The 288,358-nt window shown below is 36.1% G+C and overlaps 3 protein-coding genes, 1 long non-coding RNA gene and 3 pseudogenes across 11 annotated transcripts; 3 read left to right on the top strand and 4 right to left on the bottom strand.

The window, feature by feature from the left end:
* The first annotated feature begins 66,272 nt into the window (after positions 1 to 66,272).
* LOC120071354 (vacuolar protein sorting-associated protein, putative (DUF1162)) lies at positions 66,273 to 185,046 on the top strand. 4 transcript variants are annotated; one of them, XM_039023582.2, is made up of 47 exons: positions 66,273 to 66,683; positions 70,356 to 70,433; positions 74,933 to 75,045; positions 75,513 to 75,596; positions 77,248 to 77,291; positions 81,613 to 81,681; positions 87,052 to 87,113; positions 87,687 to 87,879; positions 98,260 to 98,328; positions 98,418 to 98,497; positions 103,928 to 104,077; positions 105,282 to 105,345; positions 110,468 to 110,569; positions 114,035 to 114,229; positions 114,293 to 114,420; positions 132,163 to 132,313; positions 139,723 to 139,815; positions 139,923 to 140,024; positions 141,622 to 141,680; positions 141,796 to 141,895; positions 152,394 to 152,579; positions 152,666 to 152,782; positions 158,186 to 158,466; positions 158,793 to 160,366; positions 160,467 to 161,638; positions 162,076 to 162,204; positions 165,275 to 165,430; positions 166,009 to 166,620; positions 166,691 to 166,762; positions 166,875 to 167,324; positions 167,811 to 167,982; positions 168,063 to 168,822; positions 168,929 to 169,045; positions 169,699 to 169,969; positions 176,788 to 176,901; positions 176,991 to 177,074; positions 177,580 to 177,630; positions 178,565 to 178,726; positions 178,813 to 179,129; positions 179,207 to 179,548; positions 179,630 to 179,693; positions 180,416 to 180,562; positions 181,482 to 181,586; positions 181,695 to 181,805; positions 181,882 to 181,989; positions 183,974 to 184,043; positions 184,111 to 185,046. In XM_039023582.2, exons 6-47 carry the CDS (start codon positions 81,655 to 81,657, stop codon positions 184,818 to 184,820), a joined length of 10,029 nt encoding a protein of 3,342 aa, XP_038879510.1. In that variant the 5' UTR covers positions 66,273 to 66,683; positions 70,356 to 70,433; positions 74,933 to 75,045; positions 75,513 to 75,596; positions 77,248 to 77,291; positions 81,613 to 81,654; the 3' UTR covers positions 184,821 to 185,046. The 4 variants fall into 4 exon arrangements, with proteins under 4 accessions (XP_038879510.1, XP_038879509.1, XP_038879511.1 ...); XM_039023581.2 differs by having other exon boundaries at positions 66,282 to 66,683; positions 75,503 to 75,596; XM_039023583.2 differs by lacking the exons at positions 181,482 to 181,586; positions 181,695 to 181,805; positions 181,882 to 181,989; positions 183,974 to 184,043; positions 184,111 to 185,046 and adding an exon at positions 181,290 to 181,444 and having other exon boundaries at positions 66,282 to 66,683; positions 75,503 to 75,596.
* LOC120071355 (delta(8)-fatty-acid desaturase 2 pseudogene) lies at positions 95,696 to 96,946 on the bottom strand (annotated as a pseudogene).
* Positions 127,693 to 130,287, bottom strand: LOC150037883 (uncharacterized; annotated as a pseudogene).
* Positions 185,047 to 225,784: 40,738 nt separating the features above from the next.
* Positions 225,785 to 246,663, top strand: LOC120071491 (type II inositol polyphosphate 5-phosphatase 15-like). Its single transcript, XM_039023808.2, is given in 14 exon segments — positions 225,785 to 226,734; positions 226,835 to 227,084; positions 227,591 to 228,383; positions 238,131 to 238,255; positions 240,628 to 240,712; positions 242,694 to 242,859; positions 242,955 to 242,995; positions 243,137 to 243,174; positions 243,176 to 243,282; positions 243,285 to 243,330; positions 243,332 to 243,378; positions 244,286 to 244,409; positions 245,316 to 245,679; positions 245,819 to 246,663. Coding segments are annotated over 14 exon segments (3,363 nt in total). The 5' UTR covers positions 225,785 to 225,914; the 3' UTR covers positions 246,176 to 246,663.
* On the top strand, positions 232,556 to 233,120 carry LOC120071492 (large ribosomal subunit protein eL42 pseudogene; annotated as a pseudogene).
* Positions 246,664 to 248,915: 2,252 nt separating the features above from the next.
* On the bottom strand, positions 248,916 to 250,782 carry NPQ7 (antigen receptor-like protein (DUF565)). Of its 5 annotated transcripts, none has more exons than XM_039022674.2 (3): positions 250,506 to 250,782; positions 250,010 to 250,254; positions 248,916 to 249,574 (listed from the first exon to the last, which is right to left on the bottom strand). In XM_039022674.2, the coding sequence occupies exons 2-3, from the start codon at positions 250,198 to 250,200 to the stop codon at positions 249,127 to 249,129; spliced, it is 639 nt and encodes a 212-aa protein (XP_038878602.1). In that variant the 5' UTR covers positions 250,201 to 250,254; positions 250,506 to 250,782; the 3' UTR covers positions 248,916 to 249,126. The 5 variants fall into 5 exon arrangements, with proteins under 5 accessions (XP_038878602.1, XP_038878605.1, XP_038878603.1 ...); XM_039022677.2 differs by having other exon boundaries at positions 250,509 to 250,748; XM_039022675.2 differs by having other exon boundaries at positions 250,010 to 250,249; positions 250,506 to 250,714.
* A 16,951-nt stretch (positions 250,783 to 267,733) lies between these two features.
* On the bottom strand, positions 267,734 to 270,587 carry LOC120071361 (uncharacterized). Its single transcript, XR_016527919.1, has 5 exons — positions 270,557 to 270,587; positions 270,351 to 270,471; positions 269,810 to 269,879; positions 269,089 to 269,272; positions 267,734 to 268,071 (listed from the first exon to the last, which is right to left on the bottom strand). It is a non-coding gene; the product is annotated as an uncharacterized LOC120071361 (long non-coding RNA).
* Between the last annotated feature and the right edge of the window lie 17,771 nt (positions 270,588 to 288,358).

The raw sequence follows: 288,358 nt of genomic DNA, 5'->3' as shown, positions 1-288,358 counted from the left end.
TGGACATACCAGGAACTCAGTGGGGTTTACTCTTAGATTCCATTGAGAAAACTTTAGTGCTCAATGCAATTTCATCATCGCATATCATCCACAATTCCATATCATAAAATAACACATCACTAGGCTTCAAAAGAGTAAAAATTACGAAACTACCACTATCACAAGGTTGCAACCCTAGCCTGACGCGCTACTCTGACGTTCTAAGGCAGAATGTGCAGCATTGAAATGCTATTTACAACGTTGTAATGCTTTGTACAGTATTGCAATACCCCAAAGTTGCACAATGCCAGCGTTGCAACGCTGTGATGATTTCTATAAATACTCCTCCTCGGCCCTAGGTCAAAACATGCTGAACTTGGGAGGCCAAATCGATAGAGGTCGGAGTTAAACTTCATCCTTTTTCCTTTTTCTTCAATTTTCGGTATCTTTAGTAATTTAATCAAGTAATACCGGACTATAGCTTCTCACCCTCCATGGGAAGGTAAGATTTTGGTTTCGTAGTTTACAGATTCGGAGGAACTCAATGTAATTTTGTGAGATTTCAATTTAATGATGTATACAAACTTGTTTATGGGTTTTGATTCGAATTTATATTTATGAATTGCATGCTTTTAATTGTTGATTGACGCCCAATAATTTTGTTGTGTGATTCTAATGCTTTGTGATTACCCTATAATATCTGACACATATTTATAAGTTAATCCCATTGGAAGCAATAGGTTAGTTAGGAAAAAAGGATTGCTTCTAGAAACCTAGAGAAAAATCGTATTGATTGTTTAATTAGACAATGGAAGTTAAACACTCATATTAGCATAATCCCTAGAACTTAATGATTTGTATGGAGCGGATTCATTTTCTGTGCATTTTGATTAATTAGATAATTAGGACCATTGGTTGGGATTCCAATCAATTGGGCTAAGCATATACAAGAAGTTTAAGTCATAAATTGGTTCAATGATCTAAATTATATTGGGTGAATCCATTCCTCTAAGCTAAGACATCTCGATTAACTGTTCTTCTATCTTTTATTTTCTTGCACTTTATTTTATGCAATTTCAATTATCCATCCACACCAATCCCCCCTCTCCCCCTCCCCCCTCCATTTATCACTTTAACTGAAAACAAGCTTTGATGAACTAATCTTCCGCGCTTCCCTGAGGTTCGACCCTAAACTTGCCGCCTGTACTACCAGTTAGTATAAGTAGATCGTTCAGTGATTTATAAATGTTATTTGCGTAGGCGCGGGTTTATGGGTGACGGTAAATTTGACGTTGACCAATGCTTGGTTTCCTAGAATTACTCAATAAACCACATCCAACTAAACAAAATTAGCAATATCAGTTCTAAATTTGAAGGTAATAAAAACACGTTTTAGATGCTTTTCATAGAACTTAAGGGTTTACACAACATGTTTAAAAGAGAGAAGAAAAGGGAAGAATAACATATTCTTACCTTTGTAGATCCATCTATCTTCACAAAAATCCAAAAATTTTCCTTCGTAACGTATCTCCAAACCAACAATGAACACCATTGTAAGAGAGACCACGATATGCTCTTGGAATCCAAGGTAGAAGAGTGGTTTCTAACCTTTGGAGGAGGAATGGTGGAGAGGAGAAATTGTAGAGAGAATTTTAGGAGGATTTTTGGAGGCTAGGTTTTCACAAATGAATATCTTACCAAATTTGGGCAAAAGAAACTATTTATATGGAGAAGGATTTTTCCCTTCTCCAAGTATTTTCATATTTGTTCTTAGGGCTCAATTAATCAAATAACATTTATTTGATTAATTAGCAAACCTAATAAATAACTATTAGGTTTATTTTATTTAATGTATATAATAAACATATTTAAGATGTCTTAGTAAACATATTAATTAGCAAACCTAATCAATTAATCAAATTATATTTAATGTATATAGTTAATTAAATAAACATCATATGTTTATTTTCCTCCACCTCCCAAAATTAACTAATTCTTTATGAATCTATTCATAAGAATTCATTATTTGAATCCCATTCAAATATTTCTTTCTATAGATCAAAATTATAATTAACCATATCATATTAATCTCATCAATACGCTATTCTATCATTTGATTTGAACAATTCAAATCATTTCTCTTTCCTTTAGTGAGTTGTCGAGGGGACCTTATAGACCTACAGATTAGAAGTTTCAATGATATGAGATTAATTTATTAAACTCCTTTAATCCAAATTATCAATATTCATTAACTACCGATCACTCCAATAAAGATCAATAGTTGCACTCTTCGCTCTATAAATATATTTTTGTGTCCATGGATATAACCAATCAACAGGTCGATGACCCTTCACAAATGCTCATAATTACAACTCGGTCAAAATATCGTTTTACCCTTGCAGTTACATCTAACTCCTTAAATACCACTGATTCCTCTAATGAACAAACAATTTATAGTCCAACTATAAACTAATGCCTCTTGGGCTAGTGAGGGGTTGAGGTCCCATTGTTCAAGACCGAAACCAACTATTAAGGGAGAAATTTATCTACTCTCCCAATGAATGGGAAGGAGCAAATTCTATCTTGTGTAGTTGTATTCTTTTAGTTTATTACTTGAACATGAACCACCTATATGTCTATCTTGGTTTAGATTGAATTAATATTGTTTAAATGTCAAATAAAATACCTCTAATCTTATTAGATAAATCATTTGTGTAAACAAAACTACAAACCACAAGATACACTGGATTTAAGACATCAATCCCAACAGTAGCAACAGTATCAAGATCGTCGATACGTAGGGAGCCTATGGATACTCTCTTTAAGGTAAAATTTTCTTTTAAAACTAGTAAAAGAGAGGGGGTTGGTTTTAGAGGAAAGCTAAATTCAAAAAATTAAAGTGTGGAAAGTATGATAGTTTGGTGAGAGAGGGAGAGATAGTACGCGATTACCGTCACCGATTAATAGACCTTTGGGCTATTTATGTAGTTGAAAGACTAAAAAGTAGGGTGTTGATAACTTTATTTAGAACAATTAGGAATATGCATAGGAAAATGCATTGGCTTGATAATAAAATCATAAAATTAATCATGCCCTACGATCACAAGCCCAAACTGATAATCCTTGGAAACTATAAAATTTGTCACTTTTGAACACAGGATTCCATCGAAAATAGAGAAAACTTGCAAAAGAAGCAAGTCGTAGCTGTGAACAAATAGAACCAAGCCTGATGCCAAACTTGGCATCGCATAGTTCTGTTGGGTTTTATGTCCTAAAACTCGCAATTTGTAAAATTAAACATATTCTATTTACAATAAAGATGTTACTGAGATTTATTCAATGAAGTTGTTATTTAATATGTAAATTGCACTTGTAAAACTTAAATCTAATAAACTAACGAACCCTTGGCTATAGTATGAATACTTGAACCATATATAGAGACATAAAAGAGGATCAGGTTTGAGTATATAGCCAAAACGGTCTATAAATATAAGGATAGGATTGGGAATCTTATCCTGGGGACACTATGGATGTGGCCTGCTTTGTATTAGATACACACAATTTGATCCCAAAATCGTTCATATGGGGATAGCGAGTGAGGGCATCCTATGTAAAAGATGTTTACACAAGATTAGACCACGAAATAGTCACTTTTCTTTATAACAATCAGTTACTGTTAAAACTGACTATTTTAATTTGATGACCTAAGGTAACTCGATCTCAATCCTGAGCTAACTATAAACTTCTGTTTATTCAGGATTATCCTTTAATCTACATAGGTGAGAGTGCCTCAACATTGTCACTCAATAAGCCTCCTATTTTAGGGGTAAGACAGGGTAAATAGCTGGAGACATAGTCCTACAAAATGGAATTTACTCCTAACTATTTTAGGGATAGCAAATAGGTTGTTCCCTTAAATACTGACTCCTAGTCTTAAATAAAGGAGCCCCATCCTCTCTATGACTGAGAGAGACTTGGTTTATTGGTTGGACTATAAATCAATTGTTTATTAGTGGATCAGTGAAGACTTAAGAAGCAAGATGTGTTGCAGAGGTAAAATGATAATATTGACCTAGATGTTAATACGAATAACCTTTGAATGATCAACATACTAATCATGGTTAAATCAAGTGGATAGAAATATATCTATCGTGAGGAGAGTGCAGCTACTGGGCTTTAGTGGAGTGACCTGGTAGTTAGCGAATGTTGATTAATTCGGTTAAAAGTAATCTTGGATCGTTGGAGCTCATGATCTGTAGGTCCTTTAGGTCCCCCTATGTAAGACCCTAACATTAAATCTAAAGTGGGAAGTTAAATAAAGAAGAAAAATCCTAAGTAAGGATATTAGAACAAAAGGGGGAAAACATCAAAATTACCCAAAAAAGTGGCCAAAATCCAAACGCCTATGAAGGGCTTAAAACATATTGGACGCAAGAAGGCATAGAGGATGGAAGCAAGAAGACTTGAAAAATGGCTAAGGGTTGCATACAACCAACGCAAGGGCATACATGAGCCATGGGGACACGGGTAGGAGGTATGCGTCGAGTGAGCATGCTAGGCGTGCAGGCCATAGGTTGAAGCCAAGCACGCAGGCCATGCGCCAAGCACACAGCCATGTGTTGAGGACAAGCACACAGGCCGTGCGTTAAGTGCACAGCCCATGCGTCGATGGTGTATGCCGAGCGCGCAGCCCATGCGTCAATGGTGTATGCCGAGCACCCTACCTATGCGTTGAACGGGCAAGCTGACAAGTCATCCTATGCGTCGAAGTGCTGTCGAGTCTACCGAGCAGCCATATGTCGATGCGCTATGCCAAGCGCACGCCCATGCGACCGAGCGTGCCTATGCGGCCGAGAGTGCCTACGCAGCCAAGCACGCAAGCGCCTAGGCAGCATGCCCATGCGTCGATGGTAAGCACCATGCGTCCATGCTTAGTAGGCCAAGCAAGCACACCTAGCAAGCCATGCGTCGAGGGTGAGCGGCCACTTTATGCATTGGTGATGGCCAACTCATGCGTTGGCTAAGTGGGACTTTGATGAAGGAAGGGTGAGTTGCTATGCGTTAAGGATAAAAGGTAAGGCTAATTAATGGAGAACTTCAAGGGAGGATGCCCATGGTATATGAGCATAAGTCTTAAACAATTTAAGCATAGAAATATGTGAAGTATTTAAGTGATTTAGGTGGCAAAAGGAGGATCACACAAAATTCTAGTAGGAGGTGGACAAAGGAGATTTCATGCAAAAAAGAAAATTTTGGCTGGCAAGCTGAAATGAGAACAACTCAAGGCTAGGCTGGGTAGGCTGAGTGTTGGCAACTCCAAAGTGAGACAAAGGGGGGTTAAGTTGTCACCATGGGGTGAGTTTGGAATGGCTATAAATAGAGGGGTTGGGCAAGGGGAATTTATTCATACCATCACCTAAATCATGTGTTGAGAGCATATTTAGAGAGTTACATTTGAGTTATTAGGCTGCCGAGTTGATTGGAGATCAAAAGAAACAAAGGTTGCGTTGGTGAAGCATTGAGTCAGCCGGATGCACAGCCAACCCACACCCTGCGCGCACGTAGTGTTGTGTCCGTCCATCTGTCCGCGCATGCCTCGCTCGATGCATCCCACGCACCAGCCCAACGCAGCTGCCTCTCCCATGCGACACATCATGCCCAGCGCAACGCACACCCAGCGCACACCCAGCTACCTATCACGGTCCAAATAACCTCTAAAAAGGCTAATTTTGGGATTTTGGCTAAATTGGAGTAGGGTAAGCTGATATTCTCATTATATAATGGTATTTTGGCTAGTTTGACATTATTTATTGATATAACAAGCATTAATTGAGGAACTTCCATTGATATGGAGGAATTCTCAGGAAGGTATTCTCAAGGTGATTTTAGTGGGAAAACTTGCTTACGGTGAGTGTTTACTTAGTTTATGCGTTGATATGTGGATAAATGCATATGTAAATGGCAAATGTATGCTTATGATGTTATGTTGTTGCCATGATATTGCTTGTGAAATTGCTATGGAAACTGATATTATACCCATATTACATAAGTTAGCATGCTTAATAAAAGGTGCTTGGCGGGAAATAACAGTCGGTGACGACCGGCGGGAAATATAGTCAAGTTACCTAAGCATGACTAGCGGGAAAGGAATTATCGATGTGCACATTGGCGGGAAAAGTGGGTTATAGGAAAGTTTCTATAAAAAGTTGTTATGATTGATAATATATCCATGATATGAACATGCCAAGTATAGCATGGAACTGGAGGATGATAATTGAATGAATGTACACATGATCATGCATAGATTATGCGATTGATTTCCCAAAAATATGTTTTGCAAAGTGATTATTATTCTAAAAGAACCACTCACTGGGCTTAGTAGCTCACACTCTTCCAAATGTTTTCTTATATCCCCCCCCCCTCCCCCCCAGGTAGCAAAGCGGAGTGTTCAGGAAGGAGTCTACTAACCACCAACACACCAAGACTTGGTAAATTCTCAGGGCACGACTCGGATCATGTAATAAAGAATATAGGAAATTGAACTATGTGTATGAAAGTTAGAAAGATTATTGTAAACATGTTAAAATCTTTAATAGATAAGAGGGGAAATGTTAAATTTAAATGTTGTCTTGGAATATTACTAGTGTACCCTCATGCTCCCTTCCAGGTCTTGGGGGCTAAGGCTAGGGAGGGGGTGTGACACTCTACTAGCTCACAAACGGACTAAACCTTAGAATAGTGTGATGAGGGAATTTGAAACATTCAAATTCGAATTATGGGAATTATTAATTATGTACGATATAATTAAAATGTTTAATTATCAAATTAAACGATCTGAAGAATTTAAATATGATTTAGATATTAAATCATGAATACAGATTCATGTTTAAGGAATTTGTGTTTAATTAATTTGATATTTGTTATTAAATTAATTTGATTAATTAAAAAATTTTAATTAATTAGTTAGAATTAATTTTATTTAAAAATAATTATTAATTTTGTTCAAAATTAATTAAATATTAATTATTGAACTAATATTTGTAAAAATATTGTTCCTTTTAATTTGAAATTAGATTTCAAATTGGGAATAGAATTTTTTTTTAATGAAAATTCTTTTCGAAAAAAATGGAAAAATATTAAGTGGGTTTTCCCCACATTCAACACTCATAATTCCACTAAAATTATTCAAGTTGAGGTGTCAATTTCTCTTCTAAATTGAATTGCATGTTATTAATGAATAAAAATTATCAATTTTGCTAAGAAAAAGAAGGAAGGCAATTGAGAAATTAAGTGAAAGAAGTTCTCACTTCAATTTTTCACCAAAATTGAGAATTTCTCCAATTTCTCCCTAAACTTCATTCTCATTTTGGGTTCCACTACCCAATCTAAGATCTTAAAAAATAGTAGAGAAGATCAAGTGGTAGTCTAGAAGCCAAAGAGGAGGAGATTCAATCTAGATTGTAGTTGGAATTTGAAGATTCTTCGAAGGTAACTTCAAAACCTTAAATGTTTTTTTTTATCAAGCATGCTTTGACTCTAAAATTAACGAAATTGGAGTGCTTAAGATCCTAATTGCTTTCATTTGTTGAAAAAGACCAACAACTGGTATATGCAATGAGATGAAACATGATTAAAAATACAACAAACGCGTGGGCGATGAAAGTCTAATAAAAAAGATCAAGTTCATAGCTTATGTGAAAAGTTCGCAGCAAAGCCAAGGAACAGGAGTTGAGCCACTCTCACTATGCATATTAAATGATAATCTCAAAGAAACAAGAGTTCGTAGTTAGCTCAGGATTGAGATCGAGTTACCTTAGGCCATCGAATTGGAATAGTCCGTTTTAACAATAAACGATGGTTATAAAGAAAAGTGATTATTTCGTGGTCCAGTCTTATACAAACATCTTTTGCATAGGATGCCCCCATTCTCATGTCTCCACATGAACGACTTTGGGATCACATCGTTTGTATCAATATACAAAGCAGGCCGCATCCATAGTGTAACAGGATAAGGTACCCAACCCTATCCATATATTTATAGACAATTTAAGCTATATACTAAAACTCGACCTACTTTTATGTCTCTACATAAAGTTTAAGTATTCATGTTATAGCTAAGGATTAGTTTATTGAATTAGGAATTTATAAATGCAATTTACAAATTCAATAACACCTTTATTGAAAGAAATCTCAATAACATCTTTATTGTAAAATAGAATTTGTTAAAAGATTATAAAATGCGAGTTTTAGGACATTTCCCAATACAGTTCTAGTCAGTTTGCTTAGATGATCGGCAACGACATTTCAGACCCTTTTCTGTCCTCGAGCTTCAGGTCGAACTCTTAGACGAGTATAACCCACCTCAGCAAATAGAACTTGGACTCTTTTTTCGACATCAAATAGCGGAGAGCTGCATGGTCAGAGAATACAATAATTTTAGAACCAATAACATAAAGACAAATTTTTTCTAGAGTAAAAACAACAGTGAGAAACTCTTTCTCTATCGTAGTGTAGTTGCATTGAACCGGGTTTAGAATCTTAGAAGTGTAGTAAATCACGTGGGGCTTTTTATCCACCTTCTGGCCCATAACCGCTCCTACTACAAAGTCACTCGCATCACACATAATCTCGAAGGGGAGGTCCAACAGGGAGCTTATTGGGGTTGATACCCTAAACTCTCGTATCCTATAGTTTGTAAATAGTTTGTACGAACGTTTGTGATGTATAATATATGATATTTACTTCACTTCTTGATTTTGCTCATCTAAAAAACTAAAATCTCTGGTTATCTTTATGTAACTTAAGCATGTATGTGGTGACAGACAAGTGGATCGAGTCTTAAGTGATAACCAAAATGGTATGTAGTCGTAATGGATAAAAATTCGTTGATCGTGTATGGTCAAACAACTTGTGATGTTGTTGTCGTATGCGCTTTGCGATAAAAATAATATGCGATACGACGTTCCAAATGATGTATGCGGTGATGCTCAGATGCTTTCGTAGTATGTGTTCGTGTAGTGTTCGCGTGTTTTCTTACGCTGGAACCAAGTATAATTCCAATGCAAGTTTTCCAGAGTTATCTGAGGTCGAACATGAGGAATGCGGTGATTAATGCGATACTGATGTGATATATGCGATCAGGAAATAAAATACTAATGCATTGATTTGAGAAAACTAAAATGCGGTGAAAGTAAACTGCGATAATAAAAGTAAATGCGATGATAAATAAAGTGCGATAATAAATTGCGATGACAAAATAAGATGCGGTAATAAAGTAGAATGCGGTAACAAAATGCAGTGATAAATAAAGTGCAGTAATAAACTGCAGTGATAAAATAAAGTGCGGTAATAAACAAATGAATAAACAATTAAATATACAAATTGAGGACTAGTTGTGAAGATGTGCAAATATCTGATGAATGCGGTGGCAAGTCTTGTGAAATGTGTCAGAAAGAGAATGGGTTGAGGGAAAGGACATCGCAAGTTCGTCAATCTTGTTGAGGATGCAACTAAGGTTCCGCTTTCCCTTGGCTTACACCTTTCAGTGATCGGTCGTGTTCCCATATGTCTATGGTGAAATAGGGATGAACGTGGTGAATGCAAGGTTGTTTCCATCTCTGGAAATACTTCTCGCTTTAGTTAACGCATTCTTCCAACCTTCTTTCGAGAGGCGGAATAACATCTTCACTTCTGCTCTTACAGGTGAAGATGTCGTTGAGCACGCATTAGCTAAACTTAGCCGATTTCTTCAACAAAGATTAACTTACTCGCTTAATCCTTCCCCCTTACCCTAAGAGATTAGTTACACATGATGAAGGAAATGGATGATGAATGTATGGTGAAGAACAGAGAGATGATGATGAATACGATAATGATATTAAAATCTAAGGATAAGCATTTGTTATAGATGATGAATGATAGATTAGAGATGAACACATTGTAGATGAATAAGAAATGAGAACAATAAGGAAAACGTGCCAATGTCTTGACACGGATCTCGATCGGAGACGATGTGCTTGTCGGTGTGTGGGAGGAATGGAGTGGAGAACTTCCTTCTCAGGCTTGTTTTCCAGATAGAAGTGATCTTTGCACAGAGCTTCTTCTTCGAGAATGGGAATGAATTGCTTGCTCCAGAGACTTACCTTTTGGTCTTGTCTCGTCTTTCTCCCTGGATTTTCTCTAAGTTGTCTCTTTAGACAAGCCTCATTTCTTTGAATTTGATGTAGCTATTTATAGACCTTGGCACCTTCTGCATTAGTGGTTCCGCTCTAAAAAGCTGATTTCTTTCCTGCCATGGCTTGGTGGAAACTTCCACTCTGCTCCACATTTAATTTGTCAAAATCGTACAACAGAAAAGCTGTATAATTTCATAAGTCCTTGCGAATGCATCACTCTTTACATCTACGATCGATCGTCGCATGCACTGCAATTGCGTTGTTCTTTCTTTGTTCTTGAATGATTGCCATATGCCATGATAATGCATTGTTCTTTTTGTCCTCGAGCAATTGTCTCATGCGGTGACCTGTTTTCTGCAAAACAAAGACTCGGACATTCCATTTTTCCATCGCAATGGGGTAAGCGGGTGTGTTTACGATACTTTACAACTTTTCGCGTTTCTAGGCCAATTTTATACGGTCGACGCAACTTTTTCTTCTTTTTGCCGCATAATCTAAATAAAACGGTATAAATAACTTGTATTTCTACAAGTTATCACACCCCCAAATTTAGATATATGCTTGTCCGCAAGCATATCCTCGACTAAGGCAATTCAGCTCAAATCCTATCCTAACTTTGCGTCGATCGGCTACTCTGAATACTCCACCTCTACATAATTTCTCAAACCTACAAGTTCCTTCTATCCTCTGATCATTTCTTCAACATGCTATACTTTATTCTTACCTAAGGCAAACCTCTGCTCAAAGTTCTCTTCTTGTTTGAAAAGAATATTTTACCTATTCTTGTGAAAACAACGAAGTGTGCCTTTTATGCGGTGGCCTGGTTTGCATCAACCTATAGAGAACGTTGATCATGGTTACACCCTTCGTTGTGGCTTGCTCCCATGGGTGTCATGCAAGCATCCAACTTTGGTTGTGTACCAAGTTCAACTTCAACTCTTGATCCTTAGCCAAGTTTTACTTTTGCTGGTCAGTGGAGTTGTCTCTTTTATTCTTATTTTCTCTCTCTTTTTTTTTTTGTATTGCGTCGATCCTGGTAACCTACCTTTGTTTTGGCTTGCTCCCACGGGTGTCATGCGAACATCCAACTACGTGCAAGTTCCTTTCACGACTTAATTCTTATCAGGTTGGTATTTTCCCTTGCGCTGACAGCGGAGGTTTTTTTTTTTTTTTTGGATGAACGCATTTGCCTGATATGATCGCATCTGCTTAGACCTTCCCCACCCCCAAATTTAGAGAGTTGCAAGGTCCTCATTGCATTTTTTTGGACAGAAAAGACAAAACACTTAGTCAAAATTTTGAAAAGAAGGTTTGAGCAGAGTTTTGTAATAGAGAAGGTAAAGTAGAGCTATTGCGATGAATTGTCTAAGTGTTAGGCAGAAATTGCAATGTATAAAGAAATTTCGCTAAGGTTATGCATGATACTCATCATGGCAGCGCAAATAACATCGCAAAAGAAAAGAAAAGAATCAATAAATTGACAAAGGATGATAAAAATAAAGAGGCCAACGCATATGGAAAGAATAATTACTCAGTTATATAAAAATTGTCAAAGTACACAAAGAATTATATTGATCGTAAACACAAAATTGTAAGCATGTACAGATGAATACGAGGTATAGCTATCTATAAAAAAATGAATGGCCGCAAAAAGAATTCAAAATTGCGAAGGAGAAGGTGGTACACCCCCAAATTTAGATTTGTGGCGGGGGCTCTTGGTGAGGAGGGTGTTACGGAGGAGCTCTTTGCAGCGCTTCTTGAAAGTGCAGAGGCTGCTGCAGATGCTGAGGCACCATGGGACCATGTAAATATGCAATCAAGAAATTGAAGTACTCATGGTTGCGTTCAGCCATCTGTCTTTGATTCAGGCGAATGGTATGTTACGTTGAATATTGACCATCGCCTGTCACAGCTCTGTGTTTCTCTCTCGCAACTCCGTTAATGACTAGTGGAAGAAGGATAGCTCTTGAGATAGAAAGCCCCACATATCTTCTAAGGACGCAGCAAGGGATGCGGTGGAGGGTTGCGCTGTTGATGTTTCACCAGCATCGGTTCGGGGTTGAGCAGAAAGGCCTGCTCCCAAACCGTGTGGGTCATCAACATGCGGCGATGTTGGCGGTGAAAAGTGGGGTGGAGATGGATGGTGAATCGAAGCTGCTGGAGATGCGGGGTTGGAGACGGGGGCAACAAGAAGATTGGTGAACTGTTTGGGAAGAGGGGAAACGGGTTCATTTATTGGGCTTGGTGGGTGAATGACTAAGGGCAAAAGGTCCAAGGGTAAACTGATTTGCTTCTGTGGTGAACTTCCTTGGATAATTTCCTTCCCTTTGTCATTGTGGCACCGCTTCTTTCGTCTTGGTGGTTGCGGCGCATTTAAATCAATGAGGGGTCGTTTCGATGGAAGCTCGGGGAAATGTAGTGAATCCTTGAGAAGCATTCTCAGGATCTTCGTACTGATGATGCCGTGCACTTCTGGCATGGGCTTTTCGTCAATGCCCGCGCCCACAGATAGGCATAGGCTCGAAATTGTCCATGGGAAGAAGTACTGACCTCTCACACGGCCAACAACACCTCGGATCTGCTTCGCAAGAAGCTAGCCCACATCAATCGGAATGTCGCGCGCTATGCAATATGCGGCCATAACTCGATCCCTTGAGAAATGAGAGTTCTTTTGTCGGTTAGGGACACCGTCCACTTGGTGCCCGATTGCGTTAATACTCTCAGTGCATCCTCAATATGATCTTTTTCAGGATCATCAATCAGTTTGTTACCCGGTGCTTCTGGGAAATTCTTCAACTGGTAGAGTTGATTGATGTCCTCTGCGTAAATGACACTACCATCCCTTCGATGATCACCGCATCTTCGGTGTCGTGGAGCTGGCCATGGTAGAAGGCCCTCACTACCGATGGAATTACGATGGATGGACACTGGTAGAAAGCTTCCCACCCATGTTCCACCACATTGTTGACGTAGGAAAGAAGCCCATTTCCATCCATAAGTCGTCATTTTTCTTTTTGGCCGTTGGGTGCCTCCTGACCGGTGCAAGCTCATTGCTCTTCACTTTTGCTTTGCCTTTTTCCTGAGCGAACGCAAGGCGGGATTTTTGTCTTTGGATGCGTTTCTGTGCCTTGCATTGCTCTTCTTTTTCCTTTTCCCACTCTTCCACTTCTTTTCTTTTCCGCTCTCTGACGCGCTGAATATTTGCTTTGTGACGTCTCTTCTTTTCCTTCTTCTCCGCTTCTTTTTCTTCTCTCATTTCCTTTTCAAACTGCTCCGAGGTGAGCGTAATGCACTGCTCATCCTCGAGCCTTCTTCTTTCCTCTTCTTCCATCCTTGCGTTGTCACGGCAAACCTCTTCATCGTGAATCTTTCTAGCCAAATCGCCTGATGTGATGATTTGGTGCACCCGTGACATTTTCTCTTCCTTCTCCTCTAATTATCTTTTTCTTTCTTCCCTCTCCTTCTCTATTCGTTGAAAAATTGTTGGGTCACTTGTGGACCCCTGCGGCGCATTCTCCTTGCGACGCCGCATTAGAGGGGAGATGTCAGGATTTTCTTTGTCGTCTGACGTAACTAATCTGGAATGCGGCCATGAAGCTAATAGTTGTACTAGTGATTTAGCCTGCGCTGACACCCCCTCTTCCACCCTTGTATACTTGGTGAATTTTCAATACAACTGAGTAGCAATTCTCTCCATATGCCTTTGCCTCTTCTTTATCATCCTTTGTCAATTTTTGCAATATTCTTGATCTTTTACTTTGCGTTATTCATTGTGCTGCCATGATGACTTATATGCATACACTTAGTCACATTTCCCACACTTTGTATTTTTTGACCAACACTTAGTTAAGTCGTAGCTTTAGCAATACTTTACCTTTTACCCTTCAAAATTCTACTCAAACCTTCTTTTCAAAATTTTGTCTAAGTGTTTGTCTATTCTGTCCAAACAATGCAATGAGGACCTTGCGCATCTCTAAATTTGGGGGTGGGGAAGGTCTGAGCAGATGAGATCAAGATGATGCGGTCATTAAGAAAATGCGTTCATTTCCATAAAAAAAAATTCATACAAAACTCCAATGTCAGCGCAAGAGAAATCCCAAAACATTCCCAACCTGATAACAGTTAGTTGTGAAAGGAACCTGCTCGTAGTTGGATGTTCGCATGACACCCGTGGGAGGAAGCCAAAACGAAGGTGGGTTTCCAAGAACGACGCAAAATGAAAAGAAAAAAAATGAATAAAAGAAAAATAAAAGAATGCAAGAGACAACTCCTTTGAAAATCATGAGTTAAAGTTGAGATTGGCACACAACCCGTAGTTGGATGTTTGCATGACACCCGTGGGAACAAGCCAAAACGAAGGGTGTAACCATGATCAACGGTCTCTAATAAATGATGCAAGATTTGACCACCGCATCCGAACGCATCAAGTTGTTTTGACAAGAAGAGGTAAACATTCTTTTTAAAACTAGAAAGGAATTTTTTAGCAGAAATTTGTTGTATAGAAGAATAAAGTAGGGCTTTGTTATGAATTAGCAAGGATAGAAGGAAATTGCGTTGCCAAGTAATGTTGCCTAAGTGGAGCATTCGAAGCAACCAATCGACGCAAAATTTAGGATAGGAATTGAGCATTATTGCCTTAGTAGAAGATATGCTTGAGGATAAGCATATATCTAAATTTGAGGGTGTGATAACTTGTAGAAAAACAAGTTATTTATACTGTTTTATTTAGATATTGCGGCTAAAAGGGAGAAAAGTTGCATCGAATGTATAGAAATTGGCTAAGAAATGCAAGAATTATACATTATCGTAAATACACCCACTGACACCAATGCAATGGTAGAAGAGGATGTTTCCATTCTGTTTTCCAGGAAATCTAGTCACCGCAAGCGTTCATGGCTCAAAAAGGAACTGAACAACGCATCTCTGTCGCATTGCGCCCGTCAATCAATAATGAATAGATGATCAACGCAATGACGGTGCATGCGACAGTCAATCCAAAGCTTAACTTTAACTGCATGCGGAAATAAAAAGCAACACCGCATGTGGGAAACGATCGAAGATGCAAATGAGCAACGCAATTGCGGAGGATTTAGACGCGTGTACAGCTGACCGTTGTGCATTTCTGACGGGATTGATTGTAACAGAAGGAATATTCATTCCACCATTTCAGGAACTGCCTTAACAATAAAGTGGGGTCCACACTGTAGAGAGTAAAAGTTGATCTTATAAATAGCTTTTGCAATTCCATTGCAAGATATAGTTGATACGGGCATATTTTGATATTTGTATATTGAGAGAGAGACTAGTCTGAGTGCTGATCAGAGTAGATCCGGGAAGAATTAAGAGACAAGGCCAAAAGGTGAGTCTCAGGACAAATCCTTTCAATCCCCACCGTTGAAGCTCTGTACCAAGGTCACTTCTACCGAACGAGCAAGCCTGGGAGGGAAGCTCTTCTTTCCATTCATTCTAATGCTGGCAAGCAAATCCATCGTCTAGATCTGTGTCAAGACGTTGGCACTCTTCTATATTTGTTTCTATCTCTTTATCATCAATTGTATTCATCTTCTTAATCTCTATCATTCACACCATGTATCAAACGCTAAATTTTAGTATTGAATGGTCATGATCATTTCCATCTCCATCTTTCTATCTATTTTTGTTCCTCCATGAATCGCTTTCTCCATGAAGTTTTCTTAATCCCTTGATAATTAGTATGAATTAAGCAAGTAAATTAATCTGTGTTAAGGAAATAAATATGTTTAGCTAAAGCATATTAGACAGCATCTTCACTTCTGAGAGTAGAAGTGAAGATGTCATTCCTCCTGTCGAGAGAAGGTTGGAAGAATGTGTTAACTAAAGCAAGAAGTACTTCCAGAGATGGAAGCAACCTTGTGTTCATTACGTGCATCCCTGTTTCACCACAGAGATGTGGGAACGCAGCTAATTACCAAGAGGTGTACGCCAAGGGAAAGCGGAACCGTAGTTATACCTTTAACGCAATTAAGGAACCTACGATGTTTATATTACTTACTCTTTCTATTTCTGACTCATACATAAAGACTTGCCACCGCATAACACGATCCTTTGGATAATCTTCACAGTCAGTCTCAAACTCAGTATCATGTATCATGTATTCTGTATCTTGTATCATAATAGCTTAGGTTTACTTTTATGCACCTTTACTTTATTATCGCAACTTTATTTTACCGCACTTTAATTTCATGTAAAAACAACAATCTTTTATTAATTGTAAAACCGGTCGCATATATCACGAACGTAACTCATTAACAACAACAATCCATGTGTTCAACCTTGGATCACTCCGAGAAACTTGCGTTGGAATTATACTTGGTTTCAGCACAAGGAAACTTGTGACAATGCATTGCATACTACAAGCATTTCATTAATAACGCATACATCTAGAAATAGTATCGCATAAAATGTGCATGAGCAATCACATAGCAGAACATACATTTCCCGTTACAAGTTTATGGCAACATGAGCTTGTAGCACATTATCATGCATGCACATTGCAGTAGCAATCAATTTCAAGTCATCACTAGACAGAGAAACTAAATCAACGCAATCAATAAAAAAGCAGTAAATAAAGCAGTAAAGATAGATGTTAGGGATGTGATAACTTGTAGAAATCCAAGTTATTTATGCTGCTTTATTTAGATATTGCAATTAAAAGAGAGAAAAGTTGCGTCAATTGTATGGAAATTAGCTAAGAAATACAAAAATTATAATTTATCGTCAATACACCCACTGACACAATTGCAATGGTAGAAGAGAATATTTCATGTCTGTTTTGCAGGAAATCAAGTCACCGTATGCGTTCATGACTCAAGATAAAAAGAACAACGCATCTACGACGCATTACGCCTATCATTCAGGAATGAATAGACGATCAACGCAATGATGGCGCATGCGACAATCCATCAAGAGCTAAGCGATTAACGTAACTTCAACCGCATGCGGTAATAAAAAAGAACACCACATGTGGGCAAACGATCGAAGATGCAAAAGAGCAACGCAATTGCGGAGGATCCAGACATGTGTACAGCTGACCATTGTGCATTTCTGACGGGATTGATCATGTAACAGAAGGAATATTCACTCCACCATTTTTGGAATTGCCATAACAATAAAGTTGGGTCCACGATGCAAAGAGTTAAAGCTGAGCCTATAAATAGCCTATGAAATTCCATTGTAAAATATACTTGATATGGGCATATTTTGATATTTGTGTATTGAGAGAGAGACTGGTCTGAAGAGCCTGATCGAAGTAGATCCGGGAAGATTTAAGAGACAAGGCCGAGAGGTGAGTCTCAAGACAAATCCTTTCAATCCCCGCCATTGAAGCTTTGTACCAAGGTCACTTCTACCGGACAAGCAAGCATGAGAGGGAAGCTCTTCTCTCCATCCACTCCATCCGCCGGCAAGCAAATCCACCGTCCAGATCTATGTCAAGACGTTGGCACTTTTATGTCTTTGTTTCTATCTCTTTATCATCAATTATATTCATCTTCTTAATCTCTATCATTCACACCATGTATCAGACGCTAAATATTAGTATTGAATGTCATGATCATTTTCATCTCCATCTTTCTGTCTATTTTCGTTCCTCCATTAATCGCTTTCTCCATGATGTTTTCTTAATCCCTTGGTAATTAGCATGAATTAAACAAGTAAATTAATCTGTGCTAAGGAAATAAATATGTTTAGCTAAAGCATGCTAGACGGCATCTTCACCTGTGAGAGCAGAAGTGAAGATGCCATTCCTCCTGTCGAGAGAAGGTTGGAAGAATGCGTTAACTAAAGCGAGAAGTACTTCGAAAGATGGAAGTAACCTTGCATTCATTACGTTCATCCATTTTTCACCATAGAGATGTGGGAATGCGGCCGATCACCGAGAGGTGTATGCCAAGGGAAAGCGGAACCGTAGTTATATCTTTAACGCAATTAATGAACTTGCGATGTTTATATTAATTACCCTTTCTATTTCTGTTTCATACATAAAGACTTGCCACCGCATAACACGACCCTTTGTATAATCTTCACAGTCAGTCTCAAACTCAGTATCATGTATCAGTATCCTGTATCTTGTATCATAATAGCTTAGGTTTACTTTTATCACATTTTATTTTATTATCGCAACTTTACTTTACCGCATAACTTTACTTTATCGCAATTTAAATACCTGTACACTCATAATTTTATTAATTGAAAAACCCCCGATCGCATATATCATGAATGTAACGCATTAACTACGCAATCCCTGTGTTCAATCTCGGATCACTCCGAGAAACTTGCGGTGGAATAGGAAACTTGTGACAACGCATAACATATTACGATCATTCCATTAATAACACATACATCTAGAAGTAGTATCACATAAAGTCTGAATAAGCATAACACAGCATCCACATTCCATTTCCATCCTTCAAGTCATTAAGTTTATGGGAGCATGAGCTTGTATGGTCCATCATTCATCACTGTCCATATGCTTATTTAGAATCATCGCATCATTCTACATGTGTTATTTAGAATCATCAAAATTATGCCTGTCAAGTTTATGGCGCTGTTGCTGAGGACATGGACTTGTATCATGCATCATATATCATAGTGTGTGTGCTTAAAATAGAAACAATAAATAATAAAGTCAACAGGATGCTGTTTTAAAAAGGGTCTTCAGGGTTACCGCAACCGCATCCCCGCAGGCGATCAGACTTGCCTGCCGAATGTCACTTCTTGACATTGTTCCTTCGCACTCGATCCAGCGGCTTCTGAGTTGCTGGGCAATGTACCAGATGTTCTGTTTCTAATCTCGGCCGCTAGCTGCCCGACCTGGACCTCCAAGTTCCTTATGGAAGATGCTTGTAATTGCATGATCGCATCATTCTTTTCTATATACTGCTTAAGCACAGCTTCCAAGGATGACGAATTCGTTGAGGTGTTAGATGAGGACGGTGGTTGTGCGATTGCCTATTCTGATAATTGCTCTGATTTTGACCCTGATGAAAAATCGGAGGGTTGCCTCGATTCTTGGAATGACTGTTCTGTAGATTCTTTTGGCCTCCTTGGTCGTTGTTTCCTCCCCAATTGAAGTTGGGATGGTTCCGCCAACCTGGGTTGTACGTGTTACTAAATGGGTTGTTCTGGATGGAGTACACTGTCTGCTGATTTTATGGGCACATTTCCACTGAATGACCCCCTACGCATTGTACACAATTTATCGCTGCCACTTGCGTTAGCGCATTGGCTTGCGCTACACCCTGGGAGAGAGTTCCTTGATTAATCGCCATCGTTTAGAGGAACGAGGTGACTACGGCCATTTGGGCGGCCAATGTGGTCAATGTATCAGCTGGTACAATGGCGCTTTCTGTTTTTCTTTGCTCTGGGCCTCTTCCTCCATACCCATCATCAACCCAGTCATCTATATTTTGCGAGATGCGATTTAAGATGACTTTTGCTTCGGTGTACATTTCATCCATAAATCCTCCTGTCGCAGAGGCATCAGTCCAGGCCATTATAAAAGGTTTCCATAATAACGCAATCGGGAATCCCGATATGCGGACAGTTCTTCATCAGTCTTTTAAAGTGCACCCATGCGGTGCTCAAAGTCTCATTGTCCATTTGCTCGAAATTTAACACGTCCCTTCATCTTCTTGCGTTGATTGTGGGAGGGAAAAATTTCTTCATGAACCGCTCAACCAACTAGTCCCAAGAATTTATTTCATTTGGCTCCAATGAATGAGCCCACCTCTTTGCCTCATCCCGAAGTGTATACGGGAAGAGATATAACCTTATTTCTTTAGGAATCATGCCAGGGATGGAGAATGTATTGCACATCTCTATAAAGCTGGTCAAATGTACATGCTTGTCCTCTCCTTGTGAATCTTGCATTCTGAATCATTTGGAGCATGACCGGCTTTATTTCAAATCTTGCATTCTCCTCCACCGTAGGTCTTGCAATTCCAAGCGAGAAGTCGTATAAGTTAGGTGCCGCATAGTTCCTCATGGGAATATTGCGGTAAACGGCTAGAAAAACTTGATCTTGCGTCGGCTGATTTATTCCTTAATTCCCCTCGAGCCTATTGTTGTTCTTTGCCATGTTTCTTCTTCGCCTTGTACGGTTCTGACATGCTCTTGCGCTAAAGGTTCACTCGATCTTTGAGTCAGCGTCGAATTCTGGCTCAGCCCTAGTACTCATAAATCGTCAGCCTGCTCTCCGCGTAAACAGACTGTACAACAGAGATCTATTCTACAAAATACCACAAAACTATTCAGCACTAAAAATTGCCAATCCTCGGGAACATCGCCAAAAACTTATAAGGGATAAATTCGTTGATCGTGTATGGTCAAACAACTTGTGATATTGCTGACGTATGCGCTTTGCGATAATAATAATATGCGATACTATGTTCCAAATGATGTATGAGGTGATGCTTAGATGCTTTCGTAGTATGCGTTCGTGTAGTGTTCACGTGTCACAAGTTTTCTTACGTTGGAACCAAGTATAATTCCAACGTAAGTTTCTCAGAGTGATCTGAGGTCAAACACGGGGATTGCGGTGATTAATGCGATACTGATGTGATAGATGCGACCGGGAAATGAAATAATAATGAATTGATTTGAGAAAAGTAAAATGCGATGAAAGCAAACTGCGATAATATAAGTAAATGTGATGATAAATAAAGTGTGATAATAAATTTCGATGATAAAATAAGATGCGGTAATAAAGTAGAATGCGGTAACAAAATGCGGTGATAAATAAAGTGCGGTAACAAACAATTAAATATACAAATTGAGGACTGACTGTGAAGATGTGCAAATATCTGATGAATGCGGTGGAAAGTCTTGTGAAATGTGTCAGAAAGAGAATGGGTTAAGGGAAATGACATCACAAGTTCGTCAATCTTGTTTAGGACGCAACTAAGGTTCCGCTTTCCCTTGACTTACACTTTTCAGTGATCGACTGCGTTCCCATATGTCTATAGTGAAAAAGGGATGAACGTGATGAATGTAAGGTTGATTCCATCTCTGGAAATACTTCTCACTTTAGTTAACGCATTCTTCCAACCTTCTTTCGAGAGGCGAAATAACACCTTCACTTCTGCTCTCACAGGTGAAGATGCCGTTCAGCATGCGTTAGCTAAACTCAGCCGATTTCTTCAACAAAGATTAACTTACTCGCTTAATCCTTCCCTTTTACCCTGGGGATTAGTTACACATGGTGAAGGAAATGGATGATGAATGTATGGTGGAGAATAGAGATATGATAATGAATATGATAATGATATTAAAATCTAAAGATAAGCATTTGTTAGGGATAATGAATGACAGATTAGAGATGAACACGGTTGATGAATAGGAAATGAGAACAATAAGGAAAGTGTGTCAATGTCTTGACATGGATCCCGATCGGAGATGATGTGCATGCCGGCGTGTGGGAGGAATGGAGTGGAGAACTTCCTTCTCAGGCTTGTTTTCCAAGTAGAAGTGATCTTTGCACAGAGCTTCTTCTTCAGGAATGGGAATGAATTGCTTGCTCCAGAGACTTACCTTTCGGTCTTGTTTCGTCTTTCTCCCCGGATTTTCTTTAAGTTGTCTCTTCAGACCAGTCTCCTTTCTTTGAATTTGATGTAGCTATTTATAGACCTTGGCACATTTTGCATTAGTGGTCCCGCTCTGAAAAGCTGATTTTTTTTCCTGCCATGGCTTGGTGGAAACGTCCGCTCTGCTCCACATTTAATTTGTCAGAATCGTACAACAGAAAGGCTATACAATTTCAGAAGTCCTTGCGAATGCGTCACTCTTTACATCTACGATCGATCGCCGCATGCAGTGTAATTGCTTTGATCTTTTTATCGATTGTTGCATGTGGTGCAAATGCGTTGATCATTTGCGTCCATGATCGATCATCGCATGCGTTGCAATTGCGTTGTTCTTTCTTTATTCTTGAATGATTGCCACATGCGGTGATATTGCATTGTTCTTTTTGTCCTCGAGCGATTGTCGCATGTAGTGACCTGTTTCCTGGAAAACAAAGACTTGGACATTCCATTTTGCCATCGCAATGCGGTGAACGAGTTGAGAAAGGGTTTGGCTAACACTCCCTAAGATGATGTGTTCATGCTTTGCGATCATGCAACAGGCATACGATAGTAAACCACCTCTCGGTGTGAAGGCTACGGCTTCTAAGGCTAGAACGCATGCAATAAATATGCGATAAGTCTACAGGGTTTACACATAAACCTCTATCTCTATTTATGCGATGACAACATGACATTCACACAAATATGCGACCACATAATATCATTCCTATTCCTAGGATGCACGCGATGCAAGTTGACAAACAGAGCGTATCTCTAAGTCCCTATCTCTTGTTCATGCAAGACTAATCTTACTCTTTCGAGTCTAAATTCTAACCTAGCTCTCTCAAGACATTAGGTTCTTTCTTTAGATTCTCTCTCGAGTAACTCTAAAGGGGTATTTTGCACAGCATAAAACAAGACAATCGCAAGCGATGAACTTCCTAGATCATGTTAGCTTAGTTTTTCTCAACTCATTCAACTAGTTTAGCTACTCATGCTTATTAAGAGAGGGAGTAGATGTAGAAATAGAACTTCCATTAAATAGATATAAGATGAAGTACAGAATGACAATGCAAGTATAGTAAAGAGCCTGGAGCAATTTCTTGCCACCAGGCGTTACACAGTTTCTACTCGTGCTCTAAAGATATTCTCGCTTTCGCGAGATTCAGCCCATTCTCTGCTCTTACGCCCCAAGGTTCTCTCTCGAGCTGCCCTGGATGATCTCCGGCGTCACCACTCTTCTCTTGCTCCGCCGTAAAATGGAAAAGAAAACTATGAACAAAGGTGTGAACTTGTAAAGTGTTGAAGTAATTGACTGCTTAACCCCTTAACTGAAGAATGCACTTGGTATTTATAGGGCATCAAAGATGAAAGGCGGCTTCTCTCCCCTAGTTTTACAGATGGGACAGCTTTAATTCCTGACTAATGCGCCGGATATTTGTCACCGATAAAGCTGGATGTACTTTGTGACTGTTATCGGCTGTCAACTTAATTTGGATCCAACGTCATCAGCTCTCTGTCCCATCGATCTTAATTATCCTATCGTTCAGATGCACCCACCATGTTGCGGTGATTCTTCTTGGGTGAATGTTTGTGAGCACGATCAACGCAAAGTCTTGTGGTGAAGTTGCGCTCGACCAATGTATTCCTATGATCGCATTCTTTGCATTGCGTTAACGCATTATTCTGCACAAAAATATAAAGATCAACTGCCCTAATGCGTTGGACGCATGCGACTGGAATATTATATAATTTATGCTTAATGGCCGCAATTTAACATATTCTATCAACGCAATCCAACATTGTTTAAGAACTTAGCGCTATGATAACGTGCATTTCTGCCCGTTATGACGAGTGTGCTTACAACACTTTACAACTTTTCGCGTTTCTAAGCCAATTTCTATACGGTCGACGTAAATTTTCCTTCTTTTCACCGCATAATCTAAATAAAATGGTATAAATAACTTGTATTTCTATAAGTTATCAGTAGTATATGGATATAGGACGGAAACCTTATCCTGATAACGCTACGGATGCGGCCCGCTTTGTGGAATAGTTACAAGTGTTGTAACTTGTCACGGATGGTCCGATCCTGATCATTCGTGTACGGGACATGCGAGCGGGGGCGTCCTATATAAAGAGTTCGTATAAGACCTAACCACAATGTGTTGATGTCTCATTATATAACACCGTTCATGACAGAGACTTCACTTCATTAGGTTGACCATTGGTAACATGACCCCAATCCTGAGTGAGTTTGGAACTTCTGTCATTAAGGGCGGTCCTTTGATTTGCATGGGTGTGAGTGGCCAGGCCGCCAATTCAAACCTACCACTTTAGGGATTCGTCTGATTTGGGAGCTGGGAACTCAGCTACACACGATGGAATTCACTCCTTCCCCGAAACAGGGGTAAGTAGATAGATAGATCCCTTAAGGGCTGATTCCAAGGCTTGAACAATGTGGCGCCACACATCTTCTCATGGTCCGAGAGGTGTTTACACATAGTTGGACTATGTTGTATTGTTCATTAGAGGGATAAACGGTACTTAAGAAGTGAGATGTAACTACAGGGGCAAAAGGTAAATTGGCCCAGGTGTACTTAGGAGCATCTGTGAAGGTTTATCGTACTCATGATTGGTTATATCCGGTGGACACAAAAATATATCTGTGGTAAGAAGACTTCAGTTGTCGGTCTTTAGTGGAATGCCTGGTAGTTAACAGATGGTGGATCTCGTAGCTAAAGAGTTTAGTCGGCTATTCACGTACCATTGGAGCTTCGAGCTATAGGTTCATAAGGTCCCCTTGGTAGCTTGGATACAAGTTGAGAATCAGTTTTTGGGTCAGTTTGAAATGTTCAAATTGACAAGAGGGAGCTCGATATATATGATATAATTGAACTGGTTAATTATGTATAATATGATTGACTAAATGTATGAGATACATTACTTTGGAGGAAATTAGATATAAATATGATTTATATCAAGTAGAGGATAAAACACTATAGTTGATATATGATATCAAACTATAGGTTAAGAATATAATATGATTATGTTCATTATTTTAATAATTAGGTAGTTATGAGATAATTGGCCGAAGTTTTCTCCGGATTCATGCGAAAGTGGGAAGTTGAATTCAGTTCTTGTATCTGAAGAATAAAATGAAAATTGTTTTCATTTTGCAAGAGACACGAAAGTTCGCTCACGCTGTGAAAACTTTTGATCACTTGGTGTTGAGAGCCTATACGATAGCGCCCGCCTTCCTAAACGACCGTACACCCGCGTAACTAAACGATCGCCCGTGATTTCTTAAACTAACGCTTACCTTTGCTAAACGATCGCTTAGTACACCGAGCTTAACTAAACGATCGCTTAGCTATACCTACACGATCCTGTACCCCGACCTAAATGATAAGCACCCGACTATACGATTGTCTTACTTTTCCCACTTGCTTATTTGTAGTACACGATCACTTTTCCTCCTCCCCTCTACCAATTCCATCAAAGTCCACCCTTTGGATTCTCACTTTGAGAATACTGACGACTTCAAGTAGTGGTTTCATCCCCGATTGCTTGTTGTTTGTGCGCTGCTAATCGTGTAGACAACTGTGGGGTGCTAGACGATTGCTTGTTGGACGAGAAAGAGTGAGAAAAGTTCGCTCACATTGAACCGAGTTCTTGTGAAGACTGTCTTCAACTAGTAAGTCTCTCGATCTTTTGTATTTATCTTTTAAAGCATGCCAGTAATTAATGTTTACAATGCATATCTGTATGTTAGAATGTGTGTGGAAATTCTGTCACAATGAAATCGAAAAGATCCGCTTCCGCTCATAGGCACTCTTGTATAAGAGTTCCTTCAATTGGTATCAGAGTCAGGTTTCTGATACTCCAATTTCATTGATGCAAAGAATTGCATATACATTCTCGTTGGGTGCAACATGTCTGTCTTCGTTTTAATTGTTAAATCGTTTATGGATGTGTGGATTAATGGAGTTTTCTGAGATAAAACCTCGGTTTGATTAATTCTTTTACATTTTCGGTTAATTGTAAAGGCCTCTGCATTTTTTGGCATAATTAATTGCTATCGAGTCTGTAATTTCAAAGTTAGTTTGAGTTTTGAGTCGTTCGTGATGAAGTTCGAAGCAATGGTTGCTGATCTTCGAGGAAGAAGACGATCAAGAGTTGGTCGGGTCGTGTAGGAGATCATTGAGTATCGGATGCTCGGGTGTCAGTTAACGCGCGCGTGCACAAGACGATCGTATAGCTCAGCAAGCCTCATTGCTTAGTTACTGACTATACGATCAAGAAGTAAAGGCAAGGTAAATCGTTTACCTTTTTGCGTGGTAAGCGATCGTCTAAACGATCAGGCTTCGCAACCTCGTTATTGTCTAAGCGATCGTTTAGCTTTTCGCGTTATCGTCTAGTGTATGCTAAGCGATTGTTTACCTAGAGGCGTTTACTAAACGATGGAGCTTCACCCGATAGTTCAAGCCCCGATTTGCCAGTGAATCGGTTTGCTCGATGGAAAAATGTAATAGATAGAATTTTTTCATTTCGGTTTTGTAAAGATTCACTCTGGTCCATTAATATTTGGTTTAATACATGAGATGATGTTTATTTATATGTCATATGGTATGCACATTTAGAAAATCCCACCTTAGGTTATGCATTGGTCATGCATCATCTCTTTATTATAAATGTTATAATTTAGAAAAGCATGATTTCAATTATGTAAGAGCATGCTCATGCATCATATAATATAAGAGTTATATTTATGCATGCATAGAAAGCATTGACATGCAACATCTTTATATTATAATTGTTATAGTATAACGGTGTATGGCAAGCATGTTTGCTTGATTATTACATGTATATAAAAGTTATGTATAGTAATGACTGGACATTGCAAGAAGCATGACACATTGGTTACTTTATAAGCGTTATAAATACCTTGTTATGTGCAATGTTTTTTAGTTGTTTTTTTTTTAAAGGTTAAAGAGAAATTAGAACTAAAAGCAATAAGAAAGACATGCATGCTCACTTAGGTTCAATTCATGGTCTTAAAATGTTTAAAACTTGGATGACATAGACCTAAGATCACGGTTCTAATATGATTAGCAACCTTTAGGCTTTAATCTTTTAATTAGTTTAATAGGATTAAATTGACTAATGAAAGGTTAAAGTATAGCAAATCCATCTATAAGAGACTTTTTGTCTAAGGCGGGTTCTGGCTAGGCTGGGGTATTTAAGTTAACGAAAACATAACACCCCTACCTAGAAACCTACCTGGAAAGGTGAATTAGATAGATTTGATGCATGCATGCAAGTTAAGGACGGTTCATTAAAGTGTTTAAATGTGACTACTTGAACTTGTTCATCTTTCATTGACAATAGTTGTTTATGAGCAGACTTAAAAAGATGACTTAGACTAAAATCAGTAGCCGGATTGTCTAGGTTAATGAACCCCTAGGTAGAACCTTCAGTGGGAGGTACTTAGGGCATATGATGCTTCATTTAAACCTTGCACGTTTCTCCCATATAGTCCACACCATGAGATCTACCCTCGACCTCGTGGCACCCAGGGAGTGTTCCCCTAAAGGATGGTGTTTGGGTAGGTCAATATCAAGGTGGATGGAGAGAATGTTCATAGTAAGTGGGAACGCGACGTGCAACAGCATATCCCATAGTCTCTCTTGTTAGATTGAATAAAGTTTCTGTGTATCGTCTTGAGGTATGTAAACAATAGAATTTATTCTGAAAATTTAATAAAGGTGTTATTGAATGGATGCTTTGTTTAATAAGAAATCCAATAAACCTGAAAGTGCCTTGATTATTGGATGAGTACTTGAACTTTATGTGGAGACATAAAGGTGGATCAGGTTCGAGTAAATAGTCAAAATGATCTATAGTATATGAATAAGGTTGGGTACCTTATTTTGGTAACACTATTGGATGTCGCCCACTCTGTAGTTGTTACAATGAGTTGTAAAGTGCTACAAACGAAGTGATCCTAATTCGTTCATGTTGGGACATAGGGAGTGGGGGTGTCCTTGTGAAAAGGGATTGTACAAGATCAGACCATGAAATGAGTCACTCTTACTTTATAACATTGTTTACTAAAAAGACTGACTATTTCAAAGCGATGACCTAGGTAACTTGACCTTAATCCTGAGTTAACTATGAACTCCTGTTTATTCAAGATTACCCTTAGATTTGTATAGGTGAGGGTTGGCTCAATAGCGTCGGCTTAATATGACTCCCATTTAAGGAGTAAGACTAGATAATAGCTGGGGATATAGAGTGCAAGATGGAATTCACTCCTATCTGCTTTAAGGATAGTAGAGAGGTTGTTCCCTTAAGTGCTGATTCTGGGACTTGAAATAGGGGCCCTGCCCTCTCATTGGCCCAAGAGGGACTCGGTTTTGTTGATTGGATCACAAAACAATTGTTCATTAGGGGATCAGTGGGGACTTAAGGAACAAGAGGTAATTTCGGGGGTAAAATAGAGATTTGACCCAGCCGTTATTACGAACAACCTGTAAAGGGCTGACTTACTAATCATGGTTAATCGAGTGGACATAATATATCTACAGTGAGGGGAGTTCAACTATGGGCTTTAGTGGAGTGACCCATTAGTTAACGAATGAGGGTTAGATCAGTCTAATGAATTTAACCAATTAATCTCGGATCGTTGGAGCCCATGATCTGTAGGTCCATGAGGTCCCCCTATTAACTCGAAAATGGATTAGCTCTAGAGTAGCGTGATAAGTTAATTTGAAACGTTCAAATTAGAATCAAACGGAATTGGAGAATATATATTTAAATATGATTTAAATATATGAAGATGAATTTGTGTAAATATTAATTTAATATTAGATATTTAATTAATTAGAATTATTTAAATTGTTTAAATAATTATTTATTAATTTTATTAGAAAATTAATTTATGAATTAATTCGTAAAATTAATAAATTTTGATTTTAGAAATAAAATATGATGTTTAAATCAAAATTAGATTTTTAAAATAGAATTATACAAAAAGGGAAAAAAAGATTTGTTCATCTTCATCTTCAAATTGCTCACAAAGAACCCACTTCTTCAACCTTCATTTACTCCAAGCATGAGTTGCATCCCATGTAGCAAATATCTTTGCATGATAGTCTGCAATATATTGAAGAGATTGGAGTGAAGCTGAATATGGCAACGGATTGAATTTTTCTGAAAAATTCGGATGAAGAAGATGTTCTTCATTTTTGGGTTGTTGTAGTGAGCTTTCTCAAAATTTCCTTTGATTCTAGCTTATTTTGAGTCCCACAACTCAGTCTAGAGCACCAAGAGAATAGAAGGGAAGATCTTGTGGTGGTTTTCATAAAGATTTGGAGAATTTAGCAGCTGAAAATCGAGATTTCAGCGGTTCTTCAAAGGTATGTTCTTCAAACCCATTAAACTTTGTTTAAGCATGTTTCATTTATGCCAAAATTAATCAATTAGAGTGCTTATGGATCCTAATTTCTTCCGTTGTGTGCTTGTACCAATCCAACAATTAGTATTAGAGCATTAAATAAGCATTCAATTCGGTTTAATTTTGGTTTGGTGGGTATTTTATATGAAAATATGAAACTGTTGTATTAATATGGCTTTTTGAGTTTTGGCCTTTAATTTCTCTTTAATTTCCCATTTAAAATTGTAATTGGCTCTTGCTTGATGAGCTTATATGTCTTCCCAAGAGTCTGTAATTTATTTGGAGTCATTAGAGTTGAAAATAAGCTGTAATTCGAAGAAACAAGCAAAGAGGCTGAGTAGCAGATTCCAGAAAACTAGTCTTTTTTCATATCGTCGTTGAGCTTTAATAGCTAAACGATCGTTTAGCTTCATGCATTAGACGATGTGAAGAAAAAGCTAAACGAACGTGCAACTTCCGGCATTGATCATTTAGGTGTTGTGTGCTAGACGATCGTGTACCTTGAGAGCTAAGCGATGCGTTGTATTGCTATGTGATGGCACTACGCGATCGTGTAACTTCGGGTGGGAGCAAAGCGATGCGGTGAAGAGCTATACGATAGCGCTGCACGATCGCTTACCACGATCGTTTACCTTTGATTGGGAGCTAAGCAATATGTTGAGTTGCTATGTGATAGAATTAAGCGATCGTTTACCTCTATGTGGCAGCTAAACGATGCGTTGAAATGCTAAGCGATAGCATTAAGCGATTGTTTACCTATGCGCGGCAGATGGGCAATGCATTGAGAGCTATGTGATAGCACTAAGCAATCAATTACCTCGGGCGCACGCTAAACAATCAAGACACAGCGCTAAACGATAGAGCTCGGCGATCGTGTAGTAAATGTCTGTGCTAAACGATGGAGCTGCATGATAGTGTTGGACATACGACCGTGTAGCGTCCTCCGGCACTAGACGATGACACTATGCGATAGAAGGCAAACATTACACGATCGTGTAGCTTTGTTAAGCGATATGCATTGGTTGCTAAATGATCAAGCAAACACTAAATAATTAGGTAAAACGCATGACGATTGTCGTCAATGCTAAACGATCAGACTTAGCAAGATTGTGAGCGAGAGCAAGTTCAGCTGGTTCGACCAATTCTCTTGAGGTCTGGTCCGGTTCAGCTTTAAATGGTTTGTGGCTGGTTTGGTTCAGATGGTTCGCGTTCGGTTCAAGCAGTTTTGGAGCGATTCGAGTGGTGTTGAAGCTATTTTTGTAATAGTTAGGTTTTCGTTTGCTTGTTTTTGCCAAAACTAAAACCATATCAGTCCGTGTTTAATTATTTATGCATTGGATGTATGTTATAATTAAATAAATCTTGTATGTGCATACAGTATGCCATTTAGATTTAAAATCCCACCATAGGAAGCATGCAACATGCATTGAAAGTATGTTATAATTTGTTATAATAAATAGTATGCATGTTAAGATTTCTTGTATTTAATATAAGTGTTATCTTAGATGTTGAATGCTTGTATGTTATGGATGTTTAGCATGTCTAAAGTTTTATAAGTTGTTATAAAATTGGGTTAGACATTTAAAATCCATAACAAAGAACAGTTGCATGCTCACGTAGGCCAACCACTTGTTTTAATAGTTAAAATAGGTCGTTAAACTTGTAAAAATTGGGTTACAAACTCAACCGATATATAATCTTGTCGAATGCTGGGGGTATTTAAGTTGACGGTCTACGAAACACCTCCTACCTGGGGATTATAGCCAAATTATTGAGTGTTGGTAACAAGTAAGGTGAACAGAGGAAGTAGTTGATAGTAAGTGGGTGAAAGAAATGTGTCAACATATTCTGCAGTTTCCTCTATTAGTTTGGACCGTAAGATTCCTATATTGCGCCTGCTGGTTAGCTTTAAGCAGCCCTTTGCTAGTCGTTTAACGACGGCAATCCCTACGAAGGGTTGCAATATAGGATTCAGAACAAATCAAGCTCCAGAAATGGAAGGATTTCTTAGGTCTTAGTGAACTCTAACGTCTAAAAACAATGGGTCTACACTTATAGAATTATTAAGTGTTAATAATTCCTGAAAAAAATCGGTACCTAAATAACTATCAGAATATGAGTTATTATGGAGATAGTATTTAGTCAAGAATGTTTTGATGTAGTATCGTTGCAAAAGAATAATCTTGGGTACATTATTAAAATTGCTAACACTTGATTGGAATTATAATTTCAGAATGACAAGTTCAATAATACAAGTGTTGGCCTCGGATAAACCCGTCTGGGATAATTATGTGAATTGGAAATCAAATTTGAACACGATACTTGTAATAGAAGATTTGCGGTTTGTCTTAACTGAGGATTGTCCTCCCATTCCTAGCTCTAATGCAACTGAAATGTTCGGGATGTATATGATAGATGGGTCAGGGCTAATGATAAAGCCTATGCTTATATCCTCGCCAGCTTATCTGATGTGTTGGCAAAGAAGCATGAGGATATGAGTACTACTAAAGAGATTATGGAATCTCTGCGAGGGATGTTTGGATAACTGTCCTTCATCCTGAGGCATGATGTCACTAAGTACGTCAATGGTCGCATGAAAGAGGGAACCAATGTTCGTGAACATGTCCTGGACATGATGGTCTACTTTAATGTGGTAGAAGTAAATGGTGTTGTCATGGACGAGAAAAATAAAGTTGGTTTTATTCTAGAATCTCTTCCGAAGAGTTTTCTACAATTCTGTACGAATGCATTAATGAATAAAATTGAATACAACTTGATTACTCTACTGAATGAGCTAAAGGCTTACCAGACAAAGTTGAGAATAACGGGTCTAGAGTCAGAAGTAAATGTTACTACTACCGAGAAGAGAGGAATGTCCTCCAAACTGATGTTGCCTCCTCTTCAAAGAGTAAGAGTATTCCAATGAAGAAGGGCAAAGAGAAAGGGAAGAAGAAACCTGCTAAAAAGAAAGGCAAGGATATCGCTGCAGATAAAGGGAAATGTTTCCACTGCAATGAAAAAGGGCACTGGAAGAGACACTGCCCTCAGTATCTTGTCGAGAAGAGAGCAAAGAAAGGTAAACAGGCTAACTAGTTTCTAGGGACCGTTCACTCAGCTCATCCAGTGGGAGAAGTTGCTGCTTGATTTTACTGCTTTTGTAAATCTTGTAAAGAACAAATTGTATATATTTTTGTGATAAATGAAATGTTCATTTTCAAAAATTGTGTTTGTTCTAACAACTTCTATTAAGAATTAAATTGTTAAAAGCCACTTGCAGAATATTTAAATGGCAAAACAAAGTATAGAAGGTTTAAAGATTTCTAGATTGACTATTAATAAAGAGTTGTTGAGACAGGTCAAATGCATCTTGCTCAAAGAATTGAGAGTACCTCTGTGTAGTGGGAGGAAAGTATGCCTCTTGGCCATTATTGAGAATAAGATGTAATCCCCATATAGATTTATTTAAAAGCCTATTGTATACTAACATATTTATAAGTATTCTCTTGGCTAAAGTGTTTGAGAATTACCTAGTAGGACTAGGAATACCAGATAACCTAGGGCAAGTGGGAGAAACATCGGGTATGAGATACCGAATGGTAAAAGATGGATATGGGATGCCCTAGTTTATTGTATTTCTCTATAAAACTCAGAAACTCGGTCTTATATATCGGATATATAAGTTACTGATGACATGCATAAATGCATGTCACCTTAGACTTTTTATTTAGAATTATGAAGGCTGTTCTGCAGAATATGCGGCAATTATATTAGAAATTCATGAGAAAATGAGCTTACAGCGTTCAGCATTGAGAATCTCGACTAACCCATTATTATGCGTTCATTTGTTTATCTTTGTAGCTAACACAGGAAGTGGACGCAAACAAGGAAGCCGGACTAACGCATAGACGATTGCATGCGGAGAAACTCTCCATTGCAAAGGCGAACGCATACGATCAACGCACAGGTGTTGCGGTGATTAGCTGCATGTGTCGAACGGATAGGAGTTGCGATTGCAGTCATCGTGTAGAAGTTGCAGCGAATGCGATCACTACACGATTGCAGCTACAAGATAACGCATACTAGAGGGATCAACACAAGGTTGGTGGAATGAACACATCAATGCATCTCTCGAGAAAATCAAAAGATGATGTTGACATTTCACCTACCACGCCGTTAGCAGCAGAGATTCAGAAAATGACTAATGCGCTGTGAATGTCAGAATCAGAGCAGTCCATAAATGTTGACGGTGATCTAAGCTCTATAAATAGAGGCCGTTGAGCAGAATTTCAAATCATCCAAGGTTTTTACCTGAGGTTCGCATTAGGGCGGATCTTTATGATCCAGACTAATGCGTGAGAAGAAAGGTTGAGAGTGCTTCATCTCCTTCCTCCATTCCGAGTGACGACCGGAGTTAGATTTCAAGAGAGTCAACTCCACCACCCATCCATGGCACCACCGGCCACCTTGACGCACATCCTCTGGAAGCAAATCATTGCTTCCAGCTAGTCATTTCATTTTCTCTCCTTTTCTTATATTGTATTGTATAACATTTTGTGATTAAGCAATTAATACGTTATGTGTTCAATACATTTCTATGTTTCCTTCGATTCCATCTCCATCTTCTTTACTTAGCATCCTTACTTTCATTGCATCACTCAGTGAGACTGTTAAAGTATCGCATACTTAGTCATGTGGATTAGAGATATAAATCATGTAACAAACCACCGAGAGGTGTGTGTTGCGTGAGTGTGTGAGAAAACCTTATTTGCTTAGTGTGAAGCTAACGCAGCGCTTGCCTATGAGTAAAGTCAGCAACAACTAACTGCCCAGGAGGGTAAGTGGTTGGTCACAATAAGCATTGTAAGCTATTGTTCACTAGAGATAGGAATAATCTTAGGTCAGCCTAGTTTATGCGGTTACCTTGACTTATGAGTGCATCAATCATCATTTAGGCATACTTGAGAGAGTAGTCTAAAACCCAAATCTAAGACTCGAGAGAGTGGATTGGAACACATAAGTAAGAATGGGGAACTTAGAGATAAGCTTCGTTTTCTTTTACACAGCATATGCACCCTACAGATAGGATATTGTATACGTCCAGGAAGTAGAATACGGTGGTATGCAGCTATCACGCTCATGCGGCCAGAGGACGTGAGCGGATTATGGAGGTTTAGGCAGGCATAGGCTTCTCGGCACTATCGCATATACATCGCATACATCCTAGAATTAGGCTCAAGTATGTGTAGCATGATCGCATAGCTTGCGTTGACTAAGGTTGCCCTTATGGTCACTCTTAAGGGTTGTAATGAAGACATCTCCACATTTTATCTATTTTTCCATCCATTTACTTCCCGTCAAGAGTTGTCGTGCCGCTACCTCTCATCCATATTCTCATTGCATTGTCTGTTAGTTAGGAGTAGGAGCAGTGTTAGCATAGAAACCCCTCCATCATTCTTTTATTCAACTGCCGCATGCACATTACCGCATATGTCTAGCTACAAGTCTCTGAGTTCGACCTCGGATCACCCAAGAAACTTGCGTTCGCGTTATACTTGGCGTGAGTGCAAAAAAACTTATGACAAGAACGCATGGTGATCGCATACATTCGTTAACGCATCATTCACTCCAAAGCATGACCACCACCGCATGATAATCAACGCATACATTAAGAACATGCATCGCATATTGTGTCCACGGAATTTTACTTGTCAAGTAATTGACATCTAATTTCCCGTCATCAGTTACCACTGGAGTTTTAGTCCAAGTGGAAGTTTGTTGGGTTTTATGTTCTAAAACTCGTGGTATGTAAACAATAGAACTTATTCTGAAAATTCAATAAAGGTGTTATTGAATGGATGTTTTGTTTAATAAGAAATCCAATAAACCTAAAAGTCCCTTGACTATTGGATGAGTACTTGAACTTTATGTGGAGACATAAAGGTGGATCAGGTTCGAGTAGATAGTTGATGCGTAAAATTATGATGCGATGGTGTGAGTGTTATGCGATGAACATGCAAGTTTTCCTAACAAGGCCCAAGTATAAGCCTTCTTAGGTTTCCTGGTAAGTCCAGGGTCAAACACAGGGACTACTAAGTAGATATGCGACAGACTGTTTGATTCTATTGTGGTGGTAAAAAAAAAAAGTGGATAGTGTTTTGATTTAAATTTTCCTATATGACAAAGTTGAACGCGGAGTTAATGAAAGCGTAGAGTTACAATAATTATGCAATGAAGGGATTAAGAAGGGGTTTAGCTAACATTCCCTAAGATTGTGTACAAGTTATGCGATCATGCTATACACAAATATTAGTACTACATTTCTCAATGCAGAATGCCACAATTCCTATTTCTAGGACGCATGCGATGCATATGCGACAATGTCAATAGAACTTATTTCTAAGTTTCTATTCTTGCTTATGCAATCTAATCTGACTCTCTCAAGCCTAGATTCTATCCTTAGACTACTCTCTCAAGTATGTCCAAATGATGAATGACGCACAGATTAGACAATGTGACTGCATACCACCAATCCTATTTCTAGGGTGCATACAATGTTAAATAGCAGATAGAACTTATGTCTAAGTTTCTACTCTTGCTTATGCGATCTAATATGACTCTTTCAAGCCTAGATTCTAATCCGACTGTCTCAAGTCTAGATTCTATCTTTAGACTACTTTCTCAAGTACGTCCAAAGGTGAATGATGCATACATAAGATAAGATGATCACACAAAATGTAAATCTTAAGTCATGCTAGCTAAATGCTTCTCAACCCATTCAGAAATTTAGCTACTCATGCATGGTATGGAGAGATTGAACATAGATTGAAATGAAGTTTCCATTGTCTGCAAATAAACTACTGAATACAAAATAACAAATGGATTTGAGAGATAACAAGCCCGGTAAGCAATGTCTTGCTTCTTGTGGCCTTTTACACTACTCTTTATCAATTCAACTTTGTTCTAAATGTGGATTCTTGCTCTCGCAAGGGTTGGCCCTCTCTACTTTGTGTTGCTTTTCGGCAGTCTCTCGATCTATCCTGGAGCGATTTCTCTTGGCTTTTCCTCGTCTCCTTTCTCTCTCATCGTCCTTTATGTATATGTATAAGTATGTGCGGGAATGGACTAACTCACTCCCCTTCTCTTTGGTGGCCTTCGGTATTTATAGATTTCGAGGTGAAGCAGCTTTTCTTACAAATGATTGCAATGATGGTCGACATTAATTTTCCTGCTCTGTTACGTTGTTTAAAAGTCACTGAAAGTTCAATGTACTTGCTACAGTTTGGTTTTTAACGGCTTCTCAACTAAATTCAAAATCGACCGTTATTAGCTTTACGTCCCATCATGATTTATTATGTTGTCGCCTTGATGCGAGGTCTTTATGCGATCACCTTTTCAAGAAAACTTCTCACGATCGCATGTCTTGCGATCGCAACTTCAAGCACGCTGACGCATTGTGCCTTTGAATCATAATTTCATATTCGCCATCGCATTATACCTGCACAAAATAGGTAAAATTAACTATTTTTATGTGATGAGCGCTCGCGGTCGCAATTCCTTTCAGTTTAGCGCTTTCGGACATGATATTGCCTATTTTACCATCGCATTCTCTCATTGTTTTACTTATTTGAGCTATAATAACTTGTATTTCTACAAGTTATCAATAGTCGAAATGATCTATAATATATGAATAAGGTTGGGTACCTTATTCTGGTAACACTATTGGATACGGTCCGCTCTGTAGTTGTTACAAGGAATTGTAAAGTGCTACAAACGAAGTGATCCTAATTCGTTCATGTTGGGACATGAGGAGTGGGGGTGTCCTTGTGCAAAAGTGTTTGTACAAGATCGGACCACGAAATAAGTCTTGCTTACTTTATAACGTTATTTTAATGTTCAAGACTGACTATTTCAAAGTGATGACCTAGGTAACTTGACCTTAATACTGAGCTAAATATGAACTCCTGTTTATTCGGGATTACTCTTAGATTTGTATAGGTGAGGGTTGGCCCAATATCTTCGGCTTAATAAGACTCCCATTTCAGGAGTAAGACTGGATAAATAGCTGAGGACATAGGGTACAAGAAGAAATTCACTCCTACCCGTTTTAGGGATAGTAGAGAGGTTGTTCCCTTAAGTGCTGATTTTGGGTCTTGAACAAGGGGCCCCGCCCTCTCACTAGCCCGAGAGGGACTCAATTTTGTTGATTGGATCACAAAACAATTGTTCATTAGAGGATCAGTGGGAACTTAAGGAACAAGAGGTAATTTCAGAGGTAAAATAGAGATTTGACCCAGTCGTTATTACGAACAACCTGTGAATGGCTGACTTACTAATCATGGTTATATCGAGTGGACATAATATATCTACAATGAGGGGAGTTCAACTATGGGTTTTAATGGAGTGACCCATTAGTTAATGAATGAGGTTAGATCAGTCTAATGAGTTTAGCCGATTAATCTTGGATCGTTGGAGCCCATGATCTATAGGTCCATGAGATCCTTCTATTATCTCGGAAATGGTTTAGCTCTAGAGTAGCATGATAAGTTAATTTGAAACGTTGAAATTAGAACCAAATGGAATTGGAGAATATATATTTAAATATGATTTAAATATATGAAGATGAATTTGTGTAAATATTAATTTAATATTGGATATTAAATTAATTAGAATTGTTTAAATTGTTTAAATAATTATTTATTAATTTTATTAGAAAATTAATTTATGAAATTAATTTGTAAAATTAATAAATTTTGATTTTAGAAATAAAATATGATTTTAAAATCAAAATTAGATTTTGAAAAGAATTACACAAAAAGGGAAAAAGAGATTTTTTCATCTCCATCTTCAAGTTGCTCACAAAGAACCCACTTCTTCAACCTTCATTTACTCCAAGCATGAGCTGCATCCCATGTAGCAAATATCTTTGCATGATAGTTTACAATATATTCAAGAGATTGGAGTGAAGTTGAATATGGCAACCGATGAATTTTTTTTGAAAAAATCGGATGAAGAAGATGTTCTTCATTTTTTGGTTGTTGCAATGAGCTTTCTCAAAATTTTCTTTGATTCCAGCTTATTTTGAGTCCCACAACTCAATCTAGAGCACCAAGAGAATAGTAGGGAAGATCTTGTGGTGGTCTGCACAAAGATTTAAAGGATTTAGTAGCTGAAATTCAAGATTTCAACGGTTCTTCAAAGGTATGTTCTTGAAACCCATTAAACTCTATTTAAGCATGTTTCATTTATGACAAAATTAATCAATTAGAGTGCTTATGCATCCTGATTTCTTCTGCTGTGTGTCGGTACCAGTCCAATATCTACGCATCGCCTCGAGGCACCCTGGGAGTGCCCCCCTTATAGGATTGCAGTTTTGTGTGTTTCTATATTTGATCTCTTATAAGAGGATAAGGTTACTTAGCTATACCTACACGATCATATACCCCGACCTAAACGACCAAGTACCCGACTATACGATAGTCTCCCTTTTCTCCCACTTGCTTGTTCGTAGTACACGATCACTTTTTCTCCTCCCCTCATCATATCCATCAAAGTCCACCCTTTGGATTCTCACTCCGAGAATACTGAGGGCTTTGAATGGTGGTGTCGTCCTCGGTTTCTTGTTGTTCATGCGTTATTTTATATGATGAAATAATGGAATGAAATGCGGTGATGGAAATGCGTTAAGAAACAAGTTTTCTCAGCGGATTCCAAGTATAAACCCCCACTAAGTTTTCTGGTAAGTCCAGGATCGAACTCAGGGGCTAGGGAAGACGGTATGCGGTGGTAATTTTCAAGAAGACTTTGCGGAAATCTATAAATTAAATAGTTGTTTTGGGTTGTTGTTTGCGGTAATAAAATAATGTATGCGGAGGATGTAAGAAAAGTTTGATTATGCGGTAGATACACTGAGTATGCGGAGGAACGGGTTGAGAAAGTCTTTAGCTAGCGTTTCCCGAGAATGCGTTAAACTATGCGATCATGCTACACTCATGCGACAGCAAATCATTTTCCAGTGCAAATGTGGTGCTCCTAGTTCTAGGACGCATGTGTTGAATGCAATAATTTCCATAGAGCTTATTCCTAAGTCTCTACTCTTTTCCTATGCGAAGAAGCAAGATGCACACAAAGACAAGGTGACCACACATAATCATATCATATCTCTAGGATGCATGTGATGCGTTAATAGCAAACAGTGTTTATTCCTAAGCTCCTATCTCTTGATTATGCGTTCTAATCTGACTCTCCCGAGTCTAGATTCTAACCTGACTTTTCCAAGCCTAGATCCTGTCCTTAGACTACCCTCCCGAGTATCTCTAATGAATGAATGATGCATACATAATACAAGATAATCGCATAGAGTGAAGATCCCCCGTTATGCTAGCTAAGTGCTTCTCAACCCATTCGACAGATTTAGCTACTCATGCGTAATAAACAAAGTGAACAGATATAAAGAAGTAAATTCCATTTCTATAGATGAGTTTAAGTACAAAATGACAATGAAAGATAAGGATAGAGAGTCTGGTAGCAATCCCCTACTTCCCAAGGCTTTTACATTGCCAGCTTTATTCTGTTCAAAAGATATTTCTGCTTCCACAGGAGCTGACCCTCTCTCTGATCTTGACTCTTTTGACACTCTTCCAAGTTCACCGGAACGCTCTCTCGCCACAATCTCGCTTCTCTCACTTCCGCCTTAAAATAAAAGAAAATATAAGAACAAGGTCATTCTAACTATGGAGAAAATTATCTAAGTGTTCAAACTATCCGAACTAACTCACTAACTTCTTCTGAAGGTTGCCTTTGGTATTTATAGAGCTTCGGGGTGAAAGGCATCTTCTCTCTTATGATTGCACTAATGGGATGGCTTTAATTCTCTGTCTGATGCACTGAATATTTGTCACCAAAAAGCTAAGTGTATTTGCTACAGTAAATCGTTAGCAGCTTGTCAACTTAATTCGGACTCGACCGTCATCAGCTTTCTGTCCCATCGTGATTAATTATGCTTTTCACCCAGATGCGCCCACCAAGTTGTGCCGACTCTATGCGGCAATCCTTCTTGAGCAGATGTTTGCGAGCACAAAACACCGCAAAGCCTTACGGTAATGCTACGCTCGATCGTTGCTTTCTTGTGATCGCATTTTACACTTTGCATCAACGTATATTCTACACAAAAGTACAAAAGTTAATTTTTTTTATGCGATAAATGCATGCGACTGCAATGTTATAAACTTAATGTTTTTTGAACGCAATCTTATATATTTTATCAACGCAAACCTGCATTGCTTAATAACTTAACACTGTAATAACGTGCATTTCTGCCTGTTATCACTGATCGTGTAGACGACCGTGGTAGTGCTAGGCGATTGGTTGCTGGACGAGAAAGAGTGAAAGGAGTTCGCTCACATTGGATCGAGTTCTAGTGAAGATTGTCTTCAACTGGTAAGTCTCTCGATCTTTTATATTTATCTTTTAAAGCATGCCAATAATTAGTGTTTACAATGCATATTTGTATGTTAGAATTTGTGTGTGGAAATTCTATCACAATGAAATCGGAAAGATCCGCTTCCGCTCATAGGCACTCTTGTATAAGAGTTCCTTCAGAGCTTGCATGATTAGAGCACAAGATAAAGCATTTTTCAGCACATCAAAATTGGTTTTTCACCCATCATCAAACAGGAATTCCACATCCTTCTAAAGCAAAGAGGTCATTCACTAAGCGATTTTGCTAAAGTCCTTGATGAACTGATGCGTTAACGCAAGCATACGTATTGAAGTAATAAATCCCAAAATAGGGTATCGTCCTCAGGGATCGACGTAAGTAATTATTCCTAATCTTAGCTATCACAAATCTTCGTCAATTTTATCTAGGCAACCGAAAAGATGATTTTTATCAATGATCACAAGGAACAAAAATTCGATCACACACAAATACAATTCAGAGCGAAACTAATCCATGGTGTTGTTTCATTTAGGAAGTACAATGAATTATGACATGCAATTGATTGAAATCGATAGACTGGTGCTAGAAATTTTAAAATCAGGAAATCCTCTCTCGAGCTTAAACCATCCTAAAAACTAACCATCGACCCGAATCTCTTCTATTACTTGATTAGCTACATCATTAAGACCCTTCAATATCACTCCTTGTTATTCTAAATTCATTCTCATGCAACTTCAAATAACAATCTAAATTATTAGGTCCATCGAATTAAATTCTCTCTCAAGACATTTAATAACTTAAGTTCATTCAATTAATGGCCAGTTAATCAAAAGCATTAAGCACAAACAATTTAGAAATATATGAAAGATCAATCAATTGTAAATTCAAATACTCAAAGTAACAACCCTATAATCCACAAACACCCTATAAATAAAGTTTAGCCACACATGATTTCAACAACAATAAACAACAAATAATTAGTCATCATAGCAAAACAATAATATAAACGTAGAAAAACGATCTCCCCTCAATAGGACCGATCTCAATCACAATCTCTTTAACTCTCGCCACGAATTCTGGATTGGTTTTCAACAAAATGCATGTTTTCGATCAATTCTTCTCGTCACAATCAGCCCAAAAACGCTCTTGGATCAACCCTCAATCAAAATCTTGAGTCTTCAGCCGAAATGATTCGAAATCGCTCTGATTTACCTTTGTATGGACTTGAAATTTTGTGTAGAACTCTCCAAATTTTTCTCCTTCTCAGACCTAGCAGCACAACAATGTTTTTATACTGCACTCATGATAACTGGTAGAAATACAAGTTATTACAGCTCAAATGAGTAAAACAATGAGAGAATGCGACAGTAAAATAAGCAATATCATGTTCAAAAGCGTTAAACTGAAAGGAATTGCGATCGCAAGCGTCCATCACATAAAAGTAGTTAATTTACTTGTTTTGTGTAGGAAATATGCGATGGCGCAAGTAAAATTACGATCCAAAGGAACAAGGCGTCAGCGCACTTGAAGATTGCGAACGCAAGTCATGTGATCGTATGGGATTGTGAGAAGTTTCTTAAAAAGTTGGCAGCATAAAGACTGCGCATCAAAGTGACAGCATAATAAATCACGATGGGACAGAAAGCTGATAACGGTCGAATCCGAATTTAGTTGACAAGCCGTTAAAGCCACACTTTAGCAAGTACACTCAACTTTTGGTGACCATTAATCGATGCATTAGAGCAAGAGAATTAATAACGCCCATCATTTCAATCATTAGAAAGAAAGGCTACTTCACCTTGAGCTCTATAAATACTAAAGGCCACCAGTGTACAAGGAGTTAACAAGTTAGAGAGGTAAGCAGTTAGTCTGGTCACGTACATACTCATACTTATACTTAGAGGACGGAGAAGAGCAAGGAGACGAGGAAGCTGAGAGATCATTCCTGGATAGATCGAGAGACTGCCGGAAAGCGTTACAAAGGAGAGAGGGCCAACACTTGCGAGAGCAAGAATACACATCGAGAACAGAGTTGGAGTGAAAAAGAACAATGTAAAAGGCCATGGGAAGCAAGACATTGCTTACCGGACTTCTTATCTCTCAATTCCATTTGTTATTTTGTATTTAGTACTTTATTTATAGAAAATGGAAATCTCATTTCAATCTATGTTCAATCTCTCCATACTTCGTATGAGTAGATAAATTTCTAAATGAGTTGAGAAGTATTGAGCTAGCATGACTTAAGATTTACATTTTATGCGATCATCTTGTCTTATGTATGCGTCATTCACCCTTTAGAGATACTTGAGAGAATAGTCTAAAGATAGAATCTAGATTTAAGAAAGTCAAATTAGAATCTAGGCTTGAGAGAGTCAGATTAGAATCGCATAAGCAAGAAATAGAAACTTAGACATAAGTTCCATTGCTATTAACACATCGCATACGCCCTAGAAATAGGAATGATTGTATGCAGTCACCTTGTTTTATGTGTGCATTATTCATCATTGCATAGACAGAAATAGAGGCTTAGACATAAGTCCTATCGACTTTTTCGTATACATATCGCATGCGTCCTAGGAATAAAAGTTATGGCATTCTGCATTGAGAGATGACGTGTTGTTATTTGTGTGTAGCATAATCGCATAACTTGTGCATAATCTTAGGAAATGATAGCTAAACCCCTTCTCAACCCCTTCATCGCATACTCATTGTAACTCTACGCGTTTATCAACTCTGCGTTGTACTCCGTCGCATAGGAAAAGAAAACCTTAATCAAAGCATCATCCACTTCATTTGTTTTTACTACCGCAAGAGAATCAAAGTGACTATCGCATATTTACTTAGTAGTCCTTGTGTTCGACCCTAGACTTACCAGGAAACCTAATAAGACTTATACTTGGGTCTTGTTAGGAAATCTTGCATAATCACCACATAACACACATCACCGCAAACTCACATCATACCGCATCACAATTAACACCCATAACTCGCAACATTGCAATGTTGTTAATTAGTGTCACAAAATTGGCATCATGCCAGCTGCATGTAGAGTTCATAGCATTGCAACGCTACCCTATTTCCAATTACTCTCGGGTCTGTAGTGTCAGGGAGCAGTAACGCTCATCCAACGTTGGCTTCCCCGAATTGTTTTCCAAAGTTGCCTCTTTTCTTACCCCTTGATCCTTAGTTTCTTCCTATTTCCATTGCCAACCCGTTATTGCTTAAATTGGGAGTTTTACCCAAGGTATTTTATCATTTTCGCACAAATTTCTCCTGATGCTTAGTTTCCTGAAATTACTCAATAAACCACATCAAACTAAACAAAACTAGCAATAGTAGTTCTAAATTTGAAGGTAATAAAAGCACTTTTTAAATGCTTTTCATGAACCTGCAATAGAATCATGCATGGCCAAGAAAAGAATGGACCTCCCTCATATTTGTGGGGTAAAGAAGCTTAGCAATGATATCAACTTTTGCATGATCAACTTCAATACTCTTTTCAGAAATGACATGCCCAAGTATAATTCCATAGGAGGCCATGAAATGAAATTTCTCAAAATTAAACACTAAGTTAGACTTGATGCATCTTTCCAAGACTTTAGATAAATCTGACAGACACTCAAAGAAAGAGCCTCCATGTCACCCCCCCCCCCCCCAGATTCCGTTCCTAACCTAGGAGAAGATGCGCAGACAGTAGGTGTCAACCCTCTATGACATCTAATGCCCATCTCAACTTTCATAATTTGTTCTCAATAACCTTAGCACCTGGTAAGCATTTGTAAGCATACATTTCCATAGACACTCTACATCCAGAAACAACTACAAACAGATGACCAAGCTTATATGTACATAATGGAATATCTCCACAAATACAAAATAGTAGGGGTGTTCAAAAAACTCGGTAACCCGACCAACCCGGACTACCCAACCCAAACCGCAAGGGTTATGTTGGGTTAGATTTTATTTTAGGTTGGGTTGAGTTAAAAATGTTAAAAAATACTAAATTCGGGTTGGGTCTGGGGTTACCCCATTTCAGGGTCGGATCAAACCGACCCGACCCAAATATATATATATATATAAAAAAGTTTAAAAAAATAGTCAAATTAAAAAAAAATTAAAAAAAAAAGAATTGGTGACCCAACCCGACCCAACTCGGAAATTTTGGGTTGGGTTGGGTTGACCCTCCAAAAAAGAACTAATAGAGTTCATTATTAGCCAACCCGAATTTTTGGGTTGGTCCAATAAAATCTTCCAACCCGACCCAACCTGGACTATGTACACCCCTAAAAAATAGAGTGTCCTACTCTCAGTTCCCCTCTTAGTCCCTATTACGTACATGATAATTTACTCTTAGGTAAAATATGTTTAACAACCTAAACTTTTATTCTGCTTCTTCTCTTCAAGACTTACTCTTGCAGTGGCAGACCGATAGACTAGCTAGGCTCTGGGGAATTGGCCATTAACTGGGAAAAAGAGAAAACATTGGAAAGGGTGAGCTAAACGCCCAATGAGTGACTTTTCAAAATGTGTTGTTTATAATCATGATATAATAACATAATCGTATAAAAAACATACACCCATTAAACTCAGGGTTCAACAACATGAAAAGCATTAGTAACATCACATCTTGAACGTACTTTTAGAAACCCTAAAAACCTCAAATAGCATTCACTACATTTGGAAAACTTCATCCCCTAGCCTTAATTGAGAGAAAGCCCTTTTGCTCACTCGCTCAACATCAAATTCCGTAGTTGATGTAGAGTAATCTCAATACAATCAGCATCGATAATCTAGAACCTGTGCACGTGGTCAAGCCCTATTGGTGTTACTCTAGTCTCGACAGTCAAATAGGATGTAATTTGCAATCAACAACGAAGCACATTTTTAAGCATAATTCTAAATCTATTCATGCAAGAGTGAGCCTAGAGTCTTGCTAGTTAAGTTTGCACGACTTGGAAAAGTTTTATAAGGTTCTCAATTCGTTTTTCCCCTAATCTTGCTCGATTATTGACCTTGGACATGCCTAACTTGCGAAAAGGCAACACTAAGACAAAGGTTCCTAAATACGTGCACACAAAATATAAAATGCATTTCTTTTACCTAGGGCTAGCTTTCAAACTCAACTACCAGGAACCTATCCACTCTTTTCTCGCGGGGACTTAACTAGACACGACGGATGTAGTTCTTTTCACCTCTATCCATGCACACACACCATTATCTTTTTGCAGGCATGTCGACTTATGCCTCTTTTTATTTTTTTCAAAATTGCAACTAATTTGCTTTTCTTTCTTTTTCTTATCTCTTTTTTTTATTCACATATTAGGCCCTATTTTTTCCACTTTGTCTAGTTTTACTCTAAGACAAGTAAGGTTACTCCTAAGTCAAATGTGGACCTTTCAGGGTGACAACAGAAATATAAACCAAATAACTCAATTCTAAGCATGCAAGACTTTAATTTTGCAAAACAATGACTTAAAGATGCATGATAGACAAGAGATTTTTTTTAAAAAAAAAGAGCTAAAAATCATGATCATGCTCTCCTAACGTTATTTCATGCCGGTTCAATCACGGAAATAGTGCATCATAAATGACTCATTATAACAATCTAAGCAGTAGAGCAAACATAGCAACAAAAGAATACGTCATCAAGAAATATAGTTTGAGCACAGCACTCAAAAACTCCAGATCATGCTCAAAATTAATACCTAACAGGTACCCCACCCCCAACTAAAAATCATACATTATCCCCAATTTATCCTAAGTAAAGCTTCAAAATAAAAAGGAAACAAGGGAACAGAAAACCTCCCTTGAAAACATTATCATGCATGGGATGTGGATAGAATACCCCCCCTCTTCAATTTGGTTTTCTTTTCTTTTTGGGTTTTGGAGAGACCTACAAAACAAAAGAAAAAAAAATACAACTAAGAAAAGGAAGAAAAAAAAGCAAATAAAATTAATCACATGGTTGTCTTCAGAAAGCGCAAATTTTTAACGTCGGTTGCTCGACGCCTGTCCCCTGTCAAGGCACAAAGAAATTCTTGTATTTCTCTAGTCCCTTTTTGGATGAGTCGATATATCCCGGTAAGGCTATACGGTTCTTCAACTTTTAAAGAGAACCAGACATGTCAAATTTGGTATTTTTTATTTTTTTCAAAAAAGGGTGAAAACAAAAAATCAAGACTTAAATGACTCAAAAGAGTCAAAATAAACAAAAGACTCAACTGACTCTGACTCAACTGACTCATGAGCAAAAGATGAGCAATAATCAAATATATATGAGATGCTAGAGGGAAGAGAAGAACGAGACTTGGTAGCCTCTGACTCTTTTACCTAAGACTCCTCGAAATAAATCTTACACTCATATTTAACCTCAATGACTTGTTATAAACATGGCGGAGGATCAACATCTTCATCATCATCGATCCAGGGGAATTCCTCGATAAGATCAGCCACGGTGCCACATATGATGGGAAGCTCTGAATGATTCTCCAATGTCAGCCCAGAATGTGCAAGATGAGAAATATGATGGACCTCAACTTGCACAAGGGCTTGAGTCTCCAAGTGAGACTCAATAGACTCCTGCTCACAGTAAGAAAAATCATTAGCAAGTTCATACATTACATAATCCAATGTCTTTCCTTGGTTGAAAGCTTGAGGAATAAGCTGCTCAACAGGATGATCAATGCCAGTCACTCCACTACTCAATTCAGTACTCTTATAAGATGGTTCCATTCAAGACTTTTCAAGTCTCCAGCTGATTCAATAATCTGAGCAACGAGGTCACTCAGATTTTTTAACTCAATTCTAGCTTCGTGTCCGAAATAGAAGCTATCCTGCAAGAAACTCGAGGGTTCTTGAAAACTATAGGTACATTCCTGCACAAATTCACCAGAGCTATTAGAAAGTTCCCTAACTAAATCTTCTAAAGAAATGCTTGAATTGACAGAAGAAGAATGCATCGGTAATGGAGTTTGGCTATGCATCTCCCAAGGAGGATAATATTTGCGCTCATGACCACGTGAAACCTAAACCTGTTCAATAGCCAAAACTTGAACAATAGAGGTTAGTTCAGATACTTGACTTTTAAGCTCATTAAATTCACTTACCTCTCGTCCTCTACGTTGGGCCACATACTTTGCATGAAGCGTATAATAGATATTCATATCATTTGCCATGAGAAAAAAGTAGACACAAGAAAAGAAAAATATTTTTTTGGGTTTTTAAAGTTAACAGTCAATTTCAACTAAAAGAGATTAATTGGCTTGCCATTCCCCGGCAACGGCGCCATTTTGTTTGATCCCCTTTTCGGTGTCGTTTAATTCCTAAAAAAGAGCCACGAATCAAAAGAAATTTATAAATCACCGAACTACTCCTATTACTAAAAAAATGTACCAACAATGGTAAGTACAGGGTTGAACCACATAGAGGTACAGAATTAATTTCCTAAGCTAAATTTAACTGTGGAAAAACAGTAAAAACGGGGTTTTGGGTTTTGATTAATTTGAAAACATGCAGGAAAATAAATTGCAAGGGATAAATGTAAACAAGAATTTGTTTGTCTAGTTCTCATATCAAGTTTGACATTCAATATAATTTCAATCATCGTTTTCAGCCAATTGACTACGCATTCGAATTATACATGCAAAACTACTCATTTGATTCGATTTAACTAGCTTCTACAAAGGCGGACAACTAGCATGAATCTAACCGAGAAAGCGTCCTAATTATTAATTAAGGTCGGAAAGGCCATACCCTAACTAATCAACATGCTTCTAAATTCTATTGGGTTCAATAGTGACCATATAGAACTAAAAATAACCCCCTTGTGTACATTTGGGGTACCCTACAAAGAGGCATGACCTTGACCGTGGTTCCAACTTCTTGGGATTAGCCTCAAGCACATGTGCAGGGCAACCTCAAATGCTGAAGTGACGTAAACTAGCTTTACACCCGTTCCACAATTCCAGAGGTGTTCTTGTAACACTCTTGGAGGGAACACAGCTGAGTATGTATACCGCAGTCTCCACTGTGAAAGCCCCAAAACGAGTCCGGTAAGGAAGCGTAACTCATCATCGAGCGAACCATGTCTAACAAGGTCCTATTTCTCCTCTCCCTACACCATTCTGCTGAGGTGTACCCGGCGTTGAGAGTTGGGAAACGATTCCATGTTCTATCAAATAGTCTTAGAATGCCGAGTCCAAAAACTCTCCATCTCGATTCGATCAAAGTGTTTTAATTCGTCTATCCAATGCGTTTTCAACTACAGCCTTAAACTCTTTGAACTTTTCAAAGGATTCATTCTTTCGTTGCATAAGATAAACATACCCGTACCTGGAGTAATCATCAGTGAAACTGATAAAATACTCATAACCACCTCGGGCTAGCACATTCATAGGACCACAAAGGTCAGAATGTACTAACTCAAGAAGCTCTTTAGCTCTATAACCTTTTCCAGTAAAAGGCTGTTTAGTCATCTTACCCTCAAGGCAAGATTCGCACACTGGTAAAGAATTTTCTTCTAACTCACTTAGAAGTCCATTCTTCATCAATCTCTCAATCCTATTGAGATTGATGTGCCCTAAACGAAGATGCCAAAGTTGGGCATTTTCTTTTGGAGAAATTCATCGACGTTTTGATTGAGTTACGACAGTTCTGAACAATTCAGTATTATAGAGGGAATTAATGGCTAACGGCCTTAGCACATATAAATTCGATTTCAGATTTGCTGTGAAAATAAAAACACCATCTTTATGAAAAAACACCTTATCCACATTAAACGAGATAGTATATTTACATTGCAATAAACAATTTACAGAAATAAGGTTCCTCTTTAGTTCGGGAACAATATATACATCATGTAAAATGAGAAACCTATTCTGTAAAGCTAACTGGAGTCCTCCCATTGCCACGGCTGAGACAACGTGCCCGGTGCCTACTCGCATCGTCATCTCACCAGCCTCCAGCTATCGCCAGGATCGAATCCCTTGAAAAGAACAAACATGGTTAGTGGCGCCTGAATCAATTATCCAGGCAGAATCATCATTCTTCACTAAACAAGTTTCAAGAAGAAGTAAATCACAAAACCCACAGGTCCTAGGATCGTAACCTGGCTCTGATACCAATTGAAGGATCTCTTATCGAAGAATTCCATGAGCGCGTTTGAATCACTCCGATGTCACCGTGACCGAAATACACATTATACATTCAAAACATACAGTTATGCAAACAAAAAGTAATTATTGGCATGCTAAGAACAAGATATAACAAGGGAGAGAGTCCCATACCAGTTGAAGACCGTCTTCAAAACTTCGAAACTCACCGCAACGGAAACCTCCACCCAATCGTCAACGTAGCATCACGCACAACCGCAAACTCACGACCGCAATGGAGACGACACCACCAGAAAAGAGCCTCAGGTATTCTCGGAGTGAGAACCCAAAGCGTGGTCTTTTGTGAATTTGGTAGAGGAAGGAGGAAACACCGATCGTGTAGGTGATAAGCAAGTAGGAGAGAAAAAGACGCTATCGCATAGCAAAATGCTTATCGTTTAGGAGAAGCTACACGATCATGTAGGTTTTACCGAGCGAACATTTAAGAAATGGTATATGACCATTTAACAAAATCGGCACAGTATATGATCGTTTAGAGAAGCTATGCGATCGTGTAGGAAATAATGTGCGATCGTTTAGGCGCGAGGTGGACGATCGTTTAGGTGGAGAGGAGCTATCGTATAGGCTCTCGAAATGCTTAAGCGATCTCTTAGGACTCTACCAACGCGCGTTCACTCTTTCTTTTGGATGACAATTGAACTCTCGATCCAAAATGAAACAATTTCATTTTTATTTCATCGATTACAATAACCGACTCATTCCCACTAACCCACGTCCAAACGTGATTTTTGGGTTAATTATCATATAATTAACCAACTAAAATTTTAATAAATATAATCAGATTATATTTTTAACCTATAGTTTGATATCACCTATCTAGTATAGTATTTTCTCCTCTACTTGATATAAATCATATTTATATCTAAATTCCTTCAAAATAATGTATATTATACATTTACCCAATTATATCATATATAATTAACTAGTCCAATTATATCATATATAATCGAACTTCCTCTTGTCAATTTGAACATTTCAAATTAACCCAAACACTGGTTCTCGACTTTATCCAAGCTACCCAGGAGACCTAATGAACCTGTGGCTCGAAGCTCCAACGGTCCATGAGTAGCTGACTAAACTCTTTAGCCACGAGATCCACCATCCGTCAACTGTCAGGCATTCCACTAAAGACCAACAGCTGAACTCTTCTTACCACAGATATATTTCTGTGTCCATCACATATAACCAATCATGAGTATGATGACACTTCACAGATGCTCGTAAGTACGGCTGGGCCAAACTACCGTTTTGCCCCTGTAGTTACATCTCACTCCTTAAGTACCACTGATTCCTCTAAAGAAAAATACAACATAGTTCAACTATGTGTGAACACCTCTCGGGCTAAGAGAAGGTGTGTGGTGCCACATCGTTCAAGCCCTGGAATCAACCCTTAAGGGAGCTATCTATCTACTTACCTCTGCCTCGGGGAAGGAGTGAATTCCATCTTGTGTAACTGGCCACTCGCACCCATACAAATCAAAGGACCACCTTCAATGGCAGGAGTTCTCAACTCACTCAAGATTGAGGTCATGTTACCTATGGTCATCCTAGTGAAGTGAAGTCTTTATCATGAACGGTGTCATATAACGAGACGTTAACACTTCATGGTCAGGTCTTATACAAACTCTTTGTATAGGATGTCCCCGCGCTCATATCCCCTACACGAATGATCAGGATCAGATCATCTGTGACAAGTCACAACACTTGTGACCATTCCACAAAGTGGGCCGCATCCGTAGCGTTACCAAGATAAGGTTTCCCTCCTATATCCATATACTACAGACCATTTTGGTTATCACTCAAGACATGATCCACTTGTATGTCACCACATACATACTTGAGTCACATATAGATAACCAGGGATTTTATGTTTATTGGTTTGTGGTAAAGCAAATAAAAGAAGCAACTAAGCAAAAATACAAGACGTAAAGTAAATATCATATATTAACAACACAAGCGTTCATACAAACTGTTTACAAACTATAGGACACAAGACTTTAGGACATCAACCCCAACATGATTAAGGTCAAAGGATTCGAAGCGTTGCAACGCTATTGGCAGCATTGCAACGCTGCCTACACACTAGCATTATGTCTTCTAGGGTCAGGCGAGCGTCGAACTTAGGCAAATGTTGAGCGTTTTGACACTGAAGCAAGGGTATTTTGGTCATTTTTGCTCCTTTGAAGCCCAGATGCTCAAATCAACTCCAATTTGCTTCAAATTAACCCTGCTCGGCTTCAAATGCTCGGTTCTACCTCATGATTGCTCAGTACCTACAAAATAAGATAATTAACATATAAAATCTACCAACAAGCTCGAGTTAAGCTAGGAATTATAGATTTTTTTTAGAGCTATCAATAGGCTTATCATATGCCACAGATACCGTCATTCTTTAGGTATTAGGGGACTCAGATACCTTCATATCTTCAATATCGGGTTTTCTCAATAAAACTTTATTTAGATTAACATTCAGCATAAAGCATTCTAATAAAAATATATCGCAGGCATAAAAATTACTGAAAATTTGCCCAACTCATGGAATGCTAGCTAACATATGATTTAAAGAATTTAAATTCGAGTATGCTTCACAAATTTCTTTTAGTATTCGTCGCACATAACCTTTAAGCTTGGTTTTGAAAGCTAGAAAAGAATACTTTAAAATTCATAGTATAGCTTATAAAGGCATGTTGTATTTCACATCAAACCTCAAGCTTTCGAAAGAAAAGGGACCATGCATCCACATCTCAACTTTAAACTAAAGCATGCGTTAAAGTAATACTCAAGGAAAACATGCTCTATTTAGGAAAATTCATCGCAATTAACATCTCATGCATTGAAAAATTTCAAGAAAGCATCATCAAAACTTATGAGTTCAATCATAATCATGCTCTGAAAACTCTTAAGTAAATCATTGATGAAATTTATGCGATGAAACCATTAAATGGAAAACATTTATAAACATGTCACTCACTGTCATAGGTTACTTCTTCAAAGGATGGTAAGCTTCCCCTATTGATCACATCAATAAGTACCTTTAGTTAATGCCATTAGCTCTTTTTTGAGCTTAACTCTAAAATTTAAGCTTAACATCAAACTTAACAATTCCTCATAATTCCTCAATGCATAGCCTAGCTCAACACATCCTCGATACTTAGGTAAATTTAACACTCTACCACAATTAACCAAATGTTACCTTGCAACTAGGTTGGTGGCTGGCAGCATGCGCATGGGTGCTCACTGGCGCCAGGATGCACCTACCTTGCCTATTCAATGAGAGCTCGTGGCCATTCTTGGGGTTGATGCCCTAAATCTCGTAAAGTCCTATAGTTTGTAATTGTTATGTACAAACATTTTATTTATGGAATGAAACATGTGATGTTTTATTTTAATTTTTGAGTTGCATTAACCACAAACCAATAAACTAACATCCAAGGTTATCTTGTAGCTTACACATGTATGTAGTAACATATGGGTGGATCATGTTTAAGTGATTGCCTAAATGGTCTGTAGTAGATGGATAAGATTGGATACCTTATCCTGGTGACACTACGAGTATGACCCGTTTTGTAGATGTTACATTTGTTGTAAAGTGCTACAAATGATCTGATCATGATCATTCATGTAGAGATATGTGAGCGGGGATATTCTATATAAAGGAGTTTGTATAAGACCGGACCAAAAAATGTTTAGTCTTATTATATAACATTGTTCATAATAGAGACTTACATTTTACCAGGATGACCATAGGTAACATGACCTGAATCCTGAGTGAGTTGTAAACTCCTACCTATGAAGGTTGTCCTTTGATTTGTATGGGTGAGAGTGACCAGATTGCCGACTAAACAAGTCGAGAATTTTGGGGATTCGTCTGATTGGGGAGCTGGAAACACAATTACACAATAAGGAATTCACTATTTCCCCAATGTTAGGGAAAATAGATAAATTGCTCCCTTAAGGGCTGATTCTAGGGCTTGAACAATGTGGCACCATGCCCTCTCCCAGCCCGAGAGGGGTTTGGTCATAGTTAGACTATGATTTATTGTTCATTAGAGGGATCGGTGGTACTTGAGGAGTTAGATATAACTATAGGGGCAAAATGGTAATTGTGGCCCAATTGTACTAATGAGCAATTTGTGAATGGTCATTGTACTGTTGATTGGTTATATCCAATGGACACAGAAATATAAGTGTATTGCGAAGAGTGTAGTTGTCAGTCTTTATTGGAGTGTCTGACAGTTAACGGATTGTGAACAATTTAATTAAAGAGTTTAATTAATTATTCACGTACCATTGGAGCTTCAAGCTCCAAGTGCATGAGGTCCCCTCGGTAGCTCAACGGGAATTAATGAGAATCGGTTTTTTGGATTAATTTGAATTATTCAAAATTATTGAGGGAATTAATTATATGTGATATAATTAAAATAATATAATTATATGTGATATAATCACTATAATATATTTGATAATTATAATATTAAGTATTTATGAGAGAAAATAAATATTTGAATATGATTTAAATATTAGTTATATGAATTGGATTTATATATTTAAATTTAATATAATGTGATTTATGTTTACAGCCATTGGTGAGAGAAATAAAACTATAGGTTATATTGTATTTGATACAGTATATAAACTATAGGTTATATGTTATATTTGATATAACATATAGTTTAATATATATATTATATGATAGGGTAGTTATTATATATATATATATATATGATGTTTTATTAAATAAATTATTTTTATTTGTTTTTTTTATTAAAAAAACTAATTATGGGAGGAAGTCCCTTCCTTTTGCTCTCTCACACGTGAGAGTTGGAGGTAGTTCCCCATTTTGTGCAATTTGTAAAAACCGGATATAGAGACTTTCTCTCAACACAAAAACGTTATGTGTAAAACCTAATTATCTTCCTCCTCCTTTCATCTCCCTCTTCCAAAATGGCCAGAGCCCCACATCCTCTTAGATTCTCACCCAGAGAATACCAAGGTTTCCTTCGCAGTGGTGCCCATTTGGAGTATGAGGGATTTTTCAATTGAAGAACTATTCTTCAAAGGTAAGGGTTCTTAACCCTAATTTATTTTTCCTGTATTTTATGTTAAAAGCATGTTGTATTACTGTAAAAATGTTGACTCAAATACATATTTCAGCTAGTTTAGTTTTACATAACAAATTTTACATCATGTAACTGACAAGATATATGTAATATAAATATCTACTGATTAGATCTACAATAGGCATTCATCAGTTTTTATCTTGTAAACACTAAACTACTGTAAAAAAATCTTGAAAAGAAGTAAAAGAAAAGAAATCTTCCCATGGATGTAGGCACCTTGGCCGAACCACATAACTGTGCCTTCTTCTTCTCCTCCTGATCTCCTTGTAAATCTTCACCTATTTCTCTGTAAAAAAATCAACACAAATATCATTCAAAATCGAACGATGACATATTAGTATCGAGTAAAAGAGAGAACATCGAGTAAGGAAGAGAGAAAGTGATTTTACCTGATCGAGTTTGTCTTCTTAAGTCCACTAATCAATTCAGCTGGTAGGTGAAATCTTGCCATAAACTGTTACTCGATACTCTAATACTCATGACTCAATTACAACCATATTTTTCACCAACTTCAGCTGATCTTATCTGGTAGATTTGTGCCTCATTGGTGAAACCTTTTGTTTTGGGCTGCTAACATCAAAATAACCCAACAAAATTAGTATCAGAGCGTTTGAAGATCATCAGTTCAGCTTTTCTTGAAGCGTCAAGATTCTCAAGAAAATAGTTCTTGGCATTCTTTTCAAGTTAGTAATGTCTGTTGCAAGATTTGAAATAGATAAATTTGATGGGAAGGGTGACTTTAGCTTATGGAAAGCGAAAATCAAGGCAATTTGACAACAGAAAGCCTATAGAGCCCTTTAGACCCATCTACTTTGCCACCTACGATAACAGCTCAAGAAAGGGAAGATATGGAACTTAATGCATATGGAACTCTAGTTCTTAATCTCAGTGACAGCATTTTGAGACAGGCGATTGATCAAGACACAGCTTATAAAATGTGGATCAAGTTAGAAGCTCTTTATGCAACTAAGGATCTGCCTAACAAGATGTTTTTAAGGGAAAATTTCTTCACATTTAAGATGGATTCTGCTAAAACACTATATGACAATTTGGATGAATTTAAAAAGATATTTTATGAGTTCAAAAGCATTGGTGAAAATATTGGTGGTGAGAATGAAGCTTTTGTTTTGTTGAACTTTCTACTCGAAGCCTATAAGGAGGTAAAGAATGCTTTGAAATATGGCAGGGAATCAGATACCACTGATGCCATTATTTCAGCATTGAGAACTAGGGAGTTAGAGCTTCATGTAGTAAAAAAGGAACAATCTAATGTAGAAGGACTATTTGTCAAAGGCAAGAACAAGCAGAACAACTCTAAAGGAACTAAAAATCAGTCTAGTGAAGAGCATAAACCAAAGACAAAACTAATATGTAACTAGTGTAAGAAAAAAGGATACCTAATGAGAGATTGTTACAGTTTAAAAAGGAAGAATCAAGAGAAAGAGAAGGATAAAAAAGGAAAAATGTCGAAAGCCTCAGTAGTTAAAGGATCCTATCTTTATTCTGATGCTTTAGCCTCCACTAGAAATAAAACATCCAAGTAAGTCCTCTAGGGATGTCACACCCCTTCCCAGATTACCCTCTTAATCAGGAAAGAGATTTGACGGTAGCAGTTACTAGCCCTACTGCCAGCATTTACCACCTTAGCCTTCTAACCTAAACACCAACCTGTTAAACATTATTAATGTATGCATACAACATGCCTCTATAAGGTTCTACATATGTTTATATAATCACATGCAAATAGTCATGACATAACATCTACAGGTAAAATATTTACAGTTAGGCCCACACATCACTAACAAAGCCTTAGTCCCTCTCAAAACATGTGTACATAGACATATCATCAACCTAAGTTCTTCTTAACAAGCCGAGCCTTTCAGTGGCAAGCAGCAGCAGGATCAACCTTGAGGAAACTGACCACTACCTGGAAAAGGCAAACATAGAAAATCTGTGAGCTAGTAGCCCAGTGAGTGACTATAGAATCATATTACACCATGCATTACATCACTATAAACATGTAAATATACCGATGAGCATCTCAAGCAACTTCCTCTAAACATAAACATTAATAACCATTCTTAAACATCATTAAACATCATTATTCCTTAATTGAGAACGAGCATACATCACTCTAGCTCCGCACGTCTGTTACCGACCAAGAGACCTATACTTCGGCCTCCCTTTGCTAGTATATGGCCTAGGAGACCCATACTTCGGCCTCTCATTCAGAACTACCTACGTGCACGTGGAGTTTTCTAACTACCGTCAACACCTTAGGTACTATTACCCAGATACCTTCTCCGTGTCCTTCGGTACTGGGTAATTTCCTAGCATCAAATTAAGTTTCATTGCATGCCATTTACATAAAGACTCATTCTATCATAGCCTTCCTCCAAAACACATGCTTCAACATAGGAACTTAACTTTTGTAATGAATTCACAACATACCTTGGCATGCGTTAAAAGATATACAAGCTGGAGAAGATACGTTATGCTATTCATTAAACATTTGTTGCTTAAGGAAGTATAAATTCATCATCAACATCACTGTAACTTACATGGTCTTTTATGCATAAGTATTGAAAGCATTAAGTTCATTTTAGTCACTCACAGCTCGTCAGGGCTCTTAACGGTTTATATGCCTCTCCTAACTCTTCTTGGCCGGAAAGGACATAATTCCCGGTTAGATTCCTTAGAATTCTCAGCAAAATGCCTCAGATAGTTCGCTTACTAATGAAATTTTCATCAACAAAATCAACATTATTAGCAAGATGATCATCATGAACGAGATCATCCTCTTGAGCGAGATTTACCACTTCTAGCGAGATTTATCACTTTCTAGTGAGATTTACGACTTCCTAGCGAGATTTGGCACTTTCCAGCGAGATTCAATGCAAATCCAGCAAGATTTTCATCCTTAGCGAGATCCACCTCTTCCTTATCTCGCTCTCACTCTCGCTCATTTTCTTATCTCGCTCTCGCTCTCACTCATTTTATTATCTAGCTCTCACTCTTGCTCACTATGGTGAGCTGCCTGCTTAATCTTCCTAAGCAGCTGCCTGTTTACGCATCAATTTCCTGTTTCAAATTCAAAAATTCATAACTCAAAATCCATGACTCTTTTTAAGAAACTTCCTTCTACAAACTTGTTTAGAATTGAGTTAGCTTTCTTACCTTAAAATATCAGCTATAAATTCCTTATAAATTAGCCTAAAGCTTTCAATTTTCACCCCGAGCCCTGATTAATCCGAGAATCCGCCTCTTCTGCAAATTCTTCACTTTTTGTTCTTCTCCTTCTGAGATATTTCTCCAGAAAAACAACCTCGAAAACTAGATTCTCTCAGCTTTCAAATGGCACTGATCTCACTTAATTTGCTCATGTCATTTGCTAAAACCGAGCTTCTGATTTCGCTTTCTTTTATTCTTCCTACCGCCTTCCATGTTCAATGGTCAAACCGCCACCTCATCCCGCACTTAGTGCTTCCGGTCAATCCAATTAGTGAGATCTTTCAATTAATTTGATTTTCCTTCCCTTTCTTCATAACCCCTGTAAGTAACCATGGATCTCCACTTATCAAATAATTAATATAACATTCCTTTGGCTAAACATGCTTATATAGGAAACTTAGAGTTTGGGGTTTACAAGGGAAGCTTGATTGGGTTCTTGATTCTGGTTGTACCTATCATATAACACCTTTTAGACCCTGGTTTAATACCTATAAGGATGTAGATGGAGAATCAGTGTACATGGGGAACGATGAAGCTTGTAAAATCAAAGGAATTAGTTCAATATCCTTAAAGTTAAAGGATGGATCAATCAAACTTCTTAGAAATGTGAGACATGTACCTTTACTCAAGAGAAACTTGATATCTCTGGGTATGCTAGACTCCATTAGGTGTGAATGTAGGGGAAAGAATGGAATCCTAGAAGTTATTAAGGATTCTAAGGTAGTTTTGGTTGGTGAAAAGGTTAATGACCTCTATATTGTTAGAGGAGTGGAAATGATGACCGATGCCTACACTATTTCCACAACAAACATGAAAGAGGCAGACTTGTGGCATAAAAACTATTCCATATCAGTGTCAAAGGGATGCAAGCACTGTCTAAACAGGGTATTCTACCCAAAAGGATTAGTGAACACCTCTCCTTCTGTGAACACTGCATTATAGGGAAACCTATCAGGCAGAGCTTCACAAAATCTCAGCATATCACCAAAGGGATACTGGACTATGTCCATTCTAACCTATGGGGATCATCTTCTACACCAAGCCTTAGTGGTTCGAGGTATTTTCTAACCTTAACATATGATTTTTCTATGAAAAGTTGGATATACTTCCTAAAAACTAAGGATCAAGTCTTTGAGAAGTTTAAAAAATGGAAAGATACGATGAAAGCTCAAACATCTAAAAGGTTAAAATACTTTAGAACTGACAATGGGCTTGAATTTTGTAATGAAGACTTTGAAAAATTCTGTAGTGGGAAGGGTATAACTAGACATAGGACTATGAGGTACACACCTCAACAAAATGGGGTTGTTGAGAGGTTAAACAGAACCATAATGGAAAGGGTAAGATGCTTGCTATCTGATGCTATCCTAGGTGAAAGTTTTTGGGCAGAAGCTACAGTCTACACTGTTTACACCTTAAATAGGTGCCCACAAACATCTCTAGAATTACTTACCCCAAAGGAAAAGTGGTCTAACCATCATCCAATCTAGACAACCTTAAAGTATTTGGATGTGTGGGGTTTGTATACCAGAATAAGGGAAAGTTGAAGGCCAGAGCTGCTAAGTGCATGTTTGTTGGTTTTACTGAGGGAGTCGAAGGATTTAAGATGTGGCATCCAGTAGAGAAAAAGTTCATAGTTAGTAGATACATCACTTTCAAAGAAGAGGAGATGTTTATGCAAAGGGAAAAGAGGCTTGAGGATGAAGCTAAGACCTCCACCACAGGAATTGAGGTGGAGATAAATACTGAGCAACCTATAGGACCTAATCAACATAGGGACTTAGAAGAAATAGAGGAAGAACAGGGGAGCAAGAGGAGACTGTTAATATATAGCCTGATTCGAGTCAGTATGCCTTAGCTAGGGATAGACAAAGAATGATCATTACCCCTCCAGCTTGATATACTAAAATGAACCATGTCAATCTAGTTCTCAATGTTGTAATGGCTCCTACTGACTAAGAACCAACAACCTTTGAAGAAGCAACAAGTTGTCCTAATGCAAGGAATTGAATAGAAGCTATGAATAAGGAAATGCATTCACTAAATGTGAACGATACTTGGTCTCTAGCCCCCCTGCCTAAGGGTTATAAAGCAGTAGCCTCCAAATGGGTTTTTTAAACTAAAAAAAGGTGCATCCTCTGATCAGAAACCTAGGTATAAGGTAAGGTTGGTTGCAAAGGGGTTTACACAGAGGTAAGGAATAGACTATTCATAGATTTTCTCTTCAGTTGTTAAACAAACTTCTATAAGACTTCTCTTATCCTTGGTTGCTCAAATTAATTTAGAATTGTATCAACTAGATGTGAAGACTGCCTTCCTACATGTACATCTAGAAGAGATAAACTACATGATACAACCTAAGGGGTTTGAAGTTAAAGGGAAAGAGAATCTCTATTGCTTGCTCAACAAGTCAATCTGTGGGCTGAAACAATCACCTAGGTGCTGGTATAGGAGGTTCAATGACTATATTTCTAGCATTGGATTTAAAAGAAGTTCCTATGACATATGTGTTTATGTAAATACAAGTTCCTATAAGGATAGTTCACTTACTCATATATGTGGATGACATGTGTCCGGGGCTAAGTAGGTGTCGTTAGTTCTACCTGACCCGAAACAAACAATATTTTTATAGCTCAAACAACAACCTAACTAACTCGTAGTTAAAGTGAAAGTAAGAGGTCGATCCATAGGGAAATTTTATTTAATCTTTTTTTTTAACCAAACTTAACAATGAAAGCTATAAAACGGGAGTTTTTTTTTATTAAGACAAGAAACATGCTAAAAATCAAAAGATAAAGGATAGTTGTAACCAAGTTTAGAACGAACTTGCTTCTAATCCAAGTTAAACGTTCATTGCAATTCTAATCATTGAATTCTACAAATTTAATTCACAGTCGAATTAAGCACGCAGCTACTTACTTAATCTAGATTAAACTAGTATCTACAAAGGCGGACAACTAGCATAACCTAGTCAAGAAAGTGCCCTAATCAACGATTAAAGTAGGATAGCCCTAACCCTAACCTATCTACATGCTGCTACCTCTATTGGGTTCCTTAGCGGCCATATAGAAGAGAAAACACGTGCATTAAGTTCTAGGATTCAACTGCGTCGATTAATTGTTAAGATAGCTTACTCAATTAACCGAATTTTCTCCAAATCTAGTAATTAGTACGTCCTAAGATAGTCAACCATTCAACACACAATTACTATTGCCTCTTGAAGATCTTGGCTAGACATTCTATTGAACACATTAAAAGCAACGCATTCAATCATGAGTGAATGTGACAAAACCAAACATCTAGGCTAAACATGCTCAAGATATAAATCATTCAACATACTTCAAGAATTAAAATTAGATTCAAGAATGCTCAAATTCATCTTGCTAATAATAAAGAAAGTAGAAAACTCAAAAGAATTTGCAAGAACTCTTGAAATAAAAATATGATTGAATTACTTCATAAATCCATAGACAAATTCATGAAGAATTACAAGTTATTGATTACAATTAAAAAAAAATCAAAATCTAACCTAGGTAGGAAACAAAATTACTATAGAGATTAATTGATACAGAGAGAAATTCCAGCTTCCACTGAAATTGTGCTTTCTCCTCCCTTAACTAAAAATGAAAGAAAACTATTTATAGTTGCAGGGATAGTGTCGCAACGCTGGGGTCAACGTTGCAACGCTAAATCGTAGAAAAGCCAAGAATCGTTAGGCTAATATTGCAACGCTCTGCTGAAGCTTGGTTACGCAAGGAGCAAGGGATGAATCGCGTCAAAATTCGGAGCGTTGCAATGCTATGAGGAGCATTGCAACGCATCGAGTTTTTGCAACAAAAAGTTGTGTTCTATCTTTAACTCGATACTCGATGCACAATGGCCTTTACTCGATAGCATTTACTCGATGACCTTTTTGGTAATTGCTCGATGGTATTTGATGCTCGATTATACTTGATAGTATTCTGGTAAATACTCGATGCTCGATTACTCAATGGTTGATTATACTCGATGGCATTCTGGGTATTTACTCGATTACTGGATGCTTGATTACTCGATAGCATTCACTGACATTTACTCGATGGCCTTTTACTCAATGATACTCGATGGCATTTTGGTAATTACTCGATTCTATTCAATTTGTCGATTTTCTTGGTCATTTTTAAGCATGTTTTAAGCATGGGACAAAAAAGATTATGTTTTAAGCATCAATCAGGTTAACTATTATGAGAAGATCCTAAAGAGATTCAATCTAAGTGATGCTAAACCTATAAGCTTACCTAATTGCTCAAATTTCAAGTTATCTTCAACCAACTTTCTTAAAGATTCTAACCAAGAACATCTAAAACAGATGTCTACTATACCCTATAGTCAGGTAGTTGGAAGCCTAATGTATTTAAGGATTTCTACTAGACCTGATCTCTCATACTCAACTAGCCTTGTTAGTAGATATATGTCTAACCCAGGTAAGAGACACTAGGAGGCCACTAAATGGATCCTAAGGTACCTAATTTGGTCCAAAAACTCAAGACTAGTCTATCAGAAATCAGCAAAACCAAACCTAGAGTTATATGGATATGTGGAGGTTGACTATGTTGGTGATTTGGACAAAATGAGGTCCTTAACAAGCTATCTATTCCTTTATGGTCCTAATCTAATCAGCTGGAAAGCTACATTACAACCTATAGTGGCCTTATCTACAATAGAGGCTGAATACATGACATTAATAGAAGTTATTAAAGAGGCATTGTGGCTTAAAGGATTGTTGAAAAACTTTGGATTAAATTAAACAGTAGTAAAACTCTAATGTGACAACCAAAGTGCTATACATTTATCCAGAAGTTCACAATACCACAAAAAAAAAAAAACATATTGATATAAAGTATCATTTCATTAGAGACAGAGTAGAGATAAAGGAAATAGAAATCTTAAAAGTTCATATATCAGAGAATGCAACAGATATGTTAATGAAACCAGTACCAAAACTCAAATTAATTAAATACCTAGAGCTAGTTGGTTTCGATCTTCCAGACACAGGGTAAACAAGTTGGTTAGAATCCGGAAGATTAGAAGATTGCATGCATTAGATTCCAGGTGGAGAATTTGTAAAAACATTGACTCAAATACATGTTTCAGCTAGTTTAGTTTTACATAACAAATTTTACATCATGTAACTGACAAGAGATATGTAATATAAATACCTACTGATCAGATCTACAACAGGCATTCATCAGTTTTTCTCTTGTAAACACTAAATTACTGTAAAGCAATCTTGAAAAGAAGTAAAAGAAAAGAAATCTTCCCGTGGATGTAGGCATCTTGGTTAAACCATGTAACTGTGCCTTTTTCTTCTTTTTCTTCTTCTTCTTCTCCTTATCTCCTTGTAAATCTTCATCTATTTCTCTGCAAAAATCAACACAATATCATTTAAAATCAAATGATAACATATTCTGAGTATTGAGTAAAAGAGAGAACATCGAGTAAGGAAGAGAGAAAGTGATTTTACCTGATCGAGTTTGTCTTCCCGAGTCCACTAATCAATTTCACCGGTAGGTGAAATCTTGCCATAGACGTGTTACTCGATCCTCTAATACTCGTGGCTCAACTACAACCATATTTTTCACCAACTTCAGCCGATCTTATCCGATAGCTTTGGGCCTATTGGTGAAACCTTTTGTTTTGGGTCTGCTGACATCAAAATAACCCAACAATTACTTTTAATGAGTGCATAAATTTTGTTTTGTTTACTATAAATTTCTCAATTTTAAAAATTTAGGAAAAGTTGAACGATCCGCTTTCGCTCAAGGACCCTTAATTGAACCCTATAGCCGCAACCCTCGGTATGTCTTAACCATCGCACACAACCTCACGCTCATTCCGTACACACACCTCGGTCATCACCCGTCTATCCCAGCATGTGCCCTTGTCAATTGCACGTGCTCGCCCACGCACAGCCTTAATCGGCCAGCTGCTTGCTTATGCTTGGGATGCAATTGCTTGCTTATTCATTCTATTAAAATTCCAGATTCAATTTCTAGCTTAAATAACTTAAATTCCAAGCTTCATCTCATGAAAATTCCTTCTAAGAACTTGTTTCTAAACATCTTAATCAAAATTTCAGTCTCTGATTCCTATTAACAGGCTCGGAATCTCTTAATCTTTTAGATTGCCTGAGTGATCCGAGAGCCTTGAACATTTATGAAAATTTTCAACTCCCAGCCCAAATCCATGGGAATTTCCTCTCGACAGCCTTGGATCAACTTCGACACTGATCAAACATCAATTTGGTAGCAATTCCCCTTTCTTTTCGCGAGTAGTTTGGGAAAACCGAGCTTCACACTCCAACCTTCCTTTTATACTAAAGGTTGCATGGTCAGATATTTCATTAGGGCGACACCTATCCCACTGACACTTGTCTAAGGCCTCTAATCGGCCACTTAGTCCACTAACCGGGTGATTAAGTTGGTTGCTTCAGCCTTTCATCAATGCATAGGCTTGCGACCATGCAAACCTCACGTCTCAACCAATGCATACCCCGATTGATGCTACAGTCCCTTGGTCATCGCATCTCTAATTAGTGCACACATCATGCCTAGTCTTAGGTGCCTGTGCCTATGCCTGCCGTTGAACAACACCTTAAATAACCTCTAAGCACGCTTTGGTGCCCCGAGCATTGTCGCATACCCTTTGGTTAGCTCGGCGCCCTAACCTCCAATCCTTTCGGCCAATGCACTCTTTGTGGCCGCCTAGTCCTTACCATAGTCCACACTCTCTTAACCATGGCTTCTAACCTCTTAAGCATCACTTGACACCCATCATTTGCTCACCTAGGCACGGTAGGCTGCTCACATTCCTCTTACTTTGGCTCTCACTAACCTCCTTGTAAGGTTAGCTCATCCTTTGGCAGCCTCAGCTAAGTTCTACCTCGCTGCTCACTAACCTCGATATTTATAGCCATCATCGCATACCTCATGCATTGTTTGTCCAACATCCTCCCTTTAATCTTTAGGTGCATAACATGACAAGGCCTTTCTAATCTCTTCAAAGTTTCTAGTTTCATACGTTCAACGTGAAGGACGGTCACTTGGATGGTGTCGTCAACTTAAACAACCGTCATGTACACTGACAACAGTTCGAGTACTTAGAGACTCTATGCTCACATGCCATAGTTGTTGCAAGGTCGAGGAACATTAACTCCTACAAACTTTGCAATTAATTTATAGCATGAAATCCCTAATCATAGCATACATAGACCCAATATTCTTAGTCGGGCATTCTTCTGAGTGGGAAACCACCGGACTACGTAAAATGCATTATCCTACCACCGAAAAATGCATCCAATGTTGGCAGGCCATGTGTCGATCAAATCCCATCCGTCAGAGAATATCATCCAACCCAAAGGTGCACTGGGTGTGGAAGTCCAGGACACAATTGGACAACATGCAACCAACTATTATCAAGTAATATAAGTAGTGACCAAAGGAGATAGAGGTAAATGTACCTACTCTATTTGATTTGGATTATGTTTTTTTTTTTTTCCATTCTGATTAATAAGTTTGAATTTCGGGCTTTTGTTTATTATCGAGTTAGAGCTTTTGGATAATTCGTTGGGTTGAGATGTTCACTATTGTCACGATGTCATGGGTAATGTCATCCAAATTTTGGATTTTATTCAATCAGGTTGCATATTTAAAATTAGAGTAGGGCTTCGAAAAAGCAATCGAGCTAGTAAATTCATCCCCAACCTGATATCATTATGCCATCGAGTCTCCCCTTAAATTCTTCACCTCGTTATTATGATAGCATCGGGTTCAGGTTTTGAAAAAGACGTCGGATTGGAGACCTCATCTCGAGCGCGAGTTCATTAGAAGGTTGAAAGTGTCATCTGATATAAGCAAAATGTTATCATTCATAAGATAATAGGGAGCATGTCATAATATATAAAGACACGTGGGAGAAGATCATCCGTAAAAAAAAAAAAATCGATCATAAAGGTCGGTTAAACAAAAAAAAAAAAAAAAAAAGAAAGAAAAAAGAAACCGACCCTTGAGGTTAGTTTTGGCAATTTCCATAAATTCCGTCCCTTGCACTGGAAATGAAAATTACCACCGGAGAAGCCAGAGAGACGGACATAAAAAAAAAAAATAGCGGCAAAATTGCACACAGAGAGAGAGATTGCTGAGACAGGGCCGGCGAGATTGAGCCAGAGGTCGAGAGAGATTCCCAAAGAAGAGTGATTGAACAAATCGGTGAGAGCGTGATTGATTGACGGTGAGATTCAGGGAGAGAAATAGAGTGTTCTTCTTCTTCTCAACCAAATAATCCCAGGCTAACCTGCCCAAAACCCCAACAATAATCAGATGAACTTAGGCGGGTTTACTTGTTCGTGGCAGCGATTTTAGGAAGAATAGTGTGAGAATGTTTGAAGGACTCGTTGGACAACTGCTTGTGGGTTATTTGGGCCGATATGTCAAGGATATTCAGAAGGAGAAGCTGAAGATTACATTTTGGAACGGTTTGTTCATCTGATTATACTCTCTAAACAATTTTAGCTGTGTTTGCATTATGTTTTAGAACTAGTTAAGTAGCTTCGGTGGTGGAACTGCCATCGTCTCAAACTGATGCTAATACTTCCTTGTGCTCTCATATAATGATCATCGGACTGTGCGATTTATGGCTATCTGGAATTTACTTATTGGACAAATGGGTCGACAGTTTTCTATACATCGAACTAAGCCAAAGCATAGCCTGCCATGCCTAAAGTTACTATCTCCCTTATCTCCGTTTTACTCATCTTATGATTGAAAAATGAAGTCCTGTTTTATTCATTAGGATTGGTCCTGCCTATCAAACAGCGGAAATTCTACAGTTACTACTTTATTTACATCACTCTTCCTCTGTAACCATAGGTTACCCTGGTTGCTTCCTCTACCCACTTTCTTATGAGTAAGTGACTCCGGCACTGTCTGGTCAGAACCCCCCTGTTTCATTAGAAAGTTTGAGTTTCTATTACCCAATACGCAGCGCTTCTCTCTGGAGTTGACTTCCTTTCCAAGTTTTACTCCTACATCTTTTTTGGGTAAGAAATCGAACTTTCATTTGGTGTACAAAAATTAAGCTCCAAAAAAGCAAGTGTCTAAGACTAATTACATAAAGGACTCCAATCCAAAAGAACAAGATCAATGTCATAAATACAAAATGGTCAAGTGACAATGCCCAACCAGAAGCTTTAAATCAACGCCCAGACCTCTCTAGATTTCTCCACATCTTTAAAAATCCTACTATTTTGCTCCAGACAAATACTCCATAAAATAACATGAAGCCACAACACCTTTTTCTTCTCCCTATAGGAAGGGTGCGAAATCGCCTCCTGGAATAAAGACCGACCATCTTTATTACGAGCTCCACTAACCCCAAAAGACGTTTGGTCCTTCATCAACGATCTTCGAGGCAGCTCACCAGTTGGCACTCCCAAAACAAACGATTCAAATTCCCGTGACACCTCCTACAAAGAATGCACCATTGTGGGAGAAAAGCCCTACATAACCAAAGAGGAATGTCTTTGAACACAATCCAAAGTTTGGACTCTCCCCACTAAAACTTGCTACGCAAAAACCTTAACCTTGTTTTGAACTTTTACCTTCCATATAGATAAGTCGACTAAAGTCTTAGGAGCAGTTGACTGGGCAGGGGAGCAAATAAAAGGTGAAATATGAATGACAAGAGAACTCTAGTAGGGTGAAGGAGCCACACCCTAACATCCCTCCTCTCAGAAAGTATATAACGGTCTTGAAGGATAAAATGACATCTGTCACCTCATTTCGCTCTTATTAGATAAAGGGTGGCCAAAGTCCAAAGAGATCGAAGAAGAATGATTAGGAGAAGAAAACATTGAGGCCACAAAGGTGCAATCCCTTATCTGAAAGGAAGTAAAGACAGGATAATAAGGCGCACAAAGGCTTGTCTCATTTCTCTGAGTCAAGAAGGCTTTCACAAGGCTTTGATGAAGTCTCAATAGTCAGTGTCAGCAGTGAAGAGTTGGATTTTGAGGAGCATGATCTCAAAATCAAGGATAATGAAGACCAAGACGAAGCTGTTTTGAACTTGAACCTTCTCTTCCAAAATGAAGAGTTACATGAGTCCGAGAATATAGCCCCCCCAACCTTTGCTGACTTGCCTCAGGAGCTCAATTCCTTTTTGGAAATTTGTGATATTGCCCTCTCCTAATCAAGATTGGATTACTGCCTCTTCTACTTAGTTTCTGAACCAAAAATCTTAAATGAAGACCATCTCTTGGAACATTAGGGGCCTTGGCGATAAAACAAAAAGATTGGTTTTAAAGAAACTCCTGAGAAAAATAAATCCGGATGTTGTTCTACTCCAAGAATCAAAAAAGGACAACTTCGACCTTCCTTTCATAAAATAAATCCGGATGTTGTTTTACTCCCCCAATTGGTGTGTCTTTTGTAAATTAGCTGAAGAAGACCTTCAACACCTATTCCTTGACTGCTGTTTTGCCTTAAATTGCTGGAAAGATTTCCTTAATTGCTTCAACACCTCTTGGGTCTTCGATATTTCATTTAGCAGCATTGTGCAACAATTACTTTCTGGTCCTATTCTAAAGAAATGCTCCAATTTACTATGGATTAATGGGGTGAAAGCAGTGCTGGTTGAAATCTGGTTTGAAAGAAACCAAAGAGTGTTCAATGGGAAGGAAACTTCTTGGTTTGCTCGTTTTGAGGCGGCAAAACTCAACGTCTCTCTTTGGTGTTCCCTTTCTAAATGCCTTGAAGCCTATTCTTTGCAAGACATAAGCTTAAATTGGTTTCTTTGTATTTGCCTTTTTTATCAAAGTACTTATCTCTTGTACTATTTTTATTGATTAATAAAGGCTGTTTCCTTTTCAAAAAAAAAAAAACAAAGGCTTTTCTCCCACCCATCAGTCCTCCCAAAGATAAATACCTAACCATCCCTAGCATAATAGTTAATGAATTGAGAAAAAGAGGGGATGCCCAATTGAGATTTGACGGAGTTCAAATTATTGTCCATTTTCTTTCCTAGTTCCATTTATACATCACTGAGGTAGAGCTATGATGTCATTGATGGAGCTAGGATGAGAAATTTCTGCTCAAATATATCAGCATGGAGTTTAGTACAGTGCACATACTTTCAAGAAGTTTTACTTCTCCAGAAGCTAAAGTTCCCACTTCTTCCCAACAGGATACCTCGTCTTTCTTTGTAGTATAACATCCCACTTGAGCCAATTCTCTCACTTGTACATGAATACTGACCTTCTATCATCAACAAAATTTAGATGTAAGGCACACCCTTCTTTTAACATCCCCACTCCATGATAAGTCCACTTTTCTCGTAAAAAAAACCCCACTCCATTACTCATTTTTCCTCCTCTTTTTGTTAGTGACATGCACCTCTCTATGTGCATAAGCGAATCTGAAAACCTCAGCCAAACTCTCTATTGTTTGAATATTTTATGTTATGGTATGAAACAAATAGTATATTGTCGAAATTTTCTCAACGCAAAGTCTCGAGTCATCGCACATTTATTCCTGAAAGAGTATGAGAGTAGTAAGCTCCATGAAACAACTGTAAAGCGAAGCGAAAGAGACAAAATGAGTAGAGAGCATAGAAAAGAAAGGTCTCCCCACTTCTTTGATATATTCCTGGTGTTATATTAAAGTGATATCTTGTTGATGGCCAAATTTATATTTTCTATTTTTGTATAGATAGTAGATGTAGAAGTTTTGATTATGACGGAGTTTGGAGGTGTGTTGGTACTACTTTGATAGATTTTATGATGTTAATTATGTGATAGGATGTTTCATTGTGACTTCTCTAATATCAATCAATTATAAAAAAGCTTTTGCTTCTTCCTTCCTTCCTTCTTTCATCTTTTTTAAATGAAGTTTCAATTAAGAAGTGTTAAAGTGCAACAATAGCTAATAGTAGAATTGGCATTTTGTTCCATTGAAGCATTGCAATTTATTTGGGTTCTAGTTAGACATACTTGATTCTTTGAGATTTTTTTCCCGCGATAACTTTTCCTCTTATAAATGAAATTTCCTTGATATGAAAAATAGCTCAAGATGGTGCACATTCTATGTTATTGCTATTATTTTAAATTTTTTGTATCAATTAGTTCTAAGAGCCACACTTACTACTTATGCAGAGGAAATATTATTGGAGAATGTTGAGCTCATTCTAGAGGCCTTTGATTATCTCCAATTGCCATTTGCCCTAAAGCAAGGTATTTTTAAGTTCATAGGCAAAATTGAAAAGTAGAATTGATACATAACATGTTTTGCTTTTCCCATACACATATTAGGAATGTAAAAGCACTGCTTAATGAACTGTTTTCTACATCTTACTTGTATTGGGTATGGGTTTTGCTTTTTGTACTTGGACATATGGTTCGAGTGTTGGCTTACTGGCTTGTTTCCTCATTTTAGTTTTAATTGTTCTTGTTGTATGGATATGATGCGGGTGCTAAGGGGGTGTTAGCCTAGTTGAGATGTCCGAGTGCGCTTCCTGATCCAAAGGTTATTTGGTTTCTATGTATATGTCTCTTGTATTTTGAACAGTAATCTTGTTTCATTATCTCAACAAAGAGACTCGTTTCCTTTAAAAAAATTGTTTTCTACATCTTGTTATTATCTTTTTTATTTTTTGATAAGAAATACATTTCATTGATAAAAGAAATTACAAAAGAGGGGGAAAGAAAGCTCCAGATCCAAAGGAGTTACAAAAGACTTCTCCAATTGGACAAAAGTGTATTGAAGCTATAATCGTAAAAAGCTTAGACAATTAACACCAAGATATAGTAGTATTAAGGACATGATCAAAAAAGATGTCGATGTGCTGGATTTTGTTGTTGAAGAAGCGGTTGTTCCGTTCAAGCCAAGTCGACCAGAGCAAAGCTCTAACAAAATTCATCCAAAGGAGGCCTTTTCTCCCCTTGAAAGGATGATAATCAAGAGCTAGGGAGAGGAAAAGGCTAATATCCGAAGGAAAGGCCATATGCCAGTCGAAAGCAGGAAGGATAATGTTCCAAAAGGCTCTAGAAAACGCGTACTACAAGAACAAATGGCTTTGGGACTTGTTCTCCTCTTTACAAAGATGGCACCAGCTTGGGGAAAGCAAAGTAGATGGGTTGTGACGTTGAAGCTTGTTGTGAGTGAGGATGGCCCTATGGGAGAGCTCCCAAAGGAAGAATTTAACCTTTTTTGGATAATGATCGGACCAAATACCTTTAATAGAGGCCTCGGTGGGGGGCCATTGTTGTTATAACGGGAATCAATCCATGACTTTGTGGAGAAAATGCCAGATGGCTCCAAATTCCAAAACCATTTATCTTGGGCATGCTGTGGCTGAAAAGTGTTGAGGAGTTGGGAGAGGGTGGCCCATTCCTCGGTTTCCACATCATTGAGATGACGACGGAGATGAAGGTCCCAACCACTAGTGTCAACAATCCAAAGGTCACTGACCAAGGCATCCTTTGCAAGAGACAGGGCATATAAGTTAGGAAATGAGGTGATCAACGGTCTGTTTTCAATCCAAGCATCGTGCCAGAACAAAATAGTGTTTCCCGAGCCCAATGTGGCAGAAACATGCGAGTCCACCAATGGTTAGAGATGATGCAAGGCCTTCCAAGGACCTTTTGATGAGGAAATCGATCTAATACCAGCTTTGTTGTCATAGGGGGAACTCCAAATTTGGCCATGATAACTCTGCGCCATAAGGTCGATCGCTCCATCCTAAAGCGCCAAATCCATTTTGCAAGGAGCCCCTCATTCCTCAGCTTGAGGTTAGTAATCCCAAGCCCCCCTAGATTGAGGGGTAGTGACTTTTTTCCACCCAACAAGGTGTGAGTTCGGGCCATCGATCTTCCCTTTCCATACGAAATCACGGAATAGTTTTTCGATAATATTAGCCACCTTGCTAGGGATGGTGAAGAGAGATAGGTAGTATGTGGGGAGGTTACTCAAAGATGCTTGAATAAGAGTTAGCCACCTTCCTCCCTTGGATATGTATTCATAGGACCAAGCATGAATTCTTTGTTCGATTTTCTCAATAACAGGGGCCCAGAAAGAGAGAGTTCTAGGTTTGCCAAGAAGGGGCAAACCAAGATAGGTGTTAGGCCACAAACCAACCATTCAGCCATATAACCCAACAATGTCCTAGAGCTGTGAGGGGGACAGATTGATGCCAAGAATCTTGGATTTTTGGTGGTTGATGGATAGGCCAGTGCAAGATTGGAAAGCATCAAAGACTTCAAATAAGTTCCTGATCTGATCAAAGTTGTAGATAGAAAATTAAATGGTGTCATCTGCAAACTGAAGATGGGAAATGGAGAGGTTGCTAGAACCAAGAGAAAAACCCTGAATCTTTTTATCCAAATCAGCCTATGTAAGCATACAACTGAGGGTGTCAATAACAATATTAAAGAGGAAAGGGGATAGAGGATCACCTTGTCTAATACCTCTAGTAGCATGTATCTTGCCCCTAGGGTGACCATTAATAATAACGGAGAAATTAGCGGATGAGATACAACCCATAATCCATTTCCTCCAGAGGTTACCGAAGCCTCTAAATTTAAGAGAGTTGTCAAGGAAACCCCAATCAATAGGGTCAAAAGCCTTTTCGATATCTAATTTAATCACAATGCCCTTTTTCCCTTTTCTAGACCACTCATCAATGACCTCGTTGGCAATAAGAGAGGCGTCCAAAGTTTAGCGCCCCTTAACAAAGGCGGACTGATACTCGGAGATCAAATGGGGGAGGACAACCTTCAATCTTTCAGAGAGAACTCAAGCTAAAATCTTGTAGATACCCGTGGTCAAGCTGATCGGCCTATAGTCACCAACTCTTTTAGCACCAACACGCTTTGGGATGAGACAAATGTAAATTTCATTAATGTTGGCATTGACGATACCTTTCCTAAAAAAATCTTGAAACACCCTCAATATATCGGGCTTAAGGATGTGCCAAGATTTTTTATAGAATTCGGAAGTATATCCATCGGGGCCCGGAGATTTGTTGGAACCAAGAGTGCAAACAGCCCCCCAAATTTCCTGTTCGGTGAAAGGGGATTCAAGCTGTAAAGACTGCTGCATCGTGAGGGGGTGGTTGCAAGTGGGGAAGGCAGCAAGGCAACCGACTGCTGCATCGTGAAAGCATTGCCTTGTGACAATAACTGTCGTGCTGAAGTGTATAGTGGCATGAGGTGAGGCCAAAGAGGGATTGACAGCAGTACCAGCCTCATTGGATTGAAATAAAGTAGGTTTTGTCTTTAATGGCTAGGTTTTGTCTTTAATGGCTCTCTAAAGGTTAAAGGATAAGCTTCCTTTGAGGGTTTGGACGGCACAACTAAAGGAGATGGTAGTGGTTGTGGTGGACCCTCCTTTCTGTCTAGGAAGGAGCAAATCAAGGAATAAAAAGCTCTCCATCCCTTTCTTCCTTCACCAATAGCGACCAGAATCTTATTTATACCTCCATTATTATCAAGCTTAGCAACTTCGGCCAATACCCCTCGCCGATTGTTTGATTTCTCAATCCACACCGTCTGATCATCCAATCGAAACTCTTTAAAGAACTTTAGGTTTAGTGGAGCATTCAGTAAAGAGGAAAAGGTCGATCTAATCCAAGAGAGGGTCTGCTAGTGTAGGGCAAGAAAATAAGCTCGGTCTTTTGTGGTTTCAGTCAGACGGATGTGGGAGGCGCGGTAGTGGTCATTGGCTTCAATGGAGAAGATCTTCCGATCTATGGAGATGGAGGCTGGTTTGGTTAGAGGCATATTGGTAGAGCGGAGGGAGAAGAGGATGGGGTTGTGGTGAAGGTGTCATCGTCACCGGTGAGAATCCAGTGATTGGGAGGAGAGGGAAGGCATTCTCTCGAGAAGATAGTTTTTAAGCATTGATGATTGTTATTATCTTTTTTATTTGTCTCCAACCAATTGGCTCAACTTGACATTGAGATATTGCAACTTTTTTCCTTCTTGTTTTGGTGCAATTGCTTTTGCAACAACATTTGGTTGTCAGGATACTTAAGGTTTGAACCTTATCCTAAGGTTTGAACCTATAACCTGAAACTCCATTTCACTTGCCCCATGACCACTAGGCCAACCTCTAATAGATTTGAAAATTTGTACTTTGAGCACTAGCCTCTTTTTATTACTTCAATGAAGAGAATTGTTCCCCTTTTTTTTTTTTCCTTTTAAAGAAGATAGAAATATGTTGCAATATCCAAAGACATTACAAAACATAACCTTTCGAGAGGGATATCTCTCTCCAAAATGATCCACCCCTTGCTCCAACCCACTTCCTCTTTCTATAACTAAAAACCCTAACAAGGTATTCTTCTCATGTATTTTTCTACATTGTGTTCTTTATTTCTCTCCTATATGTAGCTTGTATCCACGATCATTAGTCTCTTTTCATTTTGTCAATGAAAAATTTCGTATCTTGTTAAAAAAACAATAACTTCCAATAACTAGTCATGATTTCTATCAATGAAAATTCTTCATTGCTTTCCAGCAGAAGTCAAATCAGTGCACAAAGACCATTATCTTTCAAATTGTTGCCTCCCCCCTCTCTTGTATGTTCAATGAAACAATCTTTCAACTTTTTGACACAGAGACTAAAAAACTCAGGCATTTCATGTTTGATATTTTTTGGGTTAATATTAGTTGTTTAAATAAAATTTTAAATTAATGTTCTTAAGTTTCATTTTCTTTTTTCACTGTGGTAGGTCGTGTAGGGAGGTTGAGCATCAAGATTCCATGGAAAAAGCTTGGATGGGATCCGATCATTATTATTTTGGAGGATATATATATTTCTGCATCTCAACGGGATGATGAAGAGGTAATTAACCAGAGTTGCCTTTAATCCCACCATTGATCCAAAGGGATGAGGTCCATACTCACTAACAATAACCTTGTGCCATAATGTGTCAGCTTCATGGTTATTTAGGGCTCCTGCTTGCACATATATGTAGAATTCAAAAAACAACTGTGGTTTAGTGGCTGTTGTGTGTTTCTTTGGGTGATTTAGACAAAAACCAACTGTGTTTTTCCCCAGTTTCTTTTTACTATAACGGTCAGTTGGAAACTCTTTTTGAAACTTGTTTGGCCCTTTGGATATTTCATATCTCAATAACATAGTTGTTTTTTTGGGGTTTCTTTTTTGGAGGGCTCAATAACTTAAGAGTTACTTACAAATGAGCTATTGAATTAACGTGAGGCCTTCAAAAAGGAGAATGGATAATTTTAAAATTAATATCCCCTTGCGAAATTTCTGGACATCTTTTTCTTTGTTGTAGTGGAGCCCAGATGCAGTTGAAAAAAGAGAATTTGCTGGGAAGAAGGCTAAAATTGCTGCCGCAGAGCTAGCAAAATTATCAAGGCGTGTATGTGGTGAGCTACTTGAATTCATTCATTGCATTGACAACGTCTTTGTATATAAACATTTTTCATTTACGTGCAATTTATGGATTTAAAGTCTATTTATTTTTATTGGGTTGGAGTTACCTTGACTGGGTCCAGATTGAGAAGAAAGTTTTATGGGTCCAGTTTATTAGGTTTTTATTTATTTATTTTTTAATTTCTTTTTGTGGTCGGTGTGGATTGCAAGGAACAACAAAGCATTCAAGAATTGAGAAAAGTATTTCAATAGTCTATTTTTAAATCCTTATCTTTTGTGGCTTTCACAGTGTAAAAAATCCTTGTTTTTCCATAGTTATAGCTTGGTATATTTTATGTTCAATTGGAGGTGTTCTCTTAGCTTCTGTTGGATTGTGCCGTGTAGATTCTCTTGTCCCATCTTTTGTAATTTTATCTTATCAATGAATCATTTGGAATTTCTTAATCAGTCCTCTTTCATGTGACATTCTATTTGCAATTATTATTGAGATATGGTATCGTTAGAACAAAGGAATAGAAGGATTTTCAAGAATAAAGGTGAAGATATTGAGGCTTCATGCAGCAGAGTGAAGCTACTTGCTCATTGAGCCTATCGACTTTGGTTTTTCTTTTGCTTTTCTTTATCAAGATGGAGTTGCTTTTTTTAAAAAAAAATTAAAAACAACTTTCATTGAGAAAAAAAAAATGAAAGAATACACGGACATACAAAATAGGCTCGAGATGATCCATAAGTTGTTAAAGTCCTCCTTGAAAACCTCATAGTTCTTCTGAACCCAAAAGTTCTTTTTGCTCTGTTCTATTACCAATGGAGCTGATGTTTGCACCTGCTTACTGTTTCTTTTGGTTGATGCTTCTGGACCTCTACTTTTGATGATTCCTTTTCCTTTTACCACGTCCACAAAACTTGTACCATATATGTTGTGGGAGTTTGGCCCTGATGTAGCTTTAGTAGAATAATCAATGTTTGTTAATGGCTCCTTTGATTTCGACTTGATTCCGCACTTTTCTTTAAAATTTTTTTAAGCATTCCAATGAAAGAATACCATCCTTTTTGCTTAGGACCTTCTTGAATGTGGATAAAATAGCGACCTCCAGTTGAAGGCCAGACCACAAGTCTTAAAACCCATCCTCAAAGATCCTTGAATTTGGATAACCTTGTAACTCCATCACATCCTTTGTCATTGTTGAGGAAGAAAGGTTTACTCGAACTTTCCAATATCTTTGAGGCTTGCTCCACAAACCATCTCAGTTGCTTTCTTGAGAGGGGAAGGATCATACGAGCCTCCAAATCCTCAATGTAGAACCGTCCAGATTCAGACCAAATACAAAAGAAATATCCATTCACTTTACAACTTTCAACTTCCATGGAATGGCACTAATGGTAGTAAATTTCTAGAGGAGGAAAAGGATGGCAGGGTAGAGAGAAAGACGCCGGAGAGTGATCAGAGAGAGGAGGGAAGAGGGAAGAGAGGAGGGAGTTAACACAAAGGAATTTGAGTTCTGGTTTTCTGTGTTCTCTTTCTTGACAGTATTGTTTGCCCTATTTTCATTTAAATCATTTCCCAAAAGCAGGTTAAAATGTTTGTTGGGAAGTTCTCTTGTTACTCTAAAAAAAAATAACTTTTTTCACGCTCCTTTTCTGCAGAGAATCATGCTGGGCAATCATTTATCTCTTACATCACTGCAAAGGTAATGCTAATGTTTATATGATATATGAGGTGGTAGGAAATCAAACTAAATTATGCAATTGTAAATTGAGAATTAATTCAGATTGTTTCCTTGTATATTGTAATTTATCCTTTCAATATAGGGTTAGATTGAAAGCTTAATTCCAACCCATTGATTGATATCTCTCTTATATATATTGAGTATTTTTCATCATTCGATGAGTAAGAAAGTATTTTTTCCTATACCTAGCTCCATGGTGTTGGAGCTATGTTTTTTTCTTCCGAAAAACCCTAATCTTGCCGAAACCCTAGCTGCTGAGGCCAGAACGCCAACTGTTCATCGAAAATCTAACCGGCATTGAACTAGCTTTCTTCTCCAGACAAAATCGAGCATTGCCGAAAACTCTAGCTCATTCGTAAACGCATGTTGGAATACCTTGTATCTGTTATCTGGTGCTTTGAACGACCAAGTATGGAGGTTCAGGGGCAATGATCCCTAAACCTAAGTTATTTACATATTTGCCATTTTTATGTTATTTATGTCACCCTAGGGTTTAGAGAAGTGTTCTATATAAACTCCCTAAACCCCGGAAGCACTATTCATTTTGTAATTTTGTATTATTCTCTCTAATAAAATTGTTCTCCCTCTACCTCATGGACGTAGCTAACATATTGTTAGTGAACCTCGTAAACCTGGGTTGACTCTCTAGTTTTACAGTTTTTCTGTGTTCTTTATTTGTCGATTTCAATCTTAGCTTCGACCATAACAACTTTGACCTCAAGATCTCGAGCTCAAGCGTTCGCATCACCACCACCTCCTCGCTCGAAGTTGCCATCTTTGCAAGTTTAAAGTCTTCACTGCTGCAGTCGTCATGTGATTTTCCTTTTTTTTTTTTTTTTTTATTTTCTTCTTTCCCCCTCTCTCCAGGTTTTGTGCGTTGTGGACAACCACCTCTACCGAAATCATCTTCAGAAACAGCCGCTGTAGTACCTTAACTCTGACATTGTTGCTGCCATCATCGTTTATATTTTTTTTTGAGAAGGATACAAAACTTTTCATTAAAATAATGAAAAAAGAGTAATACTTAAAATACAAAGAAATGGAAACAGTGAGTACAAATACAAGAGCAAAAGGATCGTTTATAAACTTATAAAGTGTGCCATTCACTGAGAGCAACGATGCTCAAATAACATGTCACAAACTCAAAGGTCTTAACTATCTTCAATGTTCCCAATCTATGAGGATGCTTATATATGGTCGTGGACGAGAAGACTATCACAGGTACAACAACTTCACCTAAATCTGATGATCCAAAATTTCACGAACATTGTTGAACTTTTCCAAATCGAGACATACTCTCCAAGATTTCAAATAAGGTGCTTTATCCTTTACAACAAAGTAAACCACTTTATCTTGCTATTGCCAATAGTTGGATTTATTTGAAACTCATGAATGGAAATGTTATACTGATGGTACTTTCTTTCGAAAAATTGTGGGGAGAAAAGGATTTTCAAGTTCCTTATGGGTCTCAGTAAATCTCTAGATGAAGTATGTGGTCAAATCCTCAATACTAAGCCATTACCTAGTGTTTGGAAAGTTTTTGCTAAAGTCCTTAGAGAAGAGAGTTGAAAGCAAGTAATGTTAGGACCAACTAAATATCCTCTTACTCCAAGTGGGTCGACTCTCATTTCCCAACAAGATCATCCACATGATCTAGTCCCTCTTGTTGCTTGAGGGATAGTTGACAACACAAAGGACGACCATGGTGCGACCATTGTCATAAACATGGACATGTCAAAACACCTGTTGGAAATTACATGGAAAACCAGCAAATTGGAAGCCAAATGCCCCAAAATCAAATTGTGAAACTAGGGTGATGTTGCTATCTTCCAGGAGAAGTTGACAGGGTGATGTTTCTATCTTTGAAACTTCAAACCAACAACCACTTACGAAAGATTTGTTGGACATGCTTCATCAATTGCTGAATAAAAGAAATCAACCTTCAATAAGTGGTTTTGGGAACAGGCAACAACAACAATAAATAACCAAAACCCCCTTATATCCTTCCATTCGAATGGATAGTGGACTTTGGAGCATTATGTCATATGATAGGTGATAGATCTTTATTCTCATCTTTTTCTCTTCATACAAGCAACTTTTCCATTCGAATTGTGATGGTACATCTACTAAATTAATTGGGATGGGAAGTATTCAAATTTCAAGCTCCATAACACTTGAATCAGTTTTCTTTGTGCCAAAATTGGAGTATAATCTGTTGTTTGTGAACAAGTTGAATAAGGACTTGAATTGTGAAATAAATTCCTTGCAAGCTCTTGTATTTTTCAGGACTTAGGATGAGGGAAGATGATTGGCAATGTTGGATTATGTGCCAGATTGTATATTCTCAAAGCAATGAGTTATCCACCAACAAAAAATGTAGTAAACTTGCAGTTCAATCTAATCATAAGTTTGCTTATGTTTCCGAGTCTTTAAATAAAGATAGTCTTGTCATGATGTTGTACTATTGTCTTGGTCATTCTGACTTTGTCTACCTCTTGCTTTTGTTCCCTAGTTTATTTCTCAATAAAAAGAGTCAACTTTTTCAATGGGAAATTTGTCAACTTTCCAAACACACAAGTACTCATTTTTCATCTCATACTTCTTTGGGGGGAGAGGAAAAATAGAGTGTGTGGATAGGGATCCTTGTGAGATTTGGTTCTTGGTGAGGTTTCATGTCTCTCTTTGAACTTCGATTTAGAAGATTTTTTGTAGTTATTCTCTAGGTAATATTTTACATAGTTGAAAACCCTTTCTCTAGGGGTCTTTGTAAGCTTGGTTTTTCTATGCCCTTGTATTTTTTCCTTTTTTTCTCAATGAAACATTTGTTATTTGTGTTCTAAAAAAAACTTTCCATCTTAGCCATTCTCTATTACCCCGGGAGACATTTGGGGACCTTCAAGGGTAAAAAAATATTAATGGGGCATGTTGGTTTCTTCTTTTTGCTGATGATCACACAAGATGAACCAATTAATGGAGGCAGGTATCAATTGCTGGCGGGAAAGTTAATATATTTGACTCACATCGGACCATATATTAGCTTTGTTGTTATCTTGGTAAGTCGATTTCTGAACAAACCTTCTTAAGAACATATGGAAGCTTTGTATGTATATTGAGATATCTCAATCATGATCTTGGAAAGGGCCTTATGTTTAGAAAGACCATGATTAGATGGCTAGATGTTTAAACTGATGCATATTGGGCCGAATCCCCTATTTGATCTGAAGTTAACATCAAGATATTGCTCTTATGCATGGAGAAACTTAGTAACTTGGTGCAGCAAGAAGCAACAAGTTGTAGCCCAAAGTAGTGTTGAAGCTGATTTTTGATCATTAGCCCATGGAATTTGTGAGGGAATTTGGCTAAAACTCCTCCCTGAGCTCAAAGTTATGATTGAAGGTACTATCGAAGTACTATATGGTAATCAATCCGCCATAGCCATCGCGAGAAATCCAATATATCATGATAGAGTGAAGCATGTTGAGATAGATTGCCATTGTATCAGTGAGAAGATTGATACAACTATTATCGAATTGAGATTTGTGACTTCCTAACAGGTTGCCGACATGTTAACTAAGGCTTTGCATCGAACAAGCATTGGTAGACTAATTTTCAAGCTTGGAATGACTTGCATATACCATTCAGCTTGAGTGGAGAGTGTAGGAAATCAATCTAAATTAGGCTGCTGTAATTTGAGACTAATTCAGATTCTGTCCTTGTATATTGTAATTTATCCTTTCCATTTAGGTTTAGAGTGATAGCTTCATTCCAGCACATCGAATGAATCCTTTTGTATGTATTGTCTCTTTCTCAACACTCGATGAATAAGAAAATATCTTTTCCTAGACCTAGCTTCAGATGTTCTCATTCATGTTAATTTGGATCTGGTCATATTATGCATATGCTATCTGCTACGTGCTCAGTCATATACACATGCTGTGATATGCCTTTTAGATGAGTAAGCTTAGGGTCTGTTTTGTTGTACTTTTCAGAAATTGCTCTATAGATTAACCTTCTAGAATGTCCTAGAACTGTACGAGTGAGAGTTATTGGGCCTAAGGGTGAATTACTGGCTTTCATTATCAGGCATAAACTCGCAACACCAAATTTCTGATTCTAGAATAAGTATATCTCGTTTATTTATTTATTTACTATTTTTTAATCTGCAGATCTTTGGTTTGTTAGATTTCTCATTATTTGTTTGTTGTCATATGTGGTTCTCGTGTGTGTGTGCGTATGTTTTGGCTTTTAGTAATGATGATATAAACCTTTTCTTTCTTATTAGATTCTTGACAACATCCAAATATCCATAAGAAATTTTCACGTCATGTTCCTTGATATGACTGGTGACCTGGTAAGTTTTGCTATTATCTTCGTTTTCTTCTCATATGTTTTTCAGTAAGCGTTATGTTGTTATTATTGTTATTATTTTTTTTTTAAACAAGAAACATAACTTCAGATTGATAAAATGAAAATAGACGATACAAACCCACAAGGAGAAAAATAGAAAAAAATATCAACAGTAAGAGAAAGCAACAAAAGGTAGAAGAAGATTATAACAACAAATTTAAAGCGATCCAGAAAAAACTTATAAACGGGAAAAAGAGCACTAGGAAGAAGTGGCTTGGGGATGCAATGAAGAAGATCTATGCAAGATGTGATGAAAATAGATGAAAGGCGGGTGAAATGAGGGCAGTGTGGAATGGTCAATGAAAATGGACACAAAGATTGTTTTGCCTCCCAATGCTCGAAATCAAATATAATCTAGAAGTCAGCAAGTCATACCTAGGAATATTCCAGGGTTGAATTCCAAGGAAAAGACTTTAATGCATTTGACAACACATGTAAGGGACGATTTGAAATTATTTTCATTGGCCATTCCACACTGCATTCATTTCACTAGACGGTGCTGGCAGGTACATAAAGTTGAGATAAGATGCTTAATGATACTGACAGGTACAACAGATGCATGTTGGCCAGTGGTCTCGCATACCTTTTGTCAGCCATTTCATTCACAACATTGTTCGGAACTGGTCCCCTACAATTTGACCCGACCACTTCGACGTGTCAATCATCAGTTTTCCATTTTTGGTGCGCCATCTTTACTTTATGTGAGATATCTTCACGAAAGCGTCAAATGGAGCACGTATAAATTATCTATGTAACAAGTTGGGTATCATTAACATATATGCTCCAACTCGAGGGGAGTGTTATGGTGCTAATATTAGTATTATAACACTATTATAAATATCTTGATTATCCTTTTACCTTCTACTAATTAGGTTAACCCCTGTACACTTGTGTATATATCCCTTTAGTGAGTGGAATAAATTCTTAAAGATTCTCTCAAATCTTAGCGTTAAGAAGGAAAGAATCGTATCATCGGCAAAATGGAGGTGAGACAAGGTCACCTTCTTAGCACCAACCTTAAAGGGCTTGATAATGTTGCCTTCATGCCCCCTGTTTTTATTTTTTGAAATTGAAACAAGTTAGTTCATTGAATCAATGAAATGAGTCTAATACTCAAAATACAAGATAGGAAATATAATAGAAGACCAAACGAAATATAAAACCCCAATAACATAGCAAGATTAAAATTAAAAACTAACTGATAGAAGAAGAGATAAACGCTTTCCAATTTAAATCAATGTCTTGAATAGAGTAGTCTGAAAAAGTGTTGAAAAAGAGCGCCATGAAGAAACTTTGACACTAACAACCAACAATGATGCGATGAGACCAAAATAGGAGACAAAAGCCAAAGAAGCTTGGAGAAGTAAGAACCCATCCACCAACTTTCACAGCTTGGAACAAGGTCACTTTCATTAAATAAATTCTCCCCGAAGTCAGCGAATGACTTGAAAGGAGAAAGCAACAAGTGCCATAGAAAGAATGAACCATAAAGAGACGTTGAGCCTTGCAATCTCAAAATGAAACCACCGTGCTGAAAAGAAATGAAAGTATCCCCAATCTTAGTTTGTTGCCTTCAAGCACCCTGTTTATGAGTCTGAACAAAACATCCACAACAAAGGAGGAACTGCAAATGAATCTCAACTACTCGGGCCTTCACAGACGTAAAAGGCCAACAACCACCATCCTGACCATTTTGAGAAGAAGCCTTCGCAAACTGCAGATTAGTAGTAGTGCCAGAAGGATGACTTTAATCCAGCTCAAAGTAGATAAGACGAATTTTCCATCTTTAAAATAAAGGTAAGCAAAAGAAAGAGTATCAATGAAGCCACCATCTTCCACATAAAAAACTCCAAGTCAACCTGAAACTAAGGAGTAAATCTCATTTATTCACAATCAAGCGGATGAGTGAAGCAAAACTAGATCTTAATTTTGGGACTGAGGAGTGATTTTTTTTTATCCATGTACACAAACCTCAATTTAGGAATGAACACGAGGAATTGAAGGATACTTAACTATTGTTGCAACTTCATCTGAATTCCTTTTATCGTCAATTGAAAAAGGACTTTCGAATGCTATTGCAAAAGTGTCTTCACATAAAATCCATTGATCTCTATAAATTATTTTTTTGCTTCAAGTTCTTCATTATCTATACTAACATCAGAAGCTTCATTGTAGGGATTTTCAAAATCATTGATAGATAATTCACGAGAAATAATATATATATATTTTTTGAATGGAGACTCACCTCTTCATTGAAATAATGAAATGAGACTAATGCTCAAAGTACAATAGAGATGCACATTGAGTGAGAGAGTAACATAAGGATTAGGAGATGTACCTGGGAATCTCAACTACGTTGACAACCTGCTCAACATCCTCATCATATCCATACAAGATCAAACAAGAACATTCCAAAAATCATAGGAAACAAAAAGAACAAACAGTCCAAGGATATCATTACGTCACGATTACAAACTTAAGCTGGAAAACTAAAAGCATGCCAATTTAAACATAAATCTTGAATGGAAAAATCTTCAAAAGGCTTAGATAAAGTGCACCAAGAAGAGGCATTCAGGCGAGCCACTTCAAAACGAACCAACCATCCAAGTTGTTTATCATTACCCTTTGTTTCTTTACGACCAGATTTCGGATGCTTTTAAGGACCATACTCTTCTATCAAAGTTCTCAGACACCCTCCTACCTGAAATTTGTCCACGCAAGTTAAAAAAATTCAATAATCTCATCATCCTTTAGCAATCGGTGAAAAATAATAGACCGTGAATAAGAATTTTCATTCCAATGATTTGCCACCGACCCCTTTGGGAATAAAGCAACCCCATACAACCTTGGAAAGCAAATACTCAAAGGAACCAAACCGTCCCGAGGATCCAACCAAAAAGCAATTATGGTACCATTTCCAAGCTTAAAACTAGCCGGAGCATCCACCCTTAATCAGGTTCTAGAGATGCTAGTCCAAGGGCCTTGCAAACTATTACGATTCTTCCTAGTCGTGTGCCCAAAAGCAGTATATAAGGCATACCCAGTCAAACTTACAAGTAAACCAAATATAGAGATGGCAACTAGGGTTGCTGTTTCCATTATTATATAATTTCAAGACTATAATGGATCTATGAGAAGATCATTTATTTATAACGGAATGGTATACAAAGTCAATAGATCTCACTGAATAAAAAAAAATATAGGATTATTTATGGCTACACAAACCGTTGAGGATAGTTCTAGATCTGGGCCAAGACGAATGTAGGGGATTTATAGAAACCATTGAATTCGGAATATGGTAAAGTGGCTCTTGGGTGGAGAACTACGCCTTTGATGGGTCTATTTGCGATCTTCTTATCTACTTTACATGTATGCTTCTAACGACTTGACACCAAAAGGAATTTTCTTCATTACAATGAGGATAAAAAGCTCCCTCTTCTGAAATCCATCGAGGAGACTGTAGGCAAAATCGAAAATAAAAGGAATTTTCTTCATCAAAATACTGCCAATCCCCATTTGGCTAAATGTGCCAAGTTCTTTGCTTTAAGGCCCCAGAAACCAAGACCTCCATCGATCTAAGAACGTGTGACTAACTCCATCAATCTAAGAATGTGTGATTAAGTCCTGTTTCACTAAATGATTAATCTTGCTTCCTTAATGCCCTTCCCAACAAAAAAATTCCTCAGGATTCTCTCCAAAATTGAGATGACTTTTTCAGGCATTAGAAACAAAGACATATAGTACGTAGAAAGGTTGATAACACAGACTTGCACAAAATGGCTCGCCTTCCTTTGGAAAGGTTGAATCTTCTCCATTTATCAAGTTTTGTATGGATTTTATTGATCATTGATTGCTAAAAAGAAACTTGCTTAGGGTACCTCCCTAGGGCAAACCAACGTAAGTAAGAGGCAAGTGTTTAGCTTTGCAATTCAACTTAGTGGCCATGGACACAGGTTGTTTTCATCTACACAAAGCTGATTTTTCTCAATTTATCTTCTATCCTGAGCACCATTCAAACAACTCAAGAGTTATCGTAGTTTATCTAACATATCATCATTGTACTAACAAAAGCGGAGAGTGTCATTGGCAAATTGAAGGATGGATACATGAATCTTCTCTTTTCCCACCACAAAGCCTTCAGACAACCCATTACCGTGAAGCTTGTCTAAGAGAGCTCCCAACACCTCACTTACTAAAAGGAAGAGGAAAAGTGATAAGGAATCACCTTGCCTAATTCCCCATGAAGCAAATATCCTTCATCGTGATCTTCCGTTGATGAAAATTGAGAATCTAGGATTCTTAATACAACCCAAGATCCATGAGAGTCGAATTTTTTACTAATTATTTTTTCTAAAAAACCCCAATCAACACAAGAAATAATATTTGGAGGATCCAAGGGAGAAATGTCACTATAATTTAGACAAAAACTCCCAAGCAACTTGTTATTGAATTGGACTGTAGCGGGAATGAAACCACACAAGTTTCTTCTGAGGGGAAGATGTGAGGGGGATATCCCACATTGGCCAGGATAATGGAAGTGGAGGTGAGAACCCTTATGTATGCCTCTTCCTTCTCAGCCAGTTTATCCAATGCACTGGACTTTCAAAATTGGTCATTGAAGTCTCTGATTCATGCCCTTCGAAGTTTTTTTTTTTTTTTTTTTGTTTTTTTTTTTTCGGAAAGAGAGACTAAATTTTCAGTGATATTATAATGAAAAGAGACTAATACTCTAAAATACAAAATTAATTAGAAAGTTGAAAGATTTTTTTATAAGATATGAAATTGGGTTAACTTGTCGTCGTCAGGGGAGAAATGGAATTCATGTCATCTGATATTCAATACACTGATATGAGGATGTGAATATTGAAGGGGCTTTTTCTTTATTTCTTTCTTTCTTTTTTTTTTCTAAAAAATTATTGGAAACCCTTTCTTTATGGGGTTGTTTTTTGTATGTCATTGTATTCTTTCATGTTTTCTCAATGAAAGTTGTTGATTTCATAATTACCAAAAAAAAGAAAAAGAAAAAATATTGAAGGAAAAATTTGCACCTTTAATATTGCTGATTTTCCCTCGTGAAGCATTTTCACACTTCTTCCTCTAATAGCAGCTAGCAGATGCGATATTGTTTTTCAAAAAATAATGTTGGATAATTTTCTTTTGAGATTGATATTTTTCTAATTTATTATTATTATTGATTTATCTCTCAAGGGTAAAACAGAAATACTGTGGTGTATCTTAGATTTTCTCTTAGTTGCTCATACTCCGGTGGCATGATGATCTCATTGTATTCCTTGTTGCTATGTGAGCGCTGCAGGGACATATAAAGCTCGGTTTGAAGTTTTCCAGCCTGAAGATAATGAAACAAATTCTGTTGGGGTAATTATTTCATTGGTTTATTTTATTATCTTCTCATGCCTATTTCTGGTGAATAATTATGCTTTGTGGATGGTGCATTCTTTTCAAGTTGTAGCTGATATACATTTTAGTAATATAATTTGGTCTCTTTGCCACTGGTATTAAGTTGAAGGCTGTAACAGTGTGCCAATTAAATTAATCCGAACCATGAATGCCAGCAATCACTTTTCTCCAACGAGTATGTGGTTCTCTCAAAAAATGCCAACCTGATTGAGCTATCAAGGCAAGATTTCTATTTTCCAAGCCCCCATTCCCAAATCACCATCAATTTCTGATTTTGAAACCGCTTCTCATCTTACAAGATGATTAATCTTTCCCCCGTTGTTTCCTTCCCAAAAGAAATTACGCAACTTCCATTCTATATCCACAAGATCACTGGGAGGGTTTTATTCTTTCTAAAAGGTGAAATTGTGATTTGTTTGTTTAGATTTTTGAATGTTAAGTAATTCTCTTACAGTGACAGATATAACCTTGCAGCCTGGATAGGTACCTCAAATTTTAACTTATCTAAATTTTAATTCTCTCATTGTTGAGGCCATCGGCTGGGTGGGTGAGAGGAAGCCAAGTCAATAAACTTGTGGAGATTGTAGGCGCAGAAATTTATTGTTCATGTCAAAGTGCCGTTGATGTGGAGGGATGCAAAGACCCAGGTGGGACTAAAGTGAGCGCAATGGAAGAAAAAACCGACTTCATATTAGCTCCATGTGATGCAGTCTTGTCACTTGTGGTAAGATTCATATGTACATTACTTGATTGTTGAATAGTATTTTTTCTTTATTTTTTTGTGCAAAAGGATTAATTGGAATTTAGGACTTTGCTCCTCAACCTTTTTCTTTTTTCTTGATAGAAACAACTAGTTTCATTAAAAAAAAAAGAAAGAATACACGGTGTACAGAAAAAACGTCACCATTGAATTTATCCTAAAATTTTGGGATTTACTAAAGGACAATATAAAGAGTATATTTGATGATTTTTACCGCAATAGAAAGCTCAACTCTTGTATCAAAGAAAATTTTATTTGCCTAATCCAGAAGAAATAAGAGGCAGTTTTAGTGAAAGACTTCAGACCTATTAGCCTATCTACTATAATCTATAAGATCATAGCTAAAGTACTTGCAGAAAGACTCAAGAAAGTAATGCCTAGCCTTATAAGTCAAACTCAAAGTGCTTTCATTGAAGGGAGACAAATCCTTGATCCGGTCTTAATAGCTAATGAGGCAGTAGAACACTACAGAAATAAGAAGAAAAAGGGTTGGATTTTAAAGCTTGACCTTGAAAAGGCTTTTGATAGAGTGGATTGGGATTTTCTTGAAAAGACTCTTAAAGAAAGGAACTTCCATCCCAAGTGGATATCTTGGATTTTGGGTTGTATCACTAATCCAATGTTTTCCATCTTCATTAATGGAAGGCCAAGAGAAAGAATTAAGGCTACAAGGGGAATTAGACAAGGGGACTCCCTATCCCCCTTCCTTTTTCTTTTGGTTAGCGACTTACTTAGTGTTTTGGTTGTCAGAATCCAAGAAAAAGGGCTGTTTGAAGGCTTTGTGGTTAGGCAAAACAAGGTTCATCTCTCTATTCTCCAGTTTGCTGATGATACTCTACTCTTTTGCAAGTACGACGATGACATGCTAGACAATCTTAAAAAATCTATTACTTTGTTTGAGTGGTGCTCGGGGCAGAAAGTTAATTGGGAAAAATCTGCCATTTGTGGGTTAAATATTGAAGATTCTAAGTTGAGGGTAGTAGCTTCAAGGCTGAATTGCCAATTAACACACCTTCCTTTCATATATTTGGGTCTTCCTCTTGAGGGGCACCCAAAGAAATTGTTGTTTTGGCAGCCGGTCATTGATAAAGTTCACAAAAAACTTGACAAGTGGAGAAGATACAACTTATCAAGAGGTGGAAGAGCTACCTTGTGCAACTTAGTCCTTGCCAACCTCCCAACCTACTTCATGTCCTCTTTTTTGATGCCTAAAAAAGTGATTTCAGCCATTGAAAGGATCATCAGAAACTTTTTTTGGGGAGGCTTTAAAGGGGGAAAGATAAATCATTTAGCAAAGTGGGAGAGAGTCTCTAAGAAACAAGCAGATGTCCTCTTTTTTGATGCCTAAAAAAGTGATTTCAGCCATTGAAAGGATCATCAGAAACTTTTTTTGGGGAGGCTTTAAAGGGGGAAAGATAAATCATTTAGCAAAGTGGGAGAGAGTCTCTAAGAAACAAGCAGATGGGGGACTCGGAATTGGAGGTTTAAAAGCTAAAAACGTGGCCTTACTATCCAAATGGGGTTGGAGGTTCCTAAAAGAGCAACCCTCCCTTTGGAGTCAAGTTATTTTGAGTATCCATGGTAGCAGTCAATTTGGTTGGCACACTTCTGGCAAGGTCCATTGTAGTCTTCGAAGCCCTTGGATAAATATTTCAAGATCTTGGCTGAATATTGAGAAGTTGGCAGACTTTAAAGTGGGGAATGGAACCAGAATTGCATTTTGGCAAGACCCTTGGCTGGATTCTTTTTAGTTAAAAGACAGATTTCCTTCCCTTTTTGGCTTAACATCACTTCTCAACGGTTCAGTATCACACTTTTAGGACTATCACACCTCCTTATGGACGCTAAACTTCAGAAGAGACCTAAAAGATGATGAGATTTTAGAGTTCCAATCCCTACTAGCAATATTGGTTAAGCAAAAATTATCCAATAGGGAAGACACTCGCATTTGGTCCCTTGAAAAAAATGGCTCTTTCTCAGTAAAATCACTGGTTAATCACCTTTCTGCGACCACCCCAATTTCAATCAGCCTTCACAAGAGCCTATTCCATAGGCCCTCGAAGAGTTAATATAACAGTTTGGATAATGCTGTTTGGAACCCTAAATTGTTCCTCGATGCTGCAAAAAAAGCTGCCTTGCTATTCTATCTCCCCCCATTGGTGTGTCCTTTGTAAATCAACTGAAGAAGACCTTCAACACTTATTCTTTGACTGCTTTTTGCCTTCAACTGCTGGAATTTTAATTGCTTCAACACTTCTTGGGTCTTTGATATTTCTTTTAGAAGCAATGTACAACAATTACTTTCAGGTCCTATTCTCCTTCAACTGCTGGAATTTTAATTGCTTCAACACTTCTTGGGTCTTTGATATTTCTTTTAGAAGCAATGTACAACAATTACTTTCAGGTCCTATTCTGAAGAAATACTCCAATTTACTATGGATTAATGGGGGTAAAAGCAGTGCTAGTTGAAATCTGGTTTGAAAGAAATCAAAGAGTGTTCAAAGGAAACTCCTTGGTTTACTCGCTTTGCGGCGGCAAAACTCAACGCCTCTCTTTGGTGCTCCCTTTCTAATTGCTTTGAAGCCTATTCCTTGCAAGACATAAGTTTAAATTGGCAGCCTTTCTTTCAAATGGAAGACTAATCGAAGCATCGGCGATACAAACAGCAATTTCTCTTTCATTAGTATTCCTAATTGTCTTAACTTCTTGATGTAATTTAGATTTCTATAGCGTAGTTCTTTACTTTGTCCGGTTGCAAGATTTTCCTTGTATTGTCTCATTAGACTGCTATTCTATTAGCCTTTGATGACTTTTTCTCTTTGTTGGATATGATGAGGGTGCTATGGGGGTGTCAACCTAGTTGAGATGCCTGGATGCATCTACTGATCCTTTGGTTTCCTGTTTGGTTTCTTTGTATTCGCCTTTATTATCAAAGTACTCATTTCTTGTAGTATATTTATAAAGGCTGTTTCCTTTTCCAAAAAAAAAAAAAAAAAAGACGTCCCTCTACAGGAAGGGAATCTAATTATGCAAAACGGCGTCTATAGAATAGTTTCAAAATGTCTTCAAAATCGAAGCCCAAGAAACATGGAAGCGAACAAAAGACTAAATTTCAAGGGTCCTTATCCACCCCTCTAAAAGTCCTATTATTCTGCTTACCCCACAAAGTCTCTAAGATCGCACACACTCCAGTAAGCCATAAAAAGTGGCCCTTCTCCCCATGAGGCGAATTGAGGAGGAACTCCTCGATGCCTCGATCATACTGCTAATGTCTCTCTGATGAGTGTACGAAATGCCGAACTTCCTCCACCTTCCGATAAAGAATACAACAGAGTGGACCAACAAGCGAAGTTAACTTCCTTGGAAGTCTATCCATTGTATTAACATGACCATGTAAAACTTGTCAAACAAAGAACCTCACTTTATTGGGAATCTTAATCCTCCAAAGAACAAAATAATCAAGTCTCTTAAGGGCGAACGATCAACTAGACTATGAAGAAACAACTTACACAAAAATCCCTCCAAAGGCTTAGGTCTCTAGACCCTTACATCCTTTCTTCCATGCCTAAAAGAGTGACCCTCGAGTTAGGAAAGAAAAGAGGCCACATTTGATGCTTTCCTACTGGAAAGAGAGCCGTGAAACTTAAACGAAAAGGAATATGGCTTCCAGACCAAACAAGGAAACCAACAATAAAGTGGTTTTTGAGAAAAGACAAATGAAAAAGTTTAGGAGATAAGGCACAGTGGTCTCTCCTCCACTTAATCATCTTCCCAGAAATACATATTCCTCCCCACCCTCCACCACTCCATGAACAAAGTGAACAAAAGAAGGCGGAGCCCTTTTGAAATATCCTTCCACAAGTTCTAGTGAGTACCTTTTATTTCTTTAGACAAACACTCAAAAGGATGGGGGCCATGTTTACTAACAATGATCTTACGCCAAAGGAATTGGGCTGCTACAACCATTTGGCTAACATGGCTTTGTTATGTAACTTTTTTTTAAAGGAAACAAAACTTTTTATTGATATAATGAGAAGTGGCTAAAGCTAAAAATACAAGGAAACAAAAAGTTAAAACAAGAACTTAATCCATTCAATGTTAAGACTAACCAATACAGGGATGTGAGAGCTAAAAACAATATATCATATATAATGTTAATCTCCCGCTGAAGTGGTCTAATGGATTGGATATATTTATGTACTTAGGTATATGCCGGCTAAAACATCCCTAGTCTAGGTGAATCATCCAAGTATAACGATTATAATTGGATTTTAACCTACGATGTCTAAGTGATAAAACTATTTTATTATCTCCTATCGCTCACACATGCTCATAAAATTGGGTTTAACAATGCTCAATAGTTCGGTTATAATCCCATAGTAGCAGGTGTTCCGTAAACCGTTGACTTAAGTACCTCCAACCTTATATAGGATTATAGACCGATTGAGTTTATAACCAAAGTTTTACAAGATAACGACCTATTTTAACTATTAAAACAAGTTGTTATTTGTTAACCCTAAATGAACACGCTTCTTATCTTTGTTATAGATTTGAAATGTCTAACCCATCTTATAACACTTTATAAAATTATAGACATAGATAACATATATCAAGCATTCCACATTTTAATATAACAATTATATTAAATAAATGAAACCCTAAATCATGCATATTATATATTATAACATATTATAACATACTTTCAATGCATGATACATGTTTCCTATGGTGGGATTTAAAATCTACATGGCATACTTTATGCATATATAAGATTTAATTTAATTAAACATACGTTCATAATGCATAAATAATTAAATACAGACTGAAATGGACTGGTTTTTGCATCCTAAGCAAACAACAAGCTAATTATTACATTAATAATTGAAAAACAAAAACCAAAAGCTTCTGAACCGCTTGAACCGACACAAACCACCTGAACCGGACCTCCAAGGCTTCAAAATGGGCTAAACCGATCAAAATCGTGTTGAATCGGACCTCCAAGACTTGAAGCGGACAAACCGGTTCAGTTGAACCGTTGGACGTTTGGCGTGTGCGTGAACTGGGCTGGGATGAGCAGCGTTGCAACGCTCCATCCTAGCATTGCAACGCCACGGGATAACACCTTCATTTCTGGGCTGGCTGAAGAACAGCGTTGCAATGTTGTGAGGGTAGCATTGCAACGCTATCTGATAGAAGCTTCAATTTTGAAATTCTGCAGCTGAGCATGTTTCGGATTTTCTTCAATTACAACCTAATTGCAACTCTATTGACTCTAATAAAATTAGATACTCTTAATCACACATCAAGACTCATAAATAAAGAGCCAATTACAACAATTACTTGCAAATTGAAGGGAAATTTAGATGCCAAAAACAAAATTCATCTATTTCAGCAACCATTTCATGCAACTCATGAAAAAACCCACCATAATAAAAATAACGCAAATTGAGTGCTTAAAACATGCTCTGATACCAATTGTTGGAGTTGACATTCAAAAAACGGAAGCAATTAAGGATCTAAGCACTCTAACTACATCAATTTTAGTTAATTAGCATGCATGTTCATAGTTTTAGTATATTAAGGTTTCAAGTGAATACCTTTGATGATTCTCCCAAATTGATTAGATTTACCACGAAATTCTTCTTCAATCTCTATAATAGACCACCACAAGTGTCTTCTCTACTAATCTCAAGCCTTAGATTGAAGTGCGGTCTTCAAATTGATGGGGATTTGATGTGATTTTGGGAGTTGGATTGAAGAGGAAAAATCAGAAAATTTTACTTTTCAATTCTGATTGCATCATCCATTTCCAGTCAAATAAACCTCTATTTATTCAATATTAACATACAAATAAGTGAATAATGGAGATTGACACTCAATCTTCCACTAAATTGAGTGGATTAGGTGTAGGAAAAATTGGATTTTTCCACTTTCCAATTTTAAAATAATTAATTTCAATTTTCATAAAATCAAAATTTTAAATAAAATACTTTATATTAAATAAAATTAATAAATCATTATTTATTTAATTAATTTAAGAACACCTAATCCATACATGAATCACTATTCTTGTACTTGATATTTAAATCAAATTTATATATTTCCAACTCTCCAATTCCGTTTAATTTGTTAATTAAACGTTTGATTATATCGAATATAATAATCCAAACCCTAAATCGAATTTGAACATTTCAAATCCTCCCAATATGTTATTCTAAGGTTTAAACCTTTTATGAGCTAGTAGAGGGACTTAATGGACCTACAAATCATGAGCTCCAATGATTTGAGATTAATCGGTTAAACTCTTTAAACCGAATTAATCACTATTCGTTAACTACTGAGACATACCACTATAGCTCAGTAGTTGCACTCTCCTTACTGTAGATATATTTTTGTCCACTTGATTTAACCCTAATTAGTAAGTCGATCTTTCACAGGTGGTTCATATTTACAGCTAGGTCAAAATTACTGTTTTACCTCTATAATACATCTTGCTTCTTAAGTCTCCACTGATCCTCTAATGAACAATTGATTTATGGTCCTAATAATAAACCGAATCCCTCTCAGCCATGAGAGGGTGGGGCCCTTTTGTTCAAGACCAGGAGTCAGTACTTAACGGAACAATCTATCTGCTAACCCTAAGATGGGTAGGAGGGAATTCCATTTTACAAGACTATGTTCTCAACTATCTATCCGGTTTTACTCCTAAAATGAGAGCTTATTGAGCAGTGATGTTGAACCACTCTCACCTATGCAAATTAAAGGATAATCCCGAATAAACAGGAGCTCATAGTTAACTCAGGATTAAGATCGAGTTACCTTAGGTCATCGAATTGAAATAGTTAGTTTTAACAGTAAACGGTCGTTATAAAGAAAAGTGACTATTTCGTGGTCCAGTTTTATGCAATCACCTTTTGCATGGGATGCCCCCACTCGCATGTCTCCACATGAACGACTTTGGGATCACATCGTTTGTATCAATATACAATAGCAGGCCATCTATAGTGTCCCTAGGATAAGGTACCCAATCTCATCCATATACTTATAGACCTTTTTGGTTATATACTAAAACTTGATCCTCTTTTATGTCTCTACATAAAGTTTAAGTATTCATGTTATAACCATGAGATAGTTTATTGAATTTAGGAATGAATGCAATTCAATAACATCTTTATTGAAAGAAATCTTAATAATATCTTTATTGGGAATAGAATATGTTTAATGTTTAAAAACTGCGAGTTTTAGGACATACCCAATAACCCTATCCTCCCCCACCTCAAACAGAACACCAATGTTGCCTTCAACACACTTACAAACAATTCTACTAAGAATATCCACCACGAGGAAGAATAGAAAGGGGGACAGAGGATCTCCTTGTCTAAGCCCTCTTGAGCCACCACTTTACCCTCGGACTCCCTTTAATTAATGAGGAAAGAGTAACTTACATTCCTTCATCCACATCTTCCATTTGTAACCAAAGCTCTTCTTATCTTTGTTTTTCTTTTGGGATAGGACTTTATATAGCATTTTCATTCAGTTCAGAAGTTCAGCGGAGAGAACTCAAAGCAAATTTATAGTCATCAGATAAAAGAACCAACAAGAAGAAGCTGGGTGTAGCATTTAGAGCATTTCAAACATATCCTAGGAGGCTCAAAATATTAAAAATAACAGTAAACCCACTAAAAGTAAACAAACAAACGAAAAGAAGAAGAAGAAATACCATTATTGAGAAGTCTAGATAAAAACTATGAAAGATCTGACCTCATTTTCAAATTTATTATCATCCATGGGTGTTCACAACTTCCTAAAGCAAGTTCTTAGGAACAGGGTTGGTTAAGTCTCTAGCCTGCAAAGCTGTTGTTCTAAGAGTCTTGATGGTGCAGACATCAGCATTCTAAAATGACAACCTTCTGTAAGGAAGATTGTGCTTCTTGCAAAGTTCCACCACAATTGGAGAGATTTTCCACAATTGGCATTTGGGCATCCTTGGCAACAAATGATGCTCGAGCTGAAACTGCAACCCACCAAAAAAAAACAGTCCATCCAAGTAGAATGAAAGATATCCAAAACCCCACTTGTTTACTTCTCAAACCAGTCATTCCCAGTGGGTTTCCCAACATAAACATTAGCAGAGAAATGGTTGAGGCAGGATTGGATATGCTGCAGAGAACGTACAGTGAAACCTGCAAGAACAAACATGACCCTTTCAGGCCAATTAGGGAGATAGGAAACCAGAAGAGGAAACCATGTCCAAAACACAAGAATCCCCATTATGTTCAATGCTTTAACAGGGACTTTTCTAGTGGCAAAGAGCAACAATGTCTGCACAAAGAGGTTCACTCTAGCCACACACATCACATGTAAAATGTGAAATGTTGGTAACTGACGAAGAATCTAGCTAGGGGATCAAACTTCAACTTCCTACCACAGGAATGAGATGTCAAAGACTGGAAGAATGTAGTTGAGACGGCAAAAACAGGTTGTGTTGAAGATCTGGATCATGGTCAAGGCTATTGCAAGAGATGTGATCAGCATTATGAGTCCATTTCCACCAGGTTATACAAATCCTCCTCTAGCAATTCCCAGACAGAATTTGAGCCAATTTGTTAAATCCACGGCTCGACGTTACATTAGAATGTCCAGAATCATGACCCACATAAGCACTTTGGATCCAAAGCGTACCCAAAATCACAGCCCAACCCAAATGAACCAAAACACACTCAGATTTCACAACCCCATAAACCACAAGAAACATCATCACAGCAACAACAGAAATCAAAGAATACGTAGTAACATGCCCCTTTTTCTCAAACAAATCTTGTTTTGAAAATTCAGAAGCAAGTCGTCTGTAGTCCTTAGAAACCTCCAAGACTTGAAAATCCTTCAGACGAAATCCAGTGGACAACTGGTCCAAATACGCCCAAGCGGTGCCAGGATGATAAGTGATGAATGCATCAGTAACATCATGACCTGTGGAATTGAGAAAAGGCATATCATCACCAAGATGTTCTTTAGCCCATTCTGAGACATTATAGACCTAAACCAAAACCCTTCTTATCCATCACCTTCTCCAGAAAGTTCCAATTGACATGGTCATAAGCTTTTTCAAAGTCAATTTTAAAAATCGCTTATTCTTTCTTCCTTCATATGTAATCCTCAATAGCTTCATTAGCAATAAGGGTTTGATCCAAATTCTGTCCAGCAATAAAAGCTCTTGCATGTCAGAAAATGTTGACGGGAGTACCCTCTTTAACCGGTTAAAATCTTTCACCCTAGTCACATTCTCCTTCTTGGGGATAAGCAAACACACGTCTTAGGCATCAAATTATTCAAAATACCCGTTTCAAAAATTTCCTGGAAAACTTTGACAAGATCCTCTTTAAGCAAGTTCTAGTTATCTTGATAGAAAGCAATAGAGAAACCATCAGGGCATGGGGATGTAGATCTATCACTCGAAAAAATTGCTTGCTTATTCTCTTCCAAAGAAAAGGGTTTTGTTAGCCCTCCCTTTCCTTGTCTGATATCGGACTCCAATATCTATTGAGCAACGATCGAAAACATCGTTGCTCATTCTGGTCACCCATTTTGGTCCCCATAGCTGTTTGAGAGAGGGATTTCCATAATTCCGAGTTCTTCTATTTTTTAAAATAAGAAACTTCTCATTGATGTAATGAATAGGAATAAAAGTTTAAAAGATACAAATTCCCAAAAGGAGAGAAGAAAGAAGATACGAACAAGAAACACAACCACATAGAGATAAACTTACAAACAACTATGACCAACATGCCTCCAAATTCTGAAAAAGAAAGGCTACTACAAAACTACTAAAAAACCCAAAAAATGACCACCAACCAACAAAAGACCAACAAAGTACAAAATGAAAACTCATTGGCGATGCACGTACTGAAACTGATGAAAGAAGCTTTTGAAGAACCAGCACCAAAAATCTTGGAGTGTGTGCTTTATTGTGAGATTTGTGGGGTGAGAGGAACAATAGAGTATTTAGAGGGTTGAAAGTGATCTTAAAGATGTTTGGTCCCTTATTAGATTCATGTTTCTCTTTGAGCTTTGGTGACGAAGGCTTTTCGTAATTACTCAAAAAGTCTTGTCTTACCTGACTGATGGTCTTTCTTTTAATATCCTCATTCTTTGTGGGCTTGTTTTTTCCCCTTTTTAACCTTGTATTCCTTCACTTTTTTTTTCAATGAATGTTGTTTCCTTATAAAAAAAAAGTAGAAAAAAGTTCTTAAATTATTATTTTTTTCTACCCATTTTTATTCATAAATGCTTACAGTTGTTGACCATTGATAAATGATTTCATGAAGATATTATTTCATCTTATAGGTTAACAGATCAGGAAAGCTCGATAGTAGTACTCCACAATATTCTGTTAAAGCTGACTTAAGTAGCCTGGTTGGTGCATTGTCCTATAATTTTCCAATTGTTTTAGAAAATGATTCGATCATACTTTTGGAGATGATTGCATATTTTTCCTGTCTCAGGTCTTCACTTTGAATGACGTTCAGTTGCAACAAATATTGAATTTGTGTGATTATCTTTCCATATGCCGATTGAGAGATAAGTAAGTTAAGTGTTTTCGTTAGATGTATCATATCTAATGCTTGAAGATTTTCCTATTGCTTTTAGGGCTGTTATTTTTCCACTTCAGGTCTTTTTTGTTATTTTTTTTGTCCTTTTGTGATTACATTAGTTTTTTTTTTTGTCTTCGAACTTAAAAGTCTTCACGAGGTGGGGTTGAACTCAAAAGGACAATGCTCGCTCCTTTCTCTTCCCTCTTCCTCCCTTACTCACTTTTGTTTAGCCTTCAACCACATCCTTCTGACCAGCCACTTCCTTATGTTTAGTTTCATTCATGCTGCCACTGTTCGAGGTTTTTTTTTTTTTTTTTTTTTTTTTTTGAAAAAGGAAACAAGCCTCTACATTGAATTAATGAATTGAGACTATTGCTCAAAGTACAACGATAGATACAAAGATCATTAGAATTATAGGATCAGTGAGTACACCCGAACATCTCAACTATGTTGACACCCCCTTAGCACTCTCAAATTTCTGCAGGCAAAGCTTTTATTCTCAATAGTTTTAGAGAGAATAATGATCTTATTCATTAATCAGGCTGAAGATATACATACATAAATACATACATACATACATACATACATATATATATATATATATATGCAACTAAGAAACCCTAATCTAGGAGATATAAAATTACATTAAAGGACAACTAATCATAATTACAATAAAAATACATATTATAACAGCTTTGATTGCATTATACCATAGTAGTCTTGGGGACGGCCTATTATGCTCTTGCCAGTTTCAGTACCATTTTCTATGAAAGATAGGGATTTGTTTGGTGCTTTTAGAGTCTCTAAGTTCAACAATCAATATGGGTGGTCTTTTGAATGTTCAGTTTGGCCTCCCACTGGTGGAAGAAAGAATCCCACGAGTTTCAAAGAGTCTTTAATGATAGATGCAGAAAGTGTTTTTCAGCCTTTATTATCGACAGATGTCAATGTTTTGCATGGGAGCCATCTTTTATTACACTTGATCGTGTACAGCCAATAGTAAGTGTTTCTGTGTGCCCAGCTACAAACGAAGTTAATCCGTCAGTTTTTATTCATTATGAAGTTTATAGCCAGCCTGCTTTAATTTTAAAGGCCTCAACTAATCAACTCTAGGTGTGAACGAGGATTTGTTGCCTTCTGCGCACTCATCTGACACATTTATTTATCAAGGGTTGACAACTGTTAATTCTTCAGAGCCAATAGGGGAATTTGTTCGTACTTGTCCTTCTTCCATGGATGGAATTACTAAGCCATGCGAAGTTCAACAATTCCCTCGATATTATGGTAACAATTCTGACTTGGTTGCTACCGACAATTCTTCTCAGAAAAATTGTTCTCTAAGGAATCAAATGAATGTTCTAAAAGCAAAGTGTCTCCCCCTAATTCTGACATTCCAGATGGTTCTCTACAGTGTGAAATTCCCTTGCAGACTTCATTGATGATTGAACATTAATGACCCTTTCAGGGGGAGGATGTTTAGCCTTATGTAATTTGATTTTGGCTAATCTTCCTATCTATTATATGTCTATCTTTCTTATGCCTTCTTTGGTCAGTTTGAAACTAGATTGACCTATGTGCAATTTGTTTTGGGAAGGATCAACGGGAAGCAAGTTAAATCGTTTGGTCGGAATTTTCCTTCTAAATCTAAGATTCATGAAGGCCTTGACATCCGTGCTTTTAACCATGGAAATTTGGCCCTTGTCGCAAAATGGGGTTGGTGATTTATGCCTGAAACTGATTCTTTTTGGAGGATGGTTAATCATTAGCATTCACAACTTGAATCAGTTAGAATAGCACGCTTGCGGTATGGTCACTCTAGTCTTCTCAGCCCTTGTGTAAGGAAGCATCTCTAAGTCTTGGAAAAAGATGGAGAGTCTTGCACATTTCAAAGTAGGCTATGGTCTTCGAGTTTTCTTTTGAAAAGATGGTTGGTTGAAGCTTCTTTTTGATGTAGCCTAGAGGAGATAAAAGGAGAATTCTCTCCAAGAATCAAGATTGTTGATCTTTTATTAGAATGAATAATGTGTTTGATACAAGAGGGGAAAGTTCCTATTTACAGAGTTATTACATGTGGGGGTAAAAAGGGAATTAACCTAGAATATTACCTAATTACCCAATTAACCCCTATTCTTTTTACATTATTCTACCCCTCCAAAAAGAAAACTCGTCATCGAGTTTTAAAAAGAATAAATTTATGAAGCAAACAAGGAACGAAATAAACTTGTTCAATCGAGTATGACCAAACCAACCTTCTACATTTTGAAAAAAAGTTTCATGATCAAAGAGATAAATTTGAGACAAAAAATTCAATATTGCCACCAAACAGATGAACTTCTCCATCGACCATAAACCCCAAAAAGACATTTCCTCCAAGCGCATTTAGAACCGTATTCAAATGACCAATCACTAAAAAACCATCTTTTAAAAGGAATCGTTCAAATGGGGCTGGCGGTTAAAAACTTGGCCCTTTTAGCCAAATGGGGCTGGTGGTTTATGAAAGAACAAACCTCCCTGTGGAATCAAGTCTTCACAACTATTCATGGCAGCAGCCACTTTGGTTGGCACACATCCGGCAAGGTTCATTGTAGTCTCCACAGTCCTTGGATCAGTATTTCAAGATTATGGTCGAAAGTTGAGATTTTGGCAGCCTTTAAATTGGGAAATGGAAACAGAATTGCATTTTGGCAAGACCCTTGGCTGGATTTTTCTCCTTTAAAAGACAGATTCCCTTCCTTGTTTGGTTTAACCACCAACCCTAATGGTTCGGTCTCAAACTATTGGGACTCTCACACTTCTTCATGGTCCATCAACTTTAGAAGAGCCTTAAAGGAAGAAGAGATCCTAGAGTTTCAAATCTTATTAGTTTTGGTGGTCAAGAAAGAAGTAAACAGTAGGGAAGATACTCGCATTTGGTCCCTTGAAACTAATGGCTCCTTCTCAGTTAAATCATTGGTAAACCACCTTTCTTTGGCCTCTCCACTCTCAGCTAGCCTTCAAAAGAGTCTTTGGAAGTCCAACAGCCTTAGGCAAGTTAATATAACAATTTGGATAATGCTTTTTGGAGCCCTTAACTGCTCCTTTGTGCTACAACGGAAGCTGCCTTCTTTTTATATCTCCCCTAATTGGTGTGTCCTATGCAAATGAGTTGAGGAAGATCTTCAACACCTCTTCTTCGATTGTATTTTCGCCATTAATTGTTGGAGAGCACTTCTCAACTGCTTCACCACTTCTTGGGTCTTCGACAATTCCTTCAAAAGCAATGTACAACAATTACTTTCTGGGTCAACTCTCAAGAAAAACTCAAATTTACTTTGGATTAATGGAACAAAAGCAGTGTTGGCTGAAATTTGGTTTGAAAGAAACGAAAGAGTGTTCAACGGTAAGGAAACTCCTTGGTTTGCTCGATTTGAGGCGGCAAAGCTCAATGCTTCTCTTTGGTGCTCCCTCTCTAAATGTTTTGAAGTTTACTCCTTACAAGACATAAGTTTAAATTGGCAGACATTCATTCAGATGGAAGCCTAGCTGGCGGCTCTTCTAGTTCGGTTGTTTGATGTGACAGCATCAGTAGTTTTTTTTTTGTCACTTTTGTTGTAATTGTTATCTTTGTTATATTCTTGGATTTATGCAGCTTCAGCTTGTGAAGCATTTGATTGTTCTCTTTTCATTGTTGTTAACCTTATTGCTAGTTTTATAAAGTTCCCTCAGTTTTGTTGGATATGATGAGGGCGCTATGGGGGTGTCAACCTAGTTGAGATTCTCGGGTGCACCTGCTGATCCTTTGGTTTCAATTTTGGTTATATGTATTCGCCTTTATTTTCAAGTACACATCTCTTGTACTATCTCTTAATGATTAATAAATGACGTTTCCTTTAAAAAAAATAGAGAGAAACGTTCAAGAATCACGTCTTCTTTATCATTCGCTTCAAGTTCTTCGATAGTTTGGTGTTCCATTTCCACCGCAATCAGTATATCGTTGTTCTTGTTCAATTCTTTCTCAGCCTTCGATATTTCTTTTCCGTATTCTTCGTCCGATTTTTCTTCACTTGCGACTATTTCCAAATCAACTTCTTCAAATTCTTATTTTTGTTCAATTTTATCTTCAAGATTTCTATTTGAAAATTTTCCAACCGTGATTCCTTTATTTTTCCTTTGCTATATGAAATCAATCCGTTCTTGAACTCTTGCAAATAAATTGATAGTTGATAAATATGTTTGAGTAATTTTTCCCAATGTACGTCAGATTTCTTTTGTTGTTCTCTTTATTTTCTACGAGATCAAAGTAGTCATTTCGTTGGATTCTTGGATATGCCTCAATCTCATAGTGGATGTAGGACTCATCCATTGATTTTCTTGAATCAACCTTTCTTCATCAGGTTTCATAACCAAAAGAATAATTTTTAGTCCTAAACGTTCTTCTTGGGCGGTAAAAATCCATTTTTGATGATTTTTTAATTCGTCTAACTCCTAATCTTTATGTTTATTTCTTGAAAAATGGGTTTGATTGGATCGTTGGGTCCTTTTTCGATATTGTCGCCATCTTTTTCTGTCCCAAACTACCTTAGAAATATCATCAGTCACTAGAATCACTAGAATTAAATGTCCAATGTGGATAATGACAGATTCTTTGAGAAACTCGAGCATGGGTAAAATTAGTGTGTTGGTATTTTTTTTCCTGAATCATTTGATACAGAATTCTAGCATTGTTTTTGGAAGTAAATTTGATTTTCTTGCCTATGAACTGCTGATTTTTTTCTTGGACGTCCTCTTTGATCGATAATAGTCCATTCTTGCAAAATCTTGATAAATCTTTGGTTTCTTCAATCTTTCTTGGAATTTCAAGGGTTCCCCCTAATTAGATGTGTGTTGTTTGGCAACGAGCACAACTCACAAAGATCCCTCTTGCGTTTAGCATCACCAAGAGTTTCCTGGTCTTCCACCGGTAGTAGTCAACGTTGGCCCAGACGGATGATCTGATACCAAATTGATGACCTAAATGATAAAAGGAGAGAAATCTTCTCAATGAGTAATCCTCCAAGAATCAAGATCATGGATCTTTTATTAGAATGAACAATGTGTTTGATACAAGAGGGGAAGGTTCCTATTTATAGAGTTTTATTACAAATGGAGGTAAAAGGGGAATTAATTTAGAATATTACCTAATTACCCAATTAACCTCTATTCTTCTTACATCGATATGAGTGGCACTATTTCCATCTAAAACTTGATGTCACTTGCGATTAAGTCTTAATCTGGTGCGGTTGGTGACCATGTTGTCCTACTACTGTCAGTCATTTGAATAGTTTTTGTCATGGTGCTGGGTTTGCTCTTTGACTGATATTTTTTAGTTTTTTCTAATTGCAGTTACACCTTATGCACATAATGGCTATATATCACAGTCCATCTAACTTCTTATTTTGCAGGTATGGAAGATTTCGCCCCTGGTGCTCCCCTCTCTCAAGGAAAGTAAAGGGTTGGCAAATATTATGGTGGCATTATGCACAACAATCTGTCTTGTTAGATGTACGAAAGAAATTAAAGAAATATTCGTGGAGATATCTTGGACAGAGACTGTAAGTCTTTATTTATCATTATTTTTTTTAACAAGAAAGTTTTTATTTAGGACAAAATGTTCAAGATACAAATTGTTCATGCAGACTGTAAGTTATTATTTATGTATGCATTTGCTTGTAATACTTTTAATATACATACATTTATTTGTGTGTGTCAATATGTATGTATAGAAATTGTTTATTGTTTTTCTGCATGGATGATGATGTTCAGATAGTCAAATGCAAATCAGCTGTAAGCCTGTAACATATGATATTTTGTACTTATTTATTTTTAAATGATAGGAGTGACATGCAGACATGTCGATTTGAAAAAAACTGATGGGAAAATTATAAACAAATTAGTAAATAACGCATTCTATTATTTTTTTAAAGAAAAGGATGCAAAATTTTTCATTAAGGAAATTAAAAGAGACCATTGCTCTAAGATACAAAAGATACATGAACATACAATACAAAGATAGAGAAGAATAAGAAACTGAAAAATAACAAGAAACATAAAAGAGAACATAGAGTTGAAAAGGTAGTAAGAGTTTGAGAAGAATGCTGAAAAATGCGATGATTTCTTTCCATCCAATTCTCAAAGACGCGACCTTAACAACATTTACTCATTGTAAATATTAAATAAGCTTGTGAACTCTCTTGGTTTGTCTTTGTTTTTTATATCCTTGTATTTTCTTAGCATTATAGGCTTTTGCATATCGGTGTCATATCCTTTTCAAGGAAAAAAAAGCTTGTGAACTCAGCTAGTTGCACAAAAGAAGCTGGTTGACATTTTCCCTCCAGGAACCAAGCCTATTACTTATATTACTATGGATCTCCTTAAAATCTCATCTCTAATTTAACCCAGTCCCGCAATTTAGCTTCCAGCGAAATTTAACCCAGTCCTGAAAACTCATCTAAAGGACTGAAATAAATCATAAGGGTGGGTTCACCCTGCTTTTTGCTCTGCTACAGGTACATTTCATTTGTTAAAAATAAATAAATATATGACATTCTAAATTAGGGGAACCAAATGTATCCCCATTGTGTTTTATGTCCTTGTTGAGAAATTGTCATGTTCTTGTGTCGGCACCATGTAGTATTCCTGTCCCATGTCTTCGTCAATGCTTATTAATGGTGTTACGCCCCACCATCTTTTTCATTTTAGACACATTCCCTAGTGTTTCCTGTTGTATTGTTATTTACCTTTATTTGTCAACTACAGACTCTATCGTCGGAGGTATGTCAACTATTACAAGAAAAAGTTGGAGTTTCTTCGCAATGACCAGGTAATTTGATCCTTCTCCTTTTCTTAAGGCCGGTTTGTTTCACAGATATTACCATGGGATTTCAGACAGACTTATTCTTGTTCGTTTTACGGGATTTCACTATTTAAAATCTGGGATATTATTATCTAGGGAACTTTAAAACCCATATGACGTGGGATTTTTTCATACCCTCCCTACTTATGGAATTTTTATACCTAGAAGTTGAATAGAACCCGATTAATTAATAAATTAATATCAGTTAATCATTACTATTAATTTTGATTAATTATTAATATAAATATATTATTCAGACTTGATAAATTTCACCTCATACATTTATTATTGATATTTTATGTTATCTTAACTATTTAATATAAAATTTTATTATTCTATGTTAATATTATAATTAATTTATATTTATTTAATTAAATGAAATAATTTAAATAATGTTTAATTAAAAAATGGGCAACTGTTTTAAATGACAAAACTGTTCGAAATATTTTTAAATATAGCAAATTGTCACTGTCTATCAGTGAGAGACACTAATGGATGTCTATTAGTGTCTATCATTGATAAACAAAGACATTTTGCTATATTTACAAACAAGTTGTTCACTTTCCTATATTGAAAAATAACCCTTAAAAAAAATTCATTATTGATATTTTAAGTGATTAAATAATTAATCAATATAACACTATATTAAGTAATGAAATTTAATTATGACTACATTACTTGTTCTCTTATATTTGACTAATCAAATAATTATTTAGTTTTAGTTTCTATATCCAAAATTGGTAAAACAAACACATTCATTTAACTTTCATTAATTATCTTACAAATTCAAAATACATACATCGATTATCCTAGACATATAAAACCTAGACATTTGAATTCCAAACATTTAATATCCATAGTCATGAAACAATATCTGCGATCCAAATGACCCTTAGAGTAGGCTTCTAAAATTGAGCAAAACAGCCAGACTAGTGGTTTCTGGGTAACAACCAACACAAAAAGTTCACCTATTGGTTGAAATAGGAAATATCTGCTATACTAGTTTTTTTTTTCCATCTTTTTAGCAAGATACAAACTTTTCATCATTATATTCAAGGATACAATCCTCTAGAAGGCCGAAGGAAAGGTTAAAATCTAACAAGGGAAGCAACCAGCCTTTGGAGGAGGTTTGGGAGGGAGTGAGGTCCAGTATCTCGTTATGGGTGTTTGTTTATTGAACATTTCGAAGTTTTTTTTTGAACAAGAAACGAAAATTTTCATTGAACAAATGAAAAGACATTATTGCTCAAAGGATGCAAACTCCCAATATTTGCTCAAAGGATGCAAACTCCGAATATTGCTGAAAGGATGCAAACTTTTCATTCAATAGAAATGAAAAAGCAATTCAGATAATAAATTTCCCTTTAGACAGAGTTATTCCAGGCTCAGAGCCCAAGGAGAATAAACATCCTGGTTTGGCGTTTAATATTTGGATCACTTAATTGTTATGAGATTTTGCAACATAAACTTCAATCTCATTATCTATCTTCCTCCTTTTGCAAGACCTACAACATGTGTTTTTTGATTGTTCTTATTGAAGCAAATGCTGGAGGAAGTTTTCCTCATATTTCAACTTGCATTGGGTCTTTGGACAGACCGTAAGTAACAACATCTCTTACATACTGACTGGCCCAATTTTGTCTCCTAAGGCACAACTACTTTGGTTGAACAGAGCTAAAGCCTTGATCTCAGAAATTTGGTTTGAGCGAAATCATAGATTTTTTCACAAGGCTATCGATTGGTCAAACCAGTTTGGATCGGCCCGCTTGTTAGCTTCTTCTTGGTGTTCTCCGTCAAAATTTTTTGTTGATTATTCTATTTAAGACATTTGTCTTAATTGGAGTGTTTTTATTTATTTATCTTTTTGAAATAGAAACAAGCCTATAAAATGAGACTATTACTCAAAGTACAAGGAGAGAAATAACGAGCGAAAATAACCTAAGAGTCGGGAGATGCACCTAGGAATCTCAGCTAGGTTGACACCCTCTTAGCATCCTCATCATATCCATAAATAATCAAAACAAAAGTCATCCAAAAAATATAAAGGACAAAAGGCACAAACAATCAAATTTGAACAATACAACACAATTACAAATTTAAGCTGGAAAAATAAAAGCATGCCAATTCAAACATAAGTCTTGTATGGAGAAGTCTCCAAAAAGCTTAGATAAGGTGCACCAAGATGAAGCATTCAAGCTAGCCACTTCACAACGATTCAACCACCCAAGTCTTTTGTCATACACCCTTTGATTTCTTTTGAACTGTTATAATTCTATATTAGGATTTTCCATTCTTGTAAATATTTTGTGATATTTTCTTTTTCTATGCTTTGTACACTTGTATATATTCATATCTTTGGTGAATGAATAAAGCATTCTGATTCTTTCTCAAACCTAAGAGTTTTACATGGTATCAAAGCTTTCTAAATAAACTTAGGGTTTTTGTGAACCTTAGGGTTTGAGAATTTAGAACCCATTTGTGATACGTTTAGGGTTTTGTGGAGAGGTGAGTTTACTCACAGTCGTCGTCTTCGGTTTGTTCGCCATCGTTAGCTGCCGCCGCCGCAGTCATCAGCCGCCGCCGTCTGTCAGAAAAAAAAGCTGTTTTTTCGACACCGCCCATTCCAAAGAGAAGCCCAGCCACCGATCTACAAAACCCCTAAAGTCCGATTGCCATCTGACCAGCGCGTGAGGCTCATGCGCCGTCTGTTCCAGCCTGCTGTCCGTCCACGCGCCAGCGCGTGCGCCACCGTTTTTTCGTTCGTCTTCAGTGAGGTTTCCTCAGTGTTGTTGGCTCTTCTTGGTGGTGTGTTTGTTTGGGATATATAGATATACTCATTGCTTGTGTAGACATCTCTTCGGTAAATTAGGGTTTGATTCTCTACTGTCCGGTGTCTACTTTTTTGAGGTAATGGCTGATAAGAAACCAGTAATGTCTGAGATTGTTCCTATGGTGTCAAAAGTAACTGAACACAAGTTGAATGGATCCAACTATTATTCATGGAGATCAAATCCAGGAGGTGTTGTTTGCTATTATTGTTGAGTTGGGATTTGAAATCACCACACCAACAAAGTTGTGGTGTGATAATCAAGCAGCACTTCATATTGCGTCTAATCCAATATTTCATGAAAGGACTAAACATATTGAAGTTGATTGCCATTTTGTACGTGAAAAAATTCAACAAGGGTTGGTATCTACAGGATATATGAAGACTGGAGAACAATTAGGAGATATCTTCATGAAAGCATTGGATGGAAGACGTATAGATTATCTATGTAACAAGTTAGGCATGATTAACATATATGCTCCAACTTGAGGGGGAGTGTTATAATTCTATATTAGGATTTTCTATTCTTGTAAATATTTTGTGATATTTTCCTTTTCTATGCTTTGTACACTTGTATATATTCATATCTTTGGTGAATGAATAAAGCATTCTGATTCTTTCTCAAACCTAAGAGTTTTACATGAACCAAATTTCAGCCAGCATTGCCTTAATCGCATTACCACAAATGAACCGGTGGCCCACTTTCAAAGTTGGACCTATTAGAAGTTGCCGAATATTGTCACCAAAAACATCACCAAACACCTAAACAACCTTAAAGAAGGAAAATAATCTCCACCAACATAAGAGCAATCAAAGAATCGATGCTGAAGATCTTCACCTTCTGCTTCAAAAGTTGGCAAACGGATGGAGACAACCAGTGAGAGGGGAGCTTCATCTTGTAATCAAGTCAATTGTCTTTTATATCTTGCTTTCATAGCTTCATCAATGGGTATGATGAGGGTGCTATGGGGTGTCAACCTAGTTGAGATGCCTAGGTGCACCTACTGATCCGTAGGTCTCCAGATTACTATGGTTATTAATATGTTTTGTTGTATTTTGAATTTTGTATCTTGAGCGTTAATCTCTTTTCATTATATCAATGAAAAATTTGTTTTCGTTTCAATATATATATCAAAAAATGAAAAATCAACCTAAGATTTAGAAGAAGAGCACAAGAGGAAGCAAGAAGAATTTGGAATCAAATCGAAAAACCCAAGAAAAATACTTCTCTTCAAAAATTCTTTTGATCCTTTCCAACCACAAATTTGATAAGAGAATTTTGACCACATGAATCCGTAAGAATGTGGATTTTTCCATAAACAAACCAACCAACAAAGCCCGCTAAGTGTGACGAAAGAAAGAAAAAGATCTGCAATCCACAAATGGATTCTCTTACTACAATCATTTGGCCATATGAATAAAATTTAATTTGATAAGAAGATAATGTTTATTAGGAATATAACCTCCTTTGAGAACTTCAGAATCTTCAATTTGCTTTCCTAAACGGCCCTTGGATTCTACTTTCATACAAGAAATGTCTTTAGTGCTTCACATAGATTTGATGAAACTCTTTGTACAAGAAACAAATTCACATCTTTAAAATTCCAAGACAAAAATCTCTTTGAAGTGGTAATTAGTGCTTTAAAGAGCCCTCCCCGATGCGCACCTAGGCTCAAGACACAAGTTTGGCATCTTGTCTTGAAAAGGCGAGGCTCACAAAATGAGGCGCATGCCTTCCATGAAGCCCCAAGGGTTAAAGTTGTGGACATTAGGGGTTTTTCATTATTTTTACAAATAGTAATACTTAGAACTTTTCCTTCTTTGTTAACTAAAAAGATCAAATTTACTAAGCCTAAATGCAAAACTTCTTGCATTTTGGGGCCTTTTTTTCCTTCATATTTCTTTTTCAATTTTGCTTGTCTTCTTTAGGTAGTACTTTTATATATAATGCACCTCATAGAAAAAAGAAGAATTTGAAAATTAGTCTGGACCTACATCAAAAGCAAGCCAAGGATGGAGAAAAAACTTCTATTTGTCATAACTTATACAGTTATACTATTGACATTACGTTCAACTAGACCGTTAATTTTTATTCACTTGTTAATTTTCCAAGTTTGCATATTTCATTGTAGTAGAAATGGGGGATCTCAGTTTCTATATTTGTTCTGTATATTCATTGGGATTATTGTTGAGTTGTACAACTTATTTCAGTTTGTTATTTTGATTGTTATACACTGATGCGTCCATTGTTTTTATTTCTAGTCAATTGATGATCACATTCTCAAAGAATTGGAGGTATTGGAGAAAGAATCAGATATAGAAGATATCTTAAGTTATAGATCGGCTGCTGAATGTGAGTTGCAGGTAAGATGAAATGAATCAAGAAATAATACCAATACCCAAATCATGTCTCTATTTTACTCGTTCATGTCGATCTTGTTAGATTAGAGGCACATCTAGGTTGCTCGATCTAGGTGGATCACTTTGCTGGATGTGCACACTTGAAACTTTCAAATGCTGTTTTGGTTAAATATCAGGATCTCTTGCTTCTAATCATAGTTAGATGTAAATTATTTATAGTGTTAGGGTTTTAACTGCTTATGTTCTACTTTTACCATTGTGTTTATTCTTTTCTTCTCTAGACATGACATGACATGACATGACATGACATGACACATATATATATGTGTGTGTGTATATGCGTGTGCATATATACTAAGAGTAGTGTAAGATAAAAGGCATTTTCGATTTTAGTTGATTTATCGGAGGTACAATTAGAATATGGTAAAAGAGTTAGTTTATTATTTCCTTCAATAAAAGAGTTAGTTTATTATTTCCTTCAATTCTCAAATAAAAAGAGAATTGAAGAAGTCCTACTTTCATACAATATCTTAATCTCACAGATTTTGAAAAGGAAACAAACTTTTCATTGAAGAAATGATGACTAATGCTAAAAAATTCATCAACTTTCAAGAGAAAAGAGAAATTGAGGAAAACAAAAGAAGACAATACTATTGAGATACAAAGAAGAGAAGACACCAAAAAGCAAACATTTTATGTGAAACATCATTCAGAATTTCATTGACAATATGAAATCAAAAGGGCAAAATTGTCATGTGAGATTACGTAATGTTATTCCATTGAAATAAGAGATGTAAGGTTATAATCACAAAAGGAGGGGTGAATTTACACCAAGTGAGAGATGTGTATAAAAGATGATCAAAGAAGTGAATGAAATCTGTCACTTTGTCTTCAAAGATACGATGATTTCGCTCGTTCCAAATAAGCCAAAAGAAAGCTTTGATAAAGAAGGTCCAGAATATTGCTTTCTGATCTTTGAACGGATGATCAATAAGGAGTATGTTTAAAAGGACGAGAGGATCATTTGGGAAGACCAAATGATAATTGAAGCATGATAGAAGTTTCACCAAAATAAATTGTGCTTATTCACAAAACACCAACAGATGCATAATGGATTCTCCACAATGATGGCCAAAGAACACACCAGTTAGGGGCCAATGCAATCCATGGAGCTTTTTTAATAAGAACATGATGCTTCTGTGACTGATCTTCCACATGAAGAACCTATTTTTCTTGGGAATGGGACCTTTTCATATATTTATGTAGAGGGAAGCATACTGTTCCTTGCCTTTGGAGGCAAGGTGATGCCTGATTGATTTCAAGGAGAAATGGCCAGATTTATCAAACCTCCATTTCCATCTGTCTTCTGCCGTGGTGCTGGTCGGTGGTTGGAGTGTAGAGGACAATAAGGCCCAATCATCAATCTCAGCTGCTTTAAAATGCCATCTCAATCCAAGATTCCAGGCTTGATGATCAGAGTTCCAGTAGAGTGCTATAGAGGTCTCCTTTTGCCCAGATAGTGCATATAACCGAGGGAAGGCATCCTTGAGATGGAAGGAGCAAACCCATTTGTCATTACAGAAGGAGGTATTATGACCATTACCAATAACATGATGTATGTTGTCATGAGCGAGGTTCGTCTGTTTGCAATGTAAGTCCATGGTCCTTTTGAATTCTTAAAGAGGCTGCTAATAGGTTGCAATCGGAACCATATTTAGCATCAATGAAACATCTCCAAAGAGAATCTTTCTCATGTTGATATCTCCAAACCCATTTCACAAGAAGACCTTTGTTTCGTTTCTTTAAGTCAGTCAAGCTTGGGGCCCCCCAGATAAGGGGAGTTGAACCTTCTTCTATAGGTAGTTGAGTGGATACCCATTTTGTCATTGTGCATGTTCCACATAAAGTTTCTATAAAGTTTTCAATCCGATCAATAGCCTTGGATGAGATCTTAAAGAGAGAAAGGTAGTAGATAGGGAGATTGGTAAGAGTAGCTTGGATCAATGTCATGTCAGGAAATAAGAGTAGCTTGGATCAATGTCATGTCAGGAAATGAAAGTGAGAGGATTGCTAAACACTTAAACCTAACAAACCAACTTCAGAAACGAAACCAAAGCTATAGGACACATAAACTTTAAAGCCAATGCCAACTGAAGACCAGTTCATACCTTTCCAGATCATACCTTTCCAGACCACTTGAAACCCCTAAAATGTGGCTTCTCATTCACTTAATGAAAGTTTTTTAGTTTTCAAAGAGTGGGATGGCTTGCTTGAAAATACGAGTGGCAAGACAAGTTCATACCTTTCCAGATCGCCTCCCTTTATTACTTGAAGCCGGGACAGTTTATTAGGGTCCTCTGCCCTTTTGTTTTTGCAATAGTTGGTTAGTGAACAGAGAATGTTGCCGTGTAATTGAAAGGGCCCTTTGGGTGTAGCATCCAAGGATGGGCTGGATTTGTTATTTGTTTACAATTGAGGAATTTGAAAGTCGCATTAAAATCTTGGCATGCAGATTTTGAAGAAAAAAAGGAAAGAAAAGAAATGATTGCTATTGGTGTATTGTAACTTCTTTTAATATTATTATATATTACTATGTTTGAGTGTTCTTGAGTGGTCCTTGTTAGGTGGTATCCCAACGGAGGTTCTCCAAGATTAACATCTTGGATTGAGTTTTGAGAAGGTTGCGCAATTTGATGTGGCTGCTGTGTCGTACTCTTTGTAGGCGGGCCGCTAAGGACCTTGGTCATATCCTCTAGAGCTGTGATTTAGCCCATGCTGTTTGGAGTTGCTTTTTGAGGAGTTTGGCTTGAGCTTTGCTAGACATAGGAGTCATACAAAGATGATCGAGGAGTTCCTTCTTCACCCTTTTTCTAAAAAAGTATTAAAGGTTGATGGATCAGTATGCGCACCCGGATATCTCAACTAGGTTCAATGTGTCTCTTTAGGCTTTAGGGGTAAACCGTTTTGTTGGTCTCGGTGGGCCTTATTTTGCTTGGTTGGAGGCCCTTTCTTTAGGTTGTCTCTTTCTTTTGTAGAGAGTGAAAACCCTTTCTTTAGGTGGCCTAATTTTTTTATTTTTATTTTATTTTTTTATTATTTTTTTTAATGTCCTTGTATTCTTTTATTTTTTTCTCAATCAATGGCAAGCTTTTCATTAAATATTTTTTTTGTAGAGTTTACATTACCTTCTTTTAGCCATGTAAACTTAATCTTCTACAGCTATATTTGTTGCTTCTTCACTAACTATCCTGATAAGTGATTTATTCTATTTTATTATTAAATTTATTCGTAGTTTAGTCTTGGAGGTTTAATGGTGGACCATCTGATCCATCTCTTTTACCTATTACGAATGAATTGATTTCTCTAATTTTGGGGAAGATTTCTATTGTTGTAGAAAATTAAATGTTATTGCTGTTCTTTATAAATCTCACTTTCCTTTTTTGAACTTGTTGTAAATGGATCAACTAGCATCTATTTGGCAGTTTAGGACCGGAGATGGGAATGACTGGTACACAAACTGCTGTTGAGAAGTCACACGTTGATGATCGTGCAATGGGAAAACCTCGAGGGTGGCTTAACTGGCTATCCCTTGGTATGTTAGGTGCGGGGGGTACTGAAGATTCAAGTCAGTTTTCTGGTGTCATTTCAGATGATGTTGTAAAGGTATTTTTCTTGTTTCATCTTTCCTGTCGTGAACAAAATACTTATTTTCGTTTTTATTTGTAGGATATATATGAGGCTACCAAATTCCACCCGTTGGTTTCTTCTAATGTTAGTGCGGCTGATGAAGAAAGGATCTGTTTTTGTGCCATCAAAATTGACATTCATCAGATCTCAGCAACTTTGCTGAGCAAGTATGAATTCCGACCTTGAATCTCAGTAATAAATGAGTTTTCGTGTTTTATGCACAAAAGCCTTGTGAAGTATGAATTCCGACCTTTATGATTTTTTTATTTTTATTGGTATAAAATGAGAAGCAAGAATGAGATATATATTTTAAGCATAAAAGCCTTGTGAAGTTGGGAAAAAAAGGGATCCCAAACTGTTATGACGGTTGAGAAAAAGAAAGAGAACAGAGAGAAGTTATAATTATCTTTTAGTATATGCAATCGATTTTACACTTGAAACTCTCTTGTTGCTGAATTTCTAGGTTATCTTTTGGTAAGTTTGTAAACTTATTTTTCTATTTTTCATTCCCCACCTCTTACGAAGCCAACAAATTAATTGAAACACGTTTCATATGAAATTTTCAAAATTTGAAGGCAGTGCTGCAACTTTTTTTTCCTTTTCTGTTACCCTAACAAAAGATAACTTGCCATTGATTGATGAAAACATACAAAATATTTAGGGAAAGGACCTCCAAAAGGAAGTAGTTTACTGCCTAGCACCATCAAAACTACTGGAAACACAGAAAGAGGAACTAAAAGATTACTGCCTAGCAACCAATAATTAAACGACAAACCAGCAAGCCAAAAACCTTAGAAGGATTGATCCTTATCTAAGAATTTGACCCTCTTGGAGTTGGAATCAATAGCCACAACTTCATGCTCAATTGGGGCAAAAGAAATGTGAACTCGATCAAAACGATTGATTAATCTTGCTCTTCAATATGAAAGGGATTAAGGACCTTTGATCATCCTTTGGGTAACCCTCGCATAGAACCATCCTCTTCGAGGATAAGCCAGTAAAAACGATTTCTGATTGAAACTTGATCTTCAACCTAGTTGAACAGAGATATCAAATTTCCTTTAAAAAATCATCTAGTCAGCAAACATGCTTAAACAATGTTTCTCTTTTCAAAGGCATTCATCTCTTCTTTCATCACATTGCACCAAGCAGAATAAGACTAGACTTATTGAATAGTTTTTGGGATCGAGATAAAATCGAGAGATGCAACAAAAGAACATGTTGGAGATGTCAAATGGTCTGAAGAGACAAAATAAGAAATAGGGAAAGTAAAGTTTACCTTTACGAAGAGCAGCTCATCACTTAGTCCTCGATCTGATGATGAAGAACTTTATGGAGGCGGATACCTCCTAACCCGCCCCATTTAGTTTTTAATATATTTTAAAAATGTATTAAATATATAAATATATATATTAAATATAATTTATTTATATGAACTTTAAAAACTTTTGGAAAAATTGCATTTTTTCAATTGTTTTTCTTTTTCCTTTTTTAAAGTTTTACTTCTGTATTAATACTGTTTTTGTTATTTCTTTTTGAATTTTCATTTCTTTTTTTAATCCAAACTCTAATTTGGTGAAATTAACCTATTAACTCTTTTTTTATTAAAGTAATTTTTTTTTCTATTCAATAAACTGTAGCAATTTTCTTAATAATTTTTTTTTTCAATTGGAGTTTTTCAATATTTCGGGGATAGGGGTGGGGAAGGGGATTAATTTCCCCTGCGGTGCCCCGCCCCGCCCTGTTGCCAACCCTAGGTAGAGATTAGGGTAAATTGGGCCATTTTGGTAAAATCCTTGATTGATTTGGATTGCAATTAGTTTACTTGTTTATTAGGATTATGATTAGTGTCTTTATTTGAACATTATCCAGGATTTTTGTCTCAATTTTTTTTTGAAACGGAAACAAGACTTTTCCGTTGAATTAATGAAATGAGTCTAATGCTCAAAGTACAAAGTACAAAGAAAAAATTCTAAAAAGAACAAAAAGCGCAAAAGGAACAAAGAGCAACTTTATCTCCTTCAATATGAACGGTTTTATATTTGAATGCTATTTAGGATATTTGTTTGAATATGAACGCTTTTATGTTGCTCTAATAATTCTATTATGTTTTGTTGTTTATTTCACTTTCTATTATATTTTTGTATCCCTTTTTAGTTTTCTTATATTTTTTAGCATTAGTCTCTTTCTATCCTACCAATGAAAAGTGCTTCCCCCCGCGCAAAAAAAAAAAAAAAAAAAAAAAAAAATTACTTGGTGATAAAAAAATATAAAGTTCTCCAGATTAATGTCCTCTCCCAATAATTTTTTTCGTCACAAGATCCTGAAACAAGCAATAGCATGGATATAATGAGACACAACAATTAAGGTCGCGAGTGGATTGACTAATAGAGATCGAGTTAAAGAAAATTGAGGTAAATGTAGAACAGATATTTTTGATCCATCAACTAAGGTAAACACTTGGAAGGGATGTAGATGACTAAATTTTGGAAAATAAGCTGGGTTACTTGTCATGTGAGCAGTAGCATCGGAGTCTATGGCCAATTGGGGTAGAGCATGAAAGAAGATAATGATTCAAGTTATCTGAATCAACAATGGTTGTAATAGGGGTACATGCAGATAATGAAGAAGATGCTTTTGATAATTTCTTGGATTATTGAAATTTAGCAAACTCGGCTACAAAATTAACTAAGGGCTTTTTAGACAAACCATGGACGGATCGAGTCCGCAATTGAACCACATTAGACATTGCTTCGAGTTCGGCCATAGGTTAATAACAAATGTAAAACCACAAAATTTAATCTAAACCCATGAAATCAGACCCAATTAATGTCACAGCTTCTGAGAATCTAAACTGAACAATGTTATGATTCTTTTTCAAACTGACTTCTAACACGAGCCAATTATGACCAAAATGACCCCACAAACAGGTCTAAAGTTGCAGAAAGCGGAAAGCCACGAAACTGAAGAGGATTTTGGCCACACATGCGTCAATGTGTGGGATTGATGGCTAGTACTTATGGAGGCACGTGAGGGTCACACGTTATTGATTTTTGGCTCAATTTACTTGCAAATCGAGTAATGGGCTATCTTTTAGGTAGGATGGTCACAAAAATAGCTTCAGTAACAGACCGCGATGGTGGTGGCAACGGCTTCGAAAGTGAATGGTGATACACAAAACTCAAGTAAATGGCCAAACCCTCCAAACAAAATTAAGGTGTACCAACCTCAAACCCTAGGGTTTACAAATCCTTAATCACTCACAATTCCTTAGGAAAGACCTGATGCTTTGATACCATGTTAGTGTGAAACCAAAATACAGAAAAATCAATTATTTTCTATTCATTAGAGTTCAATGTATACATAAAAGCACTAAAGTATAGTAAAAAGACAACAAAAGACAAATGAATAATAACATCCTATATTTACTCATATATACTATATAGGTACCTGATACCAATACACCAAAAGTTGGAAACATTTACTCATATCAACTAGAAAGTCCGAAACCAATAGGAAAGCAAGAAGCCAGCAAAGTAAGGAAGGTCAATTTGGGAATTTCAATATTTCATTCCACCAATCAAAATGCCTCGTTTCTCAGGGGCATACATGTAAATTGCAACCCACTCCTCGTTCATCAAACAAGCTTTACACAATACACAAAAGAACTCAGGGCATGGAAGAAGAAGAAAATGATGAACAAATTGTAGAAAAGAAAGATCTAACTAACAAACAAACAATTTCATGGAAACATCGTCGCCGCCGAAGATGGAAATCCAATTATAGAGGAGAAAAAGAATGAGAACAAGAAAGAGAGCAACACGGATGGGGGATCAAGTGACGCGGTGGATGGAGTCAAGCTCACCAAAGGAGAAGATGGTGGAGATGAAGGAGCCGCAATTAGAGGAGAGGATCTAGATGCTGAGAAGGAGACCCAAGGCGCTTAGCAGTCGGAAATGGCTTTGGAGGTTATTATACCAGTCAAAGTTTCTTTTCAACAACAAAATGAATGTTTGGACTACTAATGTTTATGGTCCTATGATTATTGAGAGAAGATTTTTTTATGGGATGAGTTGTGTTTAGTTTATTTATACTGTGATGTTCCTTGGTGTATTGGTGGTGGCATCAACACTACACTAGAAATATGAGATAAACCAGTCAGTTGTGTTAATAGGGAAATGCATCACTTTAATTAGATTGTTACTAAGCTATGACTTACGAAATTACGATTGTCAAATGGAAAATTTTCTTGCCCAAAATTGAACGTTAACTCCATCGTTAATTGACATATTTAGTTACAAGGGAGTGAATTAGATCTTTGATAACTCTAGGGTATCCAAACAAGTCCAAATCTTCTCCATCCATTTTCCTATCATGCTTGAAGTCGGAAGCTTTGCTAGGAGTCCAACCCCTTTTTGGTTCTATAATCTCTCATTGAGTGTCCCAGAGAAATTTGTTATATGGAAGAATCTGATTCAAAAGATGAATCATATGTATGGGAGGTGTTGATGTAGTAGCATTATGGTAAATTAGTGTATTATGGCCAAATCCTTAATTGATTAGGATTGAGATTAGTTTCCATGATCGATTAGAAGACAAGATTATTTTCCTTCGTTTATTAGGATTATGATTAGTTTATTTGACTATGTAGGAGTAGGATTAGTTTGCTTCCAATTCTCTATAAATAGAGAGAATGTCTTCTTATATTGGCAACTTTTGATTCATAATAAAACGTTTGATTTTATTATTGGAGATTTCTCTCCTTTTGTCTTTTAGGGTACATCAATTTGCCATTCACTTGAAATTAAGAAATTGGAAGACTTGTATCAAGGAATGGTTTGGTAATTTTGAAGTAGGGGTGATAGTGAGTTCGGTTTTTGTTGGTTTTTGAGCCAACCAAGAACCAAACCAGACTAATAGTTTTACAAAGAAGGGATCCAAACCAATGCCCAATAAAGAATAAAACCAATGGATTAGTTTTTAATTGGTTTGGTTTTCGGTTTTTGGTATTTCCTTTTTTTTTTCAAATTTTTATTTTTTTTTTCTATTTTTTGTTTTGAATTGGTTTTTTTTGCTAATTTTAAATTAAAATTGTGTCTATTTTTTTTATAGATTGAAATTTGATATTTTTGTTTTCTTTTTCTTGGCACTTTTTTAAATAAAAACATACAAACGCCATAATAATTGCTGGATTTGCATGGTTTGTTTCGAAACTTGAGAATAATGTATTATCCTTCGAGGAAAATAGTTTCCAGTCTCATACTAAAAGTGAATTTTGGAATTACATGGTGGTGGAAAGGTGCTACAAAACATTATTTTTTTCTCTTATTAATCTTAAGAGGAAAGAGTTTCTTAAATAGAAGAAATACCCAATTGCAAATAAGGAAAGAATAAAATAATTACAAATAAGGAAAGAATAAATTACAACAAATATAATACAATAAGTACAAGATAAAATTTCACAATAAGCTGGTTTGAAGATATCATTCATAGCCAGCTTGTCAATCAACTTGTTGAATTGCCACTTTGAGGGACTTGAAAAGATGTGTCTGAGCTAACACTACATGCTCTCTCCTCTCCCCTCTCCCCCTTCCCATCCTCCTTCCTCTCCGATTCTGACCTTCCTCCCCAGCCATATCTTCTCCAACCACGCCGGTGACATTCGTTTAACGGTCAGCCCCAGATCTCATGGAGGTGAAGAGTTGCAAAATAGGTGTTCATTTCTTTTGTATGTGGAAAGTGAGCAACGGTTTTTCCATAGAAGACATGAAAAAAGGATAAAAAGTTCTTTTCTCATCACCAATGGCGCAATGGTTAGATGGTAGCATGTAGAGATTGTTGTACGATCTATCATTTGAATTTTTCCTTCTTAAGGAAAGAGTTGATCAGTGTGTCATCCGCCTATCAAAATTTTGGGACAGCAGAGGATGGTTTGCGGAATGTGCGATCTGGCCCTCAATGGGTGGAAGGAAAAACATCCACATCCCTTTTGGTGATGGAAATTTCGGCTGGCAAGAGTTTAATGATATGGTCAGCGGTTGCCTCAAGGATTCCTCGTCCAATACGTTTCCTTCTGAGAATAACCTCCCCCCTTCAAAAGTTGACAAGTCACCCTTGAGCACCTCTCATCAGCCACAGGGATCCTCAAGGAACCCGAGATCCCTTGTTTCCTCTGTTTCGTTGGTCAAAGAATAGAATAGGCATCACCAATGGGTTATCAAGCATCCTGATGTGCTCCAACCTGACTTTTCCAACCTATGGATTGTCTCACGCCTCTTTGAGTTCGATAATTGGCTTGATATTAGTACAACACTCAAAGACCACTTCCAATCTAATGTTATTATCAATCCTTTATTTGCAGAAAATGCTCTGGTGACAATGGAACAAGACTCCTTGGATGAGCTGAATAAAAACTCAGGCAAGTGGCAGAAGTTCGGCTCCTTCCACCTGAAGTTCGAAAGATGGAACAATTCCATCCACGACAGACCAGCTTATGCCAGAGGATATGGTGGCTAGATTTCTATTAAGAACTTACCCCTTGACCACTGGTGCAAGCAAACATTTGAGGCGATCAGGAAATACTTTGGTGGGTTAGAAAGCATAGCAATGGAAACACTTAATTTGATCAATGTCTCAGAGGCCAAAATTAAAGTAAAGGAGAATCTTTGCGGTTTTGTTCCAGCAACAATAGAAGTTTCAAATGAAAGAAGGGGCTCCATCTACTTGAATTTCGGCGATATTTCGTCATCCAACCTTCCAAGCAAGGTCAGGGGTGAATTATTTGAGTCTGACTTTACAAATCCCATTGATTTAATTCGCCTGAACAAAGTTAAGTGCGATGAAGGCATTTTATGTGATCCATTAAATTCAAATTTCAATTTCCTCCTTCCCTCCAACTGTAATATTAAATTCTCTAGAAGCCCAGGAGTTTTTGTTGATAAAATAGAGAACAGGAAGAGAGAGAATAAGTTCAAGGCCAAAAAGTCAAGAGGCCATTCGTCTTCTGAGCCGGCCCCCCCGATCCTACCTCAAACCTCTGTCGGTTGATCTTCCCAAGTTACCCTCTTCATATCTGCCTTTAGAGGAAAAAGCTTTTAATATTGAAAAGAAGCCTGAGGGTCGTGACTCTTCAACTTCTCCTAAAAAAGGCACCAAAATTGGTTTGCAAAAAATCAGAAATGCCGGTCCGGCTTTTTTTTTTCAGGAAGTCGTTTCGTCTCCAAACAATATTGAAAAGTTTGGTGCCCAAGATACTCTCACGAAGAAGCTGGAGGCCTCAGTTTCTTATCCAATCTCCCACAAACGGTTCCAAAAGTTGAAAAGGAATAAGTCATTTAAGTCTTTCACTACAGCAAAAAGGAAGTCGTATGGGCTGCGGCCTTTTACCAAACATTTCATCAGAAAACACACGTCCTTTCAAAATCCATGGTCAGCCATCCCTAATCTGGATATTCTTGAAGTAAGTTGTGCTAACCTCCAAGCAAATCCTCAAACCTCGGGCCTAGGTAGGGAGAATTCTATGATCCTACCTTCTCTACACTGCATCCGAAGTGGGAAATCCTCTCCAGAACATCAAGTTCTCAACTGTAACAAGTTTATTTCTCCTTCTCCATTCTCACAAGACTCGGAAGATGATTTGTTGGCTAGTGTGAGTAGTGAGGAGCAGATCTTATAGATGTTGATAACAACAAAGACCTCGAAGATGGCCAAGTGGACATTGATTTCTCCCTGAATCAGCTTTTTCTTCCTCAGGACGATCCTTCATAGGTTAGTGAAAACAACTTCCCCATCCCCTCTCTTAATTTGTCAGATGTCCCCCAATCCTTACACTCCATCATAAAAGAGAGTGACTTCGTCTTGGCCTGATCAAAGGGGGAAGAATTAAAGTATCCTCGGTGGTCCAGAATGAAGATTGTTACTTGGAACACAAGAGGCTTAGGGGATTCTTCAAAAAGACTGCTTCAGAAAAGATTTCTGAAAAAAGTCAACCCAGATATCCTCCTTATTCAAGAAACAAAAAAAGACAGAAGTGAGGGTTCCTTTATCAATAGCCTTTGGAGCTCAAAAGAGGTAGGATGGGCCTTGGTTGAAGCTAAAGGAAAATTGGGAGGTTTACTCACAATGTGGGATGAAAGCAAAATTCTAGTTTCCTGCAGTTCGAAAGATGAATTCTCTCTTTCAATCAAGTGTCAAACAATAAACAAAAAGATTTGCTGGATTACAAATGTCTATGGCCCTTGTGATTACTGAGAAAGGAGAAGAATGTGGGCGGAATTATCCTCCTTGGCTAAGAAATTCGATGATCCCTGGTGTATTGGTGGGGATTTCAACAACATTCGAAGAAGACATGAGAGATACCCAGTAGGAAGAGCAATGAGGATATGAATGACTTCAACAAGTTCATCAGGTTAAACAATCTGCTGGAAATTCCACTCTCAAATGGCCAATTCACTTGGTCTAAGGAAGGAGATGTTGCTTCCAAATCTCTCCTAGACCATTTTCTTGTATCAAGCACGTGGGAAGATGTTTTTGATAATTCAAGGGTTGCAAGACAAGCTAGAACCATGTCAGATCACCTTCCTTTTACCTTAGAAGCAAGAGCATTTGAGTGGGGGCCCTCACCGTTTTGTTTTTGTAACAGCTGGTTGAGCAATAAAGAGTGCTGTAAATTGATTGAAAAATCTCAAAAAAAAAAAAGAGGGAAAATCATCAGTGGGGAGGCTTTACTCTCTCCACAAATTTGAAAAAAACTAAATCAGCTCTTAAAAAATGGTTTCATGAATATGGGAAAGAGATGAAGTTGAAAGAGGAAAGTTTACTAAATGAACTTCAAAGAAAAGACTCAATGACAGTGGATGTTTTTTCACAGATCAGGGTTGATGATGCATCCTATTCCTTGAAAGCAGACCTGCTGGCATTATACCAACTGGAAGAAAGAAGTCTAATTAAAAAATGCAAGTTAAAATGGTTAAAAGAAGGGGACGAGAACACCTCTTTCTTCCACAGATTCTTTTCTGCTAGAAAAAGAAAAAATTTGATTGCAGAATTGCTCAATGACCAAGATCTTCCAACCAAATCCACCCGGGACATTGAAGATATCATTTTGGGCTTTTACTCCTCATTGTACTAAAAAAGTGATGGTCCTCGGGCCATTCCCCTTAACCTTGATTGGTCTAGAGTCTCAAGAAGCCAAAATGAGCAGTTGGTAGTAAGTTTTTTTACTTTAGAAATCAAGCTGGCAGTGAAAGGGTTGGGAAGAAACAAGGCACCAGGGTCGGATGGCTTCACACTAGAATTCTTCATCCATTTTTGGTCTCATTTGAAAGACAACCTTATAAAAATGTTTGATGATTTCTATAGCAATGGTAAACTCAATTCGTGTATTAAAGAGAACTTTATTTGCCTAATTCCAAAAAAGTCCAATGCAGTGAAGGTCAAAGATTTCAGACCAATCAGTCTCACAACCCTCTTGTACAAAATAGTTGCAAAAGTTTTAGTTGAGAGGCTAAAAAGAATCATGTCAAACATAGTAGCCCCTACTCAAAGTGGCTTTATTGAGGGAAGACAAATCCTAGACCCTATCCTAATTGCAAATGAAGTAGTTGAGGACTATAGATCGAAAGGGAAGAAAGGTTGGATTCTAAAGCTTGATTTGGAGTAAGCCTTTGATAGAGTGGACTGGTCCTTCCTTGAAAAAGTCCTACTTGGTAAGAATTTCAGCTCAAAATGGATCTCTTGGATTTTGGGCTGCATCACCAATCCAAAGTTCTCCATCTTTATCAATGGAAGGCCTCGTGGAAGGATAGTGGCAACTAGAGGAATCAGGCAATGAGATCCCCTTTCTCCTTTCCTTTTCATCCTTGTGGGAGAAATGTTAAATGCCTTAATCAACCGGTTACATGAGAAAGAATGCTTTGAAGGCTTTTTGGTAGGAAAGGATAAAGTCCATATCTCAATTTTGCAATTTGCCGATGATACCCTTATCTTTTGCAAATATGATGATGCTATGCTAGTCTCTTCGGGCCACACTTGACCTTTTTGAATGGTGTTCTGGTCAGAAAATTAATTGGGAAAAATCATCTCTTTGTGGTATAAATATAGACCTTAACATGCTGAACAAGTGGGCAGCCAAGTTCAATTGTAAAGCAGAGCAGCTTCCCCTACTCTATTTAGGCCTTCCATTGGGAGGTTATCCGAAAAAGACAGTTTTCTGGCAGCCGGTTATTGATAAACTTCAAGGCACTCTTGACAAATGGAGAAGATACAACATTTCAAGAGGAAGAAGAGCAACTCTTTGTAAGTCAGTTTTTTCAAACCTCCCCACTTACTATATGGTCTTCCTTCTTGATACCAAAAAAAGTGTTATCCATCTTAGAAAAAATATTGAGGAACTTCTTTTGGGAAGGCCACAAAGGGGGTAAACTAAATCATTTAGCCAAATGGGAGCATGTGGCTAAATCTCATGAAGAAGGGGGCCTTGGTTTGGGAGGCTTGAAAGAGAAAAATCTGGCTCGTCTAGCAAAATGGGCTGGAGATTCCAGCATGAAAGCTCTTCCCTTTGGTGCAGAGTGGTCAAAAGTATACATGGCAGTAACAATTTTGGGAGTCACACATCTGGTAAGGCAGTGAACAGCTTTAGAAGCCCATGGGTCAGTATTTCAAGGGCTTGGTTGAAAGTGGAAAACCTGTCGGTTTTTTTTTTTAGGCAATGGACTTAAAATTGCTTTCTGGTTAGATGCTTGGCTTGGCAATCCCCCCTATTGTCCAGATTCTTCAGATTATTCAGATTGTCCACTCAACTAAATGGTTCTGTGAGGGAGCATTGAGATCACAACACTAACTCTTGGAGCATCTCTTTTAGAAGACATTTAAAAGATGAAGATATTATTGAATTTCAAGATTTGTTAAGCCTCATTTCTAACCTAAAGGTGCAAGATTGCCCTGACTCAAAGGTTTGGTCTTTGGAATCCAATGGAGTTTTCTTGGTTAAATCCTTAACCAATTATCTTCGCGAAGCCCCTCGAATTGATCTTCTCCTAAATGAAGTTCTTTGGAAATCAAAAAGTTCAAGGAGAATAAATATAGTCCTTTGGATAATGGTTTTTGGAGCCTTAAACTGCTTAAGTGTGCTGCAAAAGAAGCTTGTCTCCCACTATATCTCCCCCAATATATGTGCTTTGTGTAAAAAGAATGGGGAAGACCTCTCGCACCTTTTTTTCGACTGCTTTTATGCACAAAGCTGCTGGTTTTCGCTCTTCAATGTCTTTAACTTGTGCTGGACCTTCGGAGCAGACTTTAGCCTAAATGTACAACAGCTGTTGATAGGGCCTGTTCTCAAGAAAACTCATCAAATTCTGTGGGTCAATGCTGTAAAGGCTGTGTTAGCTGAATTGTGGTTTGAGCGGAATCAAAGAGTCTTCCAAGACAAGGAAACCCCATGGTTCTCAAGATATAAAGCAGCAAAGCTGAAGGCCTCTCTTTGGTGCTCCCTCTCAAGCTCCTTTGCAGCATACTCTAGTCCGGAAATCAGTCTAAATTGGCATTCATTCCTTTCTCCAGCTTTCTGAAGTTCACATTTCTTCGAATTTTTAGTTCTCTTTGCTGTGATTGTTCCTTCTCCCTTAATTTTCCAGCCGGTTCTTTCTTTCTCGTTTTTAGAATTGTATCCCTTTGTATTGCTTTAATTTAGAGGATTTTCTAGTGTTTGGATGTGATGAGGGGTGCTAAGGGGGTGTCAACCTAGTTGAGATGCCCGGGTGCACCTACTGATCCTTATGACTTTTTTGTAAATTGAGCATTAGTTTCACTTCATTTTCTTAATGAATAAAGAGACTTGTTTCCTTTTCAAAAAAAAGAATCGTCACTTTGGAAGACCTTTGGTTAACACATTTGTAATTTGCTCTGCTGTCGGGAAAAAGGGAATGCATATTATTCCTGCATCAATCTTTTTCTTTATGAAGTGTTTATCAACTTCAATATGTTTGGTCCTATCATGAAGGACTGGATTGTGGTCAATGGAAATTGCTGACTTGTTATCACAATAGATGCGTGTGGGCATTGTCGGAGAGAAATTCAATTCTTCCAATAGCCTTCTTATCCATATGCCTTCACAAATACCATGGGCTAATGCCCTAAGTTCTGCTTCAGCACTATTTCTTGCAACTACACTTTGTCTTTTTACTTTGCCAAGTAACTAAATTTTCTCCAACAAAAGAGCAATACCCCGAAGTAGATCTTCTATTAGTCGTGCTTCCTGCCCAATCAGCATCAGTGTAAACCTCAATATTTAGGTGGTCATGCTTCGTGAATAATGTACCTTTTCTTGGAGTACCTTTCAAATATCTCAAAATTCTATAAATTGCTTCAAAGTGAACTGACCCGGGAGCATGCATGAACTGACTTACTACACTAACTGCGAAAGCAATGTTAGGATGTGTGTGAGAGAGGTATATGAGTCTCCCTGCAAGCCTCTGGTACTTTTCCTTTTCTTTTACTTATTTTTCAGTTGTAGTAACCAATTTTAAATTTTGCTCAATAGGAGTTTTTGCTGTCTTGCAACCAAGTATATCTGTCTCATTCAGTAGGTCAAGAATATACTTCCTCTGGTTGACAAGAATGCCATTTTTAGATCTGGCAAACTCCATTCTTAGGAAAGGTTCCCAGGTCCTTGATTTGAAAATCATTAGCAAGGTTTTTCTTCAAGATATTCAGTCCTGTCTCATCATTACCTGTAAGAATGATATCATCAACATACACTATCAAAACGACCAACTTACCACTTCCAGTATGTTTATAGAACATAGTATGATCAACTTGACTTTGATTGAATCCATAGCTCGTGATTGCCTTTCCAAACCGTTCAAACCATGCTCTGGGAGATTGTTTAAGCCCATATAATGATTTCTTTAACTTGCACACTTTGTTAATCCCAAGATCCACCTCAAAACCAGGTGGCAAGTCCATAAAAACCTCTTCTTCAAGATCCCCATTGAGAAAGGCATTCTTCACATCAAGTTTATAAAGAGGCCAATCAAAATTAATTGCCACAGACAACAAGATTCTAATAGAATTAATTTTAGCTACTGGAGCAAATGTTTCTTGATAATCAATGCCATAGGTTTGAGTGAACCCTTTGGCAACCAATCTAGCCCTATACCTTTCAATACTACCATCAGCTTTACATTTTACAATGAACACCCATTTGCATCCCACCGTCTTCTTATCTTTTGGTAGTTCGACTATGTCTAATGTGCAATTTTGTTTCAGTGCATTGAACTCTTCCATCACTGCTAATTTCCAATTCAAATCATTTAGGGCTTTCTGTATATTCCTTGGAACAAATAGGTTGGTTATTTTGGATGTGAAGGCTTTATGACAGTCGGACAATCTATGATAAGAAAGATAGCTTTCAATGGGATATTTGATGCATTTACGAGTACCTATCCTATGGCAATTGGAATATCAAGATCTGAGAGATCAGGTAAAGGATTAGAAGGAGATGAACTAGGAAAAATAGGAGTAGAGTGTCTAATACCTGGATCTTCAGGATCATTCATCGGAGTATTTGATTGGTTCTGTGATAAGTCAATTGTCTGATCTCGGACTGTTTGAGTCAAGTTTCTTCTAGTATAAACCTGAAGTTCAGGATTTCGACTTGTAGAGTCATTTTGTAGTGTTTCTCCCCCTGAGGAAGAATTCTCCATACTTGGTATCGAAGGACTAGAGCTCATAATTGTAGGACCACTGATGTTTGGGAGAGAGAAAGTATCCCAAAAATTATCTTCAAGGTTAGATATCTCCCCCTAAAGAAAATTTGGGCAAAAAAAAGGTTGATTTTCCAAAAAAGACATATCCATACTCTCAAAATACTTGTGGGTCAAAGGATTAAAACATTTGTAAGCTTTCTTATAGTAACATAGCCTACAAAAATGCATTTAGTGGCTCGAGGATCAAGCTTAGTTCGAGAAAGAGGAGAAGTATGGACATAAGCAGTACACCCAAAACAATTTAATTGGTAAATTAAAAGACAGCCGGTTATTTGGAAAAAAACTTATTGAAGCGATTAAGAGGAGTTTTAAAATTCAAAACCTTAGACGACATTCGATTGATCAGATATGCAGCTGTAAGAATGGCATCACCCCACAAATATTTTGGAACATTCATAGAGAACATAAGGGCACGAGCAACTTCAAGTAAGTGTCTATTCTTTCTCTCAGCAATGCCATTCCGTTGAGGTGTGTCACGACACGTAGCTTGATGAAAAATGCCATTTTCTTACAAAAAATTGGATAACTGTTAATTGAAATATTCGGTGCCATTATCAGAGTGAAGAATTCGAATTTTAGTTCGAAATTGAGTCTCTATCATATTGTAAACCCGAACAAACACCTCTTTTACCTCTGACTTTTTTGTTAACAAATAAAGCCAAGTTAAACGAGTGTGGTCATCTATAAAGGTAACAAACCAACGCTTATCACTATGAGTTAAGACTTTAGACGGATCCTAAACATCAGTATGAATTAAGGAAAAAGGTGATGAAGCCTTGTACGGTTTAAGCAAATAGGTGGATCGATGATGTTTGGCAAAAATGTAACTTTCACATTGAAAAACTGAATAGTCAAATCCTTTAAATAAATTGGGAAACAGATACTTTAAATAAAAGAAATATGGATGCCCTAATTTACGATGCCAAAGCATGATAGTTTCTTTAACAGAAGGAGAACAAACACTACTCAAGCTCTGAACTTTTTTATGACTAGTAGAAACTTCATCAAAGTAATAGAGATCATCAATCATCCTAGCACGTCCAGTAATAGAAACCACCAATCATCAATCATCCTAGCACGTAATATAAGTTTTTTAGTCAAAGGAATAGTTCCTTTTCCTGCAATAGAGGTGAAGCTGTCATCGGCAAAGCGAATTTTTTATTGCAATACACAGGAGAATATGATTCAAATAAACAAGAGGAACTGGTCATATGATCAGAAGCTCCAGAGTCTATAATCCATGGAGATGAATTAAGGCAAGAGAGAGCTTGAGGACAAGTACCTGATTGTGCCAAGGAAATACTAGGATTATTAGATGATGAATTGGTCTGTAGCAGCTTCAAAATTTGATCAATTTGCTCTTTATTAAATGGCCTGGAGTCAACAATATTAGCATTAGAGGCATGTTGCTTAGAACTTTTCCAATTCGTAGTTTTTCCATGAAATTTCCAACAAGTTTCACGTGTATGTCGAGGTTTATTGCAATGGTCGCACTAGACACGAGGCTTTTCATATGGCTTATTGGATTGATTAGAAGCCTTCATTGCAGTATTTTCAGTCACCAACGCAGAGCATTCAACTGAGTCAATAGGTTTTTTGCAAATCATAACATTCCTGCGGCTTTCTTCCCTGCGAACTTCAGAAAAAACATCATTAATAGTTGAAGAGTAGTTTTTCCAAGTATTCTACCTCTAACTTCATCGAACTCAACATTGAGGCCGACAAGGAATTTGTAAATATGACCATCTCAACAGTTTTCCTATAGTGCTTTTGGTCCTCTGTAGACTTCCATTCATACGTATCAAAGAGGTCAAGGTCTTGCCAAATTCCTTTTAATGAGTGAAAGTATTGTGTAACGGAGCTAGTTCCTTGTCGTATATCACCCAATTTTAAGTTCAACTCAAATACTTGTGACTGGTTGCCCAAATCAGAATACATCTGAGTTACACTATCCCATAATTCCTTGGCAGTAGAGTAACACATGTAGTTACAACCAATGTCTTCGACTATGGAATTGACAAGCCAAGTCATAACCATGGAGTTTTCAGCGTCCCATCCGGTGAATGAAGGGTCATTTGAACTAGGAATGGTTTTTTCTCCTGTGATGTAACCAATCTTCCCTTGTCCATGAATATACATCCGAACACTTTGGGACCAAGGAAGAAAATTATCCCCATTGAGTCGAATGGTAGTTATTTGGACAGTGGGACCGGTTGAATGGCCACGATTGTCGCAAACTCGAGTGATGGGTACCTTAGTGTCCGACATATCGTTGAAAAAAAAGGAAACCCAAAATACAAAATCAGTAGATTTGAAAAAAAAAAAAAACAACACAAAGGCTTAAACGAACAAGCAACTAGGAAAATTATAGCTGACGGACAGCGGCAACTGGTCGGCGGTGCAGACACGGTCGGACGACAGACTGTGAAATCGCGACCAAAAAACGCGACTCAAACAACATTCGCGACTTTCAGGCAGACGTCTGGCGGTGGAGCTTCAGGTGGTCGACGGCGGCGGTGAACAAACAGAAGGCAACGACAGAGCTCGACATCGGTTGGTACCGGCATAAGGTTGGGTTTTTTTCTAGGGTTTCAAAAAGAAAAAATAGGGTTTTTTTTTTTTTGGTTTTTAGGGTTTCAAAAATTTTGTTGCTCTGCTAGAAAATATTATTTTTTCTCTTATTAATTTTAAGGAAAGGGTTTCTTAAATAGAAGAAATACCCAATTGCAAATAAGGAAAGAACAAAATAATTACAAATAAGGAAAGAATAAAATTCAGCAAATATAATACAATAAGTACAATATAAAATTTCACAATAAAGGAAATAATCAACCAAAGGAATTCAACTCAAAAGTGTAAACTACTTTGGTTTAAGTCCAGAGATGAAAATACAACCTTTTTCCATTGTTTTTATAGTTTTTTATGAGAAAGGAAATGGATTCTCCTCTCTCTTATTTACTCAATGAATTGTACAACCCTAATTTAAAGAGGACAAAGTACATAAAAGTAATAGGACTAATGGGAAAAAATATACATGGAAAGAGAACTAGAATTGACAAAGGTTTGGGAAAGAGATATTTCCAGAATATTCTCACAAGGCTAATACCATAAATGACCCTGGTCAACAGTTTTTTTGGCTGCAAAAGAAGGTATCTCTTATTTCAAATCTTATTTCTTCAAATGGACAGACATTATCTTTAGCAGCGAGAATCCTCCTTTCTTATTATGTTCATGCTTTTTATTTTTATTTTAAGTATTGTTACTGTTTCTCTTATTTCACTTTGTTGTCGAGTTTGTATCTTTTGAGCATGAGTCTCTTTTCATTTCATCAATAAAAAGTTCTCTTATTTCAAAAAAAAATAAAATAATAATAATAATAATAATAATAATAATCATCCAACATTTCCTAAATTACCTTCCAACCTAATTTTTGAATTCCAGGAAGTACCAGAAACTACTTCTTTCCACTTCCATTAAACGGAAAAGAATCTTTCACAATTCATCCATTTTTTTTCCATCAGCAAATAATATCCATGAGCATAACTAATGAAAAAGGATTTATTAGTGATACAGCAACTACATTTCATTTTGTAAATGAAGAGCTTAACAAGAAACTTCAAAAGGTAACAAAAGATAAAGAACCTAGATCAAGGAGAGAGCAGCCCCTAGTTGTTCCCAAAAAGTTCCTTTTTATGGTGTTTCAAATGACAAACCATGGTTCTTAGCCGTCAAGTGGAACAGGAAACTTGACCTTAAATGTTATGGCCTATTTAAGATGTTGCCATGACTGCATCAAGTGGCATATCAGTTGGAACTACCTCCTCCCCTTCCTCAAAGTAGGGATTATGTTAGAATCAGAGTAACAACCTCAAAATAGGGATTATGATTTAACATTGGTATATTTAGTTAGGGTCACAAAATTATTAAATTTCAGGTGCAGGACTGAATAAGTTGGATTGATCTTTTCATGAAAGGCATGTTCTTGTTGATCCAATGGATTAATCGATCTCTTCATGAAATTCATGCCCATGTTACCAAGTTTTGTTGAATGATTTATGCAAATGATTGTAACTATTTTGAATTGATATGCAGATCTTTTTCTTCTACCATAATGTCTATAATGTAATTATTTTTATTTATCAGGAAATACGGTCAAGAAGTTGCAAAGATGATATTCATGAAGACAATGGTGGAGTGTAAAATTTGGGTGGAATCTGCGACCATCAATATATTGGTCAATTCTGTCGAGATGGTCAATCCACTGAACCAGAGAGTTCTAATCTTTCTGAGAATGGTTGTCTCATTTCTTCTTTGTAGAGATTAGCTTTCTTTTTCTATCTTCTGATTAAGATGAAACAAGAATTCTTTGTCAACAGAGGACATCTATGTATTCATTAGTTTGGTAATGGTAGTATGTTTGAGAATATGCATACAGTGTGTATTGTAGTCTTGGGGTTTCTTTCTTTTTTTCTTTTTTTTTTTTTTTGTTTTTACAGAAACAATTCATTGAACCACTTGTCAATTTCCAAAGGGAATTGCCTGAAAATCTTCCACTTCCCAACTGTACCTAGATCACTCAAAAGCTTCCCATTACTGGATTGAGAAAAGGGATTCCAGAACTTTCTTATAAAACCTTCTTAGTATTCATCGATGTGTGGTGAGCAAAAAGTTTGCCTCACTATAATCCATCCACACTAATTCCTGATTCATCTTCTCCCCATATGAATGGGAGATGGCACTGGCAATGGCAAGATTAGAAATCATTTTTGAACATCATTAGACTTCAAATTCCTTCTCACAACATCTACAAAAATTTTGTTAGAGCATACTTTATCTATGGAGGGGAGCTTAATCTGGATGTTAGATCCAATGAAATCTTCATACACTCTGAGGTAGTTACGTATTCCCAAATTGTTAGTTAACCTCTTTTACAAAGTTCCATAGGAATATTGATCAACTTCCTTCCCGTAGAGGGCATAAGCGAGTTGTACCATATTCATCTCGTTCTTGTAAAAACGAAATGTGAATGCCCCACAGAATAATAAATCCACTAAGAAATGTCCAAATCATTGCAAACGAGAGAAGGGAGAAGGATTACCATGTTATTGCCCACATTTTTGTAAAGATCATCTCATTTTTTAACCAAATGCTGTAGAAGGTGTTGTTGATACAACTCCTTAGATCCATAACTCAAAGAAGTGTTAATCCCAACAAAGGTAGCCGAGTGACGAACTTAAATGAAGGGCAATGAATTGACAGGTTAATCCCAAATGTCCAAATAAGGCAGAATTTCAATTACCCTGACAAAAATTGTAAGACTATGAAAAAAACCAATAACAACCCATCACAAATGAAACAACGTTGGTGGAAAACAACATACGTCAATGCCAAACTGTTGGTAGTGAACGAATGGCGATAGATGCAACAACGTCAACTAGGGTTAAAGTTGAGTGAAGGAAGAAGGCACGATGATGGAAGATGACAACTACAGTTACATGAGATGAGATGGGCTTTGTTGAAGACATAAAGAACAAAATGCCTCACATTCTCTCATTTTATTTGCGTTCAAAACTCTTTGGCTGAAATGTTGCAAGTTCCAGTCTAGATTTTTTCGTAGGAAATTGAGGGATGTTTCTGGAACCACAATTACTTGATTGTGTTGTTTTGCCACCTACTGAAGGTAGAATGAGATTACATGTTCCTATTGGTATTGAAAAGAAAGGTCGGTTCCCTTTTTGGGATATGTTACATGATTTTCTCCTTGTACTAATCAAGGGGATTTTTCAATCTTTAGTTTTTCGAACTCGGTGCATCTTACTTTATGTTGGATGAAGGTTTTAGTTTGCCGTCTGCAACTTTTAAGGGAAAAAATGTTATTTTGAACTCTTCTCTGGTGCATTTTCAACTACATAGCCTCTTTTCCAAGATAACCTTAAGCCTACACATCTTTCTTCAGAAATTGGTTAGTCTTCTCAGTTGTCTTATTAGGTTTCCAACTCTACACTTCATGCCTCTATCTTGAATTCTAGGCTTATTGAATTTTTCTTTTATTGATGAAAAATAGAGTAGGGAAAAGAAAATAGCACACCAAGAATTTACGTGGAAAACCCTAATTAGGGAGAAAAACTACGGGATAAGGGAATTATTATTAGAAACTGATACAATAGAATACAGTAGACCAACAACTTAAATAGAGAACAGGGAAACCCTAGGGTGCAATGAAAAAGACAAAATTGCCCCTAGAGCGCAAAACCCTAATTTCAACACTCCCCCTCAAGTTGGGGCGTAGATGTCAAGAAGTCCCAACTTGCTCACACACGCGTCAAACAACTGTCTGGAAAGACCCTTTGTTAGGACATCTGCAATTTGTTGATTGGAGGGAATATAAGGAACACAAATGTTGCCACTATCGAGTCTTTCCTTGATAAAGTGCCGGTTAATCTCCACATGCTTTGTTCTGTCATGTTGAATAGGGTTGTTTGCTATGCTTATCCGCTTTATTATCACAGTAGAGTTTCATTGGACTGGTATGCTCTTGATCAAGGTCTTTCAAAATTTTTTCAAGCCAGATCTCTTCACAGATTGCCAGACTCATGGCCCTGTATTCTGCCTCAGCACTGCTTCTGGCAACAATACCTTTTTTTTGCTTCTCCATGTAACAAGATTGCCCCACACAAAGGTACAATATCCTGATGTTGATTTTCTGTCTACTACAGATCCTGCCCAATCAGCATCGGTGTAAGCTTCGATACATCGTTTTTTAGTTTTCCTGAACATTAAGCCTTTCCCTGGAGAAGTTTTCAGATATCTCAAAATGCGCTCTACTGCCCCTATGTGTTCTTCGTATGGTGACTGCATGAACTGACTTATCATACTTGCTGCATAAGAGATGTCGGGTCTAGTATGAGAAAGATATATTAATTTTCCAACAAGTCGTTGATATCTTTCTTTGCTCATTGGAACACTTTTACTCATATTACTTAACTTTGCATTGGCTTCTATAGGGGTATCAACTGGTTTGCACCCCGTCATACCTGTTTCCTTGAGCAGGTCCAAAGTATACTTCCGTTGGGAAACTGAAATTCCTTCTCTTGATCGAGCTACTTCCATTCCGAGGAAGTATCTTAGTTTTCCAAGGTCCTTGATCTCGAATTCCTCAACCATCTTTGCCTTCAATCGGTTAATCTCTGAGGTATCATCACCTGAAATAATAATGTCATCAACATAAACAATCATAACTGCGATTTTTCCTGATACAGACCTTTTAGTAAATAGAGTATATGATCAGAATGACCCTGTTTATATCCTTGAGACTTTACAAACATAGTAAATCTGCCAAACTAAGCCCTTGGTGACTGTTTTAGCCCATATAAGGACTTTCTCAATCTGCAAACTCGGTGATTAAACTGTTTCTCAAATCCTGGGGGAGGACTCATATAGACTTCTTCCTCCAGTTCTCCATTGAGAAAAGCATTCTTCACATCAAACTGGTGAAGGGGCCAATCCTTATTAACTGCAATAGAAAAGAGGATCCGAACTGTATTCAGCTTTGCAACTGGGGAAAAGGTCTCTGAATAATCAACCCCAAACGTCTGAGTAAAACCCCTGGCCACTAATCTGGCTTTGTATCTGTCAACAGTTCCATCGGGCTTATACTTTATTGTGAACACCCATTTACATCCGACTGCTTTATGACCATTTGGAAGATTGACTTGATCCCATGTATGATTTTTCTCGAGAGCTTTCATTTCTTCCATAACTGCTGCTTTCCATTCAGGACTTTCCAATGCTGTGTGTATACTGTTTGGTATTACCACTCTGTCTAGGCTTGTAATGAGGGCCTTGAACTCAGGAGATAAATTACTATAGGATAAGTAACTTTGCAACGGATATTTAGTACATGATCTCGTACCTTTTCTTAGGGCAATCGGAAGATCAAAGGATTCATCTCTATCTTTATTTTCTCCTGACATACTGCATTCTCCCTCTGGTTCTGTTATTTTCCCACTCTGAACATTTTTTCCAGCGGGAATAAGAGAAGCTTCTTTTCTAGGTTATATCATGTCCTCAAGAGTCACACACTCATCTGTCTCTGCACCATCATCAACCTCAATCACATCCTTGCTGGCATTATCTTCCCTGCTTTTGCTCTCAACATTTTCAACACAAGCATCAGTGTTATCACATTTATTATCATGATCAGGGATAGGACTACTAGTACCTGAAACTGATCTCTGTTCAGACTCATGAACTGGAGTCGGAGAGATAACGGTGGCGCTATTTTCTTTCTGAGATTCTTTCTATAGTATGTGATCCAAGGGACTTGTTCAGTTGAGAGGATAGGTGCGCTGGTACTGACACTGACATCAAGTATGGTTTCAGGTTCAGGTAAGGCTGGGACCCCAATTGGTTTCTTCACTGGAATGCTCCCCCTGAAGAGAACCATTGGGAAAGAATGGATGATCTTCGAAGGTCACATCCATAGACACGAAGAGGTACATCAGAAAGAAGCCGAGTTTGGGTAAGACTCTTTGAAGAAATCTAATGGGGTTTGGAATTTTAGGACCCTGGATGGCATGCGGTTTATTAGATGGGCTGCTGTCAAGATAGCACCACCCCACAAATAAGAGGGAAGAGAGGTTGACAACATAAGAGAGCGGGTAACTTTGATCAGGTGATGGTTTTTCCGTTCGACCATTCCATTTTGTTGAGGAGTGTACGCACAGGAACTCTGATGTACAACACCTTTGGAGATAAGGAATTCTCGTAAGGTGTTACTAAGGTATTCTCGACCATTATCACTCTTGAGAATAGCGATTTTAACGTTGAACTGGGTTTCTATGGAATTGTAAAATTGTTGGAAAACTGAAGTGACTTCTGATTTATTTGTTAGAAGGAAAACCCAAGTTAGACGAGTATGATCGTCAATAAAGGTTACAAACCAACGCTTCTCAGCTATGGTAGGGACTGGTGAAGGACCCCAGACATCGCTATGGAATAGAGTAAACGGTTTAGAGGGCTTATAGGGCTGAAAAGAGAAAGAAACACGAGGCTGTTTTGCCTGGACACACACATCACATTTCAATTTAGAAATATTAATATTGTGAAAAAGATGAGGAAACAAATAGTTCATATACTGGAAATTAGGATGGCCAAGACGATAATGCCACAATATATAATCAGTTTCAGAAATGGAAAAATGAGAAGAAAACAAACTAGTCCTATCACATAGCCTAAAGGAAGCTTCTTCAGTAAGGAAATAGAGTCCCCTGTCATGTCGGGCAGTGCCAATCGTCCTCCCCGAGGTCAAATCCTGAAAAACAACATCATCAGGTGAGAAACTAACACGACACTTCGAATCTCTTGTTAGTTTACTAATAGATAACAGATTGTAAGACAATTTTGGCACATGCAACATATCTTGGAGTATTAAGTCGGCAAAGGGTGACACTCGTCCTTTTCCAACAACAGGAGCAAAGGACCCATCTGCAATTCTGATTCTTTCTTTTGCCACAACAGAGATAGCTTGTTAAAGTAAGCGGTAACGTCCATCGTTCCCTGTTTGCATTCATGGACTTGCTTACGTAGAGTATATAAACGTGAGGCATTTTGTCTCCTGGAGTAGAGTTTCTGGGCTGCCTCCCAAATATCACGGGCTGTAGTTGCATACAATAAAGGTTTTCCAACCGGAGGTTCCATACTGCCAATCAAAATTGATCTCAACAAAGAATCCTCTCCTTTCCACATTCACTTTTGGGGGTCACCGATCTTTGGTTTTGGTATTTCACCTGTCAGATATCCAAATTTGTGACGGCCCTCAAGAGCCATTTTAATAGATTGGGACCAAGAGAAGTAATTATCACCATTGCCTATAGTTCCAGAACATAAATTTGAGGAGTAAGTAAGGAGCGAAGTTATCGAGTTTTCAGGGTATGGATTTAGATCTGATTGGAACTTGGATTTTGATCCCATGGCTTCCCCAATAGCAGCAAGCTGCTGTTGAAACATCTCGTTCTGTTGTTTAATCTGCTACTGCAATTGGGTAACTTGATCTTGGATTATATTTCCTTGGTCCTGGTGGTATGATGAAGACTTGCCCCCTCTAAACTCATCCATAATTGGCAAAAACTACCCCATTCAGTTGCTCATACCTGGCTGGAAAGTACCCATACCTCTTCCATCTGTCCTTTGGTGCGGCAAAGATTGGGATGAGGCTTCGATCTGAGAGAAGAAGGCCGGCGGCACTCCTGAAGGACGGAAACTTGATTGATCGGCGCTAGGCATCACAGATCTGGACCAATTGGCGCTGGGTATAGCAGATCGTAGCTCGGGCATCGCGGATCTGGACCAATCGGCCCTGGGTATAGCAGATCGGTGCTCCACGGCGTCGGTCGGTAGCGTCTGGGACCGATCGAACCGATTTCGCGTGGCTGGTCGACCTCATCTGCACGCGTTTGAACTGGACAACTTCCTTCATTTGCGCGCGGCTGGTTCGAAAGGGTAACAGTTGGACAAAACTCCAGTGGGTTTTTGCGGCTGGTGGTTGGGTCTTCGAAGGAGGCGGCTGGCTCGACGGGAACGGCTGGCGGTGGGTAGGGCGGCGACGGCTGGTCTTCACGGAAGTGGGGAAGAAGGGTTTGGAAGTATCTATCAATGGCTTTTTGGATAACAGTGGTTATATCTGGGTTATTGGTTTGGGATTCTCCTGTTGGATTTTCCTCAATGGTGGCCAGGGTTTCGTCTCCATGCTCTGATACCATGATGAAAAATATTGTAGGGAAAAGAAAATAGCACACCAAGAATTTACGTGGAAAACCCTAATTAGAGAGAAAAAACTACGGGATAAGGGAATTATTATTAGAAACTGATATAATAGAATACAGCAGACTAACAGCTTAAATAGAGAACAGGGAAATCCTAGGGTACAATGAAAAAGACAAAATTGCCCCTAGAGTGTAAAACCCTAATTTCAACATTTATACTTAGAAGATCGTTAGCTCTGGTATCCCTGAAATCTCAGAGATCGTTGCAGATATTTTGGAAAAAGCTTGTGCTAGATTCACCACTTCATCACCAAATTTTCAGCAGCCTCCTTCACAGGCTTGTGTCTGTTGATTATTTTGCATTTACTTTCTTGAGGGAATGGAATTTGTTTTTGCATTTCTGTTGAAATCAGCGAGATAGAAATATGTTCTAACTCCATAAATTCATGTTCGAAATGGGATTTTATCTTTATTATATGAATGATTTTACTATCTAAATCCAGTTATATATGCCTTTGCAATAGTCTATAACCTATTAATATATTATTTTGCTTTGTATTAAAAAAAATCTAATCCCAATTTTATAGTAAGATCAGTTAACGAAATTAGAAGATAGATGTTAAATCTTAACAAACTAGTTGCTTATATAGTTTGAATGACTTCTCATAGAGAACATTGTGCAGCATCAAACAGAGCAACATTTTTTTGAAATATATATATGTGTATGTATATATATATATATATATATATATATATATATTTTATTTGTGTGATAGTTATGCAATCCGTTGTAATTGCTTTATTGTTTTATGTAGTAAGAAATGTAGAATTTGAGTGTACAAGTTTTAACTTATTACACATAAACCTAATAAAATTACATAAATGCAATATCAAACATTTTTTAGTTTACCTGCACATTGTTTTCGTCTCTTCTATGCAGCCTCTATGTGAGAAAGATGTTGAAACTGGTGCTCCTTCCTGTAGTATCCAAGTTGACGTTTCACCTAAACATGAGGTTAACCTATCAGTAAAGGTCTGTTACTTTGATATGCCTATTTGAAGCTGAAATAAAGAACCATCTTTTTCGTTCTCTTCGAAGTTTGCTAACATTCAGTGATTTTTCCTCTATATTATTTGCAGGTGATGCTGAATCCATTAGAAGTTACTTACGATTCCATGTTTTTTCTTCATTTGTTAGAGTTTTTTGATGGGTTCAAGTCCTTCGAATCTCTTCACAGAAGGGTAAGGCTGCTTGCTTTTCTTGTTTATTCTGTATTAGGCTGTTTACTTTAGTTTGATTCCTTTTGGTTTGGGGTTTTTAGCTTTATTTTTTAGCTTCTATGTCACTCCTTGTTTGGAGTTATATATCTGTTGAGTATTAGCATCTATTCATCATATCAAGGATTTGACCAAGATACCCCAATCACCCTAATCCTGCTACATTGGTTACTCAAATGATTTTCTATTTCTGTGACAAGTTTGTTTAGAGCTGTTAGTTGGAATATGTGACTTAGGCCTACCTATGTTCCATTTTGTGTCTAATACTCTAGCGAACTTTTGAGACGTTAGTGACCATCCAGTTGGTAATGTCATTCAATATTCAAAATAAATCTAGATGGCCTTTCCAAAAATCCAAGTGTAATAGCGTCTTCAAATCTTTCAAGAGGAAGTTTCTCTACTATTAATTGACTAACAGCAATATGGTAGCTCCAAATCATTTTTAGATATTTTTTAGGACCTTTCTGTCTGACTAGGGTTTTTTCTTTTACTAGTGGCATTGCCAGGAGTTGGAGCAGTCTCTCTAGTGAAGTCTTCTTGGCTTTTCCTCTCAGAGTTGTTTTCTTTGGGCAGTTGTTTTGGACCTAGTTTTGCTTCTCACTGGAGGTTTTTTATTATTATTATTTTTAATTTTTAATTTTCTTTGAGAGAGGAAACGAAGACCACTTCATTGATAGATCACAAAAACATTCTAACTTTGAGTAATTACAAAAAACACCTCCAGTGTATCATGAGGGGCGATAGACTTTAATTAACCATGTTTTGTAGCTAATTTATCCAACGACTCCTCCTCAAACTCTCGTTTTGTCGATGCCTCTCTTCTCTGACGATCATCTCTTTGGCCCTAATTTTGTCGTGCGGTGAATCCGATTCAGGCTCTGCTGATTCATATCCCCTTGGCTTTGCTCTTCGTCCCATCAACAATCGCAAGCTTTGATGTTCCATTCATTGTCACTCACCCACCTCAAATCTGACACCAAACGCGTCTCTGTCTCAATGGACATTTACAATCAGGGATCTTTGACCACATGATGCAAGCTGGCTAGGAGATATGTTTGATATTGTGAGTGGTGAGACTTCCAAATCATGGGGAAGACTGGATGGTGGTGGTCATATGTCTCATGCATTTGAATTAGAAGCAAAAACAAAAGGAATGTTTCATGGTTCTCCTGCTTTTATCACATTCCACGTCCCTACGATGTCTGCTTTACAAGAGGCCTTATCAACCCCAATTCTTACCTTTGGTTGTCCTCACTGACAGCCCACCAAAGAAGTTTCCTTGGCTTTTCTGAACTCACCTTATGATTTTCTTGACAGCATCTTTGATGGCCATCCTTTCCATGGTTACAAGAAAACTCTATGGCTTGATTTTAGTCGAGTGTTCTTTTTCTTTTTTTTTGGTTTTTTTGATTAGAGAGGAACCGTCACTTTTTGGATTCTTCTTCTTCTTTTGTAGTTTTATGGATTTGATTGTGTCTCATGTTTTGTATTGGTGTAAACATTATTGGCTCTGTTCTTATTGTAGTCTTGTAAATTGATTAAAGGGCATTTTTACTTGCAGGTTCTTTCAAGTCTAAATGGAATTGAAAATGACGAAGCTCGATTGCTATCCAAAGCTGAGTAAGTTAACTTGTATATGCGTGACTTGGTAATTCAGCAATTATTGTAGTCTATATCCATTTCATCTTATTTACCCATGTGCGCACTGTCATGTTTGTTGTTTCTGATCCTCCAGATGCATAATGTCAGGGTCTAAGAAAGTGATGTGGGACATTACTGTCAATGGCATTACTGTCCATGTCCCTTGGAATACACCTTCGCAACAAAATAGCTTGGTAAGTGTCTTCTTTAATAAAATGCTTACCATGATATAACCTGAGCATTCATTAATCACTCATTCTAAGAGGGATTCCAACCATTATTTATTTACAGATAATTGCTTAAGCTGTTACCAACAATAAGAACATGGCTTTAGCACTTGCACTTCTTTTAGTAACTAATATTTGTTTCTTCTCTACAATAAATGCTGGTTGGCCATGAAGTTGATTCTTAACATAAATAAATAAGAAAAATAGCTCCTACTGTGCTGTCCTTTGATTTAAGTCAGCTTTTGTCTAAGATACTAGTGCAGATTGACCCGGGGTGAAGTTTTTTTCTTTATGAATTGTATTTGTATATCTATAAGCTTGGGTTTTAAATAGGATTCGTTTTTGGTTTGTGCCTTTCTGCTGTACTTCTATATTCTATAAAGATTTTTTTTTACCAAAAAAACAAAATTGCAACTCGACTCTTGCCGTCATTCGAGAGTTCTATTGATGATATTCACGAATTGCTGAAACATTTGTCGTTATGCCTTCATCAGCTGGCCTGGAATTAGAATCCAAAGTAACCACCTTAACATAAAAAAGCAAAAAAAAAAAAAAAAAAAAAGAAAGAAAAGAAAAAAGAGTTGAGCTCAATCATGGATGTCAAGAACTGACATCCTTTGAACCAACCACCAAAACATCACCCAAGAAATGATCAAGACTTACCAGTAACTATTCAAGAAAGGCCAATACTTCAAGTTTATTATAGGAGGTATCGCTGAGAAACTTGATCCTTCAAGCAAGGAATAAGATGACAATTTTTCTCCTTACAATATCAAAAATGAAGTTGTTGTCATTGGAGAATCACACGCTGCCACCGTTGCCATCGGTCATCTCACTCGCCGCCACCGACGTCACCCTCTGTACCGTCACCATCGCCGTCGGAACTGCTACCTCTCATCACGACACATCTCAAAATTCTAAAAAAAGTAGCACTTTTTTTGGGTTTTAGTCACATTGCTGCTACTTTCATTAGTGACGGACGTTGCTGCCATCACCGGCCATCTCTAATTCATCCGCTGTATGTTGTACGCCGCCACTGCTCATTAGTTTTTCCCCAGAAACATTTTTTTCTTATCATTTTTTTTAATGTCAGGATCAGAATTTCAGAACTTCATCAAATGCAACAATCCACAAATAACATGTCACAAACACAATGGCCACAACTATCTTCAATGGTCACAATCTGTGATGATGTTCATGTATCGTTGTGGACAAGAAGACTGTATTACGGGCAAAGCAACGTCACCCAAAGTCGAGGATCCAAAATTTCGCACTTGGAGGGCTGAAAACAATCAAGTTATGAGTTTGTTTATCAACTCCATGACCATTGAGATTGGAGGAAATTTTCTTCTATTCTCAACTGCCAAAGAGATCTAGGATGCTGCTAGAGGCATTTTCTTGAATAAAGAAATTATTGCTGAACTCTTCTAGATTTAGACCACTCCTCAAGATCTTAAACAAGAGGATTTATCTATTACAACTTACTACACCACTTTATCTCGCTATTGACAACAATTGGACTTATTTGAAAATCATGAATGGAAATGTTTTGATGATGGTACTCCCTTTTGAAATATTGTTGAGAAGAAAAGGATTTTCAAGTTCCTTATAGGACTCAATAAATCTTTGGATGAAGTTCGTGGTCAAATTCTTGGTACTAAGCCATTACCTAGTCTTCGAGAAGATTTTGCAGAAGTTTGTAGGGAATGGAGTCGAAAACAAGTAATGTTGGGACCAACTAAACATCCTCCTCAAAATGGATCCCTCATCTCCCAACTAGACCACTCAACTGATCCCATCGCTCTTGTTTCAAGAGGAAACTCCCGTTATTTAGTGATAATCGGTCGCGCAAAGGGCGACATGATGTGATCATTGTCATAAACTAGGTCACATTAAAGATACATGTTGGAAAATACATGGAAAACAAGGAAATTGGAACCCGAATACTGCCAGATCAGATTGAGAAACCAGGGCAATGCTGCTATCTCTGAAACTTCTAACAACTACCACTTACCAAGTGTAAAACTCTTAGGTTTAAGAAAGAATCAGAATACTCTATTCATTCACCAAAGATATGAATATATACAAGTGTACAAAGCATAGAAAAGGAAAAGATCACAAAATATTTACAAGAATGGAAAACCCTAACTATAGAATTATAACACTCCCCCTCAATTTGGAGCATATATGTTAATCATGCCCAACTTGTTACATAGATAATCTATACGTCTTCCATCGAATGCTTTCGTGAAGATATCTCCTAATTGCTCTCCAGTCTTCACATATCTTGTAGATACCAACCCTTGTTGAATTTTCTCACGTACAAAATGGAATCAAGTTTAATATGTTTAGTCCTTTCATGAAATACTGGATTAGACGCAATATGAAGTGTTGCTTGATTATCACACCACAACTTTGTCGGTGTGGTGATTTCAAATCCCAACTCAATAAGAAGTTCATATATCCAAATCAATTCACGCACAGATTGTGCCATTGCTTTATATTCTGATTCTGCACTTGAACATGACACCACATTTTGCTTCTTACTCTTCCAAGAAATCAAATTACCACCGACAAAAACACAATACCCTGAGGTTGATCTTCTGTCTTCTTTAGATCCTGCCCAATCGGCGTCTGAGAAACATTCAATATTGGTATGACCATAATCCTTATATAATAAACCATGCCCGAGAGTAGCTTTCAAATAACAAAGAATCTGTTCCAATGCGACCCAATGATAACTGTAGGGCATGACATATACTGACTCATAATACTTACTGAATAGGCTATGTCGGGTCGAGTCACTATAAGGTAATTAAGTTTTCCCACTAACCTCTTATATCTTTCAGGATCTTTTAGCAATTCTCCATCTTTTGTGAGCTGTAAGTTGGGCATCATTGGGGTACTACATGGCTTAGCCCCCTAGCTTTTCTATTTCAGTCAACAAGTCAAGTACATATTTTCTCTGGGATAATAGAATTCCTTTCTTGCTTCTTATTACCTTAATTCCTAAAAAGTATTTCAACATGCCCAAATCTTTTGTATGGAATTGACTATGAAGAAAGGTCTTTAGAGATTGGATACCTAAAACATCATCACCAGTAATCACAATATCATCCACATATACAACTAACAAGATGACACCACCCTCAGATCTCTTAAAAAAGACCGAATGATCTGACCTGCTCTTCTGCATTCTAAAGCTTTCAATCACCTGACTAAATTTACCAAATCAAGCTCATGGGCTCTGCTTTAATCCATACAAGGATTTACGAAGGCGACACACCGTTCCATTCTCCCCCTGAGCAACAAACCCTAGTGGTTGCTCCATATACACACTCTTCTTGAAGATGACCATGAAGAAATGCATTTTTAATATCAAGCTGATGTAAAGGCCAATGATTGATTGAAGCTAATGAAATAAACAACCTCATAGATGTCATTTTTGCTACAGGAGAAAAAGTATTAGCATAGTCAACGCCATAAGTTTGTGCGCAACTTTTCGCTACGAGGCGCGCTTTTAACCAAGCAGTAGAACCATCAAGATTGACTTTAACTGCAAACACCCATTTGCAACCGTTAGCCTTCTTTCCTGTCGGGAGAGAAACTAAATCCCAAGTACAATTATCATCTAAGGCAGTCATCTCCTCCACCATTGCGGCACACCAACCAGGATGAGACAAAGCCTCATGAACAATTTTTGGGATGGATACAGACTCTAAGGATACAATGAATGAACATGTGGAAGGCGACGAATGGTTATATGAAACAAAATAGGAAATAGGATGAGCACATGTACATTTACCTTTACGAAGAGCAATAGGAAGATCATCACCCGTTTCTGGATCCAATGACGAAGAAGACTCTGGTACAGGGCATGGAACTGGAGGAGGTTGTCGTCGAGTATAGACCTTAACGATGGAAGGAAAAGTAGAGGTAGCCACAGGTAGAGATGACTCAGAAAGAGGATCGGAAGGAGAAATAACTGTGTAGACAAGGAAATCATCCTTTAATTCCTTATGCTCCCCCTGACTCTTATTCGAAGAGAAAGACGGTGATGAAAAAAATGGGGTATGTTAAAAAAACGTGATATCAGGAGAGACTAATTATTTATTTAGACTAGGACAATAACACCTATACCTCTTTTGGACACGGGAATAACCAAGGAAAATACATTTTAAGGACTTTGGATCCAGCTTGGTATGCTGAGGCTGTTGATAATTTTTAAGGAACGACTTTGTTTTATTTTATTTATCAAGGACGAATGGGGCTGAACATGAAGTCATGCATTAGACATGACTCATGCGTTTGCACCCATGCGTCTGAGGTCATGCGTCGGAATGAAGATGCGCTAATCTAGTATGCAATGACCATGCGTTCCTATCACAAGTTTTCTTACGCTCGCGCCAAGTATAACGCAAATGTAAGTTTCTCGGGTAATCCAAGGTCGAACACAGGGACTTGTCACTCAATAATTCTTATGAAGCAATGCGTTTGAGGCGATGAAAAGAAAAATAAAAAGAAGTTTAATGGATATGCACACTATTCCCACTCCTAACTAAATAGATTGAGCAATAGATGACTTGCGATGAGAATAAGTAGAGACACAACAACCATTAACGCATAGTAATGTTTATAATCTTAAATCGCTCGAGTAATCCCAACTCATTGCACTAACGCGTCGCACACCTCTCGGTGGTCAGCTGCATGACTATATCTCTATAGTGCATGGTTGCATCGAGCATAAGATTGTGTCTATCTCTAGGAACAATGCGAATTTTGCTTTAGTGCGTTCCATCTCTTACCTTCTCAGGCAGTTAGATGGGGCTATTTAACTTATAGACAAGCAATGCAACATCCCATAGATAGGCGTTGCTACAGCCTTTCACCAAGCAAAGAGGATTAAATCACTATACTCGCACAACGCATACCTCTCGGTGGGTTGCTTCATGCGTCCTATCTCTAGGCTACACGATTAAGCATGCGATTGTCTTTGATAAATAAATGCTGAAGATAAACTCTGATAGAGATGAAGATGATGAAGAAGATGGCAAATGAAAGAGTTAAGATTTGCATTGATCACAAAATATCTTAATAACTTAAGCTAAAATATAATACAACACAGAGATTAGAAAAGAAAGGAAGGACTCTGCGTCAAGGCTGCTGGTGGTGCCATGGTTGAATGGTGGAGATGTCTCTCTCGAGCTCTATCTCCGGCGAATGCTCCGATCGTCACTCAGTCTGGATTGTGGAGATGAAGAATTCTCACTGAAAATCTCTTTCAAGCTCTCATCTGTGATCACAAACTTCTGCCTTGAGGCAGAAATTCGGATGTCTTAAAATGAAGGTCCCAAGGGCTATTTATAGAGTTTGGACGCCGACAGCTATAATGATGACGGTATGGCTCACTGCTGCTTTGTCGCGGTATGGGCATTATCTCATCGTCTTATCTTGTTGATACTCCCAAGATATGCGTCCGAGCTTAATTTAGTTGAAGTTATCAACGCGTTCTACCCATCTTGCGATCTTCTATTATGGCTATCACTCCGTGGCTGCAATCTTCATTTGGTCACCGCAATTCCCATGCGTTGGACGCATGTGATTTCTGCAACTTCCATGTGTTGGACGCATATGATCCAACTTTCAGCGCATGCGTTTGTCTTTGCGATCACCTGGCTTTAGCGCATGCGTTTGTCTGTGATTGCTTATTTCAAACACATGTGTTTGATTCCTGCGATAGCTACAAAAATGGACATTTTGGCATGGAGTAACACATAATATTGGGGTCAGTGAGGATTTAGGTGCTAATTGACACAAAACTCAATTTTTCGTAAATTCTAAGTATTATCACTGCATTTTCTACTTATTAGCCTTCATGATTCTAAATAAAAGACTTATAATAACTGGCATTTATAAGAAAACAAATGTTGAACAAAGTAGAGGCCGAACATCCCGAACAAAGCAGGTACAACCAAATATTTTGGGTGGAATAGGAAACAAATGTTGCTTGGGGCATAAAGTACGAAAAGGTATCTCACCCTTAAGAATGGAAGAGGGCATGTGATTTATTAAGAAACAAGCTGTGGAAACAGCATCAACCCAAAAGGATTTTGGAACCTGCATTTGAAACATCAAAGCTCTGGCTGTCTCAAGGAGATGACGATTCTTTCGTTCTGCAATCCCATTTTGAGATGGAGTATCGACACAAGAAGATTGATGAAGAATGCCATGGGCATCTAAATAAGACTTGAGTGTATGAGAGAAATATTCCTTAGTATTATCACTCCGTAGGATTTTAAGAGCACCACTAAACTGAGTTTGAATTTCAGCATAGAAGTTACGAAAATGAGAAAGTAACTCGGAACGAATTTTCATTAAATATAACCACGTAACACGAGAATAATCATCGACAAAAGTAACAAAATACCTAAACCCTCCTTTGTACTCAACAGGACATGAACCCCAAACATCAGAATGGACTAATTCAAAAGGAGCACTAGCTCGTTTATTGACTCGAGGATACAAACTCAAACGATGAAATATAGCAAACTGACATGACTCACAATCTAAAGAAGACAAATGTTGAAGTTGTGGACGAAGACTCTTCAACACAGAGATAGACGGATGACCCAAACGACAATGCTCTTCAAAGGGAGATGACACGCTAGAGCATGTGATGGCCGTAGGTGTTTGTGGTTCAAAGATGTAAAGACCTCCAAATTCCCGCCCTTTACCAATAGTCTGTTTCGTCGTAAGATCCTGAAATAAGCAATAACCAGGGAAAAAGGAGACACAACAATGAAGATCATGAGTGAGTTTACTGACCAAAATCAATTTAAACGAGAAATTTGGTAAATTTAAAACTAATGACAAAGAAATTGATTCAGTGAGATGAACGGTTCCTGATCCTAAAATAGGAGTGGAGGTTCCATCAGCTATAGTGACATTAGGTGAAGAGGTAGATGTACAAAGGTTAGAGAATAAACAGGGGTTACCTGTCATATGGTCTGTAGCACCAGAGTCAATGACCCATTTTGACGTGGAGGAAAGAAGGCATTTAGAAATGTTACCTGTCTCTGCGATGGTCGTAATGGGAGTAGAAGATGATGCCCTCAATGACTCTTGATACTGCTGAAATTTAGCAAATCCCTCTGCAGAAATCATAATTGACTTGTCAAGATTATCAGGAGTAGAGGCGACATGTGCAGAGGGTGATGGCATCCTCTGACCCTTATTCAGCAATCTTCTGCATTCACGTTTCGTATGGCCATGTTTATGACAATAATAGCAAACAACACCTTCTGGATTTGATCTCCATGAATAGTTGTTGGATCCATTCAACTTGTGTTCAGTTACTTTTGACACCATAGGAACAATCTCAGACATTTCTGGGCTCTTATCAGCCATTACCTCAAAAAATAGACACTGGTCAGTAGAGAATCAAACCCTAATTTACCGAAGAGATGTCTTTACAAGTAGTGAGGGTATATCTATATATCCCAAACAAACACATCACCAAGAAGAGCCAACAACACTGAGGAAACCCACAGAAGACGGAAAAAAAACGACGGCACACGCGCCGGCGCGTGGACGGACAGTAGGTTGGAACAAGCAGCGCGTGAGCCTCACGCGCTGGTCAAATGGCAACCAGACTTTGGGGTTTTGTAGATCGGCGGCTGGGCTCCTTGTTGGACTAGGCGGTGTCGAAAAAACAACTTTTTTTTTTCCCGCGGCGACTGTGAGCAAAAGTGTAAACTCACCTCTCCACAAAATCCTAAACGTATCACAAACAGGTTCTAAATTCTCAAACCCTAAGGTTCACAAAACCCTAAGTTTGTTTAGAGATCTCTGATACCATGTAAAACTCTTAGGTTTGAGAAAGAATCAGAATACTCTATACATTCACCAAAGATATGGATATATACAAGTGTACAAAGCATAGAAAAGGAAAATATCACAAAATATTTACAAGAATGGAAAACCCTAACTATAGAATTATAACACCAAGGATTTGATGGATTTGCTGCAACAACTCTTGAATGGAACAAATCTATCAATAGTAAGTAGCATTAGGAATGTGCAACAAGGTAACCAAAAAATCCTTGCTCTCCATACTCAAACTCTTCCACCTGAATGGATAGTGGACTCTGGAGCATCAAATCATATGATAGGTGATAAATCCTTATTCTCATCCTTTTCTCTTTACACGGGTAATCTTTCAATTCAAATTGTTGATGGTACGTCTACCAAAGTAACTGGGATTGAACGTATTCAAATATCAAGCTCCCTAACCCTTGAATCAGTTTTATCTGTGCCAAATTTGGAGTATAATCTGTTGTCTATGAGTAAACTGAATATGGACTTAAATTGTGAAACTAAATTCCTTGCGAATTCTTGTATTTTTTAGGACCTGGGATTGGGGAAGATGATTGGCGATGCTGAATTACATGCAGGGTTGTATCTTCTCAAAGCAATGTGTCCTCCACCGACGAAGGAATATAGTAATCTTGTAGTTCAATCTAATTGTGAGTCTGCTTATGTTTCTCAATCCTTAAACCATTCAAATAAAGATAGTCTTCTTGTCATGATGTTACACTATCGTCTTGGTCATCCCAACTTTTACCTATATTGAGCGTCTGTTTGCTACTTTATTTCTTAATAGAAAAACATCAATGTTTTTGGTGTGAAATTTGCTAACTCTCCCAACATACTCGTTCTCAATGCACACCTCATACTTATTCTCCATCTCAACCTTTCGCTCTTATCCATGGAGACATTTTGGGACCCTCGAGGGTAAAGAATGTCAATGGTGCACGTTGGTTCCTTCTTATCGATGATGATCATACCCATCTAAGTTGGACATTCCTTATCAAGGATAAATCTAAAACTAGCCAATTATTCAAAGTCTTTCATAAAATGATCCAAAATCAGTTTCAAGTCAATATCAAAGTACTTAAAATTAACAATGCTCGTTATTTCTTCAACTTTACCATCGGACCATATCTTCAATCTCATGCCATTGTTATATAGGAGAAAGATATTGATCTCCTTTTTCTTATTTAATATGTGCATATTAGGTCTTCTTATATAGGAGAAAGACCTTTTACAAATATGGAAAGAATAAAGACAATAAAGGAAAAAAATATTCATATACAAATATAAAAATTCCAACTGTATAGAACGGTTCAAAGCTCGTCTCGTGGCTAAAGGATTCACCCAAGCTTATGGTATCGACTACGAGGAAATTTTTGCTCTAATTGCCAAGTTAAATACTAGTCAAGTACTTCTCTCTGTTGCACTGAATCTCAATTGGCCATTATTTCAAATTGACGTAAAGAATGTGTTCTTAAATGGTGATTTGGTGGAAGAAGTGTACATGGACATACCACCTGCCAACAAATTGCAAATAAATACTTATAACGAGTACCAAAATTGTAGGGAAGGAACAAGATGCGTCATTGATTACATTGACGAATTTCATAGACTGGCACTCAAGCAAATTTGATCGAGAGTTAAAATCACTTGATACCTCGTAAATCAAAGGAAATATGTTAGATGGAAAAGACGCAACTGAGAAAGTTAATTTTGTTAATGATTTTCACTCTCATTATCGTCATCGCTGTCACTATCGTTGTATCAAGACTTAGGAGCCTTTAACTCCATCCGTAAAAAGGTATTTTTGTTAATCAAAGGAAATATGTTATTGACTTACTTGAAGAGACAAGCTTATTTGGTTGTAGGACAACAACAACTCCTATTGAAGCGAATCTGAAATTACAAGCTACAAAGGTTAAGAAGTAAAGGACAAAGATAGATAACAACGACTTGTGGGTAGACTGATATATTTATCTTACATATGTCCGGATATTGTATTTCAGCAAGTATGGTGAGTCGATTCATACATTTAGAACTTGCATGTCAAGTAGTTTTTTTTTTTGGAGCATTTATTTGCATGGACTATATCATGTTCGTTTCTTTAAATAGATTGTTCAAAGTTGAAGAAGGTGTGGTCTTCCTGCTTTAATCAGATTTCAAAGTGGCTTTGTTACCGGGTTGTCGAAGTTGGAGGTTAAATTCTTTTGGTTTTTTATGTTAACCCCCTTCTCAAAGTTCTTGGCTGCCTCTAATTCTATGGATAAGTTTGTTCACAAGCCATCGTGTTTCACCAAATGCACCAGTCAACTTCCTCTTGAGGTTTTGGTTTTATGGGTTGTTGGATTTCTTATCGGTTTTGTCGAAGCTGGGTTGGCCTTTTCTCCCGTAGCTTGTTTCCTAATATTTATTGTGTATTTTTGTATATATTTATTATTTAGGTGTAATATCTCTTTTGTTGTTGGTTGGTGGTCTCTCTTGTAGTTGTCTTAGATAAGTAAGAAGAAACAGAATAATATTATTCTTTTGGCTTAAATTTAATACATATATAGACTTCTCAGCTAAGTTTGACTTCCTATGCTGTTCCTAGCAGGTATTACAAGTGGGGGCTCTTTGTGTAACATCGAAATATGATTGGAGCTTACTAACTTCAACATTAAAAGAACAATCTGTTATGCTAAAACGCTTAAGTGATCCAAATTTGGCCTCAGATATTGCTTTTACAGTTCAGCCTCAAAATCTGTATGATCACTTTGATATTCAACTACGGGATTTGGAGGTTACTTTCCTTCATTTTTATGTTCTTTACACTTGTTCTAATGTTGTCATAATAATATAATTTGAGATAAGAACGATATTCTTTAGATGGAGATCCAAAGGCCTTCTCATTCTCGGAGTATTCCTATTTTTGAAAAGTTCAGTGCTGTTCTCGCCTTACGGTCCTGTTTGATCCCTAATGAATCATCATTGAAACAGCTGGAGGTAATTTACCTGCTCATTTGGTTTCCTGAACGCCACTTATCCCTTTTTATCGTCTAGCCTGCTACTCACATATGCCACATATACTTTATTTTATACTATGAAAAAATGTGCAACTTTATTAGATAAACATGAGGTCCATCTCAAACTAATCGACAATGATAATGAGAGGTGTAACTCGTGTATCATATAAAGATTGTGAGCTCTCTTCATTTTTTTTTTTTATATGGGATCCTCAACATGCCTCTTCTCGATGGTGTTCCTTTGAGTTTATCATTCTTGAATCAAATCGCAATTTTTTGGATGGAATGCCCGTTTGGGCATCATGGATTTCTAATAGCGTATTAGATAAACATGGAATTGCATTTCAAAACTAATTGTCTTTGTCAGAAGAGTAAGCCATGTATCTTATAGTAATTGTGAAGTCTCTTCATTCTTTTTTGAAGTGAGATCTTCAACAAAATTTAGTTGACCAATGAATTTATTTTCTAAAGTCTTATTGTAAATTAATATTTTCTTTATATTTGTCAGATGTTTTTTTTAATCTTGTCCTAATTCATTTGATATTCGTAAACATGTGGATAACTATATGTTTTCCTTTTTTTTTTCCTTACCCCTTTCAATGATATAATGATAAGAAACTAATGTTCAAACCTATAAAAAACTTTAAAGAGAAAACAAAATTATAGAACAAATGATAGATCAAAATGATTGACCCAAAAGTTTAAGTTGATGGGTGATGGTAAATTCTATTATATCAATACTTTCACACTCCCCACTTGTGGGGTTAACACATATCCATATGTTTTTCTTTTCATAAAAAAATGTAATTTCATTGATAGATGAAGCGTGTATAGGTTTTATGTGAATGGTCTCCAATTGTTATAAATACTTAAGAGAAAATCAGTCCAACTCATATTCACTACCTATATTGAATTCTACAATTTAGTACATCCTACGAGTTTTCATTTGTAATGATTAGTTCCTGGATAATCAAACAGAGTCCTTCCACACAATACACAGAACAGAGCAACAATATAATGTCTCACAAATAGATGATGAAAAGAACAAGATAAGGAAGAAAGGAAATAAAAGGAACAAGTCGATTGGAACTTCGCCGAGAGTGAGTTGGTTCTCCCCTCTAGAGAAAATTACCCAAGACTTAGCCAAAAAGTTTCTGAGGTCGTCTCCCCTACAAATAATGAATGCTCTGACCTCCGTACGAGGGCTCCACGTCCCACTGATTACTTTGTCTTCTGATTGCCCCTTTTGCCCTCTGCTTATATGTTCGAGTAATTTGGGGTTTAACAATACCACAGGAGGTCTCCAGCACCTTTTCCACCAGGTGCAGATTTGGATAATGCTGCCTCATCATTGTAGCTCATTCCCATGTAGCCTCACTTTTGACATTGCCCTTCCACTTGATTAATCATTCCTCTTGCCCTGTGGTTGAGTTCCAGCGCATATCCAACACTCCCTCTAGTTCCATGACCCATTCATAACTATCAGTCAACTGAGGAGGATGGTTTTGGACTGTCACAGTTGATCCCACACGTTTTTTAAGTTGGGACACATAAAACACGTCATGGATGGCAATGGATGGACGATGTTGAAGTCTATAAGCCATATCCCCGATTTTTTTCCACAATTTCATAAGGATTGAAAAAATTTGGAGCCAATTTTTCACGTCGTTTCTTGGCCAATGTTCTTTGCTGGTGAAGACCAATTCTTGGAGAACTTTTAGAAAACTTAGGAATTTTACTATGTGATTCAAATGACAATCAACCCTCTTTAAATAGACTTAAAGAGGAAGGGCTTGGTCACGCCTAAGCTATAACTAACCTAATCTCTTTAAATAGACTCACAGAGGAAGGGTTTGGTCATGTTTAAACTACAACAAAACTTAACCAAAACTGTAACAAACTTAGTAAATTGAAAACAGTAAAATATCAATATAGAAATAAAGAATACAAGCAGCCTATACAATCGGTAAACTACCCAAAAAAGCCCTTACATCACTTGCCTACTAGGATGCATTCTCAAGTACACTAGGTCTTCTACCGCATATTCCACCTCATGTTGCTTCTTATCCGCAAACTTCTTTGCTCTCTCCTGAGCTATGCTCAGATGATGTTTTAGAGTGACAAGGGTTCGATCACGTTTAACTAATTGAGCTTCTAGTGTGCCATTGGTCGTAGTACGGTATCCATAATCTATCACTTGTGGAGGTTCTCGACCACACAATATTGAAGGGTGTAGTATGGGTGGACACATGGTATATGGTATTGTACCAGTATTCGGCCCAAGGAGTCCATGCAACCCATTGCTTGGGCACACTACAGAAGCGTCGAAGTTATGATTCAAGGCACTTGTTTATGATCTCAGACTACCCATTGGACTGAGGATGAAAAGTTGTATTGCGATGGAACTGAGTGTCTTGAATTTGAAACATTTCTTTCAAAAAATGACTCAAGAAAACCTTGTCATGATCAAACACAATGGATCTTGGATACTTGTATAGTCGAACGACTTCCTGAATAAACACTGTAGGTATATCTTTTGCAGAGAATGGATGGCTAATTGGAATGAAATGGCCATATATTCCAAGTCTATCCACAACCACCATAATACCATCTTTTCCTCGAGACTTTGGTAGCCTCTCAATGAAATCCATGGCTACATCCTCCCATACTTGAGGAGGAATCAATAGCGGCTGAAGCAAACTTGCAGGTGACATAACCTCAACATTATTTCTTTGACAGATTAGACACTTAGCCACATAGTTCTCCACATCATTTTTCATACTCGACCAAAATAACTCTCCTGTCATCCGCTTGTATGTGCGTAAGAAACTGGAATGACCTCCAATGACGGAGTTGTGGAATAAATGTTGTTTTTTTTTTTTGAAAAGAAAATATCACTTTCCATTGATTTAATAAAAAGAGACTAATGCTCAAGATTACAATGAGACGTAAAAGGAAAAATCAACTTAAAACTAAGACAACCAAAATACCCAAACTGGACAAGACTGAAAAAACAAATACAAACAAAGACAAACAAATATGACCCAAATCGGAATAAATTGACATTTTACACCAAGCCCCAGAAACCACCAACTCAAAACTAACAGAACAAATCAACACTTTGATGAGGACAACTAGTAGGGTAATCTCCATGGGAGAGGAAGCCTGATTCAACTTTCTCAAGTCTGAAAAACAAATCAAAATAAAACATAGACCAAATCCACAAGACTGAAATCAAAGCAAGGCCGTCTGAAGCTGTAAAAAAACCCCACCACCTTCAATCGAAAGAACTTGGATCCATCGCCAAACTAATTGCCATATGATTCAACGGTCTCCCACCCTAATTCATTTGATCTCCAAAACACACTTAAGTGTAACACTTAGACTCTCTGTGAACCAAGGAACAAATTTCATGCTGTAGACTGGCAAACTTCACAACCAGACTAATTGAGAGGGGTCGGATTACCCCATAACAAGTCCACAATCTGCAATTATGGACTTTAAATGACCAGGAATGTCCGATTGAGGCAGTGGCTTAAGGCTAGAGTTCCAACCCTCTTCTAATTGTTGCCCTTCAATTTGAAACACAGAAATAAGCTCCTCCCCAAAGTTGTCAACTTGCTCCGAAAATTCTTGATTATCTTCTTCACCATATCTTTCTAACTCTTCACTATTGGCACTCACAATTGGGTTATTATCTGAATCATAAGTCTTCTTCTTCTAACAAACAAGGGAGATTCGTCGAGTGCCTCTAAAAAATTTGGTCTTATCGTTGTGAATTTGGAAGACTAAATATTTGAATTGTTGAGTAGGGGAGGATAGACGATCTGACCTAATGGAGAGAGCTGGGACCAAAGCTCGGGTGCAACATTCTTCCAAAAAGTCTGGGTTGGTAGCCAACACTCTAGATATGAAAATAGATTTCTTTATCCTAGAAAAGTGCTTAGGATAAGGCTTCAACAATCTTGAGAATTTTTTTAGGGAAAAGTGGAGTTGAGCGGGTGTATCTAAGACTAGAACACAATCTTTGGCCTTAGGAGAAAAAGGATGGTCAAGAAAGATATACTATTGGCATTGATTTTTATCCTCTTCCATAGAATACGAAATGCCACTAGAATTCAAAAAGTTGGCTAGTGCTGGACTGCTTGAACCGAACGATGCTCCAACCTTTGAAGTGCTATCAAACCGTTGAGATCCTTCCAGTGGAATGTCTAAGGACGCACGTCTATTTGGCTGGACAATATTCCTTTCCGGACAAACAAAATAAGACTTCTTCATGCAATTGTCTTCCTCAATGATGACTTTGGAGGCTGAAGTATTAATGCACAGAAAGATGGAAGGCTCCTCTGCATTCGGCGGGAAATTGAAACTTGGGTGGGGGCGTACCTTTTGTATTACCTTTTGTCTTGCATATAGATGATGAAAAGAACAAGAGAACAAAGGAAATAAAAAGGGACAAGCTGATCGGAACTTTCTGGGGAGCGAGTTGGTTCTCCTCCTCGAGAGGAAATTACCCAAAACTTAGCCAAAAAGTTAGTGATGCCATCCCCCCTTCAAATTACGAATTTTCTGACCTCAATACGTGCGCTCCACGTCCCACTAACTATTTTGTCTTCTGATTGCCCTTTTTACCTCTCCACTTATATGTTCGAGTAATTCGGGGCCTAACATTTTCTTGACAACTTAATATTGTAGAGTTAGGTAGTTGTCCTACGAAATTAGTTGAGATCCTTTGGACGTATTCAATAGTCTTCTTTGTTAATATGCGATCAACCACATCTTTCTTGTAATTTTAGTCTTTTAGGCCTAATTCCCATGTGTTAAATGCTTTAGTTGGGGTGTATTTTCAGCCTTGCCATACGGCTCGTACCTATAAAAATGGTGGCTACTTTGAACATCTTTTGTCAAATTGAATAAAATTCTCACATTTGTGTGCATCAAAGAACCAACTAAAAAAAGACTTTGTATGAACATTGGAATTCAATGAAAACTTGATCGAGATCAATAGAAATCAAAACCTAAAACATTGATATTTTATGCATTTCAACTTTGAAGAGAGACGCATTTAAATTTTAATTCATGACCATTTGAAGTTCAGATAGTCAAGATTCTGTTGCAAGTTGATTTCATTAGAATTTGGAACCCATGGGTAAATATAATGGATTGGATGTGAGTTTAATAACATTGATCTCAGAAATTAGTGGTTAAGTTTAATTTCCATGTTCGCCAGTATCTTTTCTAACACATTGTAAACGTCTCAGTTCTAATTTTTTAATTTTATTTTATCATAATTTTGTTTTATATTTGGGATATACATCTTAGCCCATGGATCATCTTGCCATACTGAAACCTTCTCCATCCATTGTCCTGCATTTTTTTTCAGGTTCTTTTCCAAATATCACCACTTCATGTACATTTCTCTCCATCAATATATGGTGCAGCTTTGGAGCTTGCTGTGTATTTGCATAATCTAATAGCAAATACTGGCCTTGAAGAATCCGAAGATGGTGGACCACATAACACGATTTTGAATGGACATGACAATCATTTTGTTGGTTTCTCCTTGGCTGCAATTCTCCATTCTGTTAGATTTGAAATTGATCTAGAGAATCATCATCAAAATGCGTCTGTCATCATGCTTAACCTAGAGGATATAGAGATATGGTATACTTACTATTTATCAAAATGTGTGCGTCTTCTTTTCTTAAGCCCCCACACTAGTCTTTCTGTTGCTAATGTTTCCTTACTATTTGTCAAAATGACCTCAAATTCTAACTCAAGTTTAAGTACTTTTACTTTAAAAAATATACCCGTTCACTCCTCCTTTCCTCACCAAACTGGGCAAGATGTTCCTCCCAGCTTGGAAAAATTATAAGTGGAACAAAGGATTCTCAACTTTTTCCTTTTTCTTGTTTTTTCTCCACATTCTTCTTACAACCATTTGAAATATATCAAATTGTTCTATAAATGTCAATGGTATTGTATTGCAGGTATGATATTTTAATCTTGGAGGAGCTATGGATCTGCGTGAAGGCATTGAATATTGCAACTCATGCCATGAGTGGTGATGGAGATGGGCAAGTTTTGTATTCTTGTGGCAATAAATCTCATGATACATCCTCTCATCTGCATGGCACTGATAGTCGACATAACAAGAAAGATGTGTTGAATGGTATGATTGTTAATGCTGGAAAATGTTGCACCTTACATTTTAGCTCTGGCAGAAATGACACAGCCAGAATTGCCATATATTTGAATGATGCCGAAATCCACTGCTACCCATATGTATATGGATTGCTCATTGGATTTTTTGAGAGACTATCTGCTTGTAATGCAACTTTTAGCTGTGAAAACTCTAAAGAACCTGAGATGAATGATGAAGATGTAAAACCCATGCCTTTGTCACCATATCAAAGATTTGGTTTCTCAAACTTTATGGAAATTGATTCAATTGGACATGACAGCATTCCATTAGATTGCTTTCCTTTCATTACATTACAGCATTCTGGCGTTCTTGGTAGTCCTGAGAGTTCTCATGTTAACCCAAGTTCTGAGTGGAGAAAACGTTACAAAATAAGGGATAGAAAAATCAAAGTTCCAGAGTTTGATCTGGAGACGGGACCTACTATATTCCACACCCAGCCATCAAAACCTAAACCTGGTTTGGATACATCTGATACCTCGGAGAGTTCCTGCCACCCTAGTCTCCATGATATTTATTTGGTTTTACGTGGAATCAAAGTCCATTTCCATGATTCTTCTTGCATTGTTGGATCTCTCATGCTTCCAACTTGTAAATCTTCCTTATTTATTTGTGAAGACTATTTTGACGTATTATGCTCAGTAGAGGGATTGACTGTCACATCCTCATGGACAAAAAATTATCTTGAATTAGTATGGGGCCCTTCATTTCCATATTTGTCTCCTATTTTAAATTTCCGTGTTAGACAAGAAAAAATCTCATCTTTGAGTGCCAAAATTGAAATCAGTGTTGGCATCCAACATGTTTGTTGTTTCTTACCACCAGAATTTTTAGCCATGATGATTGGTTATTTTACATTGCCTGATTGGAGTTTGCAGTCAAATGAGCACTGCTTCACTGGGAGAAATGAGCATGCTGGTTTAGAAGAAGAAACTTCCATTATTTATAAATTTGAAATTTTGGATTCAGCTTTGATTATGCCTGTTGAAAACTATGAGATTCAGTTTCTTAGTTTTGAAATGAAAGAGTTGTATTTTACATTCTTTGGAGGCAGTTTAGATGATGCATTGAAGGGCGTTCCTCCTGAATGTTCTATTCCAGTTTACAAGCTTGCTAAGACAAATCACTGTATAAATCTTTTTGGACGAGAATTATTTCTCTCGTTGCTGCTTTTCAAGGACAAGGATAGAAATAGCTCCTTGTCGTTCTTTCAAAGTACCGAGTGTCAAAAGGTTAGTTTAGTTGAACTGCTAAACGCAGAGATCTGGGTCAGAATACCTTGTGAAAGTAAATTTATCAACGAAAGCTTGCAACCAACATGTATAATGACGAGGATAAGAAATTGTGAAGTAATTGTTGATGGTACGTTTGATATTTCTAGCTATCTTTTTGTTATTCCATTTTTCGGTAGTTGTACTTGTGTTCATAGTAGTCAATAAAATTTGTTTTATTCTTTCAATAGATAATCATGCACTTGGTGGATTTATGGCACTACTGGAGAACATAAACCAATTTGCTTCTGTTGAAGACCAATCTAGATGTTTCAAGTCTGATGTTCTACAGTTTTTTCAGTTAACAAGGTGTCTGAAAGAGGGCACTTCAGTTTTTTTACCCGAGTCAAACACAACACTCACTGAATTTGAATTTTGCATTGATTCTCTTTTCTTGAAATTGAAACGGCAGAGAAATGAATTATTGGAACTTAATTACAGAGTTGAATTGCAATTTACATGCTCTGGAACATTGAGAAATGGTATTGTCGAAGGGATGAACTTTTGTTTCTCTTTGATGGTGTTATACTCGGTGCCCAAATCTGTTGTCATGGCTAAATCCAGCTCGGAGCAGTTGTCACCTGTACCTGACATCTCCCTTTCAAGGTCAAGTCAAGGTCCAGTTGAACTTTGTGTTTTCCTTCCTACTATCGATGTTTGGTTATATTTTTCAGAATGGATAGAGATTGTTGATATATTGAATTCTTATGTTGGAAAAATAACTCAATTCCTGAATAACACTGCATTAGGAGGTTCATCAATCACTTTTCCAAATAGTGTGTGTTCTTCATCTATGTCAATTGAATCAGCATCAGAGAATACAGAGGATGATGATACTCTATTTATTGTTAGAGTGAAGGACATGGTAATTACGTTTCACTTTCCTGTTTATGTTACGGAATCCTCTGGTGAAGTTCATAGAGCTGAAGTTGATGAGAAGGCGCATCAGAATTTTTCTTCAGATGCTGTGGAAGGAAAGTACTGCAGATTCATTATGGTTTCCTTTCACAGTAAAGGAACTGAGGTACTTATTAACAGTAAGCACGCATCATTAAGGTCTGGCATGGAAAAAGTGTGCGGCATGTTATCTAAGTGTGAGGAAAAGGGTGTTCAATCTTGTCCTCTTTTTGAGATTTTTGGAGTCAATTTGGAGGTTGATGTAAGCGGCAATCAATTGAAGTTTGCTTTAATCCGACTGAATATTAAGTGTGAATGTTTCAATATTTGGTTTTCTTATCACGTATTCTATTTCTGGAAGCATATTGAGTTTGATATCTGTGAGGCAAATTCATCGTCTACAACTTGTCCTATTGAGTTTGAAGTCCAACTGAAGAAAGTTTCATTTCTACTGAGTGATGGACGGGTATGTTCCTGCTTACTTAAAAGTACTTCACTTTGGTTTATATGGAAAACTACTGCAGATTTCTTTGTCAATTATGGTATTTATCTTTTGACTTTGAAAAACTATGCTGTTGTGATGTTTTCCTTGTTTTGTTTTAACATTTATGTGTTGTCTGTGTGGAATTATGCAGATCTTTCATTAGTACTTCGCTGTTTTCTGGACTTCTAATACAGTAACTGTTTAATATTTGAGGAATGTTATTGGTTAATGAGGAAAAAAAACGGCTTGAGTGTATATATGGGTCCTAACGTTTGTTCGATGGATGTGATTCTCGTGTTGTATCTGGCAGAGTCCATTGTTTTTCACCTTTTTTCCCAAATTTTTCTTGGATGGTTTGCATCCTGAGTTCTACTTTTTCCTCTCCTTTTAAAGATCATAGTTTTATTCTTATCATGCAGTGGAGTTGTTGCAGACCGCTGCTGGAAATTCTTATGAGAAACATTCTATTGCGTGCTAGCATGACCAGAGACACCATGGAAGACTTCATCACTGGTGAATTGAGCATGAATTACAATAACATCCAAAAGGTATCTAATTGTTTAAGCATGTGTACAAGTTTAAAAACCTGGGAACATGATATGGTGTTAAAATATTGATATAATTAAATTTATTTTAACTCATCAGCTTAAGCTTTTGGGTTTAGTGGTGTTTTAACTTGATATCAAAGAAGAAGTTGTTTTCAAACTCCTATAGTGTCTTGGGGGTATCACTGGTCTGCATTCAGCCGTGCACGCAACCTTCGACTCCTGTGGGAGAATTATCATTAACATTGTAATCATTTAATCTTTTGCTAGAAGACTAAAGCATCGAGCACAAGAACACAAAATGAATGATTATTGCAAAACTAACAATAATTAAGGCCTAAGAATAGCTTAATGTGCACACTATCACCACCGACAAGTCGGTTTTGCTGTGCGCAAAACCAACCCCAATTAAGATTGGTTGCCGCTTGTTGGACCAACAAATGTTTAAGTTCACAAGTTAGGGAGAGTGTTAAAATATTGATATAATTAAATTTACCATAACTCATCAGCCTAAGCTTAGGGATGTAGTGGTGATTTAACATAAGAAAATCATTTACATTCTACTTAAGGAAAACAAGTATTCATGCCAACTACTCTTGCAAGCATGCCTCACGCAAGTTGATCACAAATCAACGTATACATATATTTTTAAACTAACTCTTATTCTAACTTGCTTACAATTGCTTCTCAATACACCATATTCCACCCCCCTAAAATCAAACTCGACCCCGAGGATGACAATTAGGATGCCAAATGGTAGTCATTGGGGAAAAAATAAGGTTTGAGATTGGCAACACTAGATATTGGATTAATATGTAGATCATAAGGTGACTCAATGCGGTAACTTGGTTTGGCCATCGGTCTGTGAATGAGAAGTAGGGCTTAAATGTAGTCTTCCACTCATTCCTTCACCTCATTCGAATCTAGTGGTATTCACTCTTCAAGTCCTCTTTTGAAAAAATCAAGGTTCCTCCAAGTTGATGAAGTAAATCACCTATTCTACGGATTGGGAAGCTATACATCACTGTAATCTAGTTGATAGTTCTACTATCAACGTACATCCTCCAACTACTATCTTTTTTAAGGGTAAGTAGAGTTGGCACCGCACGTGTCCTAAGGCTTGGTTGAATGTACCCCCTTTTCAATAATTCTTCAATATGTTGGTGGAGGATCTCATACTCCTTAAAACTCATCCTATAGTGAGGAAGATGGGGATTGTAGCACCCGGAATCAAGTCATTATGGTGCTGAATGTCTTCACTGTTTTTTTTGTAGTTTTTGTCTTTTCAACAACTACATGACCCAGTGTATCAGTCTCTCTCTCTTTAACAAATATTTTGAAATGTATTTGAGAATTAAAATCTCTTTTGGGAGCAATCGACACTGTTTGGAGGACACAAAACACCCTATCACCTTCACCCGTGTCAATATAATTGGCTTCTTCCTTATTATCTTCATTGCATCCAGCCAACAGATCCTCTTCATCCACATACGCTGCTGTTTTTTGTTGGGGACACTCATTAGACAAGTGCCCCACTTGGCCACACCTCAAACATTTTCCTAATGTAAGCCAGTTATAAGGATTTTGAACTTTCTGCTTGTGAACAACCTCTGTTTCTTTCTCACCAACCTCTTCTTGCTTTTCTTTATCCTTTTCCTTGGATGAAATTGGTGGAGTAAGATAGTCCAAGGTACTGTTTGTTCTGTCTACTTACAGAAGCATCCCAAGGAGCTTTTCTTGAAGTTTTCTTGGAGCGTAAATCATTCAACTCATCTATTGTTTCAGCAAAACAAATTACATCATTCAAAAAATGGAAGTGTTGTTATTTTACCTTCTCTTTGATGTCCACTCATAAGCCGCCAATGAATCTTGTAATTAGATGTTGTTCTTGCTACCAATCGATGGAATTCTTTCACAATTCTGCCACTTGTCGAGGTCCTTGTTTACAGTTTTGGTATTGATTGTAAAAGGTCTGCTCATAATTGGGAGGAAGGAACCTCTGTTTCATCAATCGCTTCATTTTTTTCCACGTTCGAATTGGCCTCTTGCCTTGCCATTGTCGATTGATCTCCAATTGATCCCACCAAGTGGAAGCTCCCCCTTTCAACTTGAAGGCTGCCAAATGTACCTTTTTGTGATCCGACGTATTCATATAATCGACAAAATTCTCGGTGTTCTTGATCCAATTGAGGAATGTATCAATGTCACGCTTCCCATTGAATGTCAGCAAGTCAATCTTCATTTTGTAATCATATGAGTCACCTCTATCTCCATACCTCTCTTTTCGTTGCCTCCTTGGAGCATATAACTCTTCTTCTTGATCATACTCACTCGAAGAATCCCAATATTGGAATTCGTGCTGCCATTCTTGCCTATTCAAACGTCTTCTGGATCTTCTTGGAGCTGCCTATGCAATCTTGGAGCTCTTTCTTGATGAATTTCTTGCTGGAATTAGAAATTCCTTGTCTGTCCAGCACCATACTTACCTCTTTTTCCCCATTCCTTGCACGAATGGTTGAGCGTTCTCCCGATTTTGAGGTGCTGCTGCCAACCTCTCAACCCTACGAGTTAGGGTTTCCATACTTTCTTGAATGCTAGTCACCATTCCATGCATTTCCTCCAAAAAGTTCTCAACGGACAGCAAGCGTCGTGTTGTAGTTCTTGGAGGGTGGGGGTTTCTTCCACCTCTTGATCTTGCCACAGGTTGTCTCCTCTCGGGTGAGCAGCCCTTCTTCCCGCCATCAGCCCAAGTTGTTGGAGTGCTCTGATACCATTTTGGTGTAAACCAAAACTCTAATTTTGAATCAATATCAATTTCCCCTCAAATGAGAGAGGTGTTTTATTTATAGAGAAAATGCTTACACATATGCTGAATAACAACTAACTAACGTGTAACTAACTATTTTTCAACTGAACTCTTATTCTAACTTGCTTACAAATGCTTCTCAATACACCATATATATAAATATATCATACTTTTAGCATATTGGTGTATGATTCATAGATGTACACTCAAGAGTACTTGAATATGATTAATTTTAACTGTTTCATTACTTTCATATTGTGATTGAAGGTTTTTTGGGAGCCTTTTGTGGAGCCTTGGAACTTTACAATAAATGTGACTCGGAAACAAGAGAGTAGTTCTCTGTTGAACAGTTCTGTTTTGACTGATGTCCATCTTGTGTCTTCCTCACAGCTTAATTTAAACCTCACCGAATCCCTTACTGAGGTAAAGTTTCATACCTATACGCCATGACTTTTCTTAAATGGTTGTCTATTTTATCGATTGATCCAGGTATTCCAAGCCCTACCTGGAAAAGTAATGCATTGGCCCCGTCCTCTCGACATTTTAAATAATATTGAAACATTTCAATCTTTAAACGAAGTAACTGTAATATTCTTTTTGTTCACTGTCTCAGAACAAAAGTCAAGTTAGGGGAAACCTTTGTACTACTTTTTTGTTGAGTTGCATGAAGAATCCAACCTTAAAAACGTAAGAAAAATAAGTTCTAGCTAGCACAACAATTTACAGGAAAATAAGTATGCACTGGATGGAAACGGAATACAAGGAAATTAATCAAATATGTTAATGCAAGATTTCATGTTCAGTAATCATGGAAATAAATCTGCCTTCCCTCAGATAATTCAGAATACTCTCCTCCAAGTAGATTTGTTTATCTTGTGCATCTTTACCGTTGAGATTTGAATATTTTCTTTAATAATAGTTAGATTTTGTTGTGATTTTATTTTGTCACCCCTAACATTGGATGAATAAGTGTTTTTTTTAATTTATTTTGGCTTTTGTAGTGTCTTTCTAGAACAATAGACATGATCAAGGATGCTTGGGATCTGATTGGAAAAGATGGTACTCCTCGAAGCCAATTATCGCTGAACTCTCCCCATGCTGAAAATATCGTTGCGGGAAAACATGCTCCCTATGTACTGCAGAATTTAACTTCCTTGCCTCTTGAATTTCATGTTTATGAAGGACCCTTTGATTCTGTTGAGTTTGACATCCCAGAGTTCAAAGAAAGAAGATATGCGCAACCAGGCTGTTCTATTCCAATTTATATTAGTGAATCTGCTGAAAAACAATTCTTTCGTCACAGATCCTTTCATTCATTGGAAAAGCTAGATGAGCAGCACAGATATGGAGTGGGTCATCATTTTATTTCCATCCAACTTGATGGCACATCTGTACCATCCATTCCAATTTCCATGGATCTTGTTGGGCAGACATACTTTGAGGTTGACTTTTCCAAGGCATCAAATGAGGAACTGAATATGTCTGATAACATGTCAAAAGATGCTGATAACGTGGAAAAGTATAGAAAACATATGAGCGGAGGCTTCATAGTTCCAGTTGTTTTTGATGTTTCTGTTCAGCGCTATGGAAAGCTTATTCAACTGTACTCCACGGTATGAGGACATTCAGCTCTGTTATCTTCTATGACCCAGAGGAACGTTCTTTTAACATTCCCATATTCAGGTTATACTTTCCAATCAAACATCAAGGCCATTGGAGTTCCGCTTTGACATTCCCTTTGGCGTGGCTCCGAAGGTACGGACTCATTTAATATGTTAGAGAAACTAATTACAGTTTCTTTGAATTAAAATTTTCATGATCAATTGTTTTTTCCTCTCTCTCTCCCGCTCTCTATTTGCTTTTGAAGATATTGGATCCATTGAATCCTGGTCAAGCAATGCCGCTGCCTCTGCATTTGGCTGAAGCTGGTTGTGTGAGGTGGCGTCCTAGTGGAAACTCTTACTTGTGGAGTGAAACTTGTAACCTATCAAACCTTCTTGCACAGGAGAGTAAAGTAGGATTATTTAGGTCCTTTGTTTCATATCCATCTCATCCCAGTAGTGATCCGTTCCGCTGTTGCATGTCAACAAGAAATATTATACTCTCTTCACATCAGAAGCCCAGGAAGATCGGTAATGATTTAATGCAACCACCAGTTGACTCTGATCCAAAAATCCACAGTCCAGCTGAATCACAGGAACGGTGTATTCACCACTTGACCCTTAGCACTCCATTGGCAGTGAGGAGTTTTCTTCCTGAAGAAACTAAACTAATTGTAGATACTGGTGGAATGATACATTCTGCCATTCTTTCAGAGGTTTGTGAGATATATTCCGTACTTTATCTTATCTTTGAAGGTGGAGCTACAAGGCTGGCTGCATTGTTTTATTCTTTTTTTTTTTTCAATTTATTTTTTACTGAGTAACATATATACATGCTCAAATATGTTTAGGTTCAACCATACATGGTGCCGGAGATTTAAACTTTTGACCTTTTAGTCCATGTTCTGATACCTTAACTGGTTGAGCTATATTTAGGTTGACATGGTCAAATATGTTGGTAAACCAATAATTTAATCATAAATCAACTTTTTATGACAATAACATCTTTTTAAAGAAAGGTCCTAATTGAGAATGTTTAATGCATAGATAGTGAAATTGAGAACTTAAAAACATTAAAGGCCAACTTGAGAATCACCTAAAAGATTTAAGTATCACCTGATATATAAAGCCTTTTTTATTATTATTATTATTGAAATTATTGTTACTTGAGCTGAAGATAACTCCCCTTTGATTATTTCTAGGTCAAAACTTTCTTCCATCATATTGATCCTTCACATGACCTAGAACTTGAAATCCAAATCCATGGATATAGACCTTCATATGTGAAGTTCCCTAGAGCAGAAACATTTTGCTCAATGGCGAAGTTTGATGGAATCAAGTTCTCACTTTCTGAGACCATAATTTTGAGCCCTGGTATCTTGATGTTATTTTTATTTATTATTTTTCTTGATATAACAACAAAAGTATTTATTACCACCCTAATCTTCTTATAGGTCCAGTACACATAACACTTGATAAATCGGTGGATGCATTTTCTGGTAGCAGAGAACTCAATTTCTTTGTTCCCTTCCTATTATATAATTGTACTGCCATTCCCCTCTGGATTTCAGAATCAGCATATGAACAAAAAGGCATGAGCATCTTTGTACCATCATATTATGATATAGTTGAACATGAACATTCTGCCGGCAAAAGAGATGGTCTTCGCTCAATTACAGGGTGCAGTGACTCTCATGCAATATCTCCAAGGTGGCACAATTCTTTAGTGAAGAAACCAGTCTCAACTCTGGAAAACTCAAATCCACATTTGGACAATTTGAATGGGAGAATTTTCGTTTCACGCAATCATCTTCAGAAGTTTTATGCCCTGTCAAACAAAAATGACTTTAACTTGAAATCCTCTCAAAATACTTCTAATGTAAGTTCAAGTTCATGTGACTATGCATGTGAAAGGGACCCTAATTCTTTAGATTTTAACCAAGTGAAAGTTAGAGCGCACATGTTTTCTCCCTGTAAACCCTCATCTGCAGAAGAAGTTATGGTTAGGGTGAGCAGGTCCCTGCCAGAATGTGCTATAGAAGATACTCGAAGTGTTTCTTGGTCAAGCCCATTCTATCTTGTTCCCAGAAATGGTTCAGCTACTGTTCTTATACCACAATCATCACCAAATGCTGCCAATGTGGTCTCTGTTACATCTAGTACAATTTCTGGATCTTTTCCTGAGATGACAAGCATAATCATGTTCCAGCCTAGGTAATATTGTTAGCTTCTACCCTACCAACAATTATATTTGTTTCATGTTCCTTTTTTTTGTTACTATTATTTTTTACTTTGTCTTCTAATATTCTTAATGTTGCAGATATGTCATAAGTAATGCATGTACCAAGGATTTATGCTATAAACAGAAGGGAACTGATTGTATTATCCCTTTGGCAGTTGGAGAACATTTCCATCTTCAGTGGACTGATACAACTAGGTATACTGGCTTGTGTGATTGTAGTATTCCCATTGTCACGGTTATGAATCAACTTGAATTGCTTTGTCTATATCAATCAGAATCCATGGTAGATAAATTTTGAGTGCATGATGAAGATAGAATGATATTGATAATGGTTGAGATATATACTTATTTCTTTTGGAGTAGTCTTCTTTTGTTGTTAAGATTACTAGGAATGGTTAACAAATAGTTCACATTAAATATATTTTATTCAAGAATTTTCCTTATTAAAATATATTTTCGTACTTCCATAATAGAAATAAGTTGATGTCGCAACAGTAATCATTCTTTAAGTGCTTCAATAAAAGTCCAAACATGAAATTGATAACTTGGACCAAATTGGATTGATATTCTTTATTGTCTCTATTTACTCATTTCTTCACTTCTTCCCTTTTTGATTCTTGATTAAGTTATTTTAGAACTTAGTCATTTCCCAACCGGCAATGGTGCTTATTGTGTGCTCTCATCCAATAGTTTAAATGCAATATTCATTTGATTGGTTTGTCTATTATATTCCCATATCCTTTCATTGTGATAGCCAGTTTGTTTGTTTTCCCTGTTCATTATCAACACAACACTTGCTTGTGTCTCGTATCCACTCCTTTGTTGCCTGATTTTCAACTTATGATCAGGGAATTACTGGTTTCTGTTCGTTATAACGAACCTGGGTGGCAATGGTCTGGCAGCTTCATACCTGATCAACTTGGCGATACTCTAGTGAAAATGCGTAATTATATCACTGGTGCCTCAAAAGTTCTTAGAATTGAAGTTCAGAATGTTGATGTATCAATTGACAATAAGATTGTTGGAAATGGTCATGGGAATTTAGGGACGAATTTGATTCTGCTGTCAGATGATGACACAGGATACGTACCTTACAGAATAGATAACTTTTCAAAGGAGGTAGGTGACCTTGTTCCTTATTCAGTTGGAAAGAATATGATATTAGGTTGTAATTGTTATATTTTAGTATTTCCAATATTGTTTTAGGAAATTTCAGATATGAAAAAGGTCTTTTTTATTCTCTTGCTTGAGATATATCTCCAGCCCTATGTTTAAACCAAAGGGAAAGGAGAAGATACCAAATGGTATAATTGAATTGTCAATGCTATGTATTAAGTTATGCAAGATAATTGATTATCGTAAATATCTCGTTATATTTTCCTTTTTTATGTTTTCTTTCTTTGGTCACTCTTGTACACTTGTATATATTTATATCTTTGGTGAATGGAATAGAGTATTCTGATTCTCTCGCAAGCCTAAGAGTTTTACATGGTATCAGAGGGTTCTAAAAAAATTAAGGTTTCGTGAACTTTAGGGTTTGAAAATTTAGAACCTGTTTGTGTTACATCTAGGGTTTTGTGGAGGGGTGAGTTTATACTTTTGCTCACCACCGCCGCCGCTGTCGTCGCCGGAAAAAGGGAGGATCGTTTTTCTTCACTATTTTTCGACACTGCCCAATCATCAAGGAGCCCAGCCGCCAATCTACAAAATCCCAAAGTCCAGCATCCATCTGACCAATGCGTGAGGCTCACGCACCGGCGTGTGTAGGCCCGTGCGTCGTCGGTTCCGGTTCGTCTTCTGTGGGTTTCCTCGATTTTGTTGACTCTCCTTGGTGGTGTGTTTATTTGGGCTAATATACTCACTGTTTTGTGGTTCATTGAAGGGAAAAAAAATCTCTTCAGTAAATTAGGGTTTGCTTCTCTTCTGTCCGGTGTTTTTTTTTTTTTAGGTAATTCCGGTGTTTCTTTTTTTTAGGTAGTGGCTGATAAGAAACCAGTAGTCATGTCTCAGATGATTCCTCTGGTGTCAAAAGTAATTGAACACAAGTTGAATGGATCCAATTACTATTCATGGAGATCAAATGTTTGCCACTTTATTAGAAGCATGGAGATGGATGATCACATCACGGGAGAGCCACCGGTTGATGCTACTAAAAAGATTGGCGACAGGACGATTCAAGAATGCTTCGATCATGAAATCGTTGAATTAGTAAATCACTACGAATCAATCAAGGAACTATTGGAATATTGGATTTTCTTTATTCTGGGGAAGACAATATTAATAGAGTGTTTGATGTTTGTAAGACTCTATATCAACCTGATCAAGGAGAAAAATCTCTTACAAGCTACTTTATGGAGGTCAAAAATACATGCGCGAAATTCAATACCTTGATGTCAATTAGCACGAATCCAGAAGTTCTAATGGCTCAACGTGAAAAGTTGTTTATCATGAGTTTTTTTAGTTGGTCTTGCGCCTAAATATGAGATGGCCAAAGATCAAGTGTTGTCAAGCTCAAATATCTCATCGTTGGAAGAAGTTTATACTCGAATATTTCGTACAGAGAAGCCACAAGCAGTTATGTCATCTAATTCTAGTAGTGCTTTGATTGGATGCACAAATGATTATAGAGGTAATAAGCAGTGTTTTGAAGGTGCACCCGAGCACTCGCCTGAGGCGAGAGGCGATGCGATGAGGCATTTGCACCTCTTGTAGTAGCTGGGCGACCGACTTCAAATGGGCGCTCGCCTTGGTGGCGCCTCACGGCGCCTCGTTGTGCCTTCGCTTTTGATGAAGGCGTGCGCCCGGGGAAGTGCTCCGGTTTTTTCTTTTTTTTCTTTTTGAAACGCTTGATTCCCAAAAATTTCAATGGGCAAATCCCTAGAAGAAAAAGGCCAGATGAATATTTTCCATTTAGAAAATATTTGATTCGATATTATTAGCCATTAAATGCGGCATCTTCAACCTTGAATTCATATTATCTTCTCCTTCGATTTCTTCAACTTCTTCTTGAACATACGATGCCTTGGCTTCTTTTGCAAACAAGCACTCTTCTTCAACTGCAAACGAACGACTCTTCTTCTCCAACTTCTTCTTGTACGAGTCTGACTCTTCGACTTCCCGATTATCTATTGATTCTCTTCTGTCTTTTTCTTTTTCATTTTTTTGAAGCTATTGAATTTGAATCACCGATTTCTTTCTTTCTTTTGTTTGAAAAGAAATCTGAATCATAGATATCATTAAATGGTTTAAATGTAAATTTGATATCTTTTGTTGGTGTGGTGGATCACTGCTTTTTATTAAACTATTTCTATTATAATGGTAAATCTCTATTTTAAATGAGTTCTTGGTGAGTTTTTAAATAATAAAAGTATATTATATTATACATAATAAATATCATGGGTTGATATTTTTATAAAGTTTAGTTTACTTTATATTCTATCTATTTATTATTTTTTTTAGTGAATCTATCTACTTATTAATTTATAATATTATGTAAATTGGAAATTATTATATTAAATATTTTGAAAAGTTTGACATTTGATGATATTTTAAACTCTCACTTTTAGAGTTTTGTTTATTTTTATAGATTAGATTATTACTATTAATCTTTGAGGCTTTGATATATGTATATAAACTTATGTTCTACTTCTACATATATTAATTATTTATTTATTTATTCATTACACCTCGCTTCACTTAGGCGTCACCTTTTTGTTGCCTCTCGCCTTGGCGGTCAAAGGAATTTTCGCCTTGAGGTGCGCCTTGCGCTTTGAAAACACTGGTAACAAGGGGTTGGATCAAATAGCTCCAAAGGTCATCCCAATAACCAAAGATTAGGAGGTGTTGTTTGCTATTACTGTCATAAATCTGGCCATATGAAACATGAATGCAAAAGATTGATGAATAAGGGTCAAAGGGTGACATCTGCACATGCTGGTTCGGGGACAAACCAAGTGGAAGCTGGTGGGCATATAACGACCAGAGTTCAGGAGGGGTACATGAACGAACCAATATCACATCCGAATGAGAGTGATCCTGAGGATATGAAAGTATGGATAAGATGGACTAAAAGAATTGAAAGTTACTACCTTTAGCAACAAGGTGCACCTTCCTTTTCGGTGGCTCAATCATATGAACTCTAAAGTTAGGTGTGCTTAGCTTGGAATAATACTATGTTGGGTAACTTCCTGATATATTTCCTAGGATGCATGTGAGTGAGGACAAAGCATGCTGAAAGGACCAGTGTTAGTTTGTGGGGATAATTTTCACTTTTAAAAAGCATTCAAGGCAAGTGAGGATGACGTAGCCAGGTTACAGGGGATGCGAGAGAATGTCGGGGCCATCAGGGGCCAAATTCGGATTCCGAATCCTGGGCCTGGGGCATTACAGATGGTAAACCAATAAACAATAGATAGGCGCAAGTAGCTTGAAATCGAAAAGAGTGAAATCAAGTTCCTTTGAAATAGAAAGGTAGGTGCTTTGGCTAATCTACCTTTTCAGCCCGAGTTAAGACAAAGGAATGGTCTCACTCAGGGGGAATGATAATCTTGACAAGTTAATTACGATTTTTGCAGAGGAGTTTGCTAAATTTCAACAGTATCAAGAGTCATTAACGACATCATCTTCTACTCCGCCATCACAGAGACAGGTAACATCTCTCAATGCCTTCTTTCTTCCACGTCAAAATGGGTCATTGATTCTAACGCTACAGACCATATGATAGGTAACCTCAGTTTATTCTCTAACCTTTGTATATCTACCTCTTCACCTAGTGTCACTATAGCTGATGGAACCTGTTTTAGGATCAGTAACCGTCTATCTTACTGAATCAATTTTTTTGTCATTAGTTTTAAATTTTCCACATTTCTCGTTTAATTTGATTTTGGTCAATAAACTCACCCGTGATCTTTATTGGTCTCCTTTTTTCCTGGTTATTGCTTATTTCAGGATCTTACGACGAAGTAGACTATTGGTAAAGGACGTAAATTTGGAGGTCTTTACATATTTGAACCACAAACACCTATAGCCATCACATGCTCTAGCATGTCGTCTCCCTTTGAAGAGCATTGTCATTTGGGTCATCCATCTATCTCTGTGTTGAAGAGTCTTCGTCCACAGCTTCAACATTTGTCTTCTTTAGATTGTGAGTCATGTCAGTTTGCTAAATTTCATCGTTTGAGTTTGTATCCTCGAGTCAATAAACGAGCTAGTGCTCCTTTTGAATTAGTCCATTCTAATGTTTGGGGTGCATGTCCTATTGAGTTCAAAGGAGGGTTTAGGTATTTTGTTACATTTGTCGATGATTATTCTCGTGTTACGTGGTTATATTTCATGAAAAGTCGTTCTTACTTTCTCATTTTTGTAACTTCCATGCTGAAATTCGAACTCAGTTTAGTGGTGCTCTTAAAATCTTACGGAGTGATAATGCTAAGGAATATTTCTCTCATGCACTCAAGTCTTATTTAGATGCCTATGTTTCAGATGCATGTTCCAAAATCCTTTTGGGCTGATGCTGTTTCCACAACTTGCATAGCATGTCTTCTTCCATTCTTAAGGGTGAGATACCTTTTCGTACTTTATGCCTTGAACAACATTTGTTTCTCATTCCACCCAAAATATTTGGTTGTACCTGCTTTGTTCGGGATGTTCGGCCTCAACATACCAAGCTAGATCCAAAGTCCTTAAAATGTATTTTCCTTGGGTATTTGTGTTACTGTCCTAGTCTAAGTAAATATCTTGTCTCTCCTGATGTCACGTTTTTTGAACATTCCTCATTTCTTTCATCGTCGTCTTTCTCTTCGAATAAGAGTCAGGGGGAGCATAAGGAATTGGAGGATGATTTTTTTGTCTACACAATTGTTTCCCCTTTCGATCATCTTCTTGATTCATCTCTACCTGTGGCTACCTCTACTCTTCCACCTATCGTTAAGGTCTATACTCGACGACAACCTCCTTCATTTCCATGCTCTATACCAGAGGCTTCTTCGTCTCCTTCAGTTCCATGTCCTGTAGCAGAGTCTTCTTCGTCATTGGATCCGGAGACGAGTGATGATCTTCCTATTGCTCTTTGTAAAGGTAAACATAAGTGTGCTCATCCTATTTCTTCTTTTGTTTCATATAACCATTTGTCGTCTTCCACATGTTCATTCATTGCATCCTTAGAGTTTATATCCATCCCTAAAACTGTTCATGAAGTTTTGTCTCATTTTGGTTGGTGTGCCGCAATGGTGGACGAGATGACTGCCTTAAATGATAATTGTACTTGGGATTTAGTTTCTCTCCCTACAAGAATGAAGGCTATCAGTTGCAAATGGGTGTTTGTAGTTAAAGCCAATGCTAATGGTTCTGTTGCTCGGTTCAAAGCACCCCTTGTAGCGAAAGGCTACGCACAAACGTATGGCGTTGACTATGCTGATACTTTTTCTCTTATAGTAAAAATGGCATCTGTGAGGTTGTTTATTTCATTAGTTTCAATCAATCATTGTCTTTACATCAGCTTGATATTAAAATGCATTTCTTCATGGTGATCTTCAAAAAGAGGTGTATATGGAGTAACCACCAGGGTTTGTTGCTTAGCGGGAGAATGGAACGGTGTGTCACCTTCGTAAATCTTTGTATGGATTAAAGCAGAATCCACGGGCTTGGTTTGGTAAATTTACTTAGGTGATTGAAAGTTTTGGAATGCAAAAGAGCATGTCAGACCATTTGGTCTTTTTTAAGAGATCTAAGGGTGGTGTCATCTTGTTAGTCGTACATATTGAAGATATTGTGGTTACTAGTGATGATGCTTTAGGTATTCAGTCCTTAAAGACCTATCTTAATAATCAATTCTATACAAAAGATTTGGGCATGTTGAAATATTTCTTAGGAATTGAGGTAATAAGAAGCAAGAAAGGAATACTATTATCACAGAGAAAATATGTACTTGACTTGTTGACTGAAACAGGGAAACTATGGGGCTAAGCCATGTAGTACTGAGTGATGCCCAACTTACAGCTCACAAAAAATGGAGAATTACTAAAAGATCTTGAAAGATATAAGAGGTTAGTGGAAAAACTTAATTACCTTAAAGTGACTCAACCCGACATCGCTTATTCAGTGAGTATTGTGAGTCAGTACATGTCATGCCCTACAGTTGATCATTGGGTTGCATTGGAACAAATTCTGTGTTATCTAAAGGTTACTCCTGGGCGTGGTTTATTATATAAGGATTATGGTCATACTAATATTGAATGTTTCTCGGACGCCGATTGGGCAGGATCTAAAGAAGACAGAAGATCAACCTCAGGGTATTGTGTTTTTGTCGATGGTAATTTGATTTCTTGGAAGAGTAAGAAGCAAAATGTGGTGTCACGTTCAAGTGCAGAATCAGAATATAGAGCAATGGCACAATCTGTGTGTGAATTGATTTGGATATATGAACTTCTTGTTGAGTTGGGATTTGAAATCACCACACCGACAAAGTTGTGGTGTGATAATCAAGTAGCACTTCATATTGCGTCTAATCCAGGATTTCATGAAAGGACTAAACATATTGAAGTTGTTTGCCATTTTGTATGTGAGAAAATTCAACAAAGTTTGGTATCTATAGAATATGTGAAGACTGGAGAACAATTAGGAGATATCTTCATGAATCCATTGAATGGAACACGTATAGATTATCTATGTAACAAGTTGGGTATGATTAACATATATTCTCCAACGTGAGGGGGAGTGTTGTAGCTCCGTTGTTAGGGTTTTCCATTATTGTAGATATCTTGTTATATTTCCTTTTCTATGCTTTCCTTCTTTGGTCAATCTTATACACTTGTATATATTCATATCTTTGGTGAATGGAATAGAGTATTATGATTCTCTCTCAAATCTAAGAGTTTTACGCTTTTAAAATAAATAATTTAAAAAACACTTCATTAATGTTTTAGTTGCTTCTTTGACAGAGATTACGAATTTACCAACAAAGATGTGAAAATTTTGAGACTATCGTTCACCCTTATACATCTTGCCCTTATTCTTGGGATGAACCTTGCTACCCACGTCGTCTGATTATTGAGGTGTGGACCTGTGGTTTATGTTTTGACTTAAACAATCAATGCTTCTTCATTGTTATGCCTGCTAACAAATTCCTTCTGGAAACTATTAGGTTCCTGGAGAGTGCATACTAGGATCTTATGCTCTTGATGATGTACAGGATTTTGCTCCTGTGTGCTTGCCATTAACCACTGGGGTATGTTCTTCGGATTTTCGTTGTTGGATTTTATATCTTATATAAATAAAAGTTATCTGGGATGTAAAAGAGATATTGACTAATGATAAGCTGGAGAAATATGATCAATTTAAAATAAAAATCACAATTCTATTGCGACTAATAAACCTTTTTATCATAGATTGGGAAATGGTTATATATGTATCAGAAGTTAAAATATTGTTGAAAAAATAATTGTGTGGTGATGCAATTTATTCTTATGATCCGTTTAACTAACACTGAGGAAGACAAGTAAAAGATCAATTGATCATGAAGAGTCATTATAGTCTGAGTTCAAACTATTGGAGTTCTTTTTTTTTTTTTTTTTCGGCGTTTGTTTATTTCTAAGAGATTACATGCTTCTTCGATGGTAATGAACTATTAATTTCAGTGTTCATTGTAGCTATGCATAGTTATACTTATTACTTGACCTTAGCAATTGCAATATATCATCTAGCTTTTAACTTATCACTAACTTTTGTCTCAGAAAAATGAGAGGGTGTTGCATTTATCAGTTAATGCTGAAGGAGCAACAAAGGTATCTTCTTATAATCTTTCATGCGTTTTAGAGTCCTTTTAGCAAAAGTACTTAATTCAAATACTATATTAAAAAGTTCTTTATAAAATAGGGGAAAATATCTTTTTGGTACCTAGGTTTTGGGTTTAGTTTCTATTTAGTTCCTAGGTTTGGGTTTAGTTTTTATTTAGTTCCTAGGTTTCAAAATGTTACACATTTAGTCCTTAAGTTTTGAGTTTTTTAGTTTGGTTTTAATTTAGTCCCTAGGTTTCAAAATGCTACAATTTTACCCTTGACATTTGAATTTTGCTTCAATTTGGTTCCTATGTCTCGAGGTCTATATTTTTAATCTCTTTTCTTTTTTATTAAATACTCACTTTCCATCTTTTGGAGTTAATTTATGTTAAGAATTATAATTAATTAAGTTTCATTATTTTTATCTTTTAAAATTTCATTTCTAATTAATTAATTAATAGAAATTGACGTCAATGATTGAAAATTAGTATTTAATGAAAAATTGAGGTTAAAAATGTAAAATCTTGAAATCCATAGACCAATTTGAAACAAAATTCAAATTTCAAGGGTAAAATTGTAATATTTTGAGACTTAGAAAGTAAATTGTAACAAAACTCAAAACTTAAGGACTAAATGTGTAACATTTTGAAACCTAAGGACCAAATAAAAACTAGAGCCAAAACCTAGGGACCAAAAAGGTATTATTCCCTAAAAAGTATCATTTTTTATTTTTGGTTCTACACCTTTTCAATAGTACTTTTGAAGCCATCATAGCCTTTTGACAATTTGCAAAAGTACTTTTTGTTACCTTGAATTTATGATTGGAAACTGCTTTTTAGCTCTTGCAAAAGTGATTTTGACCTTGCCAGAAGAACTCTCAGCTATGTAGTACACATGATTTATCTTGAACTATTTTTCAGTGGTCTTACTTTGGTTGCAGGTGTTGAGCATTGTTGATTCAATCTATCATATTCCAAGTGTCTCTCATTTTGGAGAAAAGAAAAAACTTGTTCAGAAACAGGAAAAGTTAATTGATTACAAGGAGAAATTTTCAGTTTTTATATCTTATATTGGTGTATCGTTAATTAATTCTGGCCCGGAGGTTTGTATATATGTATTCGAACTTAGCTTTCAAATTGTTTTCTCATACTTTTAAGTACTCTGAAATTCTTCATATTATCTCTATAGGAAATGGTATATGCTTGTGCAAAAAACATAACTATCGATCTGCTGCAAAGTTTGGATCAACAGAAGTTCTCTGTGAAACTGCTCTCTCTTCAGATAGATAATCAATTTCGGAATAGTCCATTTCCTGTTATCTTGTCTTTTGATCAAGAATACAGAAGCAACACAACTGGAAGCTTGAACAAGGATATTGGTGCAGTAACTAGAAGTGAAAGCGTTCTGCAAGCTGATGGCCCTCTTGAACCTGTATTCTATCTTTATGCATCAAAGTGGAAAAAGACAGATAGTTTACTGGTTTCATTTGAACATATAAGCTTAAGGTCTCCATTCTGGAATTTAATGTGTTTAACTAGTATGAAATGCACAGTACTGATTCTTTCCTCTTCAATTCTTGCAGAATATCAGATTTTCGACTTGAGATTGAGCAACAAGTGATGTTAAGCTTGTTTGAGTTTTTCAAAAATGTTTCGTCAAATTTCAAGGGGGAAGTGTCTCAATTTTCAGATGCCATCTTGCATCCTCCTGCAAATGATCCATATCATTACTACTTCAGTCCCAGGACAAAACCACTTCATTTTTCAGAATATTCTTTTCTTGATGGACTTGATAGAGGCAGCACTTCATTACCTTCAGTAGTTCCTATTGGAGCGCCTTGGCAGCAGGTTTATCTCTTAGCAAGACAGCAAAAGAAAGTTTACGTTGAATTGTTTGATTTGGCACCTATTAAGTTGACAGTAAGGTATAGACATCATACGGAACATTATTTCCTATTTTGCTTTCCTCTGCTATTTATCCTAACGAAAGTTCGTCTTGGCCTTAGCTTTTCCACCATTCCATGGGTGCTCAAGAACCCTATCCTTACGTCTGGTGAATTACTGATGCATGTAAGTATTTGTGTTCTCTTTCAATGTTGTTACTGTTAAATTACCCATTAACCCACTCAAGCTGATGGGTCATGGCAAATTTAATTATGTCAACTCTTTAACACTCCCCTCACTTAGGGTTAGAATCCAACAAGTTGAAATCAATATTAATTGGAGAGAAAATGACATGATAGGGGTTTGAACGCATGACCTTCTATGATACCATGTTAAATTACCGATCAACCCAAAAGTTTAAGTTGGATGGGTTATGATAATCCTAATTATCTCAACACTTATAACAGTTACAAAAATTGACCATCTTAAATTAGTAATTATTATTTGAAGGAACAATAGGTTGATGCCATGAGTTAAATAATAACTTCCAAAAGATAACAAAACCAAAGCTGTATATATGCAAGTTCAGTCTCCGTATTTGCTTGAGCTAATTTGAGTCTCAGTAGTATAAATTCAAATATCCATCAGTCTCATTCTTCCATTCAATTCTTGCTTGGCTTCAAGAAATAAAAGTAAGGAATTTATCTTCCCTCTTTACTTTTTTTTTCCCTTGATAAGTAGTCTGCGCATTGCTTTATTGTATTGTAGCCCTATTTTTCTTGTTCCCTTTTTGGTTTTGTAACTATAAATGTGTTGTACTTCATTCATAACTCTGTATGGAAAAGCGATTAGATTTTGCTTAGCTTCCAGTTGTTGCAATCTGCCACTTGATCAACATCCAATTACAGAGAGGTCTTTTGGCTCTCGGGGACATTGAAGGAGCTCAGATTCATCTCAAGCGCCTGAGTATTGCACATCACATGGCCAGTTGGGAATCCATTCAAGAGATTCTTATTAGGCATTACTCGAAGCAACTTTTTCATGAGATATATAAGGTAAGCTTTTTGTTAGCTGTAATCCCTATTTTGTGAGAAAGGCTAAGAAAGCTGGTCGTATAACTACTGTGATCGAATTGGTGGTTGCAATACAGAAACAAAATTTCCAACTAACCATAAAATCAGTAGGCAAGGGGACTATAAGATATTAAATATTTATTTCTCAATTTAGATGGAACAAATATCTTTGTATTCCAATGATTCAGTAGTTAAATGCATAGCCTTCTTATATAGGAGAAAAGCTCCATACATAGAAGAAAAGAAGAATAAGAATGGAATAATATTGTTGCACTTAATTGATATGTTTACAACCAACGTTATTAGCTTAGTAGTTAGTTGTACAAGAAGGTCATTTCAGTAGTTGTCTGGATAATTCGGGCCAATTGAATGCTAGATCAAATTTTGAAAGTACTGGGGTTTCCCTGGAGGTTGCATACGATGTTATACTGTGATATACTCGCTAATAGTGTATATGTAACTTATTTCCTTAGTTCTTTCTTCTGTCCTTCAAACTCCCTTTTATCTCCATGTTCTCTCCTTTCTGAAATAATTAGTTGGCAAGATATATCTTTCAATTCATTTTTATTTTATGTCTAATGCCAATCTTCTGGATCTAGATTGCTCATATAACAGTTTTTCATTATGGTTTTCATCTAGTCATATTGGTTTACAATGCTATCTTTCTCATTCATACTATCAATGCATTGCTATAACCCTAGATTTATAGGGAGAAGAATAAACAAATATGGAAATACAACGAAAAAGGAAGGAAACAGAACAAAAGAGATCAAATGCAACTCCTCGAATGGGCTTTTAGGATGGGTTATTTTCAACAAGTCATAATTGTCTCCAATATCACAATAAAACTAAATTGATTTGCTAATTCTTTTACCAATTCTGGATTTACCTTGATCGAAAGGTTTTTGGTTCTGCTGGTGTCATTGGTAATCCCATGGGATTTGCTAGGAGATTGGGGATTGGAATAAGAGATTTCTTGTCGGTGCCTGCCAAGAGCATTTTGCAGGTTCTTTTTTTCTTTTTCCTTTCATCCCATCCCCCCTACCCACCCCACCCCACCCCCCCGCTTTCCCTCTCTTGTTGATACACTGAAATCCGGTTGTTTTATTTTAAGAGTCCAACTGGGCTTATCACTGGCATGGTGCAAGGAACTACAAGTCTCTTAAGTAATACAGTTTACGCATTTAGTGATGCTACCACTCAGTTCAGTAAAGCTGCGAGGAAGGTATTTATCTGCATGAGGAATTTCTCTAATCGTCTTTGATTTATCAACTTTTTATTGGATGCTTCTATTTCTGCAGGGTATTGTCGCATTTACATTTGATGATCAAGCTTTTTCAAGAATTGGACAGCAGCAGCAGACAGGTGTTTCTTCACACAATGGTGGTGTCATTGGTGAAGTTTTAGAGGTACAACATTAGTATGTATACTAATAACAGATGGGTGATCTGTATGTAAACTAAGCATTATCCAATGGTTTTAACCAAGTGAAGCCCTCAGCCCTGCCCATCCCGCCCCCTCAACAATCCCTTCTGACCTCCCAGCACACCTATTAAGCATAGTCACTGATTGCAACCTAATTCTGGATTGACTTTTGACTGCAAAGGCTGCCTCTAAACCCTGATTTCGAAAAGATGAAAATAGTGTCTTGGAACACAAGAGGCCTCAAAGATAGTAATAAAAGGCTGGCCCTTGAACGATTCTTAAAGAAAATTAACCCCTCAATAGTCTTAATTCAAGAATCCAAGAAAGAAAATTTTGATGCAAGCTTTATTAAATGTATTTGGAGTTCCAAAGAGGTCGGTTGGGATTTTGTTGAATCCTTTGGTGCTTCTGCTGGTTTGTTGACATTGTGGGATACAAACATGATTTCGGTATTAGAAACCCTCAGAGGTGGATATTCCCTTTCAATAAAATGTACCACTATTTGTAAAAAGATTTGTTGGGTCACTAATGTATATGGGCCAACCGACTACAAAGAAAGAAAATTTGTGTGGGAAGAACTACTTTCTCTTGTAGCTTACTGTGAAGAGGCATGGTGCATTGGTGGTGATTTTAATATCACAAGATGGGCACATGAGAGATTCCCCTTGGGCCGAAGTACTAGAGGCATGAGAAAATTTAATGATTTCATTGAACGAACCAAGTGAAAAATCTGTTTTTTCAAACAAGAAACAACTTATCATTGATATAATGAAAAGGAGTAAATGTTGAGGGATACACATTCCGATAGAGAGAGAAAAAGAAAAAGACAAAGAAAGATGCAAAACAGCAAATACACCCATAAATAAAATTAGCCAAGAGTAAGCATTAAAAGAACAAAAGAGCTTTTTCAAAACCTTCAACAGAAAGACTTGGAGAGCTTGTAAACAAAAACTGGTATCTAATAACCAAAAGCTGCTAGCCTGCTACAACCTTCCAAAGGAAATCATGAACTGATCTTCAACCTCTTAAGAGAAAAGACCAAACAGCTTCTATAACCATGATTAAGGTTATCATCTGACGGGAAAAAACTCCAACAGGACACCTTTAATACCAGATCAGAATTCAAACTTAAAAGAGTGTAGATTAGCCAATTTATCAATAAAAAGCAAGCCTTGAACAATGGAAATTTCTATGCAGATCTATTGACTTCAAACTCGGAAAACCAGGGCTAAATAAGAACGATCACCGCCCTCAGATTCCTTCCACTGAAATAACAAACAACCGAGCCAACTCTTAGGTAAATAAAATAAAAATAAAAATCTAGACCTCTAGTAAATCAAAAAGAGAATTACATTGAGAGAATAATTGCAAGGAGCAACTAAACTGTTACTTCATTATGTAGAAATCTGTTTTAGATACATATATTTATCTGGTCAAGAATTTGATTCTCTAACTGATGTTGTACAACTGTTACTTGAAGAGTAAAAGCTCATTGATGTATTGAAGTTAGTGAGTTTGTGAAGATAGAATGCATTTTGTTAAAATTAGTGGGTGAATTAGCAGAAATTGGATAGAAGGTAGAAATTGCAACAATTTAACTAAGTTGAGGGTCTAGTTTGATGGAATTAAAAGTTTATGATGAAAATTGATCCAGCATGACAAGTTTAGAGGTAAAAATTGACTTTTTTTTTTCCTTTAGTTAATAACTCTAAAAGTGGGATTCAATTGGTTACTTCAATAGTGGAATTTATTGGGCAAAACAAACCCAGGACGCACAGGCTGGTTGAATTACTTCATATTCTGGGTACAAGAGACGATTATTTGCTAGAAGGTTGCAGTTCCATTAAATTTTCTGTCAAGGAATTATTGTATGATGTACATATTCCTTCACATGCTCTGAAACTTCCAAAAAAAGAAGTCAGCTTTTAAATTTATCATGTTCAAGCCAATTATATGCCTTGATTTCAGGGGCTCACTGGTCTTCTTCAATCACCAATCAGAGGAGCTGAGAGACATGGTCTTCCAGGGGTCTTCTCAGGTAACTCACTTCAATATTATGGTTCTCTCTGTCCCCACTGTGATTGCTAAGTATTCTTGGGGTGCAGGCATCGCATTAGGAATCACAGGACTTGTGGCAAAACCAGCTGCCAGTGTTCTAGAACTTACTGGAAGAACTGCCCAGAGCATACGAAACAGAAGTAGGCTATATCAAATGAGACCACAGCGCTTTAGAGTACGTCTTCCTCGTCCTTTGAGCCGCATGCTTCCGCTGAGGCATTTCTCCTGGGAAGAAGCGATTGGAACATCGGTACTTCTAGAGGCGGGAGGAGATGACATGAAGCTCAGTGATGAAGTTTTAGTTGCCTGCAAAGCACTTAAACTAGCTGGAAAATTTGTTGTCATCACTCAGAGTTTAATCTTAATTGTTAGCTGTGCAAGCTTAGTGGACTTGGGCAAGCCTGAATTTCGAGGCATTGCTGCTGATTCCAAATGGGTGATAGAGTCAGCTATCGGTTTGGACACTGTCATTCATGCCGATACCAATACCGATGGAACTGTCGTCCACATCGTCGGAAGCAGTTCTGATTTGTTATCAAGGCCAAATAAATCTCACCAGAAAAGAGTAAGTGGGAGTCATAGGACAGTGAGATGGACTGGTCCAACTCCTCTTCCTATTTTTGAGACAAACCTTGAACTGGAACTTAAGGAAGATGCAGAAAACCTGTTAAAGATATTGTTATCTACAATTGAATTAGCGAAAGAGCGGGGCTGGCACCGTGGTCGTCATGTTCTCCATCGATATGATGTAAAATAGGGCAATGGCTCCACTTTCGTCTTCATGTCCAAATTTTGAGAACTCTACTTGGTCCGTAGCTTTTCTTGATTGCAATTAGAAATTCTGTGTATATCATGTATAGGCGTTTACTGTAGAGATAAATTTGTAATCACATTGTAAATTGATTGTTCTATGATTACATATCTACCAATTCATCTTATTGTTTGAATAAATTTTTTTAAGGAAAATTTATTTCTTTTTGCAACTTTTTGAATGCAAAACATGCTTTTAGTGGGCCTGCCTCAATGTGCTCTGTTTTTGTGAATTTGTATACAAAAATACATATAATACATACATATACATGATTCCTTCAATTTAACAGAGCCCAACATTCTAATCTTTTTTGTTTCTATCGAGGTCTTCTGATTCCCCGCCCCCTCACACACACACTTCCAATCTCTGGATAAGCCTAAAATTTTCTACTATCTACAATCATTCTAAGTTATTGGGTACGTTTAAAAACATAAATATTCTCAGGGTGGCAAATATAACCTAACTTTGTTAACTTTTTAAGCCTATATCTTCGATCAAAGAGATTAGAGATTTGATTCCCTTGTGTCATATGTTAAACTAAAAAATTTATACAACTTTTTATTTGATATTTAAGGTATTGAATACAATAAATATGTTTTCCCTCATATATTGAGTATTAATTTGAGTGTTCAAGTTTTCTTTCAACTACATTTATCCCTAATTATTCGTATGAAATAGAACAGGGACTTAATTGATCTTCCAATGAATAATTTGTCTATGATCCAATCATGATCTAAGTTTCTCTCAAGTCTAGAGAGGTCGGCTCCATTGTTCAAATCCTGTAATTAGCACTCAATAGAACTATTCATCTACTTACCCTATATAAAGAGTGAATTTCATCTTGTGAGATTATGTCACAAGCGTCCTACAATGATCACTTTGAAGAGATTGAATTCGGCGGTGAAAGCGAGTGATCGTTTTTACCTTGATTTCGATTTAAATTAAAGTAAAAAAATGGTAGATCAAACATAAATTTAAGAAGAAAGAAGAAGAAAACTTACCTTTGAAGAACTCTTCTTCTTTCACTTCTCCCAACAAATGGATCTTCCAGCAATTCTTACTCTCATGTACAATGACACCTCCATAGAGTCTTTCTCATTATGACTTTGGCAAAGATTAACTTGTGGGAACCTCTCGAGAGATGAAGGAAATTTGGTAGGGAAGAATTTTTTTATTCAAAGAACCTAAGTTATGAGATCAAGAGAGAAGCGAGGCAAAAGAAACATTTTTTTTTGCTGAGAAGAACTCACCCACATTGAAGAACCGAGACCCTCTCTGTATAACTTTCCATTTTCTCTCTCCCACTCCCGATAAGGGAGTTATTTAATTAAGTTATGAATCTCATTTCCATTAGTTTTAACCTATAGTTATGAATCTTATTTACATTAATTTTAACCTATAATTTTAATATAAATTTTATTCATATTAATTCGTTATTTTTATTACATTCAAATACATTATATCTCCCATATTATATCTACATACATTATATTAATTGTATCATATGCAATTAACATATTATTCCCTAAATTAATTTGAATACTTGAAATTATTCTTTCAATATATTGGTTCTTGTTAATCTGTTGTGAGCTAGCAAAGAGATTTAATAGATCTATAGATTATAAGCTCCAATAATCTGAGTTTAATTAATTAGACTCAATCGACATTAACTATGGGCCAAACCACTATAGATTCATAATTGCGCCGTAGAAAATATTGCACCCATGGATATAACCATTACATATAATTCGATCATTTACGAGTTATTCATAATTACATCTGAGTAAAATATACGGTTTACCTTTAGAATTACCTATTGATTCTTAAGTACCACTAATCCTCTAATGAACAACTTGTTTATGGTCCAACCATAAAGTCGCTCTCGGGCCAATGAAAGGGTGGGGTCTCATTGTTCAAGTTCTAGAGTCAACACGTAAGAGAATTATTCATCTACTTATCCAATACAGGAATGAGTGAATTCCATTTTCTGAAATTATGTTCCTAGCTCACTATTCGGTCAAGTCCCCAAAATGGTAGGCTTATTAAGTCGGCATCTTGGGTCACTCTGACCCATGCAAATTAAAGGACAAATCCTAATAGGCAGGAGTTCGTAACTCACCCAGGATTCAGATCGAGTTACATATGATCACCCTATGAAATATTAATCTCTTGAATTATCAGAGTTATAAAGAGAGATTGATTATGTTGCTTGGTTTCAATCTTTGTACCACTATTATTTAATAAAGTGTGATAGAATAATTCATATCTGAAACAACTTTTAGATCTATAAGGATATTTTATGGCTACATAAATTATTTGTATTGCTTTACGAGCAAAAACAATTTTTTATATACTATTTTATACCATTTAGGATAACTTAATCTCAACATAGATTTCTCTAAATCTCCGTAAAGTTTAGTGTATCTAGTGAAAGATAGAATATTTAACTCCATACACATAAATTTTCATCATCCATAAATATCTTGAAAACATCAATCATTTTGTAATCAATGGTCATACCATTTTGCATATTAATTTTCTACTAAGAGAAGATAATTAATCATTTGTCCTCAACACTTGAGGTATCTTAGGACACTCTTCCATAGATTTTATGAATTTCACTTTAGGAAATCTACAAATTAAGATCGAGATGGAGTACAGACTCTATCTCAAAATCTATGACTTTAATATACTGATTCTTGTCAACATTTCTTAACTTGTATGAAAAAATTGAATTCCTATAAGTCATTGTAAGGACTCAGTCATCTCATAGCTCTCCTACTACGGTTGAGGACAATAAGCCTTAACTTTAGCTTGTCATTTAATACAACAACTATGACTTCAATTAAATCATTGTGAAGGTTGAGTCATCTCATAACTCTCCCACTACGAAAAAGACTTATCTAGTTGACAATTAGTATTCATTTTACTTTCAAATGTAATAAAATGATTAACAACACTTGTTAACTATTAAATGAATTTACTTGGAATTAACTCATCAACACTATTGAACCTTATTATATATTAGTAATGAATGAAGATTTCATGAAGCATGACATTACCTTAGGTTAATTTATAAATGTTATAATTAACTGAAGTATGTCAAGCATGCAATGGTTGTTTTTAATTGTTTCATTTATTTATAATTGTTATAACCAAACGGAATTATAATTAAAATCAATAATTAAGAGTTGCATGCAAACCTTAGGTTATAATCATTTTTAAAAATTGTTTTAAAATATGATTGAGATAGACTTAAGATCACAGTTCTAATGAGATTAGAAATCTAAGTTTAATCTTTTAACCAGTTTAATAGGATTAAATTGATTCTTAATAAAAGATTAAATATGTAATAAATGTATCTATAAGGACTTTTTGGCTAAGGCAGATTCTGGCTAGGCTGAGGTACTTAAGTTGATGGAAACGTTGCACCCCTACCTGGGAACCTACCTGGAAAGGTGAATTAGATAGATTTGTTACATACATGCAAATTTGATCAAAGTCTATTAAAGAGTTTAATGAGACTTTAATCAAAATTATTTAATTATCAAAGACAAGAGTTGTTTTTTAGCAAATTAAACAAACACTTAGATAAAATAAGTAGCTAGATTTTTCCTAAGTTAATTAACCCTAGGTAGAACACTCAGTTGGAGGAAAAATGGGGTATATAATACTTCATTTTAACCTCTACACGTTTCTATAAGTTCACACCATGAGATCTACTCTTGGCCTCGAGACATGATGGTTGTCCCCCTACGGGTGGCATTTGGGTAAGTCAATAACAAGGTGAATGGAGAGAGTGTTTATAGTAAATGGGAGTTGGACATGTGACAGCACATCCCTCAGTCTCTCTCATTAGGTTAAATAAAGTTTCATGCATCGCCTTGTGGCGTCGTGGGTGTCCTCCTAAAGAATGGTTGTATTGCATGACACTTTATTTTATCTCCTTAAATGGATAGGTTGCTTTAGTTTCATGTCCCAATCGATTTTTTCCCTATGGTTTGCTCATTGGGGCAGAACTCTAGAACCTAAAATGAAGAGTTACACTTACACATAATTGTTAAGGATGTTAACAAATTCTAGACCAAACAATGGTGATTATTAGTTGCAGTGACAAGGTATTGTTTCTGTCTAATGGTTGAAAATGTCTCATTTCAGTGAAAGGACACTTGATCACCCTACGGTGACTTTTGTCCTGCCTCACTAAAACATCATTGCAAAATAGATGTAACTTAGGGTACACTAGACTATTTTCCTAAAATCTGATTGGTTTTCTTAATTGGTTTAATGCAAGTAGACTAAAATAGTTTGTTCTTTTCCAGCAAATTCTTTAAATGGCTAAAGCAACTTTAAGTTTACTCGTCGCGGATAAGTTAATGGGAGAAAATTAGGCTAGTTAGAAAAACACAATCAATACTATACTGATCATCAATGACCTTCGATTTGTCCTGATGGAGGATCATCTTCCCATTCCAGCTGCCAATGCTCCTCAAAATGTTCGGGAAGCATATGAGCGTTGGACACGGGCGAACGAAAAGTTTCGAGCGTATATCTTGGCAAGCCTTAATGAAGTTTTGGCCAAGAAGCATGAGCCCATGCTCTCAGCTCGTGAGATCATAAAGTCTTTGAGGGGAATGTTCGGACAACCGTCTGCACAGCTTAGGCATGATGCTCTAAAACACATCTTCAATGCTCGTATGCAAGAAGAGGCATCTATTTGAGAACATGTTCTCAACATGATGGTCCACTTTGACGTGGCAGAGATGAATGAGTCGAGCATCGATGAAGCCAGTTAAGTTAGCATCATACTAGACTCTTTATCTGAAAGTTTCCTATATTTCCATAGCAATGTTGTTTTGAATAGAATTAACAACAACCTGACCACTCTACTCAATGAGCTACAAACCTTCCAGTCCTTTTTGAAAAGCAAGAAGCAGAAGTGTGAAGCAAATGTTGCTTCATTTTCTAAAAAGTTCCATAAAGGTTTTACCTCTGGAACTACGTTTGTACCTTCTTCCTCCAACACCAAAAAGTGGAAGAAGAAGAAGGGTGGAAAGGGGAAGGCTAACCTCGTAGTTGCTGCTCATAAAGGTAGACAATCCATCAAGGCTGACAAAGAAAAATGTTTCCATTGCAACTAAGATGGTCATTGGAAAAGGAACTGCCTCAAATATTTGGCAGAAAAGAAGAATGCCAAAGAAGGTAAATATGATTTGCTTGTATTGGAAACTCGTTTAGTGAAGAATGATGATTCTGCCTGGATTATTGACTCCGGGGCCACTAACCATGTTTGTTCTTCATTTCAGGTAATTAGTTCCTAGCGGCAACTAGATGCTGGTGAGATGACAATCCGAGTTGGAACTGGGCACATGGTCTCGGTTGTGGTAGTGGGAGGTCTCCAGTTGACTTTACAGAACAAATTTCTTGTTTTAAAAGATGTATATATAGTTCCTGATTTAAAAATGAACTTAGTTTCTGTAAAGTGTTTGCTTGAATAATGTTATAATATCAACTTTCTTTCTAATAAAGCGTTTATTTCTAAGAATGATGTTGATATTTGTTCTGCAAAACTGGAAAATAATCTTTATATGCTAAGACCGTTAGCAACTAATGCCCTCCATAACACTGGGTTGTTTAAAACTACAGTAACTCAACATAAAAGACTTAAAATTTCTCCCAAGGAAAATGCCCAACTTTGGCACCTAAGACTAGGACACATCAATCTCAATAGGATTGAGAGATTGGTGAAGAATGGACTTCTAAGCGAGTTAAAAGGAAATTCTTTACTTGTGTGTGAGTCATGTCTTGAAGGCAAGATGACTAAGAGACCTTTTACTAGAAAATATCACAAGGCCAAAGAACCTTTAGAGCTAATACATCCAGACCTCTATGGTCTGATGAATGTAAAAGCTATGGAAGGTTATGAATATTTCATCACTTTTACTGATGATTATTCAAGATATGGGTACATTTCTTTAATGCAACATAAGTCTGAATCCTTTAAAAAGTTCAAAGAATTCAAGGTTGAAGTTATAAATGCATTAAATAGAACGATTAAAACATTTCAATTTGATCGAGGTGGAGAGTTTATGAATTTAACATTCCAGAACTATATGATAAATCATGGAATTGTATCCCAACTCTCAGCACCTGGTACACCTCAGTAAAATTGTGTATTAGAAAGGAGAAATTGAACCCTATTGGACATGGTTCGATCTATGATGAGTTACTCTTCCTTACCTGACTCGTTTTGGGGTTATGCAGTAGAGACTACAGCATACATCCTGAACTACGTTCCTTCCAAGAGTGTTGCCAGACACCTTTGAAGTTATGGAATGGTCGTAAAGCTAGTTTACATCATTTCAGAATATGGAGTTGCCCAGCACATGTGCTTGAGGCTAATCCTAAGAAATTGGAACCACGTTCAAGATTGTGCCTATTTGTAGGCTACCCCAAAGGAACGAGAGGCGGTTACTTCTTTTATCCTAAAGAAAACAAAGTATTTGTATCGACAAATGCTACTTTCCTTGAAGAATACCACATAAGAGATCACAGGCCTAGAAGTAAGATTGTGGTTAACGAGATTTCCAAAGAAACTACTGAATCTTCAACAAGAGTTGTTGAAAAACCTAGTATCTCAATAAGAGTTATTGAAGTAGGATCATCTAGTAGGCCAACTCCACCTCAAGTATTAAGGGAATCTCGATGTAATGGGAGGGTTGCAAACCCACCTATTTGATATATGGGTTTAACTGAAATCCTAGCTATGGTAGCTGATGGCAAAGTTGAGGATCCATTATATTACAAGAAAGCAATTGAGGATATTGACAAAGATGAATGAATCAAAGCGATGAATCTCAAAATGGAGTCTATATACTTCAATTTCGTATCGTATCTTGTGGATCCACCTGATAGGGTTAAACCTATAGGTTGTAAATAGATCTACAAGAGGAAAGGAGGTGCTGATGGGAAGGTGCAAACCTTCAAGGCTAGACTGGTGGCAAAGGGTTATACCAAGGTTGAGGGAGTTGACTATGAAGAGACTTTCACGCCTGTTGCCATGCTTAAGTCTATCCGGATCCTTCTATCCATTTCCTCATATTATGACTATGATATTTGGAAAATGGATGTCAAGACTGCTTTTCTGAATGGCAATCTTGAGGAGACCATTTACATGGTGCATGCCGAGGTATTCATAACCTAAGGTCAAGAGCAAAAGGTTTACAAGCTTAATTAATCCATTTATGAACTGAAGCAAACTTCTTGATCATGGAACATAAGGTTTGATACTACGATCAAATCTTATGGTTTTGATCAAAACGTTGATAAGCCTTGTGTATACAAGAAGATCATCAACAGTTCAGTAGTTTTTCTAGTATTATATGTAGATGATATCCTACTCATTGGAAATGACGTAGGTTTACTGACTGCAGTTAAGAACTGGCTAGTGACCCAATTCCAAATGAAAGATTTGGGAGAGGTTCAGTTTGTTCTGGGTATTCAGATCTTTAGAGATCGAAAGAACAAAATGCTAGCTCTGTCTCAGATATCGTATATTAACCAGATGCTTGTCAAATATTCGATGCAGAACTCCAAGACGGGGCTTATTTCCTTTCAGGCACGAAGTTACATTGTCTAAGGAATAGTGTCCTAAGACATCTCAAGAGGTTGAGGAGATGAGACGGATCCCCTATGCATCTACTGTGAGCAGCTTGATGTATGTGATTTTATGTACTAGACCTAACATCTGCTATGCAGTGGGAATAGTCAGTAGATATCAATCTAATCCAGGATTAGATCATTGGACCATCATTAAAAACATGCTCAAGTATCTACAGAGAACGAGGGACTACATCCTTTTGTATGATTCTAAGGATTTGATTCTTACAGGATACACGAACTCTGATTTTTAGACTGATAAGGATTCTAGAAAATCCTCATCAAGATTAGCGTTCACCCTTAATAGAGGGACGGTAGTATGCAAAAGCACCAAGCAAGGGTGCATCGCTGACTCCACCATGGAGGCTAAGTATGTAGCGTCTTGTAAAGCTACTAAGCAAGCCGTTTGGCTCAGAAAATTCTTAACTGATCTAAAAGTTGTTCCAGACATGTCAAAGCCCATCACACTTTATTGTGATAGTAGTGGTGATATGACTAATTACCGAGAGCCTAGGAGTCACAAGCGCGACAAGCATATAGAGCGGAAGTATCATCTCATCCGAAAGATTGTGCATCGAGGGGACGTGATTATCATGTAGATAGCTTCGGAGCACAACGTTGTTGATCCGCTTACAAAGGTCCTCACGACTATAGTATTTGAGGATCATCTGCAGAGTATGGGTCTATGAGACAGGCCACATCTAGACTAGGGCAATTGGGAGATTTGTACAAGGCACGTGTTATGCCCTAGTTTATTATTTGTGTACTTTGTTTTTAGACTATATTGTACACCCTAATAGTTTTAGGTCAAGTAGGAGATTGTTGGGGTTGATGCCCTAAATCTCGTAGGGTTCTATAGTTTGTAAACATTATTGAACAAACTCATTGTGTACTTAATAAAATATATGATATTTTATTCATTGTCTATAAAATATATGATATTTTAGTTGCATTAACCACAAACCAATAAACTAACATCCAAGGTTATCTTTGTAACTTGAACATGTATGTAGAGACATACGGTTGAATCTTGTTTAAGTGATAACCTAAATGGTCTGTAGTAGATGGATAAGGTTGGGTACCTTATTGATAAAAGGCAGAAATGCACATTATTACAGCGCAAAGATGTAAAACAATGTAGGTATGTTATTGTAAAATTATGCAAAATCGTGTCCAAAGACATTAAGTTGAGAATATTGCAATCGCATGCACCCATTGCATTAAAGCAGCTAATTTACTTATTTTGTGCAGGAAAATGCATTGGTGCAAAGCAAATTGCGATCCAAGGAATTCGACACTCGAGCGCATTAGAAGATTGCGACCGCAAAGTCATGTGATCGTATGCGCTCGCGAAAATTTGCTCAAGAAGGTGGCCGCATAAAGACGGTGCATCAAGGTGAAAGCATAATAAATCATGATGGGATGGAAAGCTGACGACGGTCGAATCCGAATTTAGTTGACAAGCCGTTAACGACACACTATAGCAAGTACATTTAACTTTTCGATGACCATTAATCGGCGCATCAGACAGAGATTTAATGACCTCCCATCATTTCAATCATTTGAGAGAAAAGCTTCTTCACCTTAAGCTCTATAAATACCAAAGGCCACCTTCGTTAAAGGAGTTCATTCGGAAATAGTGGGAGTTCAAAATATATATAGTTTGCCATATATACAGAAGATAGAATATACAATTAGTTAGCCGTTAGTCTGTAGTTGTTCATATACTTAGAGGCGGAGGCGAGCGAAAAGAAGAGACGCCGAGAGATCACTCCTAGATAGTTCGAAAGACTGCTGGGAGGCGCTATAAACGAAGAGAGGATCGACACTTGCGAAAGCAAGGATATTCTTTTGGACAGAGTAGAACAAAAGACAATGTAAAAGCCTCGGGAAGCAAGACACTGGGCTTCTTATCCCTACTTTCCATTATTGTTTTGTATTCTGACTTTATTTATAAAATGGAATTTGCATCTCAACATCTGTTCAATCCCTTCACATTTCGCATGAGTAGCTAAATTTATGAATGGGTTGAGAAGCACTTAGCTAGCATGACCTAAGATCTTCATTTTATGTGAATGTATGAGTCCTTCATTCTTTAGAGATACTTGAGAGAGAAGTCTAAAGAAAGAACCTAGACTTGAGAGAGTCAGGTTAGAATCTAGGCTTGAGAGAGTCAGATTAGAACTGCATAAGCAAGAGATAGAGACTTAGAGATAAGTTCTGTTTGCTATTATGCATCGCATGCACCCTAGAAATAGGATATGATAGTATGCGGTCACCTTGTGTATGTATGTGTCATTCATCATCGCATAGACAAGAATAGAGACTTAGACATAAGTCCTGTCAACATTATCGTATACATCGCATGCGTCCTAGAATTAGGAACTATGGCATTTGCATTGAGAGATGACATGTTGTTGTGTGTGTGTAGCATGATCGCCTAACTTGAACGCAATCTTAGGAAGTGTTAGCTAAATCCCTTCTCAACCCATTCCCCGCATACTCATTGTAACTTTCACTGTCATCAACTCTTTACTCAATTCTACCGCATAGGATATTTACTTAAAAACAACACATCAACCAACTTATTTGTTTTTGTCACCGCAAAGGAATCAAAATTTACCAACACATAGTATCTCAATAGTCCCTGTGTTCGACCCTAAACTTACCAGGAAACCTAGTAAAATTTATACTTGGGTTTTACTAGGAAAACTTGCATGTGCAATGCATAAACCATCATCACAGTTATATAACATTATTTCATCACATTTACAATGCATCAAGTTTTTGGCGTCGTTGCCAGGGACTACTGTAGTACATATTGCGCTAACAGTAACTTTTTTATTTTCTTTGCAGCTTTCCATCTCTGTACACTGCCTCTCCTTTGGTAAGGAAAAAAGCGGGCATCGTATGAGTGAAGGACAAGTTCCTGAGCCTAACTACAACCCAGAGATTCAAAGAGTGTTCAGAAGAAGAAAAATAAACAACCACCGACAAGCTGCAGTGGGTTCAACCACGGAGAAACTGACCATTACCTAGGAAAAGGAAAACATTTGAAAACAGTGAGTTGGTTGCCCAGTGAGTGACTCATAGAAATATAGTTCTTCTCAAGCCTTTCATATGCATTATTGTAAACAAATAAACATGCTGGAAATAATCTCAAACAACTTACATAGTATCATACATTAATCATAGCGTCATAATGATCATACTGTCAAACCTTAGTTGAGAACGAGCATTCGTAGCTGAAGCTCCCAACGTCCAATCATGGCTGTGAGACCCATACTTCGGTCCCATTATAAAGACTGTGGCCAGGAGACCCATACTTCGGCCTCTCATATAGAACTACCTACGTGCATGTGTAGTATACTAAGTACCGTCAACATCTTAGGTATTTCCTTGGACGTTGGTGTATACTAAGTACCGTCAACATCTTAGGTACTTCCTTGGAGTATACTAAGTACCGTCAACATTCTATATCTTCGGTATTCGGTTTATTAGAATCGTAATGTTAATAGAAAATTTGAGTATCATAAGCTTTAGGCATCTAGCTTTCGCCATAAGAGCATTATTACAATTCAACATGCATGCTTCACGAATTATAAGCATGTAGTTTGCAATACTCTTTAATTCAATCTTAACATGCACTAGAATTAGTAAAACTCATTTAAATAACTAAAAACATCATGCTTAAGAAATGCCATGAACCCTTTAACACATAAGTATAAACTTTAGTTGCTTGGAAAACCCATGCATGCTAGCATGAAATTCATTTGGAACGCATGTTCCTTTTATATACAAATTTTTGAAAACATTTAGTCACTCACGGATCTTTAGGCTTAATTTTTTCCTAAGCTTGGTAGGCCTCTCCAATGGCGTAGTTGCCTACACATAAAAGAATAAGTGTTTAGTTGTCACTTTAGTCTCCCTTTTGAGACTACTCTTTTAACCAAGCTCATACTTAGCAAGAGGTTGTCTATTCGTCCAAAATTTCAAGATTCAATTTCTAACATCAATAACTTGAAACCTAGAATTCATTTTAAGAAAGTTCCTTTTCCAAACATGCTCAGAATTTTGCTAACAACATGACCTCAAAGTTTCAGCATAAAACTCCTTATGGTTTAACCTAGGCCTTCAAATCTCTCCCGAAAGCCCTAAACCGTAACTCCCTACTTGAACAAAGATTCTAGGTTTAACATCCCAAAATATGTAACTCGAACCCCAGATCTTATCTTGCAAAAGTTCCTTCTACAAACTTACTTGAAATGGTATTAACAATAATACCTTAAAATTTTAGCTTCAAAATCTACGTGGTTCGGTCTAGATCTATGATTCTTCGTCGAGTGCCCAGAAACGCCTGAAAACAAACCTTCGACTCTTCCTTCCTTCTTCGACCCTCTTTCCTGTAGTTTGTAAACATTTGTATGAACAAAGTCTTTATGATGTAATAATATGAGATATTTTATTCACTACAGTCTATGAAATATGAGTTATTTTAGTTGCATTAACCATAAACTAGTAAACTAAGATCCCTAGTCGTCGTTGTAACTTAAGTATGTATGTGGAGACATACAAGTGGATCGTATTTTAAGTGATAACCTAAATGGTCTGTAGTATATGGATAAAAGAGGGAAACCTTATCCTGGTGACACTACGAGTGTGGCCCGCTTTGTAGATGTTACAAGTGTTGTAAAGTGCTACAAATGGTCTGATCTTGACCATTCAGGTATTGGACATGCAAACGGGGATGCTCTATATAAAGAAGTTTGTATAAGACCGGACCACGAAATGTTTAGTCTTGTTATATAACGCCGTTCATGATAGCGACTTTTATTTCACTAGGATGACCATAGGTAACATGACCTTAATCCTGACTGAGTTATGAACTCCTGCCTATGAAAGCAGTCCTTTGATTTGCATGGGTGCTAGTTGCCATATTGCCAACTCAAACCTACCACTTTGGGGTTTCGTCTGATTAGGAAGCTAAGAACTTAGCTACACAAGATGGAATTCACTTCTTCCCCGAAGCAGAGATAAGTAGATTAATTGCTCCTTTAAGGGTTAATTCCGGGACTTGAACAATGTGGCACCACACCTTCTCTTGGCCCGAGAAGGGTTCATTCATAGTAGGACTATGACATATTGTTCATTAGAGGAATCAGTTGTACTTAAAGAGTTAGACGTAACTACAGGGGTAAAATAGTAAATTGGCCCAGTTGTACTTACCAGCTATTTGTGAAAGCTCATTGTATTGTTGATTGGTTATATCCGATGGACACAGAAGTATATCTGTAGTGTGAAGAATGCAGCTATCAGTCTTTAGTGCAGTGCCCGACAGTTAACGGATGGTGGATATTGTGATTAAAGAGTTTAGTCAGTTATTCACGTACCGTTGGAGCTTCAAGCTACAAGTTCATAAGGTCCCCTTGGTAGCTCAATGGATTAATGTTGAAAATCAGTTTTTGGGTTAGTTTGAAGTATTCAAATTAACAAGAAGGAATTTGATTATATATGATATTGCATGAGATGTGATATTAAAACTATAAGTTATAAATATAATATGATAAATTAGTTATTATATTTATTTATAACAAAATAATTATGAGGTAATTGTTGTGAGTTATCTTTTTCTCTATAACCGATTTAATGGGAAGTTATAATCAATTTTGATAGCTAATGGATAAAATGAAAAGATGTTTTCATTTTTTCATAATCGATCGCACATAAAGTAAAGGATATACAATAACCTTGAGAGAGTAAATGATCAAGCATCGAGTTTGCTAGACGATAGCTCATCGCTACTCAACGATCGAGTATCCAAGTCTATACGATAGACTTTCTCATTCTCGCACATACTAGATCGTTTACTCGATCGTATAATTCTTCCTTCCCTCTACCAAATCCATACAGGGCCTACACCTCCTCGATTCTCACGCTGAGAATACCAAGGTAGCTTGTTGGTAGTGTCGAGTTTATTGTTCGAGGGTCGAGGATCGAGTGTTACTCGATTGTGTTCGAGGATTTTCCAAAGGCGTGTTGTGTTCATCCTGTTGATCGTCTTGCTGGTGTTAATCGAGGAAATACAAGAAGAAAGGTTCGTCAAAAGTATGGTTCACTTGATCCCTTTGTTTATAATCCTTGAAGCATGCTGTAATTTACTTGATGCATAACTATTTTGTGTTCGATTGTAAATGTTATTGTTCATTCACAATGGGATTTGGAACGATCTGCTTCCGCTCATTGGTTCTTTTGTTTAAGAGTCCTCCAATTGGTATCAGAGCCAAGTTATTCTAATATTCTAAATTCCATTGATGTATTGAATTACATTTGAAGACTTGGTGGGTTTTTTGTTTCTACAGTGCGTTTAAGTATAGATGTAGTTATGGATGTGAATTGATGGATGTTTCGGGATGATTGCCTCTGGTTTTAAAGCTTTCTTTACTTTTCAAGATAATTTGTAAAGGGCACTTTTGTTTTTGGGCATAATGACTTCGATATTGAGTCTGTATTCAAAGTGTTTCTGTAAGAGTCGTTCGTGATGAAGCTTCAATGCATGGAGATGTCGTTCTCGTCGAGGAAGAAGACCAAAGGTATTGAAGGATCTCATATCGAGAGTCCCATGAGCGGGCTTAGATCGCTCCGATTTCACAGTGACTGAAACACAAACGACATACATTCCAAACATACAGTTATGAATATAAAACTTATTATCGGCATGCTCAAAATACAAAAAATAACAAGGAAAAAGGTTCATACCAAATGAAGACTGTCTTCTTATGTCTAAACCCTCAGCAGCGGAAAACCTTCAACCGATCTACCGACACCCGGCGAGTCTATCGACTACAACAACACGATCCGAACGTACACAAACAATGTCACGGGGACAACACCACCGCAAGAGAAACCCGGGTATCCTCGGCATCAAAAACCCAAAGAGTGGGCTCTGGTAAGTTTGGTAGAGGATGGAGGAGAAGACTTCGTGTAAACGATAAGCAAGTGGGAGATAAACTCTGCTATCGTATAGCGGAAATGCTTATCGTATAGTAGAGCTACACGATCGTTTAGGAAAGATGTATACGATCGTTTAGAGAACGTGTGAAGTAGACGATCCTTTAGACGAACGAGCGTCTATCGTATAGGCTCTCGCAATCGCTCTTTCATGGATTCTTTTGGGTGTGGGCTCCGAATGCACGAATGAATGAATAAAATGAAAACTATTTTCACTACTTTAACCCATCGGTTACCATAACCTTCGCAGCCCCACTTCCCACGTCCGAATGTGGATCAATCGGTTAATTATCAAATAATTAATCAATTAATTTAATTAATAAATATAATCATATTATATTTATATCCTATAGTTTGATATATATATCCACTATAGTATTTTCTCCTCTACTTGATATAAATCATATTTATATCTAATTTCCTCCAAAATAATGTATCTCATATATTTAGCCAATTATATCATATATAATTAACCTGTCCAATTATATCATATATAATTGAACTACTTCTTGTCAATTTAAACATTTCAAATTAACCCAAACACTGGTTCTCGACTTTATCCAAGCTACCCAGGTAACCTAATGGACCTGTGGCTCAAAGCTCTAATGGTACGTGAGTAGCTGACTAAACTCTTTAGCCACAAGATCTACCATCCGTTAACTGTCAGTGATTCCACTAAAGACCAATAGCTGAACTTTTCTTACCACAGATATATTTCTGTGTCCATCGATATAACCAATCATGAGTACGATGACCCTTCACAGATGCTCGTAAGTACAGCTGGACCAGTTTACCGTTTTGCCCCTGTAGTTACATCTCACTCCTTAAGTACCACTGATTCCTCTAATGAACAATACAACATAGTTCAACTATGTGTGAACACCTCTCGGGCCAAGAGAAGGTGTGTGGTGCCACATCGTTCAAGCCCTAGAATTAGCCCTTAAGGGAGCCACCTATCTACTTACCCCTGCCTCGGGGAAGGAGTGAATTCCATCTTGCGTAGCTGAGTTCCCAGCTCCCAGATCAGACGAATCCCCAAAATTATAGGTTTGAATCGGCGACCTGGCCACTCGCACCCATACAAATCAAAGAACCACCCTCAATGGTAGGAGTTCTCAACTCACTCAGGATTGAGATCATGTTACCTATGGTCATCCTAGTGAAGTGAAGTCTCTGTCATGAACGGTGTTATATAACGAGACATTAACACTTCGTGGTCAGGTCTTATACAAACTCTTTGTATAGGATGCCCCCGTTCGCATGTCCCCAACACGAATGATCAGGATCAGACCATCTGTGGCAAGTCACAATACTTGTGACCATTCCATAAAGCGGGTCGCGTCCGTACCGTTACCAGGATAAGGTTTCCCTCCTATATCCATATACTACAGACCACTTTGGTTATCACTCAAGACATGATCCACTTGTATGTCAGCTCATACATGCTTGAGTCACATACAGATAAATATCATATATTAACAATCACAGGTGTTCGTATCTACTATTTACAAACTACAGGACATGAGACTTTAGGCATCAACCCCAATAGGTCGCATCGTGTAACCTAGGCTAAACGATCATTTAGATTTGGCTACGCGATCGTGTAGAAAAGTTCTACTCAATCGTGTAGTATTTGCTAAACGATCGCATGGCTGATACTACGAGATCGAGTAAAGAGTTTACTCGATCATGTTGTGTTGGCTACTCAATCGTGTAGACGTTAAGGTAAACGATCGTTGAGTATATGATACTTGACGTATGGTAGGCGCGCGCACTAAACGATTGAGTAGGCCAGCATGCTCATCGCATAGTCACTAGCTACTCGATCACTCGGTATGCAATACTTGATGCTTGCACCACGATCGTTTAGACGATCATGCTTCATCACATAGTTGTCGTCTACTCGATCGTTTAGGCATGTGTTATACGATGTGCGCTGCTCGATCGCATGGCTTTCATGCTTCATCGCATAGTCAAAGGCACTCGGTCCATGCTACACAATCGTTATACTCGTTCAACGTTACTCGACGATCACAAGGAGCTGGTGCACGATCAAGGATCGAGGCTTCGCCCGAGCAGTTCAAGACCCAGTTCACCTGTTTGAACCAGTTGGCTTGATGCCTTATGTAATAAATAGTTCTATTTTCAATTTTTTAGGTTAATCATCCCGGTCCATTAATTTTAATGAATGTACATGTGATGTATGTTTAATTATATGTTATAAAGTATGCCATATAATTTTAAAACCCACCATAGGTTATGCATTTTTTCATGCATCATCTTTATATTATAAGAGTTATAATATAATAGTTGGCATGATTAAATTACTTTAAAGCATGCTCATGCATCATATAATATAAGAGTTATAATATATGCATGCATTAAGCATATCCATGCATCTTCTTTATATTATAAGTGTTATAGTATAAAGGTGTATGAAAGCATGTATGCTTGGTTCATTACAAGTTGTATACGAGTTATATATAGTAATGAATAAACATTGCATGAAGCATGACACTTAGGTTAATTTATAAAAGTTATAAATACCTAGTCTAGCGTAGCAATGTGAATGTTTTAGTTGTTTCTTTCTTTGTAAGAGTTATAATTAAAGAAATCAGAACTGAAATCAATAAGAAAGACATGCATGCAAACTTAGGTTTTAATCATGTTTTAAAAGAGTTTTAAAATATGATTGAGATAGACCTAAGATCACGATTCTAATGAGATTAGAAACCTAAGTTTAATCTTTTAATCGGTTTAATAGGATTAAATTGAGTAATAAAAGATTAAATATGTACCAAATCTATCAATAAGGGATCTTTTCTTTAAGGCAGGTTCTGTCTAGGCTAGGGTATTTAAGCTGACGGAAATGGAACATCCCTACCTGGGAACCTACCTGGAAAGGTGAATTAAATAGATTTACTGCATGCATGCAAATTTGATGATAGTCTGTTAAAGTGTTTAAAAAGACTTGATTCGAACTTGTTTAATTATCAAAAGCAAGAGTTGTTTTTTAGCAAATTAAACTAACACTTAGATAAAATAAGTAGCCGGATTTTCTAAGTTAATGAAACCATAGGTAGAATATTCAGTGGGAGGTACTTGGGGTATATGATACTTCACTTAAACCTCTACACGTTTCTCCCTAAAAGTCCACACCATAAGATCTATCCTAGGCTTCGTGACACCCTGGGAGTGTCCCCCTAAAAGATGGTGTTTGGGTAGGTCAATACCAAGGTGAATAGAGAGAATGTTCATAATAAGTGGGAGCGAGACGTGTGACAACATATCCCATGATCTCTCTCATTAGGTTGGATAACATTTTTGTCCATCGCCTCGAGGCACCCTGGAAGTGTCCCCCTAAAGGATGGCAGTATTTGCACAACTCTCTATCTGACCTCTTGAAAAGGATAAGGTTGCTTTAGTCTCTTGTCCTTCTGCTTTTTCCCTACGGTGGGCGCATTAGGGCGAGACTCTAGGGCCTAAAATGAGGGGTTACATTTACGTGAAATTGTTAAGGTTGTTAACAAATTTTGGACCGAACAATGGTGACTGTTAGAGTCAATTACAAGAGTTGTTTCTGTCTATTGGTTGAGAATGTCTCATCCCTGTGAAGAGGCACTTGATCACCCGAACAGTGACTTTTGTCCTACCTTACTGGGATATCATTGCAAAATAAATGTCACTTCACTTAGGGTAAAATAGAACTATTTTGCTAAAACCTAAAATTGGTGTTAAAAGTGGTAAGGCAAATAGACTTATTAAGTTTGTTCTTGTTTTCAACAACTTTTATAATGGAAATCGCTACTTTAGCTCTTTTAGCCGCCGACAAATTGACTGGCGATAACTACGCTAGTTGGAAAAACACAATAAACACAATACTTATCATCGATGACCTTCGGTTCATCCTTACAGAGCAATTTCGTCCTATTCACAACTTAAACCGCCGATCGAAATATTCGAGAGGCCTATGAGAAGTGGACACGGGTGAACGAGAAGGCCCGAGCTTATATCTTGTCCAACCTGAATGACGTCTTGGCCAAAAAGCATGAGCCCATGGTCTCTGATCATGAGATCATAGAATCCCTTCTTAATCTTCAACTCCAAAATGAAGGAGGGTACATCTGTTCGATAACATGTTCTAAACATGATGGTCCACTTTAATGTGGCAGAGATGAACGGAGCTCGAATCGATGAGGGCAACCAGGGTAGCATTACTTTGGAAACGTTGCCAGAAAGCTTCCTGCACTTCGTAAGCAACGCTGTTCTGAATAGGGTTGATTACACCCTTACAACTCTCCTCAACGAGTTGCAGACATTCCAATCCCTGCTGAAAAGCAAGAAGAAGAAGGTTGGTGAGGAAAATGTTGCTTCATCATCTAAAAAGTTTCTCAAAGGTTCAACCTTAGGAACTAAGCACCTTCTTCTTCCGGCACTAAAAATTGGAAGAAGAAGAAGAAGGGTAGTAAGGGGAAAGGGAAAGCGCCTGGTAACCCAAAACCTGTTGCTCAGTAGGGTAGGCAACCAACGCCGGTTAAAAAAGGAAAATATTTCCACTGCAACTAGGATAGGCACTGGAAGCGGAACTACCCACGCTGGTTGAAGGAGAAGAAGAAGGCCAAGGCCAAGGCGAAATAAGGTGAATGTGATTTACTGGTTTTGGAGACTTGTTTAGTGGAGAATGATGATTCTACCTGGATTATAGACTCTGGGGCCACTAACCATGTTTGTTCTTCTTTTTAGGGGATTAGATCCTAGTGGCAGCTTAAGGCTGGTGAGATAACGATGTGAGTAGGCACGGAGTACGTCGTCTCAGCTGTGGCAGTGGAAGGCCTTCGGTTGACTTTACAGAATAGATTTATCATTTTGAATGATGAATATGTTGTTTCCAAGTTAAAAAGGAACTTGATTTCTGTAAAGTCCTTGCTTTAATGTAAATACACTTTAAATTTTTCAGTTAATAAAGTGATTATTCTGAAAGATGGTGTTGAGATATATTTAGCTAATCTGGAAAATAATTTGTATGTGCTAAGGCTGTTAGCAACAAATTCCCTTCATAACATAGAGATGTTTAAGTCTGTTGTAACTCAAAATAAACGACTTAAAGTTTCTTCTAACGGAAATTTCCAACTTTGGCACCTTCGATTAGAGCACATCAATCTCAATAAGATTGAGAGATTGGTGAAGAATGAACTTCTAAACGAGTCAGAGGTAAATTCTTTATTTGTATGCGAGTCATGTCTTGAAGGTAAGATGACTAAAAGACCTTTTACTGGAAAAAGTTATCGAGCCAAAGAGCCTCTAGAGTTAGTGTATTAAGACCTTTGTGGTCCGATGAATGTGCGAGCCAGGGGAGGCTACGAGTATTTCATCACTTTTACTGATGCTTATTCGAGGTATGGGTATGCTTATTTAATGCAACACAAGTCAGAATCCTTTGAAAAATTCAAAGAGTTCAAGGTTGAAGTTGAAAATACGTTAGATAAACAAATTAAAACACTTCAATCTAATCGAGGTGCAGAGTTTTTAGATTCTGAGTTCTAGAACTATTTGATAAAACATGGAATCGTTTCCCAACTCTCATCACCTAGTATACCTCAGCAAAATGGTGTATCAGAGAGGAGAAATAGAACTTTATTAGACATGGTTCGGCCGATGATGAGTTACTCTTCCTTACCGAACTCGTTTTGGGGTTTTGCAGTAGAGACTGCAGCTTATATCCTCAACTGTGTTCCCTCCAAGAGTGTTGCCAGATTACCTTTGGAGTTGTGGAATGGGCGCAAACCTAGTTTGCGTCACTTCTGCATCTGAGATTGCCCAACACATGTGCTTAAGGCTAATCCTAAGAAACTAGAACCATGTTCGAGGCTGTGTCTATTTGTAGGCTACCCCAAAGGGACATGATGGGGTTACTTTTATGATCCTAAGGAAAACAAGGTGTTTATATTAACAAACGTTACTTTCCTTGAGGAGGATCATATGAGGGAGCACAGTCCAAGAAGTAAAATCGTGCCGCATGAACTTTCCAACGAAACTACTGAAACTTCAACAAAAGTTATTGAAGAACCTGCTACATCCATAAGAGTTGTTGATGGGAGTTCATCTAATAAGTCAAATCCACCTCAAAAGTTGAGGGAACCTCGACGTAGTGGGAGGATTGCGAACCCACCTGTTCCCTATATGAATTTAACTAAAATCCTAGCTATGGTAGCCGATGGCGAGGTTGAAGATCTATTGTCTTACAAGAAGCTAATGAAGGATGTTGACAGAGATGAATAGGTCAAAGCCATGGATCTCGAGATGGAGTCTATGTACTTCAACTCAGTTTGGAATCTTGTAGATCAACCTAATGAGATTAAATCTATAGGTTGTATATGGATCTACAAGAGGAAACAATGTCTAATGGGAAGGTACAAACCTTTAAGGCTATACTTGTGGCAAAGGGTTATACCTAGGTGGAGGGAGTTGATTATGAGGAGACTTTCTTACTTGTTGTCATGCTTAAGTCTATCCGGACCATCTTAACCATTGCCTCATATTATAAATATAAGATATGGCAAATTGATGTCAAGACTACCTTTTTGAATGATAATCTTGAGGAGACCATTTATATGGAGCAACCTGAGGGATTCATAGCCCAAGGTCAGGAGCAAAAGGTTTACAAACTGAATTGGTCCATTTATAGACTGAAACAGGTATCTCAATCTTGGAACATAAGGTTTGATACAACGATCAAATCTTATGGCTTTGACCAAAACGTTGATAAGCCTTGTGTATATAAGAAAATCATTAACATTTCAGTAGTTTTCCTAGTGTTATATATCGGCAATATCCTACTTATTAGGAATGATGTAGGTTTACTGTCTTCAGTTAAGAACTAGCTAGCGGCCCAATTCCAAATGAAAGATTTGGGAGAGGCTCAGTTTGTTCTTGGGATTCGGATCTTTCAAGATCAAAAGAACAAAGTGCTAGCACTGTCTCAGGCATCGTATATTAATAAGATGTTGATCAAGTACTCGATGCAGAACTCCAAAAGGGGTCTTTTACCTTTTCGACATGGAGTTACATTGTCTAAGAAACAATATCCTAAGACACTTCAAGAGGTTGAGGAAATGAGATGGGTCCCTTATGCATCCACCGTTGGCAGTTTGATGTATGTGATCTTATGTACTAGACTGAACATCTACTACGTTATAGGGGATAGTCAGTAGATATCAGTCTAATTCAGGACAGGATCACTGGACAGCCGTCAAGAACATCCTTAAGTATCTTCTGAGAACAGGGGACTAATGCTTATGTATGGTTCTAAGGATTTGATCCTTACCGGGTACACAGACTCTGATTTTCGGGCTGATAAGGATTATCGGAAATCTACTTTAAGATCAGTGTTCACTCTTAATGGAGGGGTTGTAGTATGGTGAAGCACCAAGCAGGGGTGCATCGCTGACTCCACTATGGGGGCCGAGTATGTAGCAACTTGTGAAACTGCTAAGGAGGTCGTTTGGCATAGAAAGTTCCTAAATGATCTGAAAGTTGTTCAAGACATGTCTAGACCCATCACCCTTTATTATGATCATAGTGGTGTTGTGGCGAATTCCAGAGAGCCTCAGAGTCACAGGCATGGCAAGCATATACAGCAAAAATACCATCTCAATAGAGATATTTTGCATCGAGGGGACGTGATTGTCACGAAGATAGCTTTGGAGTACAACGTTGCTGATCCGTTTACGAAGGCCCTCACGGCTACAGTGTTTGAAGGTTACCTACAGAGCATGGATTTACGGGACCGACTGCGACTGGACTAGGGCAAGTGAGAGTATTGTTATACTGGGCCTTTGTGCCCTAGCTCATTGTTTTGTACTTGTAAATATCTTGTACACCCCACTAGCTTTAGGACAAATGAGAGATTGTTAGGGTTGTTGCCATAAATCTCGTATGGTTCTGTAGTAAACACCTATATGAACAAACTCTTTGTGATGTAATAATATGAGATATTTTATTCACTACAGTCTATGAAATATTAGTTATTTTAGTTGTATTAACCACAAACCAATAAACTAAGATCTCTGGTAGTCGTTGTAACTTAAGCATGTATATGGAGACATACAAGTGGATCGTGTTTTAAGTGATAACCTAAATAGTCTGTTGTATATGGATAAAAGAGTGAAACCTTATTATAGTGACACTACGAGTATGACCCCTTTTGTAGATGTTACAAGTGTTGTAAAGTGCTATAAATGGTCTGATCCTGACCATTCAAATATTGGGCATGTGAGCGGGGATGCTCTATACAAAGAAGTTTGTATAAGACCAGACCACGATGAAGGAAATCACAAACAGAGATCTCCATGAGCAGCGGAAATGGATCGTTCCAAATGTAGGATTGTATCAGCAACAGCGGAAGCACAAGGATCATCTAAGCACTCAAATTCACTAATTTTGGCAAAATATAAAGCATGCTCTTGCAGAAAACAAGTGAGTTTCAAGACATACCTCTTGTAGAACATCTTCAAAGCTCCTTCTCCAGCTGCTATCTTCTCCAAATCTTGTTGTAGACTACCTCAAGATCTTTCTCACTATTCTCTTGGTGGTCTAGATTGAGTTGTGGGACTCAAAACAAGCTTGATTCAAGGGATGAAGGAGAAAAGCTCACTGCAGTAATCTTGTTGAAGAACCCTTTCTTCAACCCTAATTTTCTCTAAGATTCTCTATAAATTGCATGCCCGATTTTCACTCCAATCTCTTTACTATATTGCAGATCAACATACAAAGGAAAGAGTTGCATGAGTTACAGCTCATGCTTAGAGAAGACAAGGCAAGGTTGAATGCATTTTGTGTGAGCAACTTAGGTGATGAATAATTGAAAATCTTCTTTTTCCATTTTGTGTGTTTTGCTTTTCTCTTTTTCAATTTTATCATAAAATAAAAAATGATTTTATAAATTCTATTTTTATTTTAAAACTGAAAAAATTAAAAGGAATTTCATAAATTAATTTTAAATAAAACTTAATTAATTTAATATCAAATATTAAATTAATTTTACACAAATCCATCTTTATATATTTAAATCATATTTAAATATATAAATTCTCCTATTCCGATTAATTCTAAAATTAAATATGTAATTATATCTCATATAATTACTAATTCCCTTAATTCTAATTTGAACGATTCAAATTAATTTATCACGTTATTCTAAAGCTAGTCTATTATGAGCTAGTAGAGGGACTTCACGGACCTACAGATCATGGGCTCCAACAATCCAAGATTAATTGGCTAAACTCATTAGACCAGATTAATCCCCATTGGGTCACTTCACTAAAGCCCATAGTTGCACTCCCCTCACTGTAGATATATTATGTCCACATGATTTAACCATAATCAACAAGTCGACCCTTCACAGATTGTTCGTAATAACGGTTGGGTCAAATATCTGTTTTACTCCCGAGATTACATTTTATTCCTCAAGTCACTACTGATCCTCTAATGAACAACTGGTTTGTGATCCAATCTCTAAACCAAACTCTCTCAGCCCTGTGAGAGGGTGGGGTCCCTTGTTCAAGACCTGGATTTAGTACTTGAGAGAACAACCTTTCTTCTATCCCTAAATCAAGTAGGTGTGAACTCCGTCTTGCACCCTATGTTCCCAACTATCTATTCGGTCTTATCCTAAAATAGGAGCCTTATTGAGCCGGCACGTTGAGCCAACCCTTATCTATGCAAATCTAAGGGCAATCCCAAATAAATAGGAGTTCATAGTTAGCTCAGGATTAAGATCGAGTTACCTCATCTAGGTGAAATAGTCAGTCTTATACAGTAAACAACGTTAAAAAGTAAGAGTGACTTATTTCTTGGTCCTGGTCTTATGCAAATTCATTGCATAGGATGCCCCCACTTCTCATGTCATAACATGTACGAATTAGGATCACATTGTATGTAGCACTTTACAACTCTTTGTAACAACTAAAGAGTAGACCGTATCCAATGGTGTTACCAGAATAAGGTACCAAACCTTATTCATGTACCATAGACCATTTTAACTATTTACTCGAACCTAATCCACTCTTATGTCTCCACATAAAGTTTAAGTACTCATTCAATAGTCATGGGTCTTAGTTTATTGGATTTAGACTTTCATACAATTTATGAAATCAATAACAAGTATATTGATTATAGAAAATATTTATCATTTTACAAACTGCGAGTTTTAGGACATAAAACCCAACACCAAATTCCATTTCAAATGAACACAATCAATCACAGTCTTAAAACGGAAACTAACAGGTTATGCATATATAGAAATTATAGCACGCTACAATAGATTCAAGGGATAGAGTATGCGTACCTTTAAAGAACCGTTCTTCAAGAATCCCTCGATCAAAATCCAATGCGTCCAAAACCAGCACACGAACGTAACAAGCAAACTACTACCAACAGCACAACCACGAATACAACGATCATCTGAATGCTCCTCGAACCCAATCGAGTCTAACTCGATTCACGAACAGAGTAAGGACACCACCATAATGATTACCTTGGTATTCTCGGTGTGAGAATCCAGAAGTTGTGGGCTCTATATGATTTTGGCTTGAGAAAGACAGGAGGTATGCGATAGAGTAAACGATCGAGTAAGTGGAAGATGAAACACTGTCTATCACATAAACGATGTACTCGATCATTTAGTAAACACAAGCCTATCGCATAGACTTTGCTACTCGATTGTATAGCAACGATCAGTTGAGTAACTATTGTATAGTCATCTTCAAGCGTTCGCTTAGCTGATTGTGTAGTCACTCAACAGCTATCGCTTAGTAAAACTCTTTTACTTGCTAACCTTTTTTCGTGAGTACTTTTCGAATGAAGCAACTACTACTTTTGGAAAACAATTTTTCTTTTATCTCACGGTTACCATAAAACTTCCAATAACCTCCCACTCAAATGATTATTAGAGAAAAAGAATTAATTATCATATAATTAACTTATTATAAATAAATATGATAACCAACTTATCATATTATATTTATAACCTATAGTTTTAATATTTCATCATATGAAACATATAAACCATAGTTATTTTTCTATTTTATGGTACTTAATGTAAATCATATTTACATTAATTCCTCCAAATAATGTATCTAATACATCACCACAATTATATCTCATATAATTGAATTTCCTCTTGTTAATTTGAACACTTCAAACTAACCCAAAATCTGATTCTCAACTTGAACCCATTGAGCTACCAAAGAGACCTTATGAACCTGTAGATTGAAACTCCAACGGTACGTGAATAACTGACTAAACTCTTTAGTCATGAGATCCATCATCCGTTAACTGTCAGACACTCTACTAAAGACCGACAGCTGCACTCTTTTCGCTACAGATATATTTCTGTGTCCATGTAACCAATCAAAAATGTGATAACCCTTCACAAATCGCTCGTAAGTATAACTGGGCCAATTTACCGTTTTACCCCTATAGTTACATCTAACTCCTTAAGTGTCATTGATTCCTCTAATGAAAAATAAGTTATAGTCCTACTATGAATGGGTCCTCTCTTCCAAAGAAAGGGTGTGACCACTTTGTTCAAGACTTGAAATCAGCCCTTAAGGGAGCAATTTATCTACTTACCCCTGCTTCAGAGAAGGAGTGAATTCCATCTTGTGTAACTGAGTTCCTAGCTCCCCAATCAGACAAATCCCCAAAAAGGTAGGCTTGTTGAGTTGGCAATCTGGCCACTCTCACCCATACTAGGACCGCCCTCATAGGCAGAAGTTTCCAAAACACTCAGGATTAATGTCATGTTACCTATGGTCATTTTAGTGAAATGTAAGTCTCAATTATCAACGACGTTATATAAAGAGACTAATCATCTTGTGGTTCGGTCTTATACAAACTTTTTGTATAAGAGACACACGCCTGCATATTTCCACTATTGGGGTTGATGTCCTAAACTCTCGTAGGATCCTATAGTTTGTAAACACCTGTATGAACAAATGCTTGTGATGTAATAATATGAGATATTTTCTTCACTATTGTCTATAAAATATGAGATATTTTAGTTGCATCTACCACAAATCAATAAACTAAGATCCCTGGTTGTCGTTATAACTTAAGCATGTATGTGAAGACATACAAGTGGATCATGCCTTAAGTGATAACCTAAATGGTCTGTAGTATATGGATATAATAGGGAAACCTTATCTTGGTGACACTACGAATACGACCTGCTTTGTAGATGTTACAAGTGTTGTAAAGTGCTATAGATGGTCTGATCCTGATCATTCATATGAAGACATGCGAGCGGGGGTGTCCTATATAAAGAAGTTTGTATAATACCAGACCACAAAGTGTTTAGTCTCGTTATATAACACCGTTCATGACAGAGACTTTCATTTCACTAGGATGACCATAGGTAACATGACCTTAATCCTGAGTGAGTAGGAAACTCCTACCTATGAGGGCGGTCCTTTGATTTGCATGGGTGCGAGTGGCCAAATTGTCGACTCAAACCTACTACTTTGGGGATTCGTCTAATTGGGGAGTTGGGAACTCAGCTACACAAGATGGAATTCACTCATTCTCCGAAGCAAGGGTAAGTAGATAGATTGCTCCTTTAAGGGCTGATTTCGGGGCTTAAACAATGTGGCGTCACACACCTTCTCATAGCTTGAGAGGTGTCCACTCATAGTAGGACTATGATGTATTGTTCATTAGAGGAATCAGTGGTACTTAAGGAGTTAGATGTAACTACAGGGGCAAAATGGTAAATTGGCCCAACTGTACTTACGAGCGATCTGTGAAGGGTGATCATACTGTTGATTAGTTATATCCGATGGACATAGAAATATATCTGTAGTGAGAAGAGTGAAGTTGTGGTCTTTAGTGGAGTGCCCGGCAGTTAACGGATGGTGGATCTCGTGATTAAAGGGTTTAGTCAGCTATTCATATTCCGTTAGAGCTTCAAGCTACAGGTCCATAAGGTCCCCTTGGTAGCTTAATAGATTAAAGTTGAAAATCAGTTTGTGGGTCAATTTGAAGTGTTCAAATTGACAAGAGAGAGTTTGATTATATATGATATAATTAAATTGGTTCAATTATATGTGATATAATTGATGTGATGTATGAGATACATTAATAGGAGGATTTTGATATAAATGTGATTTATTAAGTAAAGGAGAAAAGGATTATGGTTTAAATGTTACATATGATGTGATATTAAAACTATAGGTTATAAATATAATATGATAAGTTAGTTATTATATCAATTTATAATTAAAATAATTATATAATAATTGTGGGTGGTTTCTCCTTTAATCGTGCGTGAAAATGGGAGGTTATGTTCAGTTTTCATAACTGAAGGATAAAATGAAAAATGTTTTCATTTTGAAAAGAATCGCTTCATTAATTGCTTTTACTAATCGTTTTAACTAACTAGAGACTACACGATAGCCTTCTAAGCGAGAGCCTAAACGATCGTGTAAAGCATCTTTTACTAAACAATCGTGTAAACAATCCAACATTTACTAAACGATCAAGCCTGTTTTTACTAAACGATCATGTACCTAGCGAGATTTACTAAACGATAAAGCATACAAGTCTATACGATCATGGTGCCACACCTTCTCTTGGCTCGAGAAAGGTTTACTCATACTAGGACTATGACGTATTGTTCATTAGATGAATCAATGGTACTTAAGGAGTTAGATGTAATTACAGGGGCAAAAAGGTAAATTGGCCCAACTGTACTTACGAGCGATTTGTGAAGGGTCATCATATTGTTGATTGGTTATATCCGATGGACACAGAAATATATCTGTAGTGCGAAGAGTGTAACTGTCAGTCTTTAGTGGAGTGCCCGACAGTCAACGGATGTGGATATCATGATTAAAGAGTTTAGTCAGTTATTCACGTACCGCTAGAGCTTCAACTATAGATCCATAAGGTCCCCTTAGTAGCTCAATGGATTAATGTTGAGAATCAGTTTTTGGGTTAGTTTGAAGTATTCAAATTAACAAGAGGGAATTTGATTATATATGATATAATTAAATTGATTCAATTATATATGATATAATTGATTTGATATATTAGATACATTAATTGGAAGAATTAATATAAATATAATTCATATTAAATGCCCATAAAGGAGAAAAAGAACTATGATTTATATATTGCATGAGATGTGATATTAAAACTATATGTTATAAATATAATATGATAAATTAGTTACAATATTTATTTATAATAAAATAATTATGAGATAATTGTTGTTGGTTATCTTTTTCTCTATTAACCGAATTAGTGGGAAGTTATAATTAGTTTTGATAATTGATGGATAAAATGAAAAATGTTTTCATTTTTTCATAATCGATTGCACATAAAGAAAATGTGTACAATAACCTTGAGAGAGTAAACGATCAAGCATCGAGTTTGTTAGACGATAGCTCCTCGCTACTCAACGATCGAGTATCCAAATCTATACGATAGACTTTCTCATTCTCACACTTACTTGATCGTTTACTCGATCGTATAGTTCTTCCTTCCCTTTACCAAATCCATACAGAGCCCACACCTCTTGGATTCTCACACTGAGAATACCAAGGTAGCCTGTTGGTAGTGTTGAGTTTTCTATTCGAGGGTGGAGGGTTGAGGATCGAGTGTTACTCGATTGTGTTCGAGGATTTTCCAGAGGCGTGCTGTGTTTGTCCTGTTGATCGCCTTGCTGGTGTTGCTCGAGGAAATACAAGAAAAAAGGTTCGTCAAAGGTATGATTCACTCGATCCCTTTGTTTTTAGTCCTTGAAGCATGCTATAACTTACTTGATGCATAATTGTTCTGTGTTAGATTGTAAATGTTATTGTTCATTCACAATGAGATTTGGAACGATCTGCTTCCGCTCATTGGTTCTTTTGTTTAAGAGTTCTTCAATCACGACCTACGTGTAGCCAGAAATTCTCTTTGTGAGTTTAGATTAATAAGTATCCGAGAGCTAAGTTCCCATACTTAAACATTTCTCTTTTTTGAAACTTATCCTTTACCTCGAAACGCACAATTCCAATCTAACTTAAATATTTTACCTCAAAATTTCTTAACTCAAACAATAAACATAATTATAAAAAAAAAAAAAAGTAAGGTGTGGGTTTTACACTTAAGGGGGATAATTTGAATTGTTCAAATTAATTTGAGGAAACTATATATTGATGTGATTAATATATAATTAATTATGGATATGATCTATAATTAAATTGGAAAGTAATATTTGAATAAGATTCAAATTAATTAATTCAAGTGAATTAGATTCACAAATAATTAATTAATAGAGAAGTTTTGCACATATGCATATGATATTTATTATAATTAAATATATACATTAAATCGGGTTTAATATATAAATTTTTATTTAATTATTGTGGAAAGTAAAATTAAACAAGTGTTATTTAATTGGGCTAATTAATTAAATAAGCGTTATTTAATTAATTATGGAAAAAGAAAATATCAAGAAACCCTTCTCTATATAAAGATCTCTCTATGGCCCTTTGGGACACACACTCTCGAAAAAGATTGACAATACAAAACACCCTAGTGCTATTGTGTAGAATTTTCTCTAAGTCACAAAAGAGAATCCTCTCTACTCTTCAAAATCCTTTTCTCCTCTCTCATTCCCAATAGTTGGATACCACCTATCCCTCTATTGGAATCCTAGAGAATGATGAGGTTACTCTCGTGGTAGTGTTTGAGATTGTTCAAGAAGTTGTTAACGATCAAGATCGTTGGAGGGTCCGTTCGTTGGAACTAGGAAAGGATTGTTCGTGGCACTTGGAAATCTACAAAGGTAAGAATGATTCTAATATTTTCCCTAAAACATGCTAATTTACATGTTTATATTCTATTTTAATTTAATGATTATGTTTATGTAAAAATCGAATTGTGGGATGCAATGTGATCTCACGAGACACTTCTACTGCAGGAGATCCAATCCTCCCTTCAGTTTTAACATAAAATCACTCATAATGCTATAAAATATGACATTAACGCATACATTTCACTCAATAATTTAAGCTTTTAAGGCTAAATAACTCACCTAAGGAAAAGTTATCATATATCTTGACTGCACATTTTTTTGTTAAGATGAATGAGAAACAATATTTTATAACTGCAGCAAGATTTACATCTAAATTTATGGTTGTATAGATGACAACATTATCTCATACTTTTAGTTTTTTTGTAAAAATATTATCAACTATATTATTTATGAAAGTCTTTTATGTTTGTGTTTTTTTAAAATGTCAAAATAGGATTACTTGATGATGGAAGTCATTTGTGTAAAGATAGGGTTCGAAAAAAAAACTTTCTAACATTAAAAACATTTATTTGACAATTAACAAACTATCATGAGATCTATTTAATTGATAATGTGTTGGGGGAATTACAATATCAGAGGATAATTGAGTAATATTGAGAAACGGACACGTAAACAATTAGGTTGAGGCACGAATATTTCACTTTCTTTAAGGAGATTCAAGTCATCTACTATGTGTATTAAATTTATTTTTATCAACTACAGGTGCAGTAGATATTCTCTAGCTTGTCCCTCCAGAATATAACAACTCAATTGAAACGTTGTGTAACTTAAACCACTCTGTACTAAAAGGTAAAAATCAAAGTTCCACAACTAAAACACCCTTCTTTTGGCCAATTACTTTTAAAAGAATTAATAGGAGAAAGTAAGAGAGAAAGATAATTGAGTATTTGTTGGTGTGTTGTGTTGTCATCTAAGAGAAAGAAACATTAGGTATTTATATAAACTTAAGATCTAGATATTTAATATATAATTAATGAGATTTATTTATCATTTCTCCATATAACCACAACAACTACGTTTCTCTCCAATTTAATAAAGAAAACCTCTTTTAATTTTCTAGCTTTCTTATGTATAAGTTAAAACTCAAAAAAATATTAAAAATGTAACAACACACATAATATGCACTTCTATGACCTTAAATAGATGTCGTTGTATTATATTTATTGACTTAAAACATCATCATGATCAAGATATTCTTGATAATGAAGTATCATTATCAACATTTTTGTGACATTGCAAAAATGTCAATACATATATTTTATTTACATTTCTCATCGTCGTTAATATCCATATTGGTATAGAAATATCAATATTGAGTCAATTACTGACAATGATAATGCATCACAGTATATTTGATGGTAACTATTAATAATTGTCAAGAAAGGTTCATTATAGATAAATATACCGACATTAAAATAAGTTAATTATGACACTTTCGTTGATACTCTTACTTTGTGTGCGATACAATAATTGAAAATACATTAGGTTTCTCAAACATTCCCCAAATATATAAATATATAGTGTTAAATTCACTTATTCCAAAAGCACTTGGATTGGGACACCACTACTCATGAGTGGTTTGACCACATAAACGGTAGGTTATTGGAGAAAGGGCATGCAAGTGTGTAGTGTATGACCTTAATTTGTTGCCTTGAAAATTAAAGGATGGCTGGGAGGATTTTAGGGACATCAAAGACGTGGCCTTGTGGGCTACCACTCACTTGACCAAGAGATTCAATTATTTAAGAGATTATATTACATGGAGATAGTGGTGTGCCCTTTATCAAGAGAAGAAGGGAGAGAGAGAGAATGGAGACAAGAATTTAAACATAGTGGTATGGCCTTATCTTGGAAATGATTATCATTTTTCCTTGTATCACCTTCCTATAGCGATTGAAATGATAGGTTGTCGAGACACTTGTACTCACCTACTATTGTTCTATGTATATGTACTAGGGTTATGTCAAATTCGAGACTCTTCCATTAAGCTCCATATATATCCAAGACTTTAATTGAGAGTTTAGTTTGTTCACGATGGTAGATAATGTTTTGAATGTGTGAGGTGATATGGTGGAAGGTGACTTAATCGTGATTTGTTCGAATTTACGATAAGATGGAGTTGTATTAAATGCATTCAATTAGTTGAAGCATAAAATTTAGAGAGTTGCCTAGTGTTTTGTAATTTATCATATTTGAAAAGAGTGTAATATGTGTTCATAGGACAACTGATGCTAACAAACTTGGTTTACGCAAGTGCACATATCCAGGTTGTAGTATAGTAAAACGTTAAGAGATCGAATATTGTCCTCTGGAGATTAAATGCCTGGATTATGCTTAGCAATTATATTTTCTAAACTCGTATTGCTTTTAGAATTAGTCTTGTGTTTCAGCTCTCTCACGTCATTACCATGTAACTAGTCAGGTTGTATGGTATGATATTTTTTTTGTTGTTCGAAATGGTGTGAGGCTTCTGTTGAGAGGATTCATGGTCGTTTTCCTTCTTGGGACTTTTTTTTACTTAGGTTGTTGTGTGTTTGGTTTTTGTTGTTCTTATCTTTTGGTTCTTCAGGTTATTGTTTGTTTGTACCTTGACTTCAAATCTTTGAAGTCCAATTCTTTTTAGTGCAATCTTATACCTTTGCAAAAAAAATACAAATGCACTAATCACTTAATCATGCTTCATTAATGCCAAATCAAAATTAAACTCAAGTTACATGAAATGAACTAATGAAGCCAAGTTGCATTTAATAAACTCAAGTACAAACTTGTGCTTCATTAAAGAAGAATGTAACCAAGCTTCACTTGTAGAACAAAGGCTTCAAGCTACATCAAGTGAAACGTCATTTATTCTCATATGATTACAAATTATTGAGTGGTTGATTGAAAGCTCCACATTGTTTGTTTATGAATGGTGTTCTTAATGTGTATTTTTAGTTTTCAGAGACCTTGCATTTATTTTTCATGTTATGCTTTTGTTTATGATTGATTGTGGTCAATGTTACAACTCTTCGAATACATCATGAAAAGTCTAAGATTTCATTTTGTGGCAATATAAAGCCATGTAATTTGTCATTACAATTTCGTTTTTGAGATTATAATAAAAATTGCATATTTTTGTTTCTTAAGCATCGAGCTTATTCCTTTACATATCTTGTGATTAGATTTGAATGCTAGAATTATTCAAGTAGTCTTGGTCAAACTATTTTGTGGAGTGATTCAAATCATTTTAAAAACAACTTTTTAGATGTAATTAGTTAGGAAGTTTTCACATCAGGAGATCTAGACTAATAAAAGAATTATAGTCATTAAAAAAACACTAGAGAAAAATATGAGAGAACATTAAGAAAAAATTTAAACATGACTTGTGACTTTTTTTTTAACCCACCTCGAAAGTTATCACGTAACTTTGTTTTACTTGTTTAAAGTGAGAAAAACATAACTAAATATTAGTATTGTTTAGTTAAAAAAAGATAAATGGATCTTTAAAGAATTATTGCTTTATATATTGTGATATTTTGATTGTCAAAAATTAAGCCACTACATATATTACTTTATATATCTAAATAATACTCAATAACTCTATAGTAGTTTGTGTAGTTAGAGGTGTACTCATATATGAGGCGCTTGTATTGATTCTTGAATAAGGAATATATACTATGAAAGAGACTTCAAAAAATCACACTTGAGAGATGCTCTTACTTTTTGTTTTTCTTTGTTGGCATTAAGTAAAGAATAATGAATAGAAATTTGTTCTTAGGAAACATTATGATTTGAAAACTACTTTATAAAGAATATTATTTATATATATTACAAATATATATTATTTAATTATAACCTACTACTAGTTAAACATTATAATTATATATACAAATACATGATGATAGTTTTTAAATATATAAAAATAAATCAATTTATTTATAAATATAGTAAAATGTTATTGTCTATCAATATCATTTTATTATATTTAAAAATATTTCTAACAAGTTTACGATTTATAACCATTACTCTATACATCATTAAATTTGTATTTATGATAGATGTCAAAATGGGAAAAAATATATATTTGATAAGTGTTTTTTTTTAGTACTAATACTTTATAGTGTTAATACTCATTCATCCGTTCACATATGTGAATTTTCTTTTGTAAATATCTTTTAATATTACTAAATTTTACACGATCCACATTATTCCCAAACATTATTATATTACCTACCATGAATGTGTTTTGAAAATTAAGGACTCATACATTGTTATAGTTAAAAAAAAAAAAAAAAAAAAAAAAAAAAAAAAAAAAAAATACATTGCGTTTTGAAAATTAAGGACGTATTTAGTAACTATTTCGTTTTTTACTTTTTATTTTTAAAAATTAAGTTTATTTTTTCTTATTTTTTATCATGATTTATATCTTTCTTCACTATAATAGTTGAATTCTGAATCAAATTTCAAAAACAAAAAAATCATTGGTAAAAAGTAGATAACAAATGAATAAATTTGGAGGTAGAAGTTGTAACATCCCGAATTTCAAGAAAATTTAAGTTAATTATCTAAAATTATTGAGTTTAAATTTCCCTTTTATTTGGAAAATTGAGGTTAAATTGAAATAATTGAAAAACTTTTATTGGTTAAATTGAATTTAATTGATTAGATATTCGAACTGATTATCTTGAAAATATTGAATTTTACTTCTTTTTTATTTTGGATTTTAGGGCCAACTTAAAAAAAAATTAAAAGAGATAATTAATTTCATGTAGTTTTGAATTGATTTAAATATTGGGAAGAATTTAATTTGTATCAAATTGATGGATCTTATGCTTTTAATTTTGGTTTTTGAAGCCTAAATTAAGATAATTTGAAAAGTTAATTGATTTCTAAATTTAATAGAATCTTTGGAGATATTGGGATAAAATATTTTATTTATCTTTTCAAAATTTGGAAAAAATAAAAGAATTGAGATTTTTTCGAAATTAAAGAAGAGTGACAAGAGGTCAAAAATTGGGGAAGAAAGCAATTCGATTTTTCAGCGACAGCTTCCACAAAATTGTCGATTCCAGATTTTGAACCGTTGGATCGTGCTCAAATTTGGTCAGCCTGTTCGAGACATATAAAGTTTCATTTTGAACGGTTGGATCATTATTTGAAGCTCTGGTTTATTCGTAATTGCTGCTGAATAAAATCGGTAAACTAGAAATTCCCCTTCTCTCCCACTCTCGCAAACCCTCCTCATGCAAGACCCTCACTACCAGCTACTAGCCTAAACAATTTATGTCGTCCGACAACAACACATGCTGCCTATCTATGGTAGCCACAAGTCGACGTGCCATCGGCCGCCATTGCCCCGATCTTTGTCGGAATTTTGAGGAAAACCTTGGTAAGACTTATTTTTCCTTATAATTTGGAAGGTGAAGTTCACCCCTTTGATTTTATTTTGGGTTAAATTAGTAACCTCTCTTTGGTTTGAAACTTAGATTCAAAGTTTGGAAGTTTTGAGGCATTGACCATCAAGTTAGATACCATTTTGTTTTGCAGAAAACCAAGCCACAACTTTAGGTTGATTCAAATGTGCTAAAGAAGTTCTAAGGAGATTTTGTTTTGTAGTTTTTTACCAAGTTGAGGTAAGTAATCTTACTATTGGAACTGCTCTAGTGTCCAACAATGATTATTATGATTTATTGAGGATTATTAGTTAGCATGATATTTATGTCTGCCTTCATTGACTGAGGTTTGAAATGGCTGGAGTCAGGAATTGACAAATATGATTTACTGAGGATATATTGATAGTTTGATGTTTATGTATGCCTTGTTGATATGAGAGTTTAAAAGGCTAGTTGCACATAGAGATGTTTGAATACTAGTATGATTTGAGTATATTATTTTTATTGGAGATCCTGCTGAATCTAAGGAGGATGAGATGCATACATATGTTGTAAAGCTATGATAGAAATTTATATGTATATTGTAGAATCATGATGATGAGATGTATATGTATGTTATAAAACCATGTTGAGATTGTGATGTCGAGATTGTGATAGTGATTTTACTGATTAGTTAGAATGTCCACCAGTTTGTGTTTCCTTCGGGATTCACCAGTTTGTGTTTCCTTCGAGATTCCTCAGATATTGTGTTTCCTTTAGGATTCACCAGATATTGTGTTTCCTTCGGGATTCACCAGATATTGTGTTTCCTTCGGGATTCAGCAGTTTGTGTTTCCTTCGGGATTAACCAGATATTGTGTTTCCTTCGGGATTCACCAGATATTGTGTTTCATTCGGGATTCACCAGTTTGTGTTTCTTTCGGGATTAATCAGATATTGTGTTTCCTTCGAGATTAACCAGATATTGTGTTTCCTTCGGGATTCACCAGCTTATGTTTCCTTTAGGATTCACTAATTTATGTTTCCTTTGGGATTCACCAGTTTTTGTTTCCTTCGGGATTCACCAATTTTTGTTTCCTTCAGGATTCACCAGTTTGTGTTTCCTTTGGGATTAACCAGATATTGTGTTTCCTTCGGGATTCACCAGATATTGTGTTTTCTTCGAGATTCACCAGTTTGTGTTTCCTTCGCAATTAACCAGATATTGTGTTTCCTTTGGGATTCACCAGTTTTTGTTTCCTTCGGGATTCACCAGTTCGTGTTTCCTTCGGGACTCACCAGATATTGTGTTTCATTCGGGATTCACCAATTCGTGTTTCCTTCGGGATTCACCAGATATTGTGTTTCCTTCGGGATTCACCAGATATTGTGTTTCCTTCGGGATTCACCAGATATTGTGTTTCCTTCGGGACTCACCAGTTTGTGTTTCCTTCGGGATTCACCAGATATTGTGTTTCCTTCGGGATTCACCAGTTTGTATTTCCTTTAGGATTCACCAGTTTGTGTTTCTTTCGGGATTCACCAGAGGTAATGGACATATTTAGCTACAGTAGGATAGAATTCAGTTTTTCATGTATGTATGTGTCCCATGAGGACTAGGACCGTTTATATGTTCCACCAGAGGTAGGCATCTAGAGGACATAGATGCATAACCTAACCCCAGAAGTGGGGTTACTTACGGAGTATTTTATACTTATTCTTTCTCATGTTATTGTTTCAGGTAAGGGTAGAGATGCACCGGCGATAGACAAGCGAAGTTCGTGATCGAGCCACTAGGACTAGTTTTATGCTTCCACTCATGAGATTTAGATTTCTTTTCATGCTTTTCTTAACTTTCAGTTTTGATGTTTGAAACTTACTATTAAGAATCATTTTCAGACTTATTTATTATCATTTATGATTTATGGGTACCCTATTATTGTTTTTAATATTTGAATTTAATGAAGGACTTTTGTACTTACCTTATTTATTTAGCATTTATTTCACCATAAAAGAGTGTCGTTTTAAGTTCCATGCATACATGTATTTAGTAACAGCCTAACTTAAGTCCTAGGGGATCGGGTCGTTACAGAAGTAATATCTATAGTCTTAATTTTAAAAAACAAAAATTAAAAAACTAAGGCCCTTGGAACCATTTGGTTTTTTATTATTGTTTTTTAAAATTAAACCCATAGACATTACTTCTATCTCCAAATTTCTTCCTTAATTATTTACTTTTTACCAATAGTTTAAAAATCTAAGTCAAATTTTGAAAATTAAAAAAACAACTTTTAAAAATTTGTTTGTGTTTTTAGAATTTGGCTAAAAATTCAATCATTGTACTTGATAAATGTAAATTATCATAAGAAATGGAAAGAAAATAGGCTTAATTTTCAAAAATCAAAACTAACAACAAAATGGTTATCAAAGAGATTTAAATAGTTATCCATCGAAGTATAAAAAAATAGTTTTTTAAAAATTATTTTATTTTTAAAATTTAGAAAAGAATTTAACTGAATTAGAAAAGATATAAATCAATGTAAGAAATTGAGAAGAAATAAGTTTAATTTTCAAAAATCACAAATAAAAAAAAAATGATTACCGGACGAATTTGGACAATACTTTTGATAAAGAATCAACTGAAAAAACAATTAAAAAAATTCTTAAGTGCATGTAGCGCTCATATGCACCGTCCTTTTCAAAAGGAAGTTTATTTTTTATTTTTCATTTATTTTTTAAATAAACAACCCTACAGCAAAATTGCAAAAGCCCATAAACTATATGATAAAGGAAATCTTTTTAACTATACCTTTTTTAATAACTCTTTTTAACCATAGTTGCTATACTATGTATTTGATTCAATCAATTGAGAACAAACTTTATTTTTATAAGAATTTTACTATATATTTTATTCTATCAATAAAGAAGAATATTTATTGTTATAAGAAGTTTACTTATTAGAGGTAATTTGTTTTTTAGAAGTTAGACCGCCATAATTTTTAGATACCTTAAATTATATATGTCTGAAGTTACAAATGTTTGACATTTTTAGATAACCATGTTTATTTTATAGGAATATTTTTCTAGATATTTGAGAATATTTTGATAACTATGTTTGTTTCATAGAATTTATACCCGAAAATATCTTAAATTTACATAATGTTCCAAAAATATCCTTGTGATTATTCATTAATTTACAATTAATTTAATATAAAAAATTATTTTAAATGATAAAACTGCTAAAAATATTTACAACTAATAGCAAAATATCATATATATATATATAGTATGTTATCGTTGTCTATCGTGGTCCCTCACAAATAGTATGTGATAGTTTGCTATGATTTGTAAATATTTTGGTTCAGTTTCTTATATTTGGAAACATCCCCTTTAATATATAATTTGAACTTATATAACATTTTTTTATTAATTTGAATTTCTTTTTAAATTAATATTGTTTACATGTTATTTTTCTCGATAACATAATATATATTAATGTAATATTTTTTATAAATAAATATTAGTTTACATTTAAATTATTTTTTTTTTTCTAAAATACAAAAACTATCATATAACCAAAAAAGAGTGATATATGGTTGACCATATATATATATAAAAGAAATAATGAAGAGTAAAAAAGTAAAAATGAAACACCTTACGCATGGGAATCTAGAAAATCGATGGATCTAAAACTCTCTGCTTATAAGAATGCTATAAATATTTAGATGTCAAGACATTACATTATCATAAGATAAACATGATAATAGAGAGTGAGCATCTTAGATGCTAGCGAAATAGACAATCTTTTATAATCAATGGAGTATAATCCAATTAGTTTAAATATTTATTTTTTCACTTTTCGAGACCTAATTTCATCGTCTAACCTTTGGAGATGTCATTACAACTACTTGAAATGCACTTGAACGTCCGAGGTTTATTCATACATAAACCTCATACAAATCCAAAACAAACAGGGAGAGAGAAATCGAGAACTTTCATGAAAAAGAATCTCTCCACCATGAAAGAGACTCTCAAAACACCACCTGAAAAAGTGCTTTTCCCCTTGGTTTTTTCTTTATTGGCCCTCACTAAGAGAAACATCACCACAAAAAGCTTTTCCCACCAAAGTAAAAGTAAAAAGTTTTTTTTTTTTTTTTTTTTTTTTTTTTTTTTTTTTTTTAATTTAAAAAAAACCTTTTTTTCCCCATTAACCTACAATAAAAATGTGCCACGTGATATTTTTTTTTTTGGAAATAGTAAACTCAGGTGCCATTTTTTTCGATAGAGAGAGCATGAACTAGATGTAATTTGAGTAGGAGTGATATTTGGTTCACTTTTGTCAGTTTTGAGATCAACCAAAAAATCAAATAGGACCAATTCTTTTATGAAAAAAGAGATCCAAACTGATATCCAATAAAGAACAAAATCAATGGATTGATTTTTATTTGGTTCGGATCTATTATCAGTTTGGTGGTCAGTTTTTTAATTTTTTTAATCTCAAATTTTAATTTTTACTTTCAAATTTATTTTGAATTAGTTATTTTTGCTAATTTTAAACTAAAATTGGGTCCATTTCTTAATTGAAATTGGACATTTTTATTTTTTTTCTTGGCACTTTCTAAACAGAAACAAAATATACACTCCATAGTAATAGGTCTTTTTTCTAAACAATAAATATATATGAATCATAATAATTAAAATACTATCTAATAATAGAGTTTATTTTTAAGGATATATATATCTTCGATTTAGTTCGACTTTAATTGATTTTTTTGTTTTCTCCAAATACAAATCAATGTGTCTAATTTTAAATTAAAAACCAAACTAAACTAATGAATCGATTTGATTTGGTTTTTAGATTTTCTATTTTTGGTTGCACTCCTAAGCCTAAATATTGCTAAAAAAAAAAAAAAATCGAGTATTCAAAGTCAAAGCCAGAAAGTTAACCGTCATCCCAATTTTACTCCGCCATTGAAGTCAAAGGTCAATCACTAACAAGCTTTTGCTTCTCACCAATGCCTCCTCAAAACGGGTCCACTCTCTCTTTCTCTTTTCATCTTCCAAATTTTGCTGTTTCCGTTCCTTGGTGCTTAGATTTTCTCTTTTATCCATTTGGGTCTTTTTCTCTGTGCTTCGGTTCAATTTTCTCGCCGGATCCCGATGGAACCGCCACCCCTTATCGACCTTGGCGACGGTGACGGCGATAATTCGTCATCTCCCTTCACTAATTCATATACCCAGAACCTTAATCACCTCAATCATGGGTTTAATTACTCGAATCGCGAGGATACGACCCGTAGTTGCTCCTCTCAATTCTTCGACTCCAGTTCATCTTCGTCCGATAATGAAAACGATGGTGTTTCTGCCAATTACGTTGAGTCCACTACCAAACGGCTTGATTATATGCTGCAATTTCTGGACCGTAAGCTTTCATCTCAATCTGTTTCGTTTAGTAATCATGACGGCGATATTCAGGATTCGGATTATAATGGGAGTAGTTCTTCTCTTCCTGAATTCATTGGGCGGGGTGGAGGAACTGGGATTTTTAGGCTTCCAGTGCGAGCTGCTGTTCATCCTCATCGGCCGCCTAGCCTTGAAGTGAGGCCGCATCCTTTAAGAGAGACGCAGATCGGATGCTTTTTAAGGACTGTTGCTAGCAGCGAGTCCCAATTGTGGGCTGGTAGTGAATATGGTGTCCGGTTTTGGAATTTCGAGGATTTGTATGCGTCGGCGGAAGACACGGCTGTGAGGAGTGGTGATGAAGAGACGGCGCCATTTCGTGAGTCAGTTTGGACGTCGCCTACTCTTTGTTTGGTTGCCGATGAAGGCAATCGGTTAGTTTGGAGTGGCCACAAGGATGGTCGCATTAGATGCTGGAGGATGGATATTCAAAGTTTGAACGCAAATGATCATTTTACGGAAGCTCTGTCTTGGCAGGCTCATCGTGGTCCTATTTTTTCGCTTGTAATGACATCTTATGGTATATATATGGTCTCATATGATTGTCAAACCAAGGTGGGTTTTGCTTCTTTCTTGTTGACTGTTTTGGTTTTTTTTCCCTCTCTCTCTCTCTCTTTTAGGAGATCTTTGGTCAGGTTCCGAGGGCGGGGCTTTGAAGGTTTGGTCATGGGAAGCTATTGAGAAGGCTCTCTCTATGACTGAGGGAGAAAGTCACATGACTACTTTGTTGGTGGAAAGATCTTATATTGACCTTAGGACTCAAGTCAGTGTAAGCTTCAGTAACACATTTACTTGGGATGTTAAGTACTTGTTATCTGACGACTCTACTGCCAAAGTCTGGAGTGGCAGTGACCTCTCTTTTGCACTATGGTATGTTCTTATGTGGTTGTTACGTCAGATTGCTTACTCTATTTGTAGTTGCATTTGGGGCATTGATTTTCTGTTGTTCATGAATCTTGTCGTCTAAAGTTTAGAAGGTGCATTGGTTAGGAACTTATAAACTTGAATCCTTTGGATATGTGCAAATTGCAAAAATGGGTTTACATTGCATAGTAGTTTTTTACTTTGTTAATATGAAACCAAGAGAAATATATTCTAGAGGTAAGGTACAAAAGGAAAACCTAGGGGTGGGGTAGAGGGAACCTTTGCCCCGAACACTACAAAAGAAGTGTCTTCCAATCATTCATTAATATAATACAAAATTTTTTGGGTTACATGCATTCAGTGCACATCCTAATGCGCAAGTCCCTTCTACAATATTCTGTTTTATTCGATGTGCTGGTTGTAATTTGCTTCCGTGTAGCTGAGAGGGTGCTTTCAAGTGTCATTACCTTCTAATACCAAGATTTAGTTATGTAATATTTCCACTTTTCAAGGGATGCTCGCACAAGGGAGCTATTGAAAGTGTTCAATACTGATGGTCAATTGGAGAACCGAATAGATATGACATCTGTCCAAGATTTTACATTGGAGCCTGTTTCTTTTTTAAAGAAAGAAAAGACACAAAGTGCCTTTGGTTTCTTTCAGCGTTCACGTAATGTTATAATGGGAGCGGCTGATGCTGTTCGTCGAGCTGCTGTGAAGGGGGCCTTTGGAGATGATAATCGGAGAACTGAAGCATTAGTGATAACAGTAGATGGTATGATCTGGACTGGATGTACAAGTGGTTTACTTGTGCAGTGGGATAAATACGGAAACCGTTTGCAAGATTTCCATCATCATTCTCATGCTGTCCAATGCTTTTGTACTTTTGGATCACGAATATGGGTGGGCTATGCCAGTGGTACCGTACAGGTATTGGACCTCAAAGGTAGACTTCTTCAAGGATGGGTGGCTCATAGCTGCCCTGTGATTAAAATGTGTGCTGGATCTGGTTACATATTTACCCTGGCAAATCATGGTGGTATTCGTGGATGGAATGTTACTTCTCCAGGACCTCTTGACAGCGTACTACGCTCAGAGTTGGCTGCGAAGGAATTCATGTATACAAGAATGGAAAATTTAAAAATATTCACTGGTACATGGAATGTTGGACAGGAAAAAGCATCTCCTGACTCTCTCATCTCCTGGCTGGGTTCTGTTGTCTCCGATGTTGGCATTGTAGTTGTTGGGCTGCAGGAAGTTGAAATGGGAGCTGGTTTTCTAGCAATGTCAGCAGCTAAAGAAACTGTGAGTTCCTTCATTATAAAACGTACAAATCTTTCTTCTCATTATCTTTTAACTTTCCAATAACTGATCAGTCTCAAGAAATTTATCTGCATGTTGTATTATTTTTATTTGAGAACAAACACTCTTTTTCACTGATAAGCCAAAAAGAAAAACTAAACACTCACAGGTAGCTTATAAAAGGCTGGTCCAGCTAGTACTAATAAAAACATAATTATAACTAAAACATATATTTTAATGTTTTGTCCCGCTATTACATTTCCTTTTAAAAAGCTGCTCTAGCTAGAAAAGAAAGAGCACATCAGTATAGAAGCTTGGAAATTGTATTTTGTCCCATTATTAAACCCCGATCCTTGGAATTGTCTTCAAAGATTCTTGAGTTTCTACTTTTCCACATATTCCGAAAGAGTTTGATTTATAAGATGTAAAGACCCATGGTTAAACATTCAAATGAAGTCTAAACTCTTTGGGAACTTATAGATATCATAGGAGTTGAAAAACAAACTAGGTTTTAAAATGCTAAAAAAACTAAAAAGATTAACCCAAACTAACAAGCTAACTCCCTACATCATGCCTCCACATGTAAATATAATACTCCCTCCAAGAAGTTCTTTTTCTCTTTTGATCAGTGGATAACACAGTTATTGCTCAAAGATACAAGCTCCACAAGGGAGAGAAATAAAAGAACACCGTGAAACACAAAAATAACCACTATAGGGAACCAAAAAGGGAACAAATACAAAAAAAAAGCTTCCACACTGGGACGCAAACTGAACAAAAAGAAACTAGCAAAGAAAGAGCTTGAAGGACCGAACACAACACAATAGACCGCACTTTGAAAATTGAACTAATGCCAACGCCTAGTACCAAAAGCCTTGGACATTAAAAACGGGAAGAGAAGAAAAAAAGAACTAAGCCCAAAAAGCACAAGCAAGAACTGCTAGACCCAATCTGCAAATGCAATAGAGCGAGCGAACATCAACAATGAATGCCTTGGGAATTGAAGGGAGGAATTTCATGCAACTCGAGGCCACAAGCTTCAATAAGAGAAGCAAATTTGCTAGGCAAGATGAAGGAAGAGAATGAGAAATCTTTTTTTTTTTTTTTTTTTTTTTTTTAAAAAAATATTTTTATAGTAAACATCAAAGATGTATTAAAACCAAAAAAGGCAACGGCCCACTGTTCCCACCTCTTTCAACGTTTCAAATGACTTGAATTTGCCTTTTTCAAAGAATGTCTTGCCTCAGCAAGTTCATTTAATGATGCTCTTCATGCTAAAAGTCAAGCTCCGTAGTAAAAGAATTTCTAACAAAAACAAGTCTTCAAGCCGTTTCCCAAATATCACTAGTTTTCGAGACTTCTTAAACCATATCCCAAGCATTTCTCAAGAAAAAGGAGATCCAACCTTAAATCATCTGTTTTAGAGACTAACCCAGACTATTTAGAAGCCTGTTGTCTGCTTGCTCAACAGCCAAAACCCACCAAGAAATCGATTTCTATCTTAGCTTCAAGCCAGAAATTTAATTACTGTGCTTTTAATCCTACGTTAGAGGTTCAATTTCTGAGAGGTACACCTTGCTCCCCCTTGACTTCGCTCCAGAAAATGAGTTCTTATTATGCCAGTGATTCTCCATTTAGTGTAAGCAGCAAGGATACAGTTTGCTTTGAGGATAAATTTGACCAAGAAACACCAACGCATTACGCTAACTTGGGAGAAGATTTGAACGCTCTGTTTCACAAGGAAGAGAATTTGAATTTAAAAGTGGCGGGTACTTCATGTCTTTCTCCTTTGCTTCATTATGAAATTTCACCACATATGAAGTCCATAGTTGAAGAATGTTTTTGGATGACTGTACGCGTTGACATGCACTTTTGAATCTGTTTGTTTGAAGACAGTTTATTGTGGGAAAGTAGCTGAACAAGATGTTGCAGTGGAAGTTGATACTTTGGGGATGCTAATTAGTTGGAACATTTTTACTCCGATCCTCCACAGAGGATAATTGCTAATTGTTCTATTTTGGTTGTTTGACACCACCCTTGTTGTTTCAGACCACAAGGGAAGCATTGTTATCCTATCTTGTTCTGATCGGTTAGTAGATAAGGCAATTTGGATTGCTTCTCCGATCAGATCTCCTCTAGTTAATTTAGTTTTGAGTTTTTTCTACAATTGTTCGTTCTGTTTTGTCTAGTCTTGGTTTAGGTTGGAGCCGTTTGTTCTTGTTACTCTTTTGTATGGGCTGAGTTTTAAGCCTTGTTTTTTATCCTTAGGCTTTTTTGCTCTTTGTATAATTCTCTTGTATTTTGAGCATTAGCCTCAATTCATTTTATTAATGAAGAGGCTCGTTTCCATTTCAAAAGAAATAATAATAATAAAATAAATAAATAAATAACAGACTATGGCTCTTCTAATTTTTTTTTTCTAATTTTCATCATTTTGGAATAAGGTACCATAGCCGTCTGCAAAACAAACTTTTGAGTTATTATCAATGTAAATCCACATATTCCTCGTTATTTAGACTAACCCCTGAATTTTCTCTATCTGAATCATAAATAGAAAGATTATCCTTAGGGGATGAATGGCTAGAAATCCCTTTGACAAAAGGATTATTTGAGCCTGGAAGATTATTGACTGATTGGCTAAAATTTTTACCAGTAAGCAACTATTGTGGTTTGTCCATTAATTGAGAATCTACTATCAAAAGGCGTGCACAAGACTGAATTGATCTTTAAATGTTCCTTTATAAGTTGTTGCTCCTTTCTCAAAGTGACTTGAAGAGAATAAACTACTTTAAAGGATAGAAAAAGCGTCAACCTTTCTATTGCTTACCACCTCGAGACTAAGAGAATTTGAATCAAATTGCAACTCAGTATTCAATCCTTGTTCACCCCTGAACCAACGTAGGATTATCATTTCTATCAAAAACTCGACTTACCTAACATGGGAAATCCGAGAACTTTTATATCCTCTTTACCTACCTCAGACACTGTTAAGATCTCTCCTAACAAGAACAAACTCAAGAATACAAAGAACAAGTAAGAAAACTAAAAGATAGAATTATAAATTGCAAGATCAATAAAGAAATTACAATGTACCTCAGCACATTCTAGAGAGCTGATAATCCTCTCCAAATTCCCCAAAGGAAATCGCACAAAATTCTTTATACCCTCTGACCTCACACTCACCTACTATTTATAACCCAAAGAGACCTAACAATCCCCATGCCTAATTACTAGAATACCCTTATTACTAATCATACTAATATTCCACTAATAATCCTACATCTCTATGACTAGGGGTCTTACTTCTTCATCTCTATTAACCTCGTTTTTTTTTTTTTTTGGAAAAGGATACGAAACTTTTCATTAAGTAAACGAAAAGAGACTAATGTTCAACATACATCACAATAAAAACAAAACAAAGTAAAGACCTCTGAACCAAACAAAAATTAAAAGAAATTAATCTCACAATATCTAAAGAATTTGAAAAGTCCTTTTTTTTTTCTTTTTTTTTTTAAGAAACAAGACTTTTAATTGATGAAATGAAAAGAGGCTAATGTTCAAAATACGATGAAATAAAATAAAGCAAAGTAAAGCAATTACAACCAAATACAATTCATAACAGAGCAACTTGGCTTTGAACAAATCACCAAACACCCATTGAATCTGAAAATGACCATTGGTCTGAACTTTACTTTAATTTCAATTTCACCTAGGAAAGAACCACTCAAGTTTCTTTTAACTTCTATATGTGCTTCAAAAAAATCCAAGAAATTTAGGTTTTTAGAACACAAATGCTAACCAAGCCCCAAGGTTATTTAAAATAACTAACGCATAATTTATGAAAATGTATTTTTCATTCTATGTTGAAGAAGAGCTTTTTCTTTTTTTAGTGAAATATCTAAGAAAGATTCTTTCAGTAGGTATTGTTTATGAGTCCTAAAAAGGAGATCTAACTTTTCCTTTCTTAACCTAAAAACAAAAGATTATGCAAGACGACAAGTTCTTTCCATACATGTGATAAGACTATCATTCATTTTTCTAACGAGAAACAAGCTTTGATATTATAAAAGGAAAATATTCAAAGACACAAACTCCAAAGGGAGTGAACAAGAATGTTAAAATCACTAGTTTACCCAAAAACTTATACTAATGGGTGAAGGTAAATTTAATATTATATCATCTAATACTCCCTTCACTTGTTAGCTTGAAATATGTAGAAGACCCAACAAGTGGAAATCAATGTTAATTGAGGAGGAGTTCACCGATTAGGGTTTCTTCAGAGGGGTAGTAAGGACCAAAATCCATCATGGTGAACATTCCTAAGACGAAGAAGACTTACTGCAAGCGCAAGGAATGCAAAAAGCATACTTTGCACAAGGTTACCTAATATAAAAAGGGTAAGGACAGTGTTGCTGCTCAAGGAAGTGTCATTATGATCGTAAACAAGTAGGATATGGAGGACAAACCAAGCCTGTCTTTCATAAAAAGGCCAAAACTACAAAGAAGATTGTGCTAAGGTTGCAATGCCAGGGTTGCAAGCACGTCTCACAGCATCCCATTAAGAGATGAAAGCATTTTGAGATTGGTGGAGACAAGAAGGGAAAGGGAACTTCTCTTTCTTAGATGCATTAACATTGTCATTCATCATTCACCATAATTGGGGAGGAAATAACATTGCAAGGGTTTGTACACAAGACCTCCTAGACCACTTACTCCGATATTATCTTAAATCACCGATTGACCCAAAAGTTTAAGCTGATGAGTGAACTTAAATTTAATATTATATCATCTAACAAAGAAAATAGAACCAGAAAATAAAACAAGATCTTAAAACAATTTCAAATAAAAGAGAATGACCAAAAAACAAAAAGGACCCATCAAACCAAATCTTAGCTCCAAAGAAAACTCACAACAACAATTGCAACAGGTGAAAATAAGAACCAATGCAAGAAAAAGCTGGCTAAGAATTTTCCTCCAAGAAAGATCTAACAAACCAATTGGGATACTTTGAGAATAAAATCCCTAACACTTGAATTGTTGAAAGATAAAGTAAAAACCAAAAAAGAGCTATCTAGAAACTTGACCAAGAAACTATTCCTTATGATGTTGAAATTGGAATTTCCCATAATCCAAGGCCACAGGCTTTAGTAAGAGATACAAATTTACCAAGCACTGAAGAGGGAGGAAGACGAATCTCCTTATCATTTTCGTACGCTAATGTTGAATTCAGCATCAAAGTCATCACACTGAAAGGGAGAAAGATGAAATGTAGGATCTTTTGTTGAGTGAATTGCCTCATGAATAAAAAGTATACCTTTTAAGGAGAAAAATATATGGCTACTAGAGCGAGGATGGAAGAATATGGTGGGGCTAATGTTGATAAGTCCCTGTGGATGTTTAAGGGGAAATGATAGGCACACTTCTCTGAGTATAATAGAGTGGATAAGTAGCAGCGTAACAATTTTTAACTTCATTAATAGTCAAAGGCTTTAAGGACCCGGAGCTTGTATCCTTTGAACGTTTTCCTTTTTCATTATATCAAAAAGGGAAATAGGGGATAGTGTTGCCCTCCTCTCTTTGTTAGGGGAGTTTCAATTTTCTTCTAGGATCTTTCTTTCTTTCCTTCTTTCTCTTTTTGGGTAATGAATAACAATTGACCCACTACATTTCTTACAGAAATATGGTTAAATAAAATGAGAAACCAAAGAGATTAAAACTTTTGATTCTTAATTTTTCTTCATGAATTTCATCATCTTCTTTTTATTCTTCTTCCTATTATTATTCTGTATTTTTATTCTGGCATGAATTTTTTTTAATTGAATCCCCCCATCATCTTAGCAGCCAATGGAATGCCACCACATTTCTTCAACAATTTCACTTTCAATTCCTCTAAATCTGGAGGATCATTAGATAACAAATCTCCATTATTCACTAATTCTTGCTAGAAAATGTTCAAGGAAAAAAAATCTCCATATTATGGTTTTTTTTTTTTTTTTTTTTTTTTTTATATGTTACATACTTTTCAACTACATATATACTTTTCCAAATATTCTTAACACTCATTTGATATATGAATTCAATCAAACAAAAATAAATTTTACAAATTTCTACGTATAAATATCGCACTTAATGTAGACAAAATATTATTATTTACATAATCAACAACCCTACAACATAATTTAACATTCATTAGTCTTATAATAGTTGGAAGTGGTTGTCAAAGTTGATTATTGAAGATAATTTTCACTGGAGTTTGTAGTCGGAGATGGCTGTCGAATCCTTGAGTTGGTCGCATGAAGGTGGTATTGGAATTGATTGTCGGAGTTTGTCATCGGAGGTGATTATCGAAGCCTAAAGTTGGTCATCGAGTTGCTTGCTTGAAGGTAGTCATCAAAGTTGATCATTACAGGTGATTTTCGTCGGAGTTTGTAGTCAGAGGTGGTTGTTGAAGGTGGTTGCCAGAGTCTAAAATTGGTCGTCGGAGTTGGTCGCGCGAAGGTAGTCATCGGAGATGGGTCACCGGAGTTGTCATCGGAGGTGATTGCCAAAGCCTAGAATTAATCGTCGGAGTTGGTCGCGCGAAGGTAGTCGTCAGAGTTGTCATTGGAGGTGGTTGTCGGAACTCGAAGTTGGTTGCCGAAGTTGTCATTGGAGATGGTTGTCGGACCCCAGAGTTGGTTCTTGGAGTGATAGCGATAGTTGCTTGTTGCTGTAAGTGGCCATAGGTGAAATCATTGAAAATATTGGAATAAGGGAGAGTTGGGGTGAGTTTGTAAAATATACCACAACTCAACTCATGTTGGTGAGCCAAACACCCCCCTAAGATCTGAATTATATTGAAATATAAAGAAGAAGAAATACAAGATAAGCCAAGTTCCAAGCACTTGGAGAACCTCCTCTTTGAGTATGCTAACTCAAGCCCTAAACCACTCAACTATTGCCTACCTTCCTTCATTTACCATCCTTCTATTTATAACAATAGTTAGTAACAAACTATTAGGATACCTCCTAACAAGAAATTACTTAAGAACACAGAATAAACTCAAGAACAATCAAATATGGAAATATATTGAAATATGCTATAAGGTCATAGAAAATAACAAGATAACCCCTAGCCTTTCGAGAAGGCTAGACTCTCCCAAATTCCTAAATTAGGAAATCCCACAAAATTCTTCGCACCATTCCTCATGACCCATTCCCTCTATTTATAACTAAAAAGCCCTAACAAACTTACTAGCTAATTACTAATATGCCCCAACTAATACCCATACTAATATTCTACTAATACTCCTATTATTTTTATAGTTAGGGACTTTACAATACTCCGCCCTTCGAAAACACCTTGTGCTCAAGGTGTGCTTAGAAGATTCAATCACAAAAATTGGGCTTTTTTTTCCTTTTTCATTTTTTGGTTTATTGAACAAGTAGTGAAACCCAGGCCACTAGCCTTCTCTTCAGCCTTCAAATTGGACTTTAATTTCTTCAGTTGGATTCAGCCCATGACCCCACATTCCCACAGTAGCTCCATTCTTTTCTAATGGACTGGGCCCATGGTCAACTTGCTGTCCAAAATCAAACTCGAGTGTACTCTTAATCAAGATCCATTGTCCATTTATTAGAGGAATCACATATTGGGCCCCTTCTTGTTGGGTTGGCCCAATCCTTAGCTCAACTATATCAAACCTTAATCGTCTGTTATCCTTCCTTCCCAACTTTTTACATGTCACTGCCCCTCCTCTTGGTGAACATTGTTCCTCTTGAATAGAAGGAAATAACTAGGCCTGCAATCCTAGCCCAAAGACATTCACGAAAAATAGGGTTTTATGTTCTCCAACAATCGGTCCCACCTCTTGACCTTTCACGTGGAGATAAACATTTTTTTTTAAAACTCATGAAAATTTCCTCTTCCCCAAGTCATTTTCTCCGTCCTGTCTCCCTCTGCAAATTTTAGCCCATCCCTCCTTCATTCTTCGATTGTATACACCCACCATTGTTTCGGTCGACCGTCGTTTCTCGTCCTCCGGCCTCTTTGCAGTCCCAACCAACAAACCGTTGGCTTCGTCTCCATCTCCATCTGTACGCCTCCCTCCACTGTTTCGGGCGCCATCTTCCTCATCGTCGCCCATTGTATTCTTCCCTGATGAACCTCAAGAAATTCATGGCCGACATACACGATCAACTTCTGTATGCCGCCAATAGCTGCCGATAATTCCTTCTTTCGTCCTTTTTTTTGTTTTCCTCCCACTTTGCCTTCTCGTCGGTAATGTTCGTCTCTTTCTCTTTGATGCTTCTGCCTTTTTTGATCAGCGTTTTCACTTTCACCAAGGCCTTGTCTCCGACCATCTCACCCTTCGCCGTCGACGATGGGCATAGACAATCAAGTTTCTCTTCTTCTTCGATTTCTCCATCGTCGATTCAATATTATTTTTCTCTTTTTCTTCTCTGCTGTGAAATTCCCCATCACCTCCCTTCTTCTCTTTTGTTTCTATCAATTTTATCTCCTTGCTGTTCTCACAATTTTCATCGACATCACCTTCCCTCTGTACTATCTTCAATGGAAATTTCCCCTCAAGAGAGCTTGATGCCTTTCCTTCTTCCTTGATGCCTTGTGATGGTTGTGAAAATCCTTCCATAGATGAGTTTTCAGTTGTAATCTGATTGGAAGTTGCAGATTCCACACCTGCCATGAACGTTACCAATTTTTCTTAGCTGATTTTCTTCCTCAGTTTTGGTGGCGGCTAGTCTGGTTTCTTCTCTTTCTCAATCTCTCTGCAAGGAATCTCTGGTCCTTTGTTGCATTGCTTTCATTTCTCTATGTATTTCTAACAAAGTTTTCATCATATGATCAAAATCCATAACGAAAAATAATGATCCAGGATTGATGGCTTTAATACCAATTTGTTAGGATATCTCCTAACAAGAAATTATTCAAGAACATGGAATAAACTCAAGAACAATCAAATATGGAAATATATTGAATTATGCTATAAGATCATAGAAAATAACAAGATAGCCCATAGCCTTTCGAAAGGGCTAGACTCCAAATTCCCAAATTAGAAAATCCCATAAAATTCTTCACACCCTTCCTCTTAACCCACTCTCTCTATTTATAACTAAAAAGCCCTAACAAACTTGTTAGCTAATTACTAATATGCCCCAACTAATACCCATACTAATATTCTACTAATACTCCTATTATGTCAAAAGCTAGGGGCCTTTCAACTTAAGCACCTTGGAGAACCACACCTCAAAAGCCAGTTATTGGTGTGGGAGAGCCAAACCACTTAAGTATCATATTGGTCGTCCCATTCTAACCAATGTGGGACAAAGGAAGCCCATACTACCTTGGTTCCTAACACTAACTTACTGTCTAGTTACCATTGTACCTTTTACTAATTCTATACTAATATTCTTATCTAGGGACCTTATATATATTTTAGTATGATTTGTATTTTTTGGTTTATTTTGTTGTTCTCCCTCTTAAGGGTAATTGTATCCTTGAGCATTAGTCTCTTTTCATTTTCGTTTCCTTTTCAAAAAAAGGAAGGGAAAAAGTCCTACGCAGTATATAAGAGATCAATGAGTAGAGTAATGAGTCTACTGACCGTGTTGACTTAATATATCATTTTCGTTCAAATTGAAAATGTAAAGATGTCTCAATCGTTTGTCAATTTGATTAAAAAAATGGCATCCCATTTAGCTGCATTTCTTTCCTCCCTAAACTTAGATTATGTTTCCTTCTGAATGCAGGTAGGACTCGAGGGTAGTGCACTAGGCCAATGGTGGTTGGATATGATAGGAAAAACGCTGGGTGAAGGATCAACTTTTCAGCGCGTTGGTTCTAGGCAGTTGGCAGGCTTGCTAATAGGAATATGGTTTGTAGTTGATCAACCCTGAACTTATTTAATAACATCTGTGACTATTTTTCTTTTCTAATAGTTACTATTTTAGTATACTTAGGTTTTTCCCTCTGTGACAAGCTTCCTTGCTATTTTCGAAAATAGAAAACAATAGTTTACATTTATATTTGATGAAGTTTCACTATGAACAATTAGAGAAAAATCAGAACTCCCAGACTCGGAGGAAGCATGAAGTATCTTCTTACAGTAGCAAGAGACGGAAAGTACATAGATAAATTACCACAAATGGTTACAGATAGCTCTCCTACTAGATTTCATTACATTACGAGAATAAATAGGAACTTGACAAAGAATGCCAAAAAGGCGTGATTCTTTACGATATCCCATCTTGCTCACCAATCTAACCATTTCATTTGTTGGGTTAACCAAATAGGGTTCTTTTACTGCAACACTTACAGCAACCTAGCTTTATTTTCCAGCTTCACACCACTTAGTAACATTGAAAAAAAAGTGATCGGTCTTCTCCTGCCAAAGAACCACCAAACACAAACTGAAGGAGAGAGCCACTGAAAGAACTTTTTTTTTTACTCTGTTCATTAAATTAAAACAACCCAAATGCCAATGGAAAACGAGAATTTTTCTTGGGCTTTTTGACATCAAGGTCCAACAAGACTTAAATCAAGTTGAAAGAAATTGAAGCAATTTTCTAATGAGAAGGCTATTGATCGAATTTGGGATGTATATAAGTTATGTTTCATTCCACTTCTTGGTGTCAAATCTAATCGTTTATACTATGTTTGATGCTTTTAGATAGAAAATTTTGGAATTCTATGTAATTTTCCTTTGACTCTCAAGGAGGGAGTTTGTGTGCACACATCCTTGTAGCATCCTTGAGTGAAAATTTTGGTAAGAGAAACAACCATGGATATTTTCAACTGACGATATTAGATGACATTACAAAAGGAGAGGGCCTAGCTAAAGGAATTACACGCAACTTTTCCAATGGGCCATAAGGGAAAAATCATTTCTTATCTAAAGGCAACATTTTTTATAGACCCAAAGTCACTAAGTTTAAGCCCATAAAAAAGAGAGGAAAGGGGAACCAGGCAATGTAACACGTGAGGAATGAGTGATGTTATGTGTAATTGGTTGGGCATGCAGTTTTGATCTTATCGTTATTTTGATATGGTTAGTTAGAAACTTTTTGTGAAGGTTTGTTAGGGAGACCTTTTAAGGTCGCTTACAGCAGAGGGGAATTTTTTGGAATCTCTCTAGATTGTTTGTAGCTCTCTTAAGCATTGTGGAGAGAGGGGAGCTCCCAAATCTCCCTTGACATTTCGAAAATAGTGGATAAATAAATTGAGAGGTATCGACTTTTCCAAAATTGTTCTTTTATTTCTTCGGTGAAGTTTTGTTTGGAGTATTAGTCTCTCTCATTATTTCTGAAATTTTTTTGTTTCTTGTTTCAAAAAAAAAAAAAAAAAAAGAAAAGGAATGTTGGGTTGAGGTATGTCTGAAAAGAAGGATTTTGTGGAGAACTAGTGTCATCCACCTTTTGGTGTACTTAGTTGAAAGGGAGCTTTTCGTCTGAAGTGTAAACTGGAAGAGCTCCCTTCTATTTATCTTGGTTTACCACTTGGCGGTTATCCCAAGCAAGTCCCCTTTTGGCAGCCAATCATTGATAAGATTCGCAAGAAGCTGGACAAATGGAAAAGATATAATATATAATTTTTCTCGAGGAGCCCGACTCACTCTTTGCTATGCACAGCTTTGTCTAACTTGCCTATCTATTACTTGTCACTTTTTTTATGCCTCCTTCAGTGGTTTTAGAGATTGAATGTCTCATGTGTTCCTTCTGTTTGGAAGGTCAGAAGGGAAGCAAATTAAATCACCTAGCCCATTGGAGTTGGGTCTCTAATTCCTTGATGGATAGAGTTCTCGGATTGGGGAATTTGAAAAACAAAAACCTGGCCTTATTAGCTAAATGGGGTTGGAATTCATATATGAACCTGAAGCTTTTTGGTGTAAAGTAATCAAAAGTGTCCATGGCACCAACACTCATTTTTGGCACACTTCCGAAAAATTTGGTCCAAGTCTTCGAAGTCTGTGGATTAGTATCTCTATAGCTTGGTTAAAAGTTGAATCTCTAGCTGAATTCAATTTGGGAAATGGGAGGCATATTACGTTCAAACCAAATCTCTAAAGCTCAGTTAAAATTTGCTCTTAAGTCTTAGAAGTCCGAGATTTGTCTTGTCATTGAGCTTTGAGTCATATTGTATTTTTTATTTCTGGTTGGACTGTTTCTGTTCTATTGTTGGGAAGTTATATCTTCCATTGTAAGTGCTTATGTCTTGGAGATGGTGCATGATAAGAGTTCAATTGTTCAGGGTAAGAAGTAACATCAGAGCTCATGTCGGGGATGTTGATGCTGCGGCAGTTCCGTGTGGCTTTGGACGTGCAATTGGTAATAAGGTAAGTCCTGTTTCTTTGTTCCAACAATACTACTGCTTCCAGCATAGCTTTTTTTTACATTTTGTATGTTGTATTTTCAAAAAAAATTATTATTACCAACTAAACAGTTATTTTTCTACATTTTGTATTTGAGCATTAGCCTCTTTTCACTATTTCAACGAAATTTTTTATTTCCTTTTCAAAAAGAACAGTTAGATGAGTTCTAAGAAGCATGGACATGGACACGGATATGACAAGATATGGTGATACACCAATTTCTAAAATATTAGGACACAAAGACGTTGAGGATACACTATTTTTTTAATTATTTTTTAGAATATATGTACATTTAACATAAAATACTGAATGTGCTGGCTAAAAAGGCATAAAATTTCAACCAAAATGTGGATTGAAACTCAATCATGAAATTATTAGCTTTCAAGGATAGTAAAACATATTTATATTTTTTATTTGATAATATTGGCGGCAAGAAAAATGGGTGAATAGGTTAGAAGATGGTGCCAGCGGGGTGAAGTGAACCGGGGGAACACGATGGCGGCAAGCAGTCAGTGGCAACCAGGCGGGAGAGCAGATGGCGGTGTTGGCAGAAGAAGGATCGTGTGTGCATATGATGTTTCACATTTGGAGGGCTGCTCATTTCGTGAACTGCATGACAAGAAGTAGACTTTAGGTTTTGTGATTATTTTATATTTTTTTCAAAATGAAGTTAATGGGCTGGTGGATTTGGGCCCGTTCTTTAGTTTTCTCTTCCAGCGTGTCCCTTTTTTTTTTAGAAAAAAGAAGATATGCAAAATGGCATGTCGGACACATGTCCACCACGTGTCCTGACGAATCTGTACCCGCCAAGTGTCCGAACGAATTTGTGTCTGCCAAGTATCCAACATTGATGCCACCTCTTATACGAAGTGTCCGTGCTTCGTAGGATGAGTTGTACGTAGGGATGCACAACCAAACAAAACCAAAATTTTGATTTTTATAGCTTATAAGGTTCGGTTTGGTTTAAATCTCAATAAAACAAAAGAAATGCAATTTGGTTCCATTTGGGGGCTCAAAACCCAAACCGAACTGCATGATGATATATATATATAGTAAAAAGAAAAAATGTGTTATAGAGCTGACATGTCTTTCTTTTTTTCTTTTTTTTTTTTATTTAGCTTTGGTTTCTTCCAAATCAAAAGCTGATTTATGTATCTTCATCGTATTTGTGTCTTACACTTTCAGAAATGGGTGTGTCACCATATCCATGTTGTGTCCCGCATCAGTGTATGTGCTTATTAGCTTTTCCACTTCATTTTTAAACCCTTCGGATATTAGCAAAAGCCTTTGATCTTGAGACTTAGGGAGAAATGAGCATACTTGATATTAATCGTCCTTGTGAAAACCTCTCTCCTGAGTAGTGTAAGTAGTTCATTTATTCTTTCTCGGCTAAATGTTTTCATTTAAAAAAAAAAAAAAAAAAAAAAAAAAAAATCTTAGCTCTTATTTTAGGTTATTTATAAATTTGGTATCTAAACTTTGATTGTTGTGTCTATTTGTTGGAAATATAATAGAATTATTATTAATATTATTATTTTTACATTTAGAACACCTATGTCTGCCATTGGAGCGTGAGCTTGGGATTGCCACATTTTGGGACCCGTATAAATTCTCCATGGGCTAGTTGGATATTTATCTTCTTTAAATGTGGGAAATTAGCTCATTTCTAATAGGCCCTCTTCATCATTTCCATATCATTTTCAAGCTCTTTGGGATGATGGTGGAAAAAAGAATGTTTCCTGGAATTATGTCGCAGATTATAGTAGCTGAATATCTTCGGCTGGACCACATAGATTATTAGATTATTGTTTGGATTTATGTTAAATGTATGGTCATTCATGGTGATTCCGACTTACATATTAAAAGTTCCCTTTCACCATACATTTTATGGTTTATAATATCTCATAATTGTAACTTTTGACATGATTAAAGGTTGTCTGACCAGGGGGCAGTTGGTTTAAGGATAAGAGTGTTCGACCGGGTGTTATGCTTTGTTAACTGTCATTTTGCTGCACATTTAGAAGCAGTCAACCGTCGCAATGCAGATTTTGATCATGTGTATCGGACTATGTCTTTCCACCGGCCATCCAATCCTTTCAGTACCACAGCTGGTATGGTATAGTGGCTCTTCTTATTTGCACTTGCACTTGACATTTTGATGCATTTGTCTTATTAAAGACCTGGTTCGCAATTGCTCCTTGTGCAGCTTGTTCTTCACCCACTGCTCAGTCAGTTCGCAGTTCAAATGTATGTGTATAATTAATGGTTGCATGGTCCATTCAATCATTTAAATTACTTCCTACTGTCATTCTAATTTTTAATTAACATGTACTGGAAATTCTTTTCCTTCTTTTTATTTGAGATGCAAATGATGGAGTTCTTTCCCAGGCTTTTGTTGGGTCCTCTGTAGAAATGACACCTGAAATTTCTGATCATTTTTCTTGGTTTAAATTATCGGCTTAACGGGGTATCATACGATGAAGCTAGAGATTTTATTTCTCAAAGATGCTTTGATTGGCTCAAAGAAAAGGATCAACTCGTACAGAGATGGAAAATGTCTTCCAAGGAATGCGTGAGCAGCTATTACATTCCCACATATAAATTTGAGAGGCAACAACAAGGATTATCAGGTATTGATGCTGTTTAGTGGTGTCTAGTTGGGTTTAAGGTTCAAGCTTTTAATTGCTGGTAGGTCAGTTAAAAATGTGTCAAGCAGAATCTCCTTGTTACCTTGTGCCCCTTTTTGGGTCCTCGGATGCATACGATCTTGAAACTTCCTTACTAACGTGTAATAGAAAGTGAGAGGACCCACAGGTTCAATTATCAAAACCTGGCTCGAGTAAAGATGTGACCTAATCCCTTGGAGATTCCCGTGTAAGTTTTCCTTTTCCCCTTTTTTCTTCAGTCTTTTTAATGTGGAGGAGATCCCGAGAAAGGTTAGATTCTTTACCTGTTCTTCTTATGTTGGACATTTTGCCCTCGATTGGGATTTTTTTTTTTGTTGGAAGGCGGAGGAAGACTTGGAATTATTCTTGGGCGTTGCTCTGGGACTTTTTCTCCAGATGTTTGACTGACGTGTGCTCGCCCCAGGAGTGTTAGAGATATGATTTTTGCTATTATTTGTTGTGGGGTGAGTGAAACAGGAGGTGTTTAGGGGGTTGCGAGGGACAGTTGGTCTCTTGTTCGTTTCCATGTCTCCTATTGGGCTTCGATTTCAAAGGTTTTTTTTTTGTAATTATTCCATAGATATGATTTTGTATAGTTGGAGTCCCTTCCTGTAGATGGTGTCTCCCTTTTTTGTGGAGATTTTTTGTTCGCTCGTGTATTCTTTCATTTTTTTGAATGAAAGCCGTTGTTTTTATTAAAAAAAAAAAAAAAAAGGCTCGGGTAAAAATAGTGGATTCCCTGATATAAAAAGAAAAATAAGAAGGCAATTATGCACATGGAAGGTTTTCTGTTTTTATCCTGCAGCCTGCAATGTAGGTTACTTGAGTTTTCTGATGGTCTGATATCAAATTTATTTTGCCTGTCTAATAGGGTATGATTCTGGGGAGAAGAAGCGCGTCCCTGCTTGGTGTGACAGGATACTGTATCGTGATAGCCGGTCATCTTCAGCGTCTGGATGCAGCCTAGACTGTCCTGTAGTCACTTCAATATCACAGTATGTTCAATTTTTATTATCTTTCAATATGTGGCAACTGAAATCAGATACCATGTGTTATCATTTCTTGGTTGGGGTTGCTGGTGCCCCGGCCCTCCCCTTCTTTCTTTTCCCTTTTCCCTCCCGTTATTTTTGAAGGACTTGTAGATTGTCAAGATCTACTGATTGGAAATATTTACTTGGCTATATGTTTAGGGAGGATTCCTTTCCTACATCGATTTGCTTTTCCTCCTATATTCTTGTGTACGTGGGGATCTTTAGAAGAGGAGGTGGTCCTATGGGTAGCAACAACCTAATCCTTTTGAAATGAAGTCCCTGTTCTATAAAGTTTGTGATATTTGGAATGGATGACTTGTTCTGTTTGGAATGAATGAAAATCTTCATAATTCTTGTGGTTGGGTTTCAAAAATTATTATGCCAAGTTTTGGTGCACCTACAAAGTTTTTTGTGGAAGTGCCTCCGAACGGTTGGGGACCTGAAGATGAATATCCCTTATTTGTCGGCATCGTCTGGGGATAATTGCTTCCTTTTCTTTTTCATGTGTCTGCTCTTTTAATGTACATGCAACTAGGGTAACTGCTGCTAGCTTTATTACTTCCGTTGGTATTTGTTTCTGTATGCTTTCATGTATTGTATGCTGTAACTAGTTATTCTCTAGGCTGAACATTTTATGAACTAGAAAATGAGAAAAAGATTTAGTATGATTATTTTCAGGTTTTTCTCCTATCATGCCCCTTTAATCAAATGTTATCGATATTTTTCTTTCGTACAAATCTTGATTTATGGGTTTAAAATATTTGATGTGAAAATTGATTCAACCCCATTTGCTTTACTTGTAATACTGATGTCAATTTTACAGCTTCCTTTTTTCCCTCTCTTTTAAGGTCTGATCTTCCTTCTGTACAGGTATGAGGCTTGTATGGACGTGGTAGATAGTGATCATAAGCCCGTTCGTTGTATATTTGATGTCAATATTGCTCGAGTTGATGAGTCTATAAGAAGACAAGAACTTGGAGAAATCCTTCATTCAAACGAAAAAATTAAGCATATGCTTGAGGTGTTGTGCAAGATTCCTGAAGTTATTGTCAGTACGAACAACATACTTCTTCAACATGAGGATACATCTCTTCTACGTATTACAAATGAATGCGAGAAAAGTGACGCTATATTTAAAATAGTTTGTGAAGGTCAGTCTACAATTCGATTGAATGGGAAAGCATCGGGTCATTATAGTCTTAGAGGTTCTTTTGGCTTTCCACGATGGCTCGAGGTAACTTACTATACATCAATCTACTTGCAATGAGTTCTGCCTGACTTTTACATTCTCTAAGTTGAACATTGTCATTATTTATCAAAACGATGGTATCGACTATAAAAAACTTGGCTATTTCTTGCTATTATTGTATCAGGTCTCTCCTGCAACTGGAATTATCAAACCTAACCAAATTGTTGAAGTCTCAATTCGTCTCGAGGAATCCCACATGTCAGAAGGATTTGTTGATGGTCTCCCGCAAAACTCATGGTGTGAAGTCACCAGAGATAAAGAGGTTATTTTGCTTGTTAAGGTGTATGGAACCTTTTCTAGTAAGTCAAAGAATCATCGTATTCGTGTGCGCCATTGTGTTTCTCCCAAGAGCGAAGGAACTGATACCAAAACAAACAACTCTACCCAAATTCATGGAAGCGTTCTTCATCGGTCCGATATTCAGCGTCTCAGCATGTCCAGTGATGTGGTTGACCGTCTACGAAATATGCATACCCCTTAACTGCAGCCAAGATTGTGCAGGAAATCATGCTTTTGGTCTTTGACAGATTTCAATTCTACCAGCTTCTTTGTACATATCTGAGGGAGATGTCTCTTACCATTTTGTATCAAAACCCGTACTGTTTTGATTTGTGTCGATAGTGTTCATTCAATAACAATGTCCATTTTTTGAGATTTTCAACCTAATTTCAAGACAGGTCCATCTCCAGGTGGTTGCTGATAAGTGGATTCACATATCTGTAGATGAAAGTTGTATACAGAAACAGCAGCAGAGTAGGTGAGGCGGTTTTATTTGTTCCTTAAATGTTATTATCCCAATTACAGTGGAACAATTATGTCTGTAGACTTGGTTTTGATGAGTCTAAGTTTAGATTCCTTGAACAAACTTTGTACGTGCTGAAAATATATGTATGTAGCTTCATAGTTTTGGTGGACTTTTTATATGAATATATCCATTTTTTTTTATGTGATACCATTTTGGGATGTTAATAAGCTCTCTTGTGGAATGGAAAATGGAACATTTGAACCTTGAGATCGATAATATAAGTTTTTTTTTAGTCGAACTATACTCATTTTGGTCAATGTTATTGTTTGTAAAAATTGATTTTTTTTTTTTTATTTTTTGGTCAATGTTATTGTTTGTAATAATTGGTTTTTTATTTCCTGAGTTTACTGCCAAATTTGTCTTTCCGATTTGTTATTTTTGGTTTATTTCAATTTTATGTGCTACATGTCACAAAAGAGTAGGTAGGTCAAGTGAACAAAATAATGGGAGTAGGTCAGGTGAACGAAACAGAGGAAGAAAACAAACCAATAGAATTTTATTTAAATCGTGTTTTGCTTGCCTACTCTTTGAATTTTTTGGTCCACTTCTTATTTTTAATCAAGAAATATCAGGTGTCTATCTAGCTTACGTGTCAAGGCGTATTACATGCGTATTACATAATCATTTGTTCATTCAATCAATGTACCACAATATTAAAAGGTAAGGATGTAATTAAAATCTACTATTAAAATTTAAACTTATTTGTAAATTAACTTGAGAAATTTACAGCATTTTGGTGATTATAATGTCCTATTCACGTTCACAATGCAAGTAAGATTTAAGAATAGGTAACTGATTCCAATTTCGTAAAATATTGTGCAAATAGTGTTAAAGGAATATGATTTTTCAGCATCCCATCTGTTTAAGCTTTATTCGATAACATTTCATCTCTAATTTTCTATTTAACGTAGGGCGGAATTTTCACTATACAATTTTCACCTTTCTTATAAGCATATTTGAATTCCAAAACAAGATGTTAAAAACAATTTTTTCTTTTTTTCTTTTTATTTTAACATTGATTTTGAAAATGTTTATAAAAGGTAAGCCACAAAATGAACACATAAGTTGTCTTCACAGGTTTAATTTAACAAAACAGAAAACATAAGCAAAATGATATCACACTGGACATTAAGTATTCATTCTGGAGTTTCTCATTTTCTTATAAAGTAAATCAAACAAAAAACCAAAAAAAAAAATTAATAATAATAATTAAAGGAAGAAATCAGACATTATGAGGAAGAAATTGAATCAAATACATTAAGGAGATGGTCCCGCATCATGACAACATATGACAAAGGCTAAATATGATGGTGGTGGTTAACAGTTTAGCAGTTTTTCTCATGCACCAAACATGAAACAGAATTAATGGTTACACCCAATGAAATTACTTTTCAGTCCTTGAAACTCTGCAAAGATTCTCACCTGGCTTTGATGTCTACCACCAATATTCTCCCCCAAGACAACCAAGTTCTATTTTTAACCTTAAACCTTCCTTTCTAATAATGCATATAAAACCATTATTCTCTCAATAACCAATGCATGCATTTCGATCAATAGTTCTATTACCATTCACATCACCCGAATCTATTTGCTCTCTCTGTGTTAAGAATAAAAGGTTTCTATTCAAATAGTGGAATATGAAAGTTTACAGGAAGACTTGGATTGAAGCAGCACCAGCCCGTTTGATTGCCCATCAAAAGCCCTCAATTTCTCCAAAGTTAGAGACTATTTTAGAGGAAAATTTTGAGAATTCTCAGGTCATCTTAGCTAAGATCACTTTTCTTCTTCCTGTTTTACTTTCTTTCTTTGTTTACTTTTCCCTGTATAAGCAGTTGTGTAACATTCAATAATAACTGCTAAATTAGGAATCTCTCTCTCTCTTCCCCACCGGCCCACCGAAAATAAAATAATAATAAAACAAAAAAGGGCAAATTGCAAAACCACCCCTAAAGTATAGTGGTATTTATAATTACACCCTCAAACTTCTTAAGTGTTAAAATTAAACCCTTAAACTTATAATAGTGGTTGAAATTGGACTCCCAGATAATAAAACTTGAACCCTCAAACTTATACAATTGTTACAATTGTGTAAGTTTGAGAGTCCAATTTTAAAGATGTATAAGTTTGAGGGTTCACTTTTTGCAACTGAAAGTTTGAAGATATAATTGTAACTACCCCATACTTTAGGGATGGTTTTTGCAATTTGCCAAAAAAAAAAAAAAAAAAAAAAATCAACAGCATTTCTTAAACAGAAAATAGGATGTGATGGGTTCTGTTCATGCATCAACAACTCATCTCAAATCTGAAATGTATTCTTCTAACCCACTTAGTTGTAGATGAAAATGTACGAAAGGAGGCAGCCACATAACCCATCTAATTGTTTTCTGTTTTCCCTCTCTAAATGCCAAACGGTACATGGATTAATTACTAAAATTTCTTATTAAAAAGATGGAAATTGCAGAGGATTATTGTACAGAAACAACCTAAAACAGATAACTACAAGATTACACAGTTACAAAAGTAACATAAATGGAATAAAAATCCCTGCCTTGTACAGAAGTTATTTTCCTCTTAAGGTAAAAAGAATTACCTCTTTTTTTCTATTTCAATTGAGGAAGCAACATCTTTCAACTCCCCAATTTGAACGCATCAACAAAGAGGCCTAAGCACACGCCAGCTTTCCAGTAGTTTACCATCGCAATAAATGATTTCAACCTCCTAGTTAATAGAGGTGGAGGCTTCCTGTACATGAGTATACCAATCCATTCGATGGCAGCAACCACTACACCAGCAACCAAAACATCCCAGTCACCCGTCTGCCCAAGAATTGTAGCAAGTGCATTTGCTGTGTAGAAACCCAAAAGAAGCAAAAATATCTTTGTAGGGAAGTTCTTTCTTGCTGAGTTAAGCTTTTCCAGCAACTGTCTGGCACCTGAGCTAACTAGCCTGCCTAATCTAGTACGACCCAGATTGGAGTCATCACCATCATCGACTTTGTCTCCCCCACCGTTACTAGATACCCCACCTGTATCTAATGCAAAGGCTAATTTTTTGAGATGTCTACTCGTCTGGAAACTGTAACAAGTAACATTCCAAATGGAATGTTCATAACAGCATTAATACATAATTTTTTCCAGACAAAACCGAATTTTCGTTGAAAAGAATGAAAGTACAAGATCATATAAAATAACAATTTTACAAAAGGAATCAAAGTCCCAACAATAACTACAAGAACGGATTCCAATCTAAACGAATGAGACCAAGCTGGTGATTACAAACAAAGAGTGCATACGCCCATAGAGATGCTTTAAACCAGCAACCTCTCAAACCTCCTCCCAAGATCTCCCAATCTCTTAAAAGGAAATCTACTATTCCTCTCTAATGCTCAATATAATATAAGCATCCGTCTAATTACCCAAGGATTCAACAGTTAAAATGGAAATATACGCAAGAAGAATAGCCCACGGCTCTTAAGAACACGTGATACAAGTTTATAAATTTCACGTCTACCTTTTTCGAGGAAAAAGTGCAGACTTCAGGAAAGGGCTCGAATTGTGTCCATTAAAGAAAGCCTCACGGCCCCAGTAATGGAGTAGGCAAGGCATATTAGTAAGACATGATCCTTTGGAGCTATAATTCGCTATTGTCAATAATCTGGACTGCAAAATCACTGCTTCCATCTGGCATATGCTCATTTGCATACTGACATTGCCATTTATTACACAATCTTCCAATCAAAAGAGACAGATTCTGTACTGCAAATTAAAATCAACATAAAAAAATTGTTCAATCTACAAATCTTCCCACAAATATAAACATTTGATGCTCAGAATTCAAATCAATGAGTGGGATTTATTAACATTTGAACACCATTTGCATCCCACTTGTATGAATTTGAGTAACCAAAATGCAAGATGTAAAGGAGAAATGTCAAAGAATTGCAGTCTAGCTGGCCTACGTCATAGGAACATTCAATCAAGTAATTTAGCAGTAAATTAAAGCATACTACTGCAATTCGTTCTTGCCGGAGGGGTATGGTGCAGTGGTTAACGGTGGCCGGAAACCTTAGAACCCGCCGGGATTGATGGAGCGGAGATGAAACCCTAGAGGTGAAAGGCGTCAAACGAAGGGGGATGTGGGTAACCCTCATCCTCAGAAATCGTTGCCCATTAGAGAAAATTATTCAAAATCAGTTTCGTTGCAATGAAGTGCAGTGAAAGTAAAAAAGGACTCTGTCAAAATAAATAAATAAATAAAAAGGAAAAGGAAAATACATTTTATCTGTGAAATTGAAGTAGTAAAAGGTATATCAATATTGTAACCTTTTCGTGCAAAGGCGAAGCTTGAAAATCTGTTGCTATTTTCTTCCTAAATTAAAATAGTTTACACCTTAAACATATTATTATAATCCAAAATAAAATAATCTAGACCCCAATACAAAAATATTATAACCCAACTGTGATAACCTATGACTATAATAGTCTATTTCTTGTCTCAAACGCCCGTTTAGAGTTTTATTTCTTTCTCTATATATATAAATGTAGGTGTTGCAGCACTCTACTGATTGTGCCACCTCTATCCATGGCATCGTGCACAACATCTTAGGGGGTGTTTCTTTCAAACGCTCGGATTGGATGGGTTGGCACCCTAAGCCCAATCTTTATTTGGGGTAAGGATCTAGGAAACCTTCCTGCACCATTTTACTATGTGTTTGAATAGTAAACACTCTTAAACTCATGGGTTATCCTTTTTTTGTTCTAATTTGATCAAGGAAGTTCATCGACCAACTCTCGGATACCACCTCTGATGACAGCCGTTGGCTAACTATGATCGCCGTCAACCAACTTCCAACAATTCCACGACACCAACATTTTTTTCTAAGTCATTCCAAAGAGGCTCTTAGTTTAATTAAATAATATCTTTTATAATACAATTTCTCTTCCTTTTAGTTATTTTTTCTTTTGATATTTTTTTATTACTATAATTATTAGATTATCTTTTTTAATTCTCTCTCTTCCCTTCTTTGTTTAAAATTCACGTTTCCTTCATTTGAGGAGATTTCATTTATTTTCTATTTTTCCTAGTTGAAAATCAATCACCTATCTACTGAGATCTCAAGTATATGTCGAATATATTAGTAATATAGTGGAAAATGTAAATATACATTGCATATGCTATTATTTATTTTTAGCATGTTTACAAATATACCGAAAAATCTAAATATACATATATTGTTTGATATATAAGACAATATATTATACGAATTGTATTGTTCATGCACTTATCAAATATACACTGATTTATTTATAGAAAATTCTAATATATAGTACTATATATTTCAAATATACCTTGTTTTCTCTTTCAAAGTTTCCGATTCTTGCTTTCATTTATGAGGGCAACAATTTTCAGATTTTCGAAGATATTTTCCTTACCTATATAGGTTTTGAAAATAAATTGTTTGGAAAGTTCTTAACACAAGAAACTTTCTTGCATGTTGGGAGCTAAAAAAAGTAAATTAAGACATTTTTACGTAATTAGACTGCAATTGTATAATTATGTATATTTATTTAGGCTATATATATATATATAGAAAGCTCTAATTTAATTTAACATTTTCATTTTTCTCCGTTGGTCAATTTAACTAGCTTGAAGATTTAATTTTTTTTTTTTAAATATAAAGGATTAAAATGTTGGTAACAACTCAACGCCAGATAAAAATTAAAACTCAATTATGATTTTTTTTATTCCTCAAATGTAATTTGATAAAATATATATATAATTTTTCAATAATTGAATTTAAGGCTAAAATCAATTTGAAATTAGCATGTTACGGTAAAAAAATCTATCATTTTCAAATTAGTTAAAGTAACAAAAGTTTATGAAGTCTTATCTCAAAAACTAGTAAAATTAAAATACCAAATTATTAATTAAAATAAAATAATAAATTTAATCACATCTCTATTTCAATTGTTTTTTTTAAAAAAAAAAAACAAATATTCTTCTAATTTTTTAGTTTATTTTAAACTTAACTATATTAAAATAATTAAGATGATAAATTTAAACTAATCCAAATCTAACCACGGATTAATATAAAAAAAATTTCACAAACTCAAGATTTATAAATCTACATTTTATTCCTAGGCTTCCTAAGCCTGCACTCCAAAAACACGGACTTCTTAAACCCAAACTTCTAAAATTTACACTCCAAACACAATTTTCTTAAACTACCTAAATCTCACAACCTAACCAATAGGCTTAAGATTCCAAACCTACACACCAAACTCACCCTTAGGGTGCTACGACACCTTCCCTCAAGGGCATTCTTGTAATGTTGCCTCCATTTGCTTTATTGATGTTTTAAGGTCTCGTTTTGGTCCGTTTTAACTCTATGTACGCCCCAACATTTGGTTTTACTTCATTGGTGCTCGATGCCTACAAAATCATATAATTAACACATTAAACAACATAACAATCTCGAGTTAAGCTGAGCAAGATATAACATTTCCTATGCTATCAGATGCATCGATATGATATTCAAATCATATAATATCGCCAAAGCAGGCATAACTTAACTGGTATACAAATGTACCAATCGAGATGTTTGTGGTTTGAATCTCCTACCAAGAGTTGGCAATGGGGCGGGGTAGGGTTAGGGATGCACCCCCATCTCTGTCCCTGTGAAGATTTGTAATCCCTGTCCCCACCCAATTCCCCGTTTTGGAGAGTTGAGGTCAAGGAGTCCTTGCTCGGGGATGGATTTCCATGGGAAAAAATTTCCGTTTATATTTTCATTTTAAATTATTTGTTTATTTAGAAGTAATTAAAATTTTGTATTTATATTAAAATTGTACAAATTTTAGATAACAAAATAGTATTGTTATGGTTTTATTTATTTAAATTAATAATTAAAAAAAATATTTTTATTATGAATTTAATATAAAGTTAGAAGTTATTTATATTATAAAATGAATTTTAATAGAAAAAAGTTTAAAAAAATAATAGATATAGTAGGTTTCCTACAGTTAATTATGTTATATATATTTAAAAAAACAATAAAAGTAATATATACATATATTGAAAAAATAATAAAAAAATATTTGGGGAGGGATCAAGGTCGGGAATGGGGTAGGGATACCCTCTCCTCCCAACCCCATACTCGATTGGAGATCCATTTTGTGTCCCCAGTTTGACCCATATCCCTTATCAAATTGGAGATTCCCCATCCCAATTGGGGTGGATACCCATAGAGACTTGACCCACGAAATTTTTTGTCAACCTTACCCCCATCCCTAGTGTACTGAAAAAATTATATAATGACAATTATTAAGATATGTAAACCATTAGAAATGTCGGTCTATTTAATGTTTGTTTAATGTAGAGACAAAAAAGTTACAATTTTAGTTAAAATAAACAAAGTTCAACTGATACGGTGCTTGTACTATCAATCTCAAAGTTAGAGATTTAATTTTTCTACATCATATACTGTCAAAAGAAGAAAGAGATACAAGTTTATATATACATAAATTTAAATTAAAAAGAGAATATAATTAAATTATCAAATCAAACATGCTAAAATGTAATAAAACTTGAAATAGGTATGAAATTTCTATAATGAATCTTTGTTATCTTTTGAAAACATGTTAAGCATGGTGTTTTTTCTTGAATAAAGATAAGAATGATTATTATTATCTATCTAATTCTTAAAAAAAATATATCTTCAAATTGTAATGAGAAACCAATTCAAAAAATTACCTAAAATGCACCAACTAAATTTAAATTTGTTAAAATATATGGATTAAATAGAATGAATCCAAAAGTAGAAAGATTAAAATTATATTTGCCAATTGTGGGATTCAAAACAAGGATAAGGTAGGGCACAATTTTTGTGTAGTGCACAAAACCAACTGAGGCTTTATATATATATACATGTATCTAGAAGGCTAAGATCAAATATAATAAGAATAATGATAATCTTTCTAAGTTGAGGGGGTAGGTGCCCCCTTGCCCCTTATTGTTGGAAGAAACTTTACACTACTATCGCAGAAATAAACAGAAAAATAATATAGCAATTAAAGGAAAACAATAAAACTAGAAACACGACAACGTGAAGAAAACTCCAAACTAAAGAAAAAATCACAAACCAAACAAATCTACTACGTGAACAATCACATTGAAATTTCTCCCTAACTCCAATTACGAAATCACTCTCTCAAAACTTTTGACTACTCACACTTTTTTCAACTCTCAAACTAGAAAATACAAAAAAGAATTTAACTATTACACCTAAGTTTAAAGTGTTTTAAATTAGGACAACTTGAAACCAAAAGCATAGGCTCCTTTTGTAGTGCTTGGAGCCCATTACTTCCTTAAACTTTTCTAATGTAGGACAACTACACTTATAATATTTTGCTCAAGCCCAACAACCTGAACAACCCGAACTATCCAACCCACACTATAAGGGTTGGGTTGGGTTGAAGTTTTTCTAATTTTTTTGGGTCTAAAAGGTTGAATAGATTTTTTTTTAGGTTGACCCAACCCAACTCGAATTATACTAATAAAACATATATATATATTTCTTTTAGAATGGATGATTTTTTTTATTTTTTTATGTTTTTCTTTTAAGAATGTTTGTCTTTGTTTAAAATTTGTAATAGATGTCATAGATATTTGGTATTTAAGAATGGAGTTTTATGAGATATTAGTTATCAGATATGTGTTGTAGATAAATTTAATTATTTTAAATAAATAAGAAAAAATAATAACCCGACAACCCAACCCAACCCAACTCAAATGGGTTGGGTTAGAAAACATGTTTAGGTCATTTGGGTTGCCAACTTGATCAACTTTAATTTTCGGATTGACCCAAAAAAATGTCCCAATCCAACCCAACCCAACCCATGTACATCAAGTTTACTAGTAGCCTCTGAAAAATCTACAGTTTCTTCACGTACATCAAGATTGGTGTCATGTGTTCATATGAAGGGGAAGTGACAAGATAAGTTTGCATACCTTATCTTCATCAACTATCTTCATTCCAATCGCCTCTAACTTAGAAACAATGCTATTCAAAATATCTAGATGATATGAGATTTTCGTATCTTCCACCATCTGTAACGTGTGAAACTGTTCCTTCAGGTTCAATCGATTTGAGATGCTCTTTGCCTCATACATTGCTTCAAGCTTCTCCAAAGCTCCTTGGATGTCAAAATTTCATGCACATTTGCAAGGACGTTCTTAGCCAAATTTAGCTTGATTACACTTGTAGCTCTCAGACCAATTCCTCTCAATCTTCATCACTCATGTTGAACTTCTTAGAACATTTACTGCCATTGCCACTGGACTCTCTTGGTTCATCATCACCACTTAGCTCTTTAGAAGTAGAAGTACCACCACTTGGTCTTCTCTTCAAAGCCCTGTGTAATCCAGATTGTAGAAGTTGGAATTGATACTTCCATAAAATTTCTCCACATCAAACTTCATTGGACTCATAAACCTTGACATATCTACTTTAATCCTAGTAAATATGCAAATAGTGAACAACCATACTATTCATGATATCTCAACCCATTTCATGAACTCTTTTCTGACGTGGAAGTTTAGACAATGTTGTGACTAGAGAGCATACCTAGAAATTCAAGAACCTACGAACCTATAACTCTAATACTATTTGTTGGAAAAAACATTCAACTACTACCATGGGAATAAACAGAAAAATAACAAAGAGATTAAAGGAAAACAATAATACTCGAAACACAAGAACTAACATGGAAAAATTCCATACCGAAGAAAAAACCACAAACTAGAAAAAAATCCGCGATGTGAAATTATTACAGTCATATAGAAATTTCTCTAACCCTAATTACAAAGTCACTCTCTCAAAACTTTTGACTACTCACACTCTTTTTTCACTCTCAAATTATAGAATGCAAAACGGAATTAACTAGAATTAACATATCTAAGCTTAACGTGTTTCTAGTTGGGACAACTTGAAACTAAAGACATATACTCCTTTTATAGTGTTTGGAGCCATCACGTCCTTAAATTTTTTTTAATGTTGGACAACTACACTTCTAATATTTTACCAAATCTCAACGCTTAGGGGTCGTGCTCTCTGTCTATCTTGAATGACACAGTAAAATAAGAAAACATATAGAAACCTATCCATGAACTATCATTTATGATAGACTTCAATCCTATAAACAAATAAAAAATATTAGAAGGAAAACATGAGCTTACATCGTTTGGCTGAAGGATGTTGCACAAATGGCCTCTATTGAACAGTAATCTTTAGGATCTAAGAAATATCCAGTTTTAAAAGTTGGGTTCTTTACATAATTAACGTTTTTGGGTAAGTTGTCTTCATTTGGTTGTATATTGTTTCTATAGAATTTGTTTTAGTTTAGGAGTTTCATTACCTTATCGACTTTATTTCTTTGGATAAATCTAATTGTGATGAATTTGATTGAAATAAAATGAATAAAACGTTTATTAAAATTATAAGAGGATAATTATATGAATCTTATTTAGAATTCAATAATTTAAAGTGAACGTTTAATCAGTCCAACTCAATCCATTTATTCATTAAATTAGATATATATCACCATTTTTTAATATTATTATTTTTAAATATACTTAGATATATCATAGTTTTAGATAATAAAATAAATTTAAATGCTAAAAACTAACAAAACTTTTTAATAAAATTAAATACTAAGTCAAACTTTATATTATAAGTCATTTTTATCCAGAAAAATTAAAATACAACTTAAATAAATGTATATTTAATAAAAATAAAAATAATAATTTTTAATAATATTTCTTTAAGAAAATTAAAATACACATTTATATTTTTAAATAATTAAATAATTACTATTCAACGGGCTATTAATAGGTTGACTCAAGCCTTAATCATTCCATTGACCTTGACCTTTATTTTTTAGGGTAAGGTGAAATGGACAAAAATGAGTTTTTAAGTTTTCAATTATCAATGGGCCATTAAAAAAAAAAGTGTTTAGAACCCCTTCACATGTGAAATGTCACAAATGCCCTCAATTTGGGTTAAACCTTTTTAAACTTTCCCATGATTTCACCAACTTTTTTTAACCAAAAATTTTCATCTACTTCTATCAAAATTGAATAATAAAATCTAAAGAAAATTTTTTACGTTTTCAATTGATACAATTGTTTGATAATATTTTTTTGAAAAATTTTTATATGAATTAGAGAAATTTTTATAACAATTTAGAAGAAAAACTTTCAAATGTCTTACTTTGTGTTCAATAAACAAATATTATAAATAACTATTAAAAGGAAGATTAAACAAAATAAACATAGTTTAAAAAACACTTCGAAAACCATGATTTCTACCAAGATTTTGGTTGAAAATGTAACGACCCGACCCCCTAGGACTTAAGTTAGGCCGTTACTAAATACATGCATGCATGAAACTTAAAACGACACTCTGTTATGGTGAAATAAATGCTAATTAAATAAGGTAAATTCAAAAGACATTCATTAAATTCAAACATTAAAAACAACAGTAGGGTACCCATAAATCATAAATGATAATAAATAAGTCTGAAAACGATTCTTAATAGTAAGTTTAAACATCAAAACTGAAAGTTAAGAAAAACATGAAAAGAAATCTAAATCTCATGAGCGGAAGCATAAAACTAGTCCCAGTGACTCGATCACGAATTCCGCTTGTTCGTCGCCGATGCATCTCTACCTTTACTTGAAACAACAACATGAGAAAGAATGAGTATAAAATACTTAGTAAGTAACCCCACTACTAGGGTCAGGTTAGGCATCTATGTCCTCTAGATACCTAACTCTGGTGAAACATATAAACTGTCCTAGTCCTCATGGGACATATACATACATGAAAAATTGATTTCTATCCTACTGTAGTTAACTATACCCACTACCTCTGGTGAATCCCGAAGGAAATACAATAACTGGTGAATCCCAAAGGAAACACAAACTGGTGAATCCTGAAGGAGAAACAATAATTGGTGAATCCCGAAGGAAACATAAACTGGTGAATCCTGAAGGAGACGCAATATCTAGTGAATCCCGAAGGAAATACAATAACTGGTGAATCCCAAAGGAAACACAAACTGGTGAATCCCGAAGGAGATACAATAACTGGTGAATCCCGAAGGAAACACAAACTGGTGAATCCCGAAGAAGACATAATATCTGGTGAATCCCGAGGGAGACATAATATCTGGTGAATCCTGAAGAAAACACAAATTAGTGAATCCCGAAGAAAACACAAATTGGTGAATCTCGAAAGAAACACAAATTGATGAATCCCGAAAGAAACATAAACTGGTGAATCCCGAAGGAAACATAATAACTGGTGAATCCCGAAGGAAACACAAACTGGTGAATCCCGAAAGAGACACAATAACTGTTGAATCCCAAAGGAAACATAAACCTAGTGGGCATTCTAACTAATCAGTAAAGTCACTATCATAGACTCGACACCATAATTATCACAATATGGTTCTATGACATACATATATGTCTCAACATCATGACTCTACAACATACATACATGCTTCAATATCCACAGACCACATACAACCTCATGAAATCAAATATCATCTCATGCTAGCATTAAGTATCCATGTGCACAAATACATCTTTCAGATCCTCAAGCAAGAACATACATCAGTTATACTAAAGTATCAGTTCATCATGCTATCATTCTACTATAACATTCATCCATCATGCTAGCATACATCCAATGCCTGGCCCGTGGGCAGTTCTAGTAGTAAGATTACTTACCTCGAAGTCAAATTCAAATATTAATCCAAGCTAATGATCTCCAACCAAATAAGTCCTGAATTGAGTCCCCTAACACAGACATAATACTAAATTTCAGTCTTTGGAACCAAGACCCAAACATATAAATTTAATCAAACGGTCACCAAATAACTTACCTAAACGAAACTTGATCAACAGACACTCGCAGGATTTCGACTCCAAAATCTCCTCTTAGCAGATTTTAAAACTCAATGGATGACGACTTAGAATCTTCAAAATACTTAAAATTAAACCATTCTTTTAGTCCAATAATCAATAGGTGGCTGACAACCAACAACAATGATCACAACGCTTATCAAACTACTTGCCGAACGAACTCGAATCTGTTGGATAGCACGTTGCGCACTCTGAAGTACTCCAATCTTGGATCTAAATTCCAAATATAATCGGCATCAACCAAAAAGAAAACCAAAATTTAATGGGCAACCGAGAACATTCTAAACTCAACCGCTCTTACCCAGAACTTACCGATCATTACCAATTTTCTGCAAAACGAAAAATGGTCTCTAGCTTGATGGCCAATGCCTCAAAACTTCCAAATCTTGAATCCAAGGTTTTTCTCAAGATTTCGGCAAAGATTGGGCAGTGGCAGCTGATGGCGCGTCGGCTCATAGCTACCATAGATAGGCAGTGGGTGTTGCTGTCGATCGGCATAAATTGTTTGGGTTAGCGGCTGGTAATGAGGGTCTTGCATGAGGAGGGTTTGCGAGAGTGAGAGAGAAAGGAAATGTCTAATTTTACAGATTTTATTTAGCAGCTATTACGAATAAACCAGAGTTTCAAACAACGATCCAACCGTTCAAAATGAAATTCTATATGTCTCGAATAGACTGACCAAAGTTGATTACGATCCAACGGTTCAAACTCCGAAAATCGACAATTTTGTGGATGCTGTTGCTGAAAAACCAAACTGCTTTCTCCCAATGTTTGGCCTCTTTTCACTCTCATTTAATTTCGAAAAAAATCTCAATTATTTTATTTTATTTTTTCAAAATTTGAAAAGATAAATAAAATCTTTTATCACTATATCTCCAAAATCTACAAAGATTCTATTAAATTTATAAATCAATTAACATTTCAAATTATCTTAATTGAGGCTTCAAAAACTAATATCTATCAATTTGATATAAATTAAATCCTTCCAAATATTTAAATCAATTCAAAACTACATGAAATTAATTATCTCTTTTAATTTTTTTTTTAAATTGGCCATAAAATCCAAAATCAAATGGAAGCAAAATTCAATATTTTTAAGATAATCAGTTAGAATATTTAATCAATTAAATTCAATTTAACCAATAAAAATTTTCTAATAATTTTAATTTAATCCTAATTTTTCAAATGAATAAGAAATTTAAACTCAATAATTTTAGATAATTAACTTAAATTTTCTTGAAATTGAAGATGTTAGACAGAATCATAAATTTCGGCCAAATTCTCGTGGTTTCTGGCCAAATTTTAGGGCAAAAATCATGAATTTTTAGCAACTTTTTATCAACCTTTTTTTCCTTTGGTTTTTATTAGGGCTGTAGGCGGGTCGATTCGGTTTAGAGGCAAACCGAATCTAACCACTAAAATTAGGAAGGGTAGATGGAAAACCGAGCCGACCGGTTTCTAATAAAGACCGCGCCGGACGAACCGCCAAACCGGCCGTTTCGTTCGGTTCGGCGCAAACGTGCAGGTCGCGAGTTGGACAGTACGATCATCCAGTTCGACGGTGCCAACACACATAAACCACGTCATTACGACGTTCTAGTAGTTCTCTAACAACTCTGCACGTCTCCATTGAACTGGGACACAGGAATTGCAACCAACAGCTACCAACTACAACGCGAGAAACGCACCCTGTCATCAGATTGACCCACGATAAACTCCGGCTGGTTCCCATCTGCACGCAACGTAAACGGAAGAAGAGGGAAAAAAATGTGGAGAAGTGGAAGAAGAAGAATTGGTTAAGGAGAAGAAAACGATAGGGTAAATTTTGGTGAAAATGGTGGGTCCACCAAATTTTAGTTTTATTTTAATTATTTTTATTTCAATCTTTTTCTTTTTACACCTTTAAAACTAAAAGAAAATGATTTATAGGTTTTTCTTTATATATTATTGATTTTTGGATTATATATATACATATATATAGAAAATGATTAAATAGCAGTGTTCCTAACCACTTCCCTATTTCCTCTCAAATCTATAAGTCCTTTCCTTCAGCCCTGAGATGTAAACTTCCATTTCCTCGAAAGAAGAAAAATCTTTTAAATATGAAAGAAGCTCACGCACGCCATCTCCACCGGATTCACCACGTGTCACTGTCACGATTATTTAACACAAAACTACGAACCAGAAGATAATTTCTTTATTTTTCAACATAATCGGTCGGCTCGGGTTACTACCGGTGCGTCCTCGCTGAACCGAAGCCGGCCAGTTTTCTATCGGGTCCGTCGAGTCAATAATGAACCGGCGGCGATTTGGGCCGGTTTTGGCGGTTCCGTCGGTTTCGGCGATTGTGACTTTGCAACCCTAGGTTTTATATAATAATATAGGTTTTTTATTAAATTAAATAAAGCAAAAAACTATTTTTTAAAAGAAATCTTATCATTTTTCTTTTTAGTTGTTGTCATTTAAAAAAATATAATATCAAAGAACTGTATCTACTATCAACCAAAACATGAACAATAATTGTGTTTTAGAATCTTTGTTCATTTTGATAGAAGCAGATAAAAAAAAATGTAACTTTTGGTTGAAAAAGTTGGTGAAACATTGAAGAAATGTTGGTGAAAAATTCAAGTAAAGGTATAAAGGTACTTTCACCCATGCTGACATCATCTTGAGACCAAAAACAAGTTTTAAAAAATTGGTTCATTTTTAGAAATGAAAACTAAAAGAGCCCATTTTTATCATTTTCTCGTGAATCTGAGTATTGTCATCACTTTTTTGAGAGTGATGAATGAAATGATGAACAACAGAAAGTTCAAGAAATAGCCCAATCAATCTTCATCGGAGATTGCCTTCAATGTTGTCGAAACGAGAATTTATAGGTATCACCCCAAGAAGACGACACATTCATTGCATGGGAGGCTCAACCACATAGGGTGGTGATAAGAATCAATAAGATATTCCGCACATTTCGGTTGGACCAATTACAAGATCTAAGGTAGCAAAAATTTAACAATCACTTATTCTTCACGGGATTGGATATTGATCCGTTTATCCTCTATTTCATATGGAAAATGCTGATCCAATAGACGAAGAATCATTTGGAGTTTTGAAAGTCAATATTTGCTCGGTTGAAGTGGAACATGGAGTAGACATTAAGTTTCCATGAGTTCGAAGAATCTTTGTATTAACTTCACAAACATTTTTTTTTTTTTTTGTAATTCCAGCTTTAATTTTATTTCTATGACTAGTCAAAGATGGAGACTTAATGATGTTACATTAAAGATGGTAGTTGAGAGATGGAGAACTCTTTTGATGTTTTATTTTAACTTTCTCTACTTTACATTAAATAGGTTTAGAATCTCTACAAGGCTATGTAAAACCTTCTCTCCATCTATTTGTAATCAGATTATGATTCTTGATAAAGTTGATTGTGAAGTGACTCAATCTAGAACAAGATTTTCCAATCTTGCTTCTAGATCTTCGATAGAGGTAATCTAATTCTAGCATTTTCTCGAGATTGACCTAAATTGTAGAGAGAGCTGTTAATTTCTTAGATTCAAAAGTTCTTGCTACATAATAGCTTGTATCATCGGGCGGTTGAAGGTGATTTTATAGAACTCATACTTACAATGGCAGCAAAATGGACAGTGGAACGACGCCGACAGGGAATGAAGCCACAAAAACACTTGAGAAAACGAGGAAGACAGAGGTGGCGGATGCAACAAATTACCATTTCATCTTGATTTGAATTCCATAATAGTTCAATCATTTTGTATGTACAGATAAAAATCGGCGTTCTCAAGTTTTCTTGAGTTTAGAATGACAGTATTCAATTTGAAATAGACTGATTAACTGTCATGAGATTAGTCCTTTTATCATATTTTACAACATTTCTCTCAATATAATTTAGAATCTTGCTTCCTTCCCCCTTTTGGTATTTCTTAAATCAACATTGACATACACGAAGGAATTTCTTATATATATATATATATATATATATATATTTTAAGTACAAACGGCCACATGGTAGAACATATATAAGTCCCCTCACTCTCTAGACAAAATTTTGGAGATAGGAAATCTTCCGACAGTCTACAACGGATGTGTTGGAATCGTGAATCATACATATAGTCGAAAAGTATCGGGTATGTATGTATGGGGCTGTTTAGAGCGTTGAAATGTTATAGAATGTTTGGAGTACATAGTTGTATTGTCTTGAGTTCTTATATCTGTATTTGAGTGTGCAGAGTTATAGTTTTGTGTACTCTCAAATAATTTGCTTGTATGAACACTATTTTTTTTAAAAAAATCTTATAATACAATTATTGTACCAATTCAGTTTTTTGTATTCAATTATTATCTTTTAAATAATTCTTTATTATTGTTGTTTTAAAAAATCCAGTCAAAATTTAAGATTAATCGTAAATAGTCAACGAAATACCAACATTTAAAAATACGAAATTTAATTCTAAGGCAGGGATGGACGTACCAACTTTTAATCTAAAACTTTTTTCCACTTTTTAATACTAAATATATATATACAATTTTCAATCATGACTTAAATTTTGAACAGTATTCAAAAGTAAGACAAATAAAAAATAAAAATAAACGAGTGAAAGTAGTATTTATAAATTTAATTTTTAAAAACTATCGAGAACTAAAGGGTTATGAATGATTAGTTAAATATTTTAGTGAGACATTAAAAAAAAGGTTTTGCTTATGTTTGATTTTAGGGATTTTGTTGAGACTTTTCTCATATATATTCATGGATAGTTTTCTATTAAGGTTTTATAGTGAGTTTTTGAATAGTAGATTTTGAATATTAATGTTGTATATGAAGATTTTTTTTTTTTTGAGAAATCGTGTACAAAGATTTAATCCAAAATATTGTGATTTTTTAATGGACATTATATAGATAAATAATTGATATACTAAGCAAATAAAAATGAAAACTTGAATGACATAATTTATAGATAATAAATTATTAATATATTCAATCACATAACATTGGAGGAAAAAACGATGTATGTATTGAAGGTAAAAAATGGGTGCATGGAATTAGATTGAAGTACCCTGGTTTCTTAATAAAATTGATATAATGGAAAAAAAATTACACTTGAAGTATAATGAAATTAACTCCAAAAAGAATAAAGAAATAAAAATGTAAGTGGGTCATAGGAAGAGAGGAGAGAGTGACGAGAGTGACAATCGGGTATGAGAATGGAGGAGACATAGGAAGTGGGGGGTGGAGAAGCAGTTGTTAAATGAGGGTTATTGTGCACATGTTGAAGGAAGTGAAAATGGGAGATGGTATATTAGTGGACCAAACAATGATATAGGAGCTATATCATCTCTCCACATAAGATATTGGGCCCCAAACAGGTCTTATGTGTATTATATGTATATATATATATGTATGTACATATGCATATATGTATAACTTTCGATTTTATTTCATGCACTTCAAACATAAAATATATCCCTTGATTTGAGAGGCTAAATATTTAAATCTCTCACTCTTCATTTTGTTGAAGTAAAAAAATGTGGCATCAAATTTAAAAAAATGTGAATAATTTTTCTGTAAATGTCAATGTATATGAATATTTCTAAAAAAAATTATAAAAATAATATAGTATTTAAATTAAGGCTAAATTAAAGAAAATATCCCATAACTTTGTATTATGTTTAAAAAATATTGCTCCAATGAGCCAAGCCCAACAGGTTGGGCCATACGCTTAGTTATTGAAGATGGGAATGCTCCGACCAAGCCCAAACGTTGTCTTAGGCCTTGGCCTTGGACATTTACTTTTTAGGGTCGTGACGGGCCAACCCTATGATGACGATGAATTTGAGTATTGTCTACTCAGATTTGTGTCATAAAGCCTCGTAGTTAATTAATTATTTAATATATACTACTACAAAAATTGGATTATGTGACATTTTTCCAATGTCAAGTAAAGGATATATTTGACGCTTATAAAAGCATCGAGTATTTGACTTAGTATAATGTGATAATTTGATTATGGAAAAACGTCAAGACAAATATTTCTTGATACAATTTTCGTGTCAAGAAAGATAATACATTTGAGACTGATGACATGTCAAGTTGATTAATTCTTGACATTTAATACTTATCATATGTGATTATTCTTGACATTTTTTATTTGTTAAATATATTTTTATCTTGACACGAAATAATGGACAAGTTATTTAATTCTTGACACATTTTCAATGTAATCTATGCTTTTTTTTTTTGTTTCAAATTAAATATTCAAATTTAATTTCCATTTCTCATTTTCTGCATTACATGTGTTCCAACAAGACAATTTCATCAACTAAAATAAACAGTTCCATATATTTCAGGTCTATATATCAGCCCAATAAATCTAACGTTTCATTCTTCTATTACCATTCATGTATATGAACAATTTCAAAATCTACAATAGTATATAATCTATCAATCCACCCATATATATGATAATTTCAAAATTACAAGACCAATCCATATGTGCTATATATTCAAAAAATTGCAAGAAAAAATTTATATTCCCCACTACACATTTCTTTGAAGTATATAACATATAATGGCTATGAACAAAATATTTACACAAAAAAGTTTTGAGCATTTCCATGTAGTCACAGACACAAAATTTATAGGAATTCCATCAGATATAGTGACCTAAATATTCAAGCATTCCACACGTACTTCAACCAATTCAAGTTGCGAGTATGAGCTCATCTTATCAATCCATAAAACATAAAAAGTCAGATATACATTTTACACTATTTATACATTTTATGAAAAATAAAATTGGTCATATTTACACAATTTATAATGTTACAATATATATAAGTAGTTTAAAAACCTACCCATGATTATAAGAGGCAATAACTAATTGATCTTATTCGGAAGCCATTAATCTACTACAAAGGTTTCGAGCTCTAACTTCTCGAGTATTTTGGCCCGTAGATATAAGAGATGGATCTACAAAACAACCAAATAATAATTTAATAAGTAACTAATAGTAACTATACTTCATAAATAATATTAAACATGCATGCATGGGACTAGTAGCTATACTTCATAAATAATTTCTAAGTTAGATGACTATGAACCCATATGAACAATTTTCAAAGTATAACTAACTATTAACCCCGTATGAACAAATTTCCATACAATCAACCCCGCCCCCATATTGAACAATTCCAAAATTATAATATCAATGCTAGATGAAGTAGTCATAGCCAAATCTTGCTCACTATTCTCCCGCCTCCCCAAGAATTGATGGGGTTGATGCCCTAAACTCTCATAGGGTCCTGTAGTTTGTAAATACCTGTATTGAACAAACTCTTGTGATGTAATAATATGAGATATTTTCTTCACTGTTGTCTATGAACATGAGATATTTTATTTGCATTTACCACAAACCAATAAACTAAGATCCCTGGTTTTCGTTGTAACTTAAGCATTTATGTGGAGACATCACTAGAAGAAATTCGGGCTTTAATGTCAGTTTTAAATCGAAATTAAAGGGCTTCAATAACATAGCCTTCAATGTCGGTTGCAATCGATATTAAAGACCTTTAGTGAAATTTTCAACCGACATTAAAGACCTTTAGTGAAATTTCCATCCGACATTAAAGCCTCTGTTTTTTTTTAAATTATTAACCGACATTGAAGCCCGAATCTGTCTGTTTTACATTAAATGTAAATATGTAGAAGGGCAGAGGAGATATTTGAAGACATCTCATTTTACTTTACTTTTTTTTTTCTTTATATTAAATTCTGCGACTTCCAAGCAATAGACTAAAAAAATCTTACCAATCTTACCCCTCCCTTCTGTTCTCTACAATCTTAGCCTTTTCCACTTTTACAAAAACTATTCTTATTGCAAAAATGAGATCCCATTTTCAATCAGTTTCAACTTAGCTCTTCAACTTTGTCTTCTTCAGCAATCTCCCAACTTATTAACAATCTCATAATGCCTAAATCAATCTTTGACTACTCTGTTCTAAATCTAAGACAGCCAAGAATAAGGAACCCACCAATATCACATTGACAAAATTTTGAAATGCTACTACTTATACAAATATTCTTCAACTTTTAGGAATCGAAAGACGTCTTAATCACAGATTCATACATCATGTCAAGTTCAAGTATAACAAAACTAGGAAAGGAAAATATCAGCCAAATTTAACTATACAACTACTCATAAGAGGTTTTGAACATAACTGAGAAGTAAATAACCAAGGAAGCTGTCATCAGCAAACATTCTATTTCTAGCCCATTCACATCACATGAATAGTGATTATCGTTTCAGCCAGGGGCTAAACATTTTGTCCAAAAGTACAAGCATGCACTTCATACATTAAACAAAAATAACACAGCAAGCAGAGTAGTTTAAACTCGAGAATCCCACAAGCACTCCAACTGCACTTTTCCAGCCTTTAAGAGTATCTCAATGTCTTTTGGAGGGTTCAGACCAAGATTACAGGCACTCTCCCACCGAGCCATTCTGTTCATTCCAAGGCTAGGTTCATATCGAATTGCCTCAGCATATTCTCAGATGCGCCATAATCATCTAAAACAAAATTCAATGTTCAAAATGAAACAAAATGCAGATTATTAAAATAGATATATAGCAAAACGTAGATTCTTTTTTTTTTTCCCTGAAAACTAAAAGAAAGCTAACATTGGGCAAAGAAGTATTATTAAAATAGATATATAGCAAAACGTAGAACTTAACTGTAACTGGTATCCCCACAACATTCTCACTCCAACATGCATAATCCTTCATAAGCTAAGAAGTAGGGATACAAATATGAAACATAGATACAACACAACAACAGTGACACGTCGTCTTCTAAAGATCTAAGACAAATGCGGAAAAGACACATGCGGAAAAGACACATTTTTAAACATATATATAAGGAAAAAGACTTAGAGTAGAAGGCTCTTATTGCAAATTCCAAGCTCCCAGACTTAGAATAGAAGTTCGGAAGAGAGTTGCCAATACTAGTGTCGAAATCTATATGATATTTGATGATATATGCATGAACCTGCTTCCTAAATTCGATAGATTGCAAGGAACAACAAGCATTCAACACGATTCCGAGCGTATAGTTTGTAGGATAAGCTTCAGTTTCCAACATTTCTATGAACACTCGGAAAGCAACCAAAGGCTGTGAATTCTGAACATAACCAGTCACTAGAGTTGTCCATGCAATGGCATTTCTTCTAGGTAAATTATCAAACACTTTGCAAGCAATTTCCATGACTCCACATTTCGCATAAACATTAACAAGAAAAGTCATTACAAATAAGTCTTCATGAGTCCCAGTTTTTATGATATGTCCATGGATAATTTCCGCTTCTGCAGCTAAATTCCTATCTATACATTCTTGCAATAGCGGAATATAGTAAGAAGTTTCAATTCTCGTCCATGAGTCATAAACGGGTGTTACATTCTAATCCAATATGGTCCAAAGAGAAATAAACACACTATAACTTCTCAAACATGAATTTTCATATCATTAAAGTCATTTGGAGAAACTTACTAACTGTTCTTAAAACTGCAAGCATTCAAAAATGCAATTACCAGGAATAATTTTTACGTGAATCCCTTGCTGTTGCAATAAATCCATCTCCTCCCCACCCCTTCCAAACACCTAAAAAATACACAAACAACATCATTAAAAGTATAGGGTAGAACGAACCTGGCAGCGCGTGTGGCGGAGACATGCGAACGACGACAATGCCTTCCATGTCTCTTCCAAAGGTATCTTAAATATTGAAGAAGAAACAACAAAAGATGACATTATTTTAGTAATCTTTCTTTCTTAGCTCATACACAAGAAGGAAAAAAAATAGGAAATAGCCAATTTAAACATATTCTTCCAAGAAAAACAGATAGATCTCAAGAGTTGATATCAATAGATGAGAGAATCTTCTTTTTTAAGATCTTGAAGAAGAGAAGCTTGGTTACCTAGATATGAGCTACGAAGACGATGGAAAATTTTCGGCAACATAACAATTCTACCACAACAAAAACAAAAATTTACCTTGAACCTGATCAAAGAAACACACTCCCAATAATATTCCACAACCACTTGTTCTAAATAAAACTATTAGAATTCCCAAAAAATGAATATTCAAGAACACATACATCAATAAGCAAATTTATCTCACAATGTACTTCAAATCTCAAAATTTGTCACAAAAAGTATAACAATGATTTACAAAAACTCTCCTTGTAGGTTTCTTCAGACATTCAAACATAAACAACAATGTTTTACAAAAACTCAAATCTGATTACTCACTTCACTTCAAATATCAAAAGTTGTCACATGGGCATTCGATCTTTTACCTCTAGATTCATGGACTCAGTTCCTATCAATGAAAAGAAAAGCCAAAAAACAAAAACTCAGCAAAGTTCTGAATTCCGTCGATCTAAACAAATATCTCAATAAACCACAAAATCTATAGAAATAAGTGATTTCAAAAACCAACAAACACAAGTAGTTAGCATAAGAAAGGAGAACTCTTCCTTAGAGTTAGACTCTTTCTATAAATACTTGAAGAAAAGTTAACAATGAATAAAATACCTAACAAATGAAAACATATCACAAATCCAACATGTAGTTCTATGGAGCAATAACAAAATCTAAACATCCAACAATAAATTAGTAGACGAGATCCAACTATTAATTAAAGACTAAATGCCCTAATTAAACTAAATGTCATCTCCACTAGGCACGATAGCGTTTCATATAGTTCTAAACATTTGCATTATGTTGAAGGATTCTATCTAGACATTTGCATTAAATCTTCCCTCTAGCTCTCTAGCATCATCAATCTTACCTACTTTACACAGTGAAGACACCATAGTCGTATAGCTAACCACGTCAGGTGGGCAACCTTTACTTGACATTTTGACAAACAGCTTGTGTGCAGCATCAACACGATCATTCTTGCACAGCGCCTTCAAAAGTATATTATATGTAAAGACATTAGGAACTAAACCATCTTTCTTCATATTAGTATACAACGGATTAATTATTTGAAACCTGTTTTCACTCAGTAATGAATCCAAAAGATCATTTCTTGAGTTTTTGCAGTATAACCAGAGGGCGAGTTTTACTACTGTGGCAAAGGTCATAATTGCACACAACTAGATGAATTGTTCTGACGATAGACTTTCAAATGGTTTATCTTGAATTAGTTGTTCTACTGGTTGAAGCAATACCTGAAAGCCTAAACAAGAAATCCAAATGGTTTAGCTACTCCGCATTGTTAAAGGAACCAAAATCATATATAATCATGCTTTGCTACCAATAAAAGTGATATGAAATTTTGACGTAACCAAGTTGATCCAATAATTAAAGATCCTAGAATACAAATATGAATAGAAAATTGCAGACATGGTCTTTGCTAGTTACAAGACATTGATGTAATAACCACCAATAGTGGATGTCAATCTTTTCACTTGTTATAATTGAGAAAGGGGCCTTCATTTCTAGCAGGAATATGAGGTAGATAGGCAATAGAATTACTAGAATTTCCTACTCCTCGATCATGATTCAAATGACTGAATGAGAAAATCAATGCACTTTCAAACTGGTTTACAAAACAAGAGATACCTAGTGTAGCCATGACAACAGCAAATACAATAATGCCTACTGGTTGTACCCTCAGCTTTCCAATCGGGTATTTATAAATATTTCCTCGCTTCATATACAAGTGAGTAAACCAAAGTATTCTGCCAGCCATGAGATCAAGTAAGGAATCCAATGTTGATGCAACAATGGCTATGGATCCACTCCAAATGGTAGCATAAATCTGCAAACTGTCACTAGAGAGTGAGTTCAAGGTTTGGAATAAGGGACCAGAACAGAGCCTTTAATAAACCACGAAACAAACTTGACATTTATCGATTTACTAATCATTCGAAACCTGTTTTCACTCAGCAATGCATCCAAAAGATGAATGTATATCTTCATCGTCGGCTTGCACCCGTTTTTCTTTCTTTTTTTTTTTATGCAACAGACGAGATCCACCCATGAATGATGGTAGCATGACACGGATGGAGATCCACGACAGACATGGGTTGGTGGTAACTAGCCAAGAACGGACCTGGTGGTGCGCACGGCAGAGACACACGAACGACGGATGAGACGTGGGTGACTGGGTACGGCGACGCACAGTAAATCCGGGCGATTGATGAGACGCCGAGTAGATCTGGGCCAAGAACGGACCTGGTGGCACGCAGCAGATCTGGGCGATTGATGGGACGTGGGCGACTGGGTGCGGCGGCGCGGGTTGCACGACGAATAGACCTGCACAGAGGTCAGATCTGCACCACGATAACCTCTTCACCCACAATCGACGGACGAATGGCAAAGGTTTGTAAGAGAGAAGTGAGAAAGAAGAGGGTTTGAAAAGGGAAGTGTGAGAATGAGAGGACAAAGAAAATAGGGGGAGAGTGAAGAGGAAAACGAAAAAAATGGGGGGAAAATAGAGGGTGAGTTAAATAAGCGGGTCTTTAATGTCGGTTTAAAACCGAAATTAAAGGTACCCCTACAATGTCGGTTTAAAACCGACATTAAAGATCTGCTTTTTTTAAAAAAAACAAAATCGACATTATACATCCGATTTCACTTTTTCCAACCGACATTAAAGTCCAAAATTCTTGTAGTGCATACAAATGGATCATGCCTTAAATGATAACCAACATGGTCTGTAGTATATGAATATAAGAGGGAAACCTTATCCTGATGACGCTACGGATGCAGTCCGCTTTGTAGATAGTTACAAGTGTTGTGACGTACTACAGATGGTCTGATCCTGATCATTCATATGGAGACATGCGAGCGGAGGTATCCTATACAAAGGAGTTTGTATAAGATCGAACCACGAAGTGTATAGTCTCATTATATAACGCCGTTCATGACAAAGACTTCACTTCACTAGGATGACCATAGGTAACATGACCTTAATCCTAAGTGAGTTGGGAACTCTTGCCTTTGAGGGCGATCCTTTGATTTGCATGGGTGCAGTGGCCAGATTGCCGACTCAAACCTACCACTTTGGGGATTCGTCTGATTGGGGAGCTGGAAACTCAGTTACACAAGATGGAATTCACTCATTCCCCGAAGCAGGGTAAGTAGATAGATTTCTCCCTTAAGGGCTGATTCCAGGGCTTGAACGATGTGACGCCACACACCTTCTCATGGCCCGAGAGGTGTTCACTCATAGTAGGATTATGATGTATTGTTCATTAGAGGGATCAGTGGTACTTAAGGAGTTAGATGTAACTACAGGGGCAAAATGGTAAATTGGTCCAACTGTACTTACGAGCATCTATGAAGGGTTATCTTACTGTTGACTGGTTATATCCGATGGACACAGAAATATATCTATAGTGAGAAGAGTACAACTGTCAGTTTTTAGTGGAGTGCCCGACAGTTAACGGATGGTGGATCTCGTGGCTAAAGAGTTTAGTTAGCTATTCACGTACCGTTGGAGCTTCAAGCTACAAGTCCATAAGGTCCCCTTGGTAGCTCAATGGATTCAAATTGAGAATCAGTTTTTGGGTCAGTTTGAAGTGCTCAAATTGACAAGAGGGAGTTTAATTATATATGATATGATTAAACAACTTCAATTATATGTGATATAGTTGACATGATGTATGAAATACATTAATTGGAGAAAAATGATATAAATATGATTTATATCAAGTAAAGGAGAAAATGAATATGGTTTAAATGTTGCATATGATGTGATATTAAAACTATAGGTTATAAATATAATATGATAAGTTAGTTATTATATTTATTTATAACTAAAATAATTATGAGATAATTGTTGGTGGTTTCTCCTTAACCATGCGTGAAAGTGGGAGGTTGTATTTAGTTTTCATAACTGAAGGATAAAATGAAAAATGTTTTCATTTTGGAAGAGAATTGTAGTATCGCATCATTTGAGTACACTGCCTATCGTTTAGGTCACGAGAGACTACACAACAGCTTCAAGTGTTTGTCTAAACGATTGTGTACATGTGCATTTGTCTAAACAATCATGTAATCTTTTACTAAAAGATTGCGTGCCTGAGCATTATTCTTAAAATGATCAAGCTGTTTTTCTTAAGCGATCGTGTATCTTTACTAAACGATCAAGCACAAAGTCTATGCGATAGACTTTATACTCTCCCACTTGCTTGGTCGTTGAGTGCGATAGTTGTTTCCTCCAAACCTCTACCAAATCCAACAGAACCCATACCTCCTAGATTCTCACTCCGAGAATACCAAGGTCACTGAGTGGTGGTGTCCAAAAGGTTTACTTGTTCGTGGAAAAGGTTGTTCGTGATTGACCAGACGATCCACTAGATGATTGGGTTGGCGTTCTAAGTGATAGCGAGAGATGCTGGTCCAAAATATTTACCATTCGAAAAGAGGAAAAAACGGAGTCTTTGTGTGAACAAGCTAGAGTTTGAGATTCGACATTAGAAGTATATTGATTTTCCCCCGATAACCGAATACTTTTGTCTCCATTAGAGCAAGAGAAAGTTTGAATAAGAGTTCTTCAAAAGGTATGTCTCTCATCCCATTGTATTTTTTTTTATGAAAGCATGCCGTAATTTGTTCTGAAATGCATAACTAGTTTGTATGTCTGTGAATGCTTGTAATTCTGTCACAATGAATTTGGAACGATCTTGCTTCCGCTCATGGGTTCTCTTTGATAAGAGTTCCTTTAAGAATAATGTAGCTCACCTCAAACTTGTTGCTTTTAGCATCTACATCTATTGAAATAATATACCAAAAACCACAACATATAGATTGAAATAATTTAAAAATACTAAAGTTAAGCACCACAACCTACAAAATCTTAAAAACATAAGGAAAAAGAAAATGGTAACATGATTCACAAACCTAATACAAAATACAAATAAAAAATCACATTTGAGCTTGAAACTAAATCATTCTTTTGAAATTAAAACATTGAATATGGCTACAAGTTGACTCGTTCATCCATAAATGTGAAGCTCAACTCAAACTAAAACTATCCGAAGACGTTGAATATGGGGAGTTTCAAGCCAAAAAGTGTAGTTAATCTAGCTACAAACTATAAAAAAAAAAAAAAAAAACAACTATATATAAAAAAAAGGCAGTAAAATTGAAAACAATGTAGATTTTTGACAGTTAACCCTTTATGTGTTGTTTCTTCATGTTTTTTTTTGCTGTTATTTTAAGTTATTTTTAACCTAACAATTTTCACTTGTTGAATCAGCAAATTTCTCAATGGATTGGTAAATATATTCCCCATATCAATCCAAAACAATAGCAACAACTTGACAACATAGCAGTTTTCTTTTCTTTTTGGACTGGTTTCATCACTTTTGTGCTAAATTACCAACCTGTTCTTGACCCTTTCTTCTCAATTTTTAAGTATATATTCAAAGGTTAACTCATCTAGATAATATCCAAGCTTAATCCACATCAAAATATCAATAGTTCCCTTTCCAAAATTCTTAAAAACAAAAACAGCGGTTGTTCTATATATATATATATATATATATATATAAAAGATTCTAAAAAACACAGGCACTAAGAGCTTGAAAATTCTAAAAAAACATAGCATTTCCCTAGCACTCAAAAGCATTATAACATGTAAGCATTTCAAAATCTAATACCATGCTTCATTTTTACCTAAAAACAACACCATGACGATTAAATCAGTAAGAGATTATAGTGGAAAAGATACCAAGACAGGTGGAAAAACAAGAAAATCAACCAGAATCTTAAACTTAAATATCTCCAAACTAATACAGCGAAAATAGACAAAGTGGCCCAATATGATTTATCGTACTCTAGCTAGCATTAATAGGACCTCGAAAAACCCAGGTTCCTAGTCTAGAATCAATAAAAGAAGAAGGAATGCAAAAAACAGCTTTGGTTGCAGCTAAAACAAGAAAAGAAAAATAACCTTTAGAATTAGATTTTTTCTCATTCACTTTTGGAATTTGACGATTCTCTGACGGGATCTTCGGTTGAATCCCCATTCTTTCCGACAACTCTCAATTGAGTCGAATTCAGCTGATTAACTTCAAATTTCACTATCTCGATTACTAAAAATATAAAAAGAGTAGAACATTGGAGATGAAACAAATCAAGGAGAAGAGAAATGGTTGTTCGTTCATTGGCAAATAGGTCTAGCAGGGAAGGAAACACTCGACTCGCATGCGTCATGTAGAGAGAAGTAGAAGGCAAATCTGATCGTGTTTGAGTTGTTGCAGCTACTCGTCGAATGTTCAAAGTTCGATGATTTGTTGATGCTGATGAGGAAGTCAGACAAGAGCGGCGACAATTGTGAATAGAGCGTGGAGACATTGAGAAGGAGCCGTCGGAGGTGGGTTTTTTGTGTGTTTTCGGGGGTTTGGGATCATTTAGGGGTTTAGGGGCGTCTTCCCCAATTTTTTCATCTCTTTAATATATGATGTTGGGTTTTATGTCCTAAAACTCGCAGTTTGTAAAAATTAAACATACTCTATTATCAATAAAGATGTTATCCAAACATTTCTTCAATAAAGATATTGAATCTATTAATTGCATTCATAAAGTCTAAATCCAATAAACTAAGATCCATGATTATTATATGAATACTTGAACTTTATGTAGAGACATAGAGATGGATCAAGTTTGAGGAAATAGCCAAAACGGTCTATAGTATATGATTAAGGTTGGGTACCTTATTCTGGTAACACTATTGGATGCGGCTTACTCTGTAGCTATTACAAGTTGTTGTAAACATACTACAAAGGAAGTGATCCAGATTCGTTCATGTATTGATATGAGGTGTGGGGGCGTCCTATGCAATGAATTTGCATAAGATCGGACCAAGAAATAAGTCACTCTTACTTTATAACGCTGTTTACTGTTTAAGACTGACTATTTCGCTTAGATGACCTAGGTAACTCGATCTTAATTCTGAGCTAACTATAAACTCCTATTTATTCAAGGTTATCCTTAGATTTGCATGGGTGAGGGTTGGCTCAACAGCGTCGGCTCAATAAGCCTCCCATTTTAGGGGTAAGATCGGGTAGATAGCTGGAGACATAAGGTGCAAGACGAAATTCACGTCTACCTGATTAAGGGATAGGAGAAAGGTTGTTCTCTTAAGTACTGAATCCAGGTCTTGAACAAGGGGCCTCACCTTCTCACTGGCTCGAAAGGGATACGATTTAGAGATTAGATCATAAACCAATTGTTCATTAGATGATCAGTAGAAACTTAAGGAACAATACGTAATATCGGGGATAAAACAACATATTGACCCAGCCGTTATTATGAACAACTTGTGAAGGGTCGACTTACTAGTTATGGTTAAATCATGTGGACACAAATATATCTACAATGAGGAGAGTGCAACTATCGAGTTATAGTGGTGTGACTTGATAGTTAATGAATATTAATTAATTTGGTCTAAAGAGTTTTAGGCAAGTAATCTTAATCGTTGGAGCTCATGATCTGTAGGTCCATAAGGTCCCTCTACTAGTTCGTAAAACATGAACATCTTGAATTATTAAATTGAGTGAATTTAGAATGATATCAATTTGAAATGTTCAAATTGAAATTAGGGTTTGAATTTGGATAAGTTCAAATTCTAAATTAAGGTTTGTAAAATTATATTTGATATAATTATTTAACATTTAATATATTGAAATTAAATGAAATTGGAGAGTTTATAATATTTAAATATTGATTTAAATATTAAATACATGAATGAGATTCTGTTTGAAATTTAATGTGTGTTTAATTTGATATTTGATATTAAATTAATTAATTAATTAAATATGTTTAATTAATTGAAATGCAAATTAATTTTCAATTTTAAATTCAATTTATGAAATTGAATTTTGATATTTGATTAATTATGAATTAATTAAATCAAATTTTTTTATTAATTTTTGAAATGAAAATTGGAAAAATTGGATTTTATGGGTTTTGCCCACAAACACCTCAAGTAGGAGGTGTTCTTCCTACAATCACACACAAATCCTATTAAATCTTCAAGCAGCTGTTGGCTATTGAGCTGAAGAGATGTTGCTTGTATGTATTCAGTGATTAAAAGTACTAAATTTCGAAGGAGGAGATAGAGATTGGAGCTGGAAAATTGGTTTTCAGTTCATCTTCTTCTTCCTTTCAAAATCCAGAATTTCCTTCACCAAATTCACTCAAATTCGAGTTCCACCACTCAAATTCAAGGCCGAGAATAGTAGAGAAGATATCTTGGTGGTTCACTGACGATTTGGAGCTGATTTGGAATGAAGAGCAGCTTGGATTTGGGAGAAATCATCAAAGACATGTTCTTCTTGAAATCCTCTTTTGAATTTATGAAATAGCATGCTTTAGAACTCAAATTCAATGTAATTAGAGTGCTTATTGATTCTGTTTGCTTCCGTTGTATGCTTGTGTATTCCATCATATGAAACCCTAAAAAAATTAAACCACAAATTACTTGACATTTATAAAACGTCAAGAAAAAAAGGAATGAAAAAATCCAAATATTTCCGCTAAACTCCGCTTTTTTCATTATTCTTGACGTTTTTCATCAAATTTACATGTTACTTGATTTTTTTTTTTTAATAAAAATGTCAAGTACTCAAAAGTTCCAAACGTTAAGTAATGTAGTTTTTATAGTAATGATAGTATTTAATTAAATTATTAAATATGCAATAATGAATTATCCACTACAGTAAAAATCTAAGGTTATTTCATGAACTTGAACAAGTATGTAGTTGACCTATAGGTGAATCATGTTCAAGTAATAAAGTTTATAGTATATGGATAAGGTTGGGTGTCTTATTCTGATAACACTATGGATACAACTCACTTTGTAATTATTATAAACGATGTGATCCACATTCGTTCATATGGAGACATGCAAGTGGGGTATCATATACAAAAAGTTTGTATAAGACTGGATCGTAAAATAAATAATCTTTCTTTGTAACACTGTTGGGCTGAAGAGATTAATATTTCATAAGATTGTCATATGTAACTCGATCTCAATGTTGAGTGAGTTATGAACTCTTGGCTATGACGGCTCATTATTTTATTTGTATGGGTGAGAGTGACCCAAGTTGTCGACTCAATAAGCCTATTATTTTGGGGACTTGACTAAGTGAGGAGCTGGGAACATAACTACACAATATGGAATTCACTCCTTTCCACTCTGGGTAAATAGATGAGTAATTCCCTTGCTGATTCCAGGTCTTGAACATTGAGACCCCACCCTCTCACTAGTCTGAGAGGGATTTGATTTATGATTAGACCATAAACAAATTACTCATTAGGGGATCAGTGGTACTAAAGGACAAAAAGATAATTACATGGGTAAAACAGTGATTTAACCCAACTGTAATTACGAGCAATTCGTGAAAGATTGACTTACTTGTAATGGTTATATACATGGACGCAACATGTTCTATAGTGCATAAAAGTGTAGTTATCGGTCTATAGTGGTTTACCCCATAGGTTATGTTATTTAATTAATTAAATATCCAATCATTGGAGCTTATAATTGGTAGGTTCATTAGGTCCCCTACTAGCTCACAATAGTAAAACGAGAACCAAGAGTTTTGAAAGAATTTGAAATATTCAAATTGGTTAAGGGAATATATGTGTTGTATATGATACAATAATGTACACAGATGTTGTTGGGTTGTATGTCCTAAAACTCGCAGTTTGTAAAATTAAACATAATTTATTTGCAATAAAGATGCTATTGAGATTTATTCAATAAAATTGTTATTGAATATGTAAATTGCACTTGTAAGAACATAAATCCAATAAACTAAGATCCATGACTATTACATGAGTACTTGGACTTTATGTGGAGATATAAGAGTGGATCATAACCAAAATGGTCTATAGTATACAGATAAGGTTGGGTACCTTATTCTGGGAACACTAGATGTGATTCACTTTGTATTTAGTACAAACGATATGATCTTGAATCGTTGGGCGTCATGTGCAAAGAGTTTGTATAAGATTGGACTATTTTATAACGCTGTTTACTGTTTAAAGACTGACTATTTCAAAGCGACGACCTAGGTAACTTGACCTTAATCGAGCTAACTATGAACTCTTGTTTATTCGGGAATATCCTTAGATTTGTATGGGTGAGGGTTGGCCCAACAGCGTCGGCTCAATAAGCCTCCCATTTCAGGGATAAGATCGTATAGATAGCTATGGACATAGGATGCAAGATGGAAATCACTCCTACCTGCTTTTAGAGATAGTAGAGAGATTGTGAACAAGGGACCCCACCCTCTTATTGGCCGCAGAGGAACTTGGTTTGATGATTAGATCACAAACCAATTGTTTATTAGATGATCAATGGGACTTAAGGAACAAGATGTAATCTCGAGGATAAAATAGTTATTGATTAGCCGTTATTACGAACAACCTGTGAAGAATCGACTAAATTAAGTGGATAGAAATATATTTCTAATAGGGGGAGTGCAACTACTGGACTTTAGTGGAGTGATCGGATAGTTAACGAATGAATACAGGCAGCCAAATAGGGTGGGGAAGGCTGAGGCCGTAGACGCTATGAATTACCATTTCTTCTTGATTTGGACTACATAATAGTTCAATAATTTTGTATATATACATAAAATCGGTGTTCTTAGGTTTTATTCAGTTTGGAATAACACTAATCAGTTTGAACTAAACTAGTTAATTGTCACGAGGTTCGTCTTTTTATCAAAGTTTACTATTATTTCTCTCAAAATAATTTAAAATCTTGATTCCTTCCCTTGGTATTTTCTAGCTCTACATTGACATGTATGAAGAAATTTCTTATTTCTTCCCTTTTTGAATACAGGCAGCCGTGATAGAATATATAATAAATCGTCCCCTCATTCTCCAAAACAAAATTTACGAGATAGGAAATCTTTTGACAGTTTGGAAGGATCTGATAAATGAATGATAAACGCAGTCCACTGAGTATCTAATATGTGTGTGCATGTGTATATATATATATATATATATATATGTATATATATGTATGTATACATAACTTTGAATTTCATTTCATGCATCTCAAACTAAGCACATTATTTAAAAGGACAATTGCAAATATAGACATTAAACCTAAAGTATTAACAGATATAATTTAATGTAAAAAAATTTACAAATATAGTCAAATTTAAATAGTCTATCAATGATAGACCATATTATTGGTAGGAGTCTATTAGACTCCTACCAAGTTTAAAAATTATTCTTAAACTTAAGAAAAAAAAAAGAAAAAAAAGAAAAACTCTTACCGTTAGTATCTCATTTTAAAAATACATCAAACTTTCAAAATTTGCATTAGTATTCATACGATTTAAACAAATTTTAAAATGTTATTTATCGTTACTTAATAGACGAAAACATATCTCCACTCCATCAACCCTCTCTTCCATTGAGAATTTAAGTAATAATATTTAGGGCAAATTGCAAAAATCACACCTAAAGTGATAGCAATTACATCCTTAATTTCAACGGTAAGAATTAAACAAACCCTCTAACCTATGAAGCACAGATACTTCATGTAAGACAAAGAATCAGTATCAAACACGTATCAGATACCGATACTTTCAGATACTTCCTAGATACGTATCTGACACGCGGTTTGACGTATCTATTTCTACGTGTATTTTTTTTAAAGAAAAAAAGACACAACTTATCTAATCTTTCCCAATCTAAAACTAGGCAACCTATTTAAAAAGCTTACTATTCGAGCCCAAAACTAAAAGGAAAAAAAATAAATAACGGACCAAATCCTAGACTAAAATCACCTAATCTAATCCTAGCCCAAAACTAAAATGGTTTCACATTTGAGCCCCCACAAAGTTTACCAAAATATAAACCATTTGGATATCTTCAATAATTCAATGAAGAAGTTCTTCGTTTATCTTCATACTTCTCCCTCTAATCTTCTTCTTCTTCTTCTTCTTTGCAATATGAGTCATTTTTCTATTGCATTTTATTAACCACTGTACTTCAACATCTTAGATGTTGCTTTTTTTGTAATGTATTTCAATGATTGTATTCTATTTTATATTATTGTTATTAACTTGTATGCTAACTATATCCTAGATTTTTTTAGAAAAAAGAAAATATATCTTCAACGTACCAATATCCTCATTTTTTAGAAATATATATATATATATATATATAAATGACGCATTCTTAGATGTATCCATATCTTAGTTTTTTAAAAATTGACGAATCATCGTATCCGATCGTATCCATATCGTATAAGCGTATCTGTGTCTGTGTTTTATAACCTCCAACTTTTAAAAGAGTAAGAAATTGTATTCTTAACCTTTCAAATGTACAAATTAAACCCTCAAACTCTCGTTGATATAAAGATTAAATCCATTTTACTCAATATCTCTCACGTATTTCTCCTTTTTGACCCTAATTTCTCTCTCTATACCTTCCACCTCTCCTTTCTTTGGTCATTCTTTTTTTTTTTTTTGGGGAAAAATCAATGAATATATGTTTATAAAATGTTTGAACCATCCAAATGTATTGTGGAGCAATACAACCCAATAACTACCCCAAAGAAAGAAACCCTAATTACTTCAAATCCTCACAACAACAAACCAACTCCAACACCCAAAATTCCAACAACTACTGCAAAAAACGGCGGACCCTCCACCTAGAAACAAAAATTTCTCGCAAGCTTCAGAATGTTAATAAAAACTGTCTCCAACATTCTAAATTTGAAGAGCCTTTCTTATTGAGAGAGAGAAGAATGGTAGAAGATCATTTGAGGGTTTTTAACATAGTTTGAAGGGTTAATTTGTATCCTTAAAAGATTAAGGATATATTTTTTACCCTTTTAAAGTTTGAGAATTTAATTTTAACTTTAGAAAGTTTAAGAGTGTAATTGCTACTACTATCGTACTTTAAGAGTTGTTTTTATAATTTATCCTAATATTTATGACAACTAATAAGAAAACATGTACATCACCAATGATGACATTCCTTTGCCCACCATTTTTTGTATTTGGCTGTTGATTTTTGGATTGGGTAGGCTTCTATGCTTTTAACTTTAAAAGTTGTTTTCAAGTTGGTTTTCTTCCAACTCAAGTTAATTTCAAAGAAATTAACTATATTAATAGTGAGAGCTAAGTCCAGTTTTAGTAATCATTTAGTTTTTTTGTTTTTGTTTTTAAAAGTTAAGCTTATAAACTACTTCTACCTCTAAATTTTTTCTTTAATTATCTACTTTTTGCCAATAATTTAAAAAATTAAGCTAAAATTTGAAAAAAAAAAAAAGCTTTTAAAAATTTATTTTTGTTTATGGAATTTGGCTAAGAATTTAACCATTGTACTTGATAAAGATGCAAATCATTGTAAGAAATGAGGAGGAAATAGACTTAATTTTCAAAAACTAAAAACAAAGAAAAAAACGAAATGTGATTACTAAACAGGGCTTTAATAATTTATTTATGTTTTTTTTTGAAAGGTTAAGACATTAATGCAACTTTTGAAAGTTCTGGATATTTTTTAAATACGGTGTTAACGATTTACTTCCATACACTAATAGTAATGAGTATTTTTTAGTTCTAAAAGTATAACAATATTATTGAGACTTATAAAGTTCAGAGGTATTTTTTTAAAATAAAATACTAATGATTTTCATAAAATCTAGCGTTATTTTTTTTTTTTTTTTTTTTTTTTTTTTTTTTTTTTTTTTTAGAAAGTTTAAGGGGATTTTTAAAATTTGTTAATGTTCAGAGGTATTTTTTAACACAAAGTAAAAAGTCCAAGTGTATTTTCTATAATTTAGCCTTAAATTAATAATTAAACCTTTAACATTTTTTAAACGACTTAGAATCATAATTATTTATATTATTGGGGGATTTTAAAAAATAGAATAATAAAGGAAACTATTTACACAAAATAAAAAAAATTTAATCTTCTTTGATAGAGGCTGATAGAGGTCTATCAGTATCTATCAGTGATAGAAATTGATAGAAGTCTATCACTAATGGACGGTGATAGAAGTCTATCAGTGTTTTTTTTTTTTTTGCTATTTCTATAAATAGTTTGACATTTTTTCTATTTATAAAAGTATCCCTATATTATATCTGTAGAGATAAAAGCTCCAACCCAACGGATTTATCAGGACTTAACTCGAAATTAATTGAAAAATCGAAATACCAATACATTGAAAAAAAAAAAAAACAGAATATCACATAGATAAAAAAAACTCAGCCTACTATAAAAATTCTATGTTAAGCATGCTTTAAAAAATAGGAATTCAATACTATAGAAAAGAAAGAATACTTACTTTTGTTGACGACTCAGACTAAAGGTCCAATTCTCCTTGGGATTGAAATCACAACACTATCGATTGGGAAACCTTCCTATTATCTGAGAGCTTTAGGTATTGGTTTGTGGGAACCAAATCAATAATGAGAAGAAGGGAGAGAAATTTTGGAGAGAATTTTCACAGAACCCATAAGAGAATCACACCCCTGTAAAACTTTCAAAAGAGGGAGAGAGGAAACGGGAGCTATCCCACGATTTAGATAACTCCCCTTCGTAGGAGTTATTTGATTTAATAAAACCAAAAATATCAATTTAGTTAATTAATTAAAATAATTAATAATTAATTAAATATAATTTAATTAGTAATTCCATTTAAATCATATTTAAACGAAAAATCTCTCATACAACCTATAATTTTAATTCAATTAATTAAATTAAATTAAATTAAATTAATAATTAATTAATTCTCCAATTAATTAATTATCAAATTAAATATCAAAAATTTAATTTAGCCTACATTTGAATCATATTCAATTGTATTTCTCTCATAACCTATAGTTTTAATGTACATCTAATACGCATTAATTTTAACCTATAGTTTTAATATGAATCCAATTCATATTAAATTAATATTTGAACTACTTCAAATATTTAATTCTCCCATAAATTAATTTTGAATCATATCCAAAATTAAATTTATATTATAAAGTTTGATTAAAATACAAAGTTTATACTATAATGTATCATTATATATTATACTATTTCCCTAAGTGAATTTGAACATTTCAAACTCCATTCAAGACATAATTACCTCAATTCCTTTTACGAACTAGGAAGGGACTGTTGGAACATAAAGAAAGCATGCAATAGCATAAGCGAATGATTGATAACATTCTAATTACATAAAAAACAAGAATAAGCATGCATAAAGGGTTAGAAATTACAACATTTGTAGAATCCACCACAATCTTCCTCTCCCGAGCTCGATTGACACCACCAACAGTAAATTTTTGCTATTCTCCGGTTGAAGAACACGGTTGTAGGACTGTTTTGTTAGTGAACTAAAGGGAATTTCATTCTAAAAAAGTGGAGTAAGTTTTGGTGGAAGAGTCAAGTGAAAAGTCAAAGAAGTATTAGTCTTTTTACATTTGAAAAACCAAACTATTTAAAGACAAATTTCATGCAAAATCCTATTTTGTATGTCTTCCACCTCAAAATCCACTAGCATGTAATCTTTAGGTGTCAAGCTTTGGAAGTGCTACTTCAAAATCCACTTAGTTAGTGGAAAAATCCAACAATTGGATTTTTCCACTAACTAATTTTAATATAAATAAAACAAGCTTTTATGGAAAAATATTTTCATAATTTAGAAAATATTTAAAAATAAATTTAATATCACATATTAAACTATTTTTGGCACCTAACTTTGATTAATCACATTAATCAAGTTTCAAAAACACTTTCATGCTAATGTTCAAGAATACTCTAAAAAATAATTAATTAATAAATTAATTATTTAATTGTAAATTATATCTCATATAAAATATAATTTTCTCTTAAGCCCGAATTTGAATGTTTCAAATTTTCACTTCACCTAGTTCTTCAATTTTGTCCATATTGAGCTAACAAGAAGACCTGATAAACCTATAGATCATGGGTTCAACGATCCGAGACTAACCGGTCAAACTCTTTAACCTAGTTAATCAACATTCATTAACTAACAGGACTATCTACTATAGCCTGTAGTTGCACCCCCTCACTGTAGATATATTATGTGTCCATTCGATATAACCATGATAAGTAAGTCAACCCTTCACTGGTTGCTCATAATAATGGTTGGGTCATAAGCTGTTTTACTCCCGAGATTACATCTTACTCCTCAAGTTCCACTGATCCTCTAATAAACAATTGGTTTGTAATCCAATCACTAAACCAAGTCCCTCTCGGGCCAATGAGAGAGTGGGTCCTTTTGTTCAAGACCCGGAGTTAGCACTTAAGGGAACAACCTTTCTACTATCTCTAAAAGCGAGTAGGAGTAAATTATGTCTTGCACCCTATGTCCCCAACTATCTACCTATGGTCTTACCCTTAAAATGGGAGGCTTATTGAGCCGACGTTGTTGAGCCAACCCCCACCCATGCAAATCTAAGGATAATCTTGAATAAGCAAGAGTTCATAGTTAGCTTAGGATTAAGGTCAAGTTACCTAGGTCATCGCTTTGAAATAGTCAGTCTTAAACAATAAACAATATTATAAAGTAAGAGTGACTTAATTCTTGGTCCGATCTTATGCAAACTGTTGCATAGGATGTCCCCACTCTTCATGTCTATACATGAGCGAATTAGGATCACTTCGTTTTTAGCACTTTAAAATAAATTGTAACAACTATAGATTGGGTCATATCCGATAGTGTTACCAGAATAAGGTACCTAGTCTTATTCGTATACTATAGACCATTTTGGCTTTTTACTGAACTTGATCCACTCTTTGTCTCCACATAAAGTTCATGTATTCATATAATAACCATGGATCTTTAGTTTATTAGATTTAGACTTTACAAGTGCAATTCACATATTCAATAACAGTTTTATTGAATAAACGTCAATAACATCTTTATTGATAATAGAATATGTTTAACATTACAAACTGCGAGTTTTAGGACATACAACCCAACAAACTCTCACTTCGACTAAAACTCCAGTGGATTTTACATATATATACAAATATATATACAATGTTGAGTAATGAGAGAATAAAAATGATAAACTAGGGCATTAGATACCCATTACTTCTCCCACTTGCCCTAGTTTCATCTATTTTTCAGTCCTAGTCCCACTATGTGACCCTCAAACACTTTAGCTGAGAAGGCCTTTGTAAATGGATCAGTCAAATTGTCTTCAGAGGCAATCTACATGAAAATAACGTCTCCTCGGTATACGATCTCCCTGATGAGATGGTACTTGCGCTCGATGTGTTTTCCGCGCTTATGGCTTCTAGGTTCCTTTGAGTTAGCAACTGCACCACTATCACAATAAAGTGTGATAGGTAGACACATATTTGGAACAACTTTGAAATCGGTCAAGAACTTTCTAAGCCATACCGCTTCTTTAGCTATTTCACTGGCAACTACATACTTAGCTTCCATGGTGGAGTCAACAATACAACTTTGTTTGATACTCCTCCACACTATAGCTCCTTCGTTCAGAGTGAATACTGACCCCGAAGTAGATTTCCTAGAATCTATACCAATCTGAAAGTCAGAATCAATGTATCCAGTAAAGATCAGATCCTTAGCACCATACACGAGCATATAGTCCCTCATTCTCCGAAGATACTTGAGGATATCTTTAATGACAGTCCAATGATCATATCCAGGATTGAACTGATATCTGATGACAATTCCAACTGCATAGCATATGTCGAGACGAGTACACAACATGACACACATTAAACTCCCTATTGCTAATGCATATGGAACTCATTTCATAGCCTCAACCTCTTGAGGTATCTTAGGACACTGTTCCTTAGACAAATGAATTCCATGCCTGAAAGGTAACATATCTTTCTTGGAATCTTGCATTTTATATCGAGACAACATCTTTCTATATAAGATGCCTGAGACAAGGCTATTGTTCTGTTCTTGCAGTTCTGAACGATTCGGATCCCAAGAACATACTATGCTTCTCCCAAATCCTTCATTTGGAATTACGTGACTAGCCATGTCTTAATGTCAGCTAGAAATTCTACTTCATTCCCAATGAGTAGAATATCATCAACATATAGAACCAAAAAAGCTACAGTATTGTTGGCAATCTTCTTGTAAACACAAGGTTCGTCAACATTCTGTTCAAAACTATAATATTTGATCGCAGTATTAAATCTCATGTTCCAGGATCGAGACGCTTGTTTTAGCCCATAAATGGATCTATTAAGCTTGCAAACCTTTTGCTTTTGACCCTGTGCAAAGACATATATATACTCTCTTCAGGATAGCCATTCAAAAAAGCTGTCTTATTTGCCAGATTTCATAATCATTAAAAGTGGCAATGGACAAGAGTATCCTAATAGACTTGATCATGGTAACTAGAGAGAAGGTTTCTTCATAGTCTATCCCCTCTCTTTGGGAAAACTCTTTTGCCACGAGTCTAGCTTTGTAGGTCTGTACCTCACCAGCTTGGTCTCATTTTCTCTTGTAGACCCATTTGCAAGGTTTTACCCCTTCTGGTTGATCTACAAGATCCCAGACTGAATTGAAGTATATTAACTCCATTTCGAGGTGCATGACTTTTATCCACTAATCTTTATCCACATCATCCATTGCTTGTTTAAAAGTCAATGGATCCTCTAAGCTATCATCATGTATGACGACCTGAGTTTCAGTTATATCCATATACCTGTCAGACAGTTACACAACCCTCCCACTACATCAAGGCATTCTCGACTCTTGAGAAGGATGAGAAGTACCAGTTCCATCAACAACTCTTGTTGAAAGACCTGTTTGATCAACAACTCTTGTTGATTTATCTATAATTT

The sequence above is a fragment of the Benincasa hispida genome, chromosome 2 (genome assembly GCF_027475165.1).
Source record: "Benincasa hispida cultivar pf3 chromosome 2, pf3_genome.v1.1, whole genome shotgun sequence".
NCBI classification, from domain to species: Eukaryota; Viridiplantae; Streptophyta; class Magnoliopsida; order Cucurbitales; family Cucurbitaceae; genus Benincasa; species Benincasa hispida.
Note: the sequence above shows the minus strand (reverse complement) of the source record. Positions and strands in the feature narration are given on the sequence as shown.

What these genes read in the sequence shown, in the direction of transcription:
- LOC120071354 (XM_039023581.2), top strand. Translation starts at nt 66,587, where the DNA reads ATGTTTGAAGGACTCGTTGGACAACTGCTTGTGGGTTATTTGGGCCGA. An exon ending in TCAGCAACTTTGCTGAGCAA is followed by an intron (nt 114,421 to 132,162) that starts GTATGAATTCCG and finishes TTTATTTATCAG; the next exon opens with GAAATACGGTCAAGAAGTTG. An exon ending in CTGGTGAATTACTGATGCAT is followed by an intron (nt 179,694 to 180,415) that starts GTAAGTATTTGT and finishes ATCCAATTACAG; the next exon opens with AGAGGTCTTTTGGCTCTCGG.
- NPQ7 (XM_039022674.2), bottom strand. Translation starts at nt 250,200, where the DNA reads ATGCAAATGAGCATATGCCAGATGGAAGCAGTGATTTTGCAGTCCAGA. An exon ending in GCACTTTTTCCTCGAAAAAG is followed by an intron (nt 249,575 to 250,009) that starts GTAGACGTGAAA and finishes TACTTGTTACAG; the next exon opens with TTTCCAGACGAGTAGACATC.